We start from the raw sequence: 245,805 nt of genomic DNA on the forward strand, positions 1-245,805 counted from the left end.
TATTAATAAGCGTCTCGTTAATTACTTGGAAAAGAATTGCATACTTTCAATTAACCAATTTGGATTTCGTGCAAAAAAATCGACCAGTGATGCTATCAATACTCTTGTGTCTCTTATCGCTAACAACCTAGACAGGAAGATAAAATGTTTGGGTGTTTTTTTGGATCTGGCGAAAGCGTTCGATACTGTCTCTGTCCCCCTGCTCCTGGCAAAACTTGAATCAATAGGAATCCGTGGTACTCCGCTAGAATTGTTTAGAGATTATTTATCAAATAGGACTCAATTTGTTAAAATTGGTGATGTACAGAGCCAAAAGCGGTCCATAAATTTTGGCGTTCCTCAGGGATCGGTACTCGGCCCTACGCTCTTTTTAATATACCTAAATGACCTATGTAATCTACATATACCTGACGCGAAGATAATAAGTTTTGCTGATGATACTGTTATTGTTTTTCAAGGGGAGACATGGGAATCTGCTCGTTTGGCAGCTGAATCAGGCATGCGATCGGTAATAAATTGGCTAAATCATAATCTTTTAACTTTAAATTTTACAAAAACTAAATAAATAAATTTTTCTCTTAAAAATAATACCAGACCTCCCCATAATTTTACCATAAAGGCGCATACGTGCTTAAATGTAGGAAACTGCGATTGCTATACTCTTTGTCCTGTCGATACTATAAAATACTTAGGGATAACAATAGATAAAAACTTAAGCTGGAAGCCGCAAATAGATGATTTAAAAAGTAGAATACGTAAACTTATCCCAATTTTTAAAAAAATAAGACGACTTAAAGATGAAACCACGAACAAAATCGTCTACCAGTCTTTATGCCAATCACTCCTTAATTATGGTATCTCGGCTTGGGGTGGAGCAAATAAAACAACACTTCTTAAGCTTGAACGCACACAGAGATGTATCTTAAAAGTACTGCAATTTAAGCCGTTTAGATATCCAACAAATCTCTTGTACAACGAATGCCGCGTTCTGACTGTGAGGCAATTGTTTATAAAAGTAATAGTCCTGGAGCAGCACAAAGCTCTTCCATCTTCTACCGTTGTTACAAAAAGAAAAACCCGCATTGAAGAGATCTACTGTGCGCCGGGTTGTAAAACTCGTTTTGCGAAAAATTTTGCATATTATATTGCTTCCTATTTGTATAATTATATTAACAATAAAATTAAAATAAAAGACATGAGTAGACCTAGACATGAGTACCTTTGCAGTAAATCTTTGGACAAATTTTTGCTTCGCCTCGACTACAACGAGACAGAAAAACTGTTTGTGGCTAGTACCATCTAGAACCTATTACTTAAAGTTACCTTACTATTATTTATACTCATTAGTTTTATATGTGCATCAGAACTTATATAACGAGAACATTTATAATATTATATAAACCGTAGTGTACATTTTGCAAAAAATAAATAAATAAATAAATTAAAATAATAATAAACTTCCCTGCTGTAACACAGTGGCGTCAGCGACTAGCACGGAGGGAAGTATGTTTGTTTGTACCTAATAATTGTTATGTACCTATATGCCTTATGTTTATGTGTAATAATTGTTATGTACTTATATATCTTAATGAAACGCATGTAACATGTTCTTTGTAATAAATAAATAAATAAATAAAAACGTTACTTTGATTTATGAGTCTTTGGTGTGATTTGGTGTGATATACTGAGATTTATTCATAACCAGGTTACACAGCAAAACAGTTGACACAAGAGGAAGTACAAGAGAAAGTATAACGCGACCACAGATAATAAACAATATAACCATAGACAGTAGCTACAAATAAAGAGCTATCCAGACAACTTAAGACAATTAACATTGTTTGGTTTATATATTATGTACTAGTTCTAACACCTGCCCTTAAACTAAACAATGTGTAATCCAAGATTCTTTATACGATTAAAATGTTTATCTTTACTTAAACATTTAGTTAGAACATCTGCTGGCATATTTTCAGTAGATAAGTATTTTAACATTACAATTTTATCTTCTACAATTTGTCGTACAAAGTGATGTTTTATATCAATATGTTTACTACGGCTATGATTAACATGACTTTTACAAAGGCTTTGTGCTGACTGACTGTCATTGAACAATGTTACTGATAAATTTTTACCTAAACATTCATAAAGAAAACTTCTAAGAAATTTTGCCTCTTTTGCTCCTTCACACAATGCCATGTATTCAGCTTCGGTGCTTGAAAGAGCCACAGTACGTTGTTTTCGGCTTTCCCATGACACAGCTGAATTTCCTAATTTAAATACATAACCAGTATATGAGCGACGGTCTAGCTGATTAGACGCCCAGTCTGCATCTACATATCCTGTAATATTTAATGATGATTTTTCATAGACCATATTATAAACAAACTCTTCAGCTTTATAATATTCTAGTATAGATAGACGTCCGTTGAAAAAACAGAAATGAAATTGAGCCTGTTAAGGTAGGTGACAATGTGAGAGAATGAGTGGACGTGTAACTGAGTGTGTGTGTTAGGGTCAGTGTGTGTGTGTGTGTGTGTGTGTGTGTGTGTGTGTGTGTGTGTGTGTGTGTGTGTGTGTGTGTGTGAGTGTGTGTGTGTGTGTGTGTGTGTGTGTGTGTGTGTGTGTGTATTACTTATTTAAGTTATTTTATTTATAATCTGAAGAATTACACTTTTAAATCTAGGGCGAACACGGAGAGGGAGGACATCAAACCTATTTAATAAATAGTATCTACAACTAAATAATAAGTAGTAATTAATAATATCAAATCTTTTTTATTTTTTGCTTTTCCGTTTTTCAAGTCGGTTTTTTTAACGTAGTTATTACATTTGTCAGTTTTAAGTTTTAACATGAATGTACATTAATTTAAAATTATGGAATTACACGATTCTATTATTTAAACAAAGCACAGATTATTAAGTAGTTAAATTAAAATAAAACACATCGTAAAGACGAAAAATGCTTTTATTTAAAACTACCACGTGTTAAAATATTTATCTTATTAAATTTATGTTAGCAGAAGCATAGAATATAATATACTCTAACGCGAAGAGAAGCGACACTTGAGCATGTGTAATCGTAAAATTGCTTGCGGCTATGTCACGTGCGTGTCTGGAGAGCCGCGGGGACTTGGAGGGGGCGTGGAGCACGCACACAACAAAACAGATCTAAGAAGAGATGCTGTAGGCAATGTTGCCTTGATACCATCAGTGACCTGGCGTCAAAGATTCTAGTTCAGGCTATTCAAGCGATTCTAGGTGGCGTGGCGGTACTGGCGGTGCATTGCGTAACGTCCCCCTCACCCCCGCGCACTGGCGCGCACCCGATTCTATATAGAAAATGACGTACGCCATCTCTTCTTCGTAGCTGGTATCTACTTTGTGGTGCACACACTGTGTACTTCGATGCCTAATTATTATTAGATCACCAGCGCTGCGACTCTCACTACACAGTGTCAACGGTCTGCCAGAAGCAAGGTAAGAATATTTTTGATAGCAACAATATTTTTTTGTCTTGCTTAAAAACGTCTCTTAGTTAATGGTAAACCTGTGAATATTAAAGTAAGTATGTTGTATTTATTATTATTATTTTTAAACGATTAAAGTTATTTTTGAAGAATAATTTCCCATACATTTGAAACTGGAGAGCGACGACAGTATAAGTAATTATGACGCCAGTTATCTGTAAATGAATTGAGAATAAATTCAATTATACAATTATAAAAATATAATAAAATAAGATTTTTATTAAAAATATGATATTTATTAAGTAGCTCTGCACCCCGACTTTGTACTCTGTAAACCTTCGTGGGCTCATGCACAAAACTTTGCTTAAGAAAATCAAACGAATAAAACATTACTATTAAATAATGATATACATACAAACATTTATTTTTATAATATATATAGAGGGATAGTACCGTGGTTATCAAAGACCTCGTCAATGTGAATAGCCCAAGCGGTGCAAATTCTTCCTTAACTAATAGTAGACTTCTCATAAACATCCACACAGTTACAGGAATTGGTTTTCCTATTTCCTTCCCTTGATATGCTAGTTGGCTGAGAAGATTCTTCGTGATTTCCATCTGTAATATTACATATTATATAGTTATACATATCACAAGTGCATGTATGCAGCAGTGGTGGCTCAGTGGTGAGACCTCGGACTTCGAATCGATAAGTCCGTGGTTCGAGACCAGGTGAGTGCGCAGGAAATAAATTGATTTTTCAATTTATCTGCGCATGTTGTAACATCACCACTACTCGAACGGTGAAGGAAAACATCGTGAGGAAACCGACATGTCGAAGAATTAAAAAGTTCGACGACATGTGTCATCCGCCAACCCGCATTTGGCCAGCGTGGTGGATTATGGCCTGTACCCTCATAGGAGGCCCGTGTCCCAGCAGTGGGAACATATATGGGCTGATGATGATGATGATGATGATGACATATCACAAACTTTTAAAAAGAGTATTAGTGTGAATTATTAATAATTATTGAATTGTATTAATAGTAATAGAGGTAGTAAAAACATGAATCCTATCCTATCCTACTAATAATGCGAAAGTTTGCGAGGATGTGTATTTGTGTTTGTTACTCTTTCACGCAAATACTATTGAACCGATTACGATGAAATTAAGCAAACATATAAAGGGTAACTTGGATTAACACATAGGATTAAGTTTTATCCCGGAATTCCCACGGGAACGGGTACTATGCGAGTTTTTCTTTGAAAAATAATTTTGATCTTTATGTCTTTGTGTGTAACATGTTTTATTCAATAAATGATTTATACATGTACTAGCTTACCGCCCGCGGCTTCACCCGCTTTGTCTAAAACCTAATAAATTACTAAAACCTTCCTCTTGAATCACCCTACCTATTAAAAAGAACCGCATCAAAATCCGTTGCGTAGTTTTAAAGATTTAAGCATACAAAGGGACATAGGGACAGAGAAAGCGACTTTGTTTTATACTATGTAGTGATTAACTAATAACTTTATTAATATCTACTCTTTTTAAAACGCTTTTATTAGCTGCTCGTGTAAGCTTGTGTGTCCTGAGGGGTTAGACAAGTGGCAGCTTTCGTTTAGCGTAACGTTTGATAGAATAGTCAATAGATTATGAATGTATGAGATTGACATAAGCTGTACATAAATGTATCGACAGCTTACGTCAATCTTAAACATTCATAATCTACTAGTGGTCCGCCCCGGCTTCGCCCGTGGTACATATTTCGCAATAAAAGGTAGCCTATGTCCTTTCTCGGGTATCAAAATATCTCCATACCAAATTTCATGCAAATTGGTTCAGTAGTTTAGGCGTGATTGAGTAACAGACAGACAGACAGACAGAGTTACTTTCGCATTTATAATATTAGTATGGATTCTATCAAACGACGCTAATAGAAAGCCACTTGTCTAGGGGGGCTGATCCTTTAGGTAGACTCGATTTTATATTTTTAACGAACGTATTTAATTCAAAACTTTTACTCTACATAGCGTGTTTTTACTTATATTAAACTATATTTATTACTAGCTATGCCCGCGACTTCGTCCGCGTGGAATAGTGACTGCATAGTAGTAACTACTTAACACACAATTATTGAGTGAAAACATACTACCATAAACAATTAAACTATAAGCGCTGACCGATTGTTTTACAGTAAAGAAATAAAATAACACAAAACTGATGGCAAAATTTATTACAAAACTGAGCTTAAAACTACAAAATACACATAGGTACAAAATTTCCAGGGTGTGGTTATCATCCCGCTCCCATATTGTTCTACTTTCACAGACTTTGAACTTTTCCTTTTCACTTCTAGTAAATGGATGAATCGATTTTGATACACTATATCTAAGAACGAGCGTCGGAAAATATGTAGCATTACAAAAAAGAACCGCATCTAATTCGTATTAGGTACCCGTTAGCGAGCTACGGTGGCACATGCAGACACACAAACACACATAGCGGTCATAACTTGCTCTTTTGCGTTGGGGGTTAAAAATATAATACCTACGACCTAATTTTATTACCTAAAAGTAACCATAACATTGCTATTTGTGCAGGTTTTAGACTTATGAGCAAAAACTTTAACAAAAGTGCTCTGAACCCCTCTCCCCTTAATACACCTTATAATGGAACAAATACCTCTTCATTAGTCAGATGGCAGGGTTCAATAAAGTAATATATTCTGCTCAAGTGAAACAGTACTGCTTGTATGTGGAAAGTCATTTCCAAATTGCTGAACAACTCCTTCTCCTCTGTGAATATAAATAAACTCTTATCACTGAATGTATAGATAATTTTGTAATTCGTTCAAGTTCAAACCATCATTAATGGAAGTCAAAAGTGCCAGAATGTCAATTGTTTAGCGTATTTTGTAATGGAGCCTCTTCACAATGGACAACAAACCAACAATAAAAATCTCAAGAGAAAAAATATCTTGGGATTGGACAGTAAACTATATTTTCTTACTGATAACTTTTTTTTAAACATAAAGTCCAAGTAAATCTTAAAAAAATATGCAATAATCCTTAAAAAAGGCATAATTTTTGAATAAAAAATGAATCGAGCGAAAATGTTACCGACAATTACGTAACTATCTTGTACATGGAAAGAAGAAGACCCAATAAGTCATAATAAAGTTCCATTTTGATTGTATGTGTGACTATTTCAGAATATTAATGCAAATTCACATAATATTTAGGGAGCCTCCTCTTAATATGATAGATCCTAACCAAGCTTTGCTCGGTATTTTTTGACTTTATATTAAACATGATCCAGACAACTTCTTAAAAAGGACTATTTACTTACTGTCATACCAGACCAGGCTAATTTTGAATAGCAAGATAATGAGTGACGTCACCATCGTAGAAAACATCAAGAAGCTCAGACTGCCATAGTCTTTGTTGAATTGTTTAATACAAACACACAAATCGATATAACATCGATGAAATGTACGAACTGTTGTGTCAAATTTTTGGGTGGACATTGGAAGAATGGATTCTGGAAAATTTTAAGAAATCGTATTAAAATATATTACTTATGTATAGAAAATAATGTTTATAATTAGTTACACAAGTATGTAGAAGATTGGCTGAACGGATATTAATGATTTTATTTCATACCGCCCGCGACTTCGCCCGCGCAGGCAAAGAAAAACCCGCATAGTTCCCGTTCCCGTGGGATTTCCGGGATTGCGTCATTTTCCTGGGATAAAAGTAGCCTATGTCCTTTCTCAGGTATCAAAATATCTCCATACCAAATTTCATGAATATTGGTTCAATAGTTTAGGCGTCATTGAGTAACAGACAGACAGACAGAGTTACTTTATAATATTAGTATGGATTCGTCACTTTCAATGTCAATTAAATTGTTGTTACATTATTTTAATATTATAAATGCGAAAGTAATTCTGTCTGTCTGTCTGTTACTCAATCACGCCTAAACTACTGAACCAATTTTCATGAAATTTGGTATGGAGATATTTTGTTACCCGTGAAAGGACATAGGCTACTTTTTATCCCGGGAATATGACACAATCCCGGAAATCCCACGGGAACGGGAACTATGCGGGTTTTTCTTTGACTGCGCGGGCGAAGTCGCGGGCGGAAACCTAGTGATAAATAAAAATAAAGACAAAATATAATAAAGACATACCTTTCACGATTTCCCTTAGCTTTCCGTTTAGAGTAGCAAAAGTAGATGGTATAACGAAGCAAGTTAATGTGAAGTGTGCCGATAGCAAAAAGTTCACTAGATAGTTTAAAAAGAAAAATGTAGACAGGTATGTTACCAGATCTGGAAATAATTTATTTATACCTACATAGCATTTGGAAAGATTGTATGGAATTTGGAAGAGTGAGAGAATTTGGAGAAATGGATTTCTCAATAAAAAATTTCAGCTATTTATATGTCAGTGTACTATGGAACTTATATATTGGAACTTGATTTGTTATTATCTCATTTTTATGGTATCCTGAAATTATTTACAACTTACAAGATAACGCCATACAGTTGACAGATATAATCCATACTAATAATTCATATTATAAATGCGAAAGTAACTCTGTCTGTCCGTCTGTTACTCAATCGCGCTTTAACTACTGAACCAATTTGCATGAAATTTTGTGTAGAGATATTTTGATACCCGAGAAAGGATAGGTTTTGTCCCGGAAATCCCACGGGAACGGGAACTATGCGCGTTTTTGATTTTTCTTTGACTGCGCGGGCGAAAACGCGGGCGGAAAGCTAGTACGTAATATCGCGGACATTTCTGTAGCGAATATTCGCCACCAGTGATCCGCGACATTAATATTATATGAAAAAATGTGTCAAGTGGCTGTAGCTGGTCACCTATGGTCGATGGCCCGTTTGCACCGACCCTAAGAGTACTAGCGTTCCACACGCGGCTTCGCCCGCTTTGACTAAAACCTAATAAATTATATACTCAAACCTTCGTCGAGAACCACTCTAGCTATTAAATAAAAACCGCATCAGAATATTTTGCGTAGTTATAAAGATTTAAGCATAGGGACAGAGAAAGTGACTTTGTTTTATACTATGCAGTGATGGAAATTTGTAAAGATTAAATTTCAAATCGTAAAATATTTTGTTACTTACTCTCACGCTGTCCATTCTTTATATGGTAGAAGCAACCGATTCCTATTAGATATATATATGTAAATAATAATATGAGCATTGTTTTTACTTTTTTCTTCTCTTCGGATAACGGAATCTTTTCTGGATCATCGGTCAAATCGCGATTCAAGATGACTGATTTTATTTTCTGAAAAATTATTCAATATCTATTTATCAAGTGAAAAATTAAGATCAAAATGGTGGATGGGTGCAATGAAAGAAAAATAAAATAAAGGCCCTCAATAAATATTGTAAAAGCAGTTTGAAATTTATATTATAGATAGGGAGGCGAAGAGGGGAATTTTCTGCAATACTCGAGCGTGGCAGTTTAAGATATGAGAGATACCTTAGACCTAATAGAACAACCTTGTTAACTATTTAGCTCTATAAGTAGTGACGCGCGCCCAGGATAGACGATCAGATTAGTAAAAAAAAATCGATAGTCTGAAATACTCGAGCGCGTCAGATTAAGATATTGGGGGTTGATTTTAGTGTTTTAAGACTAAATTTAACTAATCTGACGATAAGTCCTTGACGCCGCCAAGTTATAGGGTCGCGAACTTGTAAAAAAAAAACGTTAATCCGGCATTCTCAAGCGCGATTGTTTTTATTTTTATTTTGAAGAATATAATCTAAAACTTACTAAAAATACAAAATCTGCCGGTTTCCGCGTGACCGGAAGTCTGGAGGAGCCATTTCGTCTTCCGAAAAACGCGTTGCAGTATATAAGTCGCGAACGATACATTTTACAAAAAAAAAAAGTTTGAATAAACAAAAAAGGTAATTTTATTTTACACAAAAAGGTCTCTTTACATTTTTGTCCAAAGTTAAAACTTTTTGACTTGAAGCATCATAAAAACTCAAGCTCCCGGTTTTTTGAGTATATCTCGAAAACTGAGGGTGTTAAGAAAAATTGATATGAAATAACGATGATTAAAAAAAAGAAACTCTCAAACCTTTTTCGGTCAGATTAAGAGAACCCACCAACATTTTTGTCAGATTAAGAAAATATGCTTTCAGGAGACCGAGATAAACCTCCCCTATGAAAATCTGACGCGCTCGAGTATTTCAAAAGGACTTTTTTTTTCTGCATTTTCAAAAATTCATCGTAACTTATCGTCACGCCGAAATCGTCAGTTTTTTTAAGGGGAGCTTCCTTGGGGCCTACTTAACACCCCTTCCGAAAATCTGACGCGCTCGAGTAAATTTTTTTTTGTGCATTTTTGACGAATAATATGCCTAGCCCCACCACGCAAACCGGCAGATTAGTATACCGTTGTTATCAGAGGCACTTGGGGCATACGTAGTATGAATATCTGACGCGCTCGAGAATGCCCAAGTAACTATTTTTTTTTACATTTTTGAAAATCCGTACACGCCAAACCCACCGCTAAAATGGTTTTTACCATAGAAGCTTTTCTTTTCGAAATTATTTTATCTATCGATTTTGATAAGTCTCGACGGCGCCGTTTAATTACGCCATTTAGCTACCTCGCCTCCCTATCTATTAAATACTCAGGTCTACCGATACTTTAGCACGTAGCAACATAAGAAAAATCATAAATTAAAAGTAAACACATGATAACACATTAAGCCGAGTACATGTGTCAGGAGTGAAACTTCTTTGGTAAGATTCAAAGATACCAAAATTGTAGCCTTACTCCATGACGTGACGGTATTGTCATGACGCGACCTTGAAATGTAACTCTTAACGCGCCTAAAGAAGTTTCACTTCACAATGGGTCTGAACGGAACTCTCGACGCGAGTCCGACTTATCCGGATAATTACCTGAACCATATTGAGATATTCCCTCATAATTTTCATCCATTTTAAAGAAAAGTACGATCCAATCGTATTATTGATGGTTATAAGTGAAAATTCTAGTACGAATAGAGTAAAAACTATAAACGTGCTGTATTTCATAAGACTTGGTGTATAAAGAAAGTGGACAATGTAACCAGTAACAGAGATAATATCTAAAAAACAAATGTCATTATGTTAATAACACATACTTGACAAGGTTTTAATATATTTAATTTGTGATGTTCATCTAATCTTAATGAATTAAATACTTTTAAAATGCACACAATTAGGCCGAGGCTATACAAATCTTTTTACATTAAAGTAGACCGTATTTAAATAAGTAAATAAATAATCGGTAAGTTCAACTGTTTGCAAATAGTAACAACATTTAGAATAAGTTTGATAGAATGGATACCAAAGACTACCTACAAACTCATACATTTTATTCAATAAGATGTCTTTTAGAAGCACTTTTGAAGTGTCACAACATAATATTACCATTTTTGAAGTGAAACTTCTTTATCGGGGTTGGAAAAATATTTAGTGTAACATTTTTTCGTTACGCGTGCCATTTTTCCGTTACGCGCCATCTTTTTCTTATCCCTAGCACGCGTGATTCGAAGTATTTATTTTTATTGTCGATAGGGAAGCGCTTGACCACAATCTCGCCGGATGTTAAGCTGAGATGTGGTCTAAGATGGAGCGCGCTTCCCTAGAAGTTACCTGTTCACTCTACGCTTGTATTTCTGTAAAGTTGCATATAGTAAATTATTTTTTGAAAAATAAGGTCATAAAGAAGTTTCACTTCTTGCGTGTGTACACTAGTACAAGCACACATTTTTTTTATTTTACTACCGGTTCGAAACTACTTACTTATAACAGTTATAGTTATATAGCCATGGTAAGCGTAACGCTTATGTATTTCAACACGGTATCCATTTTTTACCTTTGAAAACGATAAAGGCGCAACGCAAAATATACGGGACCACCATAATATTTTCTTAAAAGCACCAGATACCACGAAACTGGTGTCTATTTGGTTTTCATTTGAGACAGCAATGTGTCTTGTTTTATTTATATTGTTAAACTGCATCATTTCGTCAGTTTTAAGTGTTCTCTTGCTTTTAACTGGAATAAGGAATTTTATTATTTATTATTTTATGCACAGCACTTCTATTCAACATTGCATATTTTTTAAAGAAGCATCTAGATTTTAGATTAACAAGGACTTATCACTTACAATAGATCTTTTAGGAAACCTAAAAAAAATGAAAACAGCGAAACGGCTGCGGCGGCAGCGATTTAAAAACGGAGTACTAAATAAGTATAAAATCTCAAATGCATAATTAGGTCAAACAAAATACAATATCTGCAACCTTGTATGCAATATCTGTAATCTGAACCTTATACCTCGTGATGAAAAAAATCAGTTCAAATATTAACTACCAATTGCCCATCCAAAAATTGGCCGCGCTCTTAGTGGCTTAACCCTAGTTTGTTTCACAGTCGACTGCTTTACTGCAGTACCACATAATACTATAATATGGTACTACGAAGTATTTTAAAAACTCGTATGTGTAATTTAAAATAATATGCTTTGGATATCTGATTTTATTATTAGGAAAATGATAAATGTACTATGATAAACAGAAAGTACCCTCAGTTCTATATAATTATAGGTTTTTATCTGTTTTATGAAAGCCTTCTGTGTTTAATACAGGAATTTTTAATTGCTACTTAGTACTTTGTGAATTTCAAGGTTCTATTTCTATATACCTATGTTTTTTATGGTTATACATAATTATGTATAACTATATATATTATCTTCTATAATATAAAAATGAATCGCAAAATGTGTTGGTAAGCGCATAACTCGAGAACGGCTGAACCGATTTCGATAATTCTTTTTTTATTATATTCCTTGAAGTACGAAGATGGTTCTTATGGAGAGAAAACGTAAACATGTACCATGGGCGAAGCCGGGGTGGACCGCTAGTAGTATATAATTATATACTAATACAGTTTTAATAATAAACAAACAGCTTTGTTATAATTTTGTTTTCATGAATTGTATTTTAACCGGAAGGAAGTTAGCGCGGAAAGTTTTTTTTTTATTATTAATATCTCAAAAAATTCCTCCTTAAATGCTCCATCAGAATCTGTAATGCTCCTGCTCCACTTCTATAATAATTATTAGTTTATTTATAATTAATTAAAAAAAAAAATTACAAATACTGAAAACTTGATTTCCCTATAGAATGAAATATATTCACTTTTCATAAAAAAAATTTACAAAAAAGTTGCTCCCGATTTGCTCTATCAAATACAAAAATTAATTTTGATAATTTTTACAAAAATTAACTGAAAAACTGCATAGTTAACTACTGCACTGTGACGTCATCAATTGTCGTTGCGATGCATAAGGGCCTTATTTACATGTATCAGCACTGCAGCGATATCTATAGACCTTAATGTTTATGTTTCCTTATTTATAATATTATTTACTAGATTTCCGCCCGTGGCTTCGCCCGCGTTTTCAAAGGAAAACCCGCATGGTGTCCGCTAACGCAAACGCCGAGACATGAAAAAAAAGACGTGTGGCACTCGGGGACTGCCGCGGTAAAGCTATTGCATAGCATGCCTTCAAGCCACACCTCCGAGCCCGTCGGAGTGGGGAGCGTGAGGTTTTTTCGTTACGGAATTTCTCGATTCGGTCCCCGCGCTCAAGGCCCGCGATAGAAGCTATGCAATAGCTTAAAAACAAATACTAAAATTTTATGTTATGATTAATAACTATATTATAAAAGATATACGATATACCGTAAATTGCTGCAACTTTGCACGGATTTTGACGTTTTTCTTCGATAAATCTTTAATCGTTAAGAAAGTCGTATGTTTTTTCAATTACTGTCCAATATTGGACTTTAAGCTATAGAAATACATTTGCTATTAGTAAAAAAAACACCTATAAAGCACCAAAAAATTGCTTTGAAAACGTAGGCAAAGTTGAGGTAAAAACTACAACATTGCCTGTCATAATATCTTTTTAAATGAATAGGTATTTTGGTAACGGATTTGACACCCATATTGCCATGAAGTTCTTTTCCACGTCAGACTTCACTGAATCTTGAATAGCACAAGAAATTTTTTTTTACAATGCTAGGCAAAGTTGTGCATGTTTCTCTAAAAGTCCCATACAAAAGTGAGTTTGGTGTAGGGCTGCCCCAAAGGAAATGCAACAATTTTTCTTAATATTCAAATATATTTTTAATAAATCAAATTGTTGTACTTAAATTTTAATCACATTTTTCCATAGGAAAACAAATATTATGTAATAATATTAGGTTAATATTCTGTAATAACATTAAAAAAAATAATGTTGGTATCTATTACGTATAAGTAATAAAGATTACAACAGCAGCCTGCAGTGAGATAAACAAATAGTTTTACATAAAATCAACAAAGAGTTTTACATTAGTGAGATCAACAAATAGTTTTCCAACATTTTCCATTAAAAACCTGCAATCGGTCATTTTTTTCTAAATAATCGTGCAGAACAATACGCAAGTCAATCATACTCAATCTTTACTCAATTGACAACCGAACTCTGCTGATAAATTAACAACTTCAGCAATATGCTTTTCTTCTTCTGCAAATAATTTTGTAGGATGGCCCACAGATTTTACATGAAGATTCTTACATATTTTGTTTTGTACGCCTAGGAATACCGAATTGCTTCTCCGCCTCGTATGAAGATATTTTCTTACATGTGACTAAATCTACCGCCACATTCAGCATCTACTCTTGGGTGGGTTGCTCATGTAATCATAAGTACTATAAATGACTTAAAGAAAATTAAATTCGACATCCTTAATTTCTGATGATGATAAATAAAGAAACAATAGTTCTAGCTTCTATAAAACGTTGTTAGATCAATTACAAAAAAAAAAATTATACAAGCAAAACCACGGTCGATTAAGAGTTTGTTGAAAAAATTAAAAGGGGCAGCCCTAAAGTCGCCTCTACACATAGGCCAGCGCATTCGCCAGCGCGCTGGCGGTGCGCTTGCAAACGCGCTTGTGAGTAATCCACACATTGGAAGGTCGTTCAGTATGGTTTGGTTCGAGCCAATGTGCGGACGGATTCAAAATGGATGTAACAAACAAAGAAATAAACACACTTTCACATTTATAATATTAAAATAATATTAAAGTAGGATGCTCTTTGTGAAGTAAAACATTGTGAGGAAAACGGCATGTCCAAGAACCTTATTTATTTGGCACTTTTAATACATACAACATTTTTATTTTTATGGTACTTATTTTTTGGGTAACACAGGCAGTTTTAACTCTGATAGAGCTCAATAAATTTAAATGTTTCCTCGTTACTCATATTGTTCGCCATTTTGTCAAGTTAGGTGTTAATTCGCCGCAAGAAAAAAACGTGCACTCCTGATCGCTGCTACAGTCAAACTGATCGCGCGGCCAATGTGTGGATGGTGCGCCAAGCTTGCGACAAGTGTCCTTTGATGGTTCCGACACCGCGCGGCAAGCTCGCAAGCGCGCTGGCCAACGTTCAAATACCTACCACCAGCGCGCGAACGCCCGTTCTACACATTGGACAAGTGCATGTGCCAACGCGCTCGCCAACGCGTTGGCCTATGTGTAGTGCCGGCATAACCCTAGATAATGTTGAGTAAAAAGTTGCGAAAATCTGACACAACTTTGCCGACCATGATTTAACGGTTTAAATTAAGATATAATACAGAAAAAACAGTTAAAATACATAAAAGAGCATATTTTCTTTGCTATATAACATATTACGCTAGGAAATAAAGCATAAATATTCACAAAATGAAATTTTCCTGAGAGCCGGTAAAAAGCGAGTATCCGCACCGACAATGAAAAGGACTCTGACAGTTTGTTAACTAAAATTTGGAGTGACGTGTGATTGAATGTTGCCATACAGATTGCCGACTTGCTTTTAGTAATACCATAGACAATAAAAAACATTTCGCAGCGGGAATAATTTAACTTTTTTGAATTTAGGCAATGTTGAGCTATAAAGGCAATGTTACAGCATTTTACGGTATTAAAAATAAACGTTTGAAGATAAACTCAAGAAATTATTGTATAATCATCGATCCTTGATAGAGTGGGATCCTAGCAATAAGAGCAAATACAGCCGCAGCTATAAATTTTTTCTCGTCATCATTTTTCTTTTTGCGAATGGTTAACTTTATCTGAATAAAATGCATAAATAAATATACTTAGACAAATAAAAAACATAAAACAAGCTTCAATACGATAAACTCACGAAATTATTGTATTCGAATTCAATATGTATATTTAAAATGGGTCTAAATCGACTCTTAAAGGAACGGATGGATTCTAGAAGGAGTCATTACTATCTTTCAAATAAAAAAAATCATAAAAATCGGCTCAAGGCCCGCGATAGAAGCTATGCAATAGCTTAAAACCTTTCCGCGCTAACTTCCTTCCGGTTGTATTTTAATAAATTTTTCCCTTCTTATATGAATTATTTTTTAAATAAATTCGACATTGAGTAAGAGTTCTATTATTATAACAGCTATGCGAAGGCCAAAGAAGGAATTAACATTCTTGATAGTGCCTATGAATAACCGTTTAAAATAAATCTTTATTTCGTCAGAATATTTTCAGAAAAAAAGAAGTTTAAGTAATTTAACTAAGTAACAATCTTTCTAACACTGTTTTAGTCGCCTTGAGAGTAAAATTTCAAGATCGCGTCATGGTAATACCGTCACGCCATGGAGTAAGGCGACGATTTTCGTATCTTTGAATCTTGCCAAAGTAGTTTCACCTGATACGTCTTGTGCACGGCACACACGCTTTTTTTTTGTTTGATCAAAGGACTAACTCAGGCCCTGGAACCATAGACACAATAGAAAATCTATTGTGTCTGGAACCGATCGGGCCGCTTGGGTTTCCGCCGGGCTCAATGGGTTAAAAAAACCTCAACAATAACGACGAAAATATATTCTACGGGACTCATAAAACTATATAAAGAATCTGTACTTTAAATTATGCATGCCTTATTATCATAACTTGTAATCTCCATTAGGAAGTAATAATCGATTTTAAATCGAACTGAAGCAAACACATGATTACTTTAATGTGTTTATAATAACAAATCCTAGACATAACAATTTATTATTTAACTTCAGTGTCTGTAAAAGAGCACAAATATTCAATTCAGGTAATAATTCACATCTATTATATAATGTATGCTATAAGTTTGAATTGGGAATAGAAAGTTAAAATCGGTAGAAGTAAACAAGCTTCGTTAAAAGATATTACGAAGTTACGTCGCGTAGGTATAAACTATGAGTTTCATGCTTCTGAAATGTTCCTGTGCAATGTTTAATCATGACCAAAATTAACTGCATTTACTTATTTACGAAGCTAGAGTTTAGTAGTCACAGTCGAGAGAATCTGATAAAGTTCAATGCCTTCAACACGTTTTGAATAAAATTTACTAAGCTACTTTATTTCTCATAATAGGCAGATAAACTAAACATAATATATCCAGAAGATAACCTTTCCACCTTTCCTTTCCTTTTCCTTATGCGCCAGATAAAAGACATGCATCCCAAAAGTTGTGTAGTCCGAGGCACTCTGGCCCTAGTTCTACGGATAATGAGACCACTAGCATTGGCTCCTATATCCATTACGACTGAGCAGGCTGGATACCGTATACGAGTCTCCCGCTTCTACGCCGTTTTAGGGTGGATTTTTTATACACTTCTCAGTAAGTCGTATTGATTAATTATTGGTTAAAATAATCTTATAGATGCTTTTAAAAAATTTATCTTTATACAATCATGAAGGTGTTGTTAGGTATATTTTTAGCCTTATTCAATTTGGGCAGAACTACGTAGAGCCTGATCAATGATCTATCTGAACTGTTTTTAATATTTGTAGTAAAGTTGCTTTGGAACTCGTCTGGAACTAATAAATAAATAAAAAAAATTGGTTGTCTGTAAAGTTGGTTTACTGACGATAGTTGAACGTGACAACGATTGTCCTTCTTTGTCGCTCATTCCGCGCTCTCGCTTGCACTGGAACGCCTCAGAGCGAGGTAACGCCACATGAGTCATGTTTTTTCGGGCGTGCAGCCGGCTCTATCAAATTATAAGACATTGTCACGTCAATAAAAGAAACATTTAAATAGATAGATAGCCTTTATCGTAATTAGTAGATACGTTTGATGAACACTATTTTCAGATATTTTAATAGTATTAGGCGTCATACTCCATGAGATTTGGGAAGATGCCTCGATCCCTGTAACAACCGTCTACAAAAAGTCTTCTGTTTACGGCTATGTGTGGATTTTAAATTACATTGCATTGTCTATTTATATAGGCTATGGATATTATACTAATTTAAAGCGAATAAAAATCATTATTCAGCAAATTATTATTATTGATAAGGTAAGTAAGCTATGATTTCAATCGACTTCAAGAATGGAAGAAGGATCTCAATTTGACTGTATTTTGGGTTCTCTACCTCACAACCCTCGAAAGAGTGAACCGATTTTTATGATTTTTTTTATTTGAAAGATAGTAATGACTCCTTCTAGAATCCTTCCGTTCCTTTAAGAGTCGTTTTTGACCCATTTTAAATATACAGATTGAATCGTGAGTTTATCGTATTGACGCTTCTTTTATGTTTTTTATTTGTCTAAGTATATTTATTTATGCATTTTTCAGATAAAGTTAACCATTCGCAAAAAGAAAAATGATGACGAGAAAAAATTTATAGCTGCGGCTGTATTATTGCTCCTATTGCGTATATGTATCGATATTCATGCGACAAATGCTAGTTACCAAATTCATGGATTCAGTGAGTACTATTTTCATATTTCTGCTATAATAAAATAATGTTTTGTGTTTCATTTTCAAAGGATGTGATGGTACATATGTGTTTGTGTATATAGGTTTTTTAAAGAAAAAGAAAACATAGTCGAGTCGATTCGTCTGGATATAGATAGAATTATGTTGTGTTTTCATTATTGATTAAAACCCTGTATAAGTTTATTGTAGTTCTTACGCGTAGTGGGAAAAATATGTATACAGGGTGTAATCGTTAAGTATGCACAGGCGATTTTTCCGTAAGTATTACAGATAACAAAAAACTTTAAACTGATATCGAAAGTACTTAACCTAATGAGTAAAATGGCCGTAATAAATTTTTAAAAATAAATCGAGAAATATCAAAAAAATTACCTTTAAACCCTCCCATACATTAAGTATGAATTAATATGAATATCCCATATACGTTACGGTAGGAAATTCCCGGAAAATGCCTGGGAATTTCACGGAAAATGCCTGGGAAATGCCCGGAAAATTCCCGGAAAATATCCGTAAAATGCGTGAAAATGTGGAAATGTGGAATGGGAAAAGTGTGGAAAACGCCTGGAAAATCCTCGGAAAATGCCAGGAAAATGTCCGGAAAATGTCTGGGAAATGCCTGGAAAATATCCAGAAAATGTCTGGGAAAATCCCGGAAAATGCCTGGGAAATGCCCGGAAAATTCCCGGAGAATATCCGGAAAATCCTCGGAAAATACCTGTAAAGTAATAAGTACACCTCCCCTGTATTCCGGGGATTTCCAGGCATTTAAAACGCTTTTCCCGGACATTTCACGCATTGTTCGGATATTTTCCGGGAATTTTCCGGGCATTTCTCAGGCATTTTCCGGATATTTCCCAGGCATTTTCCGGATATTTTCCAGACATTTTCCGGGAATTTTCATTTTCCGGGAAATACCTGTAAAGTAATAAGTACACCTCCCCTGTATTCCGGGGATTTCCAGGCATTTAAAACGCTTTTCCCGGACATTTCACGCATTGCCCGGATATTTTCCGGGAATTTTCCGGGCATTTCCCAGGCATTTTCCGGATATTTCCCAGGCATTTTCCGGGAATTTTCCGGGCATTTCCCAGGCATTTTCCGGATATTTTCCAGCCTTTTCCCTGACATTTTCCGAGGATTTTCCAGGCATTTTCCGAGGATTCTCCAGGCGTTTTCCACACTTTTCCCGGACATTTTCACGCATTTTCCGGACATATTCACGCATTTTCCAGATATTTTCCGAGAATTTTCCGGGCATTTCCCAGACATTTTCCGGATACTTTCCAGGCTTTTCCCTGGCATTTTCCGAGGATTTTCCAGGCATTTTCCGAGGATTTTCCAGGCGTTTTCCACACTTTTCCCGGACATTTTCACGCATTTTCCGGATATTTTCCGGGCATTTTCCGGGCATTTCCCAGGCATTTTCCGGATATTTCCCAGGCATTTTCCGGATATTTTCCAGGCATTTTCCGGGCATTTCCCAGGCATTTTCCGGATATTTCCCAGGCATTTTCCGGATATTTTCCAGGCTTTTCCCTGTCATTTTCCGAGGATTTTCCAGGCCTTTTCCGAGGATTTTCCAGGCATTTTCCACACTTTTCCCGGACATTTTCACGCATTTTCCAGATATTTTCCGGGAATTTTCCGGTCATTTCCCAGGCATCTTCCGGATATTTTCCAGGCTTTTCCCTGGCATTTTCCGAGGATTTTCCAGGAATTTTCCGAGGATTTTCCAGGCGTTTTCCACTCTTTTCCCGGACATTTTCACGCATTTTCCGGATATTTTCCGGGCATTTTCCGGGCATTTTCCGGGAAACTCCCAGGCATTTTCCGGGGTTTTTCCAGGTACGTTCCACTTTTTCCCCGGACATTTTCACGCAGGCATTTTCCGGGGACATCCGGAAAATGCCTGGGAAATGCCTGGATAATTCCCGGAAAATGTCTGTAAAATGCGTGAAAATGTCCGGAAAAAGCGTGGAAAATGCCACTTCAAATTTGCGAAGTAATTAAAGCAGAAAACCAAAAAAAGAAAAAGAAAGCTAAAATCTTTCATATTAAATGTATACGGGATATTCATATTTCATACTTAATGTATGGGAGGGTTTAAAGATAATTTTTTTGATATTTCTCGATTTATTTTTAAAAATTTATTACGGCCATTTTACTCATGAGGTTAAGTACTTTCGATATCAGTTTAAAGTTTTTTGTTATCTGTAATACTTACGGAAAAATCGCCTGTGCACACTTAACGATTACACCCTGTATAAGTATAGTATTAGTATGAGGGTCGAACGGGCAAGATGGAGCTGGTAGATCGAATTTTTGGCCGATAGTACGTCGATAGAAACATATTAAAGTATCGTTGCTCTTGATAATGTAACTGGTCTTACCACCATTGCATCGTGAAGGCATTATAACATGGTTATGAGATGTTTTGTTCAAAGATAATTCGTTTTACCCGCCATCTCCATCTTGCCCGTGCGTCCTCTAGTATATCTTCTCTTCTCTACATATTTATTAAAATTCTTGTGTCACAGTGTTAGTTATTCCTTTCTGCTATTCTTATTCATTGTGATAGCCGAAACAGCTGCACAGCAACAGCACAGCGATTGAATTTTGTGTGCCTATTAGATAGATCTAACAATCAGCCAATATCAATGTTTTATACTCTTAATCCATACCTACTAAAATTATAAATTCGAAAGTAACTCTGTCTGTCTGTTACTCAATCACGCCTAAACTACTGAACCAATTTTCATGAAATTTGGTATGGATATATTTTGATACCCGAGAAAGGACATAGGCTACTTTTTATCCCGGGAAAATGACGCAATCCCAGAAATCCCACGGGAACGGGAACTATGCGGGTTTTTCTTTGACTGCGCGGGCGAAGCCGCGGGCGGAAATCTAGTTATTGATAAAAGTAAGGACAGTTATATTATATACACAGGTATCGTATTCTACTCGTATTCATGTCTCAACTTCTTACATATTGGAATTTGTCTATTACATATTCAAATGTTTGCGTCGTACGTTGAGTTACTGCCAATCTTGCAAAGTGTGCAGGATGATCTAGAAGCCCTCGGTAACATGAAGCCTAATGGTATAGTAAAAACACATAATTTCACTTTCCTTAAACTTTGAGGATTGCTTGGTACAGATCGCTACCTTTATACGGCCGCCAAATTTTTGCTAATTTGAAATTTCTTGTTTCCTTTTATTGTTTTAAGGATATTACTTCATTAATTCATTTACTTTTGAACGTTTACATTATTTATTAAATTGTCATGTTCATAATATGAAGATTTTTTGATAAAAATGTCTTGTGTGTTTTTGAAAATAATTTTCATAGTTATTAATTTCTCTAATCAGTCGTTATTATTATTTGTTTTATCCTTTATTTAAAAAAGGGCTTGCAATTAGTTTGTACCTTGGTTGTACCTACATCTAAATTATTAATATTTTTTACAGCTTCATCACCTATAATATACAGCGGGGCAGTGAAGAGAAAAATTGTAATAATTGAAGACAGATTTAATTCATTCAGCAATATTTATTGGAAAATAAACGAATCGAATGAGGTTTCTGTCATCTTAATGTATGCATGTATCGTGTTAAGACTGACCAATTGTACATTTGCCTCCACTAAGGGCATTTATTTCAGTGGTGAGTATTAAACAAGCTTATGTTTGTATGACTCTTTTAGACTCGATTTTGACCCACGTTCGACGTTCGACGGGATTGATCATAGTACAAGATTCCAGGCCCGTCAGACCTCACCTCTTTTCTGATGGATGAAATGTGGACGATTCTGCTTAACATTTGGCTCTGGGATCCCACTCTATCAAGGATCGATGATTATACAATAATATCTTGAGTTTTTCTTCAAACGTTTATTTTTAACTATCTTTTATAATATAACATAAAATTTTAGTATTTGTAATCATAACATAAAATTTTAGTATTTGTTTTTAAGCTATTGCATAGCTTCTATCGCGGGCCTTGAGCGCGGGGACCGAATCGAGAAATTCCGTAACGAAAAACCTCACGCTCCTCACTCCGACGGGCGGAGGTGTGGCTTGAAGGCATAGCATGCAATAGCTTTACCGGGGCAGTCCCCGAGTGCCACACGTCATTTTTTTTTAAGTTTAAGACCAAGGGAAACAAAATACCAAAACATATTAATAGGAGATTTGAAATAAACAAAATTATCCTTTCAGGTTTCCCGAGTATCTCGGCGTTATTCCATTTCTTGACCTTCATGTACTATATATTGTCCATGATGTTAATCATCGAACCATTTGTAAGAATTGATAAAAAGGTAACGAACTCCATATATCAAACAAACTTAGAGAATAAGTTGGAAGTATAAACTTTACAGACACAATTTTGCAACACAAGTCGGCAATGAATCATATATGGCAAAACGGTATATGAATTTCAAATACTTACATGTTTTAAATCCAGAGATACTTTTATAGGTACCTAACAAAGCAATAAGTATTTAATAATAAAAATCCTTATTGATGATGATAACAGTACATAGTGTTGAAAATTATTACCTGTATGCACCTCAATAAGGTTTGTGTCAAAAATCTACTCGATTTTTTACCGGTTAGCTAAAGTTAAAAATTCATTTATGGGCCAAGATATACTTTTTTACAACAGAATTCCTCATAGTATTAAAGAATTTAGTAGTGCTAAATTTATAAATTATGTTAAAAACGTATTAGTTCAGAGAGCCTATTACAGCATTGAGGAATATAATTATGGAAGATAAAAACCTATGGAGGGTTGTCGCGTAAAAACCACAGGACAGTTCTTTGGCATATTATGATAATATATACGTACAGTTACTTACATATTTTGTAAAATTAAATTGTAATACTGAAATGATTTAAAAGAGCAACAATGGAGTTTCTTGCCGATTCTTCTCCATAGATACTGCTTTCCGAATCGGTGATAAATGTTAAAAATATGTATTGACGTTTCAAAAGTGCTTCTCGAACACAGATCTTTCTCGAATAAGTCTAATTGAATAAATAAATGTTTGAGTTTGAGTTTTGAGTTTGAGTTTTGTTTAAAGCTTTTACGTTATTTCAGATAGTGGAGATAAAACTGATCCTAGGAGAGCTTATGACTGATGAAACTCTGAATTTAGAGCATTACCCGGAATTAGATATACTTCATATGGAACTATGCGAATACGATTTTACATTTCAACCAATGGGGTTGATTACTATGCACAGATCCCTAATTGCTCAGGTTTATATAATACGAAAATTTTGAATTTTTTATGTATTAAAATATAGATTTGTGTACTCAATATTTTCAAGATTGCATCAAAAGTATAATAAAAAAATAAAATTAAATCACTTCATTACGAATAGAAATATTCATCGAATAACGTATTTAACTACCATTTCAAAAGTGTATTGAATTGTCCTTATTTGACAGTTTATAGGTGACATTTTAATATGTTCGTGTAATACTTTATTTGACTAATAAATTTTAACCAAGGATTGAAAAATCGGCTCTTAAAGAAATAATTTATTTTCAGACACTGGGCGTAGTATTGACTTATCTCATTATTATAATACAGTTTTAGTAATTGAAGAAATAAGTATCTAAAAGTGCTACACTTCGTGCTATCATAGATGAACAGATTAAAGAACAAAACCGTTAGTTGAGACATTAAAAAAATGTATGTACCCTTACGACTTACGAATTTGGCATCTCGCTTATTATTCATTTTTTTTGATAAAGATAATATTACCCTTAGATTACAAAATAAAAGACAGATGGAGCGTTGCCGAACTAAACCGAATGATTTATCGTCATTTTCAATAAAGCTATGTGTGCTGTCATTTCGCCGCTGCACTGTACGTACACGGTGCTTCTGTGTGCGTGTAATGTTACCGGATATTGAAAAATTTCCCAAATTTTTCCCCGACTACGGATAAAAGAGGGTTATGTTTTTCGAGTTTATATATGTATTTATAATATTTCTTTGACACGCACTGCAGTATAAACCGTTGGACCGATTTTGAGATGTGAGGTTTCATTGCAATCATCTGAATTATTATGTTAGTGGCGATATTGACGTAGGCTATACACATAAATTAGCAGTCAAGTTTTAATTTTTATTTTAATATAATTTCGGGTTTATGATATTTTTTTTTATAATATTGTAAAAATTCTTTTATTATATAAAATACCTGCCTACTAAAGTTATATTATATGGACAAAATAATTATATTCAATTTTTAATTAAATAAATCACATAAAAAAAAGTTTCAATATTAACTATAATAATTAATTATTAATTTTTTTATTTTTCAAATATATGAATGCGAATAGCGGTAGTTTTTAGTCGACAATACGGGACATTTTATTTTCATCATGTAGTTCACATAAATTAAATCGCTAGCGAAAACGACTATGACGTTTTTAAGCTTTATAAAAGTAACAAAATAATGTATTTCGCTTATTAAAATAATCTAATAATGATCATGAAACTTTAGTGCACTATACAAATAATCACATTCACGATCGAAAAATCCAACAGCACCCTGAAGATCTTTTAACCATTTTACCGTTTTACCAATAAAAATGGCAAATTCATTTTCAAAATACTGGCAACATACGTTGAAGTTTTGTATTCCTTCATATCTGTAAAATTATTTTTCGTTTATAGAAATAAATCAGCCAAATAATCTACAGAAAACCTGTGAAACGATGTTTCATCTTTTTTTTTGTTTTCGGGAACAAATTTTACAGCGTTTTATTATCACAAGACAGCATTTTTTTACTAAAATTGCAAACCCTTTTTGACGTATTTCATGACACTATATGCGCTATAGCACTGGTGCAGCGACGTATTTGTTTTTGATTTCGTATTTTCTTTGACAAGGGCGACGGGCGGTTGTCATGCTCCATCTGTACTTTATTTTGTAATCTAAGATATTACCTATTTTGCTATTTATGTAAATGCCTTTTCGCTTCTACATGTCAGTAGCTTACAATAAAATTATCATAAAATTGTATGTAAAAATTATTGATTGCACCAAAACGTGTCTTTTATTTCATGAAATACTATAAAATATAATCGGAATCAGTGCTTGCACACGAAAACTATCGTCTTAGGATTCGTATCTTCATCGAAAGCGTTTGTTTGGAATTTTGAAAAATGTACTGTTCGCAAAATTATCTATTTTTGTATAGGTAATACTTAATGATGCCTTAATCTCGACGATACGAATGCTTTGACGATAATTTTCAGGCTCAAATTTTAGGTCATAGAACTAATATTCTCGTTTAAAATTTTGCCCGATACACTGCAAAATCTATATCAACTGTTATTTAAACACTAAAGATATTATTACGATTTACCTACGATATAAGAGTGTACGAGCATTTATGAAATTTAGTTTATTACCTACTCTAAATGTTATAAATAAATTGTTAAAAGTAATGTTTTCCCCAATACTTATTTCATGATAATAATGTAGGGAAGTTGGTAAAACTCTTCCACCAGAAGAAAACTCTTTATTCCTGAGTGAATTGACCCATATTTTTATAGTTTATTTCAATATTTAAAACAATAATAATTTTAAATTACAAGTTCTGATAAAAAGCATTGTTATCGCTTAAAAGCAAATTGATCTTGAATTGAACACCATACTATATTATAATTCTAGTTTTTAAAAGTGCCCTGATTGTTACGGGACTATAAATGTGGTATACTCGTATATAATGTAGATAATTAGATAAGAAATCACAAACCAATGTACAAAACATTAAGCTTATCTGGATATAATAATCAGTTCCATTAAGGCTTCAAGAAATCAGATTATATCGAATAGGCACTGTATTAGTCGCATACTCAAGTAGCCGTGATCCAGCGTTGAAAGACCCAGTTTTGGATACGGTTTTTCCTAAATATTTCCTTTACAATATTTTACCTTTTAGTTGTATTCAATATCTATACTAAGCTAGAGCATATTAGGTACAATACAATAATGAAAGAGAACAGTTTTGTGGTAAACAGGGCGATGGGGCATGGGCTATGGTTGGCCAGGATAGTTGGGATGGCACCGGTCAAACTTATACAGATACGGGATGGATATCGCGTCGAGATACGTCGAGATTTGGCCATTTATGGTTATGTAATTATAACTGCTTTGAGTAAGTATTAGTTAGACTAATTATGAATATAAAGAAATTGATAAAAGCTAAAAGTGGAATTTCTTAGTTCAAGTTAAGTTTAAGTAGATCTTTTGTAAAGATGAACTGGAATAAAAAGATCGTATGTAGGGTAGTTTTCTTGATATCGATTAGGGACTTAAGGTTAAGTATTATGTACTTGGTCATTTTATAATCAAGCAGTCTTATTATATTTGCTTAGCGTGATTGATGTGAACTTTTTCATAAATGGTTTATTTCTTCCACTAACTATTTACATGGGATTATTAAAAAAAACATGGTATAACATTCTTCTACATCGTATGAATCCCCTCTTACCTCCATTTTTCGGACTCCCATTTTCACAGATCGTTAAACTTTTACATGTTCCAGACATATTCGGTATTCTTGGTTATTTCGTCGAATATTACTTCTGCCAAGAGCAATACATTAAATTGGCAACATTTATATCAATTTCTATCAGCATCTTGGAATTTTTACCAGTTACATTGAGCAATTCTTTTTCTGCTTACTTTGCGATACGACAGATGAAATTGTTGAGTAAATATTTTAATATATTAAAGGTATGTTTATAGTATAAAATTATATTATGTCTATATTAATATTCTTGAAGAGGAAGCCATTTATTTTTATGGTAAGTATTGTTGAAGCTAATTTTATATTTTATAGAAAAAGTTTAAAAATCGAATAAATTATAGATTTATCTGTTTTCCGTTTTTACGTTTTTTATCAAGATTAAGGTAATAGAATATCAGGTATTATGTACTTAAATTTATCCTGATCTTTAAAAATATACTTTTAAGTTTATTGAGGCATTTTTATTCTTAAACAGACAACGAAATCAGTACTGTCGAAGGAAGAATGTGAAAATTATGCAAATAAAATACACACCAGAGAGAAGAATAAAATTATAGTGACGTTTCTGTTCTTATTTACACATTTTTATCTTCTAATTGTAAATTTTTATACAGAACTGAAGGACGAAAGACATGAAGGTAGGTATCTCATTTATGTGTATTCAATAGTTCAATACATTAATCAAACGAATGCTCCTTAATTAGTAAAATTTTTATTGTGTAAACAGGCGTAAGGCAGCGTTCGTTGTTCTTAGTGCGTTGGTAAAGATTCTATGCAATGTTCTAATACTGGACAACATTGAATACGAGTTTTCGTTTGTACACTAAAATATCACGAAAGATTGCTCTTGCTCTATGGTTTAAAGTCTAAAGATCGAAACTTTAGGCCGCGTTTCCATCTGCAAGAAAACTTCCGCAAGAAATGTCCGACAGTCTGTCTGACAGCAGCTGGCAAGTCTAAGGCCGGGCTTCCACCTGCAAGTAGGTTTGCAAGCTGCTGTCAGACAGACTGTCGGATATTAATTCTTGGGAAAGTTTTCGTGCAGATGGAAACGCGGCTTAAAGTTTTGATCATTATTCACAGTAAACATTCACAGTTGATAAAATCTGTTTATGATTTTCTCCACGTGGAATACTTATATTATTTTCTTTCATATGTTAGTCGAATCACTAGTAAATATAAAAGTCAAAATATTTGAATTAGGTATTTTAAACTATATATTTTTACATATTTTAGATATTGCAGTATGGACTTATGGAGTTTTTTATTTTCAATACATATTTAATTCATTCCTAGAGGTTGTATTTGCTTTAACTTGCTCCGAAATTCACTCCGCATTTGTTATTTTGACAGATAAATTCTCGGAAGTTATCAAAGGTAATTTCTTTTTTCTTAAATGCATTATCTATATATAATATATATATCATAAATATCGCACAAAGTGGCTTATTGTTGTGAATTAAATAAATCTTTTTTTATTATATTCCTTGAAGTACGAGGATGGCTGGAACACCACTGTTTTATTTTTAAAAACACATCGCAAAAATCATGCGTATTTTTACAATTACAATTATTAATACTATCATTAAATAATATAGGTAGGTACTTTTATATATTAATTTATTTTTTAGATGAGAATTGGTCATACAAGTCGTCACAAGGTTCACTATTAGTTCGTAAGACACACCGCGCCTACATTACCTTATGCCATTGTATCATGGAAGTTAATAAGGGATATGGATATTTGACCTTTTTAATATTTTCTTCCATTGTGACTTCGATGATCATCACCTTCTTTAACATTAGCCTGATATGGAATGATGGTGAGTATTGAAATTAAAGTGAATCCGTATGCTTTATATGGATTTAGTTAAAAAAAAAACGGAGAATTAAATTTGATGATCGAATGATGGATGTTTGTAAGTTTGTTACTCTCACGAAAAAAACTTCTGGACAGATTTGGGTGAAACTTTACTGTTACTCTTTACTAATATTATAAGCTGAAGAGTATGTAACAAAGGTTTGAACGCGTTAATCTCGGGAACTACGAGTCCGATTTGAAAAATTATTTCGCTGTTAGATAGCCCATTAATCGAGGAAGGCTAATAATATATTATCATCACGCTAAGACCAACATGAGCGGAACCACGCGGGTGATACGGAGTGCAACGAGTATCACATATAATATATACATATTATGTACTTGATTTTACCCAAGTGTGAAACTGCATAGATCGCTGCGTTTATGGATATAAAACCAATAGTATCGCTGCAAATACTAAATGAAGCGACATGATTGGTTCTTATAAACACATAGCTAGGGAGCTACGCATACTCGTACATTTCGGGTAGAAAAGCACACTTACAGCATTTTATTTCTTAGTACTGAAAAGAATAGGCAAAAAGCTCCAGAGCCTCGGTCACCGCCGCAGAGTGGCCAGCTTATCGGTCTTCTATCGGATACACTTTGGAGAGTGCGCTGCGGAACTGCACGATCTCGTTCCGCCATCCCCGTTCTTCCATCGATCGTCGAGGCGCACAGATTCTAGGCATCGCCATATGGTGGACGTTCCATGTACCCGGACTAAGCGGTTCGGTTCCACATTCTTTATCCGAACCGCGAGGGACTGGAACATGCTTCCTGAGTCTGTGTTCCCCGACGAGTACAATATGGGGGTCTTCAAGCGTAGAGTGAACAGGTACCTTCTAGGGAAGCGCGTTCCATCTTAGACCGCATCTCAGCTTAACATCAGGCGAGATTGTGGTCAAGCGCTTCCCTATTACCAATAAAAAAAAAAAAAAAAAAAAAAGAATCTTAGCTTGAACGAAAGTTATCAGTATCTGGCTGTGTATTATTTACTATAATTTAAAATAATCGGTATGTATATATACTAAAAAAAATGTGTATGCTATTAAATAATAATAAAATATTTAATATTTTCTCAGACGAACGGATGTTCACAAACACTTTGAAAGTAGCAATTCAAATCCAATGGGCTATCTTTCATTGGTATAGAATATACATTTTTATCGAACCTTGTCAACGAATCAATGAAGAGGTGAGTGTATAAGTTATTTTAAAATAATTTAATATAGTTTAAAATACAAATCACTAAACTTTCTTTAGAAAATCCCTATATCACTTAATTTGAGGCCACACCGATACTTACATACATTCTTGAGTTTGTAAAAAAAAATATTTTTTGAAATGAAACTTTTTTAGGCGCGTTGAGAGTAAAATTTCAAGGTTGCGTCATGGCCATACCGTTATGAAGCCGTCATGTCATGGAGTAAGGGGACGATTTTGGTATCTTTGAATCTTGCAAAAGAAGTTTCACTTTTGACACCTACGCACGGCTCACACGCTCTTTTTTAAACATTCCTTTAAATATTGTAATAATCATTCCATTTTTAGACAGTAACTCTGAAGAATCTTCTATGTCAGTTAGCCTATAAATCCATGAAGATAGGAGAAGAAATGCCACTAGACATGAACATATTTATGAAAAGCCTTCTGTTGGTGAAGCAAAGCTTTTCACCACTGGGAATCTTTACCTTGTCTAGATCTATTATGATTACGGTAAATATTAAACAAATATTTTTTAACTACCGATCAAAAACTGGGTGCTCTAAGGTATTTGTTTCTTAATATAGAGTTGTATAATTACTATAGCTTCCTATCTTCTAAATTAATGCACTAATTTTAATGTGCACATTTTTATTGATAGATGTAGAGATGCCGAGCCAAAGTTGCTGCAAAAATTCCAAGTAAAGTTTGTATTTTAATTTTCATTAGTACTTTCTGAAGCTTATAATTTATTTGACATATTAGCTTACCGCCCACAGCTTCGCCCGCTTTCTCTAAAACGATTTGAGATTTAAACTATCCTATCTCTCAAGTTGGATCGAACTGCACATGGTGTGCGAATTTTATCCATTCCATTCCATTCCAGTCCATTGAGGACAAACATTGTGACACGAGATTTATATATTAAGATAATTAAGTGACTCACATATTTTCTTTACAGATTACAGGCATTGTCATCACGTATACCATAACAGTTATCCAATTCCAAAAGTAAGAACCTCCATTCAATCTTTTTGTTTGTTAAATTAGTTCTAACATTAATTTATGAATTGAAATGTTTCAGAACTATCTAGATTAGGTATTACAATGTAGTCTATTCGAGAAAGGCCCAAACAATGACAGAAAATCAACATTACCTATAGCTTATGAGATGCACGTTTTTATGAATCTTCTGATTGTCTGTGTTAAAAATTCACGGCTAAACCAAAGCACGGATTTGAATGGAACCTATGAAAGATATTGAAGATCCAGATTAAAAATAGGACAATAAAAAAATCAACTCCTAGAAGGTTGAAATAGTGCCCTAACTTAATGTGGGTTAAATCTTGTAGTACAGCTAGTCATATAATATGTATTGATGTTCGATTTAAGGCTAGTTTTCAAATGGTTTATGATTAGAATTTTGCTATTTTCTCAGCACTCGTGTTAAATTTAATAAGGATCTCGTACATAAGCTTTTCTTACAAGATTATCAATATACCTAACTAGGTAGGATTTTTAACTAAAAATCCTTGGATTTGTCATAAATCCTCGTCTTCTTTATAGAATATCTATTAAATATAAATTAACTATTATACAATACTTTTAATATGTGTTTTGAAAACGTGTGTTTTAGTTTTTAATGTGTGTGTTAATAAAAATGTATTTCATTGGAATCGTAGTTTAATTGCAATTTCGTTTTGGTATATATTACCATGAATGGACTTGTGCATAATTTCGATACAAGAATCGAATATAATAAAAATAAACCGACTCAAAAATTTCAGCTCAATTGGTTACCGGGAAGTGAATCAAAGTTACTTGCTTCATTTCACTTAAGTCATCGAGATCAGACAAAAATGCTCATAAAATAAAAACTACTAGGCTTACCTGAATACAATTTTTATGGGACCAATTCAACACCAATCCGCATCAAATAAAAAAAAGAATCACGTAAATCGGTTCTGAAACTTCGGAGTAATCGGTGTAGATTAACACATAAAAAATATTTATATACCGGCCGAATTGATAACCTCCTCATTTTATTGAAGTCGGTTAAAAATAAATAGAAACTATATAATATTATAACGGTTACATTGAAAGTAATTTAGTTTTCACTTTGGTGGTGGAGCGATGTAGGTAGAGGTACCTGTAGCAGAATTTTATAACACATTATTTAGATTTTAAATATTTATTTCCATTTATAATGAAAATCATTTATTCCATTTTTAGTCATATCTATACTAATATTATAAAGCTGAAGAGTTTGTTTGTTTGTTTGTTTGTTTGTATGTTTGTTTGTTTGTTTGAACGCGCTAATCTCGGGAACTACTGGTCCGATTTGAAAAATTCTTTCGGTGTTAGATAGCCCATTTATCGAGGAAGGTTATAGGCTATATTTCATCACGCTACGGGCAACAGGAGTAGAGCCACGGGGGTGAAACCGCGCGGAGCAGCTAGTAAATTACACATAGTCATAAACATATAAAAGATTTATTTTATAAGAGATAAACGAAATCCACGTGAAGATTAACATACAAATCTATGCTACAAACATAACCAGTAACAGTTCCAACAATCATTCTAATTTCTAATACTATTATATTATACACTTTTTTTCCTATTTCCAATATTTTTTATACATTGAATATGATTACAAATCAAGCAATAAAACGTCTTATATCTGGACCACCAAGGTAATTTTAATTAAAAATAGTTATGACCACTTTTCGATAGGCAAGCAATTATAGGCATATTTGATTATAAAAAAAATGTGTGCGTGTACTAGAGTACACACGTAAGAAGTGAAACTTAGGGATGTGAAAAAGTTGGCGCGTAACGCAAAAATGTCACGCCTACGGCGTAACGCAAAAATGTCACGCCTACGGCGTAACACAAAAATGTCACGCCTACAGCGTAATGCAAAAATGTTACACTAAATTTTTGTCCAACCCCGATAAAGAAGTTTCACTTCAAAAAATATTTAATAAAAAATACGTCTCATCTGGTTATCAGATCGGTGAAGGACGATCTCCCACGGGCTCTTAGACCATAAAGTTACATTTAAGTTAAGAATCTATCAACTGTCAACTAAAAATATGTAATTCATAAAAATAATGTAGTATACAGTAGACACAATAGAAAATCTATCGTGTCTGGGACCGATCGGGCCGCTTGGGGCTCAATGGGTTAATACAATATTGAACTATAAAATTGTTCTACTATATTAATATTATATAGCAGTGTTTCCTTCAATTAATTTTTTGTTCTTTAAACTGTTCACGCTTGCTTTCCGATGGCTTGTGTCTCTCGCTCTAATCGTGTCTATGATTCCCAAGAATGGCGCCTCAACGAAAAGATACAGGACCACTGCTATTAAGAAAGCCATGAAGACCATGCCGAGGGTTAAATTAATCTGAAACAAACGAAATAAATTATTAGTATAAAATATACATAATCTTACGGTGCATTTACATCAAACGAACATAGAGCTAGAGCAACAACATTCATTCGTGATCTTTTAGTTCATAATATATGAAAACTCGTATTCAGTGTTGTTTAGTATTATTGTGTAGAATCTTTTCAAACGCACTAAGAACAACGAAAGAATGCTCTACACCTGTTTACACTAAAATAATTTGACATAGTGGGGTTAAAATGAGCATCCGCACTGATGAAAATGCACCGTTAAATGTAAGCACTTGTGTGGATGGTTGTGCGCTGTCAATCAGGGGTGAACACATAGGGTTTTAAGGATTTATCAATTGGAAAAAAATCTTCAAGGATATTATGTTTATTTTTTACGGAATAAGCGTATGAAAAACTACATGATGCTTTGAACTAATAGTATACTAAGTTTTCGACACCCTGTATATTTTATGTCACAGCTAAATTGTATAATTTCGGTGGCGTCAGTTTCTCGGCAGAATAGAAAATGCCGAACGTTTGTTAACTAATGAAGCCGTTTTAAACGGCGTAATTATACATTTGACCTGTGAAAAAAAATATTTAATATGAATTTCATAATAATATTACTACAGAGTTACTCACTAAATTTATCACGTTGACTCGTATCATGATACTGGAACCAGTCATCATCCTGACTAAGGCAATGTGACAGAGATAAGCGCAATAGGAAACTCTACATATAACAGTCCAAATGCGTGCCTCCAAGAATCCGCGAATTGTTCCTGAAAACATAAAAAGGATGTTAAAACATTTTTGTTCAGTTTTAAAGCACTCACTACTATTCCACATATATACATTCGATCGGGAGATAGGGACAGAAATTATTGGTCATTTGTACAAGTATGGTGGTTCTTCAGGATTACGCAATGACAAAAAGAAAAATGATGGCCGGCGCGGGCGGCCCAATCGCGTGGGTGTTAGTAAATAGCTGCAATTTCTTTCACGTCCATCTTTGAAATGGATCGACGTGACCGCAAATTGCAACGGTTCTTCAACCGCACGTTGCGGTTACGAATGCGGCTGGCTGCATTCGCAACTGCATCCTGCGGTCAGCCGCGCGGCTAGCCGTAATGCGGCTAACCGCATCGTGCGTATGAACCCTTAGTCGAACCCGTCGGATAAATTACGAGAGTCAAACGATTTGGATCACATTAAATAAATTGTATAATATGTTAACAATTGGCAGTCATAATGCACTTCCTCCATTGATGCTCTAATTTAATTTCTTCGTATTTGAAGTAAGTTCGGAGATAAAAAATATTATGATTTTGGTATGTATTCAATCACAGTAAAATTATTATCTACATTGCGAAATTCGTGTTGACGCTCTAATGCTGCTATTAGTAGTAGGTACTAATGTTTACGCTCACGACGTGTTCTGGCATGAAGACGTCATGATATGACACCAAGTATGACACCTTCTGAACTTTAATGTGTTTCCTGTACACTCATGCGCACGAAATGTAAAATGACATTTGCAAACCTAACCTATAAACCTTAGCTATGCTAAAAACTTACCTTCAAATTTGAACACCATACCAAATATTAAAACTGCGATGCACATCCCAAATACAGGCTTTAGTAGTAAAGAGAACAAGACTCGTATGTATATAGAGAGTCGTGGACCGTCTCTGTATGCAGCCATGCCTGCTATAGCAAGGGCGAATCCTACTGGCACTATTGCGTAGTACATGGGCAGGTATTTCTGAAAATTAATGCATTTGAAGCTGTCTGCGCCACAGGGTAAAATAATTTTTTGTATACTATTTACTGGCTATCTGCCCGCGGCTTCGCCCGTTTTGTCTAAAACCTAATAAATTATATATGTACTAAAATCTTTGTCTAGAACCACTCTATCTATTTAAAAAACCGCATCAAAATACGTTGCGTAGTTTTAAAGATTTAAGCATACACAGGGATATTGATTATAGATAGGGAGAACTCGTCTTTGTTTTATACTACATAATCGTATAGCAACGTTGTAGCAACGTTGACAAGAGAGAATTTTAGTACAGTTGGTTCTTTGATATACTGTTCCTCTTGCTATTTCGGTTAGAGTCCGGGCTGTCTGGCTGGCCGCAGTGGTTGCGTTTATTAGTGCGCATCTTATCTGCACAGGAAAATATCCTTAATTTAGAGTTATTTTTAAAGATGTAATTTCACTTATTTCGATGACATTTTAATTATTTTAAATAAAAAATTGCGTATGGCACCCATTTAACAACGAATAAAACGTCTTGCAATAAAAAAATTATGTCTGATGGATCTATCTAAAAACAAAAGATTAAAAATTACGCGTTAAAAAATGACTACAGTTAAGTATATATCTTCCTGTGCAGATAAGATGCGCACTAATAAACGCAATCACTACCGCCAGCCAGACAGCCCGGACTGTAACCGAAATAGCAAGAGAAACAGTATATCAAAAACCCAACTATACTAAAATGACTTTTTTTAAAACGTTGCTAGCTCCCGTACCATAATATATTTGTTTGTAACCGAATCCTTTAAACTCGATTTCGACATAGTTTAAACAGACAAATTGAATCCAAATATTGTACACTTATCAACGATTGGTGATAATGGTGATAATACAACAATTTCTTGAGTTTAATTGTGTTTTTCACGTGTTTTTTAAGTTATGTCAATTATTATTATTTCGGCTTAATGATGAATAATTGTTGTACAAGTTTTACTTCGCTTATTCAAATATTTTTGTTAGTTACTTACCCTATACTTTGCAATATCGAAGTTTCTATTTTTCATGTTGTAGATAATTAATCCGAGTGCAAGGCCAATGACAAAGCAAGCTATGTTCGTGTGTGTGGGTGTATACACGTTCACAAATGTTGGGTCAGTGGTATATATGTTTCTTATCATTCTGAAATCAATTAAAAATATTTCTTGGAAAAATAATAAAAAAGTTTGATAAAAAATATAACATTAATGTAGATTATACATACTTATATTTACATTTTTTTTATTAAAAAGGAAAACGGAACCATCTTATATTCAATTTAGATATTTTATGTTTATTTATTATGCAAGAAGTAGGTGAGGAAAGTACGTTTTGTATCAAAACTAGGTGTTCAAATCATATCAAAAGTTTCACTTAGTTTACTTTTTAAATTGATAACTTACTCCAATGTTACAACTAACGATCCATTCAAATCTTGGAAGTATGTATGAAAAGCTGGTGCTATAACTCCAATCATCAACAAGACGACCAGAAAAATCCTTCTTATGTGTCCTTTAAATAACACACAGAGGATCAAACCAACTATGTGCAATTGAAAATCTGCTGCCACATACCTGAAAATTTTTGTTGGTTTTTAATACGATTTTATTAGCATCATCCATATACTTGTATGTAAATGGGATAAACCTATATTTATATGTCTTAAACTAATCTTAATATATATAAATCTCGTGTCACAATGTTTGTCCTCAATGGACTCCTAAACCACTTAACCGATTATAATAAAATTCACACACAATGTGCAGTTCGATCCAACTTGAGAGATAGGATAGTTTAAATCTGAAATCGTTTTAGAGAAAGCGGGCGAAGCCGTGGGCGGTAAGCTAGTACTATATAAGTAGTAAAGTGAGCTGGGTATGTTACTTGATTTCAATGAACTTTACGATATTTTAGTCGCAGAACAAACCCGCTTTTTAGGAAATTTATACGTGTACTGCTTGTTGAGCAACAAAAATAGATAACTAATAACTGTGAAGGTAAGAAAGATATTTTAAATACATAAAAATACAAACCATGCGTGAAGCATGCACTTGCTATTTTTATAATAATTTCTTATGTAAAAGAGGTGGATCCACCATGATTGGCGGCAATCAGTCACTGCATCATTTACTATTATCTGAAATAAAACCAAGTATCTACATATTAGTCAATTATGCAGTGGTTGCTCAGTGGTGAGTTCCCTTTGAGTAGACGAGGGTTCGAGACCGGGTGTGCAGGAAATAAAATGACTTTTAAATTATTTATCTGTGCATTTTATAACTTCACCACTAGATACTAAAACGGTGAAGGAAAACATCGCGAGGAAACCGATGTGCAGAAGAATAAAAAATTCGACGACATGTGATATCTGCCAACACACTTGGCCAGCGTGGTGGATTACGGATGAGCCCATATGAGTGGCCCGTATCCCAGCAATGGGAACTTAATGGGCTGATGATGATGATGATGATGATGATGATGACGATTAGTCAATAACAAGTTATAACCACAAGTTTCTGAGAGTTCTGATCACAATATACGAAACTTTCACATTACCTTCCAAAAGGGTCCCGATCCAGCATATTTGAGCCATGTAGATGTTATGGCTAAAACAATTGCATATGGTGGCGTCAATCTACAAAATAAATAAATTATAATGAACACAAAAAATAATAAAAACACAGTTCGTTTTCTGGGAATAAATATGGGTTTTCATGCTGAGGATATAAAGAAAATTTAATCAAAACCTTATATTTGCCAGTTTCTATTAGTATTTATTTTAAAAATATTTACCTCAGCCATCGTATACCGATTCGCTTTGGTATTTCAAGCCAGTCCAATGTTTTGGTCTCCGCCGCGATTTGCAGATTGTATGACAGTAATAATCCCGAAATTAAGAAAAATATTTGAACAATTATTGTGGCGTTGTATCCAAATTGATATCCCACATAGTCAAATGTCTGTAAACATGGAGATTAGTTTTAAGTGATTGGTTGGATAATTCAATTAAATAAACGAAAGTTTGTTTGTTTGTCTTTCTTTCACGTAGCAACGGAATTATTTTAAACGACTTCTTATTGAAAGAAAACACGGAGTTATCGGTTTTTAAACATATACATAAACAAAAAACCGCTACATACAGAGAACCTTTCGTCGTTTAGAAGAATTTCAGTAAAAAAAAAGACGGGTTGCACTCCGGGAGTGCCGGCAGAAGTGAAAACTTGATTATTAACGTTCAGCATGTTGATATTTTGGAATGGTATCCGTCTTACGCATGGAATATAAGGGCTAAAAAAAAAACATCCGTCTTACGCTTGTTCGATCAGGCCACGTGTCCTGACGCGAGTTTAAGATTTTATACCCAACGCCGCTAAAGAAGTTTTCACTTCAAAAAATGTGAGCCTTCTTCCAAACAAACTCCTCACCACTTTATTACTTACCGATTCCAGAAAGTGCGTATCCTGACAAAGTAGTACCAACGGTTGCATTGAATGAAGAATAATAACCAAACATATCGTAAGCGCTCTGCGAAATAAACATAATAGATGAAGAGCCCACGACGGCCAGACCTTCGATATTTTATAAAGAAAGTTTAAAATAGTACCTAAGTTTCGGTATGGAATAAAAGCTAAATTTTATACATGATACTTGGAGACGTATAAAAAGATGTTACCTCAAGAGCCGGATAGTTTTCATGCTTTTTACATCTTGCCAGACACATTGAAGAAATAACTGACATATCATCAAATTCAAATTCAAATTCGTTTATTCAATCAAACTTAACCTAACCTTAGAGTTAAATACACATCAAATTCACATTATTTCTTAAAAGTGTAACAAATATGAAGTAACCTATTAAAAATATTAGTTTACCAAATTACTAAAAAATAATGGTATAATATAAGCAATAAAGTTATTGCATAACTTTTAAGGGGACTCATGTTGATGGAATGCCACTCTTGGGTTATAATTAAATACCTTCAAATATTTATTTACGTCTAATGTGTCATGTGTCTGTCAAAAAAATAGCTTTTTTTACAATGAACAAGGTAATACAAACGAGCCACGCGAGTCAGCCAACACAGAATATAATAAAAAAAGTTCGTGTGTACCGAGCTCACGTGTCAGAAATGAAACTTCTTTGGCAAGATTCAATCGTTCCTAATCGTTGCCTAACTCCATGACGTGATGGTATTGCCCACGCGACATTAAATTTTACTCTCAATGCGCCTAAGAAGTCCTATCACTTATACTTCAAAAAATAACAAATAAATCACAAAACTTAGTCGCAAACTCCAACACTCAACATCCTTTTTTTAAAGTCGGTTTAAAATAGTAAAGAACATTAATAACTTACTTCAGTCCATCCAGGCTTCTCAGTCGGTTCTGCCGAAGATCAGATCTGTCACGGATGTTGACAAGTTTTAACCAATTTTTTTGTATTGAAAAATTAATAACATATTTATTCGCTGAAAAAAAATTAGTTGTTTGTAAAGTCGGTTTACTGACGATAGTAGAACGTGACAACGCGCTCTCGCTTGCACTTCACATGGAACGCCTCAGAGCGAGGTAACGCCGCATGAGTCATGTTTTTTCGTGCATGCATCCGGCTCTATCGAATTATAAGACGTTGTCACGTCAAAAAATGTTTTGAAATACTTAGTATTCTTGAAACACAGTTAATGAAAATTCGAAATGCATGCATGGAATGATATTATATTGATTGAGATAAAATAATGAAAATGTTAAATATGAAAAAGTAAACAAGGTACAACAGATAATTAATATTGATACTCTAAAACAAACAATTATTAAATAAATGCGATACATAATTTAATGTCAGGTAAAAGTAAAGTTCAAAGCTCTGTACGTAGCGAATGATCCCTTTATAAATGTCTCTTTTTATCCATCTTAATAAGCTTTCCGCCCGCAACTTCGCCCGCTTTGTCTAAATTTAATAAATTATATACTAAAATCTTCCTCTTGAATCACTTTATCTATAAAAAAAAACATCAAAATCCGTTGCGAAGTTTTAAATATTTAAGCATACATAGGGATGTAGGGACAGAGAAAGCGACTTTGTTTTATACTATGTAGTGAAGTAGAAACTACACTATTATGGAAGATATATGATATTTATGTATGTCATCAATAACAATATGTTTTAATTTGAACTCGGATCAGCTAGTTTACTTACGCTAATTCAATCATCTTTAAAATAATTAATTACCTTGCTTTTTTATACACCTCCCATATATAAAATCGTAGAAACTTGCTACAATGTTGATGATTATAATCATTGATATCAGAAGTAGAACTGCAATATCTGCACCGTCTACATTTACTTCTTCGTTGGATTTTGTGCATTTAATGTTACCTAATACTTTGGTTTTTAGTTTGTATTCATTCCATAATGACTCGTTGAGGCATCCCTCAAGGCTCTCCTTTGTGCCCACTGCTTTATCTTTTATATAACTTCGACATGACTGCGTTAAACATATTCCGTAATGTGGTTTTGTATGGTTGAAATGGCGATCACTGTTTTCTGAGTACTCCTGAAATACATTATAAGAATATTAATTATAAAACGCAAGTAAGACTAATATCGCTTGTTGGTTAGTAATCGAAATAAATATTCACGTCGTGGTTTCATTGAAATATTGTCATTTTAACATTCGAAATGACAGACTGAATTCAATATTAATATAAAATGTTATATAATTTTTATAAATAATTAAATTGGTTCTTCGTATTTTTTTATATTAACGTGAGTAAAGTTAATAAATTCGTTTAAAGGAAGATTCTCTAGTACTACATAACAATTTTAAAAATACTATCACGGATATTATTACCCATATTATTCCAGTGGAAAACTTGCGATTTTTATTCGGATATACCGGCGCCCGAATGAATCTATAATATTAATCAAACCAGAAATAAATCATTATTCATCTATTTTGAATATTTCGTTTATATATTTTGCATTGATTTCTATATTTGAATACAATTGGAAGACGTTAAATCATTAATAGCTTCCCGATGAAAAAAAACACCATATATTTTGTAGATAAACCTGTTTGAAATAAGATGAACCTATTTGTAAAATTTAAAGAATTAATCTTTATATATAAAAATGAATCGCAAAATGTGTTGGTAAGCGCATAACTCGAGAACGGCTGAACCGATTTCGATAATTATTTTTTTATTATATTCCTTAAAGTACGAAGATGGTTCTTATGTAGGGAAAACGTAAACATGTACCACGGGCGAAGCCGGGGCGGACCGCTAGTAGATGCTAAAAATAACTGCGTTAAAAACAACCGACTTCAAAAACGGAAAAGTAATAAATAAAAAAGATTTGATATTATTAATTACTACATATTATTTAGATGTGCTATTTACTAAAAAGGTTTGATGTCGATGCACGGGCTTATACTAAGTGCTTAGTTTTTGGCACCGACTTCAAACCTATTTAATAAATAGCACATCTAAATAATATGTAGTAATTAATAACCACCATCCCGCAAAGAATCACGTAAATCGGTTAAGAAACCTCAGAGTAATCTGTGTACATACAAAAAAAAAATTATACCGGCTGAATTGATAACCTCCTCCTTTTTTTTGAAGTCGGTTAAAAACTATATTTAATATACAGACAGACGAATACTCTAAATCAATGTTTATTTCCATGGTGGAAAATGATTATTTTTTTCAAAAACGAACTTGTCGGTGACGGTTCAATACATTAATGACATATTATGGGTAGTTAAAGGTTATTTAATTTCTCATTTCCATAATACTCGGGTACCACCAGAAGGACGGTACCCGGATCTTTGGAAGGCTTACGTGGGGACACGGATCCAACACGCAGAGGCCCTTTGAGACTTTTAATGTGTTGGGGGACACCAGCCGCAGCCTGCCCATGACTGCACTATAGAGATACAGCCCTAGGCAGTCCGCGGCCGATGTAGGACTATTGCAGGGTATGGAAATTTAATAATTGGGCTATGGATTGGGATGCTAAATGGACTGGAACTGGGGACTATGGGAAACTATGGCACCTGCCTTTCTACTAAAAGAAAGTAAAAATATGTTGGCAGGTGGTGACTCGCCCTCTCACTGTATGGGCCCCCGAAATAAGTCGGTGCAATAGTGCGACAAGGGGGCAACATATTGTGAGCAGCTAAGGGTGGAGAGGCGTCCCTGGACTTTAAACTACGATCACGCGCTCCCTGAGGGTCCAGCATCACGTGCCCACTCGCCACTTACGCTTCGCATCCACCCTTCGAGCTAAAAGCTCTCGCGACTCCACTCTGGCCTGTCCTCGTCAGGCTTCACTCTGACCGGCCGGTGAAGGCAAGCCGGAGATGAAGACAGGGGCCTCCCCCGGGAGCACTCGGTTCCCGCGGGGTCGCTACTCCCCGACACCCGCCACAAGGTGTCCTGCGGGTTGACTGATTGCACGGGTGGAATATCTATTGTCACATAGACAATAGATATTCCAACCGTGGGCGATGGGGTCGTCACATCCTAATATTATTACGATTATTAAGTATTTAAGATGAGTAATATTTTTTCCTTATTTTGTATCTGTCTTCGTTTACTTGGTTCTTAGAAAAAATTCTCACCTGAATCATTGTCAAAAGGTCACTTGGTGCATCAGACACTAGAGCAAATTCCACAGAACAATAAACACCATCAGGTTCATTTAAACATTTATCATAATTATCTTGTTGAAATTGTGGTGGCATACGGTTGTATTCCGTTACTGAAAGAAAGATTTTCTCGTATTACACGTACACTTATGTACCTTTTGGGATTTTCTTGAAGCTTTTAACGAAGCGTCAAATTTTCTCTATTGCGACAACGCTCAACTTTGGTAGCGAGCGTAGCGGATTGATGTTGATGTGATGCTAAATAAAAATGTATTATTGACTGTCTCTTTAATTATCTAATGTCTAAATTATCGGTAATAATTAAGGAGTGAAGCTAAAGCTTTTTAAATTAAATAGGTGTATCTACATTTTTACCTTTGTGATATACCTAGGTATTATTATTTCGACCGCCTCCTTGAAAAAACGTGAACGCAGAACCGAGGGGATCTGGTTCGATTCCCGGTGGCGGATAAAAATGTACTTAATACAAAAAATAGTTAGGTTTTTAAAAGTTTTCAAATCTCAAAAACTTTTCTTTTTTTTTCTTATCCTATAAAATTTTATAAGTATTTCCTACATACTTACTAAATCTTTTTCTATTTATTGATATAAATAACCGAGTAAAGAATAACCGAGTAAATTATGAATTTATGATACCCGATTTACACTTGATTCCTTGATTCTTACATGGTAAGCGTAACTGGTAGCTATTGGGTAATAAAACATAATTATAGTTCACTGTATACAAACATTACATATTAATTTATACATAAGCGCACTGGCTTAAAGGTATGTTATTGGAAAATAATTTGTAGTCTACTATCTCTACTCTACTCTCAATTACGATGATTAGAAAAAAAGTCATTGAATTGACAATAATAATTCAGTGAAATTTGCAATAGTTAACTCGTTTTACAAAACATCGCTTTTAGAATTCACTGTATGATAGAGCAAACCTGCCTGATGCAGTCAGTTTTAACTTAAATAAAAATAAGAAGTAATAATCCAAATTCATACTGAAGAAATAAATTGCTAAACAGGTAAACCCTAATTATTACATTTTATTATACGTATTCATATCTACATGCTATAAGTTTTTGTTCTTATATTGTTTGTTTTTCTTTTTTAGATTTTATAATCCAATACTCACGATTTAACCTATAGATAACAGCATAGCTGCTATGAAAAATTCCAATTAATATAATCACTATCTTCATGGCTCTAAATAAAATTCACTAAAGCGTTAAAAATACTACAATTTACAACTTGTATCCGCCTGCAAGGTCTGCTATCAACTAAAAGTGTATTTCTCGTTAAATTAACTACGAGACATCCACGTATTGTATTTATTACTTTTTTCTCTAAGTCAATGCCGAAGGACGACGGTATGAGGACGGTTCAAGAATCGACAAACTACTAGTAGTTACGTACCTATCCTTAGTTCCATACCAATATTACAAAATATGCTAAAGTTTGTTTGAGCAATATGATTTTTGTGTCCGATAGTGAGAAGACTAGAGTCATAAAGGCTACAATCTCATTCCCATATGAATTTCTTTTCACATGTACCCAAGTCTAGTGTAGTAATAGATTATTATCTGTGGCAGGTACCTAACGCAAGTTTAATCACTACAAACATGTATTTTTTATATTTAAAATATACACTAATAAATTAATAATACATTATATTATGTTAATTATTGAAGGTAAAAATTACAAGACAGTAAGATAGCAAACAAAACAAATCAGTTATTTCGTCATAAAGCAAAACTTCTTTTGTATAGTTACTGATTAGTACAAATATGTACTAAATAGTTACCTATACAATAACAGTATTTGAAATTCATATTGTTTTAATAATTTATTATTCGTCGTGAAATAATTACATATTTATTTTGTAATCTATTATGGGTGTTTTTTTAAGCTATCGCATATCTTCTATCGTTGGCCTTGAGCGTGGAGACCTAATCCAGAAATTCCGTGACGAAAAACCTCACGCTTCCCACTCCGACAGGCACGGAGGTGTGGCTTGAAGGCATGCTATGCAATAGCTTTACCCCCACTCCGACCTGCACAGCGGTGATACTTTTTATGCTGTGCAATTATAGCTTTACCGCGCTCGGAGTGCCACACGTCTTTTGAATATCGTGAGGATTTTATCACATATGTACGGAAAATTGTTAGGTATTGCTGCCGGGATTGGCATGCACGCCATTACAAAATTTTCTCGACCCTTTTTATCACGGTTTGATTGTATACCTATATCTACTTTTCTATCATGGCGGCAAAATTTTTTAATTTGTTAACAAAAATAAAAAAAATTGTATAGTTAATGGTTGTTTATTTTTCTAAATATAAAATTTTAATTTTGTTATTGGCAGTTCTGCGTCATAAATGTTAAGTATTAGCAATACATTTTTATCTTAGCGATTTAGCATAAAGATAGTGTTACTAAATTAGTAATTAAGTAGTAGTACTAAATAAGTACAAAAACTCAAATAAATCTCAATTGCATAATTAGGTCAAAATATAAATGAAAATGAAAAATATCTTTATTTCATACACACAATTTTCAAATACAGAAAATGGATGAGTCCTTAGATTACAAAATAAAAGATGAGTCCTCCTGGTAAGTTTACAAAAACCTGTGTCAGGAGGACCCATAGGAGGAGGAGGATAAATAATACAATATCTTGAATACAACCTCTAAAATACTGTGTAACAGTATTACAATATATGCTTATACCTCTTAACGAAAATAATCAGTTCAAATATTAACTACCAATTGCCCATCCAAAAATTGACCGCGCTCTAAGTAGCTTAACCCTAGTTTGACAATCGAAACAAATGTTTTAACCTTCGGCATACAAGGTGAAAAAAACTCCTCACCTATACAACGTGGGGTTAAACTAACCCCATTAGAGATTGTCTCTACTTTATGTGTGCATCATGTGCAATAAGTTTGCATGGGTTTTTCTGTTACGTACATTAATGAATAAAAAACAAAAAGTAGCAAATTAAACATTTATTATTAAAAAAAACTTAAAAATCACGTAACCTTTCCGTGCATTCAACAAAATGTTATTAAATCGAAATAAAAAATCAACAAAAATATTTCTTCTTTTTAACTTAATTATTTTACTTTTTATATAAAATAAGACAATAAGGCTTTGTAAAAAATCACAATAATTGGCTCTTTATGACTATTTGAGCGAAATCATTCGTTATCTAAAATAGTACAATTTTGACACATCAAATTCGCTTAAGTTCCTTACATATGGCGGCGTTACATTTGAAACATCCGTTCAGAGTCTTCCTATCTTTGTGTTATTGTGTCTTGGACAGAAAGAACATCGCTGAGACCTTCTTGGTTGCTTTTGCGGTGGTCCTGGAACTTCTTGGCCCAAAGTTTTCGTCGTCCGACGAATTTTTATTTTCTTCCAATAAGGCCGCCGCAATACGATCATCCTGCAGATTATTATTCATATTGACTATCTATACCTACAATAAAAATAAAAAAGTATAAATAAAACACTAATTGTAGCAGTAAATAACAAAAAAACACAGAAGTAGGTACAAATTTTTTTGACAACGTCCCATACAACGTGGGGTAAAAAACGCCCGGGACCCACTTTGAGCACGTGCTCACACGACCCTGGCGCGCGCAGTATTGATTCAACGCTGTGATTCGACGCGGTAATATTTAAACTTCAGCTACTGTGAAAATTAAGTTATTTGGTTGCATTTTAATATAAAATCAACGCAATTTATAAGTGTTGGGGTTAAAATAACCCCACCTTGTATGCCGAAGGTTAACTGCTTTACTCACAGATCTAGCACTAGATCTGTGGCTTTACTACAGTGCCACAGATAGTGTGATAATACAATATTTTAAAAACTCGCATGTGTAATTTAAAATAATATTATGGTACAGATCTGATTTATTATTACGAAAATGATAAATGTACTATGATAAACCAAAAGTACCCTCAGTTCTATATAATTATAGGTTTTTATCTGTTTTATGAAAGCCATACTGTGTTTTGATAGAGAAATTTTTAATGAAAACCTTGTGAATTTCAAGGTTCTATTTCCATGTACGTTTTATGGTTAATTATTTTACTAATATATTAAAGAGTTGTACATAAACAGTTGTACATCATTATTATTTACTAATATATTAAAGAGTTGTACATAAACAGTTTTGTTATAATTTTAATTGTGTTTTAATGTTTTTTTTCCCTTCTGCCCCGTACAAAAGAATTATTTAAATAAATACGAGAGATAGTAAGAGTTCTGTTATTTTAACTATGCGAAGGTCAAAGGAGGAATTAACATTCATGATAGTACCTATGAATAACCGTTTAAAATATTATGTCTTTATTTTGGCAGACTATTTTCAGAAAAAAATAAATGTCCCTAATTTAACTTACTAATAACAATTTTAGAAGTGAAACTTCTTTACGAGCGTTGACAGTAAAATTTAAAGGTCACATCATGGTAATACCGTCACGTCATTGAGTAAGGCGAAGATTTTGGTATCTTTGGCCCAAGAAATATACAGCCACGACCACCGTCATCCAGATAGACTTGTTTACAATAAAACACCCAGGACCACTTTGTATACCAAAAATTGTCATGCTATGTGTATTCGTATATTTAATAAACTTCCCGAAACTATAAAAATGTTAAATATCCTTTTAAGACAAAACTATATGAGTGGCTAAATAACAAAAATTTCTATAATGTATCTGAATATTTAAATTTGTAACATATTATGTTTAATTTTATTTATGAATATAATATCCCACCAAAAACATTTTCATGTAAAATGTTGCCAAGACGAGCCCATATGACTCGCACTGTCAAAAAGTTATCAGATATCATGTAGAGCCAAGCTTCTAACACTACACGCCCTAACTCTACAAGGCCTAACTTCACAAACTCTACACCTTAGTCAAAATATGTGGCTTGGCCATTTCGCTTCATTCACATCGGCGTAAGGTGAAAAATTAATTCACTGTTCATTACTTTTGTGTTATACAATAGTTCTTGTAGTAACGAACGGCCAAGCCATATATTTTGACTAAGGTGTAGAGTTTGTGAAGTTAGGCCTTGTAGAGTTAGGGCGTGTAGTGTTAGAAGCTTGGCTCTACATGATATCTGATAACTTTTTGACAGTGCGAGTCATATGGGCTCGTCTTGGCAACATTTTACATGAAAATGTTTTTGGTGGGATTTCATTTCTTTTTGTAAGTTGTTAGTAACAAAAATTTTTTTTATTTTTTTCTTCTTTTTTTGGGGTGTATTTCTTGCACATCAGAGACGCCTTTTTTATAGCTCACTCTCTTGTCAAGGACAATTTTTTTTTAATTTTAGCTACTGTGTGGTACCGTAAGAGGCAGGAGACGTTTGCAACACTTCTATTCATTCATATTTATATTATCTGATCTGAAGTACTTATGTGTCTCAATATACCTATGTCGAATACATTTTTAATTTTTTTTAACAAGAAGTACCTATACATATATATTATATATCTAGGGGAACCAAGTTTTAGACTATTAGATTAGACCTCTAGCGTCATCAAAATTCAATTTAAAATTACAGGTTTGATACAAACTCCCATCCCCTAGTTTAAGGGGTTGGGGGATGAAAGTTACAAGTTTTATAATTTTTTTGTTGTTTGTGTGCTAATACTAGCTTACATACAAAATTTCAGCTTTCTAGGACATTAGGAAATACCTTAAGAATTTTGATGATCATCAGTGAGTCAGTGACGAAATTAGCGTTTTTTAGATATAAATAAAATCTGAAGTATAAAAGCTAATGTAATTAAAACTTAATATGTTCAATAAGTCCGCTATTGACAATATATCCCGAAAATTTTGTTGATCTAGCATAATCCAAACCCAAGTTATGAGGGTTCAAAAAAACGTCGAAGCGCTTCGAGAAAAGGTAGGTAGTGCCCGTGCGCTTCGCTTTCGCTTGGCTCGTCTTGGCGGGGGCACTACCGTGCCCCCAGATAAAATGTGTAAATTTTATCATGTGACAATGAAATAATGTACTTTTTATATAAAATAATGTTGCGGAATTTGCACGCCATTTATGGCTAATGTGTTGATTCTACCTAAGTATGAGTAATATCTTTGTACACACATTATGCAAATAAAGAAATTTATTATTATTACTAGCTGTTGCCCGCGACTTCGTCCGCGATTAGGTCGTTTTTCGTCATTCGTCGTTTAAAAAAAATACGTGACACTTTATTTTAAAATTTTCTTAATTATTGTCTCTTATAAAATTTAACTACATTAAAATTGAACACTCTGATAAGAAAATCTTAAAATCTGAAGAAAACATGAATGTGGTTTAAATTCTACATTACTTAGTATCAAATAATAATCTAAATTAAATGTAGATTAACAGTTTGAACACACCATTATAGAATATGTACCTAAGTATTAAATTACGTTAGTTTACATAGTAACTTTACTAAAAACACGATGACTATCTTTCGCGCTCGATACCACATTTGAATCTTGCCAAAGAAGTTTCACTTCTGACAAGTGTGCTCGGCACACACGCTCTTTTTTTTGTTATAACGACGAAATATTCTACGGGACTCATACAACATATCATATTTTTTACCATTATCATATTTTGGAATCTCCATTAGGAAGAATATTCCCAAAACATAAATCAGTTTTAAATCGAACCGCAGCAAACACTTTAATGTGCTTATAATAAGAAATACTAGACATTACAATTTATTATTTAACTTCAGGGTCTGTAAAAGAGCACAAATATTCTTACTTAATATCCTAAGGCCCCTAGCTGGGGCAAAGGGCGTAAACAGTACTCCGCCATGCGTGTCGATTTTGGGCAGCTCTTTTTATCTCGCTCCAGCATCTTCCGATTGACTTGGCCTCTGCGATAACACTACGACGCCAAGTGAGCTTTGGACGCCCACGTTTCCGTTTTCCCTGGGGGTTCCAATCCAAAGCTTGCTTTGGTATGTGTTCCGGGTCTCTACGTAGCGTGTGGCCAATCCAGCCTCACTTACGTCGTCAAATCTGATGGGCGACCGGTGTCTCATCGCAGCATTACCAAAGGTCGTCGTTGGAGATAGTTTCTGGCCAGTAAATTCTGATGATTCGGCGGAGACAGCGGTTAACAAATACCTGCAGCTGGCGCGTGATGTCTTTTGTGACCTTCCATGTTTCACACCCGTATAATACAGTTTTTACGTTGAAAAAATTTGAGCTTAAGCCTCCGTGTCAATTTACTCGATTGCCACACGGGTCGCAGCCGAGCGAAAGTTGCCCTGGCTTTGGCTATCCTTGAAACGATGTCTTCTTCCGTACCACCGTTCTCTGTCACAACGCTTCCAACGCAGTACGCAGCGGCTCGTTTCGCCAAACCTCATCTCTTTCGTCTTGCGAGTTAGCTTCAGGCCCCTCTTTGTAGCTTCTCACTGTAGGTCATTAAGCTTGGCTAGTATATCCTCACGGGTGTGACTGAACAGACATAGATCGTCTGCATAATCTAAGTCCTCGAGAGCGTCAGTCAAACCCCATTCAATACCGCGGCGTTTTTGACAGTGGTTTCAAGCATAATGCCATCTAAGACAATAATAAAGAGCAGAGGTGAGAGCAAACATCCTTGACGTACTCCTGCATATACGCGTATGTCATCCGATAACAAGCCATTGTGGGAAACTGTACCTAGGTGTATTTTTCATACATAGATCTTATGATATTAATTATTAATTTATTTCTGAGGTACTCCAATATCCTGCAGACGCGACCAAATATATTTTTTTAGTCATATATAATATTATACCTACACAGTCATAAACATAAGAAATCTTTATATTTCATTTATAAGAGATTAACAAAATCCACGTGTAGATTAACATACAAATCTACGGTACAAACATAGGTACCAGTAATAGTTCCAACACTCAGTCCAATACCTACTATTATATTATACACTTTTTTAAAATCCCCAATATTTTTATACATTGAATATTATTACAAAACAAGCAATAAAAACGTCGTCTTCTCATTCTTAATTATCTAAAGTTACATTTAAGAATCTATCAACTATCAACTAAAAATATGTAATTCATAAAAATAATTTAATACAGTACTAGCTTACCGCCCGCGGCTTCGCCCGCTTTCTCTAAAACGATTTGAGATTTATCCTATCTCTCAAGTTGGATCGAACTGCACATGGTGTGCGAATTTTATTATAAAAGTGGTTTAGGAGTCCATTGAGGACAAACATCGTGACACGAGATTTATATGATATACTAGCTTACCGCTCGCGGCTTCGCCCGCTTTCTCTAGAACGATTTGAGATTTAAACTATCCTATCTCTCAAGTTGGATCGAACTGCACATGGTGTGCGAATTTTATTATAATCGGTTAAGTGGTTTAGGAGTCCATTGAGGACAAACATTGTGACACGAGATTTATATATATTAAGATTAGATAGATAGATTAGATTAGATTAGATAGATTAGATTAGATTAGATAGATTAGATTAGATTAAACTATAAAATTATTCTACTATATAAATATTATATAGCAGTGTTTGCTTCAATTAAATTTTTGTTCTTTAAACTGTTCACGCTTGCTTTCCGATGGCTTGTGTCTCTTGCTCTAATCGTGTCTATGATTCCCAAGAATGGCGCCTCAACGAAAAGATACAGGCCCACTGCTATTAAGAAAGCCATGAACACCATGCCGAGGGTTAAATTAAACTGAAACAAGCGAAATGAATAGTTAGAATAAATATACATAATCTTGAATTTATATTTTTTGGTTTTTATGGCATTCAAATGCTTTATTAATATAAATTTATAAAGAATAGAAAAAATTCACGAGGCGGGACTCGAACCCGCATCCTTCGCGCCATTCCGGGGCGGATGCGGTGTGTCCCTTAAGACACATAAAAACTGAAAGGATAGAATAAATTCGATTACTCGGGCGGGTCACGAGTGGCTGAGTTGGTTAGGCATCCGCCCCGGAATGGCGCGAAGGATGCGGGTTCGAGTCCCGCCTCGTGATCGAATTTTTTCTATTCTTTATAAATTTATACATAATCTTACGGTACATTCATATCAAACGAAAATAAAGCTAGAGCAAGATAGAGCAAGAGCATTATTTTGTGATATTTTAGTGTAAATGAATCAGTATAAGAACAATGCGTAGAATCTTTTCAAACGCACTAAGAACAACGAAAGAATGCTCTACTACTGTTTACTCCAAAATAATTTGACATAGTGCGGTTAAAATGAGAATTCACTCGTTTGATGCAGCATCATAATTGAATTGTTAAATGTAAGCGCGCGTGTAAATGGAAAAGGTCAGCGCGTTAATGTCACTCAGAGGTGAACAGGTTTTAAGGATTTATCGAATTGAAAAAAAATCGTCAAGGATGTTATGTGTATTTTTTACGGAATCAGCGTATGAATAAAAATAACTACGTTAAAAACAACCGACTTCAAAAACGGAAAAGTAAAAAATTAAAAAGATTTGATATTATTACTACTATACTTATATTATGTTATAATTTATATTTTATTATTAATATACTTTTATTATTTAGATGTGCTATTTACTAAAAAGGTTTGATGTCGGTGCACGAGCTTAATACTAAGTGCTTAGTGCTTGGCTAGTTTTTAGAACCTCACAAATAATAACGTTCAATAACATCAATTTGAGAAGATAAATATAGTATAATATGTATAAATAGTAGGTAATAAAAACTAGCCTGATAAAATTATGGGGTTCAATAGGTCATTATTTTTTTGCTTTGTGAAAATAATTCTGTTATTTAAATTAAAAAAGTCATATTTTGGAATAAACGTTGTTCTATATGTGAAAGTAAAACAATTGAGTTTTCAGTTCACATAAGAATTTAATGCATCTTTGTAAATAAATTTCTGGACTATCTACAGAACTTGGCATACATTTAGATCTCAATTCTTGTTTCGGCACTTAAGTCGACGATTGAACTTGGCTCCCATTTTTATATTTATGTTTTTGGTGGGATATTACTGCGTTCCTATGGCCATCTTCCGATTCCATCATTAAAACAGCTCTATGTCATGATAATGTTTCATCGCTATCCAATTTATATACGTATACAAAATTTCAGCTCAATCAGTTTCCGGGAAGTGAATTGGAGTTACTTGCTACATTTCAAATGCCATCGAGATCAGACAAAAATGCTCATAAAATAAAAACTACTGGTCCTATCCGTATAAAATTTTTATGGGACCAATTCGACACCATTCCGCATTAAACAAAAAAAAAAAAGAATCACGTAAATCGGTTCGGAAGCTTCGGAGTATATACAAATAAAAATACCTGCCGAATTGATAACCAAAAAAAAGGAGGACTTTTTTGTCGGTTAAAAACTATATTATGATGCTTTGATATTAGTATCTACATTAAGAGCTAGCCCGCACGAGCAACTTTGTCTCCGCAACTATTTTGTCTCTCTCATCAATTTGTATGGGGAGTTGAGTCGCTACGTGCGCGCACTTTCATACTAGCCCATTGGTGGGAAAGATAAAATAGTTGCGGAGACAAAGTTGCTCGTGCGCGCTACCTCTAAATTTGCGACGGCCTGTATTTATGTCAGCAAAAATTTGTATAATTTCTCCGTATCTCCTACTTCAGTGTAAGTAGTTTTCAAATAAAATGAATCTAACCAGACCGACTTCCTAACAATACCATAACGTTCTGATCCAGAATTCTCAGCATTATATAAAATGCAGCACTTGTTAACTGACGACGCTGTTTGTAAACGGTGATTTTATACAATTTATATGCGAGCAAAATAATATACCTAGGTAATGATAATTTCTAATTACTACAGACTCACTAAATGTATCACGTTGACTCTTATCATGATACTGGAACCAGTCATCATCCTGACTAAGGCAATGTGACAGAGATAAGCGCAATAGGAAACTCTACATATAACAGTCCAAATGCGTGCCTCCAAGAATCCGCGAATTGTTCCTGAAAACATAATATAAAGGATATTAAAATATAGTAACGGTAAGAAATAGTGCATTACTATGTGAATAATAATTGGCAATGGCAAGTTTTTCTTCATTTTAGATCTAAGTACATTTCTACGTACTTCAAGTAGATTCTGAGAAGAGGTCCGCCCCGGCTTCGCCCGTGGTACATTTTTACGTTTTCTCTCCATAAGAACCATCCTCGTACTGAAGTACGAGAATGGGAATGTAATAAAAAAATAATTAACGAAATCGGTTCAGTTGTTCTCGAGTTATGCGCTTACCAACACATTTTGCGATTCATTTTTATATTATAAATTTTTAACATTTATTGCTCTATTCTTCACTACCACAATATGTGCAGTGAAGAAATACAATAAGATAAAGATAAGATAAAATAAGAAAACTTTAACATCTATTGGTTTATCATTATAATCACCGGACACTCACATTCCCACGATCTCCATAAGAATGACATTTGCATAACCTAAAAACTTTAGTGCTCTATGCTAAAAACTTACCTTCAAATTTGAACACCATACCAAATATAAAAACTGCGGCGCACATTCCAAATACAGGCTTTAGTAGTAAAGAGAACAAGACTCGTATGTATATAGAGAGCCGTGGACCGTCTCTGTATGCAGCCATGCCTGCTATAGCAAGGGCGAATCCTACTGGCACTATTGCGTAGTACATGGGCAGGTATTTCTGAAAATTAATGCATTTGAAGCTGTCTGCGCCACGGGGTGATGTAAAAATATTTTTTCATATTATTTACTAGCTATCTGCCCGCGGCTTCGCCTGCTTTTTTTAAATTTAAATTTAGAAAAAGGTTATAACCTTCCTCGTTAAATTTAAAAAAAAGGTTATAACCTTCCTCGAAAATCACTCTATCTATTAAAAAACCGTTGTGAAGTTTTAAAGATTAAAGCATACATACATAGGGATATAGATTATTGATAGGGAAAAAGCGACTATGTCGTATGTATGGTCGTATATGTAACCGAATCCTATAGACTCGATTTTGCCCCGTGCCAGTTTAAACAGACAAATAGAATCCAAGCACTTATCAAGGATCGGTGACAATATAATAATTTCATAAGTTTTATTGTGTTAAGCTTTGTTAATTATTTTTTTTTAGGCTTTATGATGAATTGTAGACAAATCTTACTTCGCACATTGAAATCTTTTTGGTTAGTTACTTACCCTATACTTTTTAATATCGAAGCTGCTATTTTGCATGTTGTAGATAATTAACCCAAGTGCAAGGCCAATGACAAAGCAAGCCATGTTTGTGTGTGTGGGTGTATACACGTTCACAAATGTTGGGTCAGTGACAAAGATGTTTCTTATCGTTCTGAAATCAATTAAAATATGTTTTAGAAGAAGAAATGCCTTTATGGCTATTTATATAGATTTTACTTATATGCACATAGAAATTTAAAATTTTTTAGTGGAAAGGAAAAGGGAACTAGATTTTAATCAATTTCCATATGTTTGTTTATTTTGTAAGTAGAAGGTAAGGAAAGTTCTTTTTCTAGAAGTACTAGGTGATCATTAATATTTTTTATAAATCATACAAATCAAAAGTATCACTTAGTTTAAATTTAAATTGATAACTTACTCCAATGTTATAACTAACGATCCATTCAAATCTTGGAAGTACGTATGGAAAGCTGGTGCTATAACTCCAATCATCAACAATATTACTAGAAAAATTCTTCTGATTCGTCCCTTAAATAACACACAGAGGATCAAACCAACTATGTGCAATTGAAAATCTGCTGCTACATACCTGAAAATATTGTTAGTTTTTTACTTGATATTTTTTTTTGTTTATTAGAGAATGTACCACTTCTTTGTACTGATTTTTTAAACTCAAACTTGTTGGAGGAAATATCGAAAAGCAGTGTAGCTTGTTAGCTCAGTTTATTAATTGTTATGTGATATACCTTTATTTGTGTAGGTGTATGTAATGACATAAATAGTTTAATGAATTGATTGAACTATGTGTATTACCTACTTATTTTAAATGAACTTTATGATAGTTTACATAGTTTAGTTGCAGATAAAAATCTATAATTAAGAACTTAATAGAAGGCGAGAAAGTTGTTATCAATACAAAAATATTACAAACCATGCGTGAAGCATGCACTGGCTATTTTTATAATAATTTCTTATGCAAAAGAGGTGGATCCACCATGATTGGCGGCAGTCAGTCACTGCGTCATTTACTATTGTCTGAAATAAAACCTATTATTAGTCAATTAAGCAATGGTGGCTCAGTGATGAGGACATCGGAGTAGACGAGGGTTCGAGACCGGGCGGGCGTGCAGGAAGTAAAATGACTTTTAAATTTATCTGTGCATTTTATAACATCACCACTAGATACTAAAACGGTGAAGGAAAACATCGCGAGAAAACCGACGTGCAGAAGAATCAAAAATTCGACGACATGTGACATCTACCAACACTTCTGGATAGCGAGTAGCGTGCTGGATTACGGCCTGAGCCCATATGAGAGGCCCGTATCCCATCAATGGGAACTTAATGGGCTGATGATGATGATGATGATGATGATGATTATTCAATAACAAATTATAATCACAAGTTTATAAGAGTTCTGATCACAATATATAAAACTTTCACATTACCTTCCAAAAGGGTCCCGATCCAGCGTATCTGAGCCATGTAGAAGTTATTGCTAAGACAATTGCATATGGTGGCGTCAATCTAAAAAATAAATAAATAGTAATGACACAAACATAATAAAAACACAGTTCGTTTTCTAGAAATAAATATGGGTTTTCACGCTGATGACTATGATGAAATATCAAATAAAAGGAAATAACAAGCAAATATTATCGTCTTAAACCTAATTTTAAAAATATTTACCTCAGCCATCGTATACCAATTCGCTTAGGTATTTCAAGCCAGTCCAAGGTTTTGGTCTCCGCCGCGATTTGCAGATTGTATGACAGTAATAATCCCGAAATTAAGAAGAATATTTGAACAATTATGGTACCGTTGTACCCAAATTGATATCCCACATAGTCAAATGTCTGCAAACATAGAGAACTTTTAAGTGACTTTTTATAGACGTCTAAATAAATGAGAAATTAATTTTTTGTTTTTCTTTCTTGAAGGTAGTAACTAACGGAGCTATTTTAAAGAACCTTTTGAAGAAACAAAGGGAGTTGGTGATGTACAAACATTGACATAAACACAAATACACTTTCAGAGCCTTTCGATGTTTTTGGGAATGTTAGTAAAAAATAATTATAATCTTTCTTCCAAATAAACTCACCGACACTTATTACTCACCGATTCCAGAAAGTGTGTATTCTGACAAAGTAGCACCAACGGTTGAATAGAATGACCAAGAATAACAAAACATATCGTAAGTGCTCTGTGAAATAAATTAAATTAAATAGATACCTTAAAATATTAATTTGTCATGAGAACAAAGAAATAGCTTTAAATTATTTGGAAATAACAAGAAAAATGAAAATAGCTCAAGTTTTTTTTGAATTAACAAAGTATGTACGGTAAGAACGAGCCAAAGAGTCAAATACAGAATATAATTTAAAATAACAATCGCAAATAAACTCAATCACTCAACATCCTTTTTTGAAATCGATTAAATCAACGTTGAAATTGATATTTTTGGTTTTATGGCATTCTTTATAAATTAGCATGCTTTATACTTAAATATAAATTTATAAAGAACTAGAGGTCCACCCCGGCTTCGCCCTTTCTCGGGTATCAAAAATATTTCCATACCAAATTTCATGCAAATTGGTTCAGTAGTTTAGGCGTGATTGAGTAACAGACAGACAGACAGAGTTACTTTCGCATTTATAATATTAGTATGAATAGAAAAAATTGGTTGAGATGGTTGTTAATATTCTCAATAGATGGCGCGCGGTGTGTCCCTTAGACACATAAAAAACTGAAAGAATAGAATAAATTCGATCGCTCGGGCGGGTTGCGAGTGATTGACTTGGTGAGGCATCCGCCCCGGAATGGCGCGAAAGGATGCGGGTTCGAGTCCCGCCTCGTGATCGAATTTTGTCTATTCTTATTTATTTATTTATTTATTCTTTATTGTAAATCAGATTTAATCATATTTTATAATATCTTAATGGATTTAAATGTACAAAAGGCGGCCTTATGGCTCTAAGTTCTTTATAAATTTATAAAAACAACGTTATAAAAACTTACTTCAGTCCATCCAGGCTTCTCAGTTGGTTTTGCCGAGGATCAGATCTGTCACGGATGTTGACAAGTTTTAACCAATTTTTTTGTATTGAAAAATTAATAAGATATTTATTCGCTGAAAAAAGGGTTTTAAAAAACAGTTAATGAAACATAGAAAATGTAACAGTGCACGGAATGATAGCAATAATATTAATTAATGTATTTAAAATGTAAAGTATAAACAAGGTACAATAGATAATTAATATTGATACTCTTTAACCCTTAGCTGGTATCGCTAAACTTGGCCAACATAACTGGTATCGGGGGTAAAAAAAGACCCCACGAGAAAATTAAAAATAATTGTTATAAAAACAGGTTTTTTTACTTTTTAATCCTCTTTTATTAATAAAGTAACTCTTAAAGTAAGCATTTAACGACAATATAGTGCTCTATAAAGTAATGAACCATACTAATTTTTCAAATCAAATTATATCTTATTTTTGGTTTAATTTTAGTGATGTTCACTTTGAGATCCATAAATTCTACAAAAACTAAAAATTAACATAAAAATATTCTAACTTTAGTTTTCTTATACAGTCTAAACAAAAAAAATGACAACTTATATGAACCAGTAACAAAATTCTTAGTAAAATTTCTAACATTTAGAACATATGATCGCTGTTCGCCAGAGGTATGACTAGCTGCTTCTTCTTCATCATCATCTCCTTCGCTGCTACTATCAGAACTTGAAGTTGAGGAGTCAGCTTCTAACATACTCTTCTTCCTAACAATCACTTATTTGTTCATCATCACTTACAGAAGCAGCTGGTCTGTTGAAGGTTTCCGGTTCATTTTCTTCTATTTCGTCATCTAATAATTCAGCTATTTGATCGTCAGTCAAAAAACTCTCCATAATGATCGTTTATAACTCAAAAAATAAAGAAAATAATTTTAGAATAAATTCAGACAAACTTACACAAATGGTATCGGGGGTGATTTTTGACCCCAGCAGTGTACGTACCTCGGCTCCTTGTAACAGAAAAGTAACACTTGTATGTCGTCCATCTCACGCCCGAGATGTTATGAGATTAGCTAGATGAACAAGAGTATAAGTTATAACACTAAAGAGTTATGACCAAAATTTCGTTGCACTGGGGTGATTTTTGACCCCCGATACCAGCTAAGGGTTAAAAACAATTATTTAATAAATAAAAGTATTTTTCTGCGATTAAAAATAATTTTATATCAGGTAAAGTAAGGTCAACAAAAGTAAATTCAAAAGCGAAGGGAATAATTTCTTTAAAAATGTTCAATCAATAATTTACCTTGCTTTTTTATACACCTCACACATATAAAATCATAGAAGCTTGCTATGAAGTTGATCATTATAATCATTGATATCAGAAGTAGAATTGCAATATCTGCACCGTCTACATTTACTTCTTCGTTGGATTTTGTGCATTTAATGTTATCCAATACTTTGGTTTTTAGTTTGTATTCATTCCATAATGATTCATTCAGGCATCCCTCAAGGCTCTCCTTTGTGCCCACTGCTTTATTTTTTATATAACTGTGACATGACTGCGTTAAACATATTCCATAATATGGTTTTGTATGGTTGAAATGGCTATCACTGTGTTGCGAATATTCCTGTAATAAAATTATTCATATATCATTGGTTTGTCACAATAAGATAATAATAACACACGTTAGACATATTGTAAATAAGATATGCACCTAAAATATCACGGCAATTAAACATGATAAAATTATGATTCATCTCCAATATCATAACATGTTATTGTATCATAATTTTTTATTAAGTATATTTTGACTAAAAGTATCTGAATATCATTATGATGTGACTAAATCATAATTAGGTTGCGAATTCTTCTTTCCAAGTAAAAGTACCTAGATACTTATTATTTTTCTACAATTGACAAGGTAAGGGACCTTGTACATCCAAGAGAAGAGGGTTATTATTTTTGAATTATAAATGTAACAGTTCATTGAATCAGATTATAATATGTATTGATTTGAGATATTTAATGCATTGAAAATGTGAAGTTAGAAAAAGTAAACAAGGTACAACAGATAAATATTGACACTCTAAAACAAACAATTATTTAATAAATAAAAGTAACGTTCTACGATAAAAAATTATTTTATATCAGGCCAATAAAAGTAATTTAAGTACATAATATATTTCATACTTTTCTTAACGTATTAGCTGCTAATCTGTTTACCTTAGCTGCTATTACAAAAGCTTGCGGAAACTTTGTGGCTTTTGTGTACTTCCGTATTGTTACCTTATAGCCATGTACACAATGCACAGCGTTGGTCCAACAATTAATGATCGTCCATGTTTGCTGCCACTACGGCAATTATGAAAAAATATCTACAACGACGGCCGATAATTCACATTTATGTCTCTACACTATCGTGATTGCCTCTACTCGCCCAACACTGCCCATTGTGTACAGGGCCCATATGATGTCTCGCGAATTCGCGATTGTAATAACATCACTATTGGTCGTGCAAGCTCAACAAATTAAAACGTATGAGGTGATAACGCATGTCATTCAGAGGTATCACAATCTCCTCGCGGAGACAACAATAACATTCTATTTGCGATCGTCAAAAACAACACATACCTACTTTAGTTCAATGACATATTCTATTTATTTCAAGGTAATTGTATTTGACTTAATATATACTAGCTTTTCGCCAGCCTTGTCTAAGGCTGGTTGCAGAGCTAGACCGACCTTCAGTGCGTACGTCAGTCGCGCTTGTCATATGTATGGAAATTCATAAAACCGTTCATAGCTAGACCGACCATACGCACGCGTATTGTCATGCGCATTAGTGTCATAATCATACAATTGTTGATGCGTATCGTCAGGACCGACGGTACGCACTGACGGTCGGTCAAGCTCTGCAACCAGCCTAAAACCTAATAATTACATACTAAAACTAAGACTAAAACCTTCCTCTTGAATCTACTATCTATAATAAACCGCGTCAAAGTCCGTGGCGTAGTTTTTAAGATTTAAGCATATATAGGGATAGAGATTTAGAGAAAGCAACTTTGTTTTATACTATATAGTATGTGTGTAGTAATATTTATCTTTACTTCAGTACCTTGGCATTGATCAATGACCAAAAATTCTCACCTGAATCATAGTTAAAAGGTTACTTGGTGTATCAGACACTAGAGCGAATTCCACAGCACAATAAACACCATCGGGTTCGTTTAAACATTTATCATAATCATCCAAACGAAATTTTGGCGGCATACGGTTGTATTCTGTTGCTAAAAATTACTAAAAAGTTGTAAAATACAGTGTGAAGTTATGAAAGGAATATGATATTATTTCTTCTAACTGCAAGTAGAGCACGTTGTAATGGTTCAGAAAAATGTATTAACTAAGTTAAATGAAAAGCAGAATTTATTTTTTACTGTATTTATGAGTATAATGTATCCATACAGTTATTTTCGTTATGGTGAAATTTTAAATATTTTTTTTAAATATTTTTATTTATTATACCTACTTCGATGGTTTAATTGATTAATAGTTATTAATAATAGTTTCCTTTTCAACCGGCGTCTTAAGCTTTGTATATTGAATGAAAACACACAGCACAGTTAAAAAGGCACAGTTAAAAAGTAGAAAACCGTATAATAGTAAATAGGTACGTATTATGTTGGTATATTAAGTATTAACTGATCAACACCAAGACAATGTCTCGGTGTGGCTGGTTTAGTATAACAATTTAAAGTTTATTTGTTATATTCATGTATGTAATCAGAACAAGACTTAATTATACACCGGTAGCACCAGCTTTCCAATAAAAACAAAAAATAACTGAGTATTATAAATAGGTTAAACCAGTCTGAAAATAAAAAAAAGGTTGTGTGGTTTTATGAAACCACGGTAAAAGTGAAACTTTTTTTCACACTATAGAGTATAGAATAGACATCTAACTAAAAATTATCGTATTTGTACGATAATTATCGTACGTATCGTGCGTCACGTGACATGCGCTACACAGACCAAAAAGTTTGAGACGATGTAATAAAAGTTTCACTATAAAACACAGTCGAATTGATTTCCTCCATTTTTAAGTCAGTTATGAAGTGATACCGTAAATTAATTGTTGCTATGAATTAAGAGCTTTTAGGCGATTTTGAAAACATCGCTATAACATTTACTGAAGTAAATTATTTAAACCAACTTAAACGTATAATTATTCGACGAGAATATTTTTAAATATATTAAAATTTGTATAAAGATATAGATTTTTAAAACAATACTTACAATTAAGCCTATATATCACGGCATAGCTGCTATGCAAAATTCCAATTAATATTAGCACTATCTTCATTTTTGCAGTAAACAAGACTTGACGAAAGCTTTAAAACTTATAACTTCTAACCGCTAGAAAGATCTGTTATGAACTAAACAATTTTGTTATGAAACAATTATTTTTAATTTACATTTTTTTTTGTATTATAAATCATAAATTGTTATTATTTATGTCAATAATGTTCATTATTTTCGGAGTATTTCATTGTTTTATGAAGGTCGGACCGACGTCAACTGATTTGCAATGTAATAATACTTTGTTTACTTATATTTTTTATATACAGGGTAGATTTTTGACACGGGTCAGTATGGAAAATAGAAGAGAGATAATGTTTGAGATGAGATGTAATAATGTTTGGTACATTATAAGATATTCACAGGGACTCAATGGGACTATTTTAGTAGGCTTCAGTCTGCCAAAGCTATACCACTCGCGACCGGCCATAGCCCATATCCATAGAATGCATTATTTTATAGAACGAACCTATACAATTTGATAGCACTAATTCTTTTCTTACTATCCAATATTCGTTGCTTGTTTAGTTTATTTGTTGCTTACTCAAATCTATACCGATCAAGTTATTAAAAATATATCTCATCTTCACTGGCTCTTATTTTTCAGTCGCTTGTTTTATTATTCCCCTATAGAAAACACTAGCTGTGCCCCGCGGTTTCACCCGCATTGGTCCGCTCCTGTTGGTCTTAGGGCGGCCGTACACGGACCGCTTCAAGCAGTTGAGACCGACCGCTTGAAGCCGCGACCGCGCGGTGAACTATAGGCATTCATACACCGCCGTACACGTGACGGCTCGAGCCGTCGCGACCGCTTCAAGCCGTCAACTGCATGACGAAATTCCATCGTGCCGTTGACGGCTCGCGAGCGGTCGTGAGGCATACACTGACTGCTCGAGCCGTTGACTGCGCTAGAGGCGTCGACGGCTTCCTCTCCCCCTGAAAATCAATGACGCGACTAGTCAAAAAATCAACGGCTCGAGCGGTTGGTAGCGACGGCTCGAGCAGTCAAGAACCGACGGCTCGAGCCGTCAACGACCGACCGCTCGAGCCGTCCGTGTACGTCGCTCAGCCGTTAACTGCTCGAGCGGTCCGTGTACGGCCGCCCTAAGGTGATGATATATATAGCCTTTCTCGATAAATGGGCTATCTAACACCGAAATATTTTTTTCAAATCAGACCAGTAGTTCCTGAGATCAGCGTGTTCAAACAAACAAACAAACTCTTCAGGTTTATAATATTATAAGTATTGATATCTAGTTGAATCCGTTTCCACCAGTGCTTCAACGTATGCATCCATAAATATGATTGAAAATGAAAATGAAAAATTTCTTTATTAATTACAAGAAATGTTACATAATATACTTTACATGTTCTGCATTGAACCCCACACTAGGATCCCCTGTGTTGTGGGGCTCAATCTCTTTCGCCGTATTAGGTACATAAAAATATTTCAAAGTTTAATTGCCATTTAAATATTAAGTGTGCATATGTGCGTGTGTGTATGCGTGCGTGTATATGAGTGTGTGTGTATGTGTATGTGTAGATGTTGTATGAGTGATTATTTTAATAGTCGGTAAATGTTTGAATTTATATTTTAATCAAGATATTATTGTAACGAGATTTTCAGTTTCTAAGTAGTCTAGATTTAATAGCCAATTTGTAACATATTTTTTACAGCGGAACTTGGTCATAGGAAAGATATTTAGTTTTTTGTTAATTATGGAGTATAAGTGAGGTCCCATGAATATAAACGCCTTGCTACCGAAAGACATATTACAGCTATGTTTCCTCCATGCAGGATTTCTTCGAGTGCGTTCGTTCGTTATAATTGTGTTTGGAGCTATTTTATGGAATTTTAGAATTACTGCTAGTATGTATAGCTGACGCACCGTTAGTATACCAGCCTCTTGATACAATTCTTTGGTTGGATATCTTAAATTCTTTTTAAATATGGTTTTAAGAATTGCTCTTTGCGCGCGCTCAACTTTTATAAGATGACATTTTTTTGCGGAACCCCAAGAGACGAGACAGTAGTTTAAAATAGATTGACAAAGTGCAAAATAAGTCATTTTGATCATTTTGATATCTGCAATTAGTCTTAGTTTTCTAAAAATGTAGGTTAATTTTCTCACACGTGTCTTTACTAAATCAGTTTGTAAATTCCAGGTAAGGTGTTTGTCAATAATCACACCTAGATACTTTATATAGGTGACATTTTCCAGAGCAGTACATTTGCAGTTGGAAGTGTCATTTTGACATTTATGTATTGTTAGGGATAATTCTTTCGGGGCATTGGTCCTATTGCTTATATTAAAATTCATAAGTTTGGTTTTACCTATATTGAGGCTAAGCAAGTTGTGGTGGAGCCAGTTGGCGACAGTTTGCATTCCGGTTTCTGCAGCGCTATACGCTTCCCTCCAAGATCTGCCGTGGAAAATCACAGCGGTATCGTCTGCGTAAGCAAAAATCTTAGCCTGGTTGAGTTTGAGTGAACAGAGTCCATTTACGTAGAGAAGAAAGAGCGTAGGACTTAAGACACTGCCCTGGGGAACTCCATATCTTATTGCAGCGGGAGAACTTAGGTATTCACCCAGGCAAACGCTTTGTTCTCGGTTGGATAGGTATGACGTGAACCAGTCGAGTGCAGTACCCCTAATGCCAAACAACTCCAACTTTCGCAGCAGGATGGGTCTGGACACCGTGTCAAAAGCTTTGGCAAGATCAAGGAAGACGCCCACACATTTCTCCCCGCCGTCGAGTCTCATAGTTATGAAATCCACCAGATTTGTGACGGCGTCCTCCGTTGACTTGCCATTACGAAATCCGTACTGATTTACTGAAAGCATTTTATTTTGTTCCAGGTATTTAAGCAATCTTTTGTTTATTAGCTTTTCCATTATTTTTGAAACTATTGTTAAAAGTGATATAGGTCGGAAATTCGCTAAACTAGAAGTATCTCCACCTTTGTGTATTGGGCAAACATTTGCTAATTTCATATGAGAGGGGACTATACCAGTGGAAATGCTAAGATTGCATATGTGTGTGATTGGTGCAGAAAGATCGGATTTAGCAAGTTTGATAACACGGCAATTAATTCCGTCCCATCCGGGAGCGGAGTCATTCTTCAAATTTGAAATTATGTCACTCACTTCTAACTCATTAGTAGGGTTTATAAAAAATGACTTATCAGGATTTGTGTGTGATTCATCTAAATTTGCAGCTAATTGAACTAATTCAGTCTCCGTTTTATTGATTTGCTTCATCGTTTCTTTAGCTAGTTGTTCACCAATATTTGCGAAATAATCATTAACTTTGTTCAGGGTCCGAGTAGAATTCTGGTCAGAGCTGAAAATGTCAAAATAAGACGATGTTTTATTGTTTAACTTACAGATATATTTAATTGCATCCCAAGTCTTTTTAATGCTACCTTCAGATTTTTCCAAAAGTCCCTTCTCATATGCGTTCTTTAGGTTTAAATTGGTGGTGGTTTGATTGGTGGATAGCAAACTCCAAAAAAATAATAATAATAATAGGCATGACGACAGTATCCATAGACCATAAATGATGTTATAAGGGAAATGTATAATAAATTAATTAAATATACGTAGTGACTAAGAAATCTTAAAAACATTAAGCTTAATCATTAATGAGATTATCAATAAAATAAAACATTGAAATTCTGCATTTTGACTAAAACACGCGTGAGGTCACGCCTATGTAAACAACTCATGTGAGATGTGTTTTGTTGTTATGAATATGTTGGGAATACACATGGAATACACATTTTTATTATATTGTTTATATTGTTTTATTATATTGTAATTGTTTCACGTATGCTTTATCAACTCAGAACAGAAATATAATAGCGAATTCACGAATACGTGGTTCGGGGTTCTCCGCGCCAACAATCACAATCATTATCAATCATTTCACAATCACAATCATTTCTTATTATTTTCTCGCTTGAAACAATTACTAACACATTTTTGGGCATTATTTTTATGTGAATTCACACTGCAATACTGCACACCACTTATAAACTTTGGAATTCGATTCTCACATATTAATTAAATATTTTTATAATTTTCTTCGCAATCCGTAAAAATAATTACGTATTTACTAAAGAGTGACGTCAGCCTACGCCATGACACCTGCGAGCTGTTTTGGCACAGTTAATAAATATTTTTTGAAAAATGGCTTTTATCTTCGTTAAATTTAAGTATATTACCGAAATATAGGGTTTTTCTTGTATAGTAAACGTATACACACATTATGGAAGAGGATTTCAAAATATTTCGTCATGCCTATTATATTTATTTACATTCACATTTCATGAACAATTTACACATATTGAAAAATTATACAATAAAAATAGGAGGAACTCCGGTATCCGTGGTAGTATAAACTGTGCTACAGAACTGTATCTTGTTGGTATGTAATGTTTGAAATATCTCGACAAAAGCTAATCCATTTGTGTCACTTTTTACTGAGATAGATAAACTTTTGTCTAGTAATATGCATAAACAAAATCTCGTCTATCAAAGTCCGACTAGTGACTCAAATTATACAGGCTTTGGAAATTCGCTACCTAGCCACGCTGACCCAAAAATCCATCCTGTATACTGTTCTCTTGTTTATGTTAGTTTTGAATGTATATTTCGCCTAAAAAAACTATCGACCGTCTAGACGAGTATGCCTAAGTCTCAACAAAACTATTAAGTCTTTCCGTTGAAATTTTCCGCTCCAAGACAAAATTTTTTGTAGGTACCAAAATCAAAATTTTCCACAAACTCTTTCGACCTCCATACGTTTATGTCATACTTTAATACCAGACGTAATTTATTCAAGGCAGAAGTAATAAATAATAATAAATATAGTTTGCAAAACTAAAAAAACACGCTTTCGAGATTCATACTTACAACTAAAAAGTAGAAAATAATATTTAATCTAGGAATCAAACAATAACCAATACGTAGTATTTTTGTGAAAAAAGCGCGGCGTGCCTTGTAGGTGTATAATAATTAATCAGCTCATGAAAAGCGCCCTACGCTTTTTTACTACTTTTTAGATGTATATATCTTGACCGGAAGGAAGTTAGCGCGGAAAGTTTTTTTTTTAATTATTAATATCTCAAAAAATTGCTCCTTAAATGCTCCAACTGAATCAGTAATTGCTCCAATTCTATAATTATTAGTTTATTTATAATTAATTTTTAGTTAATTGATTAACTTGATTTCCCTACAGAATGCAAAATATTCACTTTTCATAAAAAAAAATCCAAAAAAATTGCTCCCGATTTGCTCTATCAGTTACAAAAAAAAAAAATTGATAATTTTACTTTTTAAATATTAAACTAAAAAATTAATCCACAGACAAAGATTTAATTTATTTGCATTGATTATGTTTATAATTTATTGCGTAAATAATTTCATGCGTCATGCAATAAAACGAAATTAAAATTATTTTATGTTTATTTTTCACACTTATTACGTACTTTTATTCTGTTCAACTAAATATAAATATTTACAACTTATACAAAAAATACTAAATACTATTTTTCAATCGCTTCTCAATTCTTCGAGCAAACCATTTTGCAATCGAATGATATTCCATTAACATTAGATGGTTCAATATTTAATCTTTGGACTTCTGAAGGAGATGGAATAACATCATCGTTAGAAGGTATATCATAGTTGTTGTTTCTTGAAAGCGGGCGCGTTAAATGCTTAGGAGACACAGCTTCTTTCACCTTCGATAAGAATGCATTTTCAGCAATATTAGGCAAGGCAGATTTTTTATTGGACCTTCTTGGACTCGTTCCTGTCGTTGACCCTGAACTTCTACCTTGTGATTCACCTAATGTTTGAACATTATTTTCATCGCATGATGTTTTAGGTAGTGTTTTCGTATAGGTAATTTCACTGGGAGAAGTTTTTGGCTCCCTGCTTGTTTGTTTTCTTGCTGAAGAATTCGATTCCGGTAAAACCCACCTTGATTGATTTGGTCGGGTATCTTTTTTTGGTAACTCTATGGGATTTCGAGAAGACAACGGTTTAATTTTCGGCAACGATTCCACTGTTGGTGGTCTCTTTGTAGTAGTGAAAGAAATAATTCCCTTGCTTTCTCTTGCTAACTTCAATCTTTCGTGTAAAGGTAGCGGCCGTTTTGAATCTACTTTTTGTCCGAAACGTAAATTGTCAGTTCCCTTGTTTGTCGTTATAGGTCTACTTGATGAAATGCCATTTGAAGCACGAGAACTTGGAGATGAAAGTGAGGGATTTTGTTTTGAAGAAGACAGTCTTGACTTATCATTTTTATCTAATACAGATCTTAATGTAGATTTGTTTGTGTTGTCTCTTGAATTAATAGATAATGATGTTTTTGGATTGTATTTTTTATTTATTCTGTTTGGCTCAAGATACGCTGTGCGTTCGCGTTGTTGAAAGACTGACGATGGAGTTCTTGACCGACTCATTAAACTTTGATGAAGTTTTTTTAGTCTATCATTTAAATCTGCTTGGAAATTACGTAATTTATTATTAGCATTTTCATGCGCTTCATCGATTGTTTCAATAATATCAGTAGGATTTAAAACTGTATCTCTTAGCAGTGGAGAATATCTACTATTTCCTCCTTTAGCTTCTTTGAAAGTTTTACCTAAACTTTCTTGAACATTTGTTATTGTCTCTTCCCTAAATGACCTTAGATTATTATTTGTAATATCTGATCTCATGCCTGATGGATATTCACAATTATTATCGGAACCAACGCCCAGGAGAGGTAAGTTTAAAATGTTTGGAACATTGTTTTCTAAAAAAGATCGTATCTCATCAATGTCTGGTATTCCTAAACCATTGGGTTCAGTTTCTGGAGACCTCATTTTATTTTTTTTTAATCCAAAAGACCTTTGTGTTGCATGTGGTTTCATTGTTAAAGTAGCACCTAATATGTTACTACCTTTTCGGAATGACTTTTGTAATTTGACAGGTTTTAAATCTAAGGAATTTGGAATGGGTAATTGTGTTTTATAAGATTTCATGTTAAATTTAGGTAATGGAAGTTGCTTTACACCATCCTTTTCTTTTAAAGTTGGTTGATACTGAAATATGTCAAGATTTATATCTTCTAAAGGGTCCTCTACCATCGGATTTCTGAAATTATTTTTTCTATTTGGAATATTATACGAATATTGATTTGATCTATAACTGGTATTGATAGGTTCACTTGCTGCTACATTCATTTCATTACTGTCTTTATACAACCGTTGTGGACTACTGTTTGTATCATCGTGTATGACACATTCAAGATTCGTCGAATCTCTTTGAAGATCAATATTACTTTCTTCAACATTTGCGGGTGTTCTATAATGTTCATTAATATTCATTCCTGTGCGAACGTCTTGCTTCATATCATGAGAGATTTCATTTGATTTTTGAGTGCTTTCTACATCATTATTCTTTAAAAGTATCTTGTCAGACATATGTTGTAAATCTTCCATGCTAAGATTATCTTTGAATGAAGCACTTGAACGGTCTTCTTTCAAATGTACATGTTTATCCATTATGCTATTAGGAAAATGTTTGTCGTCAATAGCGCTTCCTTTTTTATCAACATTTAATACATTATCTAAGCTAGATCGTAAATTTTCATGCATCATGGTATTAGCTTGTCTAAAATCTTCCAATGTTTTTAACACGTCATATTTTATGGATGATATACCATTGGAACGCTGTGTACCAGTGCCATCTTCTGATGCAGAGGAAACTTCTCTCACATAATTTTGCTGAGAAAGATAATTAGTTTCAGGTTTAACATTATTTTCCATATTTGACTCATTTGGTGATGTTAGCATGTTTATGCTGTTACGACTTTCACCAGTTAAGGGATCGTGTTCCCGGAGGGAGTTACCACCCAGAGACGGATTTTTATCAAGACATTCAGTTTGCGGCACTAAATAATTATTGTGTTCGGGCACTATATGTTTTTGACTGTCATAAGTTTGCTGTTTATCAAAATTGCTTTGAACAATATTCGATTCTTGTGGTGATGGTATATTATTTAAAATTTTGGTATGAATATTATTATTTTGATTCAATTTACTTCTTTCAGGTGAACAATCTCCCGTATCATCAATATTTTCTATGTTTTGAATCTTGCTCAGAACATTATTGCTTGCATCAATGGCAGGTTCAAAAATAGGATTTTTCATTTTATAAGCAATTTCTTCAGGATGCATAGTCGTAGGTTTTCTCGCAATTGATACTTTTCGTGGAGGAATAAGTTCAACATCTCTCAAGTTCATAAGATTATCCAAATCTAAAGGCCTTCGTGCATTTAATAACTGTCTTATATTAAGTGCAGGTTGTCGTGTATTTATTGTAAAGGGATTCAGTCTATTAAATGGGAGGAAACGACCTCGATTTCCACTAGGAGAAAAAGGAAACGCTTGAAGGGTCCTTCCAGGTAATTCTAATGTATTGGGTATATTTAAATTGTTATATAAGTTACTTGGCGCATAGTTTAAATCTAATGGTCCAGACAAAGAGTTACTTAAGCTAGACAATGAACTTCTGCCTAGAATATTAATATTACCATAATCGCCAGATGAAGGATAAACACATCTACTTTCTTGATTATTAGATGCTTCTGGAACGGTATCCATATCCATGCTTTCTCGTGCATCTGCTGGACTGACTATAGCGACTACATCATCCATCAACGCATCAGGGTCTAAGCTTTGTATTGCACTTCTTGCAGCATCTCGAGCGAGCGCTTCTTTATATTCTTCTTCAGTAGCTTGCCGTAAAGTTTCTAATACAGATGACGCAAGATCAACTTCTGGTTCAAGAAGTGGCTTTAATTCTCCATTTTTTTCAATTTGTCTGTAAATGTTAAGAATTTAAATGTTGTAAATTATTATTGATAAATAATTATTAAATCTGAAACTAAATATTCTACGTTAAGTTTAAAATTGATACGTTACCTTGCAAAAGACTTTGTGGCGCTGAAAACTGGTGAAAAAATAGATGATGCTGTGTCTGAATCATCATTGCGTGAGTTACAAGGACAGGTCATGGTGTTAACATTTTCCGATGCACTAAGGTCCGTATCACTATGTCGTGATGTAGGGCATGGACAACAGTCTCCTGCTTTTCGGACATATCGGGATATTTCTTCGTCGGTTGTCACTGGTTCTGAGGATACCTTTAGGAGTAGAATAAAAATCTAAATTACAATTATTGATTTACGATTTCAGTATAGTTGATATCGTTAGCACATTGAAATTTAAAAATTACTAGCTCGACAACCAGGCTCTGCGCTGGTACATATTTTTTGTAAGTTTTTCAAATGTTTGACAGTTATTATCCTAATGCAAGCAGAGACGAATGAAAATCATCTGAGTCGACAGTAATGTTACTGAGAAATTTAAGTCAAGGAAATAGGTGACGCGATAAAAGTATTAAAAATATTGTTTCCTATATTGGCAATTCAATTTGCGAGATAATAATTTATTTGTTCTATTTAATCTGTAATAACATATTTTTGTAGATCTGGTTTAATCTATACTAATATTATAAAGCTGAAGAGTTTGTTTGTTTGTTTGAATGCGCCGCTTAGGTAACTGCCGGCCAGTCGAGTAGACTGGTCGTGAATTTTCGTTTCTTTTTCGATGGAGGATAATTTTAATAGACTCACTTTTGTAACTGTTTTAAAACTATTTTCAAATATAAACTGTGACTTTAACAACGTATAAAAAGTAAAAAAGACGTGTGGCCACCGGGGACTGCCGCGGTAAAGCTATTGCATGCCTTCAAGCCACACCTCCGTGCCCGTCGGAGTGGGGAGCGTGAGGTTTTTTAGTTACGGAATTTCTGGATTCGGTCCCCGCGCTCAAGGCCCGCGATAGAAGCTATGCAATAGCTTAAAAAATAAATAAATTAACTAAGTTTAACTGAAAACTATAAAGTGTATAAATACTCACTAAAATCCATTGCCCTAAAAAGAGCAATAATCCCACACACTTCCACATTTCACAAGTCGGTTAGATCCGACATTAATTTATAATTAAAATAATAATTTGAGATTTAACCTTTATTATATAGAAAAGATCTTATCATCTATCTTATTACTGATTATAAAACATTGATATAACATCAATTATGTGATTTGAGAGGAATACGTGACTTTTCCGATTTAACTTTTAAGAGATACCTATAAGTATGATAATTATTCCTATACGGTTATATTTTGCTTTTGCATTAATTTGCGTGAAGTGTCATTATTGATACTATAGCAGAATCCTTCTATACTAATATTATAAAAAAGAAAGGTTTGTAACTATGTATGTATGTATATATGTATGGTTTTCAAGCATAAACTACTGGACCGATATCAAAAATTCTTTCACCATTAGAAAGCTGCATCTTCACTGAGCAACATAGGCTAGGTTTTATCCCGGAAATCCCACGGGAACGGGAACTGTGCGGGTTTTTCTTTGAAAAAGCGGGCGAGGCCGCAGGCGGAAAGCTAGTCATTTACTCATTTATAAGAATATTAATTATTGGTTGAGCATCCACACATTTAAAATATTGCGGTCAATTTATTTCTTATTTGAAAGACTTCATAATTTGGTTAATAATGTATCCTTTACTTCTTTCATAGTGTAGGTAATATTATAGAAAATTTCATATTCTGGTTCGAATTGTTATTAAATTTGACCTTCATAAGACTACATTTAATCATAAGAACCCGATTAAATGTAGAACGCCGTTTATAAACGTCATATTGTATACAGTTGTAATGCACATTTGCCTTTCTATTTTTACAGGCAACAACTTTTTTTACATTGGAACTGATATTTGCTTTTTTAAAAGGATTGTTTCAACACTGATGTAAGTGCCATGCAAGTGCCACGCAATTGCCACCTAAGGCCGCCGCGAAGGCTATGGCTATAATATATTATTACTAGCTGTGCCCGCGACTTCGTCCGCGTGGAATAGCGACTGCATAGTAGTTACTACTTTTCATACAATTATTTAGTAAACACGTACTACAATAAACAATTCAAAGAATTGTTAATAGAATTTATTACTAATCTAAGCTAAAAAACTTACATACTTTCCGGAAATCCAGGGCATTCTCCGGGGATATCCGGAAAATGCCTGTAAAATATCTGGAAAATCCCCCGGAAAATGTGTGAAAATGTCCGGAAAATATCCGGAAAATGCGTGAAAATGTCCGGGAAAAGCGTGGAAATGCCTGGAAAATCCCCGGAAAATGTATGAAAATGCGTAAAAATGTCCGGGAAAAGCCTGGAAAATCTCCAAAAATGCCAGGAAAATGACTGGGAAATGTCTGGAAAATATCCGGAAAAAGCCTGGAAAATGCCTGGAAAATCCCCGGAAAATGCGTGAACATGTCCGGAAAAAAGCGTGGAAAATGCCTGGATAATCCCCGGAAAATGTCAGGGAAATGTCCGGAAAATGCCGGGGAAATGCCTGGAAAATATCTGGAAAATATCCGGAAAATGCGTGGAAAATCCCCGGAAAATATCTGGGAAATACCCAGAAAATTCCCGGAAAATATCCGGAAAATGCGTGAAAATGTCCGGAAAACGCGTGGAAAATGCCTGGAAAATCCCCAGAAAATGCGTGAACATGTCCGGAAAAAAGCGTAGAAAATGCTTGGATAATCCCCGGAAAATGTCAGGGAAATGTCCGGAAAATACCGGGGAAATGCCTGGAAAATATGTGGAAAATATCCGGAAAATGCGTGAAAATGTCCGGGAAAAGCATGGGAAATGCCTGGAAAATCCCCGGAAAATGCCTGGGAAAATCCCGGAAAATAACCGGAAAATGTGTGATAATGTCCGGGAAATACCCGAAAAATGTCCGGAAAATATCCGGAAAATGCGTAAAAATGTCCGGGAAAAGCCTGGAAAATCTCCAAAAATGCCAGGAAAATGCGTGAACATGTCCGGAAAAAAGCGTAGAAAATGCCTGGATAATCGCCGGAAAATGTCAGGGAAATGTCCGGAAAATGCCGGGGAAATGCCTGGAAAATATCTGGAAAATATCCGGAAAATGCGTGAAAGTGTCCGGGAAAAGCGTGGAAAATGCCTGGAAAATCCCCGGAAAATGCCTGGGAGATGTCTGGAAAATTCCCGGAAAAATTCTGTGAAATACCCAGAAAATTCCCGGAAAATATCCGGAAAATGCGTGAAAATGTCCGGAAAATGCCTGGAAAATGCCTGGGAAATGTCCGGAAAATATCCGGAAAATGCGTAAAAATGTCCGGAAAAAGCGTGGAAAATGCCACTTCAAATTTGCGAAGTAATTAAAGCAGACAACCAAAAAAAGAAAAAGAAAGCTAAAATCTTTCATATTAAATGTATAAGGGATTTCATTATTCATATTTCAATTTTCATATGTACTTAATGTATGGGAGGGTTTAAAGATATTTTTTTTGATATTTCTCGATTTATTTAAATTAATTTATTTAAAAAAAATCGAGAAATATCAAAAAGATATTATATTTCTCGATTTATTTAAATTAATTTATTTAAAAAAAATCGAGAAATATCAAAAAGCACAAAAGCACACTTAACGATTAACGATTACACCCTGTATATGAATGCCTTAGCAAATGTTCGCCGTGATTATTTAAATGATCATAATTTTTTTTATTAATGAACCAATTGACATGAAATTATAAACACTAAATGACAAAAAAAAAATTAACTGCAATTTTGGGTTCGGGATCAATTTAATAATAACACCTGCTAATTATTTTTTACCTATTTTCATTGTATAAAATCGTAACATAATTTCCTATATGTATTGTTCTATTAACACATAGATAATATCTTCCCAAGGTACTAAATTTTAATAAAAAAGTTGTTTTTGTTATTTATATCTAAAAAGGAGCTTTTTTAATAGACAGAAATAAACATTAAATTTTTATAAGTTTTATGGACGCTGAATGTAATGCAAATGGGCAAATATTAAAAGTAAAATTAGGTATTTAAAATAAATAAATGAAACAACTACCTATGTACTAATTACAGAAAAACTTCTTTTTCAGTTGAAAATTGCTGGATCATGAGTATAATTCTTTATCTCTTACCTTGGGCAGTCTGGAAGAGATCGCTAGTAAGCGATAAGACCGCCTTATGTACATACCGCGTTAATCCATTTGGTATGATTGTAAATATTTTACTTGGTGTGGTACGTATATTAAATTGATAAATAATATGTACTATCCCAGTACGATCTGTACCGCGATAGCCATAACGATAATATAATATACTTATAAAACAATCAGATAACATTAAAACACGAATTAAAATCATACTTGTACAGTAGTTGTGAGTGCAATATTTACGTTTCAAAATTACATTTTTTTATGGTACTAAAACGTAGGTAGATTCTCACGCACGCACGCTGATACGTGGTTGGCTGCCCCTTCTCTCATTCCCGAAAAATATACTCTAAAACTACCCAAGATTCTTCCAATGATTGTACATTAACTTTAGTCAACAATTGACCACGCGCAAGGATACTAATTTCTACTACATCCTCACGCAAATCATCAATTTTTATGAATCTGTAAATAAAAAAATCAAAAGATATCTTTACCTAATTTTATTAAAAAGCTACTAACAAATAAAATTTTATCAAGAAGTAAAGTGACCTTCTTTGGGCGTGTTATACATAAAAATAGAATTTCATCATTAACTGTTAAATGGTGTCTTGTTTGACATCAAATAATAAACATCTACCCTCACTTCACATAAAATATAAGCACCTGAAGTGGACTCTGGGAAGACATGGGTTAAAAAGATACAAATAAAAAACCCCACCAACATCATAATATTTAAATTATAAATTTGCAAGAAGCGTTAATATTATGTAAATTGATTTGATTTTAATGAAATCTCAATAGATGGCGCTGTTTCAAATTTGTCTTTATACTATTTAATTCATTAAACTGTTTCTCTACCCAAATTACGTAGATGACATAGTTTTTATTTTGTAAAGCTAGATAATAGCATGGCTTACTCGAAACCAACATTTAAACATGAGTCTTTAGATTGTACGCTGTCGTAGTACACGGAATATGTAAGAAAAATAAAGGTCCACAGCTCCTCCCCCGAAGGTGATATCATGATAATATGTTTAAACTATCCTCACCCGACCTCTCAGGAACATTAATGCAAAATTTGAAGTTAATCTATGCAGTAATTTCTGAGATTAGCTCGGAAATACATACAGACAAACAGACAAACCGACAAACAGACAAACCGACAAACAGACAAACAGACAAAAATTCTAAAATCTATATTTTTGGCTTCTATATCGATTATAGATCATGGATTATGTATTCTTTTAAAAAAATATTTAATGTACAGTTTTGACTTTCCTACGATTTTATTATATGTATAGATCATCCCGCTAAGACCAACAGGAGCGGAGTACTGCGGGTAAAACCGCGGAGCGCAGCTAGTATCAGTAGTATATCAGTAGCAGTTACTCGCGCAAAATCAAACACCAGAAAAAACTACGAATTATTATCCTTTATAAAAAATATGTAAGTAGTTACTCAATATAAACACGAAAAATATCATAATGATAGATGAACATTATTTGTTTGTTAAAGTTTTATTATGTATAATAATTATTATAGTTCGTTACGGTTGAATATTTCTGAGGAAACCTTTTAAGTTCCAATTATTAGTTTAGTAAGAAACAATGAAACAAAAAACTTATTTCGTGTAACAGTGAATGTTCTTAGTAAGATTGTAGGTAATTATTTTTTACAAAAATTGTAATAATTTCTGAAAACTCCAAGTTTTATTCTTACATCAAAATCAATAATATGTTGTCTGCTATAATAATATGTTGATGTATGCAAAATAAAAATAAACAAGGTACCTAATTGATCATTTTTAATGCAACTGTTGTATCTTTTACATTTATCATTCCATTAAAATTCTTAATTCCGTAGTACCATTATAGAATGTAGCATGATTATCTATAGTCGTACACTTAACTCAAAGTTTTATTTCTGAACCCGTATCCATAGTCAGAGTTTTATTTTATCATATTATAGGTATGTCAAACTTCATCGTTTATTTTACATATTATTATAAAATTGCTCATTCAGGTTCTTAGAATTTTTAACCTAATTTATAATTTGATCATATTTCATACATTAAAAAGACATTATTATTAACAGATCCAAGATACATCATGACAGATCACTCAGCAAAGACTTATAAAGTTGCAGTTTTTCAAGAAATATTTAAGCAAAGTCTCGGAGTGTCGAAATGGTTCGCAGTTGCACCAATTCAATCTTCTAAAGATTTGGCATTCTCTAAATGTTTTTACATCTATAGCTTAATGGCAGCAATATTCTTAGGTTTGTAATATAATATTTTTTTTATAAGTCATTCGTTTAGAGACTAATATGGTATGAAAAGTAAAAAAAATATGTGAGCTGTTATATCTAACATTATTATTGTTTTACATTACATTATTACCTATTGTAGTAATGCTCATTGAATTATACAAAATATAGACCCCAGGCTCCTAATATTGCTTGTATGCGAATTTTGCTGTGTTTCAGGAGTCTGTCCCTTCCCAAAATACATCGGTACACCCAGATAGGTACGCGATTAGAGTCTTTAAAACATACTATGTAAGAGATTTAATCGCGTGCCATCGGGTTACCGCTATTCTCGGCGTTAGCGGATACCGCTCTCTGAATAGGGCTGAGCACATCAGATATTATGTTTGTTGCGGGTACACTTCACCATGCCAACAAATACGAAATCTTTAAAATACCAAGACTTCTAAATATTTTAATCAGTTTAATTTTAATTAACTGGGAAGTTTATAAAAACATAGATCGGTTACCACGGTGGATAGAATATTTTAATGGATTGGAAAAGGTAAATATTAACGATAAAATTAATATTGTATTGATGATTGAACTCCTCTAGATGGAAGTTGGAACTGCATTTTTATTTAATTGAAGTGAAACTTCTTTATCGGGGTTGGAAAAAAATTTAGTGTAACATTTTTTCGTTACGCGTGACATTTTTCCGTTACGCGCCATCTTTTTCTTATCCCTACCACGCATGATTCGACGAATTTTTCTGTAAAGTAGCATATATATATTATTTTTTGAAAAAAGGTCATAAAGAGGTTTCACTTCTTACGTGTGTACACTAGTACACGCACCCTTTTTTTATTATAAAAACTACGACCAGTTTCATTACATTATCTTCAGGTTATCTGTTACCTTCAATAAATAAGAGTGGACTATATGAATAGTGTGTGTCTCTAAAAAATCTTCACTATATTCATTAACTGATCTAATAAAGTTAATAAGACGTTTCTATTTTTAGATTTGTGGTGTATCAAAAGGGTCGATTTCCTCAAGAAAATGTTTAATCATCAGATTTATACTTACAATATTTATTGCGTTATTATACCTGTTGTTGATCGTGAATCTGAACTTAATCGTGTGCTATGAAAATAATTGTTTTGAGTGTAAGTTTCACTTTCATTTTTAAAGATAAGCAATAAATCAAATTACTTAAATATTTAAAAATTTTATCGTTAATATATAAAAATAATACCTACATCAATTAAATACTGATTAATATAGACATATATATCATTATCATTTTTGCATGTATAGGTCATCAAATCTTACAGTCTTTTATTACATCATCTGTATGCACTTCACCCCTTAATATTTTGTTTTTATGATTTTATTTAGATGCGTTTGAATATGCATCTAAATATAATCATAAAACACTTGTTTGAGAATTGAGGTTGTCGTCATTATCATCATCATCATCATCGTCATCAACCAGAGTGCGGTGGTTTCCTCAATATGAGTTCCTTCACCGTTCAGAGCGGTGCTGATTTATCCATGTGTGCAGATAAATTTAAATTATTTCCGCCATGCTCGCCTGGTCTCGAGCACTCGACTAATTGATTTTTAAATACCAGGGCTTACTACTGAGCCATCACTGCTCTAGGTTGACCACTTTCCACCAATCTAGTCAAGTATCCTCATAAATTAAATATTTGATTAAAAACACTATTTATTTAGTTATTTGTAATCTTTCTATTATTTACAGGGCAAGTAGTTATGGAAATTATATCACACAGTACAATATCTGTTATTGTGAATATCCTCACTGTGCTTAATGGTTTATTAATAATATTAATATATTTTGTATTGGTTTATATTAATACGGGTCTTATGAAGTTGCAAGTTGGTAAGTACTTGTATTGTTTCATCGTTGAAGGAAGCAGCTAATCATTAATTTTCTTATTGATTGCATTAAGGTTAAATACCCGAATGTTTTGGTAATATTTATAAGAATAATAATTGTAAAATAAACATAATTTGTATTGAATAATATAAAGCAGAAGAGTTTGTTTATTTTGTTGAACGTGCTAATCTCAGGAACCAGGGATCCGATTTAACACGGAATTTCACTGTTTTATAGTCCATTTTTAATTTATCGAGGAAGCATATAGGTATAGGCTATATATCATCACTCTAAAACCAATAAGAGCGGAGGAGTGATTGTAAAATTATACATATTTTATAATAGGAGTATTAGTTATTAATATTTCTACATTAGATAACTTTTTGAATCGATACTTGTAATCATTTCAGATAAAAGAGAAGATTATTTAAAGATTCGTGATGAATTTAATATAGATGTCTCGGATTTTTCTTACCGACCGTTTCTGAGAAAAGGTAATGTTTATATTTTCCCATATTATATAAGTGAAGATACGTTACTACTCAGATATTATTGAAAAACAATTTCTATAAAGGAACATTCATCATAACAATCCAAGTATAGTTTGTTCTTATTCTTATTGTTTAGTTTTTAGGGTTCCGTACCCAAAGCATAAAACGGGACCCTATTACTAAGCCTCCGCTGTCTGTCTGTCTCCATAACTCTCACTAAAAATTAAAAAAAAATTATATCTCTATGTTTTTATCTTTTTGTTTTTAGGTTATCATGATACACAATTAGCAAAGGTTGCTTCAGAGATTCGTTCATATGCTTCATCATATTTATTTGTTGTTGATACTATTAAAACTATCGGGCGGTGTGACGGTCTGTCCGTCTTATTATCTTTGTTGTTGGTTATAAGTCGTTTGACAACATACGGATATGTGATTCTGTTGACATTATGTTGTATGGGTAAGATTAAAATGGAATAAATATTTTTGATCTCCACATGCTCTTTACTATAAGGTAGTGTGAAGTCCCATGTCCCCTAGTGGGGTAAGGGGCAGATATACGTTTTGACAATTAGTATCGCTAGCGGATTCTATTCCTTTGCGTTTTGACGGTTGTCTAAGCGCTAGTTGTGATAGTGATATTATAGGCTACATAAATTAGTAGTCGGGTTTTTTGTTTTCATAATAATAATATTGTTTTCAGGTGAATTCGACACCATTTCACTAACTTCATGGGCAGTTTTTCATTTTTGTAGAATTTTATTAATAATAGAACCTTGTCATCGCACTCATGAACAGGTAAATTCGTTAAAATATATTCAATTTTAGTTAGACATGAACGCAGTCTTCATTAGACTTGTAAATATTGCATTGATTCTGGTAAGTTATTACATGGTTATTACTAAGTAGTCTAGGTAAGTACCTAGACTGACTCTATGTTTATTGTCTAGTGCCATAATACCTACTGCCCTTGACATAGACCTAACAAGGTAATTAATATTATAAATGCGAAAGTCTGTCTGTCTCTTCTTCACGCCTCAACCACTGAATCTTGAACCGATTTGGCTGCGATTTGGCACAGATATACCTCGAGATTTGCGACTTGAGAAAGGATATAGGATAGGAACGGGAAATAAGCGGGTTTTTCTTTGACTACGAATCCGTGGGCGGAAAGCTAGTATTATAGGTATAGTTAAGTAACTTATTATTTTTTTGCTATGCGCGCCATCAGACTTCGGCATACTTTAGCCATAGACATAATATGAGAAGCTCAACCTATACTCTTAAATTAACTTTACAAAAACTATGGAAGCAATTTAAGTCTTCCAAATAATTATCGTTAGAATAAACCTTACTTTAACACTGTTTCTTCGTGTGTATTCATTCATAATATATATGTGCACGTATTATCTTTTACAGATGGAAGAGTCCATGAAACTGATAAACCAACTCGCATATTTTTGGAGTGAATATGATCCTATTTTGAACGAATTGGATCTTTTGAAGCGCACAATTGAATTGAATGACGTCACGATTTCTCCTCTTAATTTATTCACTCTCGATAGGCTTTTGGTAATCAAGGTATAAAGTTGTTTCATGTAAGATTATTGTCCCAATTAATATTTAGTTAAAAAAATCGGCATCTGGAAACAAACGATGCTGCATTTATATTTAAAACAAGCTGCCCCAGCAGACATTCTGTGCTATAATTATTGCCTTTACAAAAACTGAACAAAAATGGCTGAATTGGCCTAAGCCCAAAAAAACTACTCATCTCTACTCATCGTAAAACTCGAGAACATCTATATGTTCTCGAGTTTTACGCTAAGTCACTACATAGTACAAAACAAAGTCGCTTTCTCTGTCCCTATGTATGCTTAAATCTTTAAAACTACGCAACGGATTTTGATGCCGTTTTTTTAATAAATAGAGTAATTCAAGAGAAAGGTTTTAGCTTTAGGATTTAGACAAAGCGGGCGAAGCCGCGGGTGGTAAGCTGGTTTAAAAAAATAGCTTATTCCTGTATGTATGAAGTCAATCTTGAAATTAGCGATACCTACTATAGTATCACAGTATTACAATATTATTTCCTACAGTAAGGAAACGCCTTTGATGTCGCGCGATGCCGCCGCCAGCGTAGGTACTTACGCTGCCACACGAAAATACGCTAGGGTTGCAACAAATGGGAAATAAAACAATTGTGATTATTATTAATATGTATTATGATGAAATCATTTATTCATATTTCATATGTACATTCAAAATAATTGCGATTATTAAATCTGATGTAATTATTTGTTCATAAATATATAATTACAGATATTGCACTGCTAAATATTATTTACGTGGACACTTTATTTTTGGATGTTCTTAATTGTATATTATAACATTTAACTAAGTTATGCATTCGCATTGGGATGTACAATCTGATTAGGAAATAATGAGGACAACATATACATAGCTTTGATTTTAATTCAACAGATACAATTAATACAATCTTTCTGAAATATTGTTTCCTTCTGGGATTTCAATGTAGATTTACATCCGTAAACGGAACAGTTTGTGCGCGCCATAACAGAATATGTAAGTACCTATGTATAATAAAATTATTACACAAAAAATACGACTGCGTCGTCCTTTCGCGATAGGTAAAGCAATCTCAGCGTGATTGCTTTACGCGGCCCGCGTCGCCCGACCCCCGCCAGTTCCCCTCCGTTTCTCTGCACAAGTACATTCGTCGCACTACTGTAGGAAATATGGTAATACTGTGATAGTATCAAGTAAAATTTAACGAAAACTAATTTCCTTATCTTTAATTTATCTTTTTCTTTCAGGTACTGGGATGTGCATTAACTTATTTTATTATAATGTATCAGTTCTCCGACAGCCTCCTTGGTACAGTGGTTGACGCATGAGCGTAGAACCGAGGGGTCGTGGGTTCGATTCCCGGTGGAGACGAAGAAAAAAAATGTCTCGGTCTGGCAGGATACAGAAAGCTGATCACCGTCGTGGTACATGTTTACGTTTTCTCTACATAAGAACCATCCTCGTACTTCAAGGAATATAATAAAAAAAGAATTATCGAAATCGGTTCAGCCGTTCTCGAGTTATGCGCTTACCAACACATTTTGCGATTCATTTTTATATATAAAGAAGATTCTAAGCGAACAGTTTTTTGACGAAATATTGTTTAAATAGTGTTAATAATAACTGTAACAAATACAGTAGCTTAATTATGTATTTTTTTATTCATAAATTACATTATAACTTCAGTTTCCTTTTGCATAGCGTCTATTACTTTTTAAATAAAGATTTAAGTATTGTTCTCATTGTTTTTTTTTTCTGTTACCAAAGTTGCATGTTTTTTTGTATGTATTTGTTATAGCGGCAACATACACACATAAGAAAGACATTTTCGAATATACTATCACGGTTCATGCGAAGTGACAGATTGACAATATTCCTGTTAATAATTTTCCCACGGTAAATAATTAATATAAACTAGGTACATACAATTTTTCTAACAACAAAAAACACACAAATTCAAATTCATATGCGTTTATTTATTCAAATAAGTACTTTACCTTTATAAGTACATATTTAATAAAATATATGAATGAGCATTTTAGCGTTAGTATTTAGTCAAGAACAAGGGAGGATTTATTTTCATCATCCCAATTATTATTGTGTTCTGTCGCAGTTCTATATCGATATCGATAACTAACGTTTTATTATACCGGGTGTAATCGTTAAGTGTGCACAGGCGATTATTCCGAACGCGGTACCTGTGGCGGTATGCTGGCGGGAGGCCCGAGGCCACATTCCAGTTCCTCCCGAACGTCTAGGTTGACTCAAATTGACTTGGTCGCTGTATTGAGCTGTGTGACTGAGTACGTGTTTTGTGTGACATTAAAAATATAATATAAAAAAATGGTCGAAAAAAGAATTTTGGTTATATACACTGGTGGCACCTTTGGAATGTTGAAAAATGAGAAAGGAGGTAAGTACTGTTGATATAATATTATTTATACATATTTTGTATATTTTTCTGATTTGTATAGAGGTAGTTAATTTTCCTTAAATGGTGGGTTTATATTTACTATTACAATGTTAGAGGTATATTTTATTGTGTTTAGAGATAAAATTACTAGACTAGACAATATTTAGTAGCATCAGATATCTTCCAAAAATTATAAATTAGGTAAAAAATGTATGATTGCACGGATGTTTGTCGCTCTTATAGGCAAAAACTATTGAATGAAACGAAATGAAATGACTATGAATATAAATGATTTTGAATGAAAATTAGGTAACAGTGGGTGACATATTTAATATAACAACAAAGAATTCAAGAATAAGAATTTAGAACGGCCAAGTAACAAGGTCCACGTGTGTGAAGCTGTGTATAGAGGCCAATGTACAAACATAAAAGCGTAACATTTTCGTTTTATATATTTTTATCCTTTGCCTTAGACCGCTTAAGGGCTTTAAGGTCACCTTTTAACTAATCTTCTATACATAATATATTAGTTTATTAACTGTTTTGTTTAAGTCTATAATTGCTATAATAGGAGGTACAAAAAGTTATTAAACAAACTAGCTTCCCGTCCGTGGCTTCGCCCGCTTTATCTAAAACTTAATAAATTATATACCAAAACCTTCCTGTTAAATCACTCTATCTATAAAAAAACCGCATCAAAATCCGTTGCGTAGTTTTAAATATTTAAGTATACAAACTACAAAGGGACATAGGGACAGAGAAAGTGACTTTGCAGTTTGCTTTATACTTGGTACCTACCTATGTACAAAGTTATTTTACTATGTAGGGATAAATGAAATACCTTATCGGTTTTAGTTACCTACTAATATAGTATTGTATCTCTGTAATATCTTTGGTTTCAGTATTGGTACCACAAAAGAATATTGAGCACCGAGTCATCAGAAAACTCTCTCAACTACATGACAACGAATATTGGGAGAAGCGACTTGCTAAAACAGACAGACAGGAATACCTCGCTCTACCAGGTAATTGTATATGTTTGTAATTAATATAAGTGAATGAAAACTTAATTATTTTTGTGCTTTTAGTATATCCATGTTGGAATTAAAATAGGTCACGAAAAAAAAGTTCGTTTTGGGAAAATTATTTTACTTTTGTATTTCACAAAAGTACAATAATTTTCCAAAAAATTAACTTAGATTATAAATTAATTACACAATCTTTATTATGTATTTCTATCTATATATATCTCTATCTATATATTATATCTTTTTTACAGGAATAAGTTGCTTTATTAGCAACTACCTTACCACCCGCGGCTTCGCCCGCTTTGTCTAAAACCTAATAAATTATATAATAAAACCTTCCTCTTGAATCACTCTATCTATTCAAAGAAGCCGCGTCAAAATCCGTAGCGTAGTTTTAAAGATTTAAGCATACAAAGGGACATTGGGACAGAGAAAGCGACTTTGATTAATTATACTAGGTACCTATGTAGTGAAGTTGATTAATTTGTTTTAGGATAAACAAATACAGATATCAGAGATCACAATCTCATACCTTGTAGAAAATACTCACCTACATCTAAATATTTTATTGTATAGGTAATACAAACTTTTTTTTTTTCATTTATATTTTAAATTTTTTCTCATGTTCTTTTTTACTTTTTCTCGTGTGTAAATTTTATGTAACTTTATTTTTTTTTGTTTAGTTTAGTTATGTTTATTTTTTTTTGTATTGATGTTCTTTATTGATGTCCTTGAAATAAATGTTTTTTCTTTCTTTCTTTCTTCTTTCTTAATAAGGTACATAATCTTGCTTAATTTATACCTAGGTACTTATTTGTTGACTAGGTACATAATATTTTATCATGACATTCACAGTTCTGTAAATAAAATCTTTTTTAAATAATCTTTTGTATTTAAATTCTAGGCTTCTTGATGATTTATCGTAATTAGTTGCAACTTTAGCAAAGAGATTCTTGCTTTGATTAGGCATTTGCTCTAGATTCCTGTTTCCAATTGATAAATAATGACCTATATTTTTTTACTTTTAGATGGCAAAGACACAGATATAAAGGTACTTTACAAGATACTAGAATATGATGAACTGAAAGATTCGTCAGATTTCATGACAGACGATTGGCTCAAAATAGCGAGAGATATTAAGGTAAAACTACTGAATTATTATGTTTTAAGTTGCAAATTATGTGCTTAAGCTTACTCATACATAGAAATTGTATGTATCGTAAAAATTAAAATTGACCTGGATTCTGGTAATAGAAGTCCAAATTGCCAAAATATTTATTTCAAGTTTTGCTGCGTTTGTCTTTTTGAACCTTCATAAATTTGTCTTCATAAAATAATTTATTCAATAAATGCTGTATAAAGATATTCTAATATTCTTCATCAAATAGAGTTATGATAATATTAATAAAATTATAATCTAATCATGATAATTCATTCATGCGATGTTGGATAACTTTCGGAAGATGTGTTTTCTGTGGCTTTTTACTATATTACTTATATATTATTATTTGAATTACTTATATTATTTATCTATTCTTGCATATAAATCATGATAGGTGACTTAAATGTAGAAACAATGTTTTTTTTAGAGAAAATACGTATTGTTTATTTGTAAAAAAATGGTGGAAATCTTAAAAAAAAACTATCAATTAGAATCAGCAAAGTATCTATCATTTTATTCATACCCAATTATATCTGCCACATATATTTTATTCAATTTAATATTTCCAGAAATATTACCACGACTACGATGGTTTTGTGGTACTCCATGGCACGGACACGATGGCGTATGGAGCGTCCATATTGTCCTTTATGCTGGAAACAGTCGGCAAGACTGTAGTCCTTACTGGAGCTCAGGTTTGGGAATTAATTTATGTTTAAATTACTTTACATGCTTGTTAATGATACTAATTTATAAATTGCGAGATTTACAGCCGGAGGCCAAAAAAAAAAAACAATTTACTTTTTAAACCAGTACAATAAAAAAATATATTATTTCTTATAGCATCTATGGAAAAAAAAATAACGGTAACTTAAATGCTAAACTGAGAGAAGCCGCTCCCACATTCCGTTCCCATGCGAACGGCACAACACTTTTAAAACAAGGCAGCACCGTCACATCCATACTAATATTATAAATGCGAAAAAAACTCTGTCTGTCTGTCTGTTACTCAATCACGCCTTAACTACTGAACCAATTTGCATGAAATTTGGTATAGAGATATTTTGATATCCGAGAAAGGACATAGGCTACTTTTTACCCTGGGACATAGGATGGGTTTTATCCCGAAAATCCCACGGGAACGGGAACTATGCGGGCTTTTCTTTGACTGCGCGGTGGAAGCTGCGGGTGGAAAGCTAGTTAATTATATAATATATTAAAAACATAAAAGTAAACTATGAAAACTCATCCAAATGCTGATGTAGTACTTCTGAAGTACTTAGATGTCTCTGTAAGTACATAATATGATGTCCTTATATTTATTATTCTATTATTCATATTATCATTTCAGGTTCCAATCTTCCAACCCCGTAGTGACGGTAACAACAACATCCTCTGCGCACTACTGATCGCTGCCACACAGTATATACCAGAAATAACCGTATTCTTTGGATGTAAGCTCTTCAGAGGAACGAGGTTTGAATAATATCTATATTGCTATTTATGATAAGAAAAACACTTTCACTGGAGTTAAGTTATCTACCTATGTTTGAAAACCTTTTTTTTTTCATAGGTTTCAGATTGTTGTGTTTTGCAACGCCGTTTTTATTGTTACAGTTTCTAATTTACTAGTATTTTTATTCACCTATTTTTTCCAGAGTAAAAAAGGTATCAAACACACGGATCTACGCTTTCGACTCTCCCAACTTCCCGCCATTACTAGAAGCTAAAACAACAATAGATATCGATCCTAAGATGCTGTTACACCAATCTGTGCCAAATGAATGTATACTGCATGACAAATTGTGCACTAAGATTTACTTGTTGAAAGTCACACCTACTATAACGCCAGCGATTATAAGAGCCGTTTTTGAAGGCATGGAAGGTAAATATTTTATGTAGTTGTTTAATTTAAGAAATATACCTAGCAACTCTTATCATGGAACCAGGATGTGCATAAGCATGTAGTATTCCTATTTTTACCGACAAAGTTTTTGTTTCAATTTTTAATTAATTAAACTATCTTGCTTGCGTCAGCTTATTCAATACTATATAACATTTTTAATGGGAACAATTATTAGGTCTATATGATTATGAACAAAACCACAACTCAACCCCCGTACCTTAAGCCGTAGTTTACATTTAAATTTCAATAAAACCCCTATATCCAGGTATTGTTCTGGAAACATACGGTAATGGAAACATTCCGATAAAACGCAAAGAGATCTATGCAGAAATAGAGAGAGCGGTGAAGAACAACGTCCTCGTAGTAAATGTGACGCAGTGTGTTAATGGTATGGTGCATGGAAAGCCGCTGTATGAAACTGGTTTGGTAAGTTACCCAATATGTACATATTGTATGTACTAAAAATCTGCCAAAAATCTTTCCATATTATAACTTCGTTGAAGTATGTTTTGTAATGTTAATAAGTAGTTACGTATAATTTACTAGCTTACCGCCCGCGGCTTCGCCCGCTTTCTCTAAAATGATTTGAGATTTAAACTATCCTATCTCTCAAGTTGAATTGAACTGCACATAGTGTGCGAATTTTATTATAATCGGTTAAGTGGTTTAGGAGTCCATTGAGGGAAAACATTGTGACACGAGTTTTATATTATATACTAGCTTACCGCCCGCGGCTTCCCCCGCTTTCTCTAAAACGATTTGTCAAGTTGGATCAAACTGCACATGGTGTGCGAATTTTATTATAATCGGTTAAGTGGTTTAGGAGTCCATTGAGGGCAAACATTGTGACACGCGTTTTATATTATATACTAGTGGTCCGCCCCGGCTTCGCCCGTGGTACATATTTCGCAATAAAAGGTAGCCTATGTCTTTTCTCGGGTATCAAAATATCTCCATACCAAATTTCATGCAAATTGGTTCAGTAGTTTAGGCGTGATTGAGTAACAGACAGACAGACAGACAGAGTTACTTTCGCATTTATAATATTAGTATGGATTATTAAGTATATACTATGTTTCAAAATTTCGCTTGGAGAATCTTTCTCCTTTCTATAAAATGGTCCAACGTTTTAGATCATACATTTTCTCTATCTTATGACCATTTAAGTTTTTAGCTTGAAATTAAAATATTAACTACCTAATTTTTAATTAATCGTTTCATTCAAGGCAAAATTTTTGTTTTACAATAGTTCACTAGCTTACCGCCCGCGGCTTCGCCCGCTTTCTCTATCCTATCTCTCAAGTTGGATCGAACTGCACATGGTGTGCGAATTTTATTATAATCGGTTAAGTGGTTTAGGAGTCCATTGAGGACAAACATTGTGACACGAGATTTATATATATTAAGAAGATAAGATATCCTGGTTTTAGTTCGTGTGTATGTTTGTTGACTGTATAAGTAAGTTATATTTTTAACTATTTCAGCTACTAATTGAGTGCGGCGTAGTACCCGCCTATGACATGACGTCAGAGGCAGCGCAAGCTAAACTTTCTTATGTACTCAGTAAGACTGAACTCTCTTACGCAGAAAAGGTCGAGGTAAGTTGAATTACGTGTATCATATATTTTTTTTTGAAAATTTTATTGTTTATTATTATTTTGTGTTGTAGGTTGTGCGTCGGTGTGTGTGTGTTTGCAGTATTTGTGTGTGTGTAGGCCTCTTCACTACATAGTATAAAACAAAGTCGCTTTCTCTGTCCCTATATTATGTCCCTTTTTATGCTTAAATCTTTAAAACTAAGCAACGGATTTTGATGTGGTTTTTTTTAATAGATAGAGTGATTCAATAGGAAGGTTTTAGTATATAATTTATTAAGTTTTAGATAAAGCGGGCGAGGCCGAGGGCGGAAAGCTAGTTTATTATAAAAATAAAAATATGTAAGCTACTAGCTTATATTTAATTCATTATGTTTCTTATAGTAAATTGTAAATGCATATAATTATATTTTTTATAATTACAGCTTATGAAGACGAACATACGAGGCGAGTTACACAATCCTCATTTGGGACTTAAATAAATAAATTATTATTTAATAATATAAATATTGAAATCATAAGTAAAAATAAAATATTTTAAATTTATCGAAGTAGAAATTTATTTCTGAAATAAAAATTTCCTACAACCCTAGTCTAAGATAACCTAGTGGGATAAATAAGAATATAAATAAAAGGGTAGGTAAGTATTAAAAAAGACGTGTGGCACTCGGGGACTGCCGCGGTAAGGCTACACAGTAAAGCTATTGCATAGCATGCCTTCAAGCCACGCCTCCGAGCCCGTCGGAGTGGGGAGCGTGAGGTTTTTCGTTACGGAATTTCTCGATTCGGTCCCCGCGCTCAAGGCCCGCGATAGAAGCTATGCAATAGCTTAAAAAAACAACAAAATAAATTGACACTAAATTTATTTCAAACTAGCTGTGCCCGCGACTTCGTCCGCGTGGAACAGTGACTGCATAGTAGTTACTACCTAACTTTTATTGAATAAACACGTCCTACCATAAATAATTAAAAAAACTTTTAGTAAAATTTATTACTAAACTGAGCTAAAAAGATAAATGCCTAACTAATTAATTTTCTACGTAAAATTTATTTTAAATTATTTCATATTATTTTTAGGCACCAGGAGGGAAAGGAGCAAATTTATTTTCCTTCCTTCCTTGTATGGATGTTTTTGACAATATATTGTGCAGCAAATGAGTGCCGAGACAAACGTCAAAACGCAAAGGAATAGAATCCGCTATCGATACTAATTGACGCGTACTGGATGATGTTTTAGGTACTAAAGATTTGTTCACCCTACCAACGACGACGACGATCACGAACAAAATTTTCATCCAGTCGCAATTTAATAAAATTGTGCAAAACACATCATACGCTTATGACAATTATTATCGTAGCGGATTCCTTCTATTCCTTTGCGTTTTGACGTTTGTCTCGCGCCTGTAGTAACTACTTAAACCGTTTAGACTGTGCAATAAACATTAAATTAAAAAAAAAAACCCAACGCAACGAAGAAAAGTGCATAGAAAAAGGAATAAATAATTTCAAAAACTTCCCGAAGATCTTTAAAAATTAATACCATTTTAAATATTTATAAAAATAAAAAAAACAAAGTCGTCGGGGCTGCCATACCATCATTATCATATTATCATAATTTTAAAGATCGTCGGGAAGTTTGTAAAATTATTTATTCCTTTTCCTTCATTGCGTTGGGTTTTTTTTTAATTTTTAAACTTCGGTTTCTTATTTTCATGTAATATTTTCAAGTGAGCGAGACCTACCTTTACCTCCATAATACATTCCTACATCATATTGATATCTATAAGTTTGTTGCTCCTTGACACCTTTTAAGTTGTGCCGTAACCGTGCACAAATTGTAATGGACCACAGTGGCAAAAGAAGTGGTATATTTAAGAAAAAAATTGCCAAGCGCCGCGCCAGGCCTATGTGGCTTTGAGTAGAATTCAAAACTTCCAGGGTGTGGCTATCCTCTCGCTTCCATATCCCCCTCTTCTTTCACAGACTTTCAGCCTTTCCATCCGTAGTGTAGTAAATGGCAGAACCGATTTTGATGTAAACCATATTATCTAATTGTACCTATATGTACACGACATATCCTGTCGTTTGATGCTCCATTTGGTTTATTTACCTCACCACTGTCACCCCTAAAGTGTAATAAACGGATGAACCGATTTCGATAAAACATTACTAATTGTAACTCACACGTTGCTCTTTCATATTTTGATATGCCGCTTGAGATATTATTTGACCACATTCGATTATTGTTCATTCCCACTTTTACCGCTGTAATCTGTGCTGTAATCTAATAAATGGAAAAACCGATTTGGATAAAAATAGAACTATAACTGTACTTCACCCGTTATGCACTTTCATTTGATATGTCACTTAGGTATACTTGACAACAATCGTTTCTTTAATTCCAACTTTTACCAATATATAGGTATAGTAAATGGATGAACCGATTTTGATTAAATATGTCCAATTATACTTTACACGTCATGCACTTTCATTTCATATGTCACTTGAGTCAAAATTCATTTTTTATTACCTAAAACTTTTATATCGTATATCAAATAAATGGATGAACCGATTTTGATAAAATTTGATTTATTGTTACTGATAGGTCGTTCGCTTTCATTTAATATATCACTAAAGTATATTCGATAACTTTAGTTATTTTCATTCCTACTTTTACCTCTATATGTATACCTAGGTATTATAAATGGATTAACCTATTTTGATATAGTTTATCTAAGAACCAGCGTCGGAAAATACGCTGCCTTACAAAAAAACCGCATCTAATTACCTGCTAGCGAGCTACGGTGGCACAAACAGATACACACACAGACACACATAGCGGTCAAACACTTATCACCCATCTTTTTGCGTCGGGGGTTAAAAATATTATAATACGACATAATTTAAAGGACATTTTATGTAGGGGAGACCGAGGGGAGTTGAAACAATTTTTACGTTTTGTTTAATATAGCTCATACTATTGTCAGAAATCTTATGGTACTGGTACCAATCGATAGGTTATTCTATACACTTGCGAATGGTTAGCATAAATAAACGGTAAGCGTTAAAAATGATGGTGAAAAATTGACTTAATCGCAACAAGTCAACTTGTTTCAATTCCCCTCATACCGAGGTAAGATGAAACAGAGGTCGAGGAGAGTTGAAACATTATGATTCTGGGGAGTAATAGGACCTGCAAAATAAAAATGTTGTTATAAATTTATAAAGGATAGAAAAAATTCGATCACGAGGCGGGACTTGAACCCGCATCCTTCGCGCCATTCCGGGGCGGATGCCTAACCAACTCAGCCACTCGTGACCCGCCTGAGCAATCGAATTTATTCTATCCTTTCAGTTTTTTATGTGTCTTAAGGGACACACCGCGCGCCATCTATTGAGATGATTTAACAACCATTTCAACCAATATGAATTTTTTCTATCCTTTATAAATTTATATTTATAAAGCATTTGAATGCCATAAAAACCAAAAAATATAAATTCAAGAAAAGGTCGTGTTCCATCGTTACAATATTGTATTCACTGAAAAGTGCTTCATATTGGTTGAAATGGTTGTTAAATCATCTCAATAGATGGCGCGCGGTGTGTCCCTTAAGACACATAAAAAACTGAAAGGATAGAATAAATTCGATTGCTCAGGCGGGTCACGAGTGGCTGAGTTGGTTAGGCATCCGCCCCGGAATGGCGCGAAGGATGCGGGTTCAAGTCCCGCCTCGTGATCGAATTTTTTCTATCCTTTATAAATTTATATTTATAAAGCATTTGAATGCCATAAAAACCAAAAAATATAAATTCAAGAAAAGGTCGTGTTCCATCGTTACAATATTGTATTCACTGAAAAGTGCTTCATATTGGTTGAAATGGTTGTTAAATCATCTCAATAGATGGCGCGCGGTGTGTCCCTTAAGACACATAAAAAACTGAAAGGATAGAATAAATTCGATTGCTCAGGCGGGTCACGAGTGGCTGAGTTGGTTAGGCATCCGCCCCGGAATGGCGCGAAGGATGCGGGTTCAAGTCCCGCCTCGTGATCGAATTTTTTCTATCCTTTATAAATTTATATTTATAAAGCATTTGAATGCCATAAAAACCAAAAAATATAAATTCAAGAAAAGGTCGTGTTCCATCGTTACAATATTGTATTCACTGAAAAGTGCTTCATATTGGTTGAAATGGTTGTTAAATCATCTCAATAGATGGCGCGCGGTGTGTCCCTTAAGACACATAAAAAACTGAAAGGATAGAATAAATTCGATTGCTCAGGCGGGTCACGAGTGGCTGAGTTGGTTAGGCATCCGCCCCGGAATGGCGCGAAGGATGCGGGTTCAAGTCCCGCCTCGTGATCGAATTTTTTCTATCCTTTATAAATTTATATTTATAAAGCATTTGAATGCCATAAAAACCAAAAAATATAAATTCAAGAAAAGGTCGTGTTCCATCGTTACAATATTGTATTCACTGAAAAGTGCTTCATATTGGTTGAAATGGTTGTTAAATCATCTCAATAGATGGCGCGCGGTGTGTCCCTTAAGACACATAAAAAACTGAAAGGATAGAATAAATTCGATTGCTCAGGCGGGTCACGAGTGGCTGAGTTGGTTAGGCATCCGCCCCGGAATGGCGCGAAGGATGCGGGTTCAAGTCCCGCCTCGTGATCGAATTTTTTCTATCCTTTATAAATTTATATTTATAAAGCATTTGAATGCCATAAAAACCAAAAAATATAAATTCATAAAAATGTTGATTTGATTCAAAGGTTTTAATTAAAACTTATATTTTCAAGTAATCAACGACCTTTATAAGTAATATTTTAATGACATATCAGTCAAGTAGGTCTAATACAAATAATACACACTAAAATTAATAAAAATTAACATGCGTAACATCAATTATAATTAGTCAAATCAACAAAATAATTTACATTTTATTTAAACTAAATCTTTGACATAAAATAGTTAATAATAATCAGTCGTTTTTTAAGTATTACAATCAGTACCTACTATAAACTATTTAAGGAACAATAATTTAAAAAATGTCAAAAACAAAGTTCTCCACCAGCACAAGCTTCATGAGCCCACAACTGGCATTTCAGACATTGAGCCCACTTTTCTTTGGATCTGTTAGTTGAATATGATTCCATACAGCAAATGCAGCAGGATTCCTCTTCTTCTTCATCACTATCTTCTTTTCTTGACAACCTTAACCTTTTTAGTTTTACAGCCTGGTTTTGATCTTTTTAGGCATGCTTATCCTCCAGTAGGCATGCTTAAACAAATAAACACATTAAATCAACAATAACATCCTATAATCTTCGTACTTTTTAGCAATAATCACATATTAAATTGAAAACAAGGAGAGTTGAAACAGTCTGTTTCAAATCACCTCGGTGAGAAAAAACCTTTTAGGCATGCTTATCCTCCAGTAGGCATGCTTAAACAAATAAACACATTAAATCAACAATAACATCCTATAATCTTCGTACTTTTTAGCAATAATCACATATTAAATTGAAAACAAGGAGAGTTGAAACAGTCTGTTTCAAATCACCTCGGTGAGAAAAAACCTCCCAATTTTTACTCAAATCTCGATCAAGCAGTAAATAGACAGAAATCAAATTTACCAAGTATATTTCAAGAAACTATAGATAATAAGTTTTTAAAATGTATATAACTCAACCCAAAAAAGAAAACCAATATTAAAGTACAAGCATCGTAAAAAATCATGAAATACTTACTTTTTGCGATTTTCGGCACATGTCATTCAGAACTACAAAACTGCACAAATGACGCCACCGGCGTGAACTGACGCGATAGCTTGTGGCAGGAGATGTTTAAAAATGACGTTGCCAGATCGCTAAAGGTTTTAAGTTCCGAGAAATCGGGACTGTTTCAACTCACCTTTGTTTCAAATCACCTCGGTCTCCCCTATAAAATTTACCTAAAAATAATCATAATTTTAATTTGACCCCTCCCCCCTATATACTACCTCAGCTTACCCCCCCACCCCCACCCTACCCTTGGGGACTTTCGATATGATCACATGGACATTTTATAGAAATAACTTTAGCGTATAACAGATAACTTACGTTTTAACGTACACTGTATTATAAGCAAATGTTCGCCGTGAATACTTAAATGGTCATAACTTTTTTATTTATAAACCGATTGACATGCAATAAACACTAAATGTTAAATGAAGATAACCACAATATATTAATGAAAACCGCATTTAAATCGGATAAGCCGTTTCTGAGATTAGCGTGTTCAAACATACAGACAAACAGACAAACGGACAAACAGACAAAAAAAATTTTAACGACAGTTTTGGGTTTGGGATCGATTTAGTAATAACCCCTGCTAATTTTTTTTTACATATTTTCATTGTACAGACACCACTTTTCTAGAATTTTATTATATGTATTGATATTGATAATACATTTCAATACACAAGATAAATATAAAAGTCACGAATTTACACACGAAACTAATTAAATAATGAACAATTATTCATTAATATTCAAAATCACACAACATCAAAATACAATCATGCCGACAAGTGATTTACAAATACAACGAGGTTAAGTTAAAACACAAAATTTAAAACTCTTAACGGTCTTCTAATAAAATGTTACCCTCGCTATGCAATGGATTAGTTATTGCATTATCCTGTCTTGTTTTTATGATTGACGTTTCATGTGAGCAAGAGCAGGACACAGCTATGGTAGAAAATGGTTGAAATTTATCCATTGTTTAACTTTTTATTAGTAAAGCGTGTCCCAGACAGACGCGGCCTGCGGTGGCGGTGGCGGTGGCGGTCAGTTGGATGACTTGAAAGTTCTAGGAACGACATAGACAGACGCGGCCTGGACGCGGTCACAGCGCGGCTTACCGCGGCCGCAAGCCCCGCCCTCTCCGCCACCGCTTCTGTGTGAATGAGCGCGCGGACATGAGGCGGTAATTACGCGATCAGTTGTAAATTTTTGCAACAGGCCGCGTGTACCGCGTGAAATTATGCCTATAAACACTGAGTTGTTTATTCAAACAGTGCAAAATTACCCAGTTTTGTATGATACATCACATAAAGACTTACTACTCTTACGTACTCTTAAGAAATAGCTCTGTATAATTGGCGCATGCTGTGTTAACCTCTAATTATTTGTTACTTTATCGCAAGAACTATATGTTATATAATAATTATATTAAAGAATCATTGTAAACAAATGTTGGTTGACCAAATAAATAAATACTAAAAAAACAACAGAATTAAAAACAAAATATGGGCAATAAAAGCAATAAAACTTCGTACGATTGGCCATTACTAACGTCCACTTGCAGGTGAGACTCGAGAGCTAATGTGTCGCTGTAGGTTAGAATGACCGCCACCGCGGCCGCGGCAGTATATTGTTATCACGGTCAAGCAAGAAGGCAACAGCAGATCGCCACCACAGGCCGCGTCTGTCTGGGACAGGCTTAAGGCCGTTAATAATAATGAATCTCATAGGTATTAACTTAGGGTATTAAATTCAAAAGTCTGATAACAAATAAGATTTTGAGCAAGAAAAATGGTACCTACATAAAAGGTAGGTACCTACATAATTCTTCACTAAAATGCTTTCGAAATTGTATTCACATACCTAATTCAGAATTTGACATCAAAAAAAAGAGCGTGATATAAGTGAAACTTCTTTGGCAAGATTCAAGGATACAAAAATCGTCGCCTTACTTCATGTTGTGACGCGAAGCCATCCATGTATTGCGTACAATGATATTATCTATAACTAGCGGTCCGCCCCGGCTTCGCCCGTGGTACATATTCACGTTTTCTTTACATAAGAACCATCCTCGAACTTCAAGGAATATTATAAAAAAAGAATTAACGAAATCGGTTAAGCCGTTCTCAAGTTATGCGCTTACCAACACATTTTGGGATTCATTTTTATATTATCCATACTAATATTATAAATGCGAAAGTAACTCTGTCTGTCTGTCTGTCTGTTACTCAATCACGCCTAAACTACTGAACCAATTTGCATGAAATTTGGTATAGAGATATTTTCATACCCGAGAAAGGACATAGGATAGGTTTTATCCCGGAAATCCTACGGGAACGGGTTTTCTTTGAAAACGCGGGCGAAGCCGCGGGCGGAAAGCTAGTAGAATATTATAAAAATGAATCACAAAATGTCCAACACAAGTCTATTTTCAATCATCGTATCTACATACGTGTACGCAAGCTTTGTCACACTAGTGATTGAACCAATGTTTTATCCCTTTCATAATTCATTAGGTATTTCAATACAAGTGTCCTTCAAGTGTCAACCAAAAAGAATATTGTAAATTGTTATTTTTACTCTTAAACTGTAATAATATTTTAATATATTTTCCTGTGATATATTCCTTTATCTTTCTTTATTTTTTACTTTCTGAACACACAGGAAGGCATTTTCGACAACTTTAATGTACCTATCGGCACATGCACTCACTGGGACCGGTCACAATCTGACTGATTGCCAATGCACAGAATCCGTTTTGTTGCGTTGGTGGCGCATCTACCTCTTGTTTCTATAATATATAATACTAGCTTTCCGCCGGCGGCTCCGCCCGCGGTTTCAAAGAAAAACTCGCATAGTTCCCGTTCCCGTGGAATTTCCGGGATAAAACCTATCCTATATTACTCGTGGATAGCTTTCGAATGGTGAAAGAATTTTTAAAATCGGTTCAGTAGTTTATGAGCCTATTCATTATAATCAAACAAACAAACAAAGTTTTCCTCTTTATAATATTAGTGTAGACTGTTATAGATCATTGTGTATAGTGCCACAAACTTATCTGACCCGGTGACAGTGTCACTGATGTCGCTTTCTTTTTATATAAACAAAATATTCCGTATGAAAATTCTGTGAAAATGTGACATTTCAAAATGGCGGCAAGTAGTTCCAGTTCTTGCCACCGGGTCAGATAAGTTTGTGGCACTATTGACTATACGTTGCGTATCACCGTCCGAGTCGAACTGACACCGTCAAATTTCGAGGAAAATATCCCTTAACTAGAGTCGTGAAACATTGTTACGTATGTATAGTCGTGGGTCCATTAGACCCATGTATTTTGAAATGGTCATAATTACTTATTTATGCATTTTTTTAGGTAAATTTAAATAAAATATGATATTTTAGTTTATACAAAAAGGCGTCTTACAAAAATTATAAATCTCAACAAAATTTTTATTTTTTTTAATCAATTTTTTTTTATCTAACAAAAAAAAGTATGTTGCTTCCTAGAAAAAACAAAAACACAACCAAAAACTCTTATATAAAAAAATAGCAATCCCTAATTACGTGCAAGATTTACAAATTATATTTGCTCAAGTCATGCATATGGGCTCCCTGCATTTAGTGCACAAATGATCAGAACTTTCACAATTAGATATTTCAGAGCTCGCGTCATGTTCTCTCTCGACGAAAATCTACATCATCATCGGAAAACTCATTATCTGATCTAGTTTCTGCAATACGGGTAGGTATTGAGTTTTCATCGGAGTCTTCATCATTTCTTAACAATTCTTAATTTAACCATTGTTCTAACATCTCTTCGTTATCAACACGTACACTTCTGGGATTCACATAGCGATAAACTAAAAAAAAAAATACTATAATAAATTTAATAACGAAAATAAAAAAGTTACGTATCTATAGTCGTGGGTCCAGTGGACCCCTGTAAAGGTCAGTACCTACCTAAGGAGTACCGAGCCGAACACGTCTGTCTCACAGGATACGCTCCGGCGTACTACAGGAAGGTACTGAGCAGTGGGAGGTTCTGCGGTAAGTGCCGTGGAGTAAACGAGACTTTAAAAACTCAACCTGGGTCCATTGGACCCACGACTCTAAGGTGAGGTTTTATGTAGGTTTTATTATAAATTCGGGTTTTTTCTTGATTATTTTTTGGTATAAATGTTACGTATAAATATGTAGCCTTTTGTTTAAACACTTTGTTTATTATTTCCTTGAGTATCACATATTATATTTTCTTTAAGGCAATCGTACTAAAACTGTTGGTACTCAACTCAACAAAATTCAATACGTATGAGGTGTTTTTTGGTTTTGACCATAGTGATCATCTTTAAGATTATAATAATTTATCAAGCTATGCTCAATCTACATAAGAACCGAAGCAGCAATGAAAATATTGCATAGATAAAAAGCTCTTCGTTACCATTTATAATCAGTGCCCCTGGGTCATCTGGTCAGGTCTGGGCACAAGAAATTCAATATGGCATGAATATTTAATACTTTTTTAAATAAATGTAGAAAGAGAATTAATGCGAAGCATTAGAGAATGCTTTACGACCGAATTTGTATAACCTTTGCCGCAACTATGTATTTTATATTAATAACACGATTGGTTAGCCACGGAATTTCCTAAATCTGCACATCATTGTTTATAGATAACTAGCTGTGTTCCGCGGTTTTACCCGAAGTGCTCCGCTCCTGTTGGTCTTAGCGAGATGCTTTATAGCCTACTAGATTTCCGCCGGGATTTGGATTGGGATCCCGTGGGATTTCCGGGATAAAACTTATGCTATGTGTTAATCCAAGTTTCCCTCTATATATGCGCTAAATTTCATTGTAATTGGTTCAGTAGTATTTGCGTGAAAGAGTAACAAACACAGACACACATCTTCACAAACTTTCGCATTTATAATATTGCTAATTTACTAGCAATGCCCTGCGGTTTCACCCGCATAGATAGCGATATCGTGACAGTGAGAAGTCTACTATAGGTCGGACTATAGGTTTAATAACTTTTAATCACATGAAAATCACCTTCAACTCGTCCCGCACTACGCCTGCTCATTGTATTAACAGTATACATACTATTTTCTATAGATTGACACTTTTAAAAATTCTTTATTATCTTTTGAATGGAAAATCCATTTTTTTTAATTTAGAAAGTATTTTGCTGGTATTGAAACAGTCTATAATAAAACATCATTTAATGGGATAAGGATTAATATATGTGTATGGATATTGGATATCATGGTTTGATTACTGTCGGCACTTCTATTTACTTTGAAAACGTAAAAAAGTTGTTGTAGTAACATAACTAGTGAAGATGGACATAATATGGTATCGCGGACTTTCTTGTAGATATTGATCCATTCTATAATACCGGAGAACATTTTTTTGTTCTATCTTCTATAGATTCCGCAGCGCACGCGATGACAGAATTTTTATTAAGGAATTTTTTACACCTTTGGTACATTATTGCATTTTTGGTAGGGATCTCTATTTTTTTTAATTAAATGATGACTTACTTGACTTGCATGCGTGAAAACCATACATAAATAAATTCATACATACTTACTTAATTACAAACCTTTCCTCTTTATAATATTAGTATAGATTAGTAGGAAGGATATCCTATCCTATCCTCAATAAATAGGTCTTAAATAGGTTATCTAATACCGAAAGAATTTTTCAAATCGGACCAGTAGATAGTTACCGAGTTTAGCGAGTTATAAGGTAGATAAATAAACAAACAAACAAACTCTTCAGCTTTATAATATTTTAAAGTACCTATAGATTAGTATAGATAATAATCTATACTTAAATTTGAAGAAACCTAGCGAAAAACAAGACACGTGTCACCGTGTCACAATGCAATGCAAAGCGTGTATGTAACAATGACGTCAATAATTATCTGTTATTTTAATACCAAATTATTCTAACACCTGAAGCTAGAAACCAGGATCGAAAATAAATATGAGGCGGACGGTTTTAAAGAAATAAATTGGCCTGGCTTTCGTATGAACACCTGCCAAAGTAACCACAACCCAGACTTGATAATCGCTAGTCGTTCTTATCTGTAGGTATCGGAGACATATTATAAAGAGAAACTTTCAACTTTCCTAAAGAAAGGAAAGTCTGGCCCGCGTCGTGGGCTCTTGATCTAACAGAGTTGTATTGTAAAGAATAAGTAGCTTGAATTTGATATATCCATTTTAATATTACAAATGCGAAAGTAACTCTGTCTGTCTGTCTATTACTCAATCACGCCTTAACTACTGAACCAATTTGCATGAAAGGAGAATGCCCATTTTTGGTACTGGTTTTTCTCATGCATCAAGACAACAATACTATTAAAAAAAATCTCGGCAATTTAGAGGCCTTCTTACCATCGGAAAATATATTTTGAACAGGGAATGTTTTGTAAAATCTAATAAGACATGTAATTGTTTAGATCCGTTATTATAGATTTAGTGTCCATTACCGTTTACATTTTTGGTACAGGTTTTTCTCATGCATCAAGATAACTATACTATTAAAAAAAATCTCGGCAATTTAGAGGCCATCTTACTATCGGAAAATATATTTTGATCAGGGAATGTTTTGTAAAATCTAATAAGACATGTAATTGTTTAGATCCGTTACCATAGATTTAGTATCCATTACCGGTTACCACGGTAACCGAGCGGTAACTATTATTACATTAAACTATGGTAAATAGCTAAATGTATTATTATAATATCGATTGTTGTTCTCATTGAATTATAAAAAAAAATACAATTAACATAAAATCACTCTTTAAGGTATAGTTTATACACTGTAGGTTGTTTTAACATAGATAGTAAAGTAAAATAATATAAATATATATAAAAAAAATATTATTATGACATAGCTTGGTAGGTAACCAGTTATTTCTTATTTGTTTCTTTCTTGGAATATGAAGTGAAAAAATGATTCAAACAACAACAACAACATGTAAACCGAATAAAAACTATTGGCATTTAAAATATACATATACTAGCGGTCCGCCCCGGGTTCGCCCGTGGTACATGTTTAAGTTTTCTCTACATAAGATCCATCCACGTAATTCAAGAAATTTATTAAAAAAATAATTATCGAAATCGGTTCAGCCGTTCTCGAGTTATGCGCTTACCAACACATTTTGCGATTCATTTTTATATATTACTAGCGGTCCGCCCCGGCTTCGCCCGTGGTACATATTAACGTTTTCTCTACATAAGAACCATCCTCGTACTTCAAGGAATATAATAAAAAAAGAATTATCGAAATCGGTTCAGCCGTTCTCGAGTTATGGAATTACAACGAAAAGTGGCATTGATTTTTATATATTAGATAATATGAAGATTTAGGTTTTCTTGAAATCCGTCCCGGAAGATTTCTGGTGCCTACCTACACTAGCCGATGAACAGATCTGGGGGCACGGTAGTGCCCCCGCCAAGACGAGCCAAGCGAACAAGCGACGGGCACTACCTACCTTTTCTCGAAGCGCTTCGACGTTTTTTTGAACCCTCATAACTTGGGTTTGGATTATGCTAGATCAACAAAATTTTCGGGATATATTGTCAATAGCGGACTTATTGAACTTAATAAGTTTTAATGACATTAGCTTTTATACTTCAGATTTTATTTATATCTAAAAAACGCTAATTTCGTCACTGACTCACTGATGATCATCAAAATTCTTATGGTATTTCCTAATGTCCTAGAAAGCTGAAATTTTGTATGTAAGCTAGTATTAGCACACAAACAACAAAAAAATTATAAAACTTGTAACTTTCCTCCCCCATCCCCTTAAACTAGGGGATGGGAGATTGTATGAGACCTGTAATTTTAAATTAAATTTTGATGACGCTAGAGGTCTAATCTAATAATCTAAAACTTGGTTCCCCTAGATATATATATATATATATATGTTTGTTAAAAAAAAAATTAAAAGTTTAATCGACATATAAAATTTTGTTACAAACAACTTACAAAAATAAATGAAATCCCACCAAAAACATTTTCATGTAAAATGTTGCCAAGACGAGCCCATATGACTCGCACTGTCAAAAAGTTATCAGATCTCATGTAGAGCCAAGCTTCTAACACTACACGCCCTAACTCTACAAGGCCTAACTTCACAAACTCTACACCTTAGTCAAAATATGTGGCTTGGCCGTTCGTTACTACAAGAACTATTGTATAACACAAAAGTTATGATAAGTGAATTAATTTTTCACCTTACGCCGATGTGAATGTAGCGAAATGGCCAAGCCACATATTTTGACTAAGGTGTAGAGTTTGTGAAGTGAGGCCTTGTAGAGTTAGGGCGTGTAGTGTTAGAAGCTTGGCTCTACATGAGATCTGATAACTTTTTGACAGTGCGAGTCATATGGGCTCGTCTTGGCAACATTTTACATGAAAATGTTTTTGGTGGGATAGACTTTGTCTGAAAGTATAAGCTCTACGCATAGATTAAAATTATGTTAATCGAAAAATAACCTTCGGACGATAAATCACACATAAACCTAACTAAATCGGGGTTATTTAAGTTTTGAGGTTATTTCAAATTTTTCTCAATATCTTGAAAACCCTTGTTTTTATCACAAAAAAATCAATTGGTAAAAATCTTTTGAATATCGAAGAACCCTTCAAAACCACTCTGGCATTGACGCAACACTGTACTGATCCATACTTTCATGGGCATTCTCCTTTGGTATGGAGATATTTTGATACCCGACAAAGGACATAGGCTACCTTTTATTGTGAAATATTTACCACTGGCGAAGCCGGGGTGGACCGCTAGTTTAAAATAAATTTTACGTAAAAAATTAATTGGGCATTTATTTTTTTTATTTTTTAGCTCAGTTTAGTAATAAATTTTACTAACATGTAGTAGTTTAACTAGTAGTAGTATGTACACCATAAATAATAATAATAATTAAATGAACTGTTAGTAAAAGTGTTTACTCAATAATAAAAATAACTACTATGCAGTCACTATTCCACGCGGACAAAGTCGCGGGCACAGCTAGTAAATAATTAAATTAATAATTTACTAAGCTTAATTTGTGCGAAATTCTTGTTTTTAATTATATATAATATGTAAATTGTTCTATTATATGTAAAGCGTGTGTCTTGTAGTTAGTACCTAATAAATATGTATTTATTGATACGATAATCTATTAAACATATTATAATAAAATCGTAGGAAATTCAAAACTGTAATTAAATATTTTTTTAAGAATACTTTATTCATGATCTATAATCTATAAGCTTATAGCTTATAATATATAAGGCTCAAAGCTGCACGTGTAAAAGGATTGGCAAAATGCTTTAAATGGACTCCCCTTTACTTCGCGTGAGCAGTGTGCAAATCTACGGGCCAGCATGATACCTCTGTTGGCCAGTGCCCTCCTCTCCCTCTCAATGTCTGCATCATCCTGCATCCACGAGTTCATCCGTGAGTCCGTGACCCAGTGGCCCAGTTACTAATGAGCATTTTCCGCATGAAAGTCGTATCGTAGTTTAGGTATATCATACTTTTGACACATTAAAGTTCCAACAAAATAAAAAACCCTCCAATTTTTGAGCAGAGTTGAGCAGGATAATAAACAATGTAAAGTATTATAGAAAAGGTAAGTTCGTTGATAATTAATTATTATCATTTCTTTATCAATTACATATTGTTAGTAAAACTGTGCCTGCTAAAAAACTTTGACTGTTAATCATCTGTTAATACTTTTGTTCAGTATTTATCTGTATCATTATTGCTATTAGGTATACCTAATTATAAACATAAGTGTGATGTGAAACTAGCTGGATTTATTTTACACGCTTTTTATTAGCTTCACCTGTATGTTTTTTATACACTCACAGCCATATATTATAATATTATGTTAAAAAAAGTGTTAATCCGATAGACCTGGTAGTTTTTATTTTATGAGCATTTTTGTGTGATCTCGATGACTTAATTTGAAATGTAGCAAGTCACTTCACGTCACACTTTGATTCACTTCTCGGTAACCGTTTGAGCTGAAATTTCGTATACGTATGTAAATTGGATAGCGATGAAACAATATCATAACATAGAGCTGATGTGACGATGGAATCGGAAGGTGGCCATAGGAACTCTGTAATATCACTTTATAACTCAACTTTATCGAGTTTGGGCTCGTTCGATTCGTGTTAAAAAATAATTTAAAAAGTATTAAATAAAAATAAGTTATTTTTATTTCTTATGATGTTGGCATCGAATTAAACCGCACTGTCGTTTCGTTCACAAAAAGTGACGCTATGAGGACCGAACTTAGAATATGTAGCCGCCTCCACGATACGAGAGTAACCAGCGTTGTCTGTTGAAAATCAGTGTATTTCCAAATCAGTGTATATCCTAAGACATTAGGATGCCTATTGTAGGTATAGCCGAATTTAACGACACATGGAAATTGTAATCTGAACATATGTATATGTTACCGGAAATGTATGAAATCAAGGAATTGTATACAAATCCTAGGAACTGTGTACAATTCCGATACCATTTAGGAAATGTATAAAATATTGTTTAATAAACTATTTAATGCATAGATATCCTAGGAAATGTATAATCGTCCTAGGAATTGTATAAAATAAATGATTTCTGTAATAAAACACTGTACCGGGTAACAGTCTTACCGTAAAATAATAATAATATGTTCATATTATCTTACTAAGTAACATTTCTTAAATCAACTTATATTCAATCAAATCAAATTTTCATTTGGTTAGTAACCAGTCCCCTCGTCCCGCTGTCTCCTTGTACACGTCCCAGTCGGATTGTATAATCCGCCGTATTACAAACGGCTGGCATTTTGTAATATGCCGAAATTCGTCTTTTTCAGAAATTCTACAAAAAGAGGTCGTGAGCCGACGGAGCCCCACTTCGTGGGGCTCCTATTTCTATTTAGTTTTAAAAAACATGAACCTAACCTAACCCACCCCCTTATCCAAACCAAAAATTCTGATTACGAATTTTCTGCCCTCCCCCATCGACCCGCGTACCTTCCAATATCTTAGATAAATAAATAAATAAATAAATAATAGAAATAAAGAAATGTAGAGATTTCCTAGGCAATGTGTATAAAATAATTTATTTCACACATTTCCGTGCGATTTTAGGAATTACATACATTTCCTAGGAATTGTATACAATGACGGATTATATACATTTCCGGTAACATATAAATTACATGACTCTACAAAAAAATTTTCGTTCTTTGTCCTAAAGTTTATGCTATTATTTTTCAGTTAGTTATACACAAAAACGAAAAGAAAATACCTTTTTTCGGTATAAAGTTTGCTTTTGTGATAGTTATAATATGATACTCATTTTTCAATTTTTCATAAATTTTAATTGATTTTAATATTTTTAAAAAGACCGCGCGGTGAGAGGGGGTATTAACGTCGCGTCGTCACGAAAGTGCAAATACTTAGCTTACAAATTTTAAGGCCATGGGCTGCAGGATGTCATTAAAAGTATATGCTGCATGTTCATGCATGCTCATTTATATATACATATATAATAAATTTGTAGAAGGGTCAATTCTGTACATTGAAAATATTGAAAAAATAAATAGCAGGGGGTGTTACTGGATTGGTACCAAACCCAAATATGTGATTAAAAAAATTCTGTCTGTCTGTCTGTGTGTCTGTATGTGAAGACATCATGTGAAAACTAACGGTTCGATTTTGATGAAACTTGGTATAATTATACCTTATTATCCTGGGCGTAAAATAGGACGCTTTTTATCCTGGAAAAATACGTGGGAAAAAATAAATCTTAATTTTTCAGTTTATCCATAGACGTTGTTCTGTAGAACCGCGAACACACGTTGCGTTACCCGCAGTGGATTCTTTTTTTTTATAAGATGTCATTGTCAGAGTTGCTCAAAATGGAGAAATAAACCATCCACGCGAAGACGGACATCCGCGGGCGGAAGCTAGTATGGAATATAATTTCAGCCGAATGGCCATCATTTGCTCCGCAAAAGTGGCGTATCTATGTAGAGTAGGTATCTGTTTTTTGATAATATCTTCACATAAACGGGGCTTCAAAAGTTAATTAATTCAGAAATAAAATAAAACAAAATTAAACCTATGACACCCACCTTAAATCAATTAATTAATATGTAAATAATTGCCACATATTCCTGATTTTGCTTATAAACTTATTCATATTATATGCATTTATATAAAAAAGGTGTTTGCATATTTTCACGAACCTATTTAAAGCACATCATTCAATTAATAGATCACAGTCGTTACTGCGATTTTGTGGAAAATAGTGTTTTTCCTAACCTCAATAAAAAGCAGGTAAGAAGAAGCATTTTGCACGTTTTCAAAAAATTTAACGTATCTAGTTATATTTTAGAACCAAATCTTTTTGTTAAATAATGGTCCTCTTTATTTAAAATGCTTTTATTAGCTTCATCTGTCTGTTTGTATGTAATAGACTCTTTTAGAATCTATTCTGAACTCAATGATGCGTTATTTTAATAATTCAATGTTCAAAATTCGTACATTTGTCCTTATCTTCTTCTTCTATATTAATGTAGCTGTTCCGAGGAGATACTCTGGGAAAACTAATGTATTTTTTGTCAAAAGATATGGGAACCAATTTAGGCTTCAACAGCGTCATTGCTAGAGTTTGTCGAGACCATTATCGATTATTTAATAGTACAGAACTTGACATCAAATTTCTTAGATTGTTTGCATATAAAAATACTAGTTTAGGCGTGATTGAGTAACAGATAGACAGACAGAGTTACTTTCGCATTTATAATATTAGTATGGATTTTACATAAAAGTTATACTGATAAGAAGAATTTTTTCTGATTAGAATTTTAACTATGATTAGAAACTATAATTTGAAACTACTCAAAAATGCATGTTGCTTAGCATGTTGTATTTGCCTGTAATTGGATCTACATCTTGCTATGCATGCTTATTTTGTCACATACTCAAAACATATTATAAATATAAGATTTGCATCTATTGGCAAATCAAATAAATAAATAAAATAAAATTAAAAATTTATTTTGATAATAAATAAATCGCGTTTAAAATCCGTTAAACACTTTAATTTGTAAAATACTGATAAAAGTCTAAATATTTCTTACATTATGGAACTCTTGGTATCAAATATTATCGTGCAGAAGGTACAAATTCAATGCATCATCAAATTGTTCAGCATTTGAAATTTGACTATGTAACCGTATTTTTTTTCAAACTAACCAAGTGTAGTAATCATCCTCAACCTCAACCTCATCCTCAACCTCAACCTCAACCTCATAAAAAGGTAGAAGAACGTTGAACTTTTTTTTTAATTTTTTTAAAGAGGATTTGTTCATAATCTGAACATGTCATCCCCATAGGAACATCTTAATCTTATATTATTAACTATTTAATAATCTAAGGTACAAACACAGAGCAAGTAATATAGTAAGAGACGGCACTCAGTACTAAGATTTCGAGCTCACGCACACATATGCATGTATTAGCTATAGGAAATCTTATATACCAACCTATGAGAAGTTCACGTCAAAAATGACCCACATTGCTAAGGCTGCCTGTCCATCTGCAAGAAAACTTCCGCGAGAAATGTCCGACAGTCTGTCCGACAGCAACATGCAAGTCTAATTCCGCGTTTCCACCTGCAAGTAGACTTGCAAGTTGATGTCAGACAGACTGTCGGACATTTCTCGCGGAAGTTTTCTTGAATGATGATGAATTGATGATGATGAATTATATTTAACGCTGCACTAACTGCATATCACAGCTATGTTACCTCAGTTTTATGGTATGGGATTATATTTTTGGGTAACTCTACCAACGTATTTCTCGCACAAAAAAAGAGCCCGTTGTAATATTGGTACTCTTGATTCTTGTAGGCCTCAATTCAAAGAAAAACTTACTGGTTTGTATAGTATATTGGAAATATGTATGTTTGTAAAACAGTAAGGTGAACTTTTCAAACCAACCAAAAACAATTCATAACTGGGTTTTAGGGATCCCACTCGCCTATTGATGCCAAACTGTAGAACTAAACTTTTTCAAAACAATGCTAGTGTGATGTGCATAAAGTTATTTAATCACATTCCAAAAAAACTGCGTGAAATGCCAAAAAATTTAATGCAAAGAAAATTGAAAATATGGTTAGCGGAAAAATGTTTCTACTCTTAGAATTTTATAAAATAAAGATAAACAGTTAATGTATTTATTATTAATAAAAGCGTGTTAATTTTAATCTTATTTAATGTAACTATGTTTAACATGTAATATAATCTAAGTGTGAAAAATTTGTATGCCAATTGTTTGGCGAATTGTGTGGACTATTTTATTTAAATGATTATAACTACCACAATTCTTACAAATAAAAGGATTTGATTTGATTAGAATCGATTATACACTAAATATATTTTGTATATAGCAGATAACATGGCGCCAATACCGCAAGATGTATCCAGCTCCGATGGCACCGCAGATTCTGGAGACAGGGTCGTCATCTCCGGAATGGCGGGCCTTTACCCTGACTCACATAACGTCAAAGAGTACCGCGATATTCTTTACAATAAGGTTTCTTGAATCCTTGCTTTTCTTTTTCTCTTCTTTTCCTTTTGTAAGAATGCTTGTATCTTTTTATGACAATTTAATTATCTATCTACCTAAAACATGTCATCTGTCCTTTTTTATTCTTTACAGTATTCCTTTTATTATTTCAATAACAACCCAAAAAACTTTCATCTTTATAATATTGACATAGATTTCATTATAAAATAACATAATATGGTGTGATGATTGTATTTCTCGACTTTGTTTAAATTTTTAATTACTGTAAAAAAGTAACAGTGAAGTAAGTAAGGAGTAAATAATATTATTTTTTTTAATAATCAGGTAAATCCAACGGCAACGAAAAATGCTCGTTGGGAGTACAACCACCCGGAGGTAGCTCAATACACAGGAAAAGTACCAGAGCTGGAGTATTTCGACGCGCAATTCTTCAAAGTGCACTATCGCCTCGGAAACTCCATGGACACCATGGCGAGGAAGATTCTAGAACAAGCATACGATGCTATTTATGATGCAGGTTTGTAGCGACACCTCACTCTCAATCACGCAAGCGAAATGTTTTCGCTACAGAGCATATATATATACAACTTTCCGACATCATTCATTCAGCTAGTCGAGTAGACTGGTCAAGGATCCTCCCTTTTTCGATGGAGGAATTCCACCTTCCTTCCTCCACAGGTCAAAAAATCTGTTAAGCTATTGCATATAGCTTCTATCGCCTTGAATTCCGTAACGAAAAAACCTCACGCTCCCCACTCCGACGGGCGGAGGTGTGGCTTGAAGGCATAGCATGCAATAGCTTTACCGCGGCAGTCCCCGAGTGCCACACGTCGTTTTTTAAATTATTTTAAGCCATACATACAGCATGCGTGAATGCGAAAAAGATTTTCACACAAGAAGAGTGTCTCAACTTTTGACTGTTTAAAATTATTTCATCTATATTAAGTGTATTTTCTTTTAGGTGTGAGTCCAGAGCAACTGTCTGGCACAAAAGTTGGCGTCTACGTTGGTACTTGTTTCTCAGAAACCGAAAAAGCTTGCTTTTATGTAGCTAGCACAAGATCAGGCTTTGGTATAGCAGGGTATGTTATTAACATCCATACTAATATTATAAATGCGAAAGTATTTATATTTTTTGGTTTTTATGGCATTCAAATGCTTTATAAATATAAATTTATAAAGAATAGAAAAAATTCGATCACGAGGCGGGACTTGAACCCGCATCCTTCGCGCCATTCCGGGGCGGATGCCTAACCAACTCAGCCACTCGTGACCCGCCCGAGTAATCGAATTTATTCTATCCTTTCAGTTTTATGTGTCTTAAGGGACACACCGCGCGCCATCTATTGAGATGATTTAACAACCATCTCAACCAATATGAAGCACTTTTCAGTGAATACAATATTGTAACGATGGAACACGACCTTTTCTTGAATTTATATTTTTTGGTTTTTATGGCATTCAAATGCTTTATAAATATAAATTTATAAAGAATAGAAAAAATTGAGATGGTTGTTAAATCATCTCAATAGATGGCGCGCGGTGTGTCCCTTAAGACACATAAAACTGAAAGGATAGAATAAATTCGATTACTCGGGCGGGTCACGAGTGGCTGAGTTGGTTAGGCATCCGCCCCGGAATGGCGCGAAGGATGCGGGTTCAAGTCCCGCCTCGTGATCGAATTTTTTCTATTCTTTATAAATTTATATTTATAAAGCATTTGAATGCCATAAAAACCAAAAAATATAAATTCAAGAAAAGGTCGTGTTCCATCGTTACAATATTGTATTCACTGAAAAGTGCTTCATATTGGTTGAGATAGTTGTTAAATCATCTCAATAGATGGCGCGCGGTGTGTCCCTTAAGACACATAAAACTGAAAGGATAGAATAAATTCGATTACTCGGGCGGGTCACGAGTGGCTGAGTTGGTTAGGCATCCGCCCCGGAATGGCGCGAAGGATGCGGGTTCAAGTCCCGCCTCGTGATCGAATTTTTTCTATTCTTTATAAATTTATATTTATAATGCGAAAGTAACTCTGTCTGTCTGTCTGTTACTCATTCACGCCTAAACTGCTGAACCAATTTTCATGAAATTTGGTATGGAGATATTTTGATACCTGAGAAAGGACATAGGCTACTTTTTATCCCGGGAAAATGAAGCAATCCCGAAAATCCCACGGGAACGGGAACTATGCGGATTTTTCTTTGACTGCGCGGGCGAAGCCGCGGGCGGAAACCTAGTAGTCAATAAATGCCATCGTATTAAATTGTGAAACTATAGGGGAACAAAGATAGAGAAAAAGTACTTGCACTTGCACTTATTTACCACATGACTTATTTATTTTCTATATAACAAAAATACTAAATAATATTTACCCCATTTGCCGCCTCTCAAGAATGTGCTGCTCAGCTTCGTTTTCACAGTTTAATTGGTGACGATAAAAAAATCAAATTCGATGTTTAAAATGCGTTAGTTAAAGTGAGTTTATTTGTCTTTCAGATGCAATAAATCGATGTTCGCCAATCGAGTTTCCTACTGGTTGAACGCGAAGGGACCGTCGATGTCTGTAGACCAGGCCTGCTGCAGTTCTACTGTCGCTTTGGACCTGGCATACCAGGCTATTAAGCACGGAGAAATCGATTCTGCTATTGTTGGTGGGGCAAATATTTGCTTGCATCCACAGTCTTCTGTGCATTATGGACGGTAAATAATCCAACTTACAAAATTATGTTTTAACATTGAGCCGTGTTTCTTGTAACATTCAATATCATTTGTTTTATAAACGAGTCGCTCTGTTCTCACTTTAGCCCAGCTCCGAGATACAAAAAAGGCCAAATATGTTTTAATATACTCGTATGTTACGCATAATGGTGAAAGAGTTTCCAAACACGGCTTTGCTTTTATTAGTTTGGTATTAAACAATTTCACAACTTTCTTTGATATAAAGGCAAATAATTATCAGATAAAACCTTAAAAAAATGTGTTTCTTATATGATTTTCCAGAATCATGCCCATAAGTAAAGATGGAAAAACAAAATCATTTGATAAGGACGCGAGTGGTTGTACAAGATCTGAAGCCGTCAATGTTTTGTTCCTACAGAAGGCAAAAAATGCACTGAGGTAAAGAACGTTTAGAAATTATTATTTTTTTGTATTTCAATACTTTAAAACAACAATATAAAATATTTTATATTATTTTTTATTTAACAGGATATATGCCGAAGTAATTCACATAAAATCTGAATTCCGCGGTTTACTTGAAGGTGAAAACGGACCTAAATATGGTTTTTACCGGGAACCGAATGACATGGCGGTGTTCTTGAAAAATTTTTACAAAGAAGCAAATGTGCCTCCCCAATCTGTTGAATACGTCGAGGCAGTTGGTTCTGGTGAGACCTTTATGAAATACATTAGATCTAATTAATAATTTAAAGGCTTGGATTAACGAATATTATCAAAGGTACATATTGTAATATGAAAGTTCTATTGATTGTTATATAGCGTTGAATTCGTTGTATTTTGGGTGGAAACTATGACAGTTATAAATTTATGTCATTTCAATAATATAATATATTTCCTTTCTAACAGCTACCCCCGAAGCAGATAAAGCAGAATTAGAAGCTTTAGGTAAAGTGTTTTGTGAAAATCGTGATGATCCTCTTTTAGTTGGAAGTGTGATGTCTAACATTGGCTATGGAGAGGCAGCGTCTGGAGTGTCTGCTATAACAAAAGTACGAGCTTTTCTTACTATTGATATAAAATTTATAGAGTAAATTAAAATATTTATGACCAGAGGCATTAACAATGCTGCTTTTTCTAATTCAGGTACTATTGGGTTATGAAAATGGCAAAATTGCAGCGAATCTTAATTGTGAGAATCCAAGAAATGATGTTGATGCATTGAAGAAGGGAAAAATGCGTATTGTGACTGAACACCAGTCGATTGGAGGTGGTTATGCTGCTATCAATGGATTGTCAGTGACTGGTGTTAACGCTCATGTATTACTACGTGGGCACAATAAACCAAAGGCAATTTTTTTATTATTGTACAATAAAAATATTTATTATTAAGTATAACCATATTATATCTAGCTGAGTGAGGAAAACTTCAGTGAGTAGTTTGTTATCAAAAAAATAGTATTTCATTCATTTTTCGCTATCGATCAGGTATAAAAAAACCACAAGTCTGAACTTGCATGGTAAATTTGGTATATTATGATTTTAGGACTTAAATCGCTATAAGAGCAACATTCCGCGACTAGTAACTATTTCGGGCAGACAACAGTCCGCTGTTGAAAATATATTAGAGGACTTGAAGAGCCGTCCCATCGATCCCGAGGAACTTGCCCTTTTCCATAACATTCACCAGACTAGAATCAGTGGGCACTTGGGACGAGGATATATCATATTAGGTAAGTATAAACGTTGCATTTAAATGCTAATTCCGCTTATTTAACAGACCTTTCTTCCTATTCCTATCTATTCTTTAACAAAACTTACACTGGCATATTGAAACGGAACTGATTTGATCATTGTAATATTATTTGAATATTTTAGACACAGATGAATTCAATGAGACAGTAAGCCTTAGCCAAAAAGCCAATTACTTCGATGACGCGGTTCGTCCGCTGTGGTTCGTGTACAGCGGGATGGGCTCGCAGTGGCCCGAGATGGGGAAACAGCTCATGCGCATACCTGTCTTCGCCGCAGCTATAGAAAGGTATTTACTTTACGCGATTAATGTGACATTCAAGTATATTTTTCAATTTAGAAATTCCTTATTTTTAACAATGTCTTTTGTCAAACCATTGAAAATTTTCACAACTCAGTGGATATGAAAATTTCCCATCTTAATTTTACTTGCTTACGAGGAAATTTTTTACAGCTGCCAAAAAGTGCTCGAGCCAAAGGGTGTGGACATAATCCATATAATAACTTCACCAGACAAGAAAATCTTCGACAATATCTTATATTCGTTTGTTGGAATTGCTGCAATACAAATTGGGCTTACTGATGTTCTTACAGAATTGGGAATTGTACCTGATAAAATTATCGGTAAATAAAATATTTCTTCTTTGTTTTACTGTAATGACTCTGCTTTTCAATTGTTTCCAGCTTAAATAAGTATAAAACTTATAGGTATATATCTTGATAAAAAAACTTTAATTAAAACACAGGTCACAGTGTAGGCGAGTTAGGATGTGCGTACGCAGACGGTTGCCTCACAGCGGAAGAGATGATTCTCTCCGCGTACAGCCGCGGGCTCGTGTCTGTACAGACACCGTTCATTAAGGGATCAATGGCGGCTGTTGGAATTGGGTATCAGCAGGTGCGTTATACCTAGTTATCACAAACAATGAAAAATATTTTCTCGACCCCAATTAAATTATATTTTTTTACCAACGTCAATATTATTAATCCCTATCTTCCATTAATAATTGCTCCCTAGAGCTAAATATATAAATAAATAAATAATAAATAAATTCTTTATTTGACAACAGAAATACATGTGTACATATGCAATTAGATTTTGGGATAACTTACATATAATTAAAACATAAACCGTAGGTTAATTGCGCTATTTAAACAATGTCTCCTATACTAGGGAATGTCCTGTGTTACAGGAGACATTTATCCGTCCGTTGATACAAATGATATACCTGATTATTGTAACAATTCTATACCTACTATGCAAGTATCACTTTAGCCAAAGATTTGGTGAATTTAAAAAATATACTCTTTAGGAAAAAAAAAAAAAAAAAGAGAAATTGAACTAAAAATCTAAAAGAATTTAAAAGAAAGGATATACGTATTGAGTGTGTGTGTGTGTGTGTGTGTGTGTGTGTATGTGTGTGTGAGGGAGTGTTCGTGTGTGTGTGTTTTCTATTTTGTAGTTTGGATTAAATAATATAGTGATCTAACAAGTGTTCACATTCATCATAATTAAGATCTAGAAGGTAATTAGTTAGGTTGGACTTACATTGTAATGTGTTCATGTTGTGTATATTAAGTGTCTTATTTAATTTATTATATAGATGAGCACTTAGGAATTCGTAATGTCTTTTTGCAAGCTTAGTATCATATATATATAAAGCTACACTACCACTCACTCACTGACTGACTGACATCGGGTTTCTCGGAAACTACGGGGAAAGTTGGGGGGATTTTGACGTGATCGTATAGAGGTGCGGCGAGTGACCACCGGAAAAATATTGACATCTCCAACACCCTGGACAAGAGAGTGGACCCCTGGAGGTGCGCAAAAACGGTGATACCTGGAGGGGGGGGTGTCTGAACAAAAAATGCTCGGAACTGGTGGCGATTACCAGGGGTGGTGGAAAAATGGGGATTTTCGCGAAAACAAGATGGCCGCCGTACTTTGCCAAAATCGCCGTTTATGAATCCTTACGTCTCAAATTTGGCACACGTGCTCTGTGCGAGCCGGCGAATCGATCGGTGCCCCGTTCGAGTGGCTCCGGGCCCCCGTTTCCAACTTCCATACAACGTTAACTCCAACGGCCCGCGGAAACGGTGCGAGTTGGGTGGGGGGTCCCGGAACTAAAAATGATCACCACCCTGGGACGCTACCAGGGAGCCACAGTGGGACGCTTGATTTTGGAATTTTTCCATTTTTGGCGCAAACATAAAAACGTAAATTTAGACGAGGTGGCGCATCGCGGAAATACACTCACACCATGTTCGTACTCGCCCAGCTCCCAGGATATCCAGAAAAATCCGAAATCTTAAACTTTCCCACATCTCGCGAAGACGGTCAACGGCCCGCGCAAACGGTAGCAGCTGCATCTGGGGTGCTCAAACTAAACTTGTAGTAGACCTCGAGCAATTACCACAGAGTGTGAAAAATATTCAAAATGGCGGAAAAAATGGCCGCCGCCATACAAATTCTAAAATGGCCGTCGCTGGTCCGATCGCGCTGAAACTTGGCACAGGGGCTTTAATCAAGCCGCACATTAAGGTGGGATACTCATAATTGAGTTTCCACCGCTGGTTTCCGAGTTTCATACAACGCGAAATTCGACGGCTCTCCGAAACGGCACTAGATAGCCGGGGGGTGTAGAACTAAAAATTGATCAGGAAGATGGGGCGCTCCCAGGGCAATCGAGAAATTTCAAATTGGACGCCATTTTTTTTTCAAAAATGGCCAATTTTTCAAAGCAAGATGGTGGCGCCGGTTACTTCACGATCGGTCTGAAAATTGACTTCTGTGCTCTAATCGGCCAGATTTACAAAACTGCATACTCAGAATATCTCTCCGACCCCCGGTTTCCATTTTCCATACATCACGAAATTCAACGGCTCTCTGAACTGGTGGCACTTAGGTCGGGGTTGCCGAAGTAAAAAATGTTCAAAAACTTGGTCCGCTTCCAGGCACATAAAAATTTTTGCTAAAAAGCGAAATTTTTTTTTTCGAAAATTTTGTATGGAAATTTCCATAGTAGGAAGGGTAATTGAATACCATCGGCAAAAGACGGCACCGCGGGCTGCTTGCTGCCCGCGCACCGCGCAACTTCGAGGGTTGACAGCCTCCCGGAGTAGAAAATATTTATTAACTTTTGAACTACCTACCACACGAGCCAAGCGAGCGAAGCGAGCGAGTCACGGCAGCGGCCAGCATAAATATTCAAATAGGTAGCGAGGAGCGAAGCGACGAGCGTGTTAGGTTAACTTTTGAACTACTTACCGCACGAGCCAAGCGAGCGAAGCGAGCGAGTCGCGTCAACGGCCGGCCTAAATATTCAAATAGGTAGCGAGGAGCGAAGCGACGAGCGTGTTAGGTTAACTCTTGAACAGTTTATTATGAAAAGTCACTGCCCGCTATCGATAAGACGTTTCAAAAATTTTACCAATATTTGAATAAGTAATATATAAGCAGTTTAGGTAGCGAGGAGCGAAGCGACGAGCGTGTAAGGTTAACTTTTGAACTACCAAACGAGCCATGCGAGCGAAGCGAGCGAGTCACGGCAGCGGCCGGCCTAAATATTCAAATAGGTAGCGAGGAGCGAAGCGACGAGCGTGTTAGGTTAACTTTTGAACTACCTATCGCACGAGCCAAGCGAGCGAAGCGAGCGAGTCTTGGCAGCGGCCGGCCTAAATATTCTAATAGGTAGCGAGGAGCGAAGCGACGAGCGTGAGGTTAACTCTTGAACAGTTTATTATGAAAAGTCACTGCCCGCTATCGATAAGACGTTTCAAAAATTTAACAATATTTGAATAAGTAATTTATAAGCAGTTTCGACTGACTGTAGAATCGCTGTTAGCAGATGTTACAAATGGAAAGGAAATTCGAATGCATTTTCAAATGACTGAAGATTTCTGCCCTGGGATGAGCCGCGAGCTGCTTGCAGCTCGCGCACCACGCAACCTCGAAGGTGGACAGCCCCCCGGAATAGAAAATATTTGAATGGGGAATTTATAAGCATTACCGACTGACTGTAGAATCGCTGTTAGGAGATGTAACAAATGGATAGGAAATTCGAATGCATTTTCAAATGACTGAATATTTCTGCCCTGGGATGCTTCGCGGGCTGCTTGCAGCCCGCGCACTACGCTCCCTCGAAGGTGGACAGCCTCCCGGAGTGGAAAATACTTGAATGGGGAATTTATAAGCATTAACGACTGACTGTAGAATCGCTGTTAGCAGATGTAACAAATGGACAGAAAATTCGAATATATTTTCAAATGACTGCCCTATTGCTTCAACCCAGGGGCAAAAGGAGCTCGCGGGCTGCTTGCAGCCCGCGCACCACGCGCCCTCGAAGGTCGACGGCATTCCAGAATAGAAAATATTTGAATTGGTAATTTATAAGCACTTCCGATTGACTGTGGAATCGCTGTTAGCAGAAAATTACAAATGGACTGGGAATTCTAACACATTTTCTAATGACTGCCCTATTGCTTCAACCCAGGGGCAAAAGGGACTCGCGGGCTGCTTGCAGCCCGCGCACAACGCACCAGCTAGTTATTATAATATATAAAGCTACACTACCACTCACTGACTGACATCGCTTTTCTCGGAAACTACGTGGAAAGTGGGGGGGATTTTGACGTGATCGTATAGAGGTGCGCCGAGTGACCAGAGGAAAAATATAGCGATCTCGATCATCTTCGAAAACCAAGTGGACCCCTGGAGGTGCGCAGAAACGGTGGCACCTGGAGGGGGGGTGTCTGAACAAAAAATGCTCGGAACTGGTGGCGATTACCAGGGGAGGTGGAAAAATGGGGATTTTCGCGAAAACAAGATGGCCGCCGTACTTTGCCAAAATCGCCGTTTATGAATCCTTACGTCTCAAATTTGGCACACGTGCTCTGTTCGAGCCGGCGAATCGATCGGTGCCCCGTTCGAGTGGCTCCGGGCCCCAGTTTCCAACTTTCATACAACGCGAAATCCAACGGCCCGCGGAAACGGTCCGAGTTGGGTGGGGGGTCCCGGAACTAAAAATGATCACCACCCTGGGACGCTACCAGGGAGCTACAGTGGGACGCTCGATTTTGGAATTTTTCCATTTTTGGCGCAAACATAAAAACGTAAATTTAGACGAGGTGGTGCAATGGAGAAATACACCAATGATGCATTCGTACTCGCCCAGCTCCCAGGATATCCAGAAAAATCCGAAATCTTAAACTTTCCCTCATCTCTCGAAGACGGTCAACGGCCCGCGCAAACGGTAGCAGCTACATCTGGGGTGCTCAAACTAAACTTGTAGTAGACCTCGAGCAATTACCACAGATAGTGAAAAAAATTCAAAATGGCGGAAAAAATGGCCGCCGCCATACAAATTCTAAAATGGTCATCTCTGGTCCGATCGCGCTGAAACTTGGCACAGGGGCTTTAGTCGAGCCGCACATTGAGATGGCATACTCATAATCGAGTTTCCATCGCTGGTTTCCGAGTTTCATACAACGCGAAATTCGACGGCTCTCCAAAACGGCACTAGATAGCCGGGGGGTGTAGAACTAAAAATTGATCAGGAAGATGGGGCGCTACCAGGGCAATCGAGAAATTTTAAATTGGACGCAATTTTTTTTTCAAAAATGGCCGATATTTCGAGGCAAGATGGTGGCGCCGGTTACTTCACGATCGGTCTGAAAATTGACTTCTGTGCTTGAATCGGCCAGATTTACAAAACTTCATACTTAGAATTTCTCTCCGACCCCCGGTTTCCATTTTCCATACATCACGAAATTCAACGGCTCTCTGAATCGGTGACAGGTAGGTTGGGGTCACCAAGGTAAAAAATGTTTAAAAACTTGGTCCGCTTCCAAGCACATAAAATTTTTTGCTAAAAAGCGAAATTTTTTTTTTCGAAAATTTTGTATGGAAATTTCCATAGTAGGAAGGGTGATTGAAGAGCAACGGCAAAAGACGGCACCGCGGGCTGCTTGCTGCCCGCGCACCGCGCAACCTCGAAGGTCGACAGCCTCCCGGAGTAGAAAATATTTATTAACTTTTGAACTACCGCACGAGCCAAGCGAGCGAAGCGAGCGAGTCACGGCAGCGGCCAGCGTAAATATTCAAATAGGTAGCGAGGAGCGAAGCGACGAGCGTGTTAGGTTAACTCTTGAACAGTTTATTATGAAAAGTCACTGCCCGCTATCGATAAGACGTTTCAAAAATTTTACCAATATTTGAATAAGTAATTTATAAGCAGTTTAGGTAGCGAGGAGCGAAGCGACGAGTGTGTAAGGTTAACTTTTGAACTACCACACGAGCCATGCGAGCGAAGCGAGCGAGCCACGACAGCGGCCGGCCTAAATATTCAAATAGGTAGCGAGGAGCGAAGCGACGAGCGTGTTAGGTTAACTTTTGAACCACCTACCGCACGAGCCAAGCGAGCGAAGCGAGCGAGTTGCGGCAGCGGCCGGCCTAAATATTCAAATAGGTAGCGAGGAGCGAAGCCACGAGCGTGTTAGGTTAACTCTTGAACAGTTTATTATGAAAAGTCACTGCCCGCTATCGATAAGACGTTTCAAAAATTTTACCAATATTTGAATAAGTAATTTATAAGCAGTTTAGGTAGCGAGGAGCGAAGCGACGAGCGTGTAAGGTTAACTTTTGAACTACCACACGAGCCATGCGAGCGAAGCGAGCGAGTCACGGCTGCGGCCGGCCTAAATATTCAAATAGGTAGCGAGGAGCGAAGCGACGAGCGTGTTAGGTTAACTTTTGAACTACCTATCGCACGAGCCAAGCGAGCGAAGCGAGCGAGTCGCGGCAGCGGCCGGCCTAAATATTCAAATAGGTAGCGAGGAGCGAAGCGACGAGCGTGTTAGGTTAACTCTTGAACAGTTTATTATGAAAAGTCACTGCCCGCTATCGATAAGACGTTTCAAAAATTTAACAATATTTGAATAAGTAATTTATAAGCAGTTTCGACTGACTGTAGAATCGCTGTTAGCAGATGTTACAAATGGAAAGGAAATTCGAATACATTTTCAAATGACTGAAAATTTCTGCCCTGGGATGAGCCGCGAGCTGCTTGCAGCTCGCGCACCACGCACCCTCGAAGGTGAACCGCCCCCCGGAATAGAAAATATTTGAATTTGAAATTTATAAGCACTTCCGATTGACTGTGGAATCGCTGTTTGCAGATAATAGCAAATTTACGGGGAATTTTAATGCATTTTCAAATGACTGAAGATTTCTGCCCTGGGATGCTTCGCGGGCTGCTTGCAGCCCGCGCACTACGCTCCCTCGAAGGTGGACAGCCTCCCGGAGTGGAAAATACTTGAATGGGGAATTTATAAGCATTACCGACTGACTGTAGAATCGCTGTTAGCAGATGTTACAAATGGAAAGGAAATTCGAATGCATTTTCAAATGACTGAAGATTTCTGCCCTGGGATGAGCCGCGAGTTGCTTGCAGCTCGCGCACCACGCACCCTCGAAGGTGAACCGCCCCCCGGAATAGAAAATATTTGAATTTGAAATTTATAAGCACTTCCGATTGACTGTGGAATCGCTGTTTGCAGATAATAGCAAATTTACGGGGAATTTTAATGCATTTTCAAATGACTGAAGATTTCTGCCCTGGGATGCTTCGCGGGCTGCTTGCAGCCCGCGCACTACGCTCCCTCGAAGGTGGACAGCCTCCCGGAGTGGAAAATACTTGAATAGGGAATTTAGAAGCATTACCGACTGACTGTAGAATCGCTGTTAGCAGATGTTACAAATGGACAGAAAATTCGAATTTATTTTCAAATGACTGCCCTATTGCTTCAACCCAGGGGCAAAAGGGGCTCGCGGGCTGCTTGCAGCCCGCGCACAACGCACCTTCGAAGGTCGACAGCATTCCAGAATAGAAAATATTTGAATTGGGAATTTATAAGCACTGTGGAATCACTGTTAGCAGAAAATTACAAATGGACTGGGAATTCTAACACATTTTCTAATGACTGCCCTATTGCTTCAACCCAGGGGCAAAAGGGGCTCGCGGGCTGCTTGCAGCCCGCGCACAACGCACCAGCTAGTCATATATATATAAAGCTACACTACCACTCACTCACTGACTGACTGACATCGGGTTTCTCGGAAACTACAGGGAAAGTTGGGGGGATTTCGACGTGATCGTGTAGAGGTGCTCCCAGTGACCACCGGAAAAATATAGCGATCTCGATCATCTTCGAAAACCAAGTGGACCCCTGGAGGTGCGCAAAAACGGTGGTACCTGGAGGGGGGGTGTCTGAACAAAAAATGCTCAGAACTGGTGGCGATTACCAGGGGAGGTGGAAAAATGGGGATTTTCGCGAAAACAAGATGGCCGCCGTACTTTGCCAAAATCGCCGTTTATGAATCCTTACGTCTCAAATTTGGCACACGTGTTCTGTTCGAGCCGGCGAATCGATCGGTGCCCCGTTCGAGTGGCTCCGGGCCCCCGTTTCCAACTTTCATACAACGTAAAATCCAACGGCCCGCGGAAACGGTGCGAGTTGGGTGGGGGGTCCCGGAACTAAAAATGATCACCACCCTGGGACGCTACCAGGGAGCCATAGTGGGTCGCTCGATTTTGGAATTTTTCCATTTTTGGCGCAAACATAAAAACGTAAATTTAGACGAGGTGGCGCGTCGCGGAAATACACTCACACCATGTTCGTACTCGCCCAGCTCCCAGGATATCCAGAAAAATCCGAAATCTTAAACTTTCCCACATCTCGCGAAGACGGTCAACGGCCCGCGCAAACGGTAGCAGCTACATCTGGGGTGCTCAAACTAAACTTGGAGTAGACCTCGAGCAATTACCACAGATAGTGAAAAAAATTCAAAATGGCGGAAAAAATGGCCGCCGCCATACAAATGCTAAAATGGCCATCGCTGATCCGATTGCGCTGAAACTTGGCACAGGGGCTTTAATCGAGCCGCACATTAAGATGGCATACTCATTATCGAGTTTCCACCGCTGGTTTCCAAGTTTCATACAACGAAAAATTGGACGGCTCTCTGAAACGGCGCAAGATAGGTGGGGGGTGTAGAACTAAAAAATGATCAGGAAGATGGGGTTCTACCAGGGCAATCGAGAAATTTCAAATTGGACGTAATTTTTTTTCAAAAAATGGCCAATTTTTCAAAGCAAGATGGTGGCGCCGGTTTCGTCACGATCGGTCTGAAAATTGACTTCTGTGCTCTGATTGGTCAGATTTAGTAAACTGCATACTCAGAATTTCTCTCAGACCCCCGGTTTCCATTTTCCATACATCACGAAATTCAACGGCTCTCTGAACTGGTGGCACTTAGGTTGGGGTCACCAAGGTAAAAAATGTTTAAAAACTTGGTCCGCTTCCAGGCACATAAAATTTTTTGCTAAAAAGCGAAATTTTTTTTTTTCGAAAATTTTGTATGAAAATTTCCATAGTAGGAAGGGTAATTGAATAGCATCGGCAAAAGACGGCACCGCGGGCTGCTTGCTGCCCGCGCACCGCGCAACTTCGAGGGTTGACAGCCTCCCGGAGTAGAAAATATTTATTAACTTTTGAACTACCGCACGAGCCAAGCGAGCGAAGCGAGCGAGTCACGGCAGCGGCCAGCGTAAATATTCAAATAGGTAGCGAGGAGCGAAGCGACGAGCGTGTTAGGTTAACTTTTGAACTACTTACCGCACGAGCCAAGCGAGCGAAGCGAGCGAGTCGCGTCAACGGCCGGCCTAAATATTCAAATATGTAGCGATGAGCGAAGCGACGAGCGTGTTAGGTTAACTTTTGAACAGTTTATTATAAAAAATCACAGCCCGCTATCGATAAGACGTTTCAAAAATTTTACCAATATTTGAATAAGTAATTTATAAGCAGTTTAGGTAGCGAGGAGCGAAGCGACGAGCGTGTAAGGTTAACTTTTGAACTACCACACGAGCCATGCGAGCGAAGCGAGCGAGTCACGACAGCAGCCGGCCTAAATATTCAAATAGGTAGCGAGGAGCGAAGCGACGAGCGTGTTAGGTTAACTTTTGAACTACCTATCGCACGAGCCAAGCGAGCTAAGCGAGCGAGTCGCGGCAGCGGCCGGCCTAAATATTCACATAGGTAGCGAGGAGCGAAGCGACGAGCGTGTTAGGTTAACTCTTGAACAGTTTATTATGAAAAGTCACTGCCCGCTATCGATAAGACGTTTCAAAAATTTAACAATATTTGAATAAGTAATTTATAAGCAGTTTAGGTAGCGAGGAGCGAAGCGACGAGCGCGTAAGGTTAACTTTTGAACTACCACACGAGCCATGCGAGCGAAGCGAGCGAGTCACGACAGCAGCCGGCCTAAATATTCAAATAGGTAGCGAGGAGCGAAGCGACGAGCGTGTTAGGTTAACTTTTGAACTACCTATCGCACGAGCCAAGCGAGCTAAGCGAGCGAGTCGCGGCAGCGGCCGGCCTAAATATTCAAATAGGTAGCGAGGAGCGAAGCGACGAGCGTGTTAGGTTAACTCTTGAACAGTTTATTATGAAAAGTCACTGCCCGCTATCGATAAGACGTTTCAAAATTTTAACAATATTTGAATAAGTAATTTATAAGCAGTTTCGACTGACTGTAGAATCGCTGTTAGCAGATGTTACAAATGGAAAGGAAATTCGAATGCATTTTCAAATGACTGAAGATTTCTGCCCTGGGATGAGCCGCGAGCTGCTTGCAGCTCGCGCACCACGCACCTTCGAAGGTCGACAGCATTCCAGAATAGAAAATATTTGAATTGGGAATTTATAAGCACTTCCGATTGACTGTGGAATCGCTGTTAGCAGAAAATTACAAATGGACTGGGAATTTTAACACATTTTCTAATGACTGCCCTATTGCTTCAACTCAGGGGCAAAAGGGGCTCGCGGGCTGCTTGCAGCCCGCGCACAACGCACCTTCGAAGGTCGACAGCATTCCAGAATAGAAAATATTTGAATTGGGAATTTATAAGCACTTCCGATTGACTGTGGAATCGCTGTTAGCAGAAAATTACAAATGGACTGGGAATTTTAACACATTTTCTAATGACTGCCCTATTGCTCAACCCAGGGGCAAAAGGGGCTCGCGGGCTGCTTGCAGCCCGCGCACTACGCTCCCTCGAAGGTGGACAGCCCCCCGGAGTGGAAAATATTTGAATGGGGAATTTATAAGCATTACCGACTGACTGTAGAATCGCTGTTAGCGGAAAATTACAAATGGACTGGGAATTCTAACACATTTTCTAATGACTGCCCTATTGCTTCAACCCAGGGGCAAAAGGGGCTCGCGGGCTGCTTGCAGCCCGCGCACAACGCACCAGCTAGTCATATATATATAAAGCTACACTACCACTCACTCACTGACTGACTGACATCGGGTTTCTCGGAAACTACGGGGAAAGTTGGGGGGATTTTGACGTGATCGTGTAGAGGTGCTCCCAGTGACCACCGGAAAAATATTGACATCTCCAACACCCTGGACAAGAGAGTGGACCCCTGGAGGTGCGCAGAAACGGTGCCACCTGGAGGGGGGGTGTCTGAACAAAAAATGCTCGGAACTGGTGGCGATTACCAGGGGAGGTGGAAAAATGGGGATTTTCGCGAAAACAAGATGGCCGCCGTACTTTGCCAAAATCGCCGTTTATGAATCCTTACGTCTCAAATTTGGCACACGTGCTCTGTTCGAGCCGGCGAATCGATCGGTGCCCCGTTCGAGTGGCTCCGGGCCCCAGTTTCCAACTTTCATACAACGTAAAATCCAACGGCCCGCGGAAACGGTGCGAGTTGGGTGGGGGGTCCCGGAACTAAAAATGATCACCACCCTGGGACGCTACCAGGGAGCCATAGTGGGTCGCTCGATTTTGGAATTTTTCCATTTTTGGCGCAAACATAAAAACGTAAATTTAGACGAGGTGGCGCGTCGCGGAAATACACTCACACCATGTTCGTACTTGCCTAGCTCCCAAGATATCCAGAAAAATCCGAAATCTTAAACTTTCCCACATCTCGCGAAGACGGTCAACGGCCCGCGCAAACGGTAGCAGCTGCATCTGGGGTGCTCAAACTAAACTTGTAGTAGACCTCGAGCAATTACCACAGATAGTGAAAAAAATTCAAAATGGCGGAAAAAATGGCCGCCGCCATACAAATTCTAAAACGGCCATCGCTGGTCCGATCGCGCTGAAACTTGGCACAGGGGCTTTAATCGAGTCGCATATTAAGTTGGCATACTCATAATTGAGTTTCCATCGCTGGTTTCCGAGTTTCATACAACGCAAAATTCGACGGCTCTCTGAAACGGCGCGAGATAGGTGGGGGGTGTAGAACTAAAAAATGATCAGGAAGATGGGATGCTACCAGGGCAATCGAGAAATTTCAAATTGGACGCAATTTTTTTTCAAAAAATGGCCAATTTTTCAAAGCAAGATGGTGGCGCCGGTTCCGTCACGATCGGTCTGAAAATTGACTTCTGTGCTCTGATTGGTCAGATTTACAAAACTGCGTACTCAGAATTTCTCTTCGACCCCCGGTTTCCATTTTCCATACATCACGAAATTCAACGGCTCTCTGAACTGGTGGCACTTAGGTTGGGGTCACCAAGGTAAAAAATGTTTAAAAACTTGGTCCGCTTCCAAGTACATAAAAATTTTTGCTAAAAAGCGAAATTTTTTTTTTCGAAAATTTTGTATGGAAATTTCCATAGTAGGAAGGGTAATTGAATAGCATCGGCAAAAGACGGCACCGCGGGCTGCTTGCTGCCCGCGCACCGCGCAACTTCGAGGGTTGACAGCCTCCCGGAGTAGAAAATATTTATTAACTTTTGAACTACCCCACGAGCCAAGCGAGCGAAGCGAGCGAGTCACGGCAGCGGCCAGCGTAAATATTCAAATAGGTAGCGAGGAGCGAAGCGACGAGCTTGTAAGGTTAACTTTTGAACTACTTACCGCACGAGCCAAGCGAGCGAAGCGAGCGAGTCGCGTCAACGGCCGGCGTAAATATTCAAATAGGTAGCGAGGAGCGAAGCGACGAGCGTGTTAGGTTAACTTTTGAACTACTTACCGAACGAGCCAAGCGAGCGAAGCGAGCGAGTCGCGTCAACGGCCGGCCTAAATATTCAAATGGGTAGCGAGGAGCGAAGCGACGAGCGTGTTAGGTTAACTTATGAACTACCTACCGCACGAGCCAAGCGAGCGAAGCGAGCGAGTTGCGGCAGCGGCCGGCCTAAATATTCAAATAGGTAGCGAGGAGCGAAGCGACGAGCGTGTTAGGTTAACTCTTGAACAGTTTATTATGAAAAGTCACTGCCCGCTATCGATAAGACGTTTAAAAAATTTACCAATATTTGAATAAGTAATTTATAAGCAGTTTAGGTAGCGAGGAGCGAAGCGACGAGCGTGTAAGGTTAACTTTTGAACTACCACACGAGCCATGCGAGCGAAGCGAGCGAGTCACGGCAGCGGCCGGCCTAAATATTCAAATAGGTAGCGAGGAGCGAAGCGACGAGCGTGTTAGGTTAACTCTTGAACAGTTTATTATGAAAAGTCACTGCCCGCTATCGATAAGACGTTTCAAAAATTTAACAATATTTGAATAAGTAATTTATAAGCAGTTTCGACTGACTGTAGAATCGCTGTTAGCAGATGTTACAAATGGAAAGGAAATTCGAATGCATTTTCAAATGACTGAAGATGTCTGCCCTAGGATGAGCCGCGAGCTGCTTGCAGCTCGCGCACCATGCACCCTCGAAGGTGAACCACCTCCCGGAATAGAAAATATTTGAATTTGAAATTTATAAGCACTTCCGATTGACTGTGGAATCACTGTTTGCAGATAATAGCAAATTGACGGGGAATTTTAATGCATTTTCAAATGACTGAAGATTTCTGTCCTGGGATGCTTCGCGGGCTGCTTGCAGCCCGCGCACTACGCTCCCTCGAAGGTAGACAGCCTCCCAGAGTGGAAAATACTTGAATGGGGAATTTATAAGCATTACCGACTGACTGTGGAATCGCTGTTAGCAGAAAATTACAAATGGACTGGGAATTCTAACACATTTTCTAATGACTGCGCTATTGCTTCAACCCAGGGGCAAAAGGGGCTCGCGGGCTGCTTGCAGCCCGCGCACAACGCACCAGCTAGTCATATATATATAAAGCTACACTACCACTCACTCACTGACTGACTGACATCGGGTTTCTCGGAAACTACGGGGAAAGTTGGGGGGATTTTGACGTGATCGTGTAGAGGTGCTCCCAGTGACCACCGGAAAAATATTGACATCTCCAACACCCTGGACAAGAGAGTGGACCCCTGGAGGTGCGCAGAAACGGTGCCACCTGGAGGGGGGGTGTCTGAACAAAAAATGCTCGGAACTGGTGGCGATTACCAGGGGAGGTGGAAAAATGGGGATTTTCGCGAAAACAAGATGGCCGCCGTACTTTGCCAAAATCGCCGTTTATGAATCCTTACGTCTCAAATTTGGCACACGTGCTCTGTTCGAGCCGGCGAATCGATCGGTGCCCCGTTCGAGTGGCTCCGGGCCCCAGTTTCCAACTTTCATACAACGTAAAATCCAACGGCCCGCGGAAACGGTGCGAGTTGGGTGGGGGGTCCCGGAACTAAAAATGATCACCACCCTGGGACGCTACCAGGGAGCCATAGTGGGTCGCTCGATTTTGGAATTTTTCCATTTTTGGCGCAAACATAAAAACGTAAATTTAGACGAGGTGGCGCGTCGCGGAAATACACTCACACCATGTTCGTACTTGCCTAGCTCCCAAGATATCCAGAAAAATCCGAAATCTTAAACTTTCCCACATCTCGCGAAGACGGTCAACGGCCCGCGCAAACGGTAGCAGCTGCATCTGGGGTGCTCAAACTAAACTTGTAGTAGACCTCGAGCAATTACCACAGATAGTGAAAAAAATTCAAAATGGCGGAAAAAATGGCCGCCGCCATACAAATTCTAAAACGGCCATCGCTGGTCCGATCGCGCTGAAACTTGGCACAGGGGCTTTAATCGAGTCGCATATTAAGTTGGCATACTCATAATTGAGTTTCCATCGCTGGTTTCCGAGTTTCATACAACGCAAAATTCGACGGCTCTCTGAAACGGCGCGAGATAGGTGGGGGGTGTAGAACTAAAAAATGATCAGGAAGATGGGATGCTACCAGGGCAATCGAGAAATTTCAAATTGGACGCAATTTTTTTTCAAAAAATGGCCAATTTTTCAAAGCAAGATGGTGGCGCCGGTTCCGTCACGATCGGTCTGAAAATTGACTTCTGTGCTCTGATTGGTCAGATTTACAAAACTGCGTACTCAGAATTTCTCTTCGACCCCCGGTTTCCATTTTCCATACATCACGAAATTCAACGGCTCTCTGAACTGGTGGCACTTAGGTTGGGGTCACCAAGGTAAAAAATGTTTAAAAACTTGGTCCGCTTCCAAGTACATAAAAATTTTTGCTAAAAAGCGAAATTTTTTTTTTCGAAAATTTTGTATGGAAATTTCCATAGTAGGAAGGGTAATTGAATAGCATCGGCAAAAGACGGCACCGCGGGCTGCTTGCTGCCCGCGCACCGCGCAACTTCGAGGGTTGACAGCCTCCCGGAGTAGAAAATATTTATTAACTTTTGAACTACCCCACGAGCCAAGCGAGCGAAGCGAGCGAGTCACGGCAGCGGCCAGCGTAAATATTCAAATAGGTAGCGAGGAGCGAAGCGACGAGCTTGTAAGGTTAACTTTTGAACTACTTACCGCACGAGCCAAGCGAGCGAAGCGAGCGAGTCGCGTCAACGGCCGGCGTAAATATTCAAATAGGTAGCGAGGAGCGAAGCGACGAGCGTGTTAGGTTAACTTTTGAACTACTTACCGAACGAGCCAAGCGAGCGAAGCGAGCGAGTCGCGTCAACGGCCGGCCTAAATATTCAAATGGGTAGCGAGGAGCGAAGCGACGAGCGTGTTAGGTTAACTCTTGAACAGTTTATTATGAAAAGTCACTGCCCGCTATCGATAAGACGTTTCAAAAATTTTACCAATATTTAAATAAGTAATTTATAAGCAGTTTAGGTAGCGAGGAGTGAAGCGACGAGCGTGTAAGGTTAACTTTTGAACTACCGCACGAGCCATGCGAGCGAAGCGAGCGAGTCACGGCAGCGGCCGGCCTAAATATTCAAATAGGTAGCGAGGAGCGAAGCGACGAGCGTGTTTGGTTAACTTTTGAACTACCTATCGCACGAGCCAAGCGAGCGAAGCGAGCGAGTCGCGGCAGCGGCCGGCCTAAATATTCAAATACATAGGTAGCGAGGAGCGAAGCGACGAGCGTGTTAGGTTAACTCTTGAACAGTTTATTATGAAAAGTCACTGCCCGCTATCGATAAGACGTTTCAAAAATTTAACAACATTTGATTAAGTAATTTATAAGCAGTTTCGACTGACTGTAGAATCGCTGTTAGCAGATGTTACAAATGGAAAGGAAATTCGAATGCATTTTCAAATGACTGAAGATTTTTGCCCTGGGATGAGCCGCGAGCTGCTTGCAGCTCGCGCACCACTCACCCTCGAAGGTGGACAGCCCCCCGGAATAGAAAATATTTGAATGAGAAATTTATAAGCACTTCCGATTGACTGCGGAATCGCTGTTAGCAGATAATAACAAATTGACGGGGAATTTTAATGCATAATGAATTTGATTTTAATCGACGCTACTAAAAAAACTGAAGTTTTCAATATGTTTTATACATCTTCACACATATTAAACTGAATTCGCAAGGGTGATAGTACAGTTAATCTGTTTTTGTTAAGAAGTTATTCAAAGCTTATATTTCTTTGTTAATTTATGTATGTTATTTTAATTTAGTTAAGTTTTTTTTTTTGTTTTATAAAATTGTATCTCTGTCGCATTGGGCATTGTCCTGTAATGGCATGTGATGTCTTTTAAATAAATAAATAAATATTTTATTGAGTGAATAAGCCAATCGTTCACGCTTTATAAGCGTAGGACTTACACCAATAGTAGCACACTACTCTCTGTTTTTGTATTGAAAATAGCGTATTTTTGTATTGCGAATAATGTAGTTCTTGAGTTGCAAGTAAGGTAAATAGAACAACTAAATATTATGTAGTAATTAAGTAGGTATATTAAATCGTTTTTATTTTTTACTTTTCCGTTTTTGAAGTCGGTTTTTTTAACGTAGTTATTTTTTATTTAATACTTTTTAGTGTATTTTTCATCGGGAATCAATGATTTTTCATCATTGACTGTAGATTGTAGAATCTCTGTTAGCATATAGTAACAAATGGACAGGAAATTCGAATGCATTTTCAATTGACTGAAAATTTCTGCCCCGGGATGAGACGCACCTGCACCTTCGAAAGTGGACAGCCTCCCGGAGTGGAAAATACTTGAATGGGGAATTTATAATCATTACCGACTGACTGTAGAATCGCTGTTAGCAGATGTAACAAATGGACAGAAAATTCGAATGCATTTTCAAATGACTGAAGATTTCTGCCCTGGGATGAGCCGCGAGCTGCTTGCAGCTCGCGCACCACGCACCCTCGATGGTGGATAGCCCCCCGGTATAGAAAATATTTGAATGGGGAATTTATAAGCACTTCCGATTGACTGTGGAATCGCTGTTAGCAGATAAAAGCAAATTGACGGGGAATTTTAACGCATTTTCAAATGACTGAAGATTCCTGCCCTGGGATGCTTCGCGGGCTGCTTGCATCCCGCGCACCACGCACCCTCGAAGGTGGACAGCCTCCCGGAGTGGAGAATACTTGAATGGGGAATTTATAAGCATTACCGACTGACTGTAGAATCGCTGTTAGCAGATGTAACAAATGGACAGGAAATTCGAATGCATTTTCAAATGACTGCCCTATTGCTTCAACTCAGAGGCAAAAGGGGCTCGCGGGCTGCTTGCAGCCCGCGCACAACGCACCTTCGAAGGTCGACAGCATTCCAGAATAGAAAATTGAATGGGGAATTTATAAGCATTACCGACTGACTGTAGAATCGCTGTTAGCAGATGTAACAAATGGACAGAAAATTCGAATTTATTTTCAAATGACTGCCCTATTGCTTCAACCCAGGGGCAAAAGGGGCTCGCGGTCTGCTTGCAGCCCGCGCACTACGCTCCCTCGAAGGTTGACAGCCTCCCGGATTGGAAAATACTTGAATTGGGAATTTATAAGCACTTCCGATTGACTGTGGAATCGCTGTTAGCAGAAAATTACAAATGGACTGGGAATTCTAACACATTTTCTAATGACTGCCCTATTGCTTCAACCCAGGGGCAAAAGGGGCTCGCGGGCTGCTTGCAGCCCGCGCACAACGCACCAGCTAGTTATTATCATATATATATAAAGCTACACTACCACTCACTCACTGACTGACTGACATCGGGTTTCTCGGAAACTACAGGGAAAGTTGGGGGGATTTCGACGTGATCGTGTAGAGGTGCTCCCAGTGACCACCGGAAAAATATAGCGATCTCGATCATCTTCGAAAACCAAGTGGACCCCTGGAGGTGCGCAAAAACGGTGGTACCTGGAGGGGGGGTGTCTGAACAAAAAATGCTCAGAACTGGTGGCGATTACCAGGGGAGGTGGAAAAATGGGGATTTTCGCGAAAACAAGATGGCCGCCGTACTTTGCCAAAATCGCCGTTTATGAATCCTTACGTCTCAAATTTGGCACACGTGTTCTGTTCGAGCCGGCGAATCGATCGGTGCCCCGTTCGAGTGGCTCCGGGCCCCCGTTTCCAACTTTCATACAACGTAAAATCCAACGGCCCGCGGAAACGGTGCGAGTTGGGTGGGGGGTCCCGGAACTAAAAATGATCACCACCCTGGGACGCTACCAGGGAGCCATAGTGGGTCGCTCGATTTTGGAATTTTTCCATTTTTGGCGCAAACATAAAAACGTAAATTTAGACGAGGTGGCGCGTCGCGGAAATACACTCACACCATGTTCGTACTCGCCCAGCTCCCAGGATATCCAGAAAAATCCGAAATCTTAAACTTTCCCACATCTCGCGAAGACGGTCAACGGCCCGCGCAAACGGTAGCAGCTACATCTGGGGTGCTCAAACTAAACTTGGAGTAGACCTCGAGCAATTACCACAGATAGTGAAAAAAATTCAAAATGGCGGAAAAAATGGCCGCCGCCATACAAATGCTAAAATGGCCATCGCTGATCCGATTGCGCTGAAACTTGGCACAGGGGCTTTAATCGAGCCGCACATTAAGATGGCATACTCATTATCGAGTTTCCACCGCTGGTTTCCAAGTTTCATACAACGAAAAATTGGACGGCTCTCTGAAACGGCGCAAGATAGGTGGGGGGTGTAGAACTAAAAAATGATCAGGAAGATGGGGTTCTACCAGGGCAATCGAGAAATTTCAAATTGGACGTAATTTTTTTTCAAAAAATGGCCAATTTTTCAAAGCAAGATGGTGGCGCCGGTTTCGTCACGATCGGTCTGAAAATTGACTTCTGTGCTCTGATTGGTCAGATTTACAAAACTGCATACTCAGAATTTCTCTCAGACCCCCGGTTTCCATTTTCCATACATCACGAAATTCAACGGCTCTCTGAACTGGTGGCACTTAGGTTGGGGTCACCAAGGTAAAAAATGTTTAAAAACTTGGTCCGCTTCCAGGCACATAAAATTTTTTGCTAAAAAGCGAAATTTTTTTTTTTCGAAAATTTTGTATGAAAATTTCCATAGTAGGAAGGGTAATTGAATAGCATCGGCAAAAGACGGCACCGCGGGCTGCTTGCTGCCCGCGCACCGCGCAACTTCGAGGGTTGACAGCCTCCCGGAGTAGAAAATATTTATTAACTTTTGAACTACCGCACGAGCCAAGCGAGCGAAGCGAGCGAGTCACGGCAGCGGCCAGCGTAAATATTCAAATAGGTAGCGAGGAGCGAAGCGACGAGCGTGTTAGGTTAACTTTTGAACTACTTACCGCACGAGCCAAGCGAGCGAAGCGAGCGAGTCGCGTCAACGGCCGGCCTAAATATTCAAATATGTAGCGATGAGCGAAGCGACGAGCGTGTTAGGTTAACTTTTGAACAGTTTATTATAAAAAATCACAGCCCGCTATCGATAAGACGTTTCAAAAATTTTACCAATATTTGAATAAGTAATTTATAAGCAGTTTAGGTAGCGAGGAGCGAAGCGACGAGCGTGTAAGGTTAACTTTTGAACTACCACACGAGCCATGCGAGCGAAGCGAGCGAGTCACGACAGCAGCCGGCCTAAATATTCAAATAGGTAGCGAGGAGCGAAGCGACGAGCGTGTTAGGTTAACTTTTGAACTACCTATCGCACGAGCCAAGCGAGCTAAGCGAGCGAGTCGCGGCAGCGGCCGGCCTAAATATTCACATAGGTAGCGAGGAGCGAAGCGACGAGCGTGTTAGGTTAACTCTTGAACAGTTTATTATGAAAAGTCACTGCCCGCTATCGATAAGACGTTTCAAAAATTTAACAATATTTGAATAAGTAATTTATAAGCAGTTTAGGTAGCGAGGAGCGAAGCGACGAGCGCGTAAGGTTAACTTTTGAACTACCACACGAGCCATGCGAGCGAAGCGAGCGAGTCACGACAGCAGCCGGCCTAAATATTCAAATAGGTAGCGAGGAGCGAAGCGACGAGCGTGTTAGGTTAACTTTTGAACTACCTATCGCACGAGCCAAGCGAGCTAAGCGAGCGAGTCGCGGCAGCGGCCGGCCTAAATATTCAAATAGGTAGCGAGGAGCGAAGCGACGAGCGTGTTAGGTTAACTCTTGAACAGTTTATTATGAAAAGTCACTGCCCGCTATCGATAAGACGTTTCAAAATTTTAACAATATTTGAATAAGTAATTTATAAGCAGTTTCGACTGACTGTAGAATCGCTGTTAGCAGATGTTACAAATGGAAAGGAAATTCGAATGCATTTTCAAATGACTGAAGATTTCTGCCCTGGGATGAGCCGCGAGCTGCTTGCAGCTCGCGCACCACGCACCTTCGAAGGTCGACAGCATTCCAGAATAGAAAATATTTGAATTGGGAATTTATAAGCACTTCCGATTGACTGTGGAATCGCTGTTAGCAGAAAATTACAAATGGACTGGGAATTTTAACACATTTTCTAATGACTGCCCTATTGCTTCAACTCAGGGGCAAAAGGGGCTCGCGGGCTGCTTGCAGCCCGCGCACAACGCACCTTCGAAGGTCGACAGCATTCCAGAATAGAAAATATTTGAATTGGGAATTTATAAGCACTTCCGATTGACTGTGGAATCGCTGTTAGCAGAAAATTACAAATGGACTGGGAATTTTAACACATTTTCTAATGACTGCCCTATTGCTCAACCCAGGGGCAAAAGGGGCTCGCGGGCTGCTTGCAGCCCGCGCACTACGCTCCCTCGAAGGTGGACAGCCCCCCGGAGTGGAAAATATTTGAATGGGGAATTTATAAGCATTACCGACTGACTGTAGAATCGCTGTTAGCGGAAAATTACAAATGGACTGGGAATTCTAACACATTTTCTAATGACTGCCCTATTGCTTCAACCCAGGGGCAAAAGGGGCTCGCGGGCTGCTTGCAGCCCGCGCACAACGCACCAGCTAGTCATATATATATAAAGCTACACTACCACTCACTCACTGACTGACTGACATCGGGTTTCTCGGAAACTACGGGGAAAGTTGGGGGGATTTTGACGTGATCGTGTAGAGGTGCTCCCAGTGACCACCGGAAAAATATTGACATCTCCAACACCCTGGACAAGAGAGTGGACCCCTGGAGGTGCGCAGAAACGGTGCCACCTGGAGGGGGGGTGTCTGAACAAAAAATGCTCGGAACTGGTGGCGATTACCAGGGGAGGTGGAAAAATGGGGATTTTCGCGAAAACAAGATGGCCGCCGTACTTTGCCAAAATCGCCGTTTATGAATCCTTACGTCTCAAATTTGGCACACGTGCTCTGTTCGAGCCGGCGAATCGATCGGTGCCCCGTTCGAGTGGCTCCGGGCCCCAGTTTCCAACTTTCATACAACGTAAAATCCAACGGCCCGCGGAAACGGTGCGAGTTGGGTGGGGGGTCCCGGAACTAAAAATGATCACCACCCTGGGACGCTACCAGGGAGCCATAGTGGGTCGCTCGATTTTGGAATTTTTCCATTTTTGGCGCAAACATAAAAACGTAAATTTAGACGAGGTGGCGCGTCGCGGAAATACACTCACACCATGTTCGTACTTGCCTAGCTCCCAAGATATCCAGAAAAATCCGAAATCTTAAACTTTCCCACATCTCGCGAAGACGGTCAACGGCCCGCGCAAACGGTAGCAGCTGCATCTGGGGTGCTCAAACTAAACTTGTAGTAGACCTCGAGCAATTACCACAGATAGTGAAAAAAATTCAAAATGGCGGAAAAAATGGCCGCCGCCATACAAATTCTAAAACGGCCATCGCTGGTCCGATCGCGCTGAAACTTGGCACAGGGGCTTTAATCGAGTCGCATATTAAGTTGGCATACTCATAATTGAGTTTCCATCGCTGGTTTCCGAGTTTCATACAACGCAAAATTCGACGGCTCTCTGAAACGGCGCGAGATAGGTGGGGGGTGTAGAACTAAAAAATGATCAGGAAGATGGGATGCTACCAGGGCAATCGAGAAATTTCAAATTGGACGCAATTTTTTTTCAAAAAATGGCCAATTTTTCAAAGCAAGATGGTGGCGCCGGTTCCGTCACGATCGGTCTGAAAATTGACTTCTGTGCTCTGATTGGTCAGATTTACAAAACTGCGTACTCAGAATTTCTCTTCGACCCCCGGTTTCCATTTTCCATACATCACGAAATTCAACGGCTCTCTGAACTGGTGGCACTTAGGTTGGGGTCACCAAGGTAAAAAATGTTTAAAAACTTGGTCCGCTTCCAAGTACATAAAAATTTTTGCTAAAAAGCGAAATTTTTTTTTTCGAAAATTTTGTATGGAAATTTCCATAGTAGGAAGGGTAATTGAATAGCATCGGCAAAAGACGGCACCGCGGGCTGCTTGCTGCCCGCGCACCGCGCAACTTCGAGGGTTGACAGCCTCCCGGAGTAGAAAATATTTATTAACTTTTGAACTACCCCACGAGCCAAGCGAGCGAAGCGAGCGAGTCACGGCAGCGGCCAGCGTAAATATTCAAATAGGTAGCGAGGAGCGAAGCGACGAGCTTGTAAGGTTAACTTTTGAACTACTTACCGCACGAGCCAAGCGAGCGAAGCGAGCGAGTCGCGTCAACGGCCGGCGTAAATATTCAAATAGGTAGCGAGGAGCGAAGCGACGAGCGTGTTAGGTTAACTTTTGAACTACTTACCGAACGAGCCAAGCGAGCGAAGCGAGCGAGTCGCGTCAACGGCCGGCCTAAATATTCAAATGGGTAGCGAGGAGCGAAGCGACGAGCGTGTTAGGTTAACTTATGAACTACCTACCGCACGAGCCAAGCGAGCGAAGCGAGCGAGTTGCGGCAGCGGCCGGCCTAAATATTCAAATAGGTAGCGAGGAGCGAAGCGACGAGCGTGTTAGGTTAACTCTTGAACAGTTTATTATGAAAAGTCACTGCCCGCTATCGATAAGACGTTTAAAAAATTTACCAATATTTGAATAAGTAATTTATAAGCAGTTTAGGTAGCGAGGAGCGAAGCGACGAGCGTGTAAGGTTAACTTTTGAACTACCACACGAGCCATGCGAGCGAAGCGAGCGAGTCACGGCAGCGGCCGGCCTAAATATTCAAATAGGTAGCGAGGAGCGAAGCGACGAGCGTGTTAGGTTAACTCTTGAACAGTTTATTATGAAAAGTCACTGCCCACGTTTCAAAAATTTTACCAATATTTGAATAAGTAATTTATAAGCAGTTTAGGTAGCGAGGAGCGAAGCGACGAGCGTGTAAGGTTAACTTTTGAACTACCACACGAGCCATGCGAGCGAAGCGAGCGAGTCACGGCAGCGGCCGGCCTAAATATTCAAATAGGTAGCGAGGAGCGAAGCGACGAGCGTGTTAGGTTAACTTTGGAACTACCTATCGCACGAGCCAAGCGAGCGAAGCGAGCGAGTCGCGGCAGCGGCCGGCCTAAATATTCAAATAGGTAGCGAGGAGCGAAGCGACGAGCGTGTTAGGTTAACTCTTGAACAGTTTATTATGAAAAGTCACTGCCCGCTATCGATAAGACGTTTCAAAAATTTAACAATATTTGAATAAGTAATCCCACCAAAACATTTTCATGTAAAATGTTGCCAAGACGAGCCCATATGACTCGCACTGTCAAAAAGTTATCAGATCTCATGTAGAGCCAAGCTTCTAACACTACACGCCCTAACTCTACAAGGCCTAACTTCACAAACTCTAACAAACTCAAACCTTAGTCAAAATATGTGGCTTGGCCATTTCGCTACATTCACATCGGCGTAAGGTGAAAAATTAATTCACTGTTCATTACTTTTGTGTTATACAATAGTTCTTGTAGTAACGAACGGCCAAGCCACATATTTTGACTAAGGTGTAGAGTTTGTGAAGTTAGGCCTTGTAGAGTTAGGGCGTGTAGTGTTAGAAGCTTGGCTCTACATGAGATCTGATAACTTTTTGACAGTGCGAGTCATATGGGCTCGTCTTGGCAACATTTTACATGAAAATGTTTTGGTGGGATTTCATTTCTTTTTGAAAGTTGTTTGTAACTAACAAAATTTTATATGTCGATTAAATTTTTATTTTTTTTTAACAAGGAGTACCTATACATATATATATCTAGGGGAACCAAGATTTAGATTATTAGATTAGACCTCTAGCGTCATCAAAATTTAATTTAAAATTACAGGTCTCATACAAACTCCCATCCCCCAGTTTAAGGGGTTGGAGGATGAAAGTTACAAGTTTTATAATTTTTTTGTTGTTTGTGTGCTAATACTAGCTTACATACAAAATTTCAGCTTTCTAGGACATTAGGAAATACCTTAAGAATTTTGATGATCATCAGTGAGTCAGTGACGAAATTAGCGTTTTTTAGATATAAATAAAATCTGAAGTATAAAAGCTAATGTAATTAAAACTTAATATGTTCAATAAGTCCTCTATTGACAATATATCCCGAAAATTTTGTTGATCTAGCATAATCCAAACCCAAGTTATGAGGGTTCAAAAAAACGTCGAAGCGCTTCGAGAAAAGGTAGGTAGTGCCCGTGCGCTTCGCTTGTTCGCCTGGCTCGTCTTGGCGGGGGCACTACCGTGCCCCCAGATTTATAAGCAGTTTCGACTGACTGTAGAATCGCTGTTAGCAGATGTTACAAATGGAAAGGAAATTCGAATGCATTTTCAAATGACTGAAGATTTCTGCCCTGGGATGAGCCGCGAGCTGCTTGCAGCTCGCGCATCACGCACCCTCGAAGGTGGACAGCCCCCCGGAATAGAAAATATTTTAATGGGGAATTTATAAGCACTTCCGATTTACTGTGGAATCGCTGTTAGCAGATAAAAAGCAAATTGACAGGGAATTTTAACGCATTTTCAAATGACTGAAGATTTTTGTCCCTGGGATGTACCGCGGGCTGCTTGCAGCTCGCGCACCACGCACCCTCGAAAGTGGACAGCCCCCCGGAATAGAAAATATTTGAGTGGGGAATTTATAAGCATTACCGACTGACTGTAGAATCGCTGTTAGGAGATGTAACAAATGGATAGGAAATTCGAATGCATTTTCAAATGACTGAATATTTCTGACCTGGGATGCTTCGCGGGCTGCTTGCAGCCCGCGCACTACGCTCCCTCGAAGGTGGACAGCCTCCCGGAGTGGAAAATACTTGAATGGGGAATTTATAAGCATTAACGACTTACTGTAGAATCGCTGTTAGCAGATGTTACAAATGGAAAGGAAATTCGAATGCATTTTCAAATGACTGAAGATTTCTGCCCTGGGATGAGCCGCGAGCTGCTTGCCCCGGAATAGAAAATATTTGAATTTGAAATTTATATGCACTTCCGATTGCTGTGGAATCGCTGTTAGCAGATAAAAGCAAATTGACGGGGAATTTAAACGCATTTTCAAATGACTGAAGATTTCTGCCCTGGGATGCTTGCGCGCGCACTACGCTCCCTCGAAGGTGGACAGCCTCCCGGAGTGGAAAATACTTGAATGGGGAATTTATAAGCATTACCGACTGACTTTAGAATCGCTGTTAGCAGATGTAACAAATGGACAGAAAATTCGAATATATTTTCAAATGACTGCCCTATTGCTTCAACCCAGGGGCAAAAGGGGCTCGCGGGCTGCTTGCAGCCCGCGCACAACGCACCAGCTAGTTATAATATATAAAGCTACACTACCACTGACTGACTGGCATCGGGTTTCTCGGAAACTACGCGGAAAGTTGGGGGGATTTCGACGTGATCGTGTAGAGGTGCGCCGAGTGACCACCGGAAAAATATTGACATCTCCAACACCCTGGACAAGAGAGTGGACCCCTGGAGGTGCGCAAAAACGGTGATACCTGGAGGGGGGGTGTCTGAACAAAAAATGCTCAGAACTGGTGGCGATTACCAGGGGTGGTGGAAAAATGGGGATTTTCGCGAAAACAAGATGGCCGCCGTACTTTGCCAAAATCGCCGTTTATGAATCCTTACGTCTCAAATTTGGCACACGTACTCTGTTCGAGCCGGCAAATCGATCGGTGCCCCCTTCGAGTGGCTCCGGGCTCCCGTTTCCAACTTCCATACAACGTAAAATCCAACGGCCCGCGGAAACGGTGCGAGTTGGGTGGGGGGTCCCGGAACTAAAAATGATCACCACCCTGGGACGCTACCAGGGAGCCGTAGTGGGACGCTCGATTTTGGAATTTTTCCATTTTTGGCGCAAACATAAAAACGTAAATTTAGCCGAGGTGGCGCATCGCGGAAATACACTCATACCATGTTCGTACTCGCCCAGCTCCCAGGATATCCAGAAAAATCCGAAATCTTAAACTTTCCCTCATCTCTCGAAGACGGTCAACGGCCCGCGCAAACGGTAGCAGCTACATCTGGGGTGCTCAAACTAAACTTGGAGTAGACCTTGAGCAATTACCACAGAGTGCAAAAAAAATTCAAAATGGCGGAAAAAATGGCCGCCGCCATACAAATTCTAAAACGGCCATCGCTGGTGTGATCGCGCTGAAACTTGGAACAGGGGCTTTAATCGAGCCGCACATTGAGGTGGCATACTCATAATCGAGTTTCCATCGCTGGTTTCCGAGTTTCATACAACGCGAAATTCGACGGCTCTCTGAAACGGCGCCAGATAGGTGGGGGGTGTAGAACTAAAAAATGATCAGGAAGATGGGGTGCTACCAGGGCAATCGAGAAATTTCAAATTGGACGCAATTTTTTTTCAAAAAATGGCCAATTTTTCAAAGCAAGATGGTGGCGCCGGTTACTTCACGATCGGTCTGAAAATTGACTTCTGTGCTTGAATCAGCCAGATTTACAAAACTGCATACTTAGAATTTCTCTCCGACTCCCGGTTTCCATTTTCCATACATCACGAAATTCAACGGCTCTCTGAACTGGTGGCAGGTAGGTCGGGGTCGCCGAAGTAAAAAATACTTCAAAACCTGGTCCGCTTCCAGGCATATAAAAATTTTTGGTAAAATGCGAAATTTTTTTTTTTCGAAAATTTTGTATGGAAATTTCCATAGTAGGAAGGGTAATAGGAATAGCATCGGTAAAAGACGGCACCGCGGGCTGCTTGCTGCCCGCGCACCGCGCAACCTCGAGGCTCGACAGCCTCCCGGAGTAGAAAATATTTATTAACTTTTAAACTACCACACGAACCAAGCGAGCGAAGCGAGCGAGTCACAGCAGCGGCCGACGTAAATATTCAAATAGGTAGCGAGGAGCGAAGCGACGAGCGTGTAAGGTTAACTTTTGAACTACCACACGAGCCAAGCGAGCGCAGCGAGCGAGTCACGGCAGCGGCCGGCGTAAATATTCAAATAGGTAGCGAGGAGCGAAGCGACGAGCGTGTTAGGTTAACTTTTGAACTACCTACCGCACGAGCCAAGCGAGCGAAGCGAGCGAGTCACGGCAGCGGCTGGCGTAAATATTCAAATAGGTAGCGAGGAGCGAAGCAACGAGCGTGTTAGGTTAACTTTTGAACTACCTACCGCACGAGCCAAGCGAGCGAAGCGAGCGAGTCACGGCAGCGACCAGCGTAAATATTCAAATAGGTAGCGAGGAGCGAAGCGACGAGCGTGTTATGTTAACTTTTGAACTACCTACCGCACGAGCCAAGCGAGCGAAGGGAAGGAATCACGGCAGAGGCCGGCGTAAATATTCAAATAGGTAGCGAGGAGCGAAGCGACGAGCGTGTGAGGTTAACTTTTGAACTATCTACCGCACGAGCCAAGCGAGCGAAGCGAGCGAGTCGTGGCAGCGGCCGGCGTAAATATTCAAATAGGTAGCGAGGAGCGAAGCGACGAGCGTGTTAGCATAGCTCTTGAACAGTTTATTATAAAAAGTCACTGCCCGCTATCGATAAGACGTTTCAAAAATTTTACCAATATTTGAATAAGTAATTTATAAGCAGTTTCGACTGACTGTAGAATCGCTGTTAGATCGCTGACAGATGTTACAAATGGAAAGGAAATTCGAATGCATTTTCAAATGACTGAAGATTTCTGCCCTGGGATGAGCCGTGAGCTGCTTGCAGCTCGCGCACCACGCACCCTCGAAGGTGAAACGCCCCCCGGAATAGAAAATATTTGTATTTGAAATTTTATAAGCACTTCCGATTGACTGTGGAATCGCTGTTAGCAGATAATAGCAAATTGACGGGGAATTTTAATGCATTTTCAAATGACTGAAGAATTCTGCCCTGGGATGCTTCGCGGGCTGCTTGCAGCCCGCGCACCACGCACCCTCGAAGGTGGACAGCCCCCCGGAATAGAAAATATTTTAATGGGGAATTTATAAGTACTTCCGATTTACTGTGGAATCGCTGTTAGCAGATAAAAGCAAATTGACGGGGAATTTTAACGCATTTTCTAATGACTGAAGATTTTTGTCCCTAGGATGTACCGCGGGCTGCTTGCAGCCCGCGCACCATGCAGCCTCGATGGTGGATAGCCCCCCGTAATAGAAAATAATTGAATGGGGAATTTATAAGCAGTTTCGACTGACTGTAGAATCAGTGTTAGCAGATGTTACAAATGGAAAGGAAATTCGAATGCATTTTCAAATGACTGAAGATTTCTGCCCTGGGATGAGCCGCGAGCTGCTTGCAGCTCGCGCACCACGCACCCTCGAAGGTGAACCGCCCCCCGGAATAGAAAATATTTGAATTTGAAATTTATAAGCACTTCCGATTGACTGTGGAATCGCTGTTAGCAGATAAAAGCAAATTGACGGGGAATTTTAACGCATTTTCAAATGACTGAAGATTTAAGCCCTGGGATGCTTCGCGGGCTGCTTGCAGCCCGCGCACTACGCTCCCTCGAAGGTTGACAGCCTCCCGGAGTGGAAAATACTTGAATGGGGAATTTATAAGCATTACCGACTGACTGTAGAATCGCTGTTAGCAGATGTAACAAATGGACAGAAAATTCGAATTTATTTTCAAATGACTGCCCTTTTGCTTCAACTCAGGGGCAAAAGAGGCTCGCGGGCTGCTTGCAGCCCGCGCACCACGCACCCTCGAAGGTCGACAGCATTCCAGAATATAAAATATTTGAATTGGGAATTTATAAGCACTTCCGATTGACTCTGGAATCGCTGTTAGCAGAAAATTACAAATGGACTGGGAATTCTTACGCATTTTCTAATGACTGCCCTATTGCTTCAACCCAGGGGCAAGAGGGGCTCGCGGGCTGCTTGCAGCCCGCGCACAACGCACCAGCTAGTTTGTATATAAGACTGGGCATATCGGCGGGGGTCGCCTCTTATCTGGGAATTTACTTTTAGTTGCGGGAAGGCTTTTATGCTTCTTCAACATTGCCCGGAGTATATACATTTTGCGCACTGTAAGTACCTTAAAGTCAGTGTATACTTGTTTCGTTGGGTATCTGAAGGGTTTGTTGAGAAGAGATTTAATCACTGCTCTTTGAGCTCGTTCAGCTTGTAGAATATTGTTTTTCGGAGCACCTCCCCAGACAGTGATGCAGTAACCAATAATTGATTCGCATAATGCGGTGTACACTATTTTAAGAACACCTTTATTGGCAGGGATCCGTAATTTCTTAAAAACAAATATTAACTTACGTATTCGCGAAGAGATGGCTTCAAGGTGCTGTTTCCAGGAGAGGCAAGAGTCTAACCAGACTCCGAGATATTTTACCGAGACGGCTCTATCTATGGATATACAATTGCAGGTATTTACTCTATCGCACGAGTGGGCTATAATTTTGAAAGAAGGTTCAGGTGGAATAGCAGATATTTTACTGGCAAAGGTAATAAATTTAGATTTTTTAATATTTAAGGTCAGGAAGTTTGAAGAAAGCCAATTTTGAACAACACTTAAAGCACCTTCCGCTCCTTTCTTTGCCTCATCCCAGTCACGGCCACTCACTAAAAGTACAGTATCATCAGCATATGCTATGATACGTGTAGAAGGATAAGCAAGTTGGCAAAGATCGTTAACATATATTTGAAAAAGGAGCGGAGATAGTAAACTCCCTTGGGGTAAGCCAAATTCCAAACATTCTTCAGTGCTGATATGACTACCAATCTTAACGGATTGAGTTCTATTCGAGAGGAAATCTTCTAGTAGTTTGTAAGCTGTTCCCCGGATACCAATTCGCTCGAGCTTTTTTAGTAGGATAGGGATAGAGATAGTATCAAAAGCTTTGGACAAGTCGAGGAATATGCCAATACACTTAAGTTTGTTGTCGATATTTTTAACTAAAAATTCTAGAAGTGCAGCGACTGCATTTTCTGTTGACATGCCCTTTCGGAAACCAAACTGATTGTCAGCGATGATTTTATATTTCTCAAGGTAGCTATTCATGTTCTTGTATATTATTCTTTCTAAAATTTTGGAGATAGCAGGCAGTACTGAAATTGGTCTGTAATTATTAATACTATCTCTATCCCCAGCCTTGAAAACCGGATGTACGATGGCCTTTTTGAGAGCTGTAGGAAAAATACCCGTAGTTAAAGCAAGATTACAGATGTGTGTGATGGGAGGTACTAGTTTAGGTCTAGTAGCGTTAAGTAATTTGGGGGTAATGCCATCCCACCCAGGGGCACTATCAATGCGGAGGTTACTTACTATACCATCAACTGTATTTTCATCGGTCTCCAAGAAAACGATCGAATTAGGCATTGAGCAATTTAAACTTAAGTTTGTAAATTTGCGTTGACTTGTTGCATCTATTTTATTTGCCATATTATTTCCTACGCTGGCGAAGAAGCTATTTATAGTATTAACTGATTCCAGGGGGTTACTATGCATGTTGAGGAGTTCAGTGCATGATGAGGTACATGAATCCTGATCTAACACGTTACGGACAGCTCCCCACATTTTTTTAGTGTCCTTACCGGCCTCGACGAATAATTTTTCTTCGAACTCCCGTCTTACTTTTTTGAGTAGGTTGTTGCAGAAGTTACGGTAACGTAAGTATGTTAATTTTAAAGTAGTATTTTTAGGGTTTTTATTTGATTTATAATGCATCCTGTCTCTATTGCGTATACATCTGAGAAGGCCAATTGTCATCCACGGTTTTTTGAGTCTAAGCTTAGAGGGAATAGGTCTAAGTATAGTATTCTTAGTCAAAATAGGCGAAAGTAGGTGGAGTAGTCTATTCATGGCTGTGTTAGCATCCGTACAACTGAGAACACTCGATAAATCGCATTGTTGAATATCATGAACGGTTTCTGTAAAATTTAAGTGGGGACGATTAAAGTGAGTGATTTTATTAGTCAATTTTATTTCTAAGTTCAATAGTAAAGCCGAATGATCAGTTATAGATGTTTTTAGTATAAGAGATGTGGGAACATAGGTTGATTTTATAAATATATGATCTAGACAATTATCTAACCGAGTTGCGAGGTGGTGAGCTGGAAGAAGCCCATGCGAGGCCATAAAGTTTAAGTAATGATTTGATCGATGATCACAGTTATTTGGAGTTATATTAATGTTCAAATCACCAATTAATGAAATATTACTAAATTGTTTATAATTTATTAAAATGCAATCTAAGCTGTCTAAAAAATTGTCTATGTTTTTATGGCATGGGGATCTATATATAGCAACTAATATAATTTTATTGTATATATTGCATACTAGGCCACTTGCATCAGTGAGATTCGGTTCATGAACATCAAAACTTAAAGAGTTTTTGATATATAGGACTACTCCATCATTTTTATTTATGACTTTTGATGTGTGGACTGAGGTATATCCCTTTATTTGAGGAATAATAGAAGACTTTTGCAGCCAACATTCTGTTAAAATGATTACATCTAAGTTGATTTTCATCGCTACGAGTAGGCAAAGTAAATCGTTGAAATTTTTGGTAATGCTTCTAATATTAATGTGCATTATGTTAAACGAGCTTTCAGTAAGATTTATATATTTTGAACATTGTTCTGGAAAGCATGTATATGAAGAGCAGACAATGAAATTGTCCAACTCATCGTTTATATCATTTACAGGAGCCATTGAGTATAGGTAATAGACTTAATAATAATTGACTGTAGGAAGTGATTTTGTTTTGGAAAGCTAAGCAATTTTTACTTAAATATACACGCGATGAGTTATGTATGGAGATAAGGAGAGAGAATGTGTTTATTGAAGTGCAAGTCTTATGTGTTAAATTAGTGCGAGAGAACCGATAAATGTTATTAAATTTTAAACAAGGTATAGAGTGAAGAGGGTGGTATAGTTTAACATTATGTGTTTTTTTGTTTGTATGTGTGTTAAGTAGTGAGTGCAAGTATGCTGAAGTTATAAATGGGAAATAAAAATGTGTTTTTAAATTGTATATGTGTGTAATCCTTTCTGTATAGATATTTTTAATTACATTAATTATAACTATTATAATGAAATATGATCGATTTACAAAGGTTATGCTGAATACACAGGTTATGTATACGACATTATATACTACAAATGCTTCAAAAAATTTGGGATATAGTCATTGATTAGTATTGTTTAGTAATTGTAACTCACGCAATGTTTGTTCTGTCTTAACGAGGATTTGTTTGGCGCCTGGCATTTTTCTTAGAAATATATTTCCATTTGTGGTCCAACAGAAATTGTAATTATTATGTTTTGCAAATTCCTTGGCAGCAAGAAACAGCTTTCTCGAGCTAGCGTAAAGGTGTTCCGATACATATATGGGGCGATCTTCTCCCGGCAAGCCGATACTATGAGTAGTAAGGCGATGATCTTTCGCATGTTTTTTATTGAAGGTTCTTAGGGAGGTAACAATTTGATTTTTTAATTGCACGTTACTAAGCTCGGCGACGATGGGTCTAATGGTTCCTGTTTTACCTGGTAATCGATATACATCCCGGATATTTGTTTCAACCAGCGTCACGTCGACTGCGGAACAAACTTTTTTAACTATGCTTGACAGTTGTGATATGGATTCTTTGTCCTCTGGTGGAATGTTGCGTATTTCGATTGTAGAAGCCCTAGTTGAGCGCTGGATATCCTGTAATTTTGTTTCGAGGCACTTAATACTTTCTCTGTATATTTGTTTCTCTTTTTGTAAAGTTTCAATTTGTTTAAGCATGTCATCATACTGTTTATTAATAAAGGTAATAGTTTTTTCGATTTCAAGATTAGATTTTTGTATAGCAATGTTTTGTAGTTTTATTTCAGCCATTTCGGAAGATAGTTTATTTAAAGCTGAGGTTTGGTCATCACAGAATTTCTTAAGAAACGATTCTTGTTCATTTTTCCATGCTTTCAATATTTGGTGTATGTCGATAGAAGTATCCTTGGTATCCGAGTCCGGGGAAGAGCAGGGACGAGGACGTTTTTGGCGCATTGTTGTATTTACATTGGCACTAGGACTGCTTGATATCAGTTGCGGAATGTCCGATTCAGACATTGTTTGAGTAATATTGCTGGAGGTAGACGGAGGTGAGCGTTGAACGCGAGGCATGATACCAGTGCCAAGGTATACTAGATCTTAACACTTACGCGCGTTGAGTCGTTTATGCAGTGAGTACAGCGTAAATGACCTTCAATCAGCAAGGCTCGTGACGTGATCTTCGTAGTACGGGACAGCAATAATTATGGCTACTGTCTTTTTCTCGCAGAGGTGACGGAGTGCGGCGGAGAAAGACTTCGTCGTAGCGGCGCCGTAGAGCGATGGACGCAAGATTGGTCACTTCGTCACTATTTTTAAGAGTTAAAGTCGCGCACACGATTAAATTTACAAGAAACAAAAACACGTCTGCTCGCTGTCACAGTTTGGACGGAAATCATCAATCAATATGTACGAATACTCTTCTTAGTGTCAAGTCAATTTTTTGGATTGTAGTTGGAATTAGAACTGTATACGAATATAAAGTTACAGTCGAATTGAGGGAAAAAGGTATGAATTTCATTAGAAGTTAATTTCTTTTTAGATTTCCAAAATGTGTCCACCAGAAATTGAAGTGGCATGTCGCAACAGTTCCGAATCATCGACTATCTCAGGGCCAGCAGATGCTATGAAGGAGTTTGTTGATTCTCTGACCGCGAAGGGCATATTTGCTAAGGAAGTCCCATGTTCCAACATCGCGTATCACTCAAGATATATTGCTGACGCAGGTAAAAACAATGATTCGTTTATCATTTTCGCATACCATATATGAAAAATATGTATATTATATTCCTCTTTTATTTTTTTCAGGACCTGGTCTTTTAAAATACTTAAGCGAAGTAATAAAGACTCCGCGACTGCGCTCCGAACGCTGGGTATCAACATCTATTCCTGAAGAAAGATGGGAAGAGCCACTTGCAAAGTACTCCTCAGCGGAATATCACACCAATAACTTGCTTGTAATTTTTATTCTTTTTTTCACCATAGAGACGTTCGGTATCATAATTATTATTATTGTATATCAAAGTTGCTCTTTTGGCAGCTATGATTGAGAGAATATTTATAGAATTGATAAATTGAATTTAATTTACTAGAAATCATATTTGTCTTCTCCAGAATCCAGTTCTATTCGAGGAGACATCTCAACATATACCACAGAATGCAGTGCTTGTCGAAGTAGCACCACACGGTCTTTTGCAAGCAATCCTGAAACGTTCTTTACCTAACTGTACAAATATACCACTCACTCGCCGAGGCCATGCCGATAATGTCGTACATTTATTGGAAGCCATTGGAAAGTAAGTTATGATGAACTTAGTAAAATTCACAATAATATAACCTGCAAAGTAATCAACAACGCTAAAACTAAAACATTGAAATATTCACTAATATATTTAAATATAAATAAATAAATAAATATTTCGGGACAATTTTCATACACGGCACGATCTGATCCCATACTAAGCTTTCGCTTGTGTTATGGAAACCAGATGGCTGATAAACATTTTAAATAAATACTTATATATAATATAATTAACACCCAGACACCGAGCAAACATCTATGTTCATCACACAAATATTTCAACACAACACGACCAGTTGTTTGGAAGGCAGGGTTACTAAGTACCATTCAAGCCAACCAGCCAGTGCCACCTATCTACCGAGTAATAAAATTTAAATTCATATTTCTAACATGTATATTATTTGATTTTTAGTGTGTTTATGGAAGGATACTACCCAAAGATACAGAACCTTTACCCGAAAGTAGAATTCCCTGTATCTACGGGAACACCGATGCTGGGACATTTGGTGGAATGGGCACAAACGGAAAAATGGTATAGTAAAGTGTAGTAATATAAAAGTTTATTATATTATAACTTTGAATCCTAAATTTTCAGTATCAGCTTCGTTTAGAAATTTTTTAATAGACCAAAAAAACCTTGAACTCAAAAATCAAATCAAAAATTTTTTTTTTGGAATACAACAACACATTACAAAAACTTTATGCGCGATGGCACCCATAAAAGCTTAAATAAGCTGCGGCACAGGTGCCAACGCCCGCCTCCATACATTAGTAGTTCCACTAATCAAATTTTAACATTTATATCTCCAAAACAGAAACACAAAGTAATGATAAAAGTAAGTAAGACGATTTATACAAAATTAAAATGTGCAGGTATGTGTTTGTGAGAGAGTGTGAGAATGTTATATGTGTGAGTATGCGAGAGTGAGATTATGAGAGTTTGTGAGGTTGAGTGAGAAATGTAGAAGTTTAGATGGTGGTTTAAATAATTAGTTGAACTAAGCTTAACGTTCCATATCAGCATTATAATGATATTATTATCTACGGTTTTAAAATAATTTACTTCGGTCGTCTGATAAATCCAATATTTCATTTATAGGAATCTACCTTTATACGTGTCTGCACATAGACAAATGGCAGCGGCCTGCAAATTCGTTCTTTCCATACACGATGATGAACACAGCTATTTACGCGGACATATTATCAAAGGTAACACAAACAACTCGGTATAATGAGAAATAATATGTTTTATGGCACCGTAAAGTGACGAATTTTGCATCAAATGTTAAGTATCAGTGTGATGATTTATTCATAAAATAGGCTATAAATATAAAATTTAGCAACTTAATAACGTTCTAGTAACTTTATGTCTATATAATTATCTTCAGGCAAAAACTACTACCGATTCTCTGCTGCCCTGGTAGCGGTGTGGGACACTCTAGCTATGGTTTTGGGGCAGAAAAAGAAGAGTATATCGGTTCAGTTCCAGAATATTCTGTTTTTATCTCAGCCTTTGTTACACAACATAAGACAACTACGCCTAACTGTAGCTCTACATAGAGGCACTGGAAAATTTGAGGTAAAACACTTGTGTGTTTCATTAAATTCGAACATAATGTAGACACAATTACAAAGTTATAGAGCACGACTATTGAAATATTAAATTTAATAGAAGCAGACAAAATTAGCTGTAACACTAAAAAAAAGATGATACAATTGTATTTACCTACTAAAAAAACAATACTACTTATCTATTAAATACTGTAAATATCATATATACGCGGATGACTTACAGCTATACATCTCATTTCATCCAAGCCAGACTCATTCAGTAATTGCAAAGATCAACGATGACTTAAATAGAATATCTAGTTGGGCCGACTCTAACTCTCTAGTTCTCAATCCAATGAAGTCCAAATTTATGGTGTTGGGAACAAAAACGATGATCCAGAAAGTTTTATCGTATAACCCAGTTTTGCACATTAAATCTGAACCGATTGAGAGAGTTGTGTCGACGCGTAACTTAGGAGTCATACTGGATGATGGTATGCGTTTTGAGGACCACGTTCACGAAATAGCGAGGAACTGTTTTTACAGGCTTAAAATTCTGTATCAAGTGCGTGATTTTCTAAGTGAAGATTTACGTGTGAGGCTTTGTGAAACTTTGATCTTATCAAAATTTAATTATGCAGATGCACTATATGGGACAAGATTATTGGCAAGAACCGAACGCGTAATTAGGAGAGTCCATAATGCTTGTGCGCGTTTTTGCTATTGTATCCTTCGAAGAGCGCATATCTCTCCATTTCTTAACAAATCCAACTCGCTATTTATGACTTTCAGGAGAGAACTACATTTTAGCGTACTTTTTTTCGGTGTTGTTAAGAACGGTAAACCTGCGTACTTGCATCATAAACTTGACTGGGCCAAAAATGATTATAATACTAGGTTCGCTAATTCCGGAAGCATTAAGTTATCGCAACATTTCTCTTCGTCATTTCGTGGTAGTTTCCGTTATGCTGCTTCAAAGTGCTGGAATAATTTACCTCCCCCTTTACGAAATCTTTCTTCAGTGCCATGTTTAAAAAAACGTCTGAGGTTTTTGTTGCTCCAGCATCAGAAGCAATTACCGATAGGAGTTAGGCCCGTCGCCACATATTTGAGCCATTGATCATTTTAAGGTATTTTATTGTGTATTTATATAATATCTAACACTCTCCCACTGTTCGCAAAATAAAATTAAGGTGCACATTATATTTTTTCTCTACCTATGCTACATAAACACACTTTCATAATTATATGTATCATTTAATACTGAATCATTGCATCTGTACAGTCACGTGGTCTCCTCTGAAAATCAGTGCAATCATTTTAAATAATGGTTGCTGCTTTGCTGACGGGGAATCCTTTTTGCCTCCATTACTATCTTTTTTTTCTCTGTTTTATGTATTAATTACTAAGAGTTACATGGTGGCAAATAAAACGATTTCTATTTCTATTTCTACTTACAGGTTACTAATGAAGGCATTACTGTAGCTACTGGAGGTATTCAAGTAGTCGAAAAGAGCAAGAACCATCGACTATTCAGGCTTCCAGCTGAACACAAAGAACCATTGACCCTCCAGACTGAAGATATCTACAAATTACTTTATACGCGCGATTATCACTACAGGTAAAATTTCCATTTTTTTTTAAAGTTACATTCTCACTAATAGACATTTCAGGCTAAATTACAACCAATGTACCAAGCCAAAAACGAAATTAAAAATAAATAAATATTTCAGGACAATATAGTAGAAATTGCCATTAATTTCGTTGTAATTAATGGCAATTTCTACAGTGATTAAAAACATTTTTCTTACAATACATCAAGGAATGTGTCTTAATTAACAAAGTGACTTTAATTTCAGGGACGATTTCCAGAGTATTAACGAAGCAAACCAGACGTTAACCGAGGCTAACATTCATTGGAAGAAAAATTGGGTTACCTTGATTGATGGTCTATTACAGTTAAATGCATTACGAGTTCCAAATAGTAGCGTGTCGCAACTAGACTCCATAAGGGAGATGCATATAAATATTGACGAGCATAGGATATATTCCGACAGCAAAGTGCTAACAGCTGATGTTCTTGAAGTTTACGACTGTACTAGGTACGTTATTAAAGTATATTATTATCCCACCAAAAACATTTTCATGTAAAATGTTGCCTAGACGAGCCCATATGACTCGCACTGTCAAAAAGTTATCAGATCTCATGTAGAGCCAAGCTTCTAACACCACACGCCCTAACTCTACAAGGCCTAACTTCACAAACTCTACACCTTAGTCAAAATATGTGGCTTGGCCATTTCGCTACATTCACATCGGCGTAAGGTGAAAAATTAATGATAAATGTTAAATAAACACAAAAGTTATGAACAGTGAGTTCATAACTTTTGTGTTATACAATAGTTCTTGTAGTAACGAACGGCCAAGCCACATATTTTGACTAAGGTGTAGAGTTTGTGAAGTTAGGCCTTGTAGAGTTAGGGCGTGTGGTGTTAGAAGCTTGGCTCTACATGAGATCTGATAACTTTTTGACAGTGCGAGTCATATGGGCTCGTCTAGGCAACATTTTACATGAAAATGTTTTTGGTGGGATTTCATTTCTTTTTGTAAGTTGTTTGTAACAAAATTTTATATGTCGATTAAATTTTTAATTTTTTTTTAACAAGGAGTACCTATACAGTATACACATATATGTCTAGGGGAACCAAGTTTTAGATTATTAGATTAGACCTCTAGCGTCATCAAAATTTAATTTAAAAGTACAGGTCTCATACAAACTCCCATCCCCTAGGGCCTAGTTTAAGGGGTTGGGGGATGAAAGTTACAAGTTTTATAATTTTTTTGTTGTTTGTGTGCTAATACTAGCTTACATACAAAATTTCAGCTTTCTAGGACATTAGGAAATACCTTAAGAATTTTGATGATCATCAGTGAGTCAGTGACGAAATTAGCGTTTTTTAGATATAAATAAAATCTGAAGTATAAAAGCTAATGTAATTAAAACTTAATATTTTCAATAAGTCCGCTATTGACAATATATCCCGAAAATTTTGTTGATCTAGCATAATCCAAACCCAATTTATGAGGGTTCAAAAAAACGTCGAAACGCTTCGAGAAAAGGTAGGTAGTGCCCGTGCGCTTCGCTTGTTCGCTTGGCTCGTCTTGGCGGGGGCACTACCGTGCCCCCAGATCAATACACATAATGAATATTTTCATGGTTAATTAAGAATATTGAAACCATAAACAAACATATTAATTCATCTGTTTTTTTTCTGTTTAAGCAGGTAAAAACACATTGGACACATTAATTTATTGGTGATAGACCAACATAAAGTTTAACTCATGGGATACATTTTATTTGAGAACAAAGGGTTCAAATATATAATTAAATGTGGTTTCTAAATAAGTTTTTTTGCTAAAATAAAACGCTTCTTCGAAGACCATACGTGTGACGCTACAGGTGGAGAGCTAATTGTAATTAATTAAAATTTCATATATTAATTCACACCTTTTTTACAGGTGTGGTGGTGTCCTTATAGAAAATCTAAGATTCCAGGATTTGCCTTTGGCAAAACAGGACAGCATTGCCATTAAGTACTTGCAATTTGTACCACATATTACAAATAACCAGTTAAATGTAGGTGACAATACACAAAAACACATTTGTAAGGTTTTCAAATATAAAATTTTAATATGACTTAATATTTTTAGGAAGCATCTGCGCTATGTGTACTTCTTCAAATAGTCGCTGAAAATGTGAATAATAATGAAATAACTGCGGTTAAAATATATAATAACGCTGGTAAATTTGACTGGCTTAATGAAATGAAAAACGAAAGTTCTGATGTTAAAATTAACTTTCTTGAACATGAACACGGGTAAACGCAGGTATTAACGACCCCTCTAAGGCAATTTCAAAATCAACCATATTTTTTAAGTATACTGGTTCTTCTAAAGATTTATAATTTCATTTTATATGGTAGTGTTATGTATAAAAAATGTATTTATTGAAGCAAATACATTCTAATAAAGGATTATCTTGTAAAAAATAATTTACAATGTGACTTAGTCGATTGTTGCTATTACCGACCCATAAAAACGGCTGTGCAGCTATTAACGATTTTTATGCAGCTATTCCCGATCGTATGTGAGAGGAAGTCTTTTTCCAGCAATGGAATGTATAGAAGCTAGTGATGATGATGATTACCGATCTTAATAAAATGAAATAAAAATGCAAATATATTCGTATTTTTTTATTGTAGTTATTTTTAATAAAACAAATGAGTACTTTTTAGTAATGAACTAAATAATTAAGTATAAACTTTTAAATTAATCAACATAATACTATTAATATATGTACATATATTAAATTAAGGATTTCAAACTCTAGGATATTTCGTTATGCTATTTGATTGATTGCTTCGGCGAGTTGTGTTTTACTGAATACTTTTCGCCGCTTTCGTGGCTCCATATTTCTGGAAAAAATATACCTAATTATATGTTTTATGTTAATTTAACCTAAAAAAAATATAATTTTTAATAGGCACCTATTATGTCATAAAAGTAATAAAAATATATTTGCACGCTCAATTACGAGCAGAATGTTTAAGGATCAATATTATCTGTATATACAAACATCTTTATTCTACATTCTGCAAATAAAGCAATTTGAATTTGAATTTGTAGATGAGAAACTAAACAATCTATATTCGATCGGTAATAGCTTCCTATAGTTGCTATTGCCGACCCACACGGGTCGGTATTAAAGTATGTAAGTATAAACCTAAATTGTATTACCGACCCATAAAAAAATGGTTATTTTAATTCATTTGACCATCAGACTATAAAATAGATTATAATTGATTAATGTCATACAAAATATGAACAAATGCATATTGTTTAAACAAAAAAAAACAATGATTTACAACTGTAACTATTCGATAGGGATCCTCTAAAATATCATAACTTTGTATAAATTGACAACGCTAAAAGACACAACACTAGACAAAAAAGTTTAGTCGCTAATAGATTTTTATGAAGACTCATAGCTTAGATTTAAACTGGTCCATAAAACCACTAGTGTTAGTGTGATATAATAACATAAAAGAAAATAAAACAAAAAGTTACGTTGCTGCCATTGCCGACTTACAGGTCGTTGATACCTGCCACGACTTAAACTGGTGAAGCTAACACCGTCCCATTTTAATTTTAAGTTTTATCGTTTCAAATTACTTTTTATTAATAAAATGTTGTAAGAAATGAAAAGTTGACACTTAAATGCATTGACATTTAGTAATATAAATTAAAGTATAGATGTCATTTGTTTGTAAATGTCTTAAAAAGATACTCACAGTACTTACCCGAAGGAACAACGGAACAGTACGACACGTCCTGCTTCCACGCTACCCCGCAGCAACTTACGCATTTTAACTCTTTTTTGCTCAGTTACTCACTCTAACGTTAAAGTATACGATGCTCAAGTAATACATTCGTGTATAACTTTGCCTACCTATAGCTAGAATAGTTCTGGAAACGTTTAAATTTCGAATTACTTTTATAGGTCGGTAATACCTTCAGATTTTCGATGGGTCGTTGATAGCTGCGTTTACCTTAATTTTGCCAGAAAGAAAAAAGCTTTTGCATAACGTTGACGTCTTCTTTGTCAACGATTTATGTAGTGATGATAAGGTAATTAATTTATGAGAATAGTCCTTGTTGGATATTATTATGTTATATTATCAGTAAAAAAAAAACATTTAATAAAACTTATGATTACAGATGTGCAAAGAACTTCATAAAATTCTGCTTCCTAATACATTTATCATTAATAGAGAATACTGCGCCGAAGCCAAAACGCGACCTTCTTCCTTGTACACAGTAATTTGCGACCATGTAATTGAAAAACAGAAAATACAATTAATCAAATGGAATCCAAAAAATATCGCTTCAGCAACAAGTGCTGTTACTATCACAGACAAATCCGGTTTATTACATCTAAGATCCCTACTGGATACTTTACCTGTAAAACAAAGAGTTCTCGTATTTGCTCAATATCCAGCAATATCTTATTTGGAAAATTTGGTAAAGCAATGGAGGATGCAGGGACGCATTATGAATTTATGTATAATAAACCATGAACTCAATGAAGGTCAGTTTATGGAAGATTTACCTGAATCTGACTTGGCCGTTAATGTTTTTGACCACGTACGTATTCCATGGTTTTTGATATATAAATTAATTTTCCGCATATCCTCATACAGTACTGTGTGATGGAATGTATAGATGATAGTTTGCCAGAACCCTTGTCCAAATATAATAAAAAAATATAATATGGTCAAATTAATATTATGGAGAACTACGGCTACGGCTTCGCCCGCGTTTGCAAAGGAAAACCCGCATAGTTCCCGTTCCCGTGGGATTTCCGAGATCCTTTGTGTTAATCCAAGTTACCCTCTATATGTGTGCTAAATTTCATTGTAATCGGTTCAGTAGTTTTTACGTGAAAGAGTAACAAACATCCATACATCCATACAAACTTTCGCCTTTATAATATAATATATTAGATAGATATTAGATAGGCAAAGGAAAATTATATCAGAAATATTAAAGAATAATTTTATATTAGATGATGGTGATACCAACGAATAAATTTTTGAAATCGCGGCCGGCAACTCTCGCATTAATTAAAGGAATGCAAAACTAAGTTTTCAGGTTTCCATACGAAAAACAACGGCACCGTTAGAGTCACTTTATAATTGTCCGTTGAATAAAAACAACTTTCCCTGAAACTATTGCCGACGGTATATCAATTGGGTATTTGAAAAAAAAATGATTTTTTATGTATTTTACATAAAACTTTGTTATTAATAATATTTATATTTAATGCAAAAAAACTTCAAAGATTTTTTTTTTCAATTAATAACACATTTTGGTCACCATAGTTGTGACTTCATAATGTCATAGCTAGGTATTTAGGTATTTAATAAACAGCGTTTACAGCTATTAAACATCTCTAGACAATAATATTTAAAATGTATTGCTAAAATACGAGTTGTTAATTGGTTCCGATTAGAATCTGATAATATTCCTGATGCTGATAATATATTTATGATTACCGATTTTTGTTAGGAGTTGCCTTTGTAGTATTCGTACATAATGGTACAAAACAAGAACGATAACTTTTGAGGTTCGACATTTTTAATATAAATTTAAATAATAATGACAACAAAATTAAATAGATCAAAACACTGTATTCATTATTTTTGTATCAACTGCATTGAGTGAAAACTAACATTATGACGTCACACGCGCTCTGGTGACGCTTCGGGAGTTGTCGGCGTGTCTTCGGTACTGAGTTCAAAAATTAATTTTATTGTGAAATAACTTTTAAATTATTGCAAAAAAAAAGTTTTGTTATAGAACTAAGTATATAATCTTTCCATTTATCACAAAAAAAAAATATTCAAACACACAATTATTTATTATCTAAATATTTTTATTATTTTAGGGCGTTTGGGGAGGTAAGTACTACGTTCCAGGAAGACAGCTGACTCACACGGGCCAGTGCGCTATGCTACAAAGTTCAAAACTTGGAGATATTGAGTCACTGAAATGGTTCGAAGCACCTAAAGTTTCTGACTCTGGAATAAATGTTCAGGTAAGAGAAATAGAAACATTCCTTATAATAATAAAGTAATTCATTATTTTAGCTACTATTTATATCCATTATTGTGTTACCTTCACCATCAATATAACTCCTATTGATATTATTTTTTAGGTTCATTATGCTGGAATAAATGATCTGGATGCTAAGAGGGCTTATGGTATAATTCCATTCAGTGAAAACACAACTAAAGGTTATTATGGATTGGACTATAGTGGAGTGACCAAAAAGTATGTAAAGAAATTAAATTGCAATACGTTACTCCTTGAATCAAAGGAAGACCTAAAATACGACAATATAACATTACAAATTAAGTACTTTATAAACTTGAAAGATAACGAATTCTGTTCTTTTTTAAGCTGTAGAATGTTCTGCAAGACCTTTTTAGAGACTTGTTGATTTCTCAATTAACATGTGAATTATAAATGTACTTTCATTGCAGTGGTACCAAAGTTATGGGCATGATCAATGGAGGTTCTGTGAGCAATGAAATTAAAGCTAATCCAAACCTCTTGTGGCCCGTACCAGAACATTGGACACTCGAAGATGCAGCAACCGTTCCTTTGGCCTACTGTATGGCACTTTACGTTTTGGTAAGTTATATTGTTATAAGTACATATTATTATTTAAGTTAAATTGTTATATTTCTTACACTAATTGAAAGAAGATAGAGCAATTTCGTTTATTCTTATTCGTTATTTCGCTATTATATCTGTATTTTTTATTTAAATGTATATTTTACTATTGAAGGTGTAACAAACTTTTTTATTTTCTTTCCAATTGATTTGAACAATATCTGTATATCTTTCAAAATACAGGTTATTTCATTCATATTATAATATATTTTATTCTTGTTGTATCAGTTACTTATTTGAATGGTTTGTTTACAGAATATTAAAGGTACATTCGCTCCCGGCATCAAAGTTTTAATTCACTCTGGTACCGGTGCTTTAGGACAGGCTGCTATATCCATATGTTTAGCTTACGATTGTGAGGTATATACAACAGTGAGCGATTGTAGCAAGAAACGCTTCCTCAAAAAGTTGTTCCCAAAACTAAAAGGTACTTTACATTTTTAAACAGCTATAAAATTGTGGAACAATATTCCAAAGATTAGCCCCCGTACTATGATGTCTTAGGCTGGTTGCAGAGCTTGACCGACCATCAGTGCGTACGTCAGTCGCGCTTGTCATATGTATGGAAATTCATAAAACCGTTCATAGCTAGACCGACCATACGCACGCGTATTTTCATGCGCATTAGTGTCATAGTCATACAATTGTTGATGCGTATCGTCAGGACCGACGGTACGCACTGACGGCTCAAGCTCTGCAACCAGCCTTAAAGTAATATTGTTTCCAGTGTGGAAAAATGACACTGATATTATGTAGGTCGTCTAGTGTCATCACTTTTCTGTAACTGTAAACAATAATGCTATAAGAAATCATGGTTTATCAGTTATCAAATTAATATAGACGACAAAATGAAATGTTATTTGAAAAATTATCTCTTGTATTTGCAGAAGAAAACATCGGAAATTCGAGAGATATTACATTTGGAGATATAGTTCTCTCAAGTACTAAGGGAACAGGCTGCGACATAGTTCTCGGCAGCCTCAAGGGTGAACTCAAAAATGTAATGTATATTTTATATTTTATTTTATCCCATTAATAATGATTGGCTTAGGTAGCTTTACGCCCGCGGCCGCGGCGTGAATCGCGAGAAATATAGAAATTGTACATAATTAATTTTCGATGAGGCAATATTATGTTAGTTTACGACTTCAGATATGCGTATATCTCTACAGACAGATAATAAGAAAAAAAGTATTTTTAACGGATAGACATTGTTTTGGGGCCTATAAAAATCCATATTGCATAGGAAAAAATATTGATGTACTGGTACCGGAATGTTTTGGCTATATACGTAAAGGTAAATAATATTATTATCAAACTTGTTACTTACCTTAACTTACGCAGAGACTGAGGATCTTATGAAAGCTTAAAGCCTTACATTTTAGAATAACCGCATATCAAATTTATATACACATATTCGTACATACGCACCCTGACACACACACACACACACACACACACACACACACACACACACAGCCACGCTCACAATCTCATACTCATACATACATTGCATGCCTGATATTTTATTTAATACGTACCTTGTTTCTAATCCCAGCCTTTGTTTCTTTATTTTTTTTTATTTTTTTTGTAATTTATAATATTTATTAATGTAGTTATTCAATTTCTGTGCAGTACTATACCGGCTATGTCTTGTGTGGAAGGCGTCGGTCGCCTCTAGCACAGGTTTATACCTAGTTGAGGCGATCGTCGAGTTCAAATTGTATTGTGTTATGTATTACTTAGTACTAAATAAACGATTTTTTTTTTTTTTTTTTATTGTAGCCTATATTAATATTTGCAGGCATCTTTGAAATGCTGTGGACCATCTGGTGTAACAATAGATACAAGTTTAATAAGCAGCCGTGAGGATTATAACTTTGGAATGCACTGCCTTACAAAAAACAGAACATTTAAAATAATTAACTTCTCATCAATATTTGAACCTGGAAAGGAACTTGTAAGAAAGGTATGTACTGTGCGTGGTAATTAAAGTAGAAGGATCTATGTATGACTAGATTTCCGCCCGCGGCTTCGCCCGTGTTTGCAAAGGAAAACCCGCATAATTCCCGTTCCCGTGGGATTTCCGGGATAAAAACTATCCTATGTGTTAATCCAAGTTACCCTCTATGTGTGTGCTAAATTTCATTGTAATCGGTTCAGTAGTTTTTACGTGAAAGAGTAACAAACATCCATACAAACTTTCGCATTTATAATATTAGTAGGATTTGAAAATAACTGCTTTCTGCATGAAATATTTATATTTATTAAATACTTCTTCCCTTGATGAGAATCTCGATTACCAACAACTTTCTACTTGTCTGGATAATCCAACGATTGTTAGTTGCGATTATCATTGAAACGGCGAATTGTGAATTTTTAACGAGAAAAAAATTTAGACGTCATTCATTCTAGAGATTTTCAAGGCATAAATTGAAAATCTTTCAAAACTGCAAGGGACAATAAATATTCAAACTCATAATTGTTTCAGCAACTTCAATTGCAATTAAGTGAAGGTATAGCTAAAGGCTACGTGCGACCCCTGACTCGTGTAGTGTACAGTCCTAACGAGGTGCTAAGAGCATTTAATTTGGTGGCAACTAGCAAACACCGCGGTCGAGTGCTGATCGATATGAAACAGGACATTTGTATGGAAAAAGCAAGGTAAAAAAATTGGTTGTCTGTAAAGTCGGTTTACTGATGATAGTTGAACGTGACAACGTCCGATTGTGCTTCTTTGTCGCTCGTTCCGCGCTCTCGCTCGCACTTCAAGCCTTACATGGAACGCCTCAGATGAGTCAGAGCGAGGTAACGCCGCATGAGTCATGTTTTTTCGTGCGTGCAGCCGGCTTTATCGAATTATAAGACGTTGTCACGTCAAAAACCAAAAGTTAACTGATAAGAAAGAATAAAGAAATATAAACATTTATTTTAACACACATAACAAACAATGATTTAAAATAATAGAAAGCAAGGATAAAATATTAGAAAACAAAACCGAATTTCCGGATTTATTGGAAAATCATAATAGCGATTGTTAAATAACAACTACCTACGTTTCAGATTAAATTGTTCTCCAAATAATGCTCACATAGTGTTATCGGACAATGATGTACTAGCAATGCAACTTGTTGATCGACTTGTCGACCGAGGAGTCCGAAATTTGAATCTTATTTACGAAGGCCGATCTGAAAGTTTGCTATTTAAAATAAGGTAAAAAGTACTATTTGATTTTTATCGTGATTTTTTAATATACTGTTTTTGATATATTATTTGAATTTGAATTGGTATTGAAGTTTCTTAGTTTTATTGCTATTCATACAAGAACTCTTTGATGAATTTTTATTAGATGACTAGCTGCTCCGCGCGATTTCACCCTCCCCGTCCCGTTGATCGTAGCGTGATGATATATAGCCTTCCTCGATAAATGAGCTATCTAACACCGAAAGAATTTTTCAATCGGACCAGTAGTTCCCGAGATTAGCGCGTTCAAACAAACAAACAAACAAACAAACTCTTCAGCTTTATAATATTAGTATAGATTAATGAATGAACACTTTCTCACTATCAGAATGTGGAGAAAAACGGGAGTTGAGGTGAAAATACAAGAAAAAGAAGACATTGCCGACAAAAATATAATTCTTAATATTCTACAAGACGATAAAAAGAATAACATTGAAGGAGTATATGCCATACTTACGAATGATAGCAAATTTGACAGAGTAAATGAATTTTTGGAAGATTTGGATTCACAAACGAGATTATTATGTCCTCAGCTAAGGTATAAATATTATATTATATTTTTACGCTGTTTAATAAATATTATGAAAATAATGAAAATATTAAAGGAAACGCTACAATATTTTTATATTATTTCAGGTATTTTGCTATCATAAACAACGAAAATGTGATTGGTGAACAGGTAACATTATTGAGGGCAAAACTTGGTTATCCTGCTACTCTCATTCGACTTCCGTCGCTATTAAAGGTACTATTTTACGCTATAGGATATTTGTGTGGCCTTTACATTATTTTATTGGTTCTAACATAATTATAACAGAGGTATATACAATATAACTCTATTTATTTACTCGAATTTTTTTTTATTTTTTGACCACCTTTTTATGTTGTATTGGGTAGTATAAAATTCTTGAAATAGGTATTCATTTTCTAAATGATCATTATATAATTTTATTTATACATACATGAAGATTAATAAATCTCTTACTAACTAAATTTGCTACCAGAATGAACTCAACGATGGCCAGCATCAATTAATGTCAATAAGAAGTGCTATTGATGCAGTTGAAGAAGCTATGATATCTCAAGAAGCAGTCAGCAAAGCACAACTTGTACCAGCATATACCTAACAAATCTTTGATTGACGACGTTGCTAAATGGGCTGGTAGGTTCAATTTATTTCCATCCATAGCAGTCATAGCAGTCATAAACCTACTACAGCCTACTTCATACCACTACTATTTCTACACGTCATACAACTCTCACTTTAAATGTAAAATGTGTCATTTACAATTTTATTTTAACTAAAATTTGAATTAAAAACTTAAACCAATTAAACACTTATTAAACAGGCAAACAATTGAATATTCAGTAAAAATAGGAAAAATTAACAAAATCTAATATTTATATTTTCAGGAGTTAAACTTCCAGTAGAAGTAGATGAGAACCTTACTCTGTCAGATTTAGGCATGGATGTAGACCGAGCACAGGCCGTGCAAGCTGGTTTGAAAAATGAGTACAATATATACTACCGTGAAGACGAAATATCCGATCTAACAATACAAAGGTATATTTGCCATACCATTATAATCTACAAATATACAACTTCAGAATCAGTCAGAATGCAAATGACTAGCCTATATTTTAAAAGTAAACTTAATGTACGTCAGAATTCAAATAACCTATTTCTTGATATATTTTATCACTGTTTTAGAATTGGCCAAATAGAAGAACTGTTGTATGAATCAGAGTATAAAGATACTACGGGTTTGGAAACGTTTTATTCTTACGTAGATTCGGATGAACTATTTGCTACAACTGAGATGGCCTTTTTGTCTACATTGACCAACAGCGCATCTATGGTATTTTCCTTATTCATTTACTGATTTTTTTCTTTCTATTTTTAATCATGTAGTTTCATAGAGGTAATCTATACTAATATTATAAAGATGAAGAGTTTGTTTGTTTGAACGCGCTAATCTCAAGAACTACTGGTCCGATTTGAAAAATTATTTCGGTGTTAGATAGCCCATTTATCGAGGAAGGCTATATGGTATATATCATCACGCTACGATTAACAGGAGTGGAGCCACGGGGGTAAAACCGCGCGGAGCAGCTTGACTATACTAATATTATAAAGCTCATGAGTTTGTTTGTTTGTTTGAACGCGCTAATCTCAGGAACCATTGGGTCCGATTTGAAAAATTCTTTCGGTGTTAGATAGCTCAATTATCGAGGAAGGCTATCTTAATATATATAAATCTCGTGTCACAATGTTTGTCCTCAATGGACTCCTAAACCACTTAACCGATTATACTAAAATTCGCACACCATGTGCAGTTCGATCCAACTTGAGAGATAGGATAGTTTAAACATGTAGGTACCACGGGCGAAGCCGGGGCGAACCACTAGTAAGGCTACATATCAGGAGCGGAGCAATGCGGGTGAAACCGCGGAGCACAGCTAGTCATTCTATAAAATTAAAGCAGTCTCATTGCTTCCGTAACATTATAATCATATTTTTTTTTTATTATTTCTTAAAATATGTATTAATTTTTGTTCGTAATTCGTATCAAACAATTGCCAAAAAGGCAATAAGACTTATATAATATTATAATGTTTAATATACATTTAGCGTGATGATGAATTCGACTCAAGTCAAAAGTTCCTGTGTATTGTTCCTGGAGTGGAAGGACATTACAAGCGCTTCTCAGAATTGTGTGAAAGACTAAAGTTACCAGCTCTGGTGCTGCAACCAGGTTTAGCAATGGCTAAAAATGAAACATTACAAGATGTTGCTCTACGCTTTGCTAAGGTATTAAAGAATATTACCTATAACATAAGCTTATAAAAGTAGCACTCTGTGAGTTAATGATAAACGAAATAAATTATATACTTCAGGAACTCATACGTATTTATCAAGAAATAACTAGTTGAACTCGTGGAAATTTGAATAGGTGTGAATTTCCTGTCTAGCTATGTTCTGTTTCACGGATCGATTTTATTTGCTGGCAAGATCAGCCTTCTGCGTCCTACGATCACGCATTAACCGTTGTAGTACCAAGGACTAAATAAGATACAATAAATCTCAATATTTTTGTAAGCTCCAACATATTATGGTCGTAGATTATTATATCCATTTAATCCATACTAATATTATAAATGCGAAAGTAACTCTGTCTGTCTGTCTGTCTGTTACTCAATCACGCCTAAACTACTGAACCAATTTGCATGAAATTTGGTATAGAGATATTTTGATACCCGAGAAAGGACATAGGCTACTTTTTATTGCGAAATATGTACCACGGGCGAAGCCGGGGCGGACCACTAGTAATGTATAATTCTGACTGGATCTTTCTAGACACTATTAAAACGGACCGAACTAAAAGAAAACTTCTATCTACTGGGTTACGAGTCAGGAGTCATCATTGCTTTAGAAATGGCAGCCATTCTGGAGGAATACGGTAAGGAAATGAGTACTTAGATACTGATTTGAAAACTAAATAAAGTACAGCATACTCTTAATGATAATAGTCTCCATTTTTATTTTATGTACTAAGATATTATGTTGGAACGAATAAATACTATCTTCTCTATACAATAAAAGTCAGAAGTTTTGATTCCTTATGAATGTGTAAATTGATTGTGTAGGTATGTATGCTGCAAATTGCAATAACATGTACAATACATATTACATAATATGCCATCTATATTATGTACCAAAACTAAATAATGAAATCTATTTCCTTTCGTTCTAAGGTCTGACGGGTATAGTATATTGCATTGGAGGTACACCCAACGGTATTCAAATGCAATTCGCTTCAAAACTTCAACAATTCCAAGATGAGACATCGCTTCAGGAAGCCGTGGGCAGGCACATGGTGAATATTATGTCGGGGCAAAGTAGTGCTTCACTAGAAACAGCCTTTGAGAAGGCTCCAACTTGGAAAGAAAAAGTAGATAGCTGTTTACGTGATTTGAGAGGACGAGTCAATCATTCCGCCCAATATACTAGAGAGCTCATAGAGACAGCATATTCACGTATTGTACAAGTCAGAAATTATTCGTCGAAGCCGCAGAAATTGCGATCGCTGCTAATTGTGATGACACCTAGTGATTGGTTTGAAAAGTTCTCTTTACAGGATTATTCTGTGCAGCCAATAGTTGAATACAAACTTAAAGCACCATTAGCTTACGCAGCTCAAGATCTGCGTTGTGCTGGAATAATAAACAGACATCTTGACGAAGATATATTAGAAGCATTTGAGCATAAGAATATATGTGAGACGTACCTACTGAATGCGGATACTTTTATGACCACTAATTAGTTCACTTTGTGTTGAATAAATAAACGGTTTTATGAATTTATTATTAGTTTTATTACCACAGTAGCTTTCTAAGTAGCTTCAGAAGGAAATTTTATACCTACTTTGATCCACAAAAAAGTATTATAGGTACATACTAAAAGTATACTAATAACTAATCCATAATAGTCTTACGTATAAATTAAGTAGGACACAAATAAGCAATAACATATAATTTATAACAATATTTACTCAATTATATATTTTATTATGTAAATTTGAAGAATAACTAAAACCTTGATCTATCAGCTTATAATTGGGAGTACCTAACAGATATTATTTTAATGTCTTTTTCACCTATGATGATCAATGATCATTCCTGTTACACTTCATCGTGTTCCGAATTATTACGTATTTTATGTTTAAAAAGCAAAAATAATTTTAGTGCATAATATATTTATTTTATGGCGGCATTATTACCAAAAATATAAAAATGAAACATCTTAAGCTTATAAAACAAAAACAGTATTGTTTAATTTAATATAATTAAAAATTAAATAAAATATCACAAAAAAATAATACCTACGCAATTCGTGTACATGATAATATGGATCGTTGAAAAATCATAGAGTTGGAAAATCATAAAATCGGCGCCTATCTCGTGATCGTTTGTCAATCGAGTCAATCATCCGTACGAGTGCGTCAGCCTTGTATACAACTTGCATTTTTATATTGATTCTTTACTTCTGTTATTGTTGACTTTTTTTGCTGTTGTTTGCTAAGTTTCCTTAGTTAATTAATGGCGAAATGCCGAAAAAACTATAATATTATTTGGTACTTTATTCAAATCGATTTCATTTCCATATAAAATATTATCGATTATCGGAAACAATTGATACGATTTCAGTAAAGAACATCTCTACACGTGTCAAAAATCGATGTGTCACAGACACAGAGTCACAGAAATCATCTTAAGGTGAAAATAGCTTTTTTGCAAAAACTATATCTTCCAAATCCCAGTTCTATGTTCTATGATGAAAGATTGATGTCCTGTCCAGGATTTTCCCAGTCAACCCAATTTTAATACATTTTTTAATACACTAAATTTATTATAAAATTGGTCTCATTCTATTATCACGCCGTTGCATTTCGACTTATATTCGGATCTTAGACCACATGGGAACATGGATACGTGAGGCATGAATTCATTCTCTAATGTAACTTGCAATGGGACTTAACAAGACCAAATAAATCAATTGAATCATATAAATAATATTGGATAAACGTGGTACCTATTTTATTTTTAACTATCGTTGTTTATTGTAGTGTATGTATGAAGAATACTATAAAATATAAAAATACCTACATATTTCATAAATCAATCGTCAAAACGATACCCTAATAAAGAAACTGTACTTATTTATTGACTCATGCTACGGGCTACCACAAAGCGGTGTGATGGATTTCATTGATGAGTGGAGTTAAGTAAATCGTCCACTGCTTTCTGGAAAGTAGGACTGATAAAATCTAGGTATCTTTCATGATCGTTTCGGGGCTTAACGGGGCTATTGGAAAAAAAATTAATACAATCGGTTCAGTAGATTAAGAGCATACAACGTCACAAACTCACAAATTCATAAACTTTATATCTTTCAATACTGTTAATTTATAGAACTACTAGCTTACCGCCCGCGGCTTCGCCCGCTTTCTCTAAAACGATGAGATTTAAACTATTCTATCTCTCAAGTTAGATCGAACTGCACATGGTGTGCGAATTTTATTATAATCGGTTATGTGGTTTAGGTGTCCATTGAGGACAAACATTGTGACACGAGATTTATATATATTAGAATATAGATTAAGAATAGATAATATTTAAATGTGGCATCTTAAACGTGAGCTTAACACCATAGGGCAAGGACTTTCATTAACTCTGTAGCATATTTTTTATTTTAGGAAAAATAAAACAAAGTATAAACTCAACAACCCTAATTTTTATTCACATCACCTATGTAAAATTTATAAATAAAAAGCTTCATAATATATTATATTTGCATCTTGTTTATTGTATAATTTTAAATCATTGAAGTCGCATCCAAATTCAGAACATAGGTTTCGCAGAGATTCTTCTGTTCAAAAGCTTTTAAGATACCTTCCTCCAGATGTCTATTGACAATTGCAGCACATCTCATATCTTGAGTTGCGTATCCTAGCGGAGCGTCTAATTCATATTCAATAATTGGCTGTTCAGAATACTTCGATAGAGAATCTTTTTCAACCATCGATTGGAATTTATCAGAGATATCCATTTTAGGCCTCATTAAGATAAGTTTCGATTTCAGTTTTTTAGGCTCAACCACATAGTTCCGAACATTAACGATGCGGGAGTATGCAGATTCAATAAGTTCTTTAGTGTATTCAGCTGAATGTTCCACTTTTCCTAATAGACTACGAGCACAAATATTCAATTTTTCTTGCCAAGTAGTTGCTTTTTGGAACGTGTTCTCAAACATGTCTGTTTTGTTTTCAGTGATCAGCGTCATCATGTGCCTGCATACTCCTTCTTGTAACGCATTTTCATCTTTGTATTCAATTAGTTGTGTTTCAAACTGTGCTTGGATTTCATTTGGTAAACCACCCAGACAAAACACAACGCCGGTTAGACCTAAAAGTAAATTATATATTTTAGTAAAATTGTTTTTCTTATTCCCCTTAATCGTACTATACATAAATGCTGAAATGAATAATAAGTATACATTTTTATTCGAATATTTTCTAATTTAAAGTTTAATCATTAACTGTAATAATTGACCTGAGTCGTCCATGCTCTTTGAATAATGAATTATTTCATTAAAATCTTACCATGCTTTTCCAAAATAGCAGCCATCTCTAAAGCAACGATCACACCAGATTCAAAGCCAAGAAGATAAAATTTCTTCAGTTCGGTCAATTGCAAGAAGCTCTGAAATAATATTAAAATTAGATTAAACATCTTATAATTCATATCGATGACACAAAATCAGATATGCATAAGTATAGTTTAGAGAACAATAATGTTTGAATTTACGAAGTAGAGACTAGTGTTATTGTGTCAATATGTGTTGTTCCTAGTTCTTAGACTTATGAAGTCCTCTTTACAATGCAGATGCAATCACCAATAAAAATCACAGATAGTGTTTGTGAAAGGGCATAAATGTTTCTACAATGATCGGCCATCATTGTAGAAACTCATAATCGCCATAATGGCGACAATAGTTCAATCATTTGTTGGGCCAATGCTGTCCATTGTAACGTAATATAAGATGAATTTATAATGAACTAGTGGTCCGCCCCGGCTTCGCCCGTGGTACATAATATTTCGCAATAAAAAGTAGCCTATGTCCTTCCTCGGATATCAAAACATTTCCATACCAAATTTCATGAAAATTGGTTCAGTAGTTTAGGCGTGATTGAGTAACAGACAGACAGACAGAGTTACTTTAGCATTTATAATATTAGTAAGGATTAAGTACGTCAGCGAACCGCTGCGCCATTGTGCGCAGGTCTTCAGTGTATCTAATTGGAGGTTGCAGTGCTAGCGCGGGCAGCTTGAGACGCTCGCAAAGCACGGAGAAACGCGCGTGGTTCCCCTCCACGCCTGGCACCATGCACAGGAACACTTGGCTGGCGTCGAACTCGTTGTGAGCCTGTAATCATACAATTTAACAAAATATATGGTCCGTTAGTGTTGATGATGGATTGTTTTTACACCGAAACCATTGCTCGGACATCACCATAAACTGTTTGTAATAGATGCAAAGGCCAACGACGACGAGTATATTATAAGTTCTAGCTTTCCGCCCGCGGCTTCACCCGCGTTTACAAACAAGAACCTGCATATTTCCCGTTCCCGTAGGATTTCTCAAATAAAACCTATCCTATGTGTTAATCACTGTTACCCTCTATAAGTGTGCCACATTGTAATCACTAATCAGTTTAGTAGTATTTGCGTGAAAGAGTAACAAATATTCACATACACATACATCAATCCTCCAAAACTTTCGCAAGTAGGATAGGATAACATCTTTATTTTTTATTTGATTTTGAACATTTATTGCATTAAAATCAACATAAAAAATTTTAAAAATAATTTTGTTTGCGTGGATTGCATTCATTATTCCTATTAACGCAGTTGGGTTTCTTACCATAGCTGAACTGTTTGTTAAGGTTGGCAAGAAAGTCATTTCCGTTGTAGCCAAAAGTTCGTCTCGATCCACGGATGAGTAAAACGTGGCCAAGCCTTTTGGTTGTACAAAATCTTTTTCAAGTACCGATTCTTGTATTTCACGTAACCTGAAAAATAGATTTTTGTTTGAAAATTCACCAATTTTATTTATTTGATAGAAGATTTCGAAATTCAACGGCATTGAAGTTCATTTCTGGCTTTGGATTGAAGCATGCCGTCTATTTGTTAACCGACTTCAAAAAAAGGAGGAGGTTATCAATTCGGCCGATACGTTTTTTTTTATTTTATGTATGTACACCTATTTCTCCGAGGTTTCTGAACCGATTTACGTGATTCTTTTTTTGTTCGATGCGGGATGGTGTCCCATAAAAATTTTATTCAGATAGGCCCAGTAGTTTTTATTTTATGAGCATTTTTGTCGGTATTTGTAAATGAAAACAAGTTTGAAGTCGGTTGTTTTTAACGCAGTTATCACTTGTTATATCAATAGTTACGATACGATAATATTGATGGGTAGTTATGTAGATTATTAATTAAAATACTAGACTAGCATCAACCTGTATAACTTACTGTTGAACGGTTAGATTCAAAATGGTATCCTTCTCAAACCATGTGTCATACTGGTCTCTTAAATAAGCCTGCAGTATTAATGCTTTTTCTGGCTCAACTTGTAACTGTTGTAAGGTTGTATCGTCATTAACGATTTCTGGCAATTGAATTTCTAAAAAAATAAATACAGAATTAGAACATCACGTAATATAGAAAAATTTATAAATATTTCAATTCATCAGATTCTTGAGTCATACCTGCCAATGTACAAATTTCTTGAAGTAAATATGTACTTGGAGAAGGAATGTGTGCTATGGTTGTAGCTTTTTCGGATAATATTGCTCTTTCAATAGTGTTGATGATATTATTATTTGACAGCGATTGTCCATTGTCATTCTGAAAATATGATATTTATATACTATTTTATTTAAGTTCATTCATATTTTTTGCGTGATACGCATTCAGGATGAAGACAATTTGATACCATATATTGACAGTTTTATATCAATAGATGTAATTTTTTTATGTCAGAGCATGTTAGTGCTGATTTACACAGGGTCAGTAGACAAGTCAGTCGCGGCGCCGAATTTCGGCGCCGAATTTTGACTTTAACCACAGCTTTAACTGTCTTATACTTCAAGCCTCTGTACTGACTTCAAATCTGTTTACACAGGGTTTTTTTCGGGTCAGCACTGATTTGCCTCGAATTTGTAGTCAGTTACTGACCCTGTGTAAATCAGCACTTATGTTAAGTGGTCATGACGGCTCAAAAACATTAGATCACTGGTAACATTAGATCCAAGTACCTTAGTTAATACCTACTGTTATACAAATTCGTATTTATAAATAAGTACCTGTTTAATCAACGGAATCTTGATAAATGTGGCCGGCAGATTACAATTACGTCTCATTAAACAAATCTTTTCTCCAGTCATATGATTTTCATTGATCACAGCGAAGTATCTGAAACGTAAAATATATGAATGGATAAAGCTATTACAATTAAATAAACAGAAAGATAAAATTGTTACAATTAAATTGGTAAAAAATTTCATGTCTTATTAACTCAGGCCCCGGAATCACAGACACAATAGAAAATCTATTGTGTCGTGGACCGATCGGGCCGCTCGGGGCTCAATGGGATATAATTTCTATAGTATCTAGAAATGTTTATTAAGATGTTGACGTTGATTCGTATATTTTTATCCTGCAAAATGTTAGTATCATAAATTGGTACTCACTTTAATTTGGAAGCGTCCTTCCTAGCCTTAGCATCCAAATTAGCCAAACTAGAAACAACATTTTCCGAATTGCTGTTATTCGTGATAATTGCGAAAATTCCCTCAACTTCATTTGCAAGATTATCGTCTAATGTATTGAAACTATTATTCTTCTCCCACACATTCTCTATAGTGAGTTCAATTTGAACATCTAATTTTTCCCATGCTCTGAAAATATACAAGTTAAATGAAATCTTGGCTTACATTTAAAGCAAAGATGTTTTGCGTGAAGAAAAATAATTAAAAAAAATTGGTTGTCTGTAAAGTCGGTTTACTGACGATAGTTGAACGTGACAACGTCCGATTGTGCTTCTTTGTCGCTCGTTCCGCGATCTCGCTTGCACTTCAAGCCTTACATGGAACGCCTCAGAGCGAGGTAACGCCGCATAAGTAATCTTTTTTCGTGCGTGCAGCCGGCTCTATCGAATTATAAGACGTTGTCACGTCAAAACCATATAATTTGATAATATTGATGACAAAACATCGATAGATGCACGTTAAACCGATTTCTGGCATGGCGACGCATGCTGTTTTTTATATATTACACTTACCTTATCTTATGTACCAAACTGTTTGATTTCTTTGAGGAAATCAGTTGTACCTTCCTCACTCCTTTTTCAATAAGGCGTTCAATGAGACGAATTGCCAGGACCTCGTTATCGGAAATAACGATGTGATAATTGTTCGACGAACTGCTTATTCTGTAATATTAAAATTACAGTAACTAATTACGCAGATTAAAACAGTAATCACGTAATAACGATACTGTCTGGAAAAGTCATAATATTACAATATTTTCTTGAGCTGCGTCAGCAGGTGCACGCGTAGCCGCGCGCTATGCTATTCACTATTAAATAGTAAGTAAATGTTAAAAAAAGAGTGTGTGTACTTATGTAGGTACACGCGTTAGAAGTTATACTTCTTTGGCGTATGGAAAAAATACTAGAATATATAACTTGAACATGGTTATCAATTTTCATACCACCTAGAACTAATTTCATGCTGTTAAATTTAGGTGTCGGTGTGCGCGCGCATCGTAAAAATTCACTCTCATCATTTTTCTCCATCGCGCCAAAAGAAGTTTAACTTCAAAAATGTAATGTTGAAATTTTTGTCTAATTGAACAAATAAATGTTTGAGTTTAAGTTTGAGTTTACAACTCACCTAATAGTCTATGATATTTCCCACTCACCTAGTCTCGGTATAGGGTATGTTCTGGTTCATGTCGATGAGCACGCGGCCGCGGTGGCGGCTGGCGGCGAGCAGGCGGAACGCGCGCGCCGCGTCGCTCGGCGCGAACGTGAGCCGCGTCAGCGGGCACACGTAGCCGCGCGCTATGCCTTCGCTGATCAGCACTTGGAGGCGCTAAATAAAACCTTGTTATTAGACAATATACCTCAGAGTCCTCAGACCATGGGAGCAACAGGTGTTAAAAATTCTAACATTTGCACGTCTGTGTCAAATTTAAAAGAAGAAAAAAACATTTCTAATTTATTTCACTACCTTGTTTTAGACTAAAAACTTACTTTCATATCACTTTCGTTGTTGTATTTAAAGATGGACGAGATGTCGACGGCAGCAAATGATCTACTTTTTGTCATATTGTACATTCCGTATGAGAAGTCTTCATTAGTTTGAACCATTCCTGTGTCTATTACAACACCAGACGCTGCACAACACTTGATGGAAATCTTAAAGAAAAATAAAGAAAATCTTAAAATACAATTATTTATTTCAAATACGTCCGTCGTATACTAATTATTCTTCGTAAACGCTTGGGATCGTTATCATAAGATTAAAATTTCGCATAAAATTTCTTCTTACATTTTTGAGTTCTCCTTTGACGCAGTTAAGAGTAATGTCACAACCATAGCCTTGAGTGCGAGATAAAACCATATCTCCAAATGTAACATCCCTTGAATTACCGATGTGGTCATCTGTAAAATTGTACCTCATTAGAAAGAATATAAAAAATCTCGATTTGCACCTCGATTCATATTTTGTTTTCACTTGAACGAAGTAGTATAAAATAATATAAGTATAATAAATATAAGTAGTATGAATTAGGAAAAGCCAAGGCACAAATTTTATAAATTTTGTAAAATTATCAGCAAAAACATCAAATAAAAATACCAGATCTATAATTAAATATATTAACGAAACATTTTTCGAAAAACAGACGGACGGATGTCTGAAGAATTGAAAATTTACCTTTCAGTTTTGGGAACAGCCTCTTCAAGAAGTGTTTCTTGCTTTTATCGCTAACGGTTGTGAACACTTCGCAATTATGAGCAAGGCAAATAGATATAGCAGCTTGGCCTAAAGCGCCAGTACCACCGTGAATCAAAACATTCATTCCAGGGAATAGTTTTTGCTTGATAGCCTTAAATAAATAAAAATATATAAATTATAATATAGACGTCAGTAATGGGTTCGCAATTGAGCTCTTAGAGCCAGCGCGCACGAGCAACTTTGTCTCCGCAACTATTTTGTCTCTCCCACCCATGGGCTAGTAATATGAAAGTGCGCGCACGTAGCGACGCAACTCCCCATACAAATTGATGGGAGACACAAAATAGTTGCGGAGACAAAGTTGCTCGTGCGCGCTGGCTCTAAGTGTGCATTCCATGCTTTTTAGAGATAAGGCAATTCAATCTTAATATTTCTCATAATAATACCAAAATATGCTAAGATTTAGCTATTAGTAAACACGTTACTGCATGTGTTATCTTTTATCAAATAAAACTAATCAACTAACCAATTTATTGATCACTCATGTCTGTATTCAAACATAAGTATAAACAAAATCAATTGGAAACAGAAAGTACAATACAAGAAACTCACCAGGCAATAAAATGCTTGAGCATACGCTAGAGGAACAGTTGCTGCGTCTTCCAAATTCCATGTTTCTGGAACCGGCCACAGAAGATTCAGGTTTGCCTTCACTCTACTTCTTATAGTTCCACCCTCTATTAACCCCATTACGCGTACACCTCTGGACAAAATATGTTTAGTTAATACATCATGTTTACATTTCTATATTTCTACAAGATTTCTGCATATTGGTTGAGTCTTGATTAGTTTTACTGACATTTATTTCAGGTATTTTTAAATCGATATAACTCCATTGTATTTATTGCAACTGATCTACGTAAAATGCCCCTAGTACTATTACTTGCTCTGTGGCTTCTGTTATTATTATTGTCTTTGTTAGGGATCATTTTTATTTAACTTACTTATCTGTTACACCACTGAAGTCCATTCCGTAACAATTCTTCTTTACATTTGCATAACTAACTTCGCCTGATGCCCTCTTGATATCGATATCATTAACACCAGCATAATGTACCTTTGAAAAGCGATATAGTTCTTTCATTGCTATTTCTGCATAAAAATTATAATATTTTAAAGAAAACAACGAAAACTTACGTTTACATTAATTCCGGCACCCGTCGGTTCAGGTGCTTCAACCCACTCTAGTGAATTGATGTCTCCAATTTGTCCACTTTGCAGCATCACGTCATTATTTGCTTCGGGCAACTCGTTGATTGGTAAATAGTATAAGCCACCCCATTCACCCTAGAAACATAGAATTTAAAAGTTATATGATACAATTTGAAATCAAACTATGGCGAAATTTCCTTTTGAAAGAGAGACATCGCCAGAAAATTTATTGGATGAGCTATGAAAATTTTCGTTACTGTTACTATGAAATAACTTACGTGATTGAGCATAACTTTAGCTAAATTACACTTCGGGAATTCTTCAGTGCCCTTCAGTTCGTCATTGATCACTATCACGTTAACAGAGCGTCCAGTCTTGCGTATGTTTTCTGCTGCATTATCCAGGTTCGATATAGTTGGGTATGAGGCTATCAGAAGGATTCTTTGCTGGACTGGTAACATGTTAATAGTAGAGTACAGATGTTCTACATCCGATTCCCTTTCAAGTGTGTAAACACTCGTTCCAGCAGTATCAGTTGCTTTTGGATTCCATTGAATTAATTGGATGTATTGATTTCCAATGTTATAATTACAAACGACGGTAAATAGGGGTGATATTTGCTTGGTGGGTTTGATAAATTCTTTATTGATGATGAATGTATTCGGTAGTAATTTTTTACCCAATGCAGCACGTAACTGTAAAACGTAAAAGGAATTTAATTTGTGTTCTTAATAATTTGAGAGTTTATTGCAAATTATGTTAAATATTGAACTGTTAATAAAATATATTCATGTAATGTTCTCGCTCCTTTATTTTCTCCGTGATCTTATTAAGGATTAATGAAAATTATAAATGTAGAATATAAAGTAGCTATAACCTTCTCGTTAGAATATAAATCGTTCACGAAGATAACATCAATGTTGTCCAAATCTTCAGGCATATTTTCTTCTTGTAATACGGAATATTTAGCTTTGAGTTTTGGAATATCTTCTATGATTTTGTGAATACCACTGAACTTCGATTTACGAGTAACGTCGTCAACACATTCAAATACGGATATTTCTTCTTTATTAATGTTCTCATTAACGATTTGAAGATAAATGTAAAGCGCCGTTGTTTCCTAAAAATGTGTAGATTAATAATTGTATACAAAAATAAGAAAATGTAAATAGGTAATATGTTAAAGATGTACAAGAACTTACATCAGTTCGATCATTTGGGAAATGGGGTACAAACTGCAATGCTTTCAAAGACATGCTATTATTTTTCAAAACAGACAATTCGCGGAATTTGACGTTTTCTACGATCACTCCTCCACATCTGAAAAAATTATTAAAATAGTATTACGTTACTGTACAAAATACAATGAATAATATAGTAAATAAACAACAATTATTCTCATTAACAACCATTTTAAATTTAAATTATATAATTATATCCGGCATATTCTGTACAAATTGCTATCCTAACCGGTGCTAAATATTATTATTACGACAATCGAAAAGCGCTTGTTTTAGAAGTTAAATTGAGTGAATAAATGTTTGAATTTAAACCAACCTTGTGTAATCAAATGTGTCCATATAAGCAGCTTTTAAGACATCAACCTCATCGCTTTCGATTTTATGTTTTTCAATATCAATGGTTAACCGTCTTATGTAATCAGGATACAAAGTTTCATCACCGGATTGGCGTAATATATTAAGTTGTATCAATCCATCAATAAAAGTGATCCAATTATTTTGCCACGTCACATCAGCTTCATTGAGTTTATCGTTACATCCTTGCAGAGATTGGAATGCACCACTGAAAATAATTAAAGGTACATCATTATAAGAATAGTTCTTGTTGCATTTTGATTTTCTAATTCAAAACTTGGCAAATATGAGCAAGCAGAAATCATCATCATTTTAACAGTTATACACTGCTGGACATTGGTCTATTTTAAGGCACGTCACTGAGCCTTAGCTCTTTGTCGTGAATTGTGACCAACAATCCTACGTCATCACTTCACCGTGTAGCATGCAGAAATGGTTCAGTATAAATCATCTACTTATTCATCAATTCAATCATCTACTATTATGTTTTTCTACGGTATACCATATATATATATATATAAATACCAACTTGGGCACTTAGTTGATCCAGCCTGACTGCCGTGCATTCCTGACTCCACCTTTACCCCAATATTACTCGACTCCGGTTGCATAGATCTTGCCCGGAGTGGCAACGGCGCAAATATTTGAGCGATGTTGCCAAACGTATTCGTGGAGAAATTGATATACTCAACATTTTTATTGCTAAGATCTCGAACTGAATCGACTCCGTAACGGCCGAAATTCAGAAACCCATAAACACTTGTTGGCTCCGTTTTATATACCAAATCCAAAGTCGTATGTTGATCATTATCATTTATATTATCAAAATGACAGCTTTATTTGATCCGACAAAACGAAACTGTATATTAAGTAACGTAGATTAATTTTTCGTAAACTCTACAGTATTTGTTGGCTCCGTACACAAACATATTATAGTTAGTTAATGTTCCATACATTGCTAAATCCGCCTAGACTAGACGAACTCGACTTCGTAACGGTTCAAATTTTGAAATGCTCAAATACTTCTTGACTCCGTTTTATATACCAAATCGTAAGTCGTATGTTGATCTGTTCCATTTATATGCACTTGCATGACATTGACATGGGGATATGAAATTAGGGCTACCAAAAAATCTCCTGAGTTTTATGGAAGTTGAAGAAGTCGACCGTAATTCAATTGAAACTTATAGAAAACGTTGTGAAACTAAAAATACGGAACCCTAAAAAGATAGATTTGGACGAACCTTTCGTCATACAGTGACGGTGATAATTCTCAAGTAGTATGCAGCCTACAAATAACAACCTACCTCTTGAATCAGGGCAACTCTTTGGCGAACGCTACACGTAAGATCCATATTGTGATGCGTCAATATTTACTATCGGATTACGATATTTATTGACGTGTAGGGTAGTGTATTGACGGATCACAATACAGGGTTAGTTTTCAATGACCAGCCAAAACTTAAAATTAAGATCTAGATATTAAACCAAAGGTGCATTTGAAACATTATTGTCGAATAAAATTAAATAAAAATAATAGCATTCATTTGAAAATGTCTTAAAAATTTCCTAAATCGTAAACACCCCCAGAATCAATGCACTTGTGTGCGTGCGCGCATTGCCAAATTTATGTGTGTGCTAACTTCTACCTATCTAGGTTGTTGAACTGAATTGTTGCTTTTGTAATGTCCACACGTTCGCTTTTTAGTGGTGGACAGGAATGAAATCTAATTTAAAAAAAAAGTTTTTTTTTTCATTAGTTCTAAAAAGTTATCGATTCTGAACCATTTCTGAAAATTTGGCCGGTCATTGAGAACTAACCCTGTATATCGCTGGATTTCTGGAACTCCTTGTGATCTGATCCCAGGACCTACATCGCAATATTTATCTTGCCGTCATCACGTCTGGCTCGTACAAAGAACGTTTCAGTACTGACGCGATACGTATTGATGGTGTAGGGTGTGCTGTGATCCCTCCCAAGATACATCAGTAAATATCAAGATAATTATCATAATATTTATTGACGTGTAGCGTTCGCCTTTGCCCTGATTCTGATATCAATCTGATAAAATAATTAAAATGTTAGATTTAGGTCAAAAACAAATGACGACTCATATTCTTGCACAAATTATCCATTGCGGAGTAAATATGAGTGTACGCAGATCGCCAACACGTTTAACTAGCAGTGGTGCAGTGGGTACTGCCGGTGGATCGCATCCCGATCTATCGAAGCTAAGTTCGTTTTCTACGAGTTCTACGCCAACTGATACTTAAATTACTTACAGAAAACGGAAACAACCGCTAGAACAAGATTGCAGATGTAATGATGATATGAAGGATATTCGGTCGGAGTTGAGCCGTATTAGTACATTATTTGAAAAATATGTATGCTCAAATGAACAAATAGTAATTCATTCAATTAAACAAAATCATTTCGGCGGTATGGCGACCATTTAGAATCGTCTGAAAAGTATGGCGATGCATGGCGATTTTCGTAAATGGCTGCACGACGATGGTTACCTGTGCAAAAGTTAGCCTGGTACCAATAAAATAAAATAATAAATAAAATAAAATTTATTAGCAACTTCAAATATAACATTACAATATTGCTCTGCCTTCTGAACTAGGTAATTCCTATATCTCAGAAGGCAGTGCCTTCCCTTGCAAATTCCATGTTACATTATATTTGGCAAGTTAACAAAATAAATTTTAGTGACTAATGATAAAGGATACAAAGTAAATGATTAAGAAAATAAAAGTATACGATTTGAATTGCACAATACAATGGTTGAATTGTTTTTTTTTAAATCAACGCATTCGCGTCGGTATGGCGGGATTTATGTCACACCGGAAAAGTATGGCATGACACTACCGTCTACATCTTTTTTATGGGCTATCGGTAAATTCTAAAATTTTTGTGTTACAAATCGTTTGACTTTCGCTATTTTTCCGACGAGTTTGACTAACGCCCACGCGACTAAGCCGCCGGTACCAGCGTTCACACCATCATTTTTCTTTCTGTCATTGCGTACATCAATACACCCCTGTAGAACCGCCATCCTGTTACAAATGACTCGAAATTTTGTGTCAATGACTCCCGATCTACTAGGTTTGCGAATCGACAGCTCTCTAAAATGGAATCATCACATCGACCACCTAAAAAATAAATTATCAGCACTTCTTAGATCTCTGCGTAATATTACTTCTTGCATTCCTCATAAATTACGCCACACCATCTACAACACGTTAGTAAAGCCGCACCTAATGTATTTAATAGAAGTATGGGGGAGTGCTTACAAAAATAAACTAGCGCCACTCCAAATTTTACAAAATAAAATCATTAAAACCATCTTTTACTATCCTCTTTTAACTAAAAAAAATCTACGACGACACTAAAATAATGAATTTAAAACAATTATACTTTTATAATACGTGTATGTTCATCCGCAAAGCGCTACATAAAAACATAAATACAAATATTATATTCTCAACATCAAATCGCCACTATCCTAATAGACGAGCTAGCTATCTTGCCCTCCCGAAGATCCGAACAAATTATGGAAGGCGAACGGCAACATACGTTTCTATAACGGGAATAAATGTCTTTAAACCTTCAAATGGCTAAGGCCGCAAGCGACCAATGGCTGAGCTCGGTGGGCTCTGATTGGCTCATTTGAATCGGATCAACAAGAGCTAAAACGCAAAAAAGGAGATATCTATATATATATATATATATATATATATATATATAAATACCAACTTGGGCACTTAGTTGATCCAGCCTGACTGCCGTGCATTCCTGACTCCACCTTTACCCCAATATTACTCGACTCCGGTTGCATAGATCTTGCCCGGAGTGGCAACGGCGCAAATATTTGAGCGATGTTGCCAAACGTATTCGTGGAGAAATTGATATACTCAACATTTTTATTGCTAAGATCTCGAACTGAATCGACTCCGTAACGGCCGAAATTCAGAAACCCATAAACACTTGTTGGCTCCGTTTTATATACCAAATCCAAAGTCGTATGTTGATCATTATCATTTATATTATCAAAATTACAGCTTTATTTGATCCGACAAAACGAAACTGTATATTAAGTAACGTAGATTAATTTTTCGTAAACTCTACAGTATTTGTTGGCTCCGTACACAAACATATTATAGTTAGTTAATGTTCCATACATTACTAAATCCGCCTAGACTAGACGAACTCGACTTCGTAACGGTTCAAATTTTGAAATGCTCAAATACTTCTTGACTCCGTTTTATATACCAAATCGTAAGTCGTATGTTGATCTGTTCCATTTATATGCACTTGCATGACATTGACATGGGGATATGAAATTAGGGCTACCAAAAAATCTCCTGAGTTTTATGGAAGTTGAAGAAGTCGACCGTAATTCAATTGAAACTTATAGAAAACGTTGTGAAACTAAAAATACGGAACCCTAAAAAGATAGATTTGGACGAACCTTTCGTCATACAGTGACGGTGATAATTCTCAAGTAGTATGCAGCCTACAAATAACAACCTACCTCTTGAATCAGGGCAACTCTTTGGCGAACGCTACACGTAAGATCCATATTGTGATGCGTCAATATTTACTATCGGATTACGATATTTATTGACGTGTAGGGTAGTGTATTGACGGATCACAATACAGGGTTAGTTTTCAATGACCAGCCAAAACTTAAAATTAAGATCTAGATATTAAACCAAAGGTGCATTTGAAACATTATTGTCGAATAAAATTAAATAAAAATAATAGCATTCATTTGAAAATGTCTTAAAAATTTCCTAAATCGTAAACACCCCCAGAATCAATGCACTTGTGTGCGTGCGCGCATTGCCAAATTTATGTGTGTGCTAACTTCTACCTATCTAGGTTGTTGAACTGAATTGTTGCTTTTGTAATGTCCACACGTTCGCTTTTTAGTGGTGGACAGGAATGAAATCTAATTTAAAAAAAAAGTTTTTTTTTCATTAGTTCTAAAAAGTTATCGATTCTGAACCATTTCTGAAAATTTGGCCGGTCATTGAGAACTAACCCTGTATATCGCTGGATTTCTGGAACTCCTTGTGATCTGATCCCAGGACCTACATCGCAATATTTATCTTGCCGTCATCACGTCTGGCTCGTACAAAGAACGTTTCAGTACTGACGCGATACGTATTGATGGTGTAGGGTGTGCTGTGATCCCTCCCAAGATACATCAGTAAATATCAAGATAATTATCATAATATTTATTGACGTGTAGCGTTCGCCTTTGCCCTGATTCTGATATCAATCTGATAAAATAATTAAAATGTTAGATTTAGGTCAAAAACAAATGACGACTCATATTCTTGCACAAATTATCCATTGCGGAGTAAATATGAGTGTACGCAGATCGCCAACACGTTTAACTAGCAGTGGTGCAGTGGGTACTGCCGGTGGATCGCATCCCGATCTATCGAAGCTAAGTTCGTTTTCTACGAGTTCTACGCCAACTGATACTTAAATTACTTACAGAAAACGGAAACAACCGCTAGAACAAGATTGCAGATGTAATGATGATATGAAGGATATTCGGTCGGAGTTGAGCCGTATTAGTACATTATTTGAAAAATATGTATGCTCAAATGAACAAATAGTAATTCATTCAATTAAACAAAATCATTTCGGCGGTATGGCGACCATTTAGAATCGTCTGAAAAGTATGGCGATGCATGGCGATTTTCGTAAATGGCTGCACGACGATGGTTACCTGTGCAAAAGTTAGCCTGGTACCAATAAAATAAAATAATAAATAAAATAAAATTTATTAGCAACTTCAAATATAACATTACAATATTGCTCTGCCTTCTGAACTAGGTAATTCCTATATCTCAGAAGGCAGTGCCTTCCCTTGCAAATTCCATGTTACATTATATTTGGCAAGTTAACAAAATAAATTTTAGTGACTAATGATAAAGGATACAAAGTAAATGATTAAGAAAATAAAAGTATACGATTTGAATTGCACAATACAATGGTTGAATTGTTTTTTTTTAAATCAACGCATTCGCGTCGGTATGGCGGGATTTATGTCACACCGGAAAAGTATGGCATGACACTACCGTCTACATCTTTTTTATGGGCTATCGGTAAATTCTAAAATTTTTGTGTTACAAATCGTTTGACTTTCGCTATTTTTCCGACGAGTTTGACTAACGCCCACGCGACTAAGCCGCCGGTACCAGCGTTCACACCATCATTTTTCTTTCTGTCATTGCGTACATCAATACACCCCTGTAGAACCGCCATCCTGTTACAAATGACTCGAAATTTTGTGTCAATGACTCCCGATCTACTAGGTTTGCGAATCGACAGCTCTCTAAAATGGAATCATCACATCGACCACCTAAAAAATAAATTATCAGCACTTCTTAGATCTCTGCGTAATATTACTTCTTGCATTCCTCATAAATTACGCCACACCATCTACAACACGTTAGTAAAGCCGCACCTAATGTATTTAATAGAAGTATGGGGGAGTGCTTACAAAAATAAACTAGCGCCACTCCAAATTTTACAAAATAAAATCATTAAAACCATCTTTTACTATCCTCTTTTAACTAAAAAAAATCTACGACGACACTAAAATAATGAATTTAAAACAATTATACTTTTATAATACGTGTATGTTCATCCGCAAAGCGCTACATAAAAACATAAATACAAATATTATATTCTCAACATCAAATCGCCACTATCCTAATAGACGAGCTAGCTATCTTGCCCTCCCGAAGATCCGAACAAATTATGGAAGGCGAACGGCAACATACGTTTCTATAACGGGAATAAATGTCTTTAAACCTTCAAATGGCTAAGGCCGCAAGCGACCAATGGCTGAGCTCGGTGGGCTCTGATTGGCTCATTTGAATCGGATCAACAAGAGCTAAAACGCAAAAAAGGTGGATTTGTATAAAAAGCACGTAATTATTATTATTACTGATGGTGACACTTGTGGCTCCGTTCGGATCCACATACGGACGGTGGTGTGGCAATGGATCCACAAATACCAACCGGATCAACAAGTGAAAACGGATCAAATAATTACTAACTATATGGCACGTTTGATCAACATAGTGCCCGTGGAGATATCTATATATATATATATATATATATATATATATATATAAATACCAACCTGGGCACTAAGTTGATCCAGCCCGACTGCCGTGCATTCCTTATTCCACCTTTTCCCCCTTATTACTCGACTCCGGTTGCATAGATTTTGCCCGGAGTGGCAACGGCGCAAATATTTGGGCGATGTTGCCAAACGTATTCATGGAGAAATTGATATACTCAACATTTTTATTGCTAAGATCTCGAACTGAATCGACTCCGTAACGGCCAAAATTCAGAAACCCATAAACACTTGTTGGCTCCGTTTTATATACCAAATCCAAAGTCGTATGTTGATCAGATCCATTTATATTATCAAAATTACAGCTTTATTTGATCCGACAAAACGAAACTGTATATTAAGTAACATAGATTATTTTTCGTAAACCCTACAGTATTTGTTGGCTCCGTACACAAACATATTATAGTTAGGTATAATGTTCCATACATTGCTAAATCCGCCTAGACTAGACGAACTCGACTCCGTAACGGTTCAAATTTTGAAATGCTCAAACACTTCTTGACTCCGTTTTATATACCAAATCATAAGTCGTATGTTGATCTGTTCCATTTATATGCACTTGCATGACATTGACATGGAGATATGAAATTATGGCTAGCAAAAAATCTCCTGAGTTTTATGGAAGTTGAAGAAGTCGACCGTAATTCAATTGAAACTTATAGAAAACGTTGTGAAACTAAAAATTCGGAACCCTAAAAAGATAGATATTTGGACGAACCTTTCGTCATACAGTGACGGTGATAATTCTCAAGTAGTTATGCATCCTACAAATAACAACCTACCTCTTGAATCATCAGTAAATATCAAGATAATTATCATAATATTTATTGACGTATAGCGTTCGCCTTTGCCCTGATTCTGATATCAATCTGATAAAATAATTAAAATGTTAGATTTAGGTCAAACAAATGACGACTCATATTCCTGCACAAATTATCCATTGCGGAGTAAATATGAGTGTACGCAGATCGCCAACACGTTAAACCAGCAGTGGTGCAGTGGGTACTGCCGGTGGATCGCATCCCTATCTATCGAAGCTAAGTTCGTTTTCTACGAGTTTTACGCCAACTGATACTCAAATTACTTACAGAAAACGGAAACAACCGCTAGAACAAGATTGCAGATGTAGTGATGATATGAAGGATATTCGGTCGGAGTTGAGCCGTATTAGTACATTACTTGAAAAATATGTATGCTCAAATGAACAAATAGTAAACAAAATTCATGAAAACATTTCTGAGGTAAAAACACAAATGACCGATATTAAATCGTCCAACGAACAATCCTTGAATTTAATTCGCCAAAATACGAATCAAATAATTGAAATTAAGTCATCAGCATGTATGATAATACATATGATAATTACTGAACAAAACATATTGAAGAGTACTATTTCTCAATTAGAATCCCAGATAAACTAGGGTGAGAGTAAAATAAAATCACTGGAATTAAATCTTTAATCAATAAATCAGTCAGCCAATCCATCGGGTTTTACGTCTAAAAATCAACTTCATATAATTTAAAACTTAATCAAGGAACTACGGGACAGAAAGAGCCGCGAATAAAATTTAATTATTACTGGTTTCCCAGAATCGACATCTTATAACTCAAAGGAGAGGAAATCTAAAGAAAACTACGAAATTTAAAAAAAATTACCTCACTAATAAGTTCAGACCTACCGAAGCCAGTAAAAAAATATATAATTATAAATAACCTTAATTCAAACAGCTGTAGTACAGGTCTTGATGGTATTACTACAAAAGCAATTAAATGCATCAAAGAACAAGTAGATAACTGCGTTAAAAACAACCGCCTTCAAACTTGCACTTGCAACATTTACAAATACAGACAAAAATGCTCATAAAATAAAAACTACTGGGCCTATCCAAATAAAATTTTTATGGGACCAATTCGGCACCATCCCGCATCGAACAAAAAAGAATCACGTAAATCGGTTCAGAAACCTCGGAGTAATCGGTGTACATACATAAAAAAAAACATACCGGCCGAATTGATAACCTCCTCCTTTTTTTGAAATCGGTTAAAAATTAAATCATACCTTAAGCGACTGTTTTAACCAAGCCATAAGTCAAAGACGTTTTCCGGACTCGTTATAAATAGCGAAGGTAACTCCTATCTATAAGAGTGGCTCAAAATTTGAACTATAGGCCAATTTCGGTTTTGCCAGTATTGTCAAAAATATTGGAGAAGATTTTACACACGAGAATAGAAAAATATTTAGACTCATTTAATTTTATTTCAGTGCGTCAATACGGATTTAAGCCAAAAAGTAACACTCTGTCAGCGACTATGGACCTAACTATTAAAATAAAACAGAACATTGACGCAAACAATATAGTTTTGGGAGTGTTTATTGACCTACAAAAGGCCTTTGATACCGTTTCTCACGAACTTTTAATAAAGAAATTAGCATCCATTAACATTAATGGTAAAGCACTAGATATGCTGAAATCATATTTAAAAAATCGATCACGAATAGTTAAAATAGATAACCATGATAGCATTCCCTTACTAATTACATGTGGCATACCACAAGGTTCGATTCTAGGCCCATTAATTTTTTTAATTTATATTAATAATTTCCAAGATTTAAAGCTAAATGGTCACCTAACACTTTATGCGGATGACACCTGTCTGTTTTATTTTGTTCCCTCTATACAGGACATGATAGCGCAAGCACAAAATGATTTAAATAAATTAAATAAATAAATGCAATCTACTAAAAATATATCTAAATTCAAAGCTCATAAAATTATTCCACCACACGCTCCACTTAAAATTAACGGTGTTGTATTAGAACATAAAACCCACGAGAAATGCCTAGGTTTGCGAATCGAACAGCTCTCTGAAATGGAATTATCACATCGACCACCTAAAAAATAAATTATCAGCACTTCCTAGATCTCTGCATAATATTACTTCTTGCATTCCTCATAAATTACGCCACACCATCTACAACACGTTAGTAAAGCCGCACCTAATGTATTTAATAGAAGTATCGGGGAGTGCTTACAAAAATAAATTAGCGCCACCCCAAATTTTACAAAATAAAATCATTAAAACTATCTTTAACTATCCTTTTTTAACTTCTACAAATAAAATCTACGACGATACTAAAATAATGAATTTAAAACAATTATACTTTTATAAAATACGTGTATGTTCATCCGCAAAGCGCTACATAAAAACATAAATTCAAATATCATAATCTCAACATAGAATCGCCACTATCCTAATTATAGACGAGCTAGCTATCTTGCCCTCCCGAAGATCCGAACAAATTATGTAAGGCGAACGGCAACATACGTTTCTATAACGGGAATAAATGTCTTGAAACCTTCAAATGGCTAAGGCCGCAAGCGACCAATGGCTGAGCTCGGTGGGCTGTGATTGGCTCATTTGAATCGGATCAACAAGAGCTAAAACGCAAAAAAGGTGGATTTGTATAAAAAGCGCGTAATTATTATTATTACTGATGGTGACACTTGTGGCTCCGTTCGGATCCACATACGGACGGTGGTGTGGCAATGGATCCACAAATACCAACCGGATCAACAAGTGAAAACGGATCAAATAATTACTAACTATATGGCACGTTTGATCAACATAGTGCCCATGGAGATATCTATATATATATATATATATATATATTTGAATATATATTATATATTTCGTAATAAATTAAATTAACCAACCTATAACTATAATCACGGGCGCAGAGTAATTTGTAGATGTCGTCAGATTTCAGTGTTATCGTATCTTCATGTTTAACTGGGAACACTAACAGACGATAGATGTCATTGCTCTTTTCACTTAAAGATATTGTTCCTTTAGCTACTATAATATCGTCATTTTCTACCTGTGGATAATCGCTTTGTTTTAATATTACACTGATGAATGATAGTAACATAATAAAAACAGAATGTACCTGATTATGTAAGAAATCTCTGAATAATGAAATCTCTTATTATCTTATTTATAAAAGTTCCTTCTTCCTCTTTTCAACGTAAAGAAATGAATGAAATGATTTCTTAAAAAAACTATTTTCATTTCTTAAATATTATTGTTGCATTAAGTACCCTTTTTACGAACCCGACGACAAAAATATTAAAAATTATTCATTGCTTGAACACGTACATTAGATATATATTAAGATTTGTTTACCTCAAAAACTCCATTCCCTCTATGAAGACTGACGCTAAGTTTCAAGGGTCGTTTATCGTGCAGCCTCGGTTGGACAAACAGATGAACGTCTTTAAATTGTACGGAGACAGCCTTTCTCTTGTAATTTAGACTCATATCGAATGTGTCCCATACTGCCATAAGAGCCGCGGAGTATGGATATACGTTCTTCCCTGTAAGTTATCATTAATATTACGACTAATAGACAAGATAATATAATAAACAAATAAATAGTTCGGGACAATTTTCACACACGGCACGATCTGATCCCATACTAAGTTTTCACTTGTGTTATGTAAACCAGATGGCTGATAAACATACATAATATATAAATTTAAATAATTATTATATAGATAATTAACACCCAGACACAGAGCAAAAATCTATGTTCATCACACAAATATTTACCCTGGGTGGAAATCGAAACCACGACCTCTGGCTTGGAAGGCAGGGCCACTACCAACCAAGCCAACCGATCAGTCAATCAGAATTTTGTTTTTTGATCATATTATTATTTTTTTTTAAATTTACCTTTAATAACGTGTCCTCGTAAAAAGTTGTGTTCATCGTCGTGTAGAGATAAAGTAAAGTTGCATGCAGCAGCTGTCTTCTTCAAGCCTGATATGTACACTGGTACTGCCCTGTAAAGGTATCACATCAATCATTTTATATTTAGTTGTAAGCTTTTCTTTGTTGTATTATAAAGGAGACATTTAAAAAAAAATAGAAAAATTCGAAACCGCAACTTTTTGCCAAACCGGGGCAACTCCTAGCCTCTCCGCTACCCCTAAATCCCACCTTCGCAATCGAAAGTCTTCTATTCTTTCGTAATTTGCATTTGTCAGTCTTTACAATACATAATATATGATCATGCAATGAGCATGATCCCAAGAAATTTTAAATACTAAAATGTTGATAAAAACTTTTACGCAGTAAATAATTTTTATGTAATAATTGCTTACCATTTCTCACTGTGTTCCCATTCAATCAAATGTCCCAGCATGGGGGTGCCTGTGGATACCGGGAACTCCACTTTAGGGTATAATGCTTGAATCTTTGGATTGTATCCTTTCATGTAGAGTCTGTGAAAAAACAAAAATACAAACTTGAAATTGGTTTATTCGTTCGTGAGTTTCGATAACACATCCATACACGGACAAACACACAGACATGTAAATCTTATATCACTCCATTGTTTTGCGTCAAAGGTTAAAAACCAGTACTAACTTGCCAATAGCATCAAGCATAAACACCGCATTGTCCTTATGCCCACGGTTGGTCAGCGGAATGTTGACGCAGCTTGTGAGGGACCGCTTGAGGATCGCCTGCAGCAGCCCGTGCGGCGCCACCTCGACCAGCACCGCGTTGGCTGGGATCAGGGCTGATGTTTCTTCGAATAGCACTGGATTCTGTAAATGATATTGATTAACTAGCTGATACCTACTTTTTTATAAAATAAAGTTTATTTAGATATACACAGATTGGTTTTATAATTTGTAGGTATATTGTTTTCTACACCATAAGTAAACAATGACTCCTATGCTAGGTTAAACCTGTATTCAAGAGAATTTAATTAATTTATTCGCAAGAATACTTTGTTTGAATCCATTCAGTACATTAAATACGTATACATAGGTCGATCAATGAAATAGTATACGCAATTCTACTTCAGTAATCATCTTCATTAGAGAACAACAAAATAATCTCAATGTCCATCCGCTATAATTAGGTTGAAAAAAATTCTTCTATGAGGCATAAATATAAATAGCTCTAGATTTTAAAATAAATCTCTACGAATTGAAAATACTTCCATTAGTTTATTAAATGGCATGGCAAATAATAGGAACACAGTCGTGTTTTGCCACAGTATATACATATATCTACTTATGGGGATTTTTGGCAATTAGAATTTTTATGAATATACTATATACTAACAAGTAAGTTGTTGGTGTGATATTCAGCTGAAGAATATTTGGCTAGCGGCGAGTCCCATTTGTCCTGTGGTATAGAGGTAGATACCCAGCGGTCAGAGCGGGCCACAGGTGTCTTAATCACTTCCTTTAGGTATTTCAATAGACCAGGACCTAGAAACATACGAAATATATTAATGCAATAGAAGAAGGGAACATTGTATTAAATTTACATATGTAAAAATCATATTACTACTAGATAATTAAACTGCAGTTATCGATTTTTCAACAGCATAGCAAGTGAGTGCAGTAGCATAGAAGTGCAAAAGCAACTCTCCTCGCGTCCGCGTTAAAATGTAGAAGCCCTTCTGGCTAACATTGAGAGACGCCACATAAAAAAAGCAACTCTCCATTTCACTCTACACAGCTATTTCTTAAGAGTTTCTAATAACATGGGTAATATGATCAATTGATCAAAATGATCGATTGTGTTTTAAAATATGAAAAAAACAGTCAATATGTTTAGTCTTATTCACAACTAGCTTCCGCCCGCGACTCCGTCCGCGCGGAAAAATTAAGAAAAATTAAGATTTATTTTTTTCTACGTATTTTTCCGGGATAAAAAGTATCCTATTTTATGCCCAGGATAATAAGGTATAATTATACCAAGTTTCGTCGAAATCGAACTGTTAGTTTTTCCGTGATGCCTTCACATACAGACAGACAGACAGACAAAAATTTATTTAATCACATATTTGGGTTTGGTATTGATCCAGTAACACCCTCTGCTATTTATTTTTTCAATATTTTCAATGTACAGAATTGACCCTTCTACAGATTTATTATATGTATATAGATTAAAATAAAACGTCAGAGTATTTCATGTTCAGTTCATTAATTTCAGTTAAAATAGAATTCTTACCTGCTTCTGCAATATATCTTGAATGGTAAGCTATATTTGAACATGGCACTTCTTTAGCGAATATACCCTTTGCAGTGAGAGATTGAACAAACTTCTGCATAATTTCGGCTGGTCCAGATATTGTAGCGGACTCAGAACTATTGTGGCACGCGATTTCGATTTCTGGAGGGCACATCTTGGCAACCTGAATCATTAAAACGCATTTAATTAAAATTATTAAGCATAAAATTCAAACATAAAAGCCCAAATACCATACAAATCTAAGCGTCGTCGCATTTAAAAGCACAATGTTCTTCCAGATTTTTTATTGAACGATTTTTTTAATGAACCTATGTACGTAAGCCAAATATTACCACGTAAAATGTATACCTTTGAATAACCTAAACCAACAGCCGCCATAGATCCCTTAATAAACGGTGTCTGTACAGACACGAGCCCGCGGCTGTACGCAGAGAGGATCGTCTCTTCTGCTGTGAGGCATCCATCTGCGTACGCGCATCCCAGCTCCCCTACACTATGACCTAGAAAATTAAATTGTCTCGGTTTAATAAACTACTAGTCCAGAATAAAAATAAATAAATAAATAAAATTAAATGGATAAAATACATTTACGTTCTAAAAAAATTTTGTAAGTAATTCAGTAGTCTGCTTGAAGTAGTTATCAATAAGAAGGTTAAATTTATATCAAAAGAAAAGAATAATGGACGAATGCGAAAAAATTAAGTTTTCAGATTTTAAATAATGGTTATTTGACTGATACAATTTTGAAGAACTACTTATTAACACCAAAAAATTAAAATACCTATAATTTTGTCAGGAACAATTCCTAACGCCGTAAGAACATCAGTGAGACCAATTTGAACGGCAGCAATCCCAACGAAGGAATGCAGAATGTTCTCAAAGATTGTCTTGTCTGATGAAGTTATTATTTTGATAAGGTCCACTCCTTTAGGCTTTAACACTTCGTGGCAACTAAAAGCAAAATAAGGTATGTTGTAAAAATAATCTCAGAGTAGGGAAAATATAAAGACCAAGGTTGCCTGGAAGAAATCGCTTTTAAGCGATAAGGCCGCCAAATTGTACATTTATTATAATAATATCGTTTCTGTAAATTTTGTTTTTGTGTGCAATAAAGTGTTTTCTATCTATCTATCTAGTTAAACTTTGCGGGAGCGATTTGACTTTTTTTAAAAAAGAAATAAAATAAAATTAAAATTAAACTTATTTAATTACTTAACTATAACAAGTGGACGATTTGGAGTCACAAATGTTAATGCCAGAATTACATGCAATGATACAAGCGATACCTTATTGCGAAACAAATGTTTTCCATTATGTGGAATGCTTATGTTAAATTGCAAGAACTTTCCGGTGGTCTTGCTGAGGCCAGCGGAAGGCTATTGCTCAACCTAACACAGAGGGTTGGGGTGGATGCGTAACTCCTCCCTCCTTAAGTGCGAAATTATCGGTTTGTTCATTTTTAATAACTATCCGATGATTTCGCAGACACATTACATTTAATATCTTATAACGAAGTAAGTAAAGTAAAAATAGAATTACAAGTACAAATATTAAAAATAGAGACGTATAGCCTAAAGTAGCACTGAATCTAAAATTTCTTTCACTGTTAACCATTTCACTATCACTGAACACTGATTGCTTTAATATCGTTGACATATATTTAACTTCGTCCAAGTTGATTCCTCGCATATTGAGTACACGTGTACTGGATAATGTTGGAGTTCTATTCACAGGTAATTGCGGCAAAACTATAATTTTTGTTGGTTCTACCGGATCATTCTCAGTGATTACTTGGTGAGGGCGAATCGTTATATTCTGGATCTCGATGCTACATGGTTCGTCGATGGTCATTATGTATGTGCCCACGACAGGATATTTGCTGACATCACCATTGCAAATTTGAGTCAGAGTATTTCTGTATTTTGAGAAAAGTATCCAACTTATAGATGTGATTCTTTGCATTCTCACATTCTCTATATTGATTAGCTGTTGTTCGCAGTGCATTGGGTTTCCTTCAAATTTAAGCAGTTGTTCTATGCAAGTAGTTTCAGGATAAGGCGTTTGATTTCGTTCATCGCATAGAAATTGTTCTCCAGCAGCGAGCGATCGGCACGGTTTTACGATCGGTAAGTATTTCATCCCCTTTGCCAACAGGTAAGGATATTTAGGAAAAATGGAAAGGGTTTTACTATCGGATGCACGGTACATAGGTATAGAGTATAATTTGTAATAGTTATAAGTATAATTATCTGTAATTGGAACCTCCATTATGAACGTAATCTGGTTTTGTTTAATATACGATTTAACATTAATAGTTTCTTCTAGTTTTACTAAGTTTGCCTCACTCGCTTTAAACACTAAATTTTCAGTTTGAGATATAAAAATTAAATGTTGCAACAACTCAGTAGAATTAATAATACTTTGATGTAGTATGGATACTTTACTAAATGCTAGAGCAGTCTCTATTTCTCCTAATTTTATAAAAATAGTACGAAAGTTACTTACAAATAAATTTAAAAGGCTTACAACATAAGTAGTATAAACCCAATGATTATCCTTAGATGCTAATTCCTTAATCATAGATTCTACAATTTTTAAACGCTTATCTAATATTTTAGAATTTTGATTTAAGACTTCAGTAGTATTAATAAAACTATCGAGCATTTTAGATATTAAAGTAATTTTATTTCTAACGATAGTTTGATCGTTTTCAAGTTTAGCTGTAAGTTTATCGTATCTCATTGCGTCACTATAGTCTAAATTTCCGGTTATAATTTTAATTAAGGAACCTAGAGGATTGAGGATTCCTCTCTTGACACGTTTCTGTGGGACTAACTGTTCGTATTTCTGAATCGTTATATCACGAATATATTCAGCGTGATATTTTGCCACTTGAAAATCGTGTAAGTATGAAATATTCTTATTAATTAAACTATCGAATTCACTGTATTTGCTAATAATAAAATTTAAGTCATCATTAATCTTATCTAAATTTAAAACCTTAATTATAGTCCAATAGTCTGTTTGAAGATATGCTTGCCCTTCTTTCACAGGATAAATTCCCGGGTTATGTTGAAGAGGTTGTAGTTGAAGGGCCAGCGCGGACCTCATCACTATCAGCCAACACCACCTGCGGAGGGCGTTTTACATTTATAATAGGGACCTTAGTCTTCCTTTTACCAATCTCTATCGGTACAACGTTCCTTGAACCTTGTCCTATAACCTTAGCTTTATGGAATCGCGGCTTATCCTTGCTTTTTCGCTTATTAACGTCTTTTGCAAATATAATTTTTCCTGATGGGAGACTGATTGGATCTTCACCACCTCTCCTATCCTTTACCTTTTGCTTAGTTTCGATCATTTTCTCTGCTAAATGTTTATATAGAACCTTTAAACGTTTTGCATGGTCCTTAACCAATTGCTGTATATAATGCTGCTCGAAATCAGCGTTAAATAAGCTACCTGAATCCGTGTGACCAAATACGACTTCAAAAGGGGTTAAGCCCGTAACTGAATGAATTGAACTATTATAGGCAATAATTGAATACATCATTACTGATGCTGCATCCGTGCATTTCTCTTCGTATTTCGCACATCTATAAATTTCACTAATGGTCGAATGTAAACGCTCAATTAATCCCATTGAATTAGGATTATTAGGTGAGCCGATATGAAGCTCAATTTTATGTAAATTCAAAAATTCTTTCATTAGCTCATTATTAAATTCACTACCGGGATCTGAACTAATCTTTCTAGGAGTGCCGTAAAACGAAAAATACTTCATGAGTGCACGCACTACTTCTGCCGTTGATCTATTGTCTATTGGAATGGCTTGACCTAACTTACTAAATGCGTCGATAATAGTTAAGTAATAATTTCCTTCTATCTGAAAAATATCAATAAATATTTCTTGGAACGGCGCGTCTTGTGTTTGAGTTAATTGTAAAATAGGTTTAAAGGGATTACGATCATACTTCATTTTAGAACAAGTTTCACAAGCATTAATAAGGGCTGAAATAGTTTCCTGCATATTGTGCCAAAAATAATTTCTACGTATACTTGCTAGAGTCTCCTTAATACCGCGGTGACACGTTTTGCCTTGATGGTGTTTTATAATAATAGCCTTTTGTTCCTTCTCATCTTCTATAAAAACTACACGCTCTGTACATTCAAATAACAATACTGTATCCTTTCTAAATAATTCTATGACAATGCTAGTAAACTGTTTGCGATGTTCATCATCTTCGAAATAAATGAAATACTTAACTTTCGGTTTAATATACTCTTTTAAAAATTGTTTTACTAGATCCGGATTATTAGTAGGCAAGAAAACTTCTAAAACCTTTTGCTTTTCACGTGAAAGGTCGTGAACTTGCATTTCGTTCTTAAACCACGTATATACTAAAATTTGATTTGGTTTTGTGTCTATTGCTTCATGTAATATAGGTATACCGGACGATTCTACAATATTAGCTGAATGAACTGTATCCGATTTCGACGTTACAGATGGTGACCTGACTGGGTAGTCACATGTTCTAGGAGAACTCATCGCCGATAGAGTTTCAGAGTCGGGAATAGATATCGTTTCACTAGAATCGCGTTCTGATATAGTAATTGTACTAGAGTCGTTACACGTTCTTGTCCTATTGTCTCTATCACCTATATTAACAACCATAGATTCGTTTTCGTTATCGGAATGCGTAGCGTTAACCCTAATTTTAGATAAAGCGTCCGCGTTTAAATTTTGTTTCCCAGTATCAATCATAAATTTGGAATTACTTTCAGGAATATAAATTTGTGGCAATTTCAGACTTGGATTGCAATTTAACTCTATGATTTTTTCTTTGTAGAGGCTTTCGTTCGAAAATTTTCTTCATCAGACGGATGCACATTAATGTCTTGGGTATCGTCAGTGGGTGTATAAATCTCATTCTCATCGTATTCGTAATTCGTATCGTAAGGATTACATCCATAGTAATTCGTATAGTCGTAAGGATTATAGCTATAGTAATTCGTATAGTCGTAAGGATTGTAGTCATAGTAATAATTATTGTCATTATGTAAGTCGGTTTCGTTCACTCTAAAACCTGGCTGAGTTATATTTTGTGGTCGAGGGGGTGCCGTCCTCATGGAAACGTCAGTAGACTCAAAGCGGTTATTTTGAGGAGGTCTTTGACCGAAATGCTGTGGCGTCATACCAAAAGTTTGAGGAGGCCTATAACCAAATTGTGGATTTTGATTAAATGTTGGTCTATAACCAAATTGTGGATTTTGATTGAATGAAGGCCTATACCCGAACTGTGGGTTTTTATTAAACGGTTGTTGAGGTGTAAATTTAAAACCAAATTTTGCCTGCTGTGCATTTTGAGGTACATTTGGTATCCCAAAATTAAATCTTTGTTGAGGATTATTTTGTAAAAATTGGGGCACCGTAACGTTAGGCGTTTGCTTCGGCAGCGTTGTATTATTGTGGATACGATTGCGCGATTGGTATTGCTCGTGAAAATTAACTTCTTCTAGAACGATTTCTAAAGCCTGTTCTAATGTACTAGGTGATTTCAGTCTTACAATACGCACCATGCTTTCGGGCAAATTATATAAGAAAACGTTCAGGGCTGTATGATTATAAATCGCAATTTTCGCGCGTTTAATTTCCATATCTACCGATAAATTTACCTTCGATATTAATAATGATCGAATATTCTGTATCCTATTACAAAATTCAAGGTAACTTTCGCCGGATTTAATTTTACAGGACTCGAGAGAGATTTTTATGCAATCCTCACTACGCGGATCACCAAAATGCTGTTCTAGTAATTCCTTTAAAGCGGGCCAAGTATTAATGTCTTCGCGCTCGGATAATAACGCGGCGGCATCGCCTATTAATCTACTAGTTATGGCATGTAAAACGTAAATATTCTGTTCTTCATGCCCTCTAAATTTATTAATTATATATTCACATTTTCGAAAGAATAAATTCAAAATTCTTTTGTCTCCATCAAAAAGAGGAATAAGCTTTAACATATCACTCGGAATTGTTATTACGTTTACGCTTTCCATGTTAAATAAGTACAGAGTAATTAAAGTTCTGAAGTCTTTAACCAATTACAATAATTTCGAATTATAAAAATCACACACACACAGAAATCAATTAAAACACAATATAATAAAAATTTAAATATAGCACAATAAAAAATTATATGTTATCAATTACTATAAAAATTAAAACTTGAAGTAAAGTGAATCACATATAAAATATAAAATTTATTAATTGAATTACGATCAATTTTGAGATCATTTAAATCAATTAATATTAATATTTCTTTATGCAAAAATTCATTTACTTTTCTTATGTAAAACTTTTATTTAAGTTACACTCTATAGCTAATTAGTCTGTGCAGAGTTTTATGCAAGACAATTCTTAGAATTAAATACGATATTCCTTATTGTATAAGTTATAACTAATTACTGATTTAATAGAATTTCATATTAAAACCAGATCCGTTATAGTGAGAGACGTTCAATCCCAAAATAACAGTAAAAAAATAATTAAAAGTCAAAATTACACTCTCGTGAAAAGGATATAGGAATATATGAGAAAGGATGGCAAAAAGTTTTACTCACCAACCGATCGTCGATCCCATGTCCTTGTCGTGGTCGTTTAACAAATTTATATTTCGGTTCTTTTAGGGTAGCACGGCCTTTATAGCAATGTTCTAGGGCTAATTTTGAAGACCTCTAGACATGCAGACCTTATATGGCTATCCTACCGGCTGCGCCAGTTAAACTTTGCGGGAGCGATTTGACTTTTTTTAAAAAAGAAATAAAATAAAATTAAAATTAAACTTATTTAATTACTTAACTATAACAAGTGGACGATTTGGAGTCACAAATGTTAATGCCAGAATTACATGCAATGATACAAGCGATACCTTATTGCGAAACAAATGTTTTCCATTATGTGGAATGCTTATGTTAAATTGCAAGAACTCTCCGGTGGTCTTGCTGAGGCCAGCGGAAGGCTATTGCTCAACCTAACACAGAGGGTTGGGGTGGATGCGTAACTATCTATCTATAAAGACCTTATAAAGACGTTCATCAATATTTTTTTAAATTATGTTTGTTTTTTTTTGTTTTGTATCTGTGTGGTGTGTTTTGTTGTCAATAAATGTTTATATTATTATATTATTAATATTTTATCGATCATCGAGTCTTTTGTACTTTTGTACCCGAAACTTACAATTTGATAGGAATACGGAAGTGTAAAGCAAAAGACAACATCCAACACTGACCAGTGACCATGTTTACAATACTGTAATCGCTCTTGAAAAATAATAAGAATGACAAATACCCACCGTTGTATAGCCTTAGCAAAGACAGGTATGCGCATGAGTTCGGTTCCCATTCCAGTCCACTGCGAACCCATCCCACTGTACACGAACCACAGCGGGTTCGTAACATCGTCGAAATAGTCTGCCTTTTCAGTTACAGTGATAGTTTCATTGTTTTCATTGGTATCTAGAAAACAAGAAGAAGTTTTATACAAGGACGGTTGAAGATACTATCTTCAACTAATCATTTTCGCTTTATTTGATTTGTAACTCATAATCTTCCTTTTGAATTCTTGAGTTTTCTCTGTTATTTCTTATTAAAAAAATACGTACCGAGAATAACATATCCTCTTCCCATATGTCCAGAAATTTTATCCTGGTGAATGCTATGAAGGAGAGTTATTTCTTCAGGGTCAACGGGACGGGACTTCAAGTCATTTAATATCTTCTCCACTGAAGATTGTTGCCTTCCGGAGGTCGTGACTAAATGAGGAATGTCAGATTTGTACCTGTTCAGATCCTGCAATATTCAATTAAATGTAATAAATCATTCATCAACATATTTTTCATTAATCTCACATTGTTGTGTCAATATGTTATGCATGTTTAATTCAGTGAATTAATAATGAATAACGGAATACTATCAATTAATGGAGAGGTAAAAATTGAAAGAAAATCTTTGCTGATAAATATACCTTTGGTTTGTAATGGCCCTTAAGAAGAACATGAGCGTTAACACCAGTGACGGAGAAGTTGTTGATAGCAGTGTATCCACGACCGAAAGGCTGGTGGTCGGTCACAAAGCGCATGACTCCCTTCTGTATTCCTTCGACGTCGTCTCTTAGATTGTCACAGTGGAGGTTTGATGCTAGTAGTCCTTTCTCGTAACCAAGCAGCACCTAAAACATTATTCTACATTATAAAATATAAAAAATAGCCCTTATTGCTGTTACTTTTCTTAAGTATTACGTGCCAATTTCATAAAAACTAAGGTTATTCTACTTATTCTAATTTTTATTTACACTATCGGCAACAGGATGTTTATAAGGAATAGCTTGTCTGTCGACAAATACTACCTCTAATTTCCATGTATTTCTGTCTTTTGCAATGCGGGTCCCATTCTGGTTAAAAAGACTGCGACACTCTATTCTACTAATAAATTTAGTATTTAAATTCTTGAAACTTCATGAGCAATAATGCAAAAAATAAGGTAACCTTAGAAATAGCAGATACACCAGATGCTGCTTCACCGTATCCGATGTTAGACATCACGCTCCCAACATAGAGAGGATCGGTTCTGTTCTTGCAGAATACTCTATCGATTGCTTCTAATTCAGTTTTATCTGCTTCCGGTGTCGCTGTTAAAGTAATTTTATCAAATAAATACAATATAATATAAGAAGCAAATATTTTATAATTATTACTATGATTTTGAGTGTTTTTTTTTTTACATATAAAATGATTAAATAATATATTTAGTTACAAACCATTAAGTATAAAACTTATTACAGAAGAAAGAAGACTACGAATTAAATTGAATTTGAATATTCATCTTCAGAAAAATAAAAATAAAAATCGAAAATTATAACAGATAAAATAAAAATGTTTAATAAAAATAAATAATTGTACCAGAACCAACAGCTTCCACATATTGAACTTCTTTCGGATCAACCTGGGCTTCTTTATAGAACTGTTTCAAGAAGCCCTCCAGCTCCTCTGGTTCCCGGTAGAAACCGTACCTGGGGCCGTTCTGTCCGATCACAAATCCAGAGAACTCAGATTTCACGTAGACTACTTCGGCGTAGATTCTACAGAAGAATGATTTTTGAATTAGTAGAATATTTAATACGGTTCAGATAAAAATAGTATTGTATATTCGACTGTTTTATCACGTATTCGACTATTTTATGACAATCGTAAATATAGTAGGATATTTTTAACATTTATAATGTAGTCTAGAAAAAATAAGGATTAACAGATTGTTACACAAAGATTACATTAAGGGCTGATTTTTCAATCCTTGGTTTAAACTTATTCGTCGAATAACGTATTAAACTACCATTTCAATATGTATTCTAATTGCCCGTATTTGACTGTTTACAGGTGACATTTTAATATTATCGTGCAATACTTTATTAGACGGGTAAGTTTTAACTAGCGATTGAAAAATCGGCCCTAAACAAAGTAGGTTAGAGAAAATGATGTAAGTACTATTTTTTAACTTACCTACGAGCCTCCTTCGCTTTCTGTAAGAACAACACATTAATAGCCTCAGATTTGGCGCATCCACATGCGTTCTTATCAAAAGATCGTGTCTTTCCATCTCTATTCAGCAGCATCACCCTTGAGAAAAAAAAACCGTCTTTGAAATTATTCGATAACTTAAAATAGAGTCAAGTGTTTTACATTTACTTATCTATACTAATACTATAAAGCTGAAGAGTTTGTTTGTTTGTTTGTATGTGTGTTTGTTTGTTTGTTTTTTTGAACGCGCTTATCTCGGGAACTACTGGTTCGATTTGAAAAATTATTTCGGTGTTAGATAGCTCATTTATCGAGGGAGGAAGAGTGTAATCGTTAAGTGTGCACAGGTGATAATTCCGTAATTATTACAGATATCAAAAAACTTTAAACTTAATCTATGTTACAGTCAAAACCCTGAACCAGTCAATATCCTTATTGACGGTTATTAAGGTTATTGACTAAGGGCGTCGGTCAATATCCTTATTGACTGATTTTATCTGACTGTAGCATATATACCGTTTCGCGTTGTCACGGCATCACGTGTGAACGGCGGAACCGATTTCAATAATTCTTTTTTTATTAGGTATATTCCTTGAAGTACTAGGATGGTTCTTATGTGGAGAAAACGTAAATATTATGTATCACGGGTGAAGCCGGGGCGGACCGCTAGTAGATAAAAAACGCCCAGACACAGAGCAAAAATCAATGTTCATTACACAAATATTTGCCGTGGGAACCTAATCGAAACTACGACCTGTGGCTTATAAGGCAGGGTCGCTAAGCAAGCCAATCGATCAGTCAGATGTCATCTTATACCTTCTCAAATGCACAGAAGACTGTGGAAGCAAGCACAAACTGGCGCCTCCAACCAAAGCGGCGTCCACATCCCCACGGTTCATGGCTTGATACGCCAGCTCCAGAGCAAGTACAGAGCTGCAGCAGGACTGGTCTATGGACATGGACGGGCCCTTCGCATTCAGCCAGTAGGAGACCCGATTGGCAAACATACTCTTGCTAGATCTGTAAATAATTGTTTAGTTTATGGATGATTTACTTGATGGAGCTCGTGAAAATATTATTGGATTCCGTCGCAGGATCAGTAAAATATCAATTTAAACATACTTCAATTCTGGATACCGGACGAGAATGAATCAGTTTTAATGGACAGAAAAATTTAATTATATTTGATAAAATAAGCATTATTAAAGTTAAATAAAAAAGATCTATACATATATATGTATATCATTGAAGGAGATAAACAAAACATACCATTTTAAATATTTTCTATTGAGACAAAATTATAATGTTCTTATTAAAATTTGTATTATTTTGTAATTCTCTAATGTAAAATGTTTAACGTACCCCATAATACCAAAGCCAGTTTTCGTATTGGCAATGTAGAAGACATATTTTTCCGTCTCTGAGAAACACGAACCAATGTATACGCCAACTTTTTTGCCGCTTAGCTGATCCGAGTTCACTCCTAGAAATTGAGGTATATACAATAAATAAATAATAATTATTATCAATAATCAAGAACAATAAAATAAATAAGAAGTTGGGGATTCGAACCCCCGTCTTTCTGACGCGTGTCGAGAATCTTTTCTAATCTTTAAAAAATTCTCATTTCCTGATCAAATAAATTAAAGCACGAATTAAACATTTTATTATATCAATTGAAGTTTTAAATTAATCAAGTTCTCTAACAATATGTAATTGTTTGAACTGATTGCATTACGTATTCACTGATAGTATTGTTACACATACTTAAATTTTACCATTTACATTGGTTCTTTTTAACCTTTGAATAATATTAAAAACAATGACCCTGACTGATCTTTATTACAACGCTATTATCTATTCTGAATAAAATATGTTACAAAGTATATCAATGTTGAGGTTAATAATTTACTAGCTACGCCCCGCGGTTTAACCCACATTGCTCTGCTCCTGTTGGTCTTAGCGTGATGATAGATAAATCTAGATAAATGGGCTATTTAACACTGAAATCATTATTCAAATCAAACCAGTACTTCCTGAGATTAGCACGTTCAAACAAACAATTAATAAACTCTTCAGCTTTATAATATTATAAAATATGGTAGTATAGATTCGTTATTGTCCATATGAATCATAAGATTCTAAACAAAGTAAGAACATACTAACCAGCATCATAAATAGCTTGAAATGCTTGTTCAAGCATTTTTCTAGACATGGAATCCATGGTGTTGCCCAAACGGTAGTGAACCTTGAAGAACTGGGCATCGAACAAGGCCAACCCGGGCACTTTTCCAGTAAATTGCGCAACTTCAGGGTGGTCATACTTCCAGCGACAGTCCTCAGATGTTACTGGATTTACCTTTAGAATTGATATTTGTAATTTAAATTATTAAAAAATTATAGACATCGTGGTACGTATTGATTCTTTGAATCTCTATATGTAGAGCTTTGTTCGAGTTGTTCTTTTTTATTATAATTTTAGATCATTTAGAATCACTTAAAAAATTAACTTTTCCAAATAAAACTCGGTTAGTAATACATAGTTCATTCACAGATTTTAGTTTTAAGATATTACAATTCAATAGGAAGATATGTACGCTTAGGTTGTTCGTTAAAAAAATCGGTAGGTCCATTACATGATATTTTCTTAGATAAAAGCTACGAACCTTATTATAGAGTATGTCACGGAAATCCTTCACATTTTGCGACTGCGGATAGAGTCCAGCCATCCCGCTGATAACGATTGCATTAGCCGATATTTCATCCGGAGAACCATTCTGAGGTTTGGGTGACATGTTTCTAGGCATAAAAGTTATAAATCGTATATATTTAAATAGTTTAAGAAGGTATTAAAAAGGTCTGAATGTGGATGGACGTAAAAAAATTGTGATAAAATTCTTTTCACCACTGCTCGTATCGTTAATAGAAAATGTCGTGAGGAAAGAGCATGCCCAAAAATCTTCTCTATGACCCAATGATCAGCCCATACTTGGCCATCATGGTGAATTATGGCACACAAATGTATTTATTTTCTCAGAAGTATGAACAAATATTTGATGATGATGCAAAAGAACTAATACGGAATAAGCTTATTGAATAGGAATGAAATGATTTCACAGAAAAGTTCCTCAAAATGTACTTGGTACATGATGAGCGTAAAATAATGTTTTCTTTATCCTACCGCAGGAACTAGGTAACCCTGGTAATTATATCGGTCTCAAACTGAACATGTATTGTAATGATATAATCCTTTTCCTTTACATAAACGACGTATTTTAAAACTTAGAAGCACATCAAGCAAAAATAATCGAGATCGAGAAAGTAATCAAGCTAATAAATCTAAAGAATGAAACACCATAGGTGATAGCAGCAAAAATACCTTATCAAAATTATTTCACCCCGACACTCAAAGAAGTATGGCAGCGTATCCCAGTAGGAACTTTAATTTATAGCCGATCCATTAAATTACAAATAAATTGAATTGATTAAGCATAAATAAATATGCAAAATAAAAATAAAATCCATGTACAACGATTTAAAAAAAAATGTCGTGTTCAGTATATCATTACGCGGGGTTTACACGGGTGACTGTAGCCGCACGATTTCCGCCGCACGGCGAAAATCGACTGTCTAAGTGGCAATTCGACTAGGGCGCAAGTGACTAAAGCCGCAAGCCCCAGAGTTGGATTGCATACGACTTTGGCCGCACGGTGGCCGGCCGCATGCGGCGGGTGACTAATATCGACCGTGTAAAACGATCAGATGCAGGCAATCACATGCTGCTAGTGGAAATATGGTTGACAACCATGAATAAAAATAAATACAATATGCGATGCGATTTTAGTCACCTGTGTAAATGAGGCGATTTGTGAAGCGACTAGCCGCACGACGAAAATCACTATCAATCATCGATACCTACATAATAGTGATTCTAGAAGCTTGTTGAATTTGCTCATCCCTACTAATATTATAAATGTGAAAGTAACTCTGTCTGTCTGTTACGCTTTCCCACTTAAACCTCTCTTCTTGCGAAATATGTACCACGGGCGAAGCCGGGGCGGACCAATATTGAATTGTATGAATGGTATGAATAATATTTTCAAATATATCTTGTCTTATTATGGCGAGAGCTGCCTCCTATTAACGAACTTGAAAATAAATTTATGTACTATCATTGGCAAATAGATGTAGTTCATTGAAAAGTTACATTTGGGGTCGCGTTTTTAAGAGGACGCAATTTTATTTTTTTGATGTGTAGGGGGGTCAGTGTGAAGCTATCACCAAGTTTGTGGGGTCGCGTCACCCTTGTCCCTCGGCCGCCATCTTGAAAAGAGCGGTTGATATGGTTTTTAACTTTTTACGATATATCTCTTAAACTATTTATCTGATAAAAAAACATTGTTGGCATTATTTGTTTCAAATTAAATTCTCTACAACTTTAGTCCAGTAACTTTTTGTCGTAGAACTATAAATAAAGAAATTATAAACGAAAATGTTCAGAAATTAGAGATAATATTTATATTTTTCAATAAAACTTTTTTTATCATTTTACGAAGAAATGATATCAGACCATTTTTGTAGATTGTTTTTCGAGGAACAACTTTTATTTACAACATTTTTTAATAAAATAATAAATTAATGTGGGCAATATGCTATGTTTTCATAGACAAAATGTCTATGCTATATTTTCATAAACAAAATGTCTATGAAAACATAGCATACTGCAGTCTTAAACGATAGCTCACGTGGAGGTGGCAAAGTTGGGCGGGTTGATTGTTATGGGTACATACAGTATACACATATAGTTTTAAGAATACAGTATAAACATATAGTTTTTTCATCAGATTTTCATCTGAACATTCATCATCATTAAGGAATTTCAGAAATGCGTCTGGAATTTTAAAAGTATTTTTTGCGTACTCAGCGTATGCAAATAAGCAAAACTATAAACTCCTTTGAGCTTAGTATAACCACAGAATACATAATAGTAGCTAAACGCTACAGAACGGACACTCTCCGCCTCCCGCCAAAATTAAACACTTACCTCACCCCGCACGATCAGACATGTTATGGTACCCATTTCCCCGCAAGGACGATACCAACGACGTCTTTAGACGAAACGCAACGAAGATTGACAACATTAATCAAATTGACTTAAAGCAATTTTATTATTTTGGATTTGTGATTATCGTTTTTCGTAGAAAATGGTTAGATATTGTGCTGTTTACGGATGTATTTCATCAGAAAAACGCGAATTTTTTTTTACGCTAGTCACAAATGTGCCAACCATAAAGAGTTTACACACACATTTGCAGTCTCTACAGTGTGACTGTCAAAACTATAATTTTGTTTGGAGTGTCCGGGGTGTGGTATAACAACAGTGGGACACCCTGTATATATATTTTATTCTTAAATATAATTTGTAGTGATCTTTATAATGATAACATAAAATACGATCAGAGCGTGCACTTAATTGCTTTTGAATCTAATTGATTTTCCTAAAAATTTTAACTGCTTCAATCAGCGCAGAATAATTTCTGTAGAATGGAAATTCAGACAAACATACGTCATATATTGCATATATTTTACTCTTATTTTTTTTTCGTATCATTTCCGTGAATCTGGGAAAGACTAATTAATGTTTTAAAAAAATAGAGACTTATTCAGATATATTTTTATAGTTTTTAAGATACTAGCTTTCCACCCGCAGCTTCGCCCGCGCAGTCAAAGAAAAACCCGCATAGTTCCCGTTCCCGTGGGATTTCCGGGATAAAACCTATCCTATTTCCCGGGGTAAAAATTGGCCTTTGTCCTTTCTCGAGTATCAAAATATCTATATACCAAATTTCATGCAAATTGATTCAGTAGTTAACGCGTGATTGAGTAACAGACAGAGTTACTTTCGTATTTATAATATTAGTAGGTATGGATTGCACACTGCTGTTAAAAAAGATAAATTTAGTTTAATTTATTATGTGCTAGATCATATAAAATACTTAAGTACTTTATAAAACTCGTATACCTACTAGGTATATTGATACATGTGCCGTTGAACACAAACGTCGTATTGTTTTTAGTGCCTATAATTTATATTAATTAAATTAGTTAAAATTATAATCTAGGAATCTAATAATAATCCATACGTAGCATTAAAGTGGAAGAGTACTTTAAGAATATTATTATTTTGTATTATTTGTAGCAAATTGTGCTTCGCGAGTCTGCTCGCTCGGGCTGGACGCAGAATGTAAATGTACCTACTATGGAGTATTCCATCTATGACAGACGATGAAGAACTATTACATACAAAGAGTAAAAACTGGGCTGTAGAAAACGATGGTCTCGGGAATCGATTACAGGATTTTTAATTATACATATTATTACGTTTCAACTACGTAATTGAGTATCTATTTTTTGACACTATGACATTCGTTAATTTATGTAGAATAATTAAAATATTTGTGACGATAAATTTAAATAGTTTGAAAAATATACAGTGTGGCCGTCATTCATACATATTCACATTGTTCGTTATAATTATATCACTTGGTGTTTTACGTGTTAGTATCCATAACAATTAACATATTATTATCGTGTTGACTTACATTAACCTTTTTTGAATAAAGATTTTTTTCATTTTTCATTAAGGAAAAGCTCCCTAAATTTTATGTGAATTTCGATAAATATTCTGAAACAGTCACACATACAATCAAAATGGAACTTTAATATAATATGATTTATTGGGTCTTTTCTCTCTATGTACGAGACAGTTACGTAATTGTAACATTTTCGCTCGATTCATTTTGTATTCAAAAAATGCCTTTTTTAAGGATTATTACAGTTCTTTTAGATTTACTTGGACTTTATGTCTATAATAAATGTTAACAGTAAGAAAATATAGTTTAGTATCGAATCCCAAGAAATTTTTGCTCTAGATCAATATTAATATTAGGTACTTTAGATATAAACGAAATAAGAATTGAGACTTACGAGATTTAGTTTCGAGCTCGAACGAGATCAAAGAGCGGACGCGATATTCAACTTTATTACGGCTGTGTTAGCGTCTTGCACCGTAGCGGTCTAACCGGTCTCTCAGTGCCAGAAATTATGTAAGGGAGCCTCCTCTTAAACATACAATATAATATATAATAATTCAGAAAATTACGTAGTTTAACAACTATTATTATAAACTTATATTTTATATTGTTCCGCTCCTATTGATCCTTATATGAAGATGTTCTTCGATAAATGGACTACCTATCTAACAATGAAATGTTTTTCAATTCGGACCCGTGTTTCCTAAGATTAGCGCATTAAAGCAAACAAATTACAGCTAAATATTTGTACTGTGCAGCTACATAATATTAGTAGAAATTAAAAAAAATACCGTTATGAAATAGGTAATACCTGTATTGGCTATAGTCAAAATAAAAGGAATGAATCGATTGTCATGAAAATGAATTGTTAAGCTCAAAATTCGATAAGGACTCAATTCACCTATTTTAATATCTTTGAGATACAAAAAATTATGTAAAAATCAAAAAGTGAATAAATTTTTATCACAATTTTCTACAAACTACCTATTTTGTTCGCAACTATCAAACACTAGCTGCGTTTCGCGGTTTCACCCGTGTGGCTCCGCGCCTATTGACGTTAGCGTGATGAGATAATATTATAATCAATAGCCTTCCTCGATGAATGGGCTATCTAGCACCGAAATAATTTTTCAAATCGAGCCATTAGTTCCTGAGATTGGCGCGTTCAAACAAACATACAAACTCTTCAACTTTATAATATTAGTATAGATCACGTATAGATAGACGTCCGTTGAAATAAAACAAGATTAGTTACATTATAATATGTAAGGCAAATTAACTGTGGAAGATTTTTAGTTTAAATGCGCATGACAATACGCGTGCGTATGGTCGGTCTAGCTATGAACGGGTTTATGAATTTCCATACATATGACAAGCGCGACTGACGTACGCACTGATGGTCGGTCAAGCTCTGAAACCAGCCTGAAGGATTCGTAGGTGATAGAAAAGTCAGTTAAGACGATGTAAGTAGATGCGATGCGAGACACCAGAGACGTACATGACTATGAGTTTAAAAATAGAAAAATTGTCTATGTTACATTTTAATTTCATATGCATATATGCAAAAAAAATTCTCGTTTTCCTGACCGATATAAATAAATACAGCAATATAAAAAAACGACGTGTGGCACTCGGGGACTGCCGCGGTAAAGCTATTGCATAGCATGCCTTCAAGCCACACCTCCGTGCCCGTCGGAGTGGGGAGCGTGAGGTTTTTTCGTTACGGAATTTCTCGATTCGGTCCCCGCGCTCAAGGCCCGCGATAGAAGCTATGCAATAGCTTAATAAATATAATACACAGTTTAAAGAAGCTATTCCTCTTTAATTATCTAATCTATCTTAAGATTATAAAATAATACACAAAGTATGTATATTTCATTACATGTTTATTTAAATATAGGTATTTTGAATTTTCCTATTTAGCATCACTACTACGGAACTGAAAAATGATAACGAGGTATGTTGTCACAGCGCCTAGTATCTGAAAGAAAAGAAGAATTAATGTTAAAAATTGGTTGTCTGTAAAAGTCGGTTTACTGACGATAGTTGAACGTGACAACGTCCGATTGTGCTTCTTTGTCGCTCGTTCCGCGCTCTCGCTAGCACTTCAAGCCTACATGGAACGCCTCAGATGAGTCAGAGCGAGGTAACGCCGCATGAGTCATGTTTTTTCGTGCGTGCAGCCGGCTTTATCGAATTATAAGACGTTGTCACGTCAAAATTTATACAACAAAGGGCACACGTATCACAAGTGAAACTTCCAAGGCAAGATTCAAAGATACCAAAATCGATACTCTATGACGTGACGGTAAGTATTACCATAACGCGACTTTGAAATTTTACTCACAACGCGCCCAAAGAAGTTTCACTTTAAAAATATAGTGGACGTTCTCATGATTTCCATGATTTATAGATAGATAGAGTTATAGATATTATTTATGAAGTAATAGTTTAAATAATCCGTGTGATGTTTTTGGGTATGGAATGTTGGGGGACTAAGGATAATGAATTTTAATTACATTGTGTTTGTTGGAATAGCTAATTTATAATTAACTACAACGCCGTGGCGCAGGTGAAGAACTAAATAACAAATTTAAATTTTTAGTTAGTTCGATTCTCGGTCGAAGCAAGAGAATTTTCGAGATTGCAGTTCTATTTCTATTAAAAAATAAAGGAATGTTTCCTTTCAGCAAAATTTGCTATCTCCAGTATTTCAAGTACTTTCCCTCCAGGCCTCATCGAAAATTTCCACACTGTATATTATATGCTGTGATTATATGTATGTATATTGTATCTTTAATATATATAAATCTCGTGTCACAATGTTTGTCCTCAATGGACTCCTAAACCACTTAACCGATTATAATAAAATTCGCACACTATGTGCAGTTCGATCCAACTTGAGAGATAGGATAGGTTTTATCCCGGAAATCCCACGGGAAAGGGAACTATGCGGGGTTTTCTCTGAAAACGCGGGCGAAGCCGCGGGCGGAAAGCTAGTATGTATGTATATTGTATAGGTCATAGTATTTTATCACATCATATACTTACCGCTAGAATCAAAGGCCTTCCTAGAACACACATTCCAAGGGGGGTATAATTTGTGGACTTCAGAAACAGCATCTTATAGAACACACTTAGCTCTATCGATAGGTCTTCACTAAATGTACTCGCTCTGAGAGTTATCTGACTCAGCAATACTCGAGTTCGGTCCATCTAGAATCAATTTATAAATAAAAAAAGACGTGTGGCACTCGGGGACTGCCGCGGTAAAGCTATTGCATAGCATGCCTTCAAGCCACACCTCCATGCCCGTCGGAGTGCGGAGCGTGAGGTTTTTTCGTTACGGAATTTCTGGATTCGGTCCCGACGCGACGCTCAAGGCCCGCGATAGAAGCTATGCAATAGCTTAATAATAAAAATAACCTTTATTTACGAATGATGACGAGAATGTGTATCGAATTATCAATTTTTATCACTAAAGTCATAAAATTCAACTATTTTAAAAAAACAAAATATAAAATAGTTGAGCGCGCACGACGCGGACGTTATAACAAAATGAAAAAAAATGGTTGTCTGTAAAGTTTACTGACGTTAGTTGAACGTGACAACCAAAGAGGATATAACCACTACGTGTGACAACGTCCGATTGTGCTTCTTTGTCGCTCGTTCCGCGCTCTCGCTTGCACTTCAAGCCTTACACGCCTCAGAGCGAGGTAACGCCGCATGAGTCATGTTTTTTCTTGCGTGCAACCGGCTCTATCGAAATATAAGACGTTGTCACGTCAAAAAATAATAATTAAGTAATTAAAGTTTCAATGCATTTCAGTTGAACACTAGCGAAACCAGTAATTTACTATATTAAAAGACCACCTCAAAAATACCAAATTCTTATTATAAGTAGATACAATACTAATTAATTATAAGATTAGCACTTACCTCTACTTGAGTATAATGGCATGGTTCCACTACAAGCGTTAAATTAGTTCCATGAAATAAAAGCCAAGAGAGTTGCAACATAAAGTTGCCAAATTGAGGATTTGGATTTTCCACTAAAACACAATAACCTTAATATTATCACCATTTGACAAAAATGATAAAAACATAGCGTGTGTGCTGAGCACGTGTCAGAAGTGAAACTTCTTTGGCAAGGTTCAAAGATACCAAAATCGCCTTACTCCATGACTTGACGCTATTGCTATGAAGCGACCTTGAAACTTTACTCTCAATGCGCCTAAAGAAGTTTCACTTCAATAGTTAGGATATAATTTACAAATGAATTAATATACTTACGTAAATATGTAATAATGTAGTATGGAGTTATAATCAAGTAAAGAAAGAACGATACGAGTAACAGTAAAAGAAGGGGACCATATACTTTAGTTATTTCTTGTATTATCTCACATATACCTTCATGTACAGAAGCCAAATTTTGTAGTGTTTTACAAGCTTCTTTTTCAAAATAATCTTCAATATCTGGAAGATAAACTTTGAATGAATTAACGAAATATTCTTTATTGTACACTAAATACAGAATTACAAAATATAACTGCATGTATAGAGCGGTCTTATCGCTGTATTTCTGCCAGACAACTCGAAAATAGAAGGATTACTCTTATTTTGGTGTTGCATTAGGTACATTTTATTTTTGCTTAATAAAATATACATAATTCAAAATAATTGTGCCATAAATAAATAAATAATAAATATATAAGTAATCTTTATTTAATTAATTTTAGATAATAAAATTCCACATCTATATAACTTTATCTTAGTTCATAGTAATGATAAAATTTTTGATAAAATATTGTTCTTAGCTACATTACCCAATTTTTCGAAATTTATATACAGCGTATCAATAGAATAGTTAACTTGTCTTTTATTTATTGTTCTGAGTGTCTTCGTTATATCTCTTTCTAAATCTAATTTATCTGCAAAAAATACGCAACATTAAAACTATTATTGCAATAAATTTTAGTTAAAAATGCTGTAATACAACACTTTGAAAGTAATCAATTGCTACTGGATAAAATTTTGTTTCATATTGCTCCTTAGTAGGTTTAAAAACAAAAAGACAACTAACCTATTTTTTGAAGTAACTGATAAAGTTCCTCATTAGAATCCTGAATTAAAGTTTTCAATCGTAACGCTGTTACAGTAAACTGTAGTTCCAACAGCACTTGAATTACAAATTCAATGTAAAAAAGCGAATACATGACGACTATCTCCACTAGAAAATGGAAATACACAGGAAAAATATATGTTATGTCCCAAAACTTAAATTCATTAAATATTTTACAGTCGAATGATCTTTCATTTGTGTGATAATTGAGCACATTTCGATTGCATTTTCCATTCAATCTCTTTTAATTACACAATACATCTTGATTAAAATATTAACTTGCATCAATGAATTAATTTCTTAATTATCTCTATAAGTATAATTAATTAAAATTATATGTATGTTTATCAATTATAATATGTAGGTTTCCATAACACAATAGAAAGCTTAGTATGGGTTAAAATCGTGCCGTGTATGAAAATTGTCTTTAAATATTTATTATTTTATTTTAATGAATAAATTTGTCAACAAGCTTGTAACTTTAAGCATAAATATCAAATTTACCATTGCTTCCGTTGTGAATAGCTAGCAAAATGTGACCGTAAAAGTCAGTAATCACTATGATTAGTGTTCCAACGGTGAAGACGCAAAACGCAGCATATTGTTTACGCCCAACAATCCTTCTTTGCGTGTGGCTTCCAATTTGACATTTTAACTATTAAAATTGTTAATTTAGTCATAAAGGCAGTTTTCACAGTAAATCATAATAGTAGTTCATGATCATAAAGAAGTGGCTAAATTATCCCAAAATATTATCTTTCTACTTTCCCTTTTGGTGCCTAGTCTAATAGAATTATTTATATTAAATACAATTTAATCCCTAGACACACCGTAAGATTGTAAAAACCGATAGATAATAATGTAACTCGGGGATATCAAACAGTCTATAAATTGTGAGCATCTTTGTAATTATAATCTAACCGTGTTTACATTGTTAAGGTAACAAATACAACTTTTAAAATATTATTTGCATTGGTTTTTCTGCTTATCGCTTTCGAATTCTTATTTCTGCAAAAGGACATCCGAAACCATCTATTATAACAATTTTTGATTAAAATGCATATCAGATTGTACCTCATAAATCCGTTCCAACACATGTATCAGACATTTCAGTCTAGCTGGGGAATTGTAGCAGCCGAAACAAGTGACACTCATAATAATTGCAACGTTACAGATCCATATGAGTCTTGCAGTTATAGTTCGCGCTCTTTCGGAATGCTCGTAATCCGCTAAATCTATTGCGAAGCCTGTTAGAATGGTCACATCTGGAAGAAAATTAAATGCGTGTTATTACCACAATATTGCTTAGCAGGCTTTATCTTATCAGAATCAACGGTTGCAATTGCAAGAAGTCGGTTGCTTATATTACATACATTAAATTCCCGTGTCGCAGTCTTTGCAGTTAAATTCATCCGAAACGACTTGACCGATTCTCATGAAATTTTGAGTGTGTATCTGGTAGGTCTGTGAATCGGGTAACATGCATTTTTTATACCCCTAAATGATATTTTGAGTATGGTAGATTATCGTTTGCCGGGACAGCTGGTAATTTATATGTATATGTAATGCTCAAAGACCAAAAACATACCTAAATCTTATATATATAAAAATGAATCGCAAAATGTGTTGGTAAGCGCATAACTCGAGAACGGCTGAACCGATTGAACCGAACTGATTTCGATAATTCTTTTTTTATTATATTTCTTGAAGTAAGAGGATGGATCTTATGTAGAGAAAACGTAAACATGTACCACGGGCGAAGCCGGGGCGGACCGCTAGTAGTAAATATACCTAATTACCTAGTCATAGTGAATCAACCACACGCGCAATTTGTGTCTGTGTGTGTATGTGTATTGTGTATTTAAAACGCTCGCAACGCGTTGTAGAAATGAAGAAAAGCCATTGTTAATATTTGTATGCAACATAATATACATAAGCGAATAAAGATCAATTATTTTAATCTGTATGTATGTTGTATACTCACTTAAAACTGTAATGAATATCCTGCTTAGCACATTGTAGTTTTGGGAAAACTGTAGACTATTTGATGTATATGTCACAGGAGCTACGCCACACATCCGAGATATTTTTAAAAGAAATACTGAAACTCTACTTAATTTATCGATATCAGAGTTTCTCATTTTTTATAAAACACCTTCTAAAACCTATTTTATTAATTTATTAATTGTTTTCATTTAAATTATCTATACATCTATACATCTATACATATATAATAAATCTGTAGAAGGGTCAATTCTGTACATTGAAAATATTGAAAAAATAAATAAGTAGCAGGTTACTGGATAGATACCAAACCCAAATATGTGATTAAAAAAAATTTTTGTCTGTCTGTCTGTCTGTCTGTCTGTCTGTCTGTCTGTCTGTCTGTCTGTCTGTCTGTCTGTATGTTCAGGCATCACGTGAAAACTAACAGTTCGATTTCGATGAAACTTGGTATAATTATACCTTATTATCCTGGGCATAAAATAGGATACTTTTTATCCCGGATAAATACGTAGAAAAAAATAAATCTTAATTTTTCCGCGCGGACGGAGTCGCGGGCGGAAGCTAGTTAATAATAAACACATGAGTCCCATAACACATTAAAACTCTCAAAAGGGCATCTGCGTGTTGGATTCGTGTCCCCACGTAAGCCTTCCAAAAGACTGGGTACCGTCCTTCTGGTGGTACCCGAGTATTATGGAGATGAGAAACATAATAATAAACACTTGCACACACATAACAAAACAAAGAAAAATAATACACCCACTTAGAATAATAAGATGCGGTACAATATAGGCGGCCTTATCGCTAAGAAGCGATATCTTCCAGGCAACCATAAGAGAGAGTAAGAGATGAGAGATGAGAGTAAGACATATTAGAAAGGATAAAATATCTAACGTTACAAGTTGTGAAGGCAATGTTGTTTGACCAGAAACTTGATTTTCAGCTTTTCAAGATTTTTTTTCTCCTAAATCTTTTGCTCTCCTAACTAGATTTGCTTTTGATCTTATAACATAATGACATTATTTTTGTCGTAATATATTTTTTTCATGAAAGAAATATTATATAAAAGTGGACAAGCGCCAATACTGGCTTTGGTATAGCTTTACTAGTAGAAATAATTCAACAAAATAAAAAATTGGTAATGTTTTCTCAATAAATAGCCGTTTCACAAATATTTATACGAGCCAGTAACATTAGGCCTTACCTCAATAAATATTCGGCATTTCTCTTGAATTATTTATTAATATTATGGCGTGCTTTCTTTGGGTGACATGTTTATTTTATTTGATTTACATTTGCCTCCTTGGTTAACGCGATAGCATAAAGCTGAGGGGTGGATTCGATTCCCATTAGTATGAAATAGGTAAGTACAGTTTATGTATGGTAAAATTTAAACTTATTTGAAAGGTGATTCACATACTTGACTATATTGTTTTTTAAGAGTTGACTTGACTGGTTTTTTAAAATATCTATTCAAATAAAATATCATACACTTCAATTAATTCTGTCGTAAAATTAAACGTTTTCAATGAACTTGTTGTGATTAAAACTATTAGTACAGAAAATTTGTTTAATACAAATCATAATGTATTTAACAGTTTTAAAAGCAAGAGCTATTGCAAAAGATCATTTTACATAACATAAAGTATGTCAGTAAACTGAGTCATCATGACCAAATAAGTTAATGCGCAACCGAGTACCTGAAAGAAAAAGTTTAAAAATTAAATTAAAAACTTCGGAAGTGTCAAAACTGTACAGAATGAAGTTACTAAAGAAACTGGCTTGTTTTCTATGAGAGAGAGAGAGAGAGAGAGATAGACAGAGAAACACACGCACGCCGCACGGCTTACAACTATCCATCCTACTTATATTATAAATGAGAAAGATTTTGTGGATGCCGGATGGATGTATGTTTATGTATGTATGTTTGTTGCTCTTTTACGCAAATATTACTGAACCGATTACAATGAAATTTAGCACACATATAAAGGGTAACTTGGATTAACACCTAGGACAGTTATTCAATTTCTCAGACTTATTCAATCTGTTGTAATATTCTATAGGTAAACCAGAATCTGATGGCAATTAGGGAAATCAAAATTTTGAGTGTGCAACCCTAGGGAAAATGGACTGAACGATCTTGATACTGCTTATTTTTTAGTTTGTTCTCAATATCATTAGTCACATTACATAAGTGGACAATACAGTACTTAATAATGAGATATCCACTTAATATTATGTAGGTACATACTTACATGTATAATATACATATTACTTTTACACAGGTAATACATATTATTATTTACACATACCTATATTTGTATGTTCATTATCATTATGCCATGTGAAAATATCGATATTATATCGATAGAAAACTAGACTGCTTATAATTTTTTATAAAATAAAATAAAAGTAAATTAAACTATGTTTATTTTCGTAAGTATTAACAGATACACACATTATAAAATTGACTTGGTCAGCTTGGACTTGACGAATAGCCGTATTGGAAACTCCTGTAATAAGTTTTCATAAAATTATATTCCAATCAACAAACAATATTATAGTTACCTACATATAATATTTTTTAATTAAAAGTATCAAAGCGGGTTAGTCCAATTTACCAATAAAATCTTCTAAATTGAAAATTGTGATGTGTTTGACCCTTCTTAATCAAATATTTTTCTATACACATTATAAACAACACTTCTTGCTTGTGATCACAGCGGCTTTTTCGACATTTTCGAAGATTTTTTAGACAAAATCCTAAAAATTATTTATCAACTGCAAAAAAGACAAATAATTTGACAACCAATTTGATAGTTGTCAAATAAGTTGCCACATGAAAATCTTATATTTCTTAAATATAAATATGCCATCAGATTCTGGTAGACCTATACCCATCTTTCAGATTTATTCAATCTGTTGTAATATTCTACCCATATTTGTATTTTATCTGTATTCTCATAAGCTTCCCAACTAATTATAACTAGTCTCATACCAAAATTTAACAAGCGTGGCAGTTTATAAAATCCGTTTTTAAGGATAATATGGTCAACGACTTCCATTACTATCGTTGTATCTGCAACAAATGCTGTCTTAATATGCACGTAGACATGTTAAACACCAATTTTATGTACTTAATTTAACTGATAATTAATTAAAATTTAATTTTTGACATTCTTCTGTTTCTTTTACTTACTCCACCTTACTCGTACATTCGATTCTGACCGCCTCCTTGGTACAGTGGTTGACGCGTGAGCGTAGAACCGAGGGGTCCTGGGTTCGATTCCCGGTGGAGACGAAGAAAAAAAAATGTCTCGGTCTGGTAGGACACAGAAGGCTGATCACCTACTTGCCCCTAAAGAAAATCGATCAGTGAAACAGATGTATGCATAATGCATCTGCCCCTTAGCCCACTACGGGGACACGGGACTTCACACTTTCACTTACATTCGATTCTATAGAATAATACTTTCGAATATTATGAGGAGAACAATATCTTACTAACTCTACTATCTTACTCCTACCATATTTTTGTATGATGGTGGTTTATAAGCGCATTTGCTTTGCTTAAAAATGAAAGTCACTTACCCAAGCATAAAATGACTATTAAACTATATATTTGGAAAAATCTGGAATGTGCTAGAGACGGTGAAGTTTGATTTGGTGCTATTGCAAACCATATGGATAAACGTAGGCCGTGCTTAAATATTTCTTGAAAACTACTGCATTGTTTGTCATGGTGAAAATGTACTTCTAACTTCTTTATATAGTTTTCGGTAACAGCGTCTTCTTATAGATCAAATTAGTATAATAATCTACGAATAAAGGTGTTTAAAAAATAATACTAAATTAAGTGCAAGACTATAGAGTTATTTAAGTACCTACTAATTTAATTAAAACTAAAGCATGTAATGCATTGATAAATGTAAAAGATACGCGACGATTAGCCTTCGTATGAACAATTAGAATTAGATACGCTCGATAGTATGGCGAATGTCAGTCGTATCGTTTTTGGGTCCATGGTAAAAGTAAGGAAAAATTAGAATTTTATTATGTATTCAATAAAATATTGCCGATGTACTATGTTGTTTTGAAAAGGCTAACATCAAATTTAATTAGAATGCTTATTATTATTAAGTATACAGAACAGAAAATAATTGAATAGAAAAACAAAGAGCCTGCAATAATTATAATAGCAAGTCTTTATTACTTTACTTCATTAGACGTTATTTAATTAAATTTAACTGAACAGCGCTTTGCATATGTGTGAGTGATAGCCAAAACGATCTATGAGCGGGAGATCGACCGTCACCGATCTGATGAACTATAAGTATTTTTTAACAAAGCGGTGAAAGATGATCGATTAAAAGTAAGAAGTACGAATTGTATAAACTCATAGATAGTATTTTAAAGAAATAAACTTGAGGGGCTTGACGCCTCCCAGATGGAACGAAGTCCCTTTTTATATTAGAGAGAGAGAGAGAGAGACAGACAGAGAAACACCGCACTCCGCACGCGGCACAAGTAGGTATAGCAAAAATGTTGTTTGTTTTCATCTTAATTATTTCCGTCTAGCCCCAATGACCTATTATACTAGTAGACGCGGCATACGCCAACATTATTGCACTAAAAAACAGCGTAATTAATACATACCTACTTGCTAACGCATTATCACCAATACAGTTGTTCTCTCTTTCACTCTCACGCACGAGACATAATACATGTCTCACTCATGTACTTCGTAATAACAACTGCCGATTAAAATATGAAAAGAACGTCCAGCCACGACGCTGAATGGTGCGTGACTAAGTGAAACTCGGGCACTTAGCTGAGTTTTTGAGTTTTTGAGCCAAAATAGAGAGCGGGTAACGTATCTAGCTCTTTTATAATTATATCATAGTTTAGCCCCCTTTCGCAATGTGCAATAAGGAACTTCGTTCCAATAGTGATAGCATGAAAAAATTGTTTGAGGTCGTTGCTTGTCTCTACAAGCTATATAACTCTCTAGTTATCGGGAAATAAAGAAAGATTTTTCAATTTATATTTTTTATTTATAAGTTACATTACAGTGTATGCCTGTTATAATATTATTAACATGAGCATTTGTTATTTTAACAATATATAAAAACTATTACTACCTAAAACATCGCCAAGACAACCAACAAAAAAAAGTTATTTAGGATGAAACTGGAATATCATGATGAAATAAGTTATAGCACATCCAACTACCTGAAACAAAATGATCGTTTTGGAGAAAATTTAATTTAATTAGTAGATAACACACACTGATAACATTATTTAAAACAGTCATCAATATTCTTAAAATGACCACTCACTATTTTGTCAAGACACTATTTTGAAATCAAAATAGCTATACGCTATACTTATCAAATGGGAAGGACACAGGGAAGGATTTGCATATGAGCATGGGCGCTGATAGTGCTTACCAAAAGACGACCCAATAACTCCTTTGCCGCTTAATATATTAAAAACTAGTTGTGCTCCACGGTTTCACCCGCAGTGCTCCGCTCCTGATATATTATAGCCTACTAGCTTTCTGCCCGCGGCTTCACCCGCGTTTCCAAATAAAAACCCGCATAGTTCCCGTTCCCGTGGGATTTCTAGGATAAAACTTATCCTATGTGTTAATCCAATTTACCATCTATATGAGTGCTAAATTTCATTGTAATTGGTTCAGTGGTAATTGCGTGAAAGAGTAACAAACATACACATACACATCCATCCTCACAAACTTTCGCATTTATAATATAAGTGTAGGATGAGTAGGATAGGATAGGATTAGCCTTCCCGATAAATGGGCTATCTAACACTGAAATTATTTTTCAGATCTGACTGGATTTCCTGAGATAGCGCGTTCAAACAAACAAACAAACTCTTCGGCTTTATAATATTAGTTTACCTTTGTTGCTAGCGATCGTTCGAGTGCGAATACATTGAGAGGCGAATACGTGACGTCATTCATTTCAATTGTACGCTTGAATTGATCCAGTTCGTATAAAACTAAATCATATTCACTCCAAAAATATCTGAGACGGTTTATTTGTTTTGTGGTTTCATTTACCTAAAAAATAACCTTTTTAATCTTAATAATGATTTAAGAAAACTTAATAAAATAAAAAAAATAAATAAAAAATCTTTATTTGCCAAAAAACATTAACTTTACAGAAATATGTACGCTGACTCCTAAACTAGAGGAACTCTGTGTCTTAGGAGCCAGCGTTCCTCCTTAGAAATACAACTAAGTACAATTTTTTTAAAGCAAAACAAAAATTTGTTACAAAAAGCTTAAATTAAGAAAATTAGTTATATACCTAATTATATTTTTTACCTGTACATGGGTGCGATAGCAAGGCTCTATAAGCATCATCATTCTACAGAAATGAACTGTGATCAAAAAAAATAAGACATAGATGTTCTTTGGGCAATCTAAAAAAATATTTGTAAAAGTTCATAATTAAAAAGTGCTATTAAATATCGTCCATGGCCCTTCTAATTGATTTAAACATAGAAATTATGAAAATAAAAATATTTAACCTTACCTTCATCATCAGTACAATAAAATAAATACAAAATTAAATAGCCCGAGGACGTCAATCGACTCACAATCCCAAGGAGAGATAGAAAGATGGACAGACCGTCAGTTTGCTTGAGTCCTTTAATAGTGTCAGAAATAAATAAGTATGATGCTGCATGCAAACGGATTTCAGAAGCAACCTCCTTCATTTGTGTTTGGCGATGTTCTTAAAAATAAATAATTGTTCAAATCAGCTATTCCATAAACATTCTGAACATTATTTAAGTTAAACATGTTATAAAAAAATTATTATTAAAAAAACAAAATACCCGACTGCACACTAAAAAAAGAGTAAAACAAGCCCCACAATAATATTGATCAATCAAATGCTAAAAACTAATTATGTAATACCGTTTAAACAATACCTATATTAAAATACACTACAATATGTGTTCGTAATCGATAGTTAAATAAACAGAAACTTATTTTGAATACAAATTTACTGAATATAATTTATAAATGTTGATGGAAAGCATCGCAGGCGGGGACCAACAGAGGCTTATTTATAGTCATTTCGGTTGTGCACCATTTAGCAGAATTTTCGTTGGTGGCGGTCAAGGTGGTCCCCGCCTGCGATGCTTTCCATCAACATTTATAAATTATATTCAGTAAATTTGTATTCAAAATAAGTTTCTGTTTATTTAACTATCGATTACGAACACATATTGTAGTGTATTTTAATATAGGTATTGTTTAAACGGTATTACATAATTAGTTTTTAGCATTTGTTAAATCAAGGGTCTTCAACGTTTATGAAGCCAAGGGCCAACTATACTTTGATATTTGTTCGGTGGGCCGCAATAAAACAAAAACTTTTTATTACTAGCTGCACTCCGCGGTTTCATCTGCTTTTTTCAGTTCCAGTAAGAATGTTGAAATAAAAACTAACAATAATATTTAAAGTTATTTATTATTTAATTTTACAGTACTAAAAGTAATTGAAATTGAAATCAATGAGACGATTGACATTGTTTATTCTTAACTAGCTTATCAATATCAGTCCCTATGGTGGTCGTTGAAATCCTCAAACTGTTTTCTAGGTGAATATCGGTGATTCTACTCCTTGTCTTCGACTTAACGTTTTTCATCCGAGAAAATAACTGCTCGCACAGGTATGTGGTACCAAACAGAGATGTCATTTTCAGTGCATGGTCTCTTATCTTAGGAAAATGTGTAGTAGTGATGTATTTTGAATAGAACTCGAACAATCCTAAGTTGAATTTGTCTTTCAAAGAAGAGTTGCATTGTAATTCTATCAACTCCATCTGAACATCATCAGGGACATCTTCGACAGAAACATTGAATGGGCGAGCAAACAAATTCAAGCTTTTTTCATGTTTTCGGAAATCGGTAAAACGCGACTCTAATTGTGTTTTCAGATCCAGCAGCGCGGTAATATATTTGTCCATGTTGAGAATTCGACATGACGATAAATGTGGAAAATGCGTGGTCATATTATTTTTTAACTGATTGATCCACAACTCCAACTTCACTTCAAACGCTTTTAAAGCGTCAAATAGTTCATGAACCATATTATATTTTCCTTGCAATTTCTTATTTAAATCATTGAGATGTGTTTAAATTATATAATAGAAATAAATACATAAAAACAATTTCTATACATATGAACCTCATTTTGAGTAAACTAATGCCGGGCCGCCAAGGATGCTGCCGCGGGCCGCACGTTGAAGACCCTTGTGTTAAATGCTCTGATTAGGTAGAAGTTGTAACTATTTGTCGCTAGATGTCACTGTACCGAAAACGTGTGTTTTACATCGCGCTATTGAAATTGTTTTGTAAAAACATAATATATTTGTTTAGAAGAATATATTTTTTTGAGACAATCGACTGGCTTTTCAGGAATTTGTTGGTTCTTTGTTCTTGGTCGTTTGGTCTCGTTCTCAGCGTTCTGCTCGCTGATCAATAAATAATTAATTAATTGATTAATTAAAATCAATTAATTAATTGAATAATTTGATAATTCATAAATAACTTGTTTATTTCTGAGTTATTAAAATTTTTATTGCGGCCAGATGTAAATAAATACATCCTGCAATCATGCCGCCGCCGAGCGTGCCGCCGCTGCCGCAGCGACGCGCGACCCGTCCGCGCGCACTGGGCCGCAGGGTCTATAGTCGGTCGGTTGCCGCACTTGAAATGGGCCTGGACGCCATTGCCGCTTCCGGCCAGGCCGCAATTGTGGCCCGCTCAACAGCAGCTGGCCGGCGTCCTGTGTTGGTGTCGGAACCTCAGTCAGGAGCCGGCGATGAATCATACCTGGCGAGTCCACTGACGTTATCGCCGGCCCAATCCACCGAATCCGTATCCTCAATTACTCGCTCACTCACACCGAGTCGTCAACAGGCCCCGGCTAGCGCCGCCACACTAACGCCGGGCACTTTGAAGCGCGCCGCACAGGCACCACTGCCACGTACTCCGCGCTTCCCAGCCCCCTTACCGGGTATTCCTGTGGGACGCTTTCCCTCCCCTCCCCATAGAGTAGGAGAGAAAACTCTCACAGCGTCCCCGCCTCCTCCTCTGAACATGCCGACGATGTCATCGGGCTCTCCTATGGAGATTGGGACAACCGGCCCGACATACGCGAGCATGGCCGCGTCCCAAAAATCCCCAGCGCTCTCACCCTCCACCTGCTCCGCTGCCGTCGCTCCCGCCGCGACTAACGCTAACATTAATACGACTGCGACCGTCACTGCAGCCTCTGCCTCCCCCTCTGCTGCTGCCGGCACTGCAAGCGCCGCGCCACCTACCAAACAGCCCAACCGCTACCCCCCTCTCATAGTGGAGACACTGCCCGACTGGCCGACCCACTTTAGGGAGCTAAAAAAGGTCCTTGGGCACACTCCTAACGGACGTCCATTTGGCAAGGGTGTCCGTTTTATACCAAAGACAGACCAGGAGTTCCGACTCATCCAGCGCTATCTTACGCAGCTGGAGAGCAACACCGGAATCTCTTGGTTCTGCTACTCGCTGCCCGCTGAGAGAAGCGTGAAAGTAGCGATCCGTGGTCTGCCGGCTAACACAGAACCGGCACTAGTGGAGACAGAGCTGCGCGAGCTCGGGTTTACTCCGGAACACGTGCGTGCAATCCCCGCTCGTCCAGGTAGGCCGGGCTGTCTGATGTTCGCGCAACTGCAGCGGACTCCGGACCTCATCCCAGGCATTTATGAGGTGAGCGAACTGCTCTGTATGCCTGGGATCACAATTGAGGCATGGCGCGGCAGAAAGGGGCCAGCGCAATGCCATCGATGCCAGCAATTTAGGCATTCCTCCCAAAACTGCCACCGGCCAATAGCCTGTGTGCGTTGCGGTGAGAACCACTCTGCAAAGGAATGCCAGCGTCCGCGCGAGGAACCACCAACGTGCGCCAACTGCGGCGGCGCCCATACGGCAAATAACGCGACCTGTCCGATATTCCGGAAGGAGACGCGCAACCGCCGAGCGGGCACCGTCGCGCGCACTGCTACAAGTGCGCGCGTGCCCGCAACTGAAGCCGATGCACCTGGCTCGCTCATGGCTGCCGCCAACCAGCCAGGGCCGACGACTAAACGCCGCCGTAAGCGTGGCAAACGCACCCAAACGCGGCCGCCAGCAGCACAGCCTACGGCGCCACTTTTGGCAGCGCCAGCCACTGCACCACCAACCACTGCACCGCCTACTGCTCTGCCGGCAGCATCTACCTCTAGGCCGCGCTCTGCACCACCAGTTGCGCCGCAGCCTACGCAGCGTAGCAAGAAGTCCAAGCCCTCCGTGGTCGCCGCCCCCATACAGGGGACGAAGGCGAAGCGTGTGATGCCGCTGGACCCCAGACTGACTAAGGTTATCAGCACTCTTAATCAGGTGCTGGTGGCTATCCAAGAACAGCGTGACCCAATACCGCTGATCTTGGGCTGCATCGCGGAGCTCTGCGCCTCTTATGTCTGAGCTCCGCATCGCATTTTGGAACGCCGACGGGCTCTCAGCGCAAAAAGCCCGTCTCTTCAAAACCTTGCTCTGTCAACGTCAAGTGGATATCGGCCTGGTTAACGAAACACACCTCCGACCGGTAGACAAGTTGAAGGTTTCCGGATACTATGTCTATCGGGAGGACCACACCTCGCCGATCGGGACTGCTTACAGGGGATTAGCAGTCCTGGTCCGTCGGAATGTCATTCACCAACTACTTCCAGTACCTCAGTTACAGTCGTCGTACGCCCTCGGCGTAGAAATCTGTGTAGACCGCCAGCCCACTCGTGTGTTCGCTTTTTACAAGCCGCCGCAGAATCGACTCGCAGTGGCTGATGTCCGAACCTTGCTGGACTCGCCGCTGCCCACGATCCTCGCTGGCGACTTCAATGCGAAACACACGGCCTGGAACTCCAACACCGTAAGCCCGGACGGCAGACGCCTCCTTGACGACGCAGACCGCCACGGCTACGAAGTGGTAGGACCAGAGGCCCCAACGCACTACCCGTACTGTGCAGCCCATACTCCGGACGTCATCGACATAGCAGTTGCTCGTGGCCTCGTCGCCGCACCGTCGCTTGACGTCCTGGATGATCACCTCATTTCCGACCACCAAGCCGTCCTCATGACGCTGACACTGTCTCCGATGACAACATCACTGCCTTCTCCGAAACATCGCCAGGACTGGAGAATCTTCGCCGAACACATGGCTGAACATTCTCCGTCCTTTAGAGTCGAGAGCCCTGCAGACGTCGACCGACTCGCCACGGACTTCAGCGCAGTCTTGTCCAATGCGCTTCGCGAGTCCAGACTCGACGCTGCATCCACTCGCAAGAAACCCCAGCTCCCTGCCTACATACAAGCGATGTTAGAGGAGAAGAGGAAGCTGCGAAGATTATGGCAAAATCTGCGATGCCCGACCATGAAGACGCGGTTGAACGCTCTGGCAGCCAAGATTTCGGACGCACTGGAAACGGTAGCAGTCGAATCTTGGCACACCGCCATCGAGCGAGCCGGCGATGACTGGTCCGGCATGCACCGCCTTTGCCGCCAGCTCTCAAGGAAGCCCCCTCCGATTAGACCCCTCATGGCCGGTGACGGAACCCCACGTTACCGCGCCGAGGACCGAGCGGAGATTTTTGCAGACTTCCTGGAGACGCAGTTTACGCCTAATCCGACCGCGAATGTGCAGCACGTAGAGACCATCGAGCGACAGGTGAAGGATTACTTCGAACCGCCGATACCACCGACAGAAGACCCCGTCGTGTTCTCTCCTGGACGAGTCCAAAGGATGATTCGACGAACTAAACTACGCAAAGCCCCCGGTCCGGACCGAGTCACCAATGAAGCCCTGCGTCACCTTCCTCCGCGAGCCATCGCGACGCTGACGCGGCTCTTTAACGGAATCCTCCGTACCGGGCACTTTCCATCTCCGTGGAAGCTCGGCCGAGTCATCCTACTTCCCAAACAAGGTAAAAATATCTTGCTACCCGAGAGCTACCGTCCCATCACCCTTCTGTCGTCAACCTCGAAAATCTTCGAGAAGCTACTGCTGCTGCACATTACGCCCCACCTTCAGCCACGCGACGAACAGTTCGGTTTCCGCGCCGAACACTCCACCACTCTACAAGTGGCGAGAGTACTGCACCACCTCGCTGCCGCCTACAACAAGCGAGAACAATCGGTTGCAGTATTCCTCGATATGGAGAAAGCGTTCGACCGCGTATGGCACACCGGACTCATCTACAAGCTGTCCACGTCTACTACTCCGCGTCGAGTAGTTAAGACTGTGGCCACCTTCCTGCAAGACAGACGTTTTCAAGTGGCGGTTGAAAATGCTCTGTCCACAGAGCGCCCCATCCGAGCCGGTGTGCCCCAGGGAAGCTGCCTGTCGCCCGTCTGCTATAGCAGATACACGGACGACATTCCAGTCGCTGGCGGAGCCATCCTAGCGTTGTATGCCGACGACGCTGCGTTTATTACCACCTCGCTGAACGCCAAGCATGCATCGGTAAAGATGCAGCGAGCACTGGATGCACTTCCCTCATGGCTGGAGGACTGGAGACTCAAGGTCAACGTGGGGAAAACTCAGGCGATTTCCATCGGGCGGGCGCGCCTTCTGCCGCCCCCGGTGTCTCTCATGGGCGAGAACGTCGAATGGTCACCGACGGCCAAGTACCTTGGTGTGACCATTGACAAGACACTCTCGATGCGGCCCCATGTGAAGAACGTGGTTGCCCAGACGCGCGCCGTGCGGAACATACTCCGCCCCATGCTGGCGTCTCACCTGCCTCTCCGTACGAAGCTGTGCATTTACAAGGCCTACGTTCGCACGCGACTCACCTATGCGGCCCCTGCGTGGTTCGCGCTGACCAGCGAGACGGACCGCAAGTCGCTGCGAGCGCAGCAGTCGCTAGCGCTCCGCACCATCTCCGGAGCACCACGCTTCGTACGGAATCAGGTCATCTCCAGGGACCTGCGCATGGAGAGCCTGGACGACTTCGTTCGTCGCCTGAGTTCCTCTATGTTCGCGCGCGCCGACGGAGCGCGATTCCAGCATTTGCAGGGCATCGCGCCATACCATCGGAGACCGCCGGACATAAGAGGCCTACCACGTGACCTAGTCTCCTAGGACACGACCGCTTCCTCGCCGCTGGCTGATGGGCGCCCCCCGGCACTTTGCCGGCGGGCTCGACCTCGCTAAGTGGCGGGTGGCTTCACCCACGGACATTCCTCCCTGCAGCAGCTAGCAGATCGCCCGCGATACCACGCGGGCTCGATCGCACTGCAGCAGGACACCTCCCGGACACGACACCTCGGACCATTAGGTCCCACCCAGTGCCCCGCCTGTAGTTGCAGGCGGCGTTGCCACCACTGAAAGGGGCCGTCGCCCCGAACAGTTACCCCGAGGCCTGTGAAGGCCTGCGTGGATGACCCCGCGATCGATATATTTTTTGTTGCTCACTTGGAACCGTTGTTTTATTTCAATCGTTCCCGAGAGACAGTGGGTGGCAGGCCTTGGTTCGAACATTTTTTGGTCTTCGAGCGCGAATATTAAGAACCTAGACCAGTGGATTTTTGTATCAAAAGTACGGCGCGCAAACCGGTAGTGGATTGCTACTGAAGCGCCATTGTGGTGAGCGGCGTAAGCGCATCTATAAGGAGTGTGCTTATGAAGCTGCAGCATTTCCGCGAGAGGGTGCCACCAGCCTATGGGAACCAGTTCAAGCAGCAAGCACTCGCAGTCTAGTGCTACGTTCCAGCAGAGGGCGGGCCTTCCACACAGCAGCAACTGGGCACGACCAACTATAGAGGGCGCCACTTACGACTGGCAACATATTATGAATGGTTTGAAGAAACAACTGTGAGTAAACATTGTGTAGTAAAAATATTTCATTTCGATCTTCTATCAAGTTACAATTAGTGAAGTGTTTGGGACTTTAAGTATATTTAGAACATTGTAAGTTTAGTTAAAATTTAGAGTTAATTTAGACTTAGAATAATTAAGCAAAAAGTGATTAGACGGGGAATCCATGCCCGATTTTTTCTAAGTTGTTTATAAATTCAAACACTTGTAAATTTTTCAAGTTTATTCTTGGACTTAGAAAATTTTTGTATTGTTTAAATTTTTCTAAGTGAATAAATTTCAAACACTTGTAATTTTTTCAAGTTCGATCATAGACTTAGAATTTTTTTTACCGATTCTTATTTTTTGTTTCATACATTTGTTTTATTATTTTTTAACATGGAGTCATTGATTAAAGTACAATTAAACAACAAAAATATTATTTACAAAGGCAGGATCAACTTCAAAAAATCTCCTAAAGAGAGATTAACGCAGTTTTATATTGAAACTCGATTAGAAGCACTCGAGTCACAATGGTCAAATTTTATTAATACTCATAAGTCTATCGTCGAAAAGGCATCCGACAAAGATGCAACCACTATCCCATATTTTACGGCTGATGTCTACGACGAAACAGAAGAAATTTATTTTACTTATAAATCAGAATTAAAAGAGTTGTTAAATACACAACAAGATAATTTAAATTGTAGTAAAGCATCTCAAGTCACATCTAAAGTAAAGTTACCCAAAATTAGTTTACCTATTTTTTCCGGTTTATATAACGAATGGACATCCTTTCGCGATCTTTTCGTTTCACTTATTCACAAAAATGAAACTTTGGACGACGTTGAGAAGCTTCATTACTTGAAAACACATTTATCTGGAGAAGCTGAACAATTATTGAGATATACTCCTGTCACGGCTTCTAATTACAAGGAATCTTGGGCAACTCTTATTAAGTGTTATGACAATAAGAGATTTTTGTCTAATTGCATTTTGAAACGATTTATGAATCAGCCAACGATTGTAAAAGAATCTTCAAATTTAATTAAGAACCTTTTAGATACGACACTTGATTGTTTACACGGTTTGCGTACATTAGGTATAGATGTTAGTTCATGGGACACAATCATAATATACATAATCAGCTTAAAATTAGATTCCGAATCGCGTAAGTTGTGGGAGGTGAGAGTTAGTTCGAAAGATGAGTTACCATCTTTTGATAGTATGAAAGAATTTTTGGAAACCCGATTTCGTTCCCTAGAATATCTAGATCCTAAACAAAATGTTACTCGGTCACACAATCCTAAATCGTTTCATGTAGCTTCTGTGTCTTGTATTCTATGTTCTGGTGATCATAAACTGTGTCACTGCAAGGTATTCGCCGCAAAGGACATTGACTCTCGTCGTGAATTTGCCCGAACCAGTAAAATGTGTTTTAATTGTCTTAATAGAAATCACAATGTTTATTCATGCCGTCAATCTACCCGTTGCCATAAGTGTAAGAAAAGACACCACACACTTCTGCACCCTGAAACTGTCAACGCTGTTGTGACTGATAGTCCAGCAGATGTAAATGTAGCAGCTGCTACTACAGCTTCTACATCTTATCAAGGTGAGTCAACCACCCCTGTTTGTTGTTATGCAAATACTCATAGTCAAGGTTTATTAGCCACAGCTTTGGTCAATGTCGAGTCGAGATCTGGAGCTGCCTTTGTTTTAAGAGCCTTGATGGATCAAGGCTCTCAGGTTTCCTTTATCACGGAATCTGCAGTCCAGCTTCTTGGCTTGAAAAGGTTACCTGCTCATACCGACATACTCCGCCTAGGCGATGACGAAGGCATTTCAATGCCTTCCAAGTGGATAGTTAAGTTTAAATTGCAGTCTCGCCTAGACCCCAATTTTGTTTTATATGTCGACGCGTATGTTTTAACAAGGCTAACCTCACACCTTCCTGAGCGAAGGATCGTTCAGGCTTTGCCGTTGGTTTCGTCTTTGGAGTTGGCGGATCCCTTATTCCATACTCCAGGCAGTATTGATTTGCTGTTGAGCACTAGAGTGGTCGGCGCTGTTCTGGAGGAAGGACTGATAAGAGGACCGCCGGGAGCACCAGTTGCTCAAAAGACTAAGCTCGGTTGGATTTTGTCTGGTGAAGTCCAATCCGTAACTCAAAGGCCCGCTTGTTACGGCGTAGTTGTTAATACACAGGTGAATATCAATGATCTTGAGTTGGAAGAGTCGGAAGATTCTTCACATTTGGGGGTTATTTTAACTGAAGAAGAACAGAAATTCGAGGAATTGTATTCTAAAACTACAAAAGGAGACGATACGGATCGTTACATCGTAAGATTGCCTTTAAAGACAGACAATCCCCAATGCAAGATTGGCAAGTCAGAGGATATAGTTGGTAAACGTTTTAGTAATTCGGAAAGAAAAAGAAATGATAAGGCTGTGATTCAAGAATGTCTTGACCTAGAGCATGCTGAGGTCGTACCTGAATTAGAAGTTTCAAGAGATTCTGTATATTTACCCCATCACGCAGTAGTGCGTACTGATAAAAGCACTTCTAAGGTCCGGGTGGCTTTCGATGCGTCCTGTCCAGCTAGAAGTGGTGTTTCGCTAAACTCTGGATTGATGGTTTACTATATATTTATATATTTACATATTTATTTTTTATTTTTTACTTTGCAACCTGATTTGCGTAATATTATTATACGGTGGCGTTGTTATCCAATAACTTTAGTGGCCGACATAATTAAAATGTATCGGCAGATAAAAATAGCTGACGAGGATGTAGATTATCAACGCATTTTGTGGCGTGACAACACGCAGACTGAGTTACAACATTTGCGTTCGTTGCGTGTAACTTTTGGTACATCCTCGGCTCCATACTTAGCTGTGCGTTCCTTGCAGCAATTGGTTCATGACGAAGGACATAATTTTTCCTTGGTAGCAAAACGTGTTTTGCCAGATTTTTATGTCGATGATTTTCTGCCTGGTTGTGAGACTATTTCTGAAGGCGAACAGATTCATCGTCAGATGTCCGAGTTGTTGAGTCGTGGAGGTTTTCAACTTCAGAAGTGGTCCACCAATAGTGATGAATTATTACTCAAAATAAGAGATGGAACGTGTGATGATAATGTGAACATTATCTTCGAAAGCGACCATGTTATGAACATTTTAGGTCTAACATGGGATCGAAGTTTTGATGAATTTCAATACACCGTCCATCTACCTACTTTGAAGACTCCAGTAACCAAACGACGAGTGGTAGCAGACATAGCACGTATATTTGATCCACTCGGATGGATCTTCCTAGTTGCTATAACGGCTAAAGTGTTTATACACCGACTTTGGCTTTCGGGTATTGAATGGGATGAGGAACTTCCTCATCAGCCTTTAACGGATTGGCTCGTATATCGAGACAATTTACATAAACTCACCCAATTTCGTTTGCCCAGATGGATTCACACTAGTCGACATGATATTTAGCTCGAACTACAAGATTTTTGTGACGCTTCCAATAGGGCATTCTTGGCTGTGGTCTTTTTGCGTTCCGTTGGTTCCAACGGCAATATTCATATTAGTCTCATAGCATCTAACACCAAGGTAGCCTCTGTCAAACAGGTGTCCATACCTCGGTTGGCGTGGTGTGGCGCCGTATTGCTTGCGAAACCTCTAAGGGAAGTTTCAGTCACATTAGGCGTTTCTAAAAATAATTTACATCCGTGGACTGACTCTTCGTTAGTTTTGGCATGGCTGACAAGGCACCTCAGCCGTTGGAAAACCTTTGTCGGAACCCGTGTTTCCGAAATGCTCACCATTATGGATCAATGGTCACATATTCAATCGAAAGACAACCCTGCAGATTGCGCTTCGCGAGGTGTTAGTCCGATGGAATTATTGGAACTCGAGTCATGGATGAAGGGACCTAGTTGGCTCAAAAATAAGGTAATTGAATGTATCAAGGGTGAAGTTATGAAAACACATCTTGAAGAGAAGAAGGACAAATTTTATGTGTAACGTAGTTAATATAGGAGATGGAGAAAATGAACTTAAAATTTTCATCATTGATTAGGCTTACGAGAGTTATTGCATATTGCCAAGGTTTTTAAAACTTAAATCTAAAAACAAAATTTTCTGTTAATTTAAGGTTTTCCAATATTCACGAGGCTGTAATGTCGTGTATTCGTGTATGTCTGAATCATTATTTTGGGGAAATTTTAGAGAAATATACTGGTTCGGACAAAGTCACAAGAGTTGTGTCTTGCGTTGCAAGGGTTCAATCATTAAACGCCCCACCTCAAAGCTGATTGTGCTCCCAGTCACTATGTACGCGTAATTATTCATGTACTTTGTATCGGAGTTACTTCTATGTATTTTGATTTTTTTATTATTGTTTACAGTCCACTTACTCTATTCTAAGACATGTATGATGTATTGTGTCTTAAGACGTTACTGCCATTTACTGTTTCATGGTGGGCGGTAACGCAGTTATCAATGTATGTAGTTTTAAGTGATGGACATTCTGTCCATGGTGGGCGGAATGTTAAATGCTCTGATTAGGTAGAAGTTGTAACTATTTGTCGCTAGATGTCACTGTACCGAAAACGTGTGTTTTACATCGCGCTATTGAAATTGTTTTGTAAAAACATATATTTGTTTAGAAGAATATATTTTTTGTTGCTCACTTGGAACCGTTGTTTTATTTCAATCGTTCCCGAGAGACAGTGGGTGGCAGGCCTTGGTTCGAACAGCATTTGATTGATCAATATTATTATGGGGATTGGGGCTTGTTTTACTCTTTTTTTAGTGTGCAGTCGGGTATTTTGTTTTTTTAATAATATTTTTTTTATTTATAACTTTTTAGCTGTTTTTATTTAACGAAAATGTTGTAGATGTAGAAGACTATGTATATGTAAGTACCATTTTAAATTATTTCGACGACATTTGGCTTTAGATTACGAGTGATGTTACTCCGCAACATAACCGCACCGCGCCGCGCGCCGCATGCCAGGCCACGCCCTATCTTTTTGCTTGCTAACGCATGAGTTGCTTTGCGTTGACGCAGAATTAACATGTTCCCGTGGGAATTTTGAGAAAAAACGTATCCTATATTAATTACTCCCGTGATTGAAATGAATCTAATGATACCGCATACATATTTTTTTAAAGGGAAATTTAGAAAAAATATTATTATGTCTTTATCCCGTGGGACTTTTAGGATAAAATGTATCCTATGACACTCCCGTAATCAAGACAAATCTAACGATACCTCATACATCAAAATCCATCAAGCCGTTTAGGCTACAGGTGGTCACAAAGGAAAAGACATACATACATACTTACATACACTCGAAAAACATTACCCTCCTTCTTTGGCAGTCGGGTAAAAAGAGTTCAAAATTTAAATTGATGTTCGTATCAAACTTATAAAATAATATCACTAGTACACACGAATCTTTTCTTTATTTTCTATATTTTCTTAATTCCACTTATAGCTATGATTACCTTTTCTCAAAGATTCTCGGTAGGAAAAGTCCGATACGTCTAAATTAATTCCAACACAGATTCTTGAAAATTTATCGTCAAAGTCTGTAAATGATAACATTTGAACGTTTATTTACTTAAAATTTAGTTTTAATGGAGCTTACCCATAATTTAATTAAAATATAACATAAGGAATACAACAGATATTTTCCTGCAAATCAATCTCAAGCTCTAATTTTGTATAAAAAAAAGAGTTATACCCAGAGGGCTTGCTCTATATTATAATCCTAGTCATTTACTCTTGATAGAAATCGGCATGTTGGATTTTGACTATTGCCTGAAGTAATTCTGAATATTGCCTGAAGTAATAAATGCGCCTCAATATCAAATAGATAATTCACATACTTCTTAAAATTAGAAACTTACTTTCACATTTTTTTATTGTTTAAGCAGGCAAGTAAGCCTCACTTACTTACCATTTAACTTCATAAGACCCACATTTACATTTATCAGAGCAAAATATATTAATGTTATTAATAACGAATAAAGTGCAGTTAGTACCATTAGAATAATAGTTATAATGCCATGTGAAAAAATTCCCATAATGATTAGACCTGTAAAAAATGAAAGTGGATAAAATGTTAAAACATTAATTGATAACTAACATTAAAAAATACATTTTAAAATGTATTAACCACCTCTTACTAATTTCGAAGTAACCTCGTCATATTTTCAAAAATTTTTTGGTTTATGAAAAAATAAATGGACATAAGACAATTAAAATTACACTTACAATCCGCACAATCATATTGATAACACATCATTGAACTATCACTTGCAAGTATCATCATAACAAACAATGCCGTAGTAGTGATCCTTACAACAAATCTCACGATAAAACATTTTCTAGCAGAAATAGAATCCTTTGGTACTCGACATATCTAAAATTGGAAATAATCTTATTAATAAAAAATGTGTCCGTGTACTAGTGTACACACGTAAGAAGTCAAACTTCTTTATGACCTTATTTTTTCAAAAAATAATTTACTATATGCAACTTTACAGAAATACGTCGAATCACGCGTGGTAGGGATAAGAAAAAGATGGCGCGTAACGGAAAAATGTCACGCGTGACGAAAAAATGTTACACTAAATTTTTTTCCAACCCCGATAAAGAAGTTTCACTTCAATAAACTACGTATTAATAATAATCAGTATCGTCCATCAATTTAGACCTAAACATCACTTTTAACAAAATAATTAAATAATTAAATAACGAAAAAAACTATAGAGCAAATTATTTTTTAGTAAAGACCTTAGCTTTACCATTACAAGGAATGCCAAAAGTCTCCATCGATCCCATTAGGTATCGACACTTATTCGGGGTCAAAGGTCCAATATTGGAACGAAGTTCCAACTTTTCGGCAGACAAAATTAAGGAAAAAAGTTGTAATCGACACTTATTCGGGGTCAAAGGTCCAATATTGGAACGAAGTTCCAACTTTTCGGCAGACAAAATTAAGGAAAAAAGTTGTAACGACACTTTTTGCTATATTTGTTTAGCCGTGCGGTGAGCGCGTATTTATCTGTCTCTCTCTCTCTCTCATACAAAGCAAATCAATTAAAACCGCGTTTTCAAAGAAAAACCCGCGTAGTTCCCGTTCCCGTGGGATTTCCGTGATAAAACCTAGCCTATATTACTCGTGGATAATGTAGCTTTCGAATGATGAACGATTTTTTACAATCGATCCAGTAGTTTATGAGCCTATTTATTACAATCAAACAAACAAACAAAGTTTTCCTCTTTATAATATTAGTTTAGATTAATTGTTTAAATTGATCGGACTAGTATTTCAGTAAAATTATTTACCTTATCGCATTCGTTGAAATATTCTATCCATCGTGGTATCCGTTCAGAATTTTTATAAACTTCCCAATTAATTAAAGACAAACTTACAGTGGCAATTAGATATTGTGGTACGTTAAGAAGTACGCCTTTTTTCGCCTGGTGAATTGTTTCAATAACAAATACAATATCTGAAATTTGCCCTTTGATAAAGTAATTTTAATGAAAATTCAAATTAAAATAATTATTAGGATACAATTGGTCGTGAGCTTGTATATGTATAATACAAAGGACCTGAAAGCTTTTTTTCTTCTTCTTATCATCATCATCATCATCACCATATGAATGTATTTTTCCTAGGGCACACACATTCGTTAGATAAGGGCCAAAATTATTATGGCGATGAATTCACGATGCAAGCAGTCATACAATATTTTTCTAACAATTTAACTTTTTAAGTTACTTATTTATCAATTACTTACCCAGAAATAAAATTACTATAATACTATATACATTAAATTGTCTAGAATAAGCCAAAACTGCGGAAGAGCGGATTGGAGCCACTGCAAACCATCTCGACACTCGCAGGACTTGTTTGAATATCTCTTGGAAAACTGCGACTTTGGAAGCCATGGCTCATAGATGAAATTTTTTTGGGATATTTTTTTTTTATTTGTTTAGTTGGATTAATTTAGAATACACTATACAATGTCGATTCCATAATTTTAAAAACTATAATATTAATTTATCATTGACTTGTTTCAGAGCAAACTAGTTCAGGTTTTATATTTATGAATTCTAACGAAATACGTCTATATTATGTACCTATTAATCATTTATTGAAAAAAATAACGAATTTTAGTTGTGGTGATTATCCTTACGTCAGTAAAACTTTGTCGTCCTTTTTAAAACTATGTTTATGACGTAATAATTATATAAAACGAACTAATGGATAACAGACACAAAACAGGTATACCTTGGTTAAAACATGTCATGGGAGCTTTTACTATCTAATAATAATATGCAACTAAACTTTAATGGGCAGATACCTAAGTGTTGAAGATACGACGTTCGCATTAATTTTTATATTACTAACTTTCCGCCCCCTGGTTTACTCAAGAATATAATATAAATTAATTTAAAATTACTACTATTCATACTGTATTCATGTACTAAACATAATTGATACAAAAAATGTTACTAAACATAATATACAACCATTATGATTTATGGTGGCAAGGTAATAAAAAAAAACTTATAAAACATCAATCTTACGTCATTATTTTCATTGGGTAAATATTGAGCAATACATTGGTACCTATGAAGAAATCGTTACATGTATTTGCTAGCTGCGCCCCGCGGTTTCACCCGCGTGACTCCGCTCGATTGTCTTACCGTCTTAGCGTGATGATGTATACATATATATTTTACACTATTGCATTTATAATGTAAGAAAGGAATGAAGGATGAAAGGATGAAGATAATGAGGATAAAAAACAAGTTTTTTAAAAATTGTAAAATTTAGGTATATACAATATACCTATTGTATTTAATGGAAACCCGTAGATATTAAGCTTTAAAATTTTTCCAATTTCCACAGTTAATTTGAAATACATATAGATACTAGCGGTCCGCCCCGGCTTCGCCCGTGGTACCTACATGTTTAAACTATCCTATCTCTCAAGTTGGATCGAACTGCACATGGTGTGCGAATTTTATTAAAATCGGTTGAGTGGTTTGGGAGTCCATTGAGGACAAACATTGTGACACGAGATTTATATATATTAAAGATATCAATAAAAAAAATATATATATATATTATTTACTAGCTTCCGCGACTCCGTCCGCGCGGGTGTCGGTCTTCGCGTGGATGGTTTATTTCTCCATTTTGAGTAACTCTGACAATAACATCTTATAAAAAAATAATTTAATCACATATTTGGGTTTGGTATCGATCCAGTAAAACCTGCTATTTATTTTTTCAATATTTTCAATGTACAGAATTGACCCTTCTACAGATTTATTATATGTATAGATTCTTTAGCGATATTACCTACTGTGAAAACACATTAAAAAAAATTATACAAATAGCATACAAACAGAAAAAGTACCTATAATAGATACAAATCAGTTCAAATCTATAATTATATAAATACAATGTTTTAGTACCTACATACTACATACTTACATTCCTATAAGCCGCGCATAGAAAGAAACGTATCTAAAATGGCGGCACTAATCACTTTGTCTTTACTCACACACTATATAGGTACCTACAGTTCGATTCAAACTTAATTGTTTTAAATATATCTTTAAGTATTTCACGACGAAGCGAAAAGCGTAGCAAACATTAAAATAAAAATAAAATATAAATAAAAAGCATTTCAGATTCAATTTTTTAGTTAGCGAATGTATAAACCTAGGATACAATTCTCTTTTTCAACTTTGTTCTCAACATATCTTCGACTTCAATAATTATTCTCATCATTTTCTTCTACTCCCTGTCCCATTCAATGTCTCGTCCTCGTCAGTATCAAACTGTACTTAATATCAAAATTTATTTCCACATTTTGGTATTTTCACGAATCGCCGTCCCCGGATAATAAAATGGTAACTGCAAAAAACACAACTTTTCAGGAAAAATAAAAAACCGATACTCCATACTAATATTTTATAAATGCGAAAGTAACTCTGTCTGTCTATCTGTTACTCAATCAAGCCTAAACTACTAAACCGATTTGTATGAAATTTGGTATGGAGATATTTTGATACCCGAGAAAGGTCATAGGCTACTTTTCATTGCGAAATGTGCGGGGCGGACCGCTAGTTGACTATATCTTGCCAAGTAATAGACGTACAGAGATAAAAAAAGGCTCAGTGTTAGCTAATTTTTTAACCTTTTATTTCGTTTCAAAATAGTTTCAATAACTTTATCAGAACTGAAGATAATTAAAATTTAAAAAGTTAGTAGTATTTGACTGATGTTAACATTTAGTAAAGCTTCGTTTACACTCCGCCTGAGTGGGCAGGGAAGTGAGCAGCGCCAGAATGTAAACACGATACTTCCCATACTATTACCACACCCCGGACACTCCATACAAAATTATCGTTTTGACAGTCACACTGTAGAGACTGCAAATGTGTGTGTTAACGCTTTATGGTTGGCACATTTTTGACTAGCGTAAAAAAAAATTGCGTTTTTCTGATGAAATACATCCGTAAACAGCACAATATCTAACCATTTTCTACGAAAAACGATAATCACAAATCCAAAATAATAAAATTACTTTAAGTCAATTTGATTAATGTTGTCAATCTTCGTTGCGTATCGTCCCTGTAGAAAAATAATGTTTAATTTTGGCGGGAGGCGGAGAGTGTCCGTTCTGTAGCGTTTAGCTACTATTATGTATTCTGTGCTATTACCACACTATTACCGCAGCCACTTGCGCTGCTCGGCGCTCCCTTTACTGTCGGTTTTTCGTGCGCGACTCAATGGACGGGTCGCGCGAGTGGCAGCGTGCGTGTTACATCCAGCCCTCGCGCTCACTTGTCGCCCGGCTGTGCGGAAAGACGTTACGTTTTGATTGTTACAGCTTACTTAATACTACAATTTAGTTATTTTCTGTATTCAAATTATGAAACTAATGTGCAAATTCAGATCGAATTTCATAAATGTCTCTAGATGAGCGGCTTGGAACACGCGCGCGGCAGCGTGAGTAGCAGAGGAAGCGGCTGAGTGTAAACGAGGCATAATACACACCAAGTACAGTACTCCCAAACTGATAATGCGCATAGAAAAATTCGTCACTCTTCGGCAACTGTCATATTCTCGTATACATATAGAGTGGTTGAATGTATTTTCTTTATGCATAGTTTATTAGAACTATGAGTTTTATTGTGATTTTAAGGTAAAATAGATAAGTAAGTAACGTTTGTTTCGATAATTCAATGTAAGTTAATAGCGAGATAAGTCACACGATTACCATATATTATATTTGTTGTATTGATTTACTCGGAAAATTCTATACTTAGAATTATTAAAGTGTCTTACTGAAGCTGGCGTAATGATGGATGTATGGAAGGTTAAAATAAGACAAAGTTTATATTAAAAAAAATTATTTTCAAACACTGGTTTACATTTAAAATCTCAGTCCAAAGGATTTACAGAATCAAGGATTATCTCTATTTCTGATATCGTCGAATGATCAGAACTTTCATTATGCTCTTATTAATTTTCACTTTCCCCGCTGCTATCTGATAAATGTGTAAATAATCATTTTATCGGAAAATTCAACTTTGAAACAAAATTAAGAAGGGTATGTAACAGCAGCTCTATATAATTCCATACAGGTATAATACGTGCGGTCACCACCAACATATAAAGACGACTGACGGATTTTTGAATTTTTTGACTGACAGGCTACCGTCAACCGAGAGTTGAACGTCAAGATGCAAGTGCATTGTTTAGCGCACTTGCGATTCAATGATTCGGGTGATTCGGGTGTTTCTTGAAATACGATAATTAGCGAAGATCTGCATGCGCATTATTAATTTTGGAGTACTTTTTTATCCCTTTCACACCTAACTTGGCAAGTTGGTGTGAAAGGGATAAAAAAAACATACAGGCGTCATTCAAGGTCATATTTTCTTGTGACAAGTTAATGTTCATAGTGCAATCTCCAGTGTATTAGATATAAGCTTCTTGGTAAAGTCGGTTTACTGACGATAGTTGAACGTGACAACGTCCGATTGTGCTTCTTTGTTGCTCGTTCTGCACTCTCGCTCGCACTTCAAGCCTTACATGGAACGCCTCAGATGAGTCAGAGCGAGGTAACGCCGCATGAGTCATGTTTTTTCGTGCGTGCCGGCTTTATCGAACTATAAGATGTTGTCACGTCAAAAATGTATAGATATATTAAGGCTTCGTAGGTTTCAAATGTCGCATAACAATAAAACTATGGTAACGGCAGTTGTCATGTATTTATTTACCTACATGTGCTAGAAAAATTTAACAATAAAATTCTCTATAAAAAATTACAGCAAACTAAGGAAACTTACTTATTACTAAATATAAAGCAAAGTATTGAACTGGTACATAACAATTAAATAAGTGAGTGCGCATCCGACCACCTGAAAGAAAAAGTTTCAGTGAAGGTTAGCTGGCCTCGTTAGATGTCAAAAACTATTGATATTTCACATTAAAACATGTTTTATCATCAGTAAAAAAAAGATGAAAGGATTTTAGTAATAGACTAGCTTTCTGCCCGTGGCTTCGCCCGCATTTTCAAAGGAAAACCCGCATAGTTCGCGTTCCCGAGGGATTTCCGGGATAAAACCTATCTTATCTCTCAAGTTGGATCGAACTACACATGGTGTGCGAATTTTATTATAGCTGTCCTAGCTGTCTTCGTGGACAGATGGGACAGCAATGTCTTGAGACATTGGGTCAAAATCCATGTCTCAAGCAGGTTGTAAAAGGAAATAAGATTGTTTTTAATATTAAATAGAATTATAATACTAACATAGTTTTTAAGGCAATTTTACTAACAAATATATGGATATTAAATTAATCTGAAATAAATGAGATAAATAAATAAATAAATAAATAAATAATCGGTTAAGTGGTTTAGGACTCCATTGAGGACAAACATTGTGACACGAGATTTATATATATTAAGAAGATATTAACACCCGTGAACACGGCGTACTCGAGGAAAATGACAGCACACGTCATTTTTCTTCGGTCGAGCCACGACCGAGCTGTCTCGCGCAGCAATAATTGCTTCGCGATGCTCCCGCTCTGTGGGGACCCGGCTATTGGCCAAAAGATCACGGGAATATTGGAACAATCACTAATATTGTAAAATACCTTCGTTGCCAACGCTCTATCGACAGTGAATAGATGAAATGGTGAAAACGTTACTTCATTCATTTCAATTGTGCGCTTAAAGTGGTCCAGCTCATATAAAATAGATTCAAATTCGCTCCAAACGTATCTAAGATGGTTCAATAGTTTCATGGTTTCTGTCATCTGCAATAAAAAAATCTATTTATGTAATACTAGCTTTCCAACCGCGGCATCGCCCGCGCTGTCAAAAAAAACCCGCATAGTTCCCGTTCCCGTGGGATTTCCGGGATAAAACCTAGCCTATGTCCTTTCTCGGGTATCAAAATATCTCTATACCAAATTTCATGCAAATTAGTTCAGTAGTTAAGGCGTGATTGAGTAACAGACAGACAGAGTTACTTTCGCATTTATAATATTAGTATGGATTATTTCCGTCTGCGTTTTTGTTCCCACATTCAAAGCCATATAGTCCCCGTTCTCGTGGGATTTCCGGTGACCAACCAACCTATCCAATGTCCTTTCTCAGTAGTAACTTTCTACCAAATTTCATCAATTTAGCGTGAAAAAGTGATAAACAAACAGGCAGGCACCAGCGATACTTTCAAATTTATAAAATTAACGTACGTGGAAGTATGTAAAGAATTGTTTTGATTGTAGAATTAAACAGCAGACCAATCAAGGCCAACATCCGTACTTAAATGCTTAAATGAAACATAATATTTTAATAAAATTTACCTGATGATTGATACGGTGGCAAGGCTCTACAAGCATCATCAGTCTACAGAATTGGAAAATTAACCATGCAATAACCGTAATTTGGGTGACACTAACTAAAAATACAAAGTTTATTACAAATTATTATTTTCGTCATGGAGAATACAACATTTTCGAGAGGTTTAAATGCGTTTTACTACAAGATTTGTCTAAATACATTTTACTACAGAAATAAGTATACATATAATAAGTACATAGTTATATACACTCGAGCTCTTGGCTAAGTACCTATCTATACTATAATATTATAAAGCTGAAGAGATTGTTTGTTTGTTCGTTTGAACGCACTAATCTAAGGAACTATTTATCTAGGAAGGCTATGTATCATCACACGCTAAGACCAACAGTAGTGGAGCACTGCTGGTAAAACCATAGGGCATAGCTAGTAACTAAATAATACCGCTGTAGATTACTTAATCTAAACTTGAATGAAACTAATTATATTAAATCTTACCTTTCGCGTTAGAAAGTATTATGATAACTAAACAACCCAAGCTTATCAAACGAGTGACAATCAATATGAGAGATATTAAAATAGACAGACCATCCCTGCACCTGACCTCTTTTACTGTATCGGAGATGAACAGGAATGACGACGAATATGAGCGGATTTTTGAAGCAAGCTCCTTTTCTTGTATTTCATCATAATATTCTAAAATTTAATGATTGTTAATCTGATTGTCGAATAAAGAAGGGGCGGGATAAGTACTTGACACATTTTTCTATACTCGCTTCGCATGAAATGCCCTATTAATTGCACCATATTTAATTTTTTTTGTGTATAGAAACAGAAAAGGAATACCTACCGTTTCTATTTAGGTGTGGACGGTAAATAAAATCTGATGCATTTGCAATCTTTATCTTTGAATAAAAGTTAGCATAATCTGAAATGAAAGTTTGGGTTCATATTAAAGAAATATTTCAAACAATTTTTTTTTAACTTGATCTCTTTTAGCACCTGTGGCTATTTCGCTACTTACGCTCGTAATAGTATAGGTAACGTTTTTGAGCCAATACATATAATATATTATGTTTAGTAAGGTATTTTTTTCATATAAAATATATCAAAAACTATTTTCATACCAAGCTGCAACTCCGAGAGACGTGTATTCACATCTAGAAGAGCAATATGTATCAACATTATGATTGAGGCGTAATGAGTGGTTAGTATCGTTACAATAATAGTTACCATGGTATGGGAAATTAGTTCCACGATTATTTGCCCTGTATAAGAAAGTAAAAAGAATTATTTTGTGAAAACAATTACATTTTATTCCAAAATCATCGACGTTCAATATGTAGATATAATTTTTTAAGCTATTGCATAGCTTCTATCGCGGGCCTTGAGCGCGGGGACCGAATCGAGAAATTCCGTAACGAAAAACCTCACGCTCCCCACTCCGACGGGCTCGGAGGCGTGGCTTGAAGGCATGCTATGCAATAGCTTTACCGCGGCAGTCCCCGAGTGCCACAAAGGTTTTTTTTTGTCTTACATTCTAAACAACTCCTCATCTGACATATAAATGAACCATAATCCCAAAGCATCCATACGCATAACAGCACGACGGTTATAATCATGAAAGTTTTCATAGCAACAACCTTCCAACGAGAAAGCGAAGCCTTGGGTGGACGATATATCTAAAAAAAAATAGAGGTGTCAAGGGACAACCGGATGGAACGAAGTTACTAAAATAACTGGCTTGTTTTCTATGAGAGAGTTAGAGAGAGGATAGACAGACACAGAAACACGCGCACGGCTTACAATTATAGCAAAAAGTGTCGTTACATTAT

At 35.9% G+C, this 245,805-nt stretch overlaps 9 protein-coding genes and 3 long non-coding RNA genes across 13 annotated transcripts; 6 read left to right on the forward strand and 6 right to left on the reverse strand.

Moving 5' to 3' along the window:
• The first annotated feature begins 22,572 nt into the window (after positions 1-22,572).
• On the forward strand, positions 22,573-24,105 carry LOC123700500. The gene is made up of 3 exons (XR_006752619.1): positions 22,573-22,667; positions 23,450-23,611; positions 23,907-24,105. It is a non-coding gene; the product is annotated as an uncharacterized LOC123700500 (long non-coding RNA).
• A 6,391-nt stretch (positions 24,106-30,496) lies between these two features.
• LOC123700376 lies at positions 30,497-31,512 on the forward strand. Of its 2 annotated transcripts, none has more exons than XR_006752614.1 (3): positions 30,497-30,542; positions 30,937-30,986; positions 31,060-31,512. It is a non-coding gene; the product is annotated as an uncharacterized LOC123700376 (long non-coding RNA). The 2 variants fall into 2 exon arrangements; XR_006752613.1 differs by lacking the exon at positions 30,497-30,542 and adding an exon at positions 30,648-30,676.
• A 1,695-nt stretch (positions 31,513-33,207) lies between these two features.
• Positions 33,208-42,932, reverse strand: LOC123700400 (nose resistant to fluoxetine protein 6-like). The gene is made up of 10 exons (XM_045647610.1): positions 42,810-42,932; positions 40,500-40,736; positions 37,975-38,141; positions 37,738-37,816; positions 37,215-37,318; positions 36,585-36,755; positions 36,174-36,324; positions 34,962-35,148; positions 34,026-34,165; positions 33,208-33,390 (listed from the first exon to the last, which is right to left on the reverse strand). Exons 1-10 carry the CDS (start codon positions 42,930-42,932, stop codon positions 33,208-33,210), a joined length of 1,542 nt encoding a protein of 513 aa, XP_045503566.1.
• A 2,440-nt stretch (positions 42,933-45,372) lies between these two features.
• LOC123700307 lies at positions 45,373-46,788 on the reverse strand. Its single transcript, XR_006752609.1, has 2 exons — positions 46,654-46,788; positions 45,373-45,693 (listed from the first exon to the last, which is right to left on the reverse strand). It is a non-coding gene; the product is annotated as an uncharacterized LOC123700307 (long non-coding RNA).
• Positions 46,789-51,361: 4,573 nt separating this feature from the next.
• Positions 51,362-65,725, reverse strand: LOC123700401 (nose resistant to fluoxetine protein 6-like). Its single transcript, XM_045647611.1, has 13 exons — positions 64,798-65,725; positions 61,254-61,393; positions 59,406-59,730; positions 58,105-58,216; positions 57,205-57,289; positions 56,776-56,942; positions 56,535-56,613; positions 56,018-56,121; positions 55,505-55,675; positions 55,087-55,237; positions 54,402-54,588; positions 53,739-53,878; positions 51,362-51,606 (listed from the first exon to the last, which is right to left on the reverse strand). The coding sequence occupies exons 1-13, from the start codon at positions 65,723-65,725 to the stop codon at positions 51,424-51,426; spliced, it is 2,772 nt and encodes a 923-aa protein (XP_045503567.1). The 3' UTR covers positions 51,362-51,423.
• Positions 65,726-67,946: 2,221 nt separating this feature from the next.
• Positions 67,947-72,527, reverse strand: LOC123700513. The gene is made up of 3 exons (XM_045647746.1): positions 72,445-72,527; positions 71,446-71,666; positions 67,947-71,344 (listed from the first exon to the last, which is right to left on the reverse strand). Exons 1-3 carry the CDS (start codon positions 72,490-72,492, stop codon positions 68,032-68,034), a joined length of 3,582 nt encoding a protein of 1,193 aa, XP_045503702.1. The 5' UTR covers positions 72,493-72,527; the 3' UTR covers positions 67,947-68,031.
• A 5,182-nt stretch (positions 72,528-77,709) lies between these two features.
• LOC123700402 (gustatory receptor for sugar taste 43a-like) lies at positions 77,710-83,693 on the forward strand. The gene is made up of 10 exons (XM_045647612.1): positions 77,710-77,882; positions 78,248-78,414; positions 78,874-79,018; positions 79,618-79,758; positions 80,166-80,249; positions 80,515-80,706; positions 80,950-81,044; positions 81,666-81,827; positions 83,081-83,141; positions 83,632-83,693. Exons 1-10 carry the CDS (start codon positions 77,714-77,716, stop codon positions 83,691-83,693), a joined length of 1,278 nt encoding a protein of 425 aa, XP_045503568.1. The 5' UTR covers positions 77,710-77,713.
• Positions 83,694-84,088: 395 nt separating this feature from the next.
• Positions 84,089-90,483, forward strand: LOC123700213 (L-asparaginase-like). Its single transcript, XM_045647363.1, has 9 exons — positions 84,089-84,246; positions 85,149-85,271; positions 86,303-86,415; positions 87,006-87,131; positions 87,788-87,912; positions 88,095-88,321; positions 88,608-88,768; positions 89,827-89,940; positions 90,363-90,483. The coding sequence occupies exons 1-9, from the start codon at positions 84,177-84,179 to the stop codon at positions 90,417-90,419; spliced, it is 1,116 nt and encodes a 371-aa protein (XP_045503319.1). The 5' UTR covers positions 84,089-84,176; the 3' UTR covers positions 90,420-90,483.
• A 19,731-nt stretch (positions 90,484-110,214) lies between these two features.
• On the forward strand, positions 110,215-167,592 carry LOC123700403 (fatty acid synthase-like). Its single transcript, XM_045647613.1, is given in 41 exon segments — positions 110,215-110,353; positions 110,672-110,864; positions 111,309-111,429; positions 112,850-113,053; positions 113,354-113,470; positions 113,561-113,739; positions 113,939-114,081; positions 114,176-114,379; positions 114,576-114,762; positions 114,908-115,070; positions 115,236-115,405; positions 115,528-115,679; positions 149,377-149,560; positions 149,643-149,791; positions 149,949-150,130; positions 150,548-150,667; positions 151,235-151,344; positions 151,524-151,714; positions 153,147-153,307; positions 153,546-153,788; positions 155,206-155,323; positions 155,398-155,488; positions 157,310-157,374; positions 157,465-157,890; positions 159,194-159,343; positions 159,464-159,579; positions 159,792-159,942; positions 160,240-160,411; positions 160,872-160,984; positions 161,789-161,953; positions 162,476-162,648; positions 163,048-163,197; positions 163,556-163,765; positions 163,864-163,972; positions 164,232-164,342; positions 164,344-164,389; positions 164,641-164,791; positions 164,939-165,086; positions 165,860-166,039; positions 166,586-166,688; positions 166,984-167,592. Coding segments are annotated over 41 exon segments (6,828 nt in total). The 5' UTR covers position 110,215; the 3' UTR covers positions 167,553-167,592.
• A 1,932-nt stretch (positions 167,593-169,524) lies between these two features.
• On the reverse strand, positions 169,525-205,828 carry LOC123700098 (fatty acid synthase-like). The gene is made up of 40 exons (XM_045647220.1): positions 205,807-205,828; positions 205,094-205,226; positions 204,594-204,786; positions 203,790-203,910; positions 203,244-203,447; positions 202,410-202,526; positions 201,813-201,991; positions 201,399-201,541; positions 200,879-201,082; positions 200,517-200,703; positions 200,208-200,370; positions 193,634-193,803; positions 193,201-193,352; positions 192,832-193,015; positions 191,935-192,083; positions 191,227-191,408; positions 190,962-191,081; positions 190,531-190,640; positions 189,982-190,172; positions 189,513-189,676; positions 178,584-178,829; positions 178,229-178,346; positions 177,904-178,146; positions 177,305-177,721; positions 177,012-177,161; positions 176,819-176,931; positions 176,427-176,577; positions 175,794-175,965; positions 175,407-175,519; positions 175,109-175,273; positions 174,775-174,947; positions 174,134-174,283; positions 173,544-173,750; positions 173,157-173,265; positions 172,560-172,698; positions 172,324-172,474; positions 171,713-171,860; positions 171,041-171,214; positions 170,391-170,490; positions 169,525-170,193 (listed from the first exon to the last, which is right to left on the reverse strand). Exons 2-40 carry the CDS (start codon positions 205,220-205,222, stop codon positions 169,604-169,606), a joined length of 6,891 nt encoding a protein of 2,296 aa, XP_045503176.1. The 5' UTR covers positions 205,223-205,226; positions 205,807-205,828; the 3' UTR covers positions 169,525-169,603.
• Positions 205,829-210,889: 5,061 nt separating this feature from the next.
• LOC123700405 (gustatory receptor for sugar taste 43a-like) lies at positions 210,890-215,949 on the reverse strand. Its single transcript, XM_045647615.1, has 5 exons — positions 215,942-215,949; positions 215,577-215,606; positions 212,960-213,035; positions 212,072-212,236; positions 210,890-211,001 (listed from the first exon to the last, which is right to left on the reverse strand). Exons 1-5 carry the CDS (start codon positions 215,947-215,949, stop codon positions 210,936-210,938), a joined length of 345 nt encoding a protein of 114 aa, XP_045503571.1. The 3' UTR covers positions 210,890-210,935.
• An 8,856-nt stretch (positions 215,950-224,805) lies between these two features.
• LOC123700406 lies at positions 224,806-226,634 on the forward strand. The gene is made up of 2 exons (XM_045647616.1): positions 224,806-226,552; positions 226,606-226,634. Exons 1-2 carry the CDS (start codon positions 224,806-224,808, stop codon positions 226,632-226,634), a joined length of 1,776 nt encoding a protein of 591 aa, XP_045503572.1.
• The last annotated feature ends 19,171 nt before the right edge of the window (positions 226,635-245,805 follow it).

The sequence above is a fragment of the Colias croceus genome, chromosome 19, assembly GCF_905220415.1.
Source record: "Colias croceus chromosome 19, ilColCroc2.1".
Taxonomy (NCBI): Eukaryota; Metazoa; Arthropoda; class Insecta; order Lepidoptera; family Pieridae; genus Colias; species Colias croceus.

What these genes read in the sequence shown, in the direction of transcription:
- LOC123700513 (XM_045647746.1), bottom strand. Translation starts at nt 72,492, where the DNA reads ATGTGGAAGTGTGTGGGATTATTGCTCTTTTTAGGGCAATGGATTTTA. An exon ending in TTTTAGGGCAATGGATTTTA is followed by an intron (nt 71,667 to 72,444) that starts GTGAGTATTTAT and finishes CTACTCCTAAAG; the next exon opens with GTATCCTCAGAACCAGTGAC. An exon ending in GCCACAAAGTCTTTTGCAAG is followed by an intron (nt 71,345 to 71,445) that starts GTAACGTATCAA and finishes TAACATTTACAG; the next exon opens with ACAAATTGAAAAAAATGGAG.
- LOC123700405 (XM_045647615.1), bottom strand. An exon ending in GCCATTATACTCAAGTAGAG is followed by an intron (nt 212,237 to 212,959) that starts GTAAGTGCTAAT and finishes AATTGATTCTAG; the next exon opens with ATGGACCGAACTCGAGTATT. An exon ending in GAAGGCCTTTGATTCTAGCG is followed by an intron (nt 211,002 to 212,071) that starts GTAAGTATATGA and finishes CTTTTCTTTCAG; the next exon opens with ATACTAGGCGCTGTGACAAC.
- LOC123700406 (XM_045647616.1), top strand. Translation starts at nt 224,806, where the DNA reads ATGCCGCCGCCGAGCGTGCCGCCGCTGCCGCAGCGACGCGCGACCCGT. An exon ending in ACAGGGGACGAAGGCGAAGC is followed by an intron (nt 226,553 to 226,605) that starts GTGTGATGCCGC and finishes ACTCTTAATCAG; the next exon opens with GTGCTGGTGGCTATCCAAGA.
- LOC123700098 (XM_045647220.1), bottom strand. Translation starts at nt 205,222, where the DNA reads ATGTCACCCAAACCTCAGAATGGTTCTCCGGATGAAATATCGGCTAAT. An exon ending in GTGACATACTCTATAATAAG is followed by an intron (nt 204,787 to 205,093) that starts GTTCGTAGCTTT and finishes TCAATTCTAAAG; the next exon opens with GTAAATCCAGTAACATCTGA. An exon ending in GAGGGAATGGAGTTTTTGAG is followed by an intron (nt 189,677 to 189,981) that starts GTAAACAAATCT and finishes GATTATCCACAG; the next exon opens with GTAGAAAATGACGATATTAT.
- LOC123700400 (XM_045647610.1), bottom strand. Translation starts at nt 42,932, where the DNA reads ATGCCACCACAATTTCAACAAGATAATTATGATAAATGTTTAAATGAA. An exon ending in AAGTGCATGCTTCACGCATG is followed by an intron (nt 36,756 to 37,214) that starts GTTTGTATTTTT and finishes AAAAATTTTCAG; the next exon opens with GTATGTGGCAGCAGATTTTC. An exon ending in TCGTTAGTTGTAACATTGGA is followed by an intron (nt 36,325 to 36,584) that starts GTAAGTTATCAA and finishes AATTGATTTCAG; the next exon opens with AATGATAAGAAACATATATA.
- LOC123700213 (XM_045647363.1), top strand. Translation starts at nt 84,177, where the DNA reads ATGGTCGAAAAAAGAATTTTGGTTATATACACTGGTGGCACCTTTGGA. An exon ending in AAATAGCGAGAGATATTAAG is followed by an intron (nt 86,416 to 87,005) that starts GTAAAACTACTG and finishes TAATATTTCCAG; the next exon opens with AAATATTACCACGACTACGA. An exon ending in CTTACGCAGAAAAGGTCGAG is followed by an intron (nt 89,941 to 90,362) that starts GTAAGTTGAATT and finishes TTATAATTACAG; the next exon opens with CTTATGAAGACGAACATACG.
- LOC123700402 (XM_045647612.1), top strand. Translation starts at nt 77,714, where the DNA reads ATGACAGATCACTCAGCAAAGACTTATAAAGTTGCAGTTTTTCAAGAA. An exon ending in CCGACCGTTTCTGAGAAAAG is followed by an intron (nt 80,250 to 80,514) that starts GTAATGTTTATA and finishes TTTTGTTTTTAG; the next exon opens with GTTATCATGATACACAATTA. An exon ending in GTCATCGCACTCATGAACAG is followed by an intron (nt 81,045 to 81,665) that starts GTAAATTCGTTA and finishes TATCTTTTACAG; the next exon opens with ATGGAAGAGTCCATGAAACT.
- LOC123700401 (XM_045647611.1), bottom strand. Translation starts at nt 65,725, where the DNA reads ATGAAGCAAATCAATAAAACGGAGACTGAATTAGTTCAATTAGCTGCA. An exon ending in ATACACACTTTCTGGAATCG is followed by an intron (nt 56,943 to 57,204) that starts GTGAGTAATAAG and finishes CTATGTTTGCAG; the next exon opens with ACATTTGACTATGTGGGATA. An exon ending in GATCGGGACCCTTTTGGAAG is followed by an intron (nt 56,122 to 56,534) that starts GTAATGTGAAAG and finishes GTTTTATTTCAG; the next exon opens with ACAATAGTAAATGACGCAGT.